Here is a 227,029-nt window from a genome sequence, read left to right as displayed (position 1 = left end):
GATACAGACCCCCTAATTGTTTCCTGAACACACCGGGCCTTCTCTTCAGGGACTGAACTCACTCTTCCCTCTTCTTCCAGATATATATTTCATTTGTTCCCTCTCCACCTTTAGATCTCTACTCAGATGCCACAGATGAGACTTTCTCTGACCGTCCTATTTAAACGCTGTCACCTCCCAGCCCCCAGCTCCTGGTGTTTCCTATTCTTCCTTGCTTTATTCTTCCCTGTTGCACTTATCACCTCATCCAACTCATTTCTCTGGTTCATTGTCTGATTCTCCCTGTAGACTCCGTGCTCCATGACAGCAGGGACTTAGGGATACTGCTCACCACTATAACCTCAGTGTCTTGACAATGGGCACAGAGTAGTTGTTTAATAACTATATTTGTTAAATTAATGAATATATTCATAAAAGTAATAATGGCAAAAACTAGGTCATGGTTTTTGAAAGGGGGACAATACAAAGATACAAACTTGACATGCACAGTGGCTGTGGCAGTGTGGCATAAGGCAGTCTAGGAGCTGCAGAACTGGAGAGACCTGGATTTGAATCCTGACTCCACCACTTTAGAGTTGTGTGATCTTGGACAAGAGAACCTGATCACTCAGTTTTGTCCTTTGTGAAACAAAATATAGTAATTCCTGTCTCATAGTGTTGTTGTGAGAATTCAATGAGAAAATGTAAGTGAACACCTGATACGTATGTCTATGCTCTCCGAACATGACATCCCTCTCTTCTCCTGAGGGAGAATATATATCCAGTGAGTAAGAACTGGGTGAAAATATGCAAAAATGTAAATAGTTGGGTGTATTAAATACAGAGATTAAGAATATTTATAAACATTTTATTGTTTTAAGTAGTCAGGTCCTCCTATGAAAGGGTATATGTGGAGTGCTAGGCTGGGAGGAGGCCACCTCTGACACTTATAAGATGTGTGAGATTGACCAAGTACTAATCTCTCTGGGCCTGTTTCCTTATCTATAAAATGAAGAGATTGAATTTAAGTCCCCTCAGTGCTTAAAATTCCATAATTCAAACAAGCAGGCTAACTCCACCTGGCTTTGCCCCACTTCAGCCCAGCCTTACTCAAATATGATAGCCAGATGTTTCTAATCTTAGGCATAAAAGTCTCTATTTGGTTTTCAGAGGCCAAAAGAAACTGGAAAGTTTAGGAAAAGTACTAAGCAGATGAACTTTCTGCCTCTCTGACTCAAAGAGCCACATTAATGTTGTTCAAACTTACGAAAACACAAAAAGCAAAGCGAATGGGCACCTTTGGGTTTTGATCAACTATGTGAAGTTTTAAGCCATGAAAGGAAGTGTATGTGTGGGTTTTTTTTTTAACCAATAACCAAAAAGTAGATGTCAGCAGTTCCCAATTGTAACTCTAACCTTGTCCCCATGGCTGTGAGCCAGGGAGAAGGGAACGGCTGGAGCCTCCCTGCTCTGGAAAGCTCGCGGCTTTGTCTCCTTTGCATTCTACCCTGAGGCAAGGCGGAGGAGAGGAGGTGTTTGGGTTTGCTGCGGCCACTGTCAGCAAGTTTTCAGCCCTGGCTTCACTTCCCTGAAGTTGGTGGGGGGAAGGGGGGTCAGCTGCCCTGGCCTGCCTCCAGCAAGGGAGCCACAGAGGATGCGAATACCCCATCACTTGCAAGGCTCTGACTTTACCCAGCAGAAAACTGACCATCTCATCTGGGAAGGGTCAGTTAAAAAATGACAGAACTGCCCAAAGTAAACAGGGGGAACAGCCACAACAGAAACTTTCTCTGAAATGTTTCTTCATAATTACCGGCCTGGCCCACCAGAATTCTGGCTAGAGTCCCCATCCACACTCCCTGCTGCCCTCACGGGGCCCTGTCTAAGCCCTAGCTGACCTGAGCAGCACCTCCCTGTCCTAAGGTCTCTCCAGTGCCCTCCCCAGAGAACGGGGAGAGCCTGGATTGCAGTGTTTTGAGGCTGGAGTTTGGGGATAGTCAAACAAGAAGGCCTTGTGGAGCACATTTATTAGGATGCATAATGCATGAGTAAACTCAGCCTAAATGACGTGCCCAAAGTTGGAAAGTAAGCGTGGCGCAGAACTGGTCTTATTTCTAACCTAGTGCTCTTTCAAGAGTATCATGCACCGTTGTAAGGGACTAAAAATCAGGAAGTTAACTTTCAAGTTTTCTTTCTCCACCATTTCTTTTTAACGAAATCCTCTTTTGTTGACTTTCAGGGCTGTGTAGAAAAGCATATTTTGAAGTTGGACTTGAGGACAAGACTAAATCTTATCCCATGTGTAATAGTACCTTGTGTGTGCTTCGGAGTTCATGTTTGCTGTCTGCCTCTCCGGGCAGCCCTATAAGTTCAGCAGCCTGGCAGAGTGGGTCAGCCCTGGGCTTCAGCGTCCAGCAGGCTGCAGAGCTCTGGCTCTGCACATTCTAGCTGGGTGAGCTTGTACTAATTATCTTTCTCTACAACTTGGTTTCCATGCCTGCAAAATGGGAGCACTCAGCGTCTGCTTCATCATGTCTCCCCGATGATACATATAATGTCCAATGCAAAACCCAACAGATGTTAAAGATTGTTAATGTCCTAGAAGGCATTTATTGTTCCCTTTTTCCCAGATGAGAAAATTAAGGCTCAGGGAAGTTAGGGACTGTGATCATAAAATTGTTTAGTAAGAGAACCAAGATTCAGCTGAGCCTCCTGAATCCACATCCAGGGTACTTGGCACTCCACTGTCGAGTGTAGACAGTCAAAGGTGGGTCTGGGCCATGTGTCAGACATGCTGTCCCTACATCATGGGATGACATGTTATTTATTAAGCTCTCACATGCTCTAGGTGCTGGGAAATGGATGCTTCAGGGATGAACTAGGTTCTCACATGCAGTCTTTTTAATCAAGCAGTCTTTACACAGACACCAGCCATGGAAATGAAGCCTGGACAAATCCTTGCCCAAGCTGGACTCAGGAGCTACATGAATATTCTCAGGTTTCCTTTCCTTTTGCAATGCTTCCCTGATGCTCTAAGTCACAGTTTGCTTACCCTGATATTAGAGCCCTCTTTGCACTTTTCTGTTTTGTAGTGTTTTGGGGTATCTGCCTGATTCCTCTGTTGGAGCAGTGAGCCCCAAACACAGGTTCCCAAGGTGATATACTGAGGTATAGGAAGAAACTATGAAAACACTTGTTTCTCTTATTCTTTAGTGTAGAATACTAAGAAAATTAAGTTTTACAATATTCAAAAATTAGAACAGTAGAGCATACATAATTTATAATATGCAGTTATTGGGCCTGCATACTCATTTTTTTTGATGGAGTGGCATGATGAAAAGAGTTTGGAGCTGACTGTTCTAGAACTTCTAGAAGTAAGCTTCTCAAGGGCAAGAGATGTGCCTAGTTCTGATTTGCATCCCACCCCCATCCTTATTATCTTGAATGAAATGACCATTCCCCAAATAAATAAATTTCACATGTGCCTTTCTTTGTTTTTCTTCTCCTTTTGACATCCACCTGACATAGTACTATGACTTGTATATTCTGCCAAGACCTGAGCAAAAAATAAAGCTGTATTTGAGAAGTAAAGAGTGCAAATTGCCATGAGAAGATTGAAAAAGTACAGGACTGGTGGTCCCAAAGAAGAGTTAGTGGTAGTTTTTAGGCATAGAGCTGGCAAAAGTAAGTCTTCACAGAAGAACATAGTTAATGGCAGTTAATAAGGAAAGAACTCACAGGCACCAGGTAAGCACAGAGCATGGCACTGCTGTTTGAGAAAACAAGTGTGATCTGAACATCTGAGTGCTTCACACTGACCTCCTCCTCCTCCTTAAAGATGCAGAAAGTAGCAAAGAGCAAGGATCTCGAAGAGAGAAGTCTCAACTCACTCCCCATGCCACCCCCGGAAAATAATACTTACAAATTAAGTTGAATTAGGTAATTTTGGAGGTCCCTTCATGCTTTGAAGTAGTCCTGAATATAGATGAAGTTGGTAGTTTTCTACATGAGGTAGCCTGCACTTCTAGGGGTACCATGAGGCCCATTTGACCAAAAATAGCACCTACAACCAAGCCTACCATGTGCGCGACATCCCCTCAGATACTGTGCTCCATGCTGGGCTTAGTAACCTGCTAGGGATACAGCTGCTTCAAGTCTCAGTTATGTCCATTATACAGTAGAGTGAGATAGCAATTATAAGGGATTATATAAATGATACATATATCTATAAATAAATATAAATGTGTATATACACAGAAAAAGAACTGAGAGATACTTTTAACATTGTAACATTGATTAGTCCTAGGGAGTGGGAAAATGGAGATGAGGGTAGGAATTTTACTATTTACTTTAAATCCTTCTATACTGTTTGCTTGTTTTTAATAAAATAAGCTCTTATAGTAATGAAAAATAAAATTGTTTTAAAAACAAATCTTAGAAGTCCTATACAAGTGTTTCAGTAACATTTGTAATAAATGGCACCAGTCTGTTCCAGAAGAGGCTTCTCCTAGAAGCAAATCTGTACCTCAATATAATCCACTGGAACCTTTGCTGAAGTAGTCATTATACACAAAGATTCTGTGGAGGACAGGGACCCAGACTGGGAGGCCCTAATTACATAATTCTCAACTTGAGTCTGCCCAGAAAACTTGAGTCCAGATTTCTCCACAAAATACAGCTTTTAAACTACATGAACTATAGAAACCTATGAAGATCTATGATTCTAAATGGCCATGCATGCAAAGACCCAGCTAGGAAAGTGAGTATGTCAGATGGAATCCAGGGGAGAATTTCCTTTCCTCCAAAGTGAAAGTTGGTGGGAACTTCCTCTTCCTTCCTTACCCCTCTTTCCCTTGCTACACCCCAGTTCTCTAAGTTATATTTTGGACATTCCCCACTCTAGGGGCCCTGATGGCATAGAGAGACAACCTCCCACTAAAGATGAGAATATCAGATACTTACTTTCCAGCCTCCCTTTCAGCTATGTACAGGCATTTGGATTTGCACTTGACTTTGACTTAGGAACTAGTGACTTCAAATAGCAAAGACTGCTGGATCTGTTCTGCAGAGTAGCATTAGCTGCACTAACCACATTCAATTTCCAGATGCATCAGTGATGATCGTTCTAGTATCAGGGATCAGCATCCAGACTTGGGGTGCCCACTGCCTCAGCAGCTTACTGTCACAGTCCATGCAGTGGAGGAATTGATGTCTTCATGGAACTGTTCTGAAGCATAATTCTAGAAGTCGTTTCTGGTTATGTAGCCTCTAAACCTGAGTCTCCAGTCCTCCTGGAGGGCTGTGAACCACCCAGTATCCTTTAATGGATTCATTTTCTGTTTACATTAATCAGAGTTTGCTTCTGTTGCCTGCAACCAAAAATCCTGACAAATACATCTATTATATATATATATATTTTTTTTGAGGTATCACTGATACACACTTTTATGAAGGATTCACATGAAAAACATTGTGATTACTACATCACCTGTATTATCAATTCCCCCCCACACCACATTGAAGTCACTGTCCATCAGTGTAGTAAGATGCCACAGAGTCACTGCTTGTCTTCTCTGTGCTACACTGTCTTCCCTGACCCCCCTCACACCATGTATACCAATCATATAACCCCTCAATCCCCTTCTCCCTTCCCACCCAACCTCCCCTACTCCTCCCCTTTAGTAACTGCTAGTCCCTTCTTGGAGTCTGAGAGTCTGCTACTGTTTTGTTCCTTCAGTTTTGCTTCCTTGTTATATTCCACAAAGGAGTGAAATCATTTGGTACTTGTCTTTCTCCGCCTGGCTTCTTTCACTGAGCATAATACCCTCTAGATCAATCTATATTGTTGCAAATGGTAGGATTTGTTTTCTTATGGCTGAATAATATTCCACAGTGTATATGTATCACATCTCCTTTATCCAATTATCTACAATGGACACTTAGGTTGCTTCCATATCTTGGGTATTATAAATAGTACATCCATTATATTTTTAAAACATGCACTTGGTTAAAAAAGAAAAAGTAAAAAATATATATATTTAAGACAGGAAAAAAAGAGACTCCGTCCCTTTCTTGAGCTCTTATTTTCCCAATTCCCTTCTCTAGAGGGAGGGATTGTTAGTTTATTATGTATTGCACATCCAGAGATGTCCTGTATGTATGTAAGCATATCTGTGTATTGAAAGAAAAAACATTTTTAAAACCATCATGCACATTCCATATGGTTCCATATGTTGTTTTTAATTTAACAATACATGTTGGAGATAAATTTAAAGATGCCTCATTCTTTTTAATGGCTGCTTTGTATTCCACTGAGTGAATATACTGTAATCTGTGTAGCCACTCTTCTGCTGTGAACAGATGGGTTGCTTATAATTTTTACAACTACAAATAAAGCTATGATGAATATACTTGTAAATGTGTCTTAAATATGTCTTAATGCCCAGTACAAGCATATCCATAGGATAAATTTCTGGCAGTTAAGTTGCTGAGTCAAAGGGTATGACTTTTAAGTTTTGACAAATTGTACTAAACTGTACTACAAAGAGGCTGCACCAATTCTTAATCCTACTAAAAATGTCTTGGACTCTCTGTTATATAATAATATAATCTGATAATATATATTATAATATTGCCATTCTGATAGGTGAAAAATGGTTTCTTTTTGTTTTAATGTTCATTCTTAAACCATGAGTGAGGTTGAGCATTTTTCATATGTTTAAAAGCCATTTGTATTTATTTACTTATGTATTCTATTCCCATCTTTTGTCTACTGTTTTCTACTGGATTTTGATCTGTTTTTAATTATTTTGTACAAACTCCAAATTTTAAGGAAACTAGACATTTTTCAAATTTGTTGCAAATATTTTTTCCCAGTTTGTTTTTTTGCTTTCTGACTTGGTTTATTTTATTTTATTTTTGTTTTTTTGCCTTGCAGAAATCTTTAATTTTCATGGAGCCAAATGTGTCCATATTTTTTATTATGGTTTCTGAATTTGTTTAGAATGGCTTTTGGTTGGGAAGCTTTTCATGGTCTCAACACTAAAGCTGCTAATTTAGAAAAAAACCATTTGAGACTTCTGGCCAAAGACAGCAGGTTAAACGCATGCATTGTGATCCACTCCCTCCTAGAACTCAACCAGGAGTTAATGTTTGATGAAGTAATATATTCACATGGTTCTAAAACAAAAAAAAAAAAAAAAAAAGAAAAGTGAAAAGGCACAGAGCAAAAAGTTTTCCTCATCCATGTCTCCCATTGGCTCAGGTCCCACCTTCCTCCTGTCCATAAGTAAGCACTGTTACTAGCTTCTTAGTTGTTTCCAGAGTCTCTTTATGCCCAAGTAAGCAAATAAGAACTTAAATAACTGGATTTTTTTAAAGGATGAACCTACAGGGACAAAGAGAATATGAAAAGGACAACAGGATAATTTAAAACCTGGAACATAGATGAATGAGTGGTCACTGGATCAAGACTCCCGAGAAAGCTGAATCCAAGCCAGCAGATGAGAAAGTTAATGCAACCTGCTTTACATTTCAGAATCTCCATGAGCTCAGCAATTTGTGGCAACATGTACTTTTGTGAGTACTTTGGGAGTAAAGCTGTGCCTAAAAACAAAAGGTGAGTTGAAAGTCAGTTCAAGAAGCCCAGTGAGCCAAAGAATGAAAGTTTTTCTTCTGGTGAGAGAGTAAGAGAGAGGGAGGACTGGGCACAGTTGTGTAAAAGGACAACATATGGAAATGAAGGAGATTATCTAGAGACATCCTTCCTGCCTTCGTCCCATCCATAGATTCAATGTTAATAGACCCCTAACATCCAACCAGGAGATTAGGTTCTAACCCAGGTTCTCTGGGAACCTGACACACTGGAAAGAGATGCCCTCAAGATCATTTGGAAACAGCAGCATCTCTGAGAAAAAAAGAAAGAAAATTATTAATATCTTCAGAGAGATAAGAGAGGATAGTGCACACAGAAAATGAAAACAATGCTATTTTTAAAGGAACATTTAGAGAATAAAAAAGATTTTAGAAATTTAAATATGATCGCAGAAATTTTAAAAAGCTCAGCAGAAGATTTGGAAAGTAGAAAGTAGAGCAAAAACATAAGCAATGGAAAATAGAAGATGTAAGAGCAAAATTAGTTTATTTGGGAGATGATCCAGAAAACACCTGTGCCAAGTCAGTGGGAGAAGTGAAACAAGGAAACCAGTATATCCAGCAATTACTGTGAACAACTGGAACTTGATTCCTTTGGGAACTCTGGGAGACCAGTGCAGGAGTCATACCTCAAAGTTATCCCTTTTCGGGTCTGAGGAAGCTGAGGTATTTATCTACCAAGTCTTGTCAGTCTTGGTTAAGGGCTACACCCAAGAAGAGGGAGTTAATTCACCAACATTTCATTAGCAAACCTTCAGTGTCCAGAAAAAGCCCTCAGGCAAAGAGACTTTCGTGCAGGTAATGAGAATGCATGCATGTGGAAGGTCTCAAGAGAATATGGGCAGGACCCTGATGGTATCTGTTGCATCTTCCTTGCTTGCTTTCTTAGGAAACTACTGGAGGATGTGCTCCACCAGAACAATGGAGTGAATGTAGCAAGGGGAAGAAGTGGAATCCAGGAAGTAGGATATTCAGCACAGGAGGTGAAGGGAATCCCCAGATTGGACTGAAGGGAGATGGGAAGTTTACAAGTGTACAGCAGGCTGAGAGATCAGTCAGCCCAGAAAGGAGCGAGTCAGAAAGCTCTGGAAAACCTTTCAAGATGAAATTTAATGAGTACCATATTTGTCTGAGCATGTTGAGAGGATTCTTAACTGGAAAAGAACAGGATTAAATTCATGACATATGCATAGGAAATTTAAGCAATGAAAAATGAGATAGTTATTAACTCCAGAGAAAGCAAAATGTTTTTCAGGGAAGTGATCATAATTTCTTATACAACACAGGTGTGAATAGTATTTATTTGGTCAAAAATAATGTAAACACTAGAATATCAATCTAATAATGTTATAGGTGTATATATCCAGGAAATATACATGTCTGTGGAATAGCAAGGGGTAAAGCTAAATTCCCATTTTCCACAGTGGGAAGTCAATAGATAAAATCAGGAAGTAGCTGTTTAGAGAGATGATGATTCCAAAATAGATAAATAAATACTGGATTCATAAAGCACTGAAGGGTGAGAAATGGGAGTGAGGCATGCAGTGGGGGCTATTTAGTAATGGACAATGATTTCTTTTTTTTTTTAACTATGCATATTTAATTTTGATATAAATAACTAAATAAATATCAGTAATTTATCTTTTTTCTTCTACTGTATGAAAAAGGGAAAAGGTGAGATGGGGAATGTGCATCACTCCTAGCCAGTAAGGAAGCTGGGAAGGTAAAGTGAAACTTTCTGGCCAGCAGGGCTATTGTCTTTCCACCTCCTGTTGAGGCAGGAAAAAAAATTATGAGCAGCTGGGAAGTTAAGGACTATGAATCTTTAGAAGAGCTGTTGATGCCAGACTGACTTGAAATGTGTGGCTGTCCTAGGAGGGTTCTGATCCAAGGAAATGATCCAAGGTAAGTGCAAAGAAAAGACTCTACCAAACACAGAAATAAAACTGGGACTATGTTAAGAGTGCTATTAATAATAAATTGTATCTGGATATGAATTTCTTAAAATTTTACTTCAAATGCCCATTGCCTTAAAATCCAGAATTTAAAAATATGGCTTTTTGATTTATAATTTTAATTAAAAAAAAAAAAAAAGGAACTACTTTGCCCAGGGTTTTGACTAGCCATACCCGTGACTGAAATCACATTGCTTAGGTCTGCGGCCCTACCGAGACAGCAGAGTCTGCCACTCTAACCAAGGCAAAAAGCCCGTGGGAATGAGGCCCCCTGTGAGCACACTAGTCCTCCTTTCTCCTCCTGTCTTCAGTCTCTACCACTGGCTCCTTCTCAGACAAGAAAATGCTCAGAAATTTTCCCACTTAAAATAAACAGAAAAATTCTCCCGTTAGCTATGATCTCAACCTTCTCTTTTCCTCCATCACAGCACTCCTAACGCATGTGTGCCGACGGCCTCCTCCTCTTTTCCTTCCTCGCCACAGGCTACTTCTTCAGCCCAGGCAGCCTCGCTCCCCCTCTGACCCCGCACGGAGCCTGCTCCCCCAGGGCTCTCCACGGGCTTCTTCCTCGCTAAACCCCTCTGTCCTCTTCAGTCCTCATCCTTCTCTCCGAATCCTTCCCCATCCCTTTGTTCTGTGTCTGTCTTCTTTTCTGGTTTTCCTACTTCTCTTACTCTCTGACTGCCCGCTGCCCTCTAGAGCTGCCTCTAAAGAATAGGTATCCACAGAGATCGCCTGCCTCCCTGCAAGATCTGGGATCTGCCTGTCTGCAGCCTCCTGTGTGCCCTGTCCTCCTTGCTCATAACCCTCCATTGGCGCTGGTGTTTCTCTCAGTTCCTCTAATGCACCCAGCTCTTCTTGCCTGGGGGCCTGTTCCCTCTACCTGGAACCCTCTTCCCCACCCCACACACCACCCCTCCATCTGGCTGTCTCCAACCCAACCTTCAGGGCTCCAGTTTGCTATCACTTCCTCACAGTGCCCCTCCCTATGTGCCTCCTCTCCCACCCCCACCAAACTAAATCAGTTTCCCCACTGTTCTATCTTAGAAATCCCCTTTTTTCAGATTATTCATACAGTTTAAAATTATAGACTTTTGTTGTATGTTTCTATGCTTAAATATCTACCTTTCTCTCCAGAGTGTAAGTTCCATGAGGACAGGAGCCACATCAGTTTTGTTTACCATTGTAAACATAGCCTCAACACAGTCCCTGGAATGGGAGATACTAAATAACTGTTGGATGAATGAATGAAGTACTTCCTTCATGCCAGGCACTGCAGTGAGCGCTTTACATATAACACCCCTATGTGTTATTCTCACAACAACCCTATGAATAGGTACAATTATAAGGTCCATTTTCATATGAGGAAACTGAAACTTAGAGAGACTGAGTAATAATGCCCAAGATCTTACAGAAAAGTGAGTGTCAGGACTAGAATTGTAAAGTACATTTCTTTGACGCTATGTAAGAGTTTTGAATGATCGTATCCTAGTGCTTCCTAGTTGGCAAATGTGGGTGCACCTTCCCAAACCTCCCTCGCCCTGTTCCCTCCTGTCTGTTCTATGGTCTCTCTTGCATCCTCCGGATCTCCTCCAAGCTGGGTAATGGTCCAGGGCCAAGGAATTGCTCATGGAGGAGACTGGGCGGTCCTGGCGGCTTTCCTTTTTTCTAACTCATGTTTCTGAGAAGCCCTTAGAAAAGCTGATGGTGGGCAGACCATGATGATGGTCAGCATTGCGATAGCAATCCTGCCCTTTCTATGCGCTCTTCTCATTGCCTGCTGTGCCCCCATAGCTTTGGGTTGCTCCCCGTTTTAGTGCCCCACTCAGGCCTCTCTCCCTGCCATGCTCACCTCAGGGAGTTCCGAATTTTTTTCCCTGACCTAAATGTGCCTGTCCTGGAAAATGTTCGTAATAGAATGGTAAGTGAAAAAAAGATTAAAAAGCAAGGCAAACTATTGTATAAATAGTTGCTGTGGGTTGAATTGTGTCTGCACACTCCCAGTCCATATGTCGAAGTTCCTAAATCCACAGTACCTCAGAATGTTTCCTTATTTGGAAATAGGGTCATTGTGAATGTAATTATTCAAGTCAAAATGAGGTCATACTGGAGTAGGGTGGGTCCTTATGCCAGGATGACTATTGTCCTTATAAAATGCCACGTGGAGAGCCAGACGTGCACACAGAGAGAGCACCCTGTGAAGGTGAAGGCACAGTCGGGAGTGATTCAGCAAAAACCAAGGAACACCGGCAGCCAGAAAACCACCAGAAACCAGGGGAAAGGCCTGGAGCAGATTCTCCCCCAAGGCCCTCAGAGGGGATGGACCCACCAGCACCTTCGTCTCAGACTTCTAGCCTCCAGAGCCATGAGACAATACATTTCTGTGTTTAAGCCACTCACATTGGGGTACATTGTTGTGTTAGCCCCAGCAAACTAACAGAAATAGTATAATCACAATTTTGTAAATTAAAACAAACCCATATGTGTTATCAATTACCTTTTCTCTCTCACAAACATATTTGTACACACATACACACGAAACTAAGAAGGAATACGTAAAAAAAAGTTAACAGTGGTCTCCGGGAACTGGATGATGGTTAATATTCCAGCATTGCTGTAAGGATTAAAGTGACAGACACATAGTAGGTCAGCTGGTGTGCCCAGAGTAGAAAGAAGAGCTACAATGGTGGGAAGCAGGGCATAATAGCCTGTGTTCTACTATTCCTCATTAGGGGATTGCCCAGCTCTTTAAAGAAAGCTTTGCAAATTGTAGCACTCCAAAATCTTACAACTACAGACTATTTACTGTTAAAAGAACATAAGGGATGTGAACATTCCCCAGGAACGGGTTGTTTTAATTTGTCTGATTTCTTTCAGACTGTTCAAGTTCAGTTGGACAATATCCACCATATCATAGATAAGTTTTCACAAATGCCTAAGGTGCCTAACTGGTTTTCTTGGTTTCACTGGAGATGGCTGGTAATTACAGATATGCTTTGGTTATGTAACTATACTCCTATTATGTTAATGTGTGTGCGCAATTTAAGTAGTAGCTTAAAACCTATACATGCTGAAGTTACTCTACAAGAAGACATGTCAAAGAAATAATCAATCTCCCCATGTTTTCTTCCGCCTGCTACTTCTATAGCTTTTCTTCTTCCTTCCTAATTACAACCCTTAAATAGAATTCGTGCCTCATATCAAATTTACCGAGTATCATAATTCTTCCAAGTGGTAAAGATACCTCAAGACAAATGCTAGGCATAGAAGCTACAGGGCATAAATATGCAAAGAAATAAAAAGCTAACCATTTCAAACAATAAGGCTTCTCTCTCACTTACCAACTTCACATTTCCCTGTATGGCCCCGGAAGATGACTGGTTAGCCAGAGACGGGTAAGATTCCTCAAGGGAGGAACAACCTAAGACAGGCACAGTCGCAGGGGGGTCATCAGGTGAGAAATGGGGGATCAACAGAGGTGAGGCTTAGAACCTCACCCCCCCTGTTCTGAGAGAAATCTTCTGCATACGTGGATGTTTTATTGCCCTGGTCTAGCTTGGATTAACACATAGTCTACAGGCACACACCTGATCATCTACATTTGCTCTCTTACAACACTAAACTATGTTTTCTACCTTTATCTTGTATCTACCTACCACTTCAGCATTTTATTAAAAATAATAATAATAAAGAGAGAAATGTGGTATCCACATATAAATCAAGTATAAAAACCAAATGAGTATTCATATTTGAACTGACTGTTTAGAGTTCATAATGCATGAGCAAAACCGAAAGTTTCTGTGATGACTGCCCTTGTACTGTTCATTATGTAACTTATTCACTATGTAAGAATTTGTTCTCCATGTAAGAACTTGTTTGTTATGCCTCAGAAGATTGGAGACTGACGAAAATTAGGCTTGGGGTGGATTAATGATTGTGCATTGAGCACTGACTCCCCTATACAGAATTTTATTGTTGTTAACAACCATTTGATCAATAAATATGAGAGATGCCCTCACAAAAAAAAAAAAAAATAAGTACACACTTCCAATGGTAAAATAAATAAGTAACCGGGATGTAATGTATAGCATAAGGAATATAGTCAAGATATTGTAACAGCTTGGTATGGTGATAGCTGGAACCTAGAATTGTCATGTATATAAATGTTGAATCACTATGTTGTACACCTGAAACTAATGTAATGTAATACTGTGTGTCAACTACCCTTCAATAAAAAATAATTGTCTACAAAAAAAAAAAAAATGAAGATACCAGAGCAATGAAAAAAAAAAAAAGAAAGAAAGCTTTGCAATGACTGTTAAGCAGGGCATGTGGCTGCTACTCGGCAGCAGCCTCTGTGTGTGAGGGTGAATGGGGAAAGAGCACAGGATGCTGACAGGACACCATGGGCTTGAGAGGGTCAGCCGAAAAGCAAGGGATGTTGGAAGGCTGTGTGGAGGAAGGAGGACCAAGGTAAAGTAGAAAACATAGCAAGAAGCCAAACAATTCCTTCCAATGGGAAGAACGCTCTGCCTTCTCACTTCTTCCTTGAAAACACTTGGGGAGTGGAGTAGGCAACATAATTTGTTTATTATAACTCTCCCCAGCCCATGGGAAGAAGTTCTTTCTCAAGGAGAGGTTGCCCCCAAACATCCTTCTTTCAGGCTGTATTTGTGATAAGATGTTCTTTTCTGGAGACTGTTAGGTAGAAGCTACCAAAACATTTAGCCTTGCTTGCTTCTGACTTATCTCAATGGTGCCAGTGAATTGTCTTGAATCTTGAATTTAGCCATTTGTGGCTTCAAATTAATCTTCAGTCTCCAAAAAATTTGGGCTGTTTTGCATTTTCATAGTCAGCTATGTCTTCTCTGCCTTGATCCTATATCCCAGCAAGTTAGGGAAAAACTGAGTCCCCATAAACAGTATTCACAATCCATTCCTTTATGGGAGGTCACTGATGGTATTTGCTGACACCTAAATGTTCCCTTTCACTTTATGTCTGCAAGTTGTGTAGCAACATAGGAGAACATTTATAATGGAATATCAAATAGTGAAAGAACAAAAAAGTTGCATGTAAATTTTGATTCTGGCTAGTAAAAACTAACAATACAAGGAAAATAAACCTGGAAGAAAATCCAAATAATTATTAACAGTTTTGATAGAGTACTAGGATTGTGAGTATTTTTTTCTTATTCGCTATTTCCCTAAAATTTTTAATGTAGTGGGAAAATACTTTTATAATTAAGAAAGAGACTTACTAAGATAAGGTAAGAGGCAGAATGAGTAACAAAGTTTGATAAAATAAATAAACAGGGAAGCTAGTCGTAGATAAGGTTTTCTGGAAGTAAATATACATGGCTCTCAGCTCAGTGTGTGTGAAATGATGGAGAACTATGACCACAGCACTCTTACGGAAGACGCCTAAAGACATGCCACCCTTGTCTTCTCTGAGAATGACCAAAATGAAGAACAACACAAGACTTCAAACCTGTTGGACATTTGAGCGGAGCTGGGGGTGCGTGGAGTCCAGGCACATTAGAGGTTTGGGGGCGGTAAGGACTATATAGACATTAATAAATTTGGGAGCTTCTGGAAAGTGCTTCAAGCTTGACATGGTGTGGCTCTCATACTGTTTATTTTTAGAAGTGCTGTTGAGAGGAGTATGTTTCACCTCTCGGTAAATTAACTCTGCTCCTTGGAATCATGGATGTCTTTCTTCTATAGTAGCAATAGGATCGAAGCACGTGTTCAGAAAGAGAAGTGAAAAACACCAGATGTGAGCAAGACCACAAGGGGAATTTCAGCCAGGCAGCATGCACTAGATTGCCCGATTTGGAATACGGCCCAGGCCCTAGGACAGGCAGATCCTCTAAGGAGCAGGCTGGAGCGACAGAGGTTGTTGATTCTGATTTAAGCCAAATGCTGCTAACTTGACCTGTGGCCTTGCTTGAGCCATTGACTTCCTCCAAACTACTTTTACCATCTGTGAAATCAAGAAGTGACTCTTTTTCTCTCAGGAATAGCTAATGGAAGCCATGCTAAAAACTAAAGGTGAGAGTAAAGCATGATCTTGAAGACTGATGGTAAATTGTATTTTAGTATATAAATACCACAAGATATACACACTTACAGTGTGTGGATACAAATATTTCATGGGAAGGATGTGTGGAAGAACATGGAGTTAAAGATTGTGTCACATCAATTCACAAAGTAAATAATCTACATATCAACAATTGAAAGGAGTGTGACAGGATATATATATATTTATATATGTATTTCTCTTACCCATAGCTCTTTAGGTCTCCTGAGGTCACCCCAGATGTAGACTAAAGCATACTACTTAGCAGATAATTAGTGCTGAGTTGATGTTAATATAGAATAAGGCTTATGCTTCAAATTCCAGCTTTCCATATTATTTAGGTTTATGTAGCCTAAGGAAATTTACTCCATAGTTTTATACCTTGGTTTTCTTGTCTGTGAAGTGGAGATGATACTAATATTTACCTCAGAGGCTTGTTGTAAAGATTAAATAGAATAATACATCTGAAGAGCTTAGAAGAGTGCTAGGTGGAAAATGTTGTTTTTTATTATCTTCTAAAACCTTCCATGTGGACTTAACAGCTCTCTGCATTTCTTTGTTTTGTCTCAATTTTCTCATACAAATGTTTCCCACAGTCTTGCTCCAGTTGAGAATATTTCCTGTCTTATTCATTTACGTAGTTCACTGCTCCCTCCAGACTTTAAACCAGCCTTACTCACCCCCAGCAAAGCCATTACATTATTTCTATTTGTGCCATCTTTGAGTCAGTCTCTAAGTTGACCACACAACCAGAAATCTATGATGCACCACTATGTCCTCTGTTCTCCCACTCCTCTTATACAAGAAAATTCCTGCCTATCCAGAGGAGGGGTCCCACTAAAGATTAAAAAGGATATTTTTCTCCTCTTTAGTAGAAGTGGTCAGTCATGGCAGTAGAACAGGAATCACCTTGGAATCACTAGCATGGTCATCTTTAGGAGGTAAATGCAAGGAGCAGAATCATGGGTATAATGAACCCCACCCTGCAGCCCTTCTCACCCCAGTGAGAAGTTGTCATTGGACAGGAAGAGGGATGGAGTGCTGGGTCCAAGAGGGCAGATGGTGGAATTCATCCTACAGCTCATGTACCCAGGAAGGAGCTGTATATGCGTACAGGAAAAGAGAAAAAATTGCCTGTTCAGTGAGAAGTAGGATATTTTGGACTATCAGGAGATGATGGGGGCAAAACTGAGAGAATGTTGGGGAGCACTACAGTGCTGGTTGCAGTGAGGGTCTAGCACTCCATGCATGCTAAAGTACCAATATGAATGGGCTTCACTTTGGCACATTGTGGAGCAGGAGAACATGGACTCAGACACCCCACCCTTCCCTGGACAACTTCTACTGCAGTTTTTCCAGCACTAGCATCATGCCTTCCCTGAGCATCCGTCTTCCACCACTACCAAGCTTGCTTATGTGATCAGTGTTATCAGCCTTATCATTATCACCTTCAAATAACTTAGCCTTTTTTTTCATTCCTCCACCATATTGTCTTCTAGGGTGTTTTTACTACATGATCATAGGATTCCCTAAAGATGATTCAATTCCATAGAAATGTTTGAGCCCCTATTATACAAGCTAGATCCTAGGGGACACAAAAGTGAGTAAATCATGGTCACTGCTCTCAAGGAGATGTTATCACATGATTTAGGTAGATTTAGATTCTTAACTGACATTTGATCCAGTAATGGCCAAGGTTTCCTAATTATATTCCTTATTGGCCTGCCTTGTCCTGTTCATTTATTTAACACATTTATTGAGCACCTGCTATGTGCTAGACATTGGGCTGGCCTCAGGATGCAACAACAAATAAACATCATCCTTATCTTTAGAGACCGAAACTACAATATGAAGGAGCTAGTCTCCATGATACACCTGGTTGACTACCAAGTAAATAGGTAACACTTCGTATTCCTGTCTCTCCTCCCACAGAGTGCGGTGCACTCCACTCCACTTCCCTCTTCCAGCCATTACACAGTGAAGTTACAGTTGAAACAAGTTAAGTTCTTACTTGAGACCAACTTCAGAGGTGCCTGAGAGTCAGAGGACAGGCCCAGTCTCCATTACAGTGGCGAACAGCGGGTGACCCCAGACCCTGCACCCATCGCCAGTATTCTCATCAGGCCCCTTCTAAGTAAACAAGCACCCTTCATACTTGAAGGCAAATTCTGGCATGCTAAGACCCCCACCCCTTAAGATCCAATCACCACTGACCAGATGGTCTCCCACCCCTTAAGATCCAAGCACCAACACAGAACACACCCTACCCCTACTCCTTAAAAACCCACTTCCTCTCCCACAGGCTGCTGCTCCCTCTCCTGGGGGGAGCTATTTTCTCTTTCAGATAATAAAATCTCTTGCATGGGCCCATGTCTCCTGAGAAATCCTGGGTAAGGAAGGCACGGCGAGATACCCTTTCATTGGTGCCGTGACTTGGATGAGGCTCTCCTGTTGACTCTGCTCTTCCTCTGGGAATCTGAGCTCCTCTGGGAACCCTCACTGCCCAATCCTCCTCCACGGGCTCACCATCCATTTCCCCGGTCGCTCGTCTTCTCGCCCAACACCGGCCCTCAATTTGGTAAGTCTCGCCTTCATGGTTGACTTAAATGTGCCTTTAGAACCTGGGAAGTGACCGTTGAGTGTCTTGCACCCCCAAGGGCTCCTCTGGGATAGGGGCACCCCCAACCACAACTTTCAGAGTCACGGTTGATCCCCATAGTTGACCCTTCTCTGCCTCCCCATGGTGAGAATCCTCATTCACTGAAGCCCGGTCTCCCTTTATCTACTCATAAACTCCTGGTACCAGGTACTGAGCCTCCTTGGCATCTTCACCTTGACCACTCGGTTAGAGGTGGTGATGACCCCCTAACTGTGTCTGGTCTTCTCCGTGACTTCTCAATCGCTCTGGGACACCTCAGTGACTTCCGAACAGTCTCATTCTCACCATGGGATCTGGCCCCTCCATTCCCACAGATTCACCACTAGGGTGCTTACTCAATAATATAAAACCCCTCTGCGTCACTCCAGACCTCAAACCTTTTAAGTTTATTCACTACTGTAATGAGATCTGGCCACAATATTCCTTGGACAATCAGTCTAAATGGCCTCCCAATGGCTGCTTAGATCCTAAAATTCTCCATGACTTATACAACTTCTGTGAGCGCATGGGCAAATGGAAAGAGATCCCATATATCCAGGCTTTCTCCTACCTCCAAACCAAGCCCACTCTTTGTCACCCTTGCAATCCTAAACATCTTCTCCTCACTCTAAAATACTTCATCACACCACCCACCAATTCCCACCACATCCTCTGACTTTGACCCTCCCTACCAATCTCAAACCCCTACAGCTCCCCATCAACCATGAGTTCTTATCCTGCCCCAACCTCCTTCTCTGCAAGATCAAAACCCCAACCCTCCCAGCTCCCCTAGAGCCATTGAAGGAGCCTCAGCACCTCCTCCTCCTCCACAACCAGTTCCCCTTCCCTCACCCAGTCCTGTGCCAAGCCCTCCAGTCACTAGCTCTTGAACCCAGATCCTAGCCCCACTGCAGGAAGGGCATCGTCCAGGTCCATGTCCCTTTCTCTCTCTCCGACCTATCTCAAATTGAGAAAAGATTAGGCTCTTTCACCTCCAACCCAGCTACTTACATAAAAGAGTTCTAGTACCTAACTCAGTCATATGATCTTACCTTTCATGATATTCATGTGATCCTATCCAACACACTTTTGCCAGAGGAGCATAGGTGAGTCTGGGAACAGGATAGAACTCATGCCAATGAGGTTCACCAAACTACTCCAGCTCCTCCAATTGGTGCTAAGGCGTTTCCTGACTGAGATCCTAACTGGGACTATAATACAGCAGGAGGAGTCACCAGTCAAGATCAATTCATCACCTGCCTCATGGTGGGTCTCAGGAAGTCAGCCAATAAAGCCATTAACTATGAAAAACTCCAAGACATTATTCAGGATAAAAATGAGAATCCCTCTATCTTCCTAGACCACCTCACCAAAGCTCTTTTACAATATACAAACCTAGACCCTGACACCCCAGATGGGAGACAATTATTAATGACCTACTTCTTCACCCAGTTTCCCCGACATTAAGGCTAAACTTAAATGTCTGGAGAAGGGACTCTTAACTCCTCAGGCAGAAGTCCTGGCAGTGGCCTTCAAAGTATATAATGGAAGAGAAGAAAAGGCCCGTAAACAAAAATATCAAATGCTGGCTAAGGCCTCTCAACCTACCCCAACCACTGGTGCTTGGGTATCCTCACTTCCTAAGAAGTGGCCAGGAGGACAGCCTGGTCCATGCTTCAAATGTGGTCAAATGGGTCATTGGGCTAGAACCTGCCCAAATCCCTGGAAGCCCCCCAGTCCATGCCCTAAGTGCCATCAGGAGGGACACTGGGCTGTTGACTGTCCTCGCACACTGAGAGGTGCCAGGCCATCCAGCTCTAACACTCCACACATAGACCTTCTGGGTCTGGCAACTGATGATTGAGGGGGCCTGGGACTCCTCCACCTGACCACTACCATCTCTGTACAGGAGCCCAGGGTAACCATTATGGTAGCCGGTAGGCCCATCTCCTTCCTTTTGGACACCAGGGCCACCTACTCAGTCCTGAAGGAGTTTTGGGGACTTACCTCCCTCTCACATTCCTCTATAGTCGGGGTAGAGGGCACAGCTTATCAACCTTTACAAACTCCCATGCTTCATTGCTTCTTTAAGGGCATTACTCTCTGTCGTTCCTTTTTAGTGATTTCCCATTGTCCAGTTCCCCTTATGGGAAGAGACCTTTTATCCAAGCAAGGGCTCTTATCTCCTTTACCTTTGGCCCAAGCCTCAACCCCGACTCGTCTTCGATCCCTTTTCCACTTGCTCTCCAAACCATCCCAGACCCACCTCCCTCCCCTTTTCCCTTACCTCCTTGCCAAGTAAACCCCACAGTCTGGGACACCTCTACCTCCTCTATCACCACCTGCCCACCTGTAACCATCAAACTCAAAGACCCTACCTCCTTCCCCTCACAATCCCAATACCCCTTCTACAAAAAAGCCTTTTGAGACCAGCCAATTCCCCTTACAACACCCTGATACTGGCTATCAAAAAACCTAATGGCTCTTATAGGCTACTTCAAGATTTAACAATTATCAGTGCAGTTGTTATTCCAATCTAATTCTTTACAATTCTCCTCTATCCCAATGGGACCACTTACACCTTCAACTCCACAGACTACAAATCCTCCAGTAATCTACTCTACAACCCAAATAGGACCTCCTTACAGCTGCATAAGGGGGCATATGTGCCCTACTCCAAGAACAATGCTGCTTCTACACCAACGAATCTGGTCTCATCCGGGATGGTGCAAAACACCTCTGTGAACAAGCCTCAAAACTCCTAGAAAACTCCCCTAACAATCCATTCCCTTACCCCTTCAATTGGCTCCTGCCCCTCCTAGCCCCTATTACCTTTATTATTATTATTCTCCTTTTCCTTCCCTGCTTCATTAACCTATTCCAAAAAATCATTCAAAATCAAATTTTGAAAATTTCTAACCATATTGTCAACCAGTTACTCCTCCAGGGCTATCAAGGCCTTCTCACGAAGAATAATGAAACCAGCTTGATGACATCACGAATCATCTCAGGATGCCTGCCCTTCCCCAACTCTACAGCAATGGCCTCACTAACCCCAGAATCTGCACCCCCTTCCAGCAGGAAGTAGCTAGAGAATGAGATTCTATGCTCAGTTCCCCAGAGGCCCAATTAAGAAAAGAAAAAGATGGGAATTAAGGCAAATTCTGGCCACTAAGACCCCCACCCCCAAAAGATCCAATCACCACTGACCAGATGGTTGCCCACCCCTTAAGATCCAATCACCTACGCAGAACACACCCTACCCCTACTCCTTAAAAATGCATTTCCTCACCCACGAGCTGCTGCTCCCTCTCTCTAGGGGAAGCCATTTTCTCTTTCAGATAATAAAATCTCTTGTGTGGGCCCGTGTCTCCTGAGTCATTCTGGGGTAAGGAGGGTCATGGCGAGATACCCTTTCAATACTGCTCCCTGCTTCTGTAGGAGACTCTTTTAAATACATAAATGTGAGATATCTTTGGTTTGTTAATGAATAGTCTTCCTTCATTGAAGATAAAGTCAATTACATAAATACTGAGCTTCCAAGGAAGGACGAGGGAAGAATTTACAAAGAAATGTTTTTCTTACTGGAAGACACATCTGAGATTAGGGCAAGTATCAAGTTGATGGCCATAAAACTACTTCTTACAATACTTGGGTGTACAGCTGACATAATAGCTGACCAAATACAGAATGTAGTAAATCTCCTCAGGACCTCTGCCTACTCAGAATAAGACCCCTAGGCAGAGAGGAATGATTCACTGTAACAAACTCAGCCAACTATTGATTAACTGTCCCCCCAGAACAGCATATTAGAACTATAGATCGGGTTGGATTACTAGTATAAGAATAAAGTTTGTAATCAGATGGTCCTAGGTTCAAATTTCAGCTCAAAATCCTTTTTGCCACCTGGGCCTGGGGCAATTAGCTTCTCTGCCCTTTTTAATCTTTTTATTTGCATAATACTGATAAAAATTCCTATCTAGTAGGGTTTAGGGTTTTTTTTTTAAGCACTAAATGAAGTGACATAATTGAAAGCATTTGGCATATAGTAAGCATTCCCTAAATGCTCCTTTCTTCATTTTGTTTTACAGATAAGGAATCAAAGACTGAAAAAATCATCTAACTTGCTGGAGGGCCTACGAGTAACCAATGTCATACTTGGACTAACGCCCCTGGCTTTCTCGTCCAGCTGTCTTTCTAATGTTTCCATGAAGGGAGTTGAGCAAAGCTTTCAAGGATGACATACAAAGACAGGTGGAGGCTGATGTGGGGTGAGAGGTGTAACAAGCAGATTGACTTTCCTGAGTTTGTATTGCATGAGCAACACCCACTAAGGGTGGAGGGAAGCGGCAGAGCGTAGCCAATGTGGGATTAAAGATTGTGTCACATCAATCCACAAAGTAAATAATCTACAGTTCCACACTGAGGGGGGGTGACAGCGTGTCTTTTTCTCCTTTCACACATAGCTCTTTGGGTCTTGTCAGGCCACCCCAAATCTAGATTAATTTTCCAGAAGATTCTATATAAACCTTTTCTTCAGAGTTCTGAGCTTGCTAATGTGTGGATTTGGCAGAGAAGTGCAAAGTAAAGAGATTATGCATGAAAAATCACTTGTAACCTGAAAATTCTTTCAGTGTGGGATTGGTGCTCCACGTGGCTGAGTAGAAAGCACCCTGGGCCAGAGACAGGATGCCTGACTGCTTCCCCTGGTACTGCCACTAATTAGCTGGGGGAGCCCAGAAGAGGAAGTTAACTTCCCTGGGCATCTGTGTTGTCACCTGTAAAATACCATCAAGTAGTCATTTGCTAAATATTGAATGCAACATACTCACCACATTTTATATTCCTCTATGCTTACAAGAATTCCAGGAGTTAGATACTACTCTTTCCAATATTAGAGGTTAAGGAACAGAGGTATAGAGATATTGTGATTTGCCCAATATCATTCACCTAGTAAGTGGCAGACTCTGATAGAACCTGAATGTGAACCCAAAATGTGCTCTAAACCTCCAAGACAGAATACCTATATTGTGAGGGGAGAAATGGATATTGAAGCTCAAAGCACTTTAAAGGAATTTAAACAAATAGTTATTACAATCATTTACAGGGAGTATAATCCCTAGGAGGCACCTGTAGTCATTTTCAGCTCATTGACTTTCTTATTCATTGCTTCTCATCTGATCTGTGAGCATCAAACCACAGTCATCCTCTTTCCCCTCGTTTGTCTTGGGTGTCAGTTCTCCTCCCACTCTGGCTGCTTTCAGGGGCAGCCAGCACCACTTCTTGCCCAGCACGAGAGCAAAAGTTTAGGAAGCCACTTCCACGCACTCATAAACATGCACACAAATACCCACATGCATCAATACACATGCACAGGAACACACATACATATTCATATTAGTTTGTTACATACATCCAGGGGTACAGCTTAAGAATGTCATTATTATGACAGTGTATGTATTATATAGAAGTAATTTCACAGTTTGGGATTTGGAGTGAAAAATATGCTGTGGTAAAGTCATAGCAAGTGGAGACTCATGTACTAAGGAAAATACCAAGAGACTTAGACTTTCTGGCTTCAGCCCCAACCTTGAACTGTGCTAAAAGCTTATGAGTTCTCCCAGCTCATTGAACCTCCTGGTAGACCTTTACCCTTGTTGTACAGTAAAGTCTGCCACAACCTCAGTCTCTTCATGAACTGACTCTGAGCTTTCACTCTGTTACCTGCACATGTATTCCAGGCAGTGGTGATCAGACTGTAAACCTGGGAACTTGAGGGTCACATCTGTGGAATTCTCCCTTCGGTGGTTTGGTGCTATGTGCTGTTAGCTCTTTCATGATGACAATATTTTTCATTCTTGCTACTGCTTTTTGTTTGGTTTGCCCGGGAGACAGACACAAAAGATCTTGAGCCTCATTTAATTATGAATAACCTAGCACTGTGGCATTTAACAAATTTATTCATCACCTATGCATCTGTTGAACACCACAGTAATATTATTTCATTTTTTCATTAACCTTTAATGGTTACAAAGCACATCTATGATCAGTGTCACACTCAGATGTCCCAAAAAATCCTTTGAGAAGGGCAGAAAGGGATAAAAATAATACCTACTGCATGATGTTTGTGAGGATTAAGTGCAATAAACTACAGAAAGCACTTTGCATCAGGGGCTGGAACACAGTAAACATTATTAGCACATCACTAGCTTACATTTCTGATGAGGAGCCATAGCTCCTAGAAGCTAAGTTACTTGATTTCGTTGGACAGTTAAGCGATAGAATTCAGTTAAGAATGTTAAGTCTCCAGAGTCCACGCCCATGTTAGACATTATCAGTTGAGACTGCAGTCGTGGAAGGAAAAAAAGCAAAGCCTCAAGGGAAGAGCATACATGACAGGTTTTATGGTGGGTGAGTAGGCAGAAGTGTTAGGGACGGAGCTCTGCTCAAGGCGGAGGGCGAGGCCCAGGTTGTGCACCACAAAGGGGCTGTGCTGTGCGTTTTTGGTTCCGCAAATGCTCTGTCTTCCCTCAGTGCCTTCATAGGTACTGCTCTCCTCCCCACTTGTCTTTCTGCCTCTCCCCAACCCTTCACCTGAATAACGCACATGCTTCCAGGCTCAACCCAAATATTTCTTCAAGGAGGCTTTCCACAGTCTGCTCTGGGTTTGCACTTCGGATATAAGCACCCACAGCACACAGAACATCTTCTTCTGAGACTCCTTGTCCACTATCTGCCTTCCCAGCTAGAACGTAAGCAACAGTGAGTCATCAGCTTTATCTTGCTTGTTGGCTGATGTAACCTCAGCACCTTCACGGTGTCTGGCATATTGTCCAGTACAGAGCAGGTGCGGGCCAATATAAAGATGGAGACAAGAAGACTAAGAAAAAAAGTGGGACGATATGGACATGAACTTAAAATGCTTTTTACCATTTGCCACAGCAGCACTCAGAGTGGTGCTTTGGGAGAAGCAAGGAAATGCAGAGCAGGCAAAGGAAGGGAACTGAGAAGAAAGATTCCAACATAAGGGAAAGGCATCACAGGAGGAGAGGCAAATCAGTGCTAAGAGCAGCAAACACGGGTGTTCACCCTGAAGAGCCTGTAGCTGGGCCAGCCTTCCGCAGGCAAGTGAAACGGGGCTGAGAAGGAGCTATTTCTCCCAAACGGCCCTTGTTTGCTGCCTTTTGCTAGAAAGATGCCTGCAGATGCCTGACCGGGGAGCAGTAAACCTGCCGAGGGGAAGATGGAGGGAAGGAGAGTTCCACCAGGTTGATGGGTTTCTGACTCTGCTGCGTTGACAGCGAAGGGTGGAGGTGGTGGGACTTTTGGCAGGAAGTGTCCACCTTCTGGGGAGTCAGAATCGTGCTGGGAGGTAGAGCAGCGCCGGCACCCCGAAGCCCTGGCTTCTTCTGCGCTGCACCCTCGGCAGCGGTGCACAGATGAGCTCTGGAGACCCTGGCCTGGGCAGCTGAGGGAGGATGCAAGGCTGAGCCTCTGCACAGGCCATTTTGTTTACGTTCCCAACCGTCCCTGGGAAGCCCCGAGTTCCCACACTCGTTGAGGCAGGAAGGTCGCCACGGACACCTCATCTGTCTGGGTCGCTGACTCACTACAGATAAGCAGCAGCTGCTTTACCCATGTAGGGGTCACCTCCCAGATGGCCCCCGTGGGCCCAGGCGGGAAGGGTCGAGGTCTGCCGCCGCGCGCACGGGGCCTCCGGGCCGTCTGCGGCCCAGTGGCTCGCGAGCAAACCTCGCTTTGGCGGGGCTGCTGGACATGCAGGAAAGGCAAGGTCTCAGACGCGCCTGTCCAACAGCACAAATGTGCCGAGGGCATTACCTTTCCAGCCCTGCATGTGTCTGGCTCTGTATAGTTTCACCGCGCTCGGCTGCATGCTTTTTCTCACATCACCCTGACCACCATCCGTGAAGAACTCACAGCAGGTGTTTTTTGTGTCCATTTTGCAGATGAGTAAACAGCCTCAGGATGTTCAAGAGACTCGCACAAGTTCTCACAGTTAGTCAGTGGTAAAAACCATTTCTCCACAGCTTTTTCAGGTCTTTCCACTACTCCATGTAAGCATGATAAGCCAAGTAGACAAGTTCCAGTTTTTATCCCTGGAAGAGAACTCTGCCTCCCAGGTTAAACCTGTTTTCCACCCAGCCCTGGGGTAGTGAGAAACATTTCAGTCTTGGAGTTCGAACTGTGATTCTTTTTCTCATCAGCCAAGCAATTTAGCAGCTGTGTGATTTTTGACTTGATTTCCCAGAATATTCACTTCCACATTCGTAAAAGGGAGATAATGTCCCCGAAAGTTGAAGGGTTTATTGTAATGTTTAAGAATAACAGTAAACATCTGCTGACTATTTTCCATACCAAGCTCAGTTGTAAGCACCTTGTGTGTATTGACTCACTGAATTCTTAACAACCCTGTGTTACTTGATTTTGCAGGTGAGGAAACAATGGCAGGGAGGTAGAGAAACTTACACCAGGCCACAGAGCAAACAAATAGCAGAGCCAGCACTCTAACCCAGGCTTTCTTTTTCTTTTTAGCTTATATTAGCTGTTTTTTTTTAATTGAAGTAGTTGATGGACAATATTATGTTGGTTTCAAGTACACAACATAATGATTCAACAGTGTTCTACATTTATTAAATGCTCACCCCAACTAGTGTAGTTACTGTCAATAGAAAGATGTTACAGAACTGTTGACTATATTCTCTATGCTGCACTTTCATCCCCGTGATTAATTCACATTGCAATTGAGATTTTTGTGCCTCTCTATCCCTTTCACCTATTTCATCCACCCATCCCAACCCCTTCCCCATGGTAACCACCAGTCAGTCTCTCCTCTGTGTCTATGAGTCTATTTCTGTCTTATTCATTTGTTTTGTTTTGTCTTAGATTCCACATGTAAGTGAAATCATATGGTGTTTGTCTTTCCCTGCAGCAACCCAGGCTTTCTGACAATAGAACCAAACACTTAATCTCCATGCTATATTGACTATGCAAATTATGTTTGCTGTCTACAATAGGTACTCAATCAATAGCTGTTACTAGGAATCGGGGCAAAGTTGGCTTGATTTATAAGCAAAGGTAACTAATTAGATAAACCAAAAGGCCTGTGCACTCAAAAAGATCTTGAGAAATGCCATAGTTTTTAACTTCCTACCACTAGAGTCATTCCTTTAGAGCAGGAAGACACCTCAGGGGACATTTGACAATGTCTGGAGACGCTTTTGTTTGTCATAATAGAGGGAGAGTTACTGGTACCTAATGGGTAAGGCCAGGGATGCTGCTAGACACCCACGGTGCACAGGACAGCCCCGCAACAGAGAATCGTATGGCTCAAAACATCAGTGTGCTGAGGTTTAGAGACTACTTTACTCTCGAGTACCGAGGTATTTCATATTAAGGCAAGACCACTTCAGTCTTGAGAAGCCCTATTAATGCATGCATTTGTCACACAGAATAGCAAAGGGAAGCTCTTTGTAACATCTGTTGATGACGTAAGCACAATTCGGTATGTGTGATCATTTGTTATTACCTGTTGTTATTGCTCCTATTACTGTTGCCAAGCAAAGGAGATGTGCCCTAGAAATGGTCAAGCTGACTTGGGTCTTGAGTTAGAAAACTGAAGCTGTTTTTCTGTCACGTTTTGTTAAAGAAACCCAAACTGCTTGGCAACACATCTAACTTTCTGACTTAGTCAGTGAACGCTGTGCCTCACGTTATGACTCACTGATTTCCATAAGCTACAAAAGCTCTGTGAACAATCCTGAAAGGAGCTGTATCAATCGGTTTAGACTAGGTTATGGTGTAGTAACAAATGATCCCAATATCCTAATGAGAAAAATTTATTTCTTATTCATATTACATGTGTGTCATGAATTGGTTGCTGCCCTGTTTCATCCTTTTCAGTTGTGATTTAGGCCGAAGGAGCAGGACTCGTTTGGATGTGGTGTCCTAGCAGGAGAAAAGACCTGTGGTAGAACCACATGATGACTCTCAGAGCTTCTGCTCAGAATTGCTTCAAACTGCTCCAAATTGGCACATGTCACACACCTCACATTCTGTTAGCCAGTGCAAGTCAACAACCAAGCCAGATGTCAGTGGGGCAGAGATGTATATTCTCATATAGGACCCATGACAGGGGCAGTAAGTGTTCTGAACAATAATATAATCTACCACAGGAGCCTGTCTTTGCCACCAAAGGCATGAACTTCCTCAGACCCAGGGCCTTGTCTTGAATTACTTTATTAAGAGGTTTTTATCAAGCAATGGGGAAAGAATATAAAGTGAAAAAGTTGAAGAAGCAAAATGGTCAGATTCTAATGACTGATTTGATAAGGAATAGAAGTGGATGTAAATGTCAATGACAAGACAGGGGTCAAGGCTCACTTTCAGGATTCCAGCTGGGTAACTTATGAATTACAGTGCCAACAACTGAAATAGAGAAGAGAGAGGGAGAGGGGGTTTAGAGGAGAAAGGACCGGTTTTATTTTTGACCCAGTGAACATGAGGTTCCTTTGGAGTATCCATACAGAAATCTATGGTAGACAAGTGGATGTATGAGTGTGGCTTCTGAAAGAGTGCTGCTCTAGAAACAAAGATCAAAGATTCAACAGCATACAAGTAGAAATAAGTAATTGCTATTATGATTACATTCATTGAGCACTTACTAAGTCAGGCACTGTGTAAAGCAATTTACATACGCTTTCTTATTTAATTCTCATAACAGCCCTATAGGCTATTTATCCTTACTGTGTAGATATGGACCTGAATACTAAAGATGCTTAAAAGAACAAAACAAAACTTCACCCAAGTCCCACAGCTAGCAAGTTTTAGAGTGTACCTGAGTGCTTTGTCTCCACACCCCACATTTCAACCAATAAAGTTGGAACAATGATAGCAAATGAGAACATCCAGTCACCATGGAAAGAAAGAAGAGCAATGGGTCAAGGGTAGGACCCTGAAGATATGCATATTTAAGGATCAGGAGACAAGCCCTTGAAGAAGGCATAGAAGGATTAGGGAGGGGGAGACCAGAAGGGCACAAAGGCTCAGAAGCCCAGTGCACAGAGTGACAAGAGGAGCGTGCTGAGAGAGAGAGCGGAGCACTTGGAGGGAAGGGCTGGGAGAAGCCCCTTGCTGTTGGCAGTCAGGCTTAGGCTCTGACAGTATGGCTAACCTCATGGAAGCATCTGTAACCAGCCATATTCCCCTCCTGGAACCCCAGGAGTGGTAAACCACAGTTGGCCAGTCACATGCTGACTTTGGACACACCCACCTGTTGCTTGCTCACCCTCTTTGAACTCTGCCTCTGGAGCCTGCCTTAACTTTTTGACTGGTTTGGGCAGTTCTTTGTTTCTGGGTCTTGGTGACCTGGATTTTGGACTCTGTATCTCTGTTTACTTGTCTGAGGTTCTGGACTGTTCTCTCAGCTTAAGAAACACAATCCTGCACCACATCCCTACTCTTGGATACTACCTACTCATGTCTTGAGGGAGTAAGGTCAACCCTCCATCCACAAGGCTGTGTCTCCTGCTAATTTTCTGTAACTTAGCTTCCAGAAGGGAAATGAGGAGTTGTGGTCTCAGATGGTGGCTGCTCTGTCTGCTCTGTAAATGTGGCAAATTACCAACAAGGGGTCTGCTGGCTTTGAGATAACCGGTTGCTGGTCAGATCTTGCCAACCCTTGCAACACCTGTTGTCACAGCCAGCTGTGGTCTTTGTCTGTCTTCAGGTGAGACCTCCAGTTGCCATGATTTTTACTCCAGCTCCAGCTACTTTTGGAGATACAAGATTTATATCTGGCAACAAGAAGACACTTATATAAATGGGACTTCTCATTTCAGCTGGGAAAGCAGGATGTTGGACCATACTTCAACTTAGCCTATAACTTAGAAGCCCACTCTGTGGGCACCTCTGGGACTTCCTGGTTCTCATGGCTGACCAGCAAGAGCCCCTGGTGTCCATGGAGGAGCCAACTACCACATGAGAGTGGGTGAATGACCAGACCTGCCACACACCCGGCAACTTGACTGAACGAACCGGTATTATGGAGCCCATCTGAGGTGATGGCCCCAGAATCTTCTAGCGTTTCTGTTTTTTGTGTTCAGTTGGAGGTTGCACACATCCACCACCCTTCTATGATCATATCCCCCCAGCAAGGCTTACCAGATTTATTAGAGAAAAATATAGAACACCTAGTTAAATTTTAATTTCAGATAAACAATAACTACTTTTTTAGCATATGTTATATGCCACACAACATTTGGGATATACTAAAAAATTACTCATTGTTCTTCTGAAATTCAAATTTAACTAGGTGGCCTGTATTTTACCTAGTACCCCTATGAGCACCATAACCCCCATAACCTGAGAGCATTCATAGGCCTTGGGATCCACTGGACTTTCACTTCTCCAAAGAGGATACTGGGGCATTTTGTGAAGAAGAAAAGCATAGAACTGGGCCTCTTCTGGGACTACTGGTATCCTAATCCTGTCTAGTCCCCTCCTGCTCCTGGGCCAGCTCTTGGGGGCTATGAAATCAGACCTCTGAGTGCCTATAATCTTGTTTGCCCTCCATCAGCTGCACTGGGAAGATAGAGAGCGAAAGATGGCTTTCTAAAAGTGTCTAAACAGCACCAAATAATTGGTATCTTGTATAATTTTCTAGGAGATGGTTTTTGCACTTTCTGTAGAATGTCCTAACATACCCTACACATACCCTGCCAACCATACCTACGATCCTCTAGTCCGGCAATCCCGGGTCACCTGACACATCAGCGCCTCCAAAACAGTCTCCAGACTACTGCAGTTGAGTGTGCCAGGTGTCTGTGATTCTGCAATGAGAGGCCCTCTGGTCATTTGAGTGCACCTAGACATTTCAAAATATGCTTGATGGCATTTTGTTCTTTTCTGTGCAACTGACCTAGTAGTGACCCCCTAAAAAAGAGAAGGAAGTTGACCTGATGTGCTGAACTTGACACTGTTTTTCAAGCAACTTAAGTCTCCCTTCACCTTTGCTCCATTATAGCACTAGCAGGCACTTACTGTGTACTAGACACTCTTCTAAAGACTTTACCTAGATTAATAAATTTAATACTCATCATAACCCTATGAGGAATGTTTTACAGATAAGGACACTGAGACAGGGACATAAAGTAATCTTCTAAGGTCACATAAATAAAAAGTTTCTAAGAAGTAAAAGTTGAGATTTGAATGTGGGTATCTCCAGAGTGTGTCCTCTCAACCTGCGTGGCAACTCTAAGCAGCCTGTACCCAACTTGGTTTAGCCATACATTGTTGGGACCAGTGCTGCCGAAACTGTGGAGGGGCCATGCTGACCAAGGCGGACCCTTATCCTGTTCTCCATCATCCCTGCCTGGGAAGGAAATGGCCTGTCAAGAGGTCTTCAAGGCCTAGAGGGTCTGACACATGTAGTGAGCTTACTCCCCACTAGCCTGGAGTAGCCAGTTCAAGCCTGGAAGCTCAGCTCATGAAATGTAAGGTAACTTACCTTGTCTTCAGTGCATCAGGTGCTCCATCAGCTGCACACCAGCAGCCGAACCACAGAGCAGATGATCTGTGTTGTAAGACTGAGTACCAGGGGCAGCAGAGAGATTCAACCTTGCAAGACTCTGCCTTGACTATTTCATAGTCATTCAGCTCAATTTATCTTTTAGACATCTACATATGGTCCTAATCCAAATTCAGGTCCTCTTGGGAACAACTCAGAGAGGGATAAAATAGTAAGAAGGCCTTTAGATGTAGGATGGCACACATCCCACCAGGCAGGCCTAAGTGTAGCATCGGCTCAGGTTCCTATCTTTTCTGCTACCAAAGCACAATCTGTGGCCATCTCCCACATATGTGTTCTGGTACATTACCATGACAACACCTGGACCTCAAGCAAAGACTCCACCTATGGGCTTTCCATCTCTGGTCTGTCCCTCTTGCTCAGGCATGACTCTGTCTAGGCAGGGAGAGTTTCATAAAGATAACACACTTTCTTCCCTGTATTGTTCCTCCATTCACTCTAGCACTTGTACTCTGGTGGGTAAAAGAGAGTTTCTACTTCCATGAACTGTCAAAGCACTGCTTTCCAGACAGGGCCTACCAAGGCTACATCCATCTGCCTGCCCCCTCTAGACAGGTGACAAGAATAGTGCTTAAGGAGACCTGCCTTCTGCCACAGCCCACACACCACTGGCTGCTCTGTCTCAGGTCACCACCACGGGCTTTGCTTTCAGCATTTATTATTTCCCTACTTCCAGAACCACTTTTGTGTGCAACAATAGCTTCCATCCTTACCATTGCATCCCTTCTTCCTCCCATTACTGCTACTCCTGCAGCTAGAGAGTACCTGGGAAGGCACGTACCAGTCAAAGGACCTTTTATGAGTATACCAAGTCTGGCTGGCAGCAGCCTTCAGAAAGGAGGTTTGAGGATAGGATGCCATCTAATTCTTCTATCTACCTAATGTGAAAACTAGAGGATTGCTAATAATAATACCACCAGCAGCAATAGCAGTCAAGTATTGAGCACTTACTATGCATCAGGTACTGTGTTAAAAGCTTTGCATATATTTTTTCATTTAATCCTCACAAAAATATAATGAGGAAGACACTATTTTACCTACATTTTAGAGCTGAGAAAACTGACTTGCCAACAATCACATAATAAATAAGTGGTAGAGCCAAATTTCAAAGCCCGGTTAATTTAAAGTCTGGGCATTCAGCCACCTGCTTCAAGTGTCATATATCAGCTGACTTCCTCCCTGCTCCATCTCCCAGCTTCTTCTCTTCTCTTCTCTTTTCCTGCATATCCAGCCGCTATTCCAATGATTAGGGGAGGATAAACATAAACTGCATCCCCGAGAGTGAATGGAGCCATTATGACATCATGGCTCGCACTACCACCTGGACCGTGGGAAGAGTGATGGCATGAGGAATGTTTTAATTTGGTCATTTCAAACAGAGACCCTACCCAAAATAGTGAGGAGGTTGCTAGAACTACTTTCCTGTTTTGTTCATTGATAGATCCCAAATGCCTGGAACCATGCCTAGGCAATACTTGGTGCCCAGAAATATTGCCAAGGGAATCCAGGAAGTTGGGGTTGGCCCTGTGAATAACACAGGAGCCTTAGGAAATCTGTGTGGCAGGAAGGCAGCCTTTAGTAGAGCCAGATGACAGGACCCTTGTAACAGTGCCATACCATTTCTCAGCTATTCTTTTCAGGCTTGCTTGCTTCCCTCTATCCTATTGCAACTAACAAATTCTGTTTACTATTCATGTATTTTTTTTCTACCACATTAATTGTTGCTTATTCATAAATTCTGCTTTCTTATCATATTCTTCTGCTCTCTCAGACATTTGGTTTGTATGACCCTCCACGGCCCCTACTCCATTGTTATGGCGCTCTTTCACCTTCAGCCACAGCTAACTGTCTCATGATCTCCATGTTTCCCAATTCAGTCCCAGAAGGAGAGAATATGATTGACCAAGCTTATCTTTTCCTTTCATGCCCTAGGTTTAGGATGGGCAGCACTACTGTCAGGGGCCAATCCCTGGTCCAATCAGGAGCCATCCCTGGGTAAAGAACAACCTAGCTCTGCGACTCAGAGCAGGGGGCTGTGGGTGGGGCAGTTTCATCTCGAAGAGGAAGTTGGGTGTGGCAGGCACTTTGTTGACATATCCAGTACAGGAGTGCTCCCGGGGGCCCATTTCTCATCTCTGAAAAGTGATTTGGGGAGTTAGGACTTTTTGTCAGGCATTCCCAGGAAAGCCCAGCCAAACGCGGCTGGTGACTCGCTGAGCCTGGAGCTCCCGCTGGCCTGCCTGCAGACCTTGCACCCTTCCTTCTGGGACTACTGTGGTTTGTCAGCTTATTACCTGTTTGGAGTTGGCTTGTTTCTGGACTCTCTCTTCCACTTGGGTGAGTTGGCTTCTAACTAGACTGCTTGACTCTTGGGCACGGTGAGTGCTTGGATTCAGGTTTGGTTCTGTATTGTGCTTTTAGTTTGGATGAAACGGCCTCACTTCTTGCTCTCTTGCCCCCTCTTGTCTACTCAGACTCACTCTGCTCCAAGTGATCATTTACCTGGGGGTGCCTTCCCTTCCTAGCCCACCAACATATTCCTGAGGGAATGACATTAAGAAATAGTAGGTGGCTTCATTGAGAGCAATTTTAGAGGAATGGTTGGGGTAGAAACAGACAGAAACAAGTTAAGGAAGTGAAAATAGTGAGTATAAGGCTACTCTTCTGAGAAGATTAGATGAAAAAGAGGGGAAGAAAACAGCTACATATCAAGAGCTCTTTTTTTTTTAAGAATTTTCCTCTGATGATGTAACACATAATTTTATAAAGCCTTCTGAAAAAATTAAAATTATAAAGAATAAATGTATAATTCCTTGTAATTCAACTACTAACATAATTATGGTAATGACTAATTTTTGAGCACCTACTAAACAGAAGAATCATGCTAGGCACTTTTTAAACAGTGTTTCTATTTCTTGTGTAATACAAAGCCCCAGCTGGGCCAGAATGAAGACAGATATTCCTGTGATACACAGTAAGACAATATCCCCTCCCCTCAAGCAATGATTGACATCCATTGATTTACAAGGGTTTACTGGGGGAAAAAACTCAAATCCTGGCCTCAGTAAGGTTTTAGTCATGCATAGGCATGACCTGAGGGAGTTTCAGAGGTGCACAGATTTTGGGCCATTATAGTGGTACCCCCAGGGAGAGACCGCCTTTTGAGGACAGAGTCTGCAATAGGAAGGCTGGGCTTTAGCCCTGGAAGGCCATGGCCAGTCTGGCTGTCATGGGGCAGGGCCTAACTCAGCTCCCTGTATGTGTCTTCCCAGAAGAAAACAAAGAAGGGTCTCTACGTAGTAGAAAGAGCCATTTTATGAAACTCTGTAATGCCCTAGGGCCTAGCACCCAGTGGATAACTGAGTGTAGTAGCATCCAGGAAGAGAGCTTTTCCTTTCTCACTTTCAAAGAGGATGCTGACAGGCATTACAGGGGCTATTCAGCCCTAAATTTCCCACAGAAGTAGCACCATAGGGCCAGCTATAGTGGTAGAAAAAGTTTTTGTCCAGTTTAATGCCAGGTAACAGTACCTGAGTTCAGTCAGTTCAGTAACATTTTACCTCGACAATTAGTGCTGGAAAAATGAATTCTCCTACTTCCTGTTTTTCAAAAGCATCACTGACTAGGAGAACCAGGCAGGGCTCTGAATGAAGCGCTGGTATGGGCTTCAAGCACATGTGCTGTTAGAGCCAGCATCATGGTGTCCAGCTAAGCTACCTGTGATAATAAAGATGCCACCACTAAGTCAAGAACACAAGTTAAGGTCTGCCCACTAATGACCCACTGGATGTCTTTGCACAAACAGTATCTTCACAATGAGACCACCTTTAAAACTGAACACCCCCCCTGCTGCCCCTCTTCCTAGTACCACTCACCCCAACTTTCTCTCTATAGCACTGATCACCATTTGATACAGCATAATTTTCTTATTTCTTCTTTTTTTTAAAGAAAGGAATGTCTCTATTCCTACTTTAAAATATAAACTCCATGAAAGTAGTCTTTCTTTCTTTCCTTCCTTCCTTCCTTATATAGTATATAAGGTGCATACTATAATATGCCTGTTTTACAGATGAAGGAATTTGGAGTAGGGGGACAGGTCTGACCTCTCATGCTGTAGCTCTCCCTTCAAGAGTGTACTTTCTCCTTGCTGAAAGAAGAAAGAAAGAGAGGAAGGAGGGAAGAAAGAAAAGGAAGAAAGAAAGGAAGAAAGGAAGAAAGAGGAAGGAGGGAAGAAAGAAAGGAAGGAAGGAAGAAAGGAAGAAAGAAAAAGAAAGAAAGAAAGAAAAAGAAAGGAAGGAAGAAAGAAAAAGGAAGGAAGGAAGGAAGGAAGAAAGAAAGAAAGAGAAAGAAAGAAAGGAAGAAAGAAAAAGGAAGGAAGAAAGGAAGAAAGAAAGAAAGAAAGAAGGAAGAAAGAAGAAAGAAAGAAAGAAAGAAAGAAGAAAAGAAAGAAAGAAAGAAAGAAAGAAAGAAAGAAGGAAGAAAGAAGAAAGAAGAAAAGAAAGAAAGAAAGGGATTAGAGCAAAAGCAATTTGCCCCAGGCCCCATAGATAATAAGGGCCAGGGCTAGTATAAATTGGTATAACAAGTAAGAATACCATGCAGAAGGTATTGCTAGAGCTGAGGCAAGAGCCAGTGAAAGCCTTAATCGATATAGTAGAAATCGAACAGAAAAAAGGGATAGAAAAGAAAGAGACTGTGAAGATTGATTAGCAACATGGGATACAGGGTTTAATATACCACTAGAAGTAGCTCATAAAAATCAAATGAGAAAGGAGGATTTCTTCTAAGAGGGAGGTAACTAATTTCTTTCAGAAAGAGAAGATTGGTTAGTTGAAAACAAGAAAGAAACAGACCAAGTAAATTTAAGTTCTTGCAGCTTTGAGCAGATATAGAGTTATATTATATTAATGTGGATTTCATACTTGGATTCTAACTGTGAAACAGAAGAGAATAAAATATCTTATGGCAAAACAGTTAAAGTTGAGTCATAACATGGGGAAGATTCTGGCAATAGTGTCCAAGAAATGAGTCAGGAAACAGTGTAAAGCCTTGGGGAGAGGGGATTCTCAACATTAAGACTGAGGGCTGTTATTCATGAGGTTCCCAGGCAATATAAGAGACTTTTGAAACAAATTTTGGCTTGGTGAAAAGGAACCATAGGATCCAGGTAAGGAGGTCAGGCCCCCTCCACCTTCCCCCTCACTTCTGGCCCTGGTATTATAGGCTGTGATGTCATCCTCCAGGGGTTTTGGAAGGGGGACCAGGGTCAGAGACTGGATCAGAAGGGTCCCCTAGGATGGTCAGCCATTCATGGTGAGAGGCAGGATGGAAACATATAAGAAGGCTCAGGAGGCTAAATCCATCCTAAGTCACACTGGACACAGGCTAGGGGGGGGTGGCAGCCCATTTGTTCATTCAGTCAATATTTACTGAGTGTTTCTATGTGCCAGGCACTGAGCTAAGTGGTGGGAATTGAGCTACAAATAAACCATTTCCTGATTTCTCCCCTCTCTTCTGGAGAAAGAGCTGGAATGGCATCTAGCTCTCAGTGGCACAGCAATTGGGCAGGGCTGCATCTGCAAGAGGCAGAAATTGGCTTGGGCAGAGGGGTCAGTTTGGGGACAGCATGGCCTGGCTGAGAAACTATTTATATTGTACTTGGGATTTGTGTTTCTTTTTTCTATGTCTAACTTGGTATTGTTTATTTATATTTGATAGGCAAAATAACTAAATTATGTTTTCTTATAAGTATTTTTTGATATACACTTAATGACATTTTTTGAGGATGCTTCTGATTTTCAGTTCTTAAAGCAACAGTGTGCCTAAATTGCTAGGCTGGAGAATCACCTAAAATGTGTATGTCAAATCTCTCAGTAGAAGCAGCAGCAAATATGGGAAAGGGCTGGATCCGTCCGTCACTTCTTTATCACATGGCCAAACCATAAACCACAGTGGGGAAGCCACAGAAGAATATAAGGATTTTAAATCACTGCAAGAGTAGAGGTCAAGTGTGCAGATAATCTGGAGGGCTGATCCCACCCATAACCCTTTAAAACACAATCCCACAATTAAAACCCTTTAAACCACTTAACTCGTAAGGGCAACTTGGCAATGAACGTTCCAAGTTAGGGTGTATGCCTCACTTCACTCAGCCTGTAATCCCCTGTTTTCCCAGGTTGAGAGTGTTCCTCATAATTACTGGAAAGGAACTCAAGAAATAGAGTTGGTGTAATCAACAACCCTAGGCCCGTGACATATTAAATAGAATGGAGATGAACACTCAATTATTTGCCGTTGTGGAATGTGTTTTTCCTAGTACCAGTGTTGTACATGATTATAAGATTTCTGTAACCATATATTTAACTCCATGAGCATGTGTGTATATATATGGTTGACTCTTACATAGCATCTAACCCAATGTCTTTACTATAACTGGAGCACAAATTACATTAACTGAGGAAAATGTTATACCAGTAGAAAAAAGCGGGAAAGAATAGAAGAGTAAACTAGAGGAGAAGCCAAAATTAAACAGTATATAATTTTGGATATGTGATTACAGGAATGGATTCTAGCTGAAAAGACTTCTTTCTCTGCTTTAATGTAATACATGAAGATTTCAGGAGACAGAAGATTTTAGAAGTCACTTTTAAAAGTGTCTAGATCTGTGGTCTGTATTATTTCAGTCTCAATCCTATGCCCCATGCAGTTTAGCCATTTATTGCTACAAAGAATTTTAAAACAGAATCAGCTGGTGTAATTCAATTTTAACTTTTATCAAGTGCTTACTCTATGCCAGGTACTTTTCTGGTCATTTTACATGTATTATCTCATTCAAACCTCATACGATTCTATGAGGTATATGTCATTATCATTTCCATTTTACAGATGAGAAAATTGAGGCACAAAGAGTAAGTAACTTGTCCAAGATCTCCTGGCTGAGTAACAGAGCCAGGATCCACACCCAGGTGGTGGACCCTGGGGTCCACACTTGCACCCACTCTGCAGCATTGACTCTGTAGACTTAGTTACCCCAGTGCCATCTCCATGTGAATGGTTTATTAAAACAACTCTCAGATGTTTACATGTTTGGCATTCATTTTTTGGATTGTTACCTACCTATTACCCATTGCAATTTGTTAACTTTATTTCTAAAAGTGACAAACTCAGTTTTTAAAAATGATTTTTTCTTCTCTCTGTTGACAAGAGGCAGTTGTTTGGATAGTAAACTTTTAAGCCACAAAATGAGTGTAGAGTTACTTGTGTGAGGATAAAAGGTGGAGGGCCATATTTACATAAGCTGGGCCAACATTCCAGAACCTTGTTTTTAACAGGTATCAGTTACCAGGATGCAAAGGCAACCTACATACCAGTGAAATTTAAGCATTAAAACCTTTATTTATATGCACTAAAATCTTTCTGTGTAACAAGTGGTATCTTTCATTTTTCTTATGTGCCATTTTTTCTCATCAGTACACAATTCCCTCATTTCTCCCAGGTTTGATATAAGACTAGCCTTTTCACATTTGATACCCTTAGGAAAAAAACAGGAAAAAGAAGTGGATGGGGAAGCATTCTGACTTATTATTTATTAATTTATGATATTTTAGCATCTCAGTAACTCTTGCTGTGCTATTTCTTGCTAGGTTTTTGATGGGATGGAGAAACTCAACTGTAGGGACAACATTTCTCCTTCCCATTATAATCATCTCACTCTGGAGAAAAGAAAAGGAACAGCCTGAATACTGGGATTTTCCTAGAGAATATTATTTTGACTTTCTTTTTTTTTTTTTTTAAATAATTATTTTTTATTGAAGGGTAGTTGACGCACAGTATTACATTACATTAGTTTCAAGTGTACAACACAGTGGTAGAACATTTATATACATAATTCTAGGTTCCAGCTATCACCCTACCAAGCTGTTACAATATCTTGACTATATTCCTTATGCTACACATTACATCCCGGTTACTTATTTATTTTACCATTGGAAGTCTGTCCTTTTTTTTTTTTTTTTTTTTTTTTTTTGTGAGGGCATCTCTCATATTTATTGAACAAATGGTTGTTAACGACAATAAGATTCTGTATAGGGGAGTCAATGCTCAATGCACAATCATTAATCCACCCCAAGCCTAATTTTCGTCAGTCTCCAATCTTCTGAGGCATAACAAACAAGTTCTTACATAATGAATAAGTTACATAGTGAACAGTACAAGGGCAGTCATCACAGAAACTTTCGGTTTTGCTCATGCATTATGAACTCTAAACAGTCAGTTCAAATATGAATACTCATTTGGTTTTTATACTTGATTTATATGTGGATACCACATTTCTCTCTTTATTATTATTATTTTTAATAAAATGCTGAAGTGGTAGGTAGATACAAGATAAAGGTAGAAAACATAGTTTAGTGTTGTAAGAGAGCAAATGTAGATGATCAGGTGTGTGCCTGTAGACTATGTGTTAATCCAAGCTAGACAACGGCAATAAAACATCCACGTATGCAGAAGATTTCTCTCAGAACAGGGGGGGTGAGGTTCTAAGCCTCACCTCTGTTGATCCCCAATTTCTCACCTGATGGCCCCCCTGTGACTGTGCCTGTCTTAGGTTGTTCCTCCCTTGAGGAATCTTACCCGTCTCTGGCTAACCAGTCATCTTCCGGGGCCATACAGGGAAATGTGAAGTTGGTAAGTGAGAGAGAGGCCTTATTGTTTGAAAAGGTTAGCTTTTTACTTCTTTGCCTATTTATGCCCTGTGGCTTCTATGCCCAGCATTTGTCTTGAGGTATCTTTACCACTTGGAGGAGTTATGATACTCGGTAAATTTGATATGAGGCACGAATTCTATTTAAGGGTTGTAATTAGGAAGGAAGAAGAAAAGCTATAGAAGTAGCAGACGGAAGAAAACATGGGAAGATTGATTATTTCTTTGACATATCTTCTTGTAGAGTAACTTCAGCATATATAGGTTTTAAGCTACTACTTAAATTGCGCACACATATTAACATAATAGGAGTATAGTTACATAACCAAAGCATATCTGTAATTACCAGCCATCTCCAGTGAGACCAAGAAAACCATTAAGGCTCCTTAGGCATTTGTGAAAACTTATCTATGATATGGTGGATATTGTCCAACTGAACTTGAACAGTCTGAGAGAAATCAGACAAATTAAAACAACCCATTCCTGGGGACTGTTCACATGCCATATGTTCTTTTAACAGTAAATAGTCTGTAGTTGTAAGAGTTTGGAGCGCTACAATTTGCACTTCTCCAAATTCTTGGTTGAGTTCCAACAGTATTATTTTGACTTTCTTTATGAGACAAATTGTACTCTGTTTATGTTTCAGACAGTGCATGTAGGCTCAAAGTTTGCTGTGAACTTTCTACTGTACTATGGTGACCTGGCCAGGAGAGTTTTTAATTCCTAAAGATTATTATTTATTAATCTTATACAACCAAATATATCTCATATGCAGTTCAACAAATGAAAATTAGGTGCTTGAACGGGTTTAGGGGTAAATGAGCCAATGAGATTAAGTCCCTTCTTAAATAACAGCCCGGGGAGATGGGCCAGTGAGGGACAGTCCTGCCTCTTCCCAGATGCTGAGGGTGGAGAAAGGAGCATTCTAAAAAGGCTGAGCCTCTCTCTGGAGGTGGAACTGCCAAGTTACACTTCTTGTTTATTTAGATGATATTCTCAGACCAAAATCCACCCTGTTAGTTTATTCTCTAAGAACAAGCCAAGCAGCCAAAAACAGAGTCTATGCTCAGCTAAGTCAAAGCCCAAGGGGTTACTGGCATCACACTCCCCCACCCACCGGAGCCTGAAAATGTCTGTGAGTGAATGAGGGGAGGGTGGTGTCACCACTATCTTCCTCTCTGTGTCCACCAAACTGATAAACAGGCCTCTTTTCCTCATTTGAAGACTTCTTAACCAAGGAAGCACAATTTGGTTGAAGTATCTCCAAATTATTGTAGCTGGTTTACAAGCCACTCTATAAATTTATTCCCTGGCACAAATTTATCATCTATGTTTTACAGTAAAAAGAAATCCAGGGACATTGTTTATAGTGAAAATATGGTCACAGTGAGAATTTTCTTTTGTGTTATGAGTAGACAGCACATTAAGAAATTAGATAATTTATATATTTGCTCTCAATGCTAGAGAGTAAATTGTTTAGATGTGAAATGCTACATAGTGAATAGTAAAAGATTAATAAGGTATTAAATCTTAAAATTAAAAAACAAAATCTCTAATAAATTAAACTTAAATAATTATATCCTAATATCAATAGTAGAGAATTCCAAAGATCACGGTAGAGAAGTATGTTGAGGAAGCTTGCTTTTTAATTAAAAAAAAAAGACTTCTCGGTAAAAGATAGTAAAATCATATCATCAGCAAAAAAAGATGTTTTATAAGAGAGTTGAAGGGTTACATAGTCCATTAAGATAAAGGTAAAATAGTATGAAGGCAAAGAGAAGCCTTTGCTTGCTTTCTTCTTTTTTTTTTTCTGGTCATTGGGAATGGGCTCTGTTGCTGGAGATCCTGAATTTTAAGTTCTGGTAATCAGGCCAGTATTACACTGATGAAGCAGAAATGTCAGAACATATTCTACTAAGTCAAAGTTACATAAACCCTGTGAAAGGGACCCAGAGAACCTGATAAAGCTCTGTGTAAGGTACACCGTTAAGCTCTGCTGGTTTCATAAATAAAGAACAAACAATTTAAGATGGATAAAACTGCTGGGTTTCTCTCAAGCTTCTAACATTTTCAAAATGTGTCTTATCACTTAAAGGCTTATAGTGATAATAACCTAAGTTCTGTGTGTTGTCCTTAAAAAAGGAATAAACATATAGGGGACAGTTCTGTACCCTTTTGACAGGAAGAACCTATCCTTTTACCATGTAAACAGTTCAGCCAGAATCATTGCTCAGTCTTCAGAGAATGGTTTAGATAACCTTCGGGGCAGCCTGTGCTTCATGGTGCACTAAACTCTTGACACCTCAATAAACCAGACACAGCTTTGTTATTTGTATTGCCAAACATTGACTGCAAACTTTAAAAAAAGGAACCTCCCTTATAGAATTACAGAATGTTAGAGCAAAAGAGAACTGAAAGATGAGTGTGGATAAACCACCATTTTATAAATGAAGGAACTGAAGCCCAGAGTGAGTGCTGATGTCTCCCGGAGCTGCGGTGGAGCCTGGCTCAGAGCTCGGTCATCCTGGCTTGCAGGCCCGCACTCCTGCACCAGTATTATGCAGCCTCTCTGTTATTGCTCGGTGAATGAGTGTGTTAGGTACTGGGAGGATAAAATGAAAAAGACATAATATTTTATATAAAGGATCTCAAACTCTAATAGGGAAAATAGATATATAAATATTGCCCCAGCAAAGAAAGCATTATGTTGTACTCTGTACATTGTTGTTAGAATGATCTTTCTAAAAATACAAACTGGAACACTTTTTCTGTCCCTGCTTAAAATCCGACAGTGCCTCCGCATGGCTTATAAGGTAAACCCTTCTTGTTCTCTGACCTCTTGTCTAACTGCATCTATGTGGATGTTCAAGATCAGCCATAGAGAATTAATTGCTTTTCCCTAAATATACATACTGTTGGTCCCTGCCTGGCTTTGGCTTGTGCTGCTCTCTGCTTGGAATGCCCTCTGCTCATCATCTCCAGGAGGATGATCTCCTTCTAATATGTTTCCTTAGGTTCTCCGCTCCAACCTCCAACCTCACAGGTAGAACTGGCTACTCACTCCTTTGTGTTTTGTCCACGTGTTCTGCTTATACTTCTTCTGCAGCACCTGTACTACTTTGTAACATTGATTCTTCAAAAATAATATATTCGTTATTTTCGCTTACATCTTTTTCTACTAGTTGAAAGTAAGCTTCTTGCACGGCAGACCATCTTCTTTGTATCTTTAAGAAGCTAGCCTAGCACTTGGCTTATAAAAACCCCATCGAATGAACTGCCCATACAGGCCCTTACAGGGTGCTATGGCAATGCAGCCAGAGGAGCAGCAACCTGCACTTGGATGAGTCGCCCCAGAAGATCAAGCATATGCACCATGTCTTAGATGGTCAGAGCCCTTCAAGGCAGAGGTTGGGGGTGGGTTCATATCTGGTGGGAAGAACAGAATGCACAAAGGTGCAGAGATTTGAGAAACGGTGGCACACTGGATAAATGGTGATTTTTTGTTGTAGAAGACTAGTCTACAAAAACCAGTCAGGGCCTGTGTATGAAAGTCTTGGTAATCCATTCAAAGAAAATAACTTTGATTTTATTACCAAGAGCTAGAGAAAGAAGGGTTGTGGAGGCTAAGGTTGGATTTGTCTGACATGAACAAGGGCGATGCAGCAACGGAGGAAAGGCTACTCTAGAGAGGCGTGTGACCGGCGTCTCTGAGTCCACTATACATCGCTGGGGAGAGTAACAGCCAGAGACACACAGCGGTGATGGCCTGGCACGTGGTGATGGGCTGAAGATGAGGAATGAGAGAGACAGAGGGGTCAAGAATGACTCCAAGCATTTATCTCAAATGTTTAAATAGATGGCGATGTCATGATCTGGAATGCAGGAAAAAGAGGTTTTTGAAAAGTTTGTGACACTTGTGCAATACTTACCTGAAGATGTGACAAAGTAGTTGGAATTATTTGTCTCATACTCATAAAGAGTTTAGCTCATGAGTCTATCTAGATGACAATGGGTCCATAGGAGGAGATGAGAGCATCTGAGATCTTGTGACAGTGAGGGAAGAAGGTCAGGATGAGGCCTTTAGGAAAGGAGAATGAAGCAACAAAGCCTGAAGTGGAATAGACAAAGAAATAGGACCAAATCCAGTGTGGAGTCATGGAAGCCATAGAAAAAGAGAATTTATTCACAGGGAGGAAAGGGTTAATGGTGTCAAAACCAAAGAAAGGGTGAGGATGGCAGGACTGGAAGACTTCCTGGAGGTACCGTGGGCACTCACTGGTGGCGGGAGGGAGTCCGGTATTTACCAGCCCCAGCACTGAGCCAGTGAGTCAGAGACAATAGGCTCCTTCTCTTTTCAAGTCCCATCGAGTTCATAAGCCTGAGGTTGACTAAACTATGATTTATGCTAAACAGTTTCATCTATTTAGGGCTAGTGAAATTGAGGTGGTTGGACTCCACCAAAAACTTGATAAAGAATTGAGGGATTTCCACAATAATTTTCTTTTTCATGTTGTATGAGTTGGGATTGGGTTAAGGAAGTAGCTGACTAAAGAAGTAAAAGAAAAACATGAAAAGGAGGGGGAAATAAGGAGTCCTTACTCTTTGAAACAGTGATGTGCCAAACAGCAGTCCTAGAGCTCTTTATTTTCCTGTCTCCACATCGTCTAAAGTCTGTTTATAGGGAAACTGAAGGCTAGCATGGACAATATAGGCTTAGTTGGCCAGTGAAAAAAAATGCAATCATCATATAATTTGTTCCAAATTCCTCAAATCTGTTTTACCAAGGGACTTAGTAAGTGTGGGACTCAAAGTGTGTTCTATGGACAGTGTTGAAATTAAGAGTATGGAAATTGAAAGGAAGTACTTAGAAATTTTCAGAGCAAATCAAGAATGCTGTGAAATTCAAGCACTTCATTGATGCACTCACATCACCAAGTAGGGCAGAGATAAATGTGGGGGTTGTGGAATTCTCACAGGAGTCATACAGGGCATGACCTGTGCACTAGTCATGTGCAGGAGGACAAGGTATCAGAGCACAATAGTTTGGAATTTTTTTAAAAACTAAAAATACCAACAATCACCCACAGATAGTATGAGAAGTGCTGCTTTAGATCACAACCCATTTGTAAGACTTCTTATAGTTCATTTGGGACAAGCTGTTTGACAGAGAGTTTGAGCACACACCAAAAAAATTTAGATATAAATTAAGAGGATTTTGGAAGTCACTGTAGAAGATGTGAATTGGTGCTGGAAATGTCTAAAATTACTTTCTAAAAGACCCTGTACATTAAATGTAGGCTAGTTTATTTTTTAAATTGTTTTGTTCATTATAATATCCCCAAGGATCTGTAATAGTACCTGGCCCATGGTAGGCATGAAAGAAGTATTTGCTGAATATTGAATTAGTTGTTCTAAGTACAACACAGAGAATAGGTTGAGGAGGAGAAAGGCTAGCATTAGAAAAAGTAGCAAGGCGAAATTAGGGAGTGTCCAAATATAGGTTGATGAGCCTAATCAGCCTAGTAGATATAGGAAAAATAAAGAAAATGTGAATCTAAGAAATACTGGAGGAACCTCTAGTTTTTCCCATTCCAGTAGGCAATGTGGTTATCCACTAAGGTCCAATTCAGAAATCTGGAGTCATCCTTGACTCTTCCCTTCGTCTTTGACTTCAATATTCTGTCACTCTCTTGAGTCATAAATATCTCTTTATTCTGACTTCAGCTCATACTGTTTTAGCTGAAGTTGTGGCACCTCTAACCCAGGGCCTTTTGCAATAGCTTCCTAAATAGTCTCCCTGACCCAGGTTCTTCCCATTCAACCTTTCTTTCAAAACTGAAAATCTGGTATTTTTGCTTTTCTTTGTTTGTTTTGTTTAAAACCATTAAATGGCTCCTGATTTACCTTCCAGGTTTAAGTAGTACCTAAACTCTGTGGTATCATCTGGCACTTAACTTCACTTAACTTCACTCTCCAGCCTTTTCTTCTGTTGACCCTTGAACCTACGCACCGCTGAACCATCTGCAGCCCCGGCCCCATGGGCCACGCAGGCCTGTGCCTCTGCCTTTCTCAGGCTCTTCCTTTTGCCCGGACCTCTCTCTATGTCACCGCCCTGCCTGCTGCTCTATTTGTATCAGTTTCCTTTTGTGGTTGTAATAAATTACCACAAACTTTGTGGCTTAAAAATGACATATATTTACTGTCTTGCTTCTTTGAAAATTAGAAGTCTGAAATGAATCTTATGGGCTAAAACTAAGGTGTCAGCAGAACTGCATACCTCCTGAAGGCTCTCGGAGAGAATCTGTTCTTTTCTTTTTCCATCTTCTAGAGGCTACCCACATTTTTTGGCTAATGGCCATGTCATTCCAACCTTGGCTTCCATTGTTACATCTTCTTTGGTCCTGACACTCTTACTTCCCTTTTATATAAGGATCCTTGTGATTACATCGGGCTCACCTGGATAATGTATTAATTTTCCATCTTTCCTGAATTTAATCACATCTGCAAAGTCTGCATTGCTATATAAGGTAACATGTCACGGGTTTAGGACATAAACATTTTGCAGAGCCATCATTCTGCCCACCACACCATCTGACTCCTGCTGTTCTCTTAAAACACAGTTCAGATACCCCTTCCCCCTGAAGATTCCTCTGCTAATTCTTCCACTCAGTGCAGATCACTCTCTATGTTGTGTCATGATACATGCTACCATCACTGCATAGATTAACTTGCAATACATTTTAAAACATATCTATCTCTGTACTATACTTTGAGCTCTTGAGGGGCAGCTTATTTATCTTTGTATTGCCAGCACCTAGTACATTACAGGACATAAAGTAAATATGAGCTAAATTTATTTTAAAAAATGAATGTGCCAAACATTGTGATGACCTATTTTCATGTTACCTAGAAATGTAGATTTAAATTGTGACTGAAGCTACAGCGTGTCCTTAGTCTCTCCAGGGTCATCTCCTACTGCTCTCCACCCACTTTCACACCTACTTCCCTTGAGTGACATGGACTTTCTAACTCTTCTTGATTGACGCCATGCCTTTCACATCCTCATCTCTCCACCCATAATGCTGTTCTTCCAATTTTTCTGTTTTAAGAATCCTTATTCATTCTTGCAGGTACAAATCAAAAATTTTCCCTCTGCAATGCCTTGTATGATCGCTTCAAGACAGAATTAATCATTTCCTCATTTGGGTTGCTCGGATCTTTTGTACATATCTGTATTACACATTTCACATTGTGTTTTGCTTGATTATATAAATATGTGTTCCCCTATAAGAGTGTGCAGGGATCGTGTCTTGTTTCTGCCAATGCGAGGCATATAGCAAGGGCTCAGCAATGCTTATTAAATTAAATTGAACATATAGACAGATAAGCATGGAGAGCAACAGGAATTACCCCAAGATAAAGGATGCCCTTGAGAAAGGTAAGGAGACAGGAGACAGAGAAGACACTTGCAAAGAATGTCCAGAAGATTCAAGGAAGCAGAGTGTGATTAAGATCAGAATTAGAGTGACTGTCCTCTAATTTAAAGGAGTGTGAGCAGCAACACCAAATGCCACTGAGATGCTGACCTGTAAAATCAATGAGAAAGGCTGTTGGATTTGACTGTTAAGAGATCCTAATGGCTTTAGGACGCACAGCTTTAGGAGGGCTCCGTCAGGGCCCTAGGTTGGCTCCTGTATTTAGGTCAGGAGGAGCAGGATCTCCAGAGGAGAAGTGACTTGAGGAAGAGGAAAACCACACTTCTTATCTAGTCAACTTGTTTGCACGCCTGAATGCCAAGCACAGCTCCAAGCCAAACTGGAAGGCTTGGTTCTTGCCTTTAATAGGAAAGGTTCAGAGTAATGGGAGGGGTGGGTGGTTCTCAGGGAATGAAGGCATCAACTTGATATATTCCCTGTAATAACAAGAGTCTCATCAATGGGGCACAGTCAGCCTGGTAGTCCAGGGGCTCTGTGGGATCACAAGCAAAATGTCTAATCTGGCTTTAGACCTGAGAGCAATTTCTTTTCCATGGTGCTTTTTTGGATATTGGGATATTTCTGTATGAGGCATTCTCTAACCTTGTGGACCAATATTCTCCATACCTCTGCCTGCCTTGAGCTTAGCTCTCCTGTCTTCCACTAAAACTACCTTCAGTCACATTTTCCAAACTATGTGCTGCCTGGCTAACCTTTATGGTAAGGAAGCTGTCTGCCTTGACCCATACTAAACCTAATCTAGACAAATTCGTAAACCTGCCACCTGCCTGGATTTTTTTCCAAAATAGATTTCATCTAGCATTTAGTTTTGTGACCCACTTTTATTGTGTCTGAGAGCAATCTACTCTGGTCTGATAGTTCATGCATTCTCAACAGGAGAGTGGTTCATGGGAATGGAAAGCAACTTAATTTTTTAAATGTATGAAGCACAGATATAAATACAGAACATAAACTGATAAAACAATATGTCTGTGGTATTAAAATGTCATGGAGGAAACACTTTAAAAATGTCTAAAATGCTCCTTAGGAGGGCAATAATGGGGAGAAGAGGTTGAGAAACATTGTGATAGGTGATAGGGCTAAAATTCTAGCTGCAAGAGAAGCCCAAGTGGGAGGTAACAAAATGGAGGTAGCCATGCTTGGTTACTTGACTAGGAGGTGAATTATGGTGGTTGCAATCTAGCAGACAAATTTTGAGCCGTTATTTTGTTTCATGAGCTGTGTGGAACCTTCTACATTTGTTAGGAAAAGCTTTTCCTTGGTCTCAATGCACATGTTGCACAGGAACAGCAGCAATGCTTGCCGTTGAGACAGTAGCCCACCTACCTCCTCTGCTTCAGCAGCTTTGATGCTCATTACACTCTTGTAGGTGACTCCTCATTCACATTTTGCAACATGAGAAAATGAAAAACAAAGCCCAACTTGTGTGTGTAGAAGCTACTTTCATGGCAGACTTTCAACGGTTGGGCAATTTAAAAGATGCAATTGTAATCATGATTACCTTATTAAGGTGCTTGAGGGAAACCTGAATATCCTTAAACTACTTTTGAAAAGTGAGGCACTGAAAATACAGGAGTGGAAATAATCCAAGGAAAACAATTTCAAGTCTTTGAACAATGGATAGACTCTAGAACCTCCTTACCTGGGCTTGAGGTAGGCTAGGAAAGGAAAACGAAATATTGCTTAAAGGAAACCCAGCAATCATTTGCGTCTAACTTGCTCTTCGAGAGTATGACCTTCATTCGGTTGGTTGTTTGACTTTAAAAATGCTCTTCTTTGTTCTCTCATAGCATTCATTAAGAATTCACCACTGAATCTTTGCATTTTATCCTAATCAGATTATCTGTGTTATGTATTCATCTCCTGTACTTAACTCTTGAGCTTTCCCTTCTCTCCTGCTTTCCTTCTCTTGTCATGAGTGCGGAAGCAGGGATGATGTTGTTCAGGCGGAAAGCTGAAGGGGGAAAATGGATGAGCCACTGTGTCCACTTGGAATCTATAGCCAACTCCTGGCAGGTTATCTGTGGTAAATCTTGTTTTCGGCTTTTTGTTGACTTTATCAACCACTCTGTGTGCTTAACCCTCTGATGGATGTTATCATCAGCTCTGTTTATTCCCAATGCCAAGAGCACCAGTTGAGAAGGGAAAATAGGCAGGAAAACCTACTCTTTATGTGTCAAGTTGGCCAGAAGAAAAGAAACATCATTATTTTATTGAATTTGGCATTGTTTTGGAAATGCGCAATCATTTATGTTATGTCAGATGAGTTCTGCATGTTGTCACAGTCTTATCCACTGCAGGGGGAAAAGAAGAGGAGAAGAGAAGATTTTTAAACACAACTCCAAGTAGGAGTTTGAACCACAGGTAAATGTATGACTTTGGGGGATAGGGAAGCATCTCTGCTTAGGTCCCTGCAACTGAGAGAACAGAGACAGGGACACTTGTGGGTAATTAAATAGTTTTTCCAGTTCAAAGCCATTTCACATTGTAGCCTCATATAAGTCTAAGTTTTGTAAATTCTTGAAACATCAAAATACCCATTCAAACAATTCTTTCAATACAGCAGATATTTGTAGGTTGCTGTGGAAATCAGGACACCATGAATTCAACCCCTACTGTGACACTGGCTGACTGCAATTTTCAGCCTTTTCAGTTCTCCAACACGGTATGCATAATGGAAATCACACAGGCTTTGAAATTATTGTACATGGGTTCAAATCCTGCCCCTACCACTTGACCTTGGAAAAGTTATTTAACTTCTTTGAGCCTCAGTATTTTTATTTGTTAAATGGAGATAAAGATATCAAGCTTGTAGGAATGCTGTGAGGATTTAATGGAACATGTATATAAAACACCTAGCACATAGGAGTCATTGAATAAATGGACTGTCTGCACAGAGATGGGAAAAGGCTAAGTGACAAAAGGCATGGGTGTTCTGAGCTCATTCGCTGCTGGATGCTTCCTTAACATTATGGTATCACTAGAGAATGAGGAGAATGCAGCCTGGCCACAGAGAAATCCAGGCCTGTTTTATTTCTGCAGAATCTGGTCACCACAGCAATCAGAATGCCCAGGCGTGTTGTGGGAGAAAGGGAGAGGGCGGAAGGGAGCATAGGGAAAGGAGAAAGGGAGAGGAAAGAGAAAATGGAAAGGATCCCTTCTCCACAAAGGCAGAGTGTCTCTAGCATTCCTTCAGCAGGGGGACGGGAATGAGAGGTAAATGGCTGCTGGCTAGTGGTGTGCTCGCCAAGCCAAGCAACCAAACTGTTTCTTGCTCCATTTCCACAGATGTTGCTCCATAGCTCTGGACAAGTCCCCAGAGAGTATTTTGCTGAGAGCAGGAGAGGCAGCAGCATAACAGCATAGTCCACGGAGCTGACAAACGAGTGCGTCATCAGAGAAAGAGAGAGTCATATGAAATAAAAGCCTGTGTGGTTTAACCTCTCAGTCAAGGAGTCGGGTGGCTGTGAGGCGGCATGTTTGACCCTTGATCATTAACAGAATTTCTCTTTACATCTTCATCTTCTTTGCTTGCCTGCCTGCTGCTGGTTGACACTGGGTAGGCAGCAAGGGCCTGCTAAATCATTATTGAGTGTGTCCTATGTACCCAAAATTCATTTAACATACTTATATTGAATGCCTTGTGTGAGAATAGCAAAAATGATAAGACACAGACTTAATACTCAGTAGGTACCAATATTATAGTCATATGTTCAACTAATTGTTAAATGGTATATACAATATGCAGAAACCAATTGTGGAGGGTTTCAGGGAAAGGAACAACAAAGCCAAGGAAGGCTACACAGAGGGGATGACATTTGAGCTAGGCCTTGAGCTAGGATTCCACAGATCAAGGGGAAGATGGGGTGGAGGTGAGGAGGGAGTAAGGGCATGCCAGGCAAAGGACAGTGCATGAGCAGAGGTGATGGGCACATGAGTCCATGGCTGGGGACTGGCCAGTAGTTTGATGTGTCTGGAACATAGGCTATAAAATAAAGGAGCAGGGAGAGGAGGTAAATGTGGCCGGAATGCCAGGGGATTTCTGTGTCAGCTTATGGAGTTTGGGTTCTAACTGCAGAAAATGGGGAGCCACTGGTGGGCTTTAACTACAGAGTGATAGGATTATGCTTATATTTTGGGACAGTCCTGTGGGCTTCAGGAGTGAATGTACCTGAACAAGGAAGCTGGGAGACCAGTTAAGAGATTGTCAATTGTCCCAATTGTTGCAAAATGCTTAAGGAGGGTGAGGATTGAGAAGAACTCACTGGGTTTGGCACTTGAAGATCTTTGGTGACATCTAAAAGCAATTTCACTAGAATACTTCCAGCAGAAGCCAAGTTACTCAGTTAGTGGTTCTCAAAAGCGTGGTCTCCAGACGAACAGCATCAGTATTACTAGGAACTTGCTAGAAATACAAATTACCAAGCCTCACCTCAGATACCACCCTAAAATTCTGAGAGTAGAGCCCAGAAATTTGTGTTTTTACATGCCCTTTGGGTGATTCTCATGCATGCTGAAGTTTGAGAGTCACTGGCCTAAACAAATCTCTCCACCTCTTCTCTAAGCATTCCTTGCTGTAACTTCCAATAACAGAACAGTCTGGTATTCACTAAGTAATCATTAATATTATGATTTCTCAGCCATCTGCATAACTTGTTCCCTCTGTCAGTTGTATGCTCTCCCTGACTCGATAAATCTATATGTGGTCTCTACCTGGCTATATTGAACTCATTGTTCAAAGCCTAACTCAATTGCCACCTCCCTAAGAAGGCTTTCCAATTTTCCCCCAGGCAGCCTTTCTGTGGCTACATTTGCATAGATTTCTATTATGAAATTTGTTGTGCTGTGTTGTTTGAGTTACTGTTTGTCTTCCCCACCGGCCAGAAGCTCCTCAGGGTAGGCACTGCCTTGTCATCTAGATTTCTCCATTGTTTTCACATAGTAGATGCTCAGTGGGTTGAGGAAGAATGAACAGCAAGGGATAAATCATTCTTTTAAGATATTCAGGAGTGGAAAGAAAGAGAAATTAGTCTGAACCTACAATAGAGAGTATGTGTGTGCACACATGTGTGCATTAAGGCTGAGAGAAAATTGTTGGCTGGCGGGATTAAGCCAGTAGAGAGGGAGAGATGAATGATAATGACAGTGAGGGCAGATGGATTATGAGTGGCACAGAGTCTTGGAACAGATAGAAGGGGATGAAATCAATGACCAATGCGGAAGGATTAGCTCCCGAAGGAAGGAAAGACTTCTGCAATATAGGGCAGGAAGTAAAAGTGGGCATGTACGAGATAAGTTGTGGGGTTGAGGGAGAGAGGATGGGGGAGTTCTTAGATGGTTGGCCAGTACAGATGTGGGGAGGGCCAGCGTAGGTTTTACAGGATGGTGGTATTTGAATTAAGAGATGTCTTTATTGAAGTAGGAAGTGAGGCCTTTTGCTGGGAAGGAAACAGAGAACAGAAAGAGGGAAAGAGGCCCTGAGGAGAGTGGTAAAGGCTTGTCAATGCCATGGAGGGGTGGGGGGTGAGGTCAGAGACCAGCAGCAGGGGACTCTTGGGGCTGATCCATTTCAGCTGTGAAGGGCCCACCCATTGTCCCCACAGGCTTTGGCAATGGAGTTAGTACAGAAGGGTTGTCTACAGCAGCTGTCTCTGCAATAAGATGGATAACTCCTGATACAGATCCTAATACTAATACAGAAAGCACTCTAGCTCTCTGCATCATCAATGCAGAAATACCATGCAGACAATAACGGTGCTACATATGACAGCTAGGCAGCAACACAGGAAAAGGTTTATGGCATATGAATTAGCTGAGGAAGCAGGATAAAAACTGTATGTGCATCTTGGTCATAACTCTTTGAAATGTGCATATGAAGGAACAATTGAATAAAATTACCAAAATACTACCAGTGGTGTTGATACAGGTGATTTTACTTTAATTCTTAAATATATATATATATATATTTTTTGTTTGTTTGTTTGTTTGTTTATAATTTAAGCAAATATACGGCAATAAATAGAACTGGTTCTTTCCTTACCAGCCTTGTCTTTATTAGGTGCATTTAGAAGAGAGTGTTTCAAAATAAAAAGGTGTAGTGTGGAACCAACCTGAAGAATTGCTTGACCTTCTTGCATCTGGGGGCAGAAGCAGGGAAATGAAGTCTTTGACTTGTCCCGGTGTTGCAGGATGACAAACAAAAGATTGGGCATCTTGCTGAAGGGGAGCACAAAGGAAGTATGTGATGAAGCTCCTGTCTCAGTAAACTTGGGAGATGAGGCTCAGCATAAATGAAAACGAGGCAATTTATTCTATGCTCAAGTGAGTATCCTAAGCCATGGATGGGATTGGCTGAGGCAGAGACCCATGGATAGGCATACATACTGTGTGGAGGTCAACTCTGTGCCCCTGGAGGTGGTCAGAGGGACCTGGGCTGTGCCATTGCTGAGCAGCTGTGTGCTCCTGGGCAACTTCTCAGGCTTCACTTTCTCTGTGCAATGGGAATAATAATACCTACTCAGAAGCTGATTGGAGTAATACAGACAACAAAGTAGGTAAGTCTTTAATACAGTGCCTGATACACAGTAAGCACTCCACACATGTTTACTGCCATTGTCTTATTAATGTGATTATTGCTAGTATTATCCGTAAATATTGAGGATGGAGACAACTGATTTGTATTGGGGGCACTGAAGGCTTTGAAGTGTTCTCTCTCATTTCTAGAACAATGTTGTGGGTTCACCCCAGGCCTTCAGGAGGGAAGAGGGAGATGTGCAAGGAGGAACTCCACATCGGTTCTTCTTTTGCTAGTGTTCGTGCTACTTCCCCACTTCTAAGCAGGTGCATATTACTCCAGAGCACCCTTTCACCTTCCTCTCCCACTCTTCTGTTCTGTTTTTCTTCTCTTCAACTCTTCTTACTTCCTTTTTCTCCTCAAAACCCTGAGTGATGGGTAAGGAACTATATTACCTTTTGCATGTTCCAAGTTTGCCTTTTTGAAACTTGAAGGTTGTCTCCTAGTTCCAGCACTTGGAATTTACATAAGTCAGACTGTGTTCATCCTATCCATTCCTTCACTTAAAAAATAGATAGATCATCAACCATTGTCTTTAGTAAATCCTCTTAAATGATAGCCATCAGTAGACAGGCCAATATTCTGGATCATAAGAGTTCAATTAAGGAAGGCTCTTTGAAGTAATGATACCTTGCAAAAGAAACCAACAGAGTTGTGAACTGTCCACAGGGCTCTTCTAGGCAATGAGGTGTACTTTATTGGGCTCAGATGTAGATCTTAATGTGGGAAACATTCTCTGTCTTGCTAGCATCTGCTTGTTTCTCACTTAGACTTTTAGTAGCTGTGATAAGAGAGAAAGAGCCAATGGTTTGAAAGAAAAGTGATTAGACCAGTAGTCTGAGCAAGAGTACAGAGGAGTCCTATTACATTATTCTTAACAGAATGATTAAAAATAAAAACAAATTGGTATTCAGATCAGGTTCAAACCCCCCTCACCTGCTGAATTCCAATCTTATATGTCATTCCACACTATCAAGTAATTATGAGATATTTTCAGCTTATTTGGGAGCCCTATTTGTATATTTTACAAGATTGTTATCTTCAGCAACAAATACCTGCTTTGAGCCCAGCAATTACCACCTGTCTCTGTGCATACATTAGCATACAGACACACCACTGATTTGCACTCTCCTACAAAATTACTCTTTCCCTTTTAATTAGAATATTTTCAGAAGGAAACCCTATCGTTAAAGACATGTATGCTTCCATTATAAATACCTGTTGCAGGCCATTAATTATCATCTGATGAATTACTTTAAAAGGAACTTTTCTTATGCTTACCTTTAAAGATGGGATTTCTTTTCCTTACTTTTGATGCCCCCATTTTCATGTTTTGAATTCCACATAGTAAGAAAATGTTCCCTTTTCTTCTGCTTCAGGGGACTTGGATGTGATCTGCCCTCAGATAGTATGAAGGTTTTTTCATACTTTAAGGTGGAAACTTTCTGTATGTCCAGACCTCACTGCTCAGTAATTTCTTGGCTAATTGTGAGGGAAGAATGTAAGAATGTTGGGTAGAAACAATTCAATAGTCTCTGAGAACAAACACCTTAACATTTCACAAATATCCAGAGTTGCATAACCATTTCAGTGACTGAAGCACTGCAACGGATACAATAATATTGTGTTTTGATAATTGCACAGTTGTGGATTTGTGCTGCTCTTGAATTGGGGAGATGCTCTGGTGCTTACAGGTCAGTTCTTTTTTACATAATTATATAAGATGTAATATACCCACCTAGGAATTGAAGTGTATACCTCTCAGCATAAAACACCTTAAAAGAATACTTTAAGTCAGGTAGTGCTAAAGTAAGCATTCCTATCCTAACTTTTCTACTTATGTCATGGATAGCAGAGAATTTTGGATTCCTAGTTAAGTTTTATAGGCACCATTAGTCACATGAGGAAGAGATCACTATATACAAGGACAATCTTGAATTTTCCTCTCCTTGACGTCAATTAAATTGAGATAATCGTATTACTAAAAGGGCAAACATAGGTCAAGAAGCCAAAATTACAATTTCTTATATTACTTATACCCTTAACCAAAGCAGAGACAGTTAGTTGAAAGGTCTGACTGGCTTCTAATTCTTAGAGCTAGTTTGAATTTTGAGATTAACTCCTGCCTTCTGAATTTACCTCTGTTTGGCTGAACTTGGCAGACATCTCAGAATGTGGGCCTTTATTGTGCACGTACTGTGGCAAAAAACCAACCACTTTGGGGTTTATAAACATGGATAAGAGGTGGTTCCTGGGTTCCCACTGTTTACAGCCAGTTGTATGGGCCATCTCAGTTCATTTATATCTTGCAGGCTGGGGACAAGATGAATTAACCACTTTCTACTCTCTACTTTCCCATAGCCCTGTGCTTTATCTCCATTGTAGTTATGTTGTTTGTATGTTGGCCTTCCACTGTGATCTCCAGAGAACAGGGGCTGGGTCTGATACATCTTTGTACTGCCACAGAGTCAAGAACAGGCTTTGCAGAGGGTAGGAGCTCAAAAACTGCTTTTAAATCAAAGAATGCATTCACTTGCTTGGGTTTTCTAACTATAGTGGGTCAGCTTGTGCTGTACCAAGGGAAGTGATAAGAAGCTGATGGACCTCTGCCCAGAGGTTCCTACACTAAATATCATCTTGCATGTGCTTAACACTGTTGCAAGAAGGGACAGTAGAATGACACTAAATAAGAAGTCAGAAAAGTGGAGAGTTTGTCTTGGCTCTCTCATTAATTACTTATTTAATCTAGGGCAAGATACTTAAACTCTATCTCAGTTTCTTCATCTGTGAAATGGGGTATAATAATGACTGGCTTGGCTATTTCCCATGATTGCTTTGAGAATCCCATGACATAGTATACTTAAAAGTGTTCTGGAAAGGAGAAAACACTGCACAAATGCAAGATATTTTTTGCAAAGAAATCATACTTTTAATTCCTGCTTCCACAAACACATACCCTGTGTTCCTGGGTTATGTGGTGAGATGTAACTCAACCTAAGCTTGAAAGGTATCCCAGAATCTCTTCTTCAAAATCTATAGTGTTTAACTGATCTAGTCTAGGATTGTCCAAAACAACACTTACAATTTCTGTTAATTTTACATCCCCAATTCACGTAGATATCTATGCCCCTCATTCAACATTTATTTAAAACAAATTACTGAACATTTATGTGCCCTACTGTGCTAGGAAATGGGACAAAATAGACAAATATCATGGGATCTCTACCCTTGTGGGTTTTATAGCTTATTGGATCTGATAGAACAGATATGAGAAAAAATAAATGCCTAATCCTGTATTTGTTTTGGAAGGCAATTTTACACATGAGTTTTAATTAGGAAAGACACATATGTATATTTTTAGTTTTGACTAAAATGAAAGCTGGCAGTGGCCCTTATTCATGTTTTTCTACTGCAAATTAAAATCTATGGTTGATAGATTTTAATTTGGCCCTGGAGACTGAGCTTTTTCCTGATGATAGTTTGTGGGATCCAGGTTTTCTTTGTATCAGTGAAGCTACAGAACTGTAAGGAAGAGCAATAGCTATGATTAGTTACAGGATCACCAGAATGTTTCCTTGCCAATTTCTCTGATAAAGTGGCATCTGCTTTGACTAGGAGCACTGTCCTTGAGGTAGACCACTCCCAAATCCAGTTGAATAATTACACTGCTCATTGCATTAGGGGCTAACATCTCCAAGCAGATTCTGGCATTTCATGTCCTCAGCTGTTATGCAAGTTTTGAGACCCCACCACATGACTCCATGACTCCTGACAGGGATTAGGAAAATAGTCACCGAAATGCACACAGTAGAATTTAGGCTTATCTTTGGGGAGAGGCCAGTAGTAGAAAGCATACTTCAGTGCAGTTCCATCTGGTTAATCAGTCAAGCTCCTACAGGAGTCAACAGCCCTGCTGCTTGCTGCACCTGAACAGTTTTTCCCCTTCCAGCTACACTGATCTCTTGCCTACTTATATACTCTACCAAATTTCCTTTTCCTTCTCCTATATTTCCTACATCTGGGAATAGCCCATTATACCTCAAGATACTGAGGTCATTGCTGATCCCTTGGTCTATTTTTCCTCTTTCATCAAAGCAGTTACTGGTCTTAGCAGCCAATGCCCATCTTTTCGGCATCCCTACAGCCCCTGCCTAAGTTCTTATCTTCCCACTTTAGGGAACAGGCTCAGGTTTCTGTTGTTTACCTACTCCTCCTATACTTGTTCCCTATGTCTGGAACAGCCTTAGGCCTCTCAACATGAGAAATATCCTCTTCTTCTTTACCTGATTAAGTTAATCTTTTGGTCCTCCAATTCTGAGTCAAGCTGTTGAGGTCTTCCTGGAAGCCTTCCCTGACCTCTTTTAGGCTGGGACAGGACTCACAGTCCCTCAGCTATGAATCCATAACATTCCCCTTGTCAGACTATTGGTCATTTGTATGTCTTTATCCCTCAGCTACTCACAGGATCTGGCCCATTATAAATATTCATCAAAATGCTACTTGATGGGTTGGACTGACTTGTTCAGGTCTCCCACTCTTTTCCAGGTTCAATTCTCCCCTTGATTTTCAACACCCTCCGATCATTTTTTTTTTTACTAATTTATATAAATAGCTTCCTTCAAAACATGTCTTTTAAAACACCTCTTTGGCCATAGCCTTCTCCTACTTTTCATTCATAACATATATTCTTTAGTCCTCTTGTCCTTATGGAATAAGTTTAATATTATAACAAATCCAACAATACGTATGTGAAATAATTGCTTTCTTTAAAGGAGTCACTTTGAGAAACTGCACACATATTTTAATAATGTCATAGCGACAGTCATTTCTGGATCTGCTCTTTAGGGATGATTACCTTTGCATTCTTCTGAATGTATTTAGTAGTTACAAATTAATTTTTGCAGTCGGTTTTTAAAATTTGTATATAGTCAAGTCACTATGAACTATATTTAATGAGTAAAGAGAATGATCTAGCTGTTAACTGTATGGGTCAACAACTAAAAGTACTGTTATTATCTTTCGTTGAACATATTTGCACAAGGGAAATTCCAAAACTATTTTGACTAATTATGTTATTTTTGAAAAGAGTTTCTAACACTGTAGGTGACTACTTTCAATAGTAATACTTGCTGATGTATTATCAAGTGCTTATTAAACCCAGTTTGGATTTCATAGGCCTATGATTGTACTGACTTGCACTTTTTTAGCATTGTTTTACATTCTAGAACAATCAACATCTATTATGTGATACACACTGGCAATAAATAAGGCATAGTCCTTGCCCATAAGGACCTCTAATATAGTTAAGAAGATAGAAATACCAATAGTCCTGTGTGAAAAATAGATATTGGCATAAGATAAAGAAGGAGTACAGTGGAGGGGCAGTCTGAGAGGGGTAGAAATTCATTACAGAATTGGCAAAGCCTTATTAGGACTGAAGGATGAATGATGGTTAGAAGCTCACCAAGAGGAGGAGGGAAGGACATGACAAGAGTTATTCCATGCCAAGGGAACAGAAGGTACAGAGACTGAAAGAAGATATGTTTGGGGGACTCTCAAGTCGTTCAAGGCTGTTGTTGTGTAAAGTTCACAAGGCGGGCAGAGAGGACGAGAGATGGGGCCCAAAGAAGTAGAGGCCTTGTATTTGCATTTCTAGAAGTTTGTACTTGATCCTGTTGGAGCCAGGGACAGGCTCTGTGGGCAGGATTTCCCTGCTCCACAGGATAATAAACTCCCACTACCAATTAGTGACACAGACTTGAGCCTCTTCATTCCCTCCTCCTCTCTTTCCCCCTCAAGATTGGCTCTGATTCACCTCTTCCTTTCCATTCCGATGCTTCCCTCATTAGTTTAGGCCTTCATCACCCCATGCCTGGACTGTTTCACAAACTCCTGACTGGCCCTTGGACTCCAGTTCACCTTTTGCTCCCAACAATCAATTTTGCACAGGATTATCAGAGCAACTCTCCTTTCCATCAAGTCTCACTCCTGTTCACAAACCTTCAGTGGTTTTCTATGACCTGAGATATAAATGCCTCTTTCCTTTTTCAGCTTGTCATTCAATCAATGTCCTGCATAGTCTGGTCCCAACCCCTTTAAGCCTCCTTGCTTTCTGTCACTGCTAATAGTGCCAGAACTCATCTAGTTATTCCCTTATCTGGACCTTCATTTATTTTTATTAAGGTATCATGGATATACACTCTTATGAAGGTTTCACAAGAAAAACAATGTGGTTATTATATTCACCCTTACTATCGAGTCCCCCCTATACCCCATTGCAGTCACTGTCCATCAGTATAGTAAGATGCCACAGTGTACTTATTTGTCTTCTCTGAGCTACACTGTCTTCCCCGTGACCCCACACACACCATGTGCACCAATCATGAAACCCCTCAATCCCCTTCTCCCTTCCTCCCCTTTGGTAACCACTAGTCCCTTCTTGGAGTCTCTGAGTCTGCTACTATTTTGTTCCTTCAGTTTTGCTTCATTATTATACTCCACAAATGTGGGAAATCATTTGGTATTTGTCTTTCTCTGCTTGACTTCACTGAGCATAATACCCTCTAGCTCCATCCATGTTATTGCAAATGGTAGGATTTGTTTCTTTCTTATGGCTGAATAGTATTCCATTGTGCATATGTACCACCTCTTCTTTATCCATTCATCTACTGATGGACACTTAGGTTGCTTCCACATCTTGGCTATTGTAAATAGTGCTGTGATAACATAGGGGTGCCTAGGTCTTTGGACCTTCATTTTTATGGTGGCTCTCTTTCAGAATGCTACACGCACAAAACTTTTTGTTTGTTGGTTTATTTTAGCTTTTTTTTCTTTTTTTATACCTAGCAAGCCCCCTTGTACCCATGCCTGGTCACATCCCCTGCTCTAATGCCCTGGAAGTAACCACCATTCTGGTTATATTCTATTACTATATGCTGTGTGGTATGCATCCATAAGTAATATATAGTATTGTTTTGAAAAAATTTAATTGTATATAAATGATATACTCCTTTTGCAATTAGTTTTTTACTGTCATTTTATTTTTAAGATTTATCCCTATTGACATATATCAATATGGTCTTTTCAATTTCTGTATTGTATTTCATTCTATAAACATACCATACATTATTTATCCATTCCTCTATGGGTGGCCATTTAAGTTGTTTCCAAATTTTGCCTACTACAGTGTTACAGTGAATATTCTTAGCTGGTCTCCTGCTTCTACACAAATATGACTAAGCGTTTGAGATCCGGCTGTCATCCCAGCTCCCAGTGAAAGCCTTGCCTGAATCCCACAGCCTATAAGCAGTCTCAGTCCACTTAAGCAGCTTGTGCACCACGTATCTTTGGTATCATTCCATCGTGCCCGGCACGCTGTTAGCAAAGTGAGGCACTGAGGAAATATTTGCTAAACTAATGAATGAATGAATGATGCAGCACAGCTCAACTGATGGTTCTGTTCATTTAAATGGGCTTTAGCACCTTAGTCCATATGTCCTTTGACGGCACTGGTTTTTCTCTACCGTATTCGTCTAGCAAGCCCGGGAGTGTGTGGATGAGTGGGTATGTGGTGGCGATACCTGTCTCACTGGATGGGGTCTGTCTCTCCAGAAGTTCACGGACTCAGCAACGCTAGGGTTGAAGTTCAGAGTCTCACCACCCACCTCCTCCCGCAGAGGCCGGGCCCAGATTGGCGCTCCAGCACCGAGTGAGTTAAGGCGCGTCGGGAACCGACGCGGGTTCGGGAAGGGGCTGGAGGGGGTGTCGCAGGACTGTAGTAGATCCCTCCGCGGCAGCGAGGGCCGGCCCTTCTTCCTGCGGGAAACCCCTGGGTGCCGAAGGCGGCGGGACCTGGCCGCGGCGACAGGAGGGCGGGGTTAGCGGCGGGAGGAGGCGGACGAGGCGGAAGGACACACGAGGCTGCTTCGCCGCACTCTCAAGAAAGTTTCAGCAAACTTCGGGCGGCGGCTGAGGCGGCGGCTCAGGAGCGGCGGACTTAGGGTGTGGGGAGTGGAGGCATTTGAGCCTGAACTTTGGGGCGCTGCGTGAGGCCGTGAGCCTCAAAGCGGGAGGTGCGGTGGTGAAAGTGGGGGCTCCTGGTCGGGACCCCCTCCCCATGTGGATCTTCCTGGGCTGCGGCGGAGGAGGCGACCGAGAAGATGCCCGCCCTGCGCCCCGCTCCTCTGTGGGTGCTGCTGGCGGTCTGGTTGTGCCGCGCGGTCCCCGCTCGTGGTGAGTATCGGGCCGAGGGGTGCTGTCCCGTGCGCCCGAGCCCGCGCACCGTCGTCCCCGCCCCGGCCTGGCCCGGCCCGGCCGGCCACCTGGGACTACCATTCCCCTGCATCTGCCCTTCTCCCTGCGAGAAGGCCGGGTTCTGCCCGAGTGAGGCCACTTGGTTCCCCAAAGTTTGGACATCGCCAGAGCCCTCTCCCTGGCCGCGCCCCGCGCCGTCTCTTGTTCCCCTCGGCCCGTAGCCTCACACATGCCTTCTCGGCCGGAGGGAGGCCGGGCAGCTAGTCTCAGAAACTTGCTTTCGTGAGCACTTGAGTTCGGGGAGGTGGTCTCTTTTGCGGTTTTGGTCCCGCGATTCCTTGGGTCGAGGGAGAGCAGAGGGCGCGCTGCCCGAGACTTCCCATCGCCGGCCGCGGACCGCAGATGGGCTGAGCAAAGGAATGCCAGATCCTGGCGTGGAGTGGGCGGGGACAGGGCCTCCGAGCCCAACGGCTTGCACCTTCACAGCCAGACTTCGCTTTGCCAAGGGGAGGCGCACAGGCCGGCGTATGGGTTTGGTTTGGAGGGGAACAGGGATTTGTGGTGCGCCTGAGTTCTGACACTCCGAATCCATCCATGGTCGCGGTGAATATGGTGTGTTTTGCTCGAGTCTCTTTGAAAGGTGGAGGTAGGAGCAGTAGGGAAACTGGTGTGGCTGCATGCTGAGCCACATGACTTAAAACTTTCAACTGCTGTTATTTTTTGTGAGGCGCGGAGCTACGGAGCTTTTTCAGAGTCTGTCCAGCCCCAGGAATGTGGTGTGACGATCACCAACTCCTCCAACCTGGCAGCAGCCTTTGCTGCTCCTTTGGCACGTCTGGGGGTGGGGCAGGTGCGGTTGAAGAAAAGTTGGTACGTTAATTCAAAGTGCTTTCTTAGAAAGCCTCGTTATGGTTGAGTATTTGCAAAAATCTTTCTGAACACGGCTGGACCAAAGAAAGGAAAACAAATCATAACTTACCCATCCTATCCACACTCCTAGATTCCAGATTTGTTAAGTCTGTTTAGTGGAAAGAGCTTGGGCTTTGGAGGCCTGCTCTGTAATCCTGGGTTCAAATCCAGCTCTGCTATACGAACGCACCAATAAAATGGGAGTGAAATTACCCTGCTAATAGGATTAATTAAGGGAGGTATATTAAACCCATGGCAGTCAAAAGGCATTCAGAAAGTCCTTTCAGGGCAGGGCTGTGTTTTATTTTTTCTGAACTCTGCTTCAGTGCGAGGGTGGATTGTGCATGCTTGTTGAACTGAAAGGGATAATAGCCTAATCTCAAGGAAGATTTTTACCTTTCACAAAAACCAAAAAACAAGTACACGAGCTATGTCTCTACAAAGAAAAGGTTAAGAAGATGATGACCTTCGGAAATGTTTCCTCTTTGTTCTTCACAGGCAGTTGACATGCCGATCTCAGATGTTTAAAAGAGAACAGTACTGGGTTGTTCTGCACCAGACTGATCCTTCTTGGAGGGCTCAAACTCCATACACCTTTGGGTCCCTGAGAATTTCAAAAGTGAACCAGGAGGCTGTGTGGTGATGAACCCAAACTGTTGTTTCAGAAGCCTTTAACAAAACGCATGTGATAGTATTTTTGCCTTGCCTTTCTCTTTGAGTGAAAGCTTTAGGTATAATTGTAGACTTCTGATAGAGAATATAAACAATGGGCTGGTCTGAGGGTTCCAATACTTGATCTACCATTAACTTGGTTTAGTAAATAATTTAATCTTCATTATCTGTAGTCTCTTCACCTATGAAATAGAATTAAAGAACTAACCTACTTTAGAGAGTTGGAAGAAATAATAAATATGATTGCAAAATTAAGTGTTAAATAAGACCGATGTCAGAAATAGGATTACTCTGACACTCAAGGCTGCTCTTACTCTAGGACCCTAGTACGCAGAATGATATCTTTTACACTTCTGCACTAATGAGGTATTGCTATTATTAGCTAGTTTATTTAGGTGGAGAAGTTGAGTGTTAGGTCAAAGGACAAAATATTTAGATATTTTGATTTTTAGACAGGTGTTCTTCAGATGCTAATTTACTGTAATAGAAGAGATTTAAAAACCTGTTTCCTGGTACAAATCTTAAATATTTTTAGAGTCGAGCAATGAAGGCTTCTTGGATCTTCTCAATCCACTGTCATTGTGTTTTGCCAAAGTACCAATTATAAGACACACTTCCAAACTTAGTGTTCTTGTATTTGATTTGGCTTGTGGCCAACTGTTAATTTAAACATCATTGAGTTCCTAAGACAAGGAGCTGTCAATCCATCTGTCTAATTGTCTAAATGGCTATCCAAGACCACCCCTTGCTCCTTGTTTTCTTTTGCTTTGCAATGGGAAGTGATTCCCTGGTTTTGCTGCCCACTAGATAATTTCTCAGCCAAGTTCTTTTCTTGCTTAAAAAAAAAAATCACAGTGATTGCTTTTTCTTTCATATGGAGATGAAATTTATCCTAAAACTATTTGCCTTTTCTCTTTCTTCTTGTTCTTTTTTTAGGGGGAGGGGGGTGGAGGAGGAAGGAGAGTGATTATTCTAGTCTTCCTTTTCTTTTTCCTGATGTTTTGAGTTTTAAAAATATTAACCCACATCTCCTTGACATCCCTCTGTACCATCCCCATTCCACTGTCTCTTCTGTAGGCTTCTTATGACATAGAGGAGTCACTTTGCCTTCATCTGAATTGTAGTTGCTGACATCAGGACTTTTAGAAAATGTTTAAATTCAGTGGGATATGCTTGGATGCTTCAGAGAAGCCTTACAATACATTTTAAAAATATCATACCCGCAGAAATTCTGTTTTGCCCACAAAATTTGCATTGATCTAGTTCCCACTCTCTGATGCCAGTCCTAGTTTTCTCCTCCTTCCCTGTCCACTGTGATATAACAAAACTCCAGGTCCTGGCTGTGCCAGGATCAGCTGGGGTGATTCTTGGGCTCAACATTCAGAGATTCTGACTTATTAGTTCGGAGAATCTGTCTTTTTCAAGGCTTACAGGTGATTCTGATATAGCAGCTTGGTTAGAACCCACTGATAGTTCATTATTCTGGTGTGTATATGGGGTCTTTCCTTCCTCATTTTAACAGCTTGCAGTCTTATTCAGCCATTCCAGTGTTTAATCCATTGACTGTCAAAGATTTTTAAAACTGCCAGCATAAAAGCTGTAGAGTATAATACCATTTCTTTTTGTTTATCTGGGCACAGTGGGTCCCCATTGTCTCTTCAGAAGGGCTTCATATATTTGAATGCACCCCTTTTCTTCTATGATACTTCTTTTTCCTCAAACTTCATTCATATATATCATCTCTTTTATCTAAACTTGTCCTTAATGGTTTTAGAGTAAAAAGTCCCAAGCCATGATTTGGATGGAGATAGGATAAAGGATTTTACATTATCCTTTTATTGTGTTTACACTCCTTATTTAGGTGCCTTTCCTTGACATCTCTATCTGGGTGCCACAACGAACCTTTCATTTTCCTCCCACCCTTTCCTCCTTCTCCTTCTCCTCTCTTCTTTCCTTTTCTGCAAATAACCTGAAACCAAAAGGTTTTCTTTTCTTCTACTCTTCTTTCTTTATGGGTCTACCAAATTTATAATATTTTGTTTGGAAACATCACTGGACTAGGAGTCAGAAGACCTGAATCTTCTCCAGGACTATTTTTAATTAGTCTTGTGACCTTGCGGGAGGGACACTGTTTGGTCCTCTGTTTGCTCAGGTACTTTGTCCCTAGTCATGGAGCCAATCAGAGTTGAGACTAGAAAGAATCTCTTTTCTGTTCCTCAGTCCAATGCCTCGTCCACTGTCCACCCCAATTCCATCTCTTTTACGAACAAGCTCAGGTACACAAAAACACTGTGAACAACCTCAAGTGCTAGTGTAAATGTGTGCATCTCATGTCTTTTCATTTATGTGTTTATTCTAATGCTCCCACCCCAACCGTTGCACCTGGCCGTGGTGTCTCATAGGCACTAAATGCATGCTTGCTCAAGTCAACAGTACTTTTAGTCATTTTCTTACTCTGGACTGTGGTACTCCAAGAAAGTTTAAAAAATAGTATTTGGGGAAATACTAAGGTGATTACAGGTGATTCTGATATAGAAAATATCAGAAAACCAAATTTGGGGAAAAACCAAATTTTCCCCTTCGCCAGATGTTTATTTAAACTTGCCATTTTGAATTTCTGTGTGTGTGTGTGTGTGTGTGTGTGTGTGTGTGTGTGTGTGGTTTCTTTGTCTCTTTTTTTCTGATCACTTCTGCAATTCATAAAGGTCACTCTGACTTTGGAACTTAACCTCAAAGGCAATGGCATCCACCCCCTGCCTTTTACTTGAGTTGCTTCTACTGCTTCCTGTATTACTATATTACTAGGCCAGCAATTTCTATTATTTTGTTTAGAGTTGCCACACTATTCTAATTTGGTCATTTTGGGGATTGTTGGAATAGTACTTTTAAAATTAGAGTAATTTCAAAACTTAGTTAACTAAGTTATGTTTGTTTAGATGATTTTTGTTTTGTTTTGTTTTTCACTGTGTGCTGGATATTGAAAACTTGTGCTAGACTAAGAGGATACACACATTTAGTAAAGTTTATTGTTTTTTGCTCCACCAAGAAAATTCTCTGAAAACCTCTACCACTGACAAAACCTCTAAAGGTGACACATGGTAAGTAAGGTTTTGAGAACTGTACAGTGTGTGAGCTGTCTCCACAACAAGATTTGCTCCTTGAGGGCAGGGACTATGTTACACACATCCCTTCTCTGTCCTACAAAACTTATCATGCATATACCCAACATGGAGAGTCAGCTAAGCAACAGGTCTTGGTCACAGCAGCTGTGACTCCCACTCTGTCATCCCCATTTTTGGGACATTCTGGAGGAGAGGCTGGGGTGAGTCAGGGTGTGTCATTATGGTCCTTTCCTCTTTGAAGAGAAAATATCAGTTGAAAGCTGACCGTACATACAAACTTTTATGCTATTGCTTTTTATTAATTAATGGATAGGTAAAATTTTCCTCTTTGTTGACTTATGTGTTGATAAGAGCTGTAAAATTCATCTAGTCCTTCTATCCATCCTATGTTGGATCTGTTCCTTTTAACAACATTCTGTCAGGAGGTAGCCTACCTTCTTTTTGCTTGAATACCTCTTGTGATAGGTAGCTCCCTGCCTCTGGAGGCAGGTTAGTCCATTTTTGGACAGCTCTAATTCTTAGAAAGATCTTCCTAAATTCAGCTGTAATTTGTCTCCTTATGATATAATAAATACATATTACACTTATATTCAGATGTAATTTGTCTCCTTAAGATGCACCCACTGGCATCTTCTCAAGAATTTACCTCAGGGTTCTGAGCCCTGTATGGGTGACAGGGATCTAAAAGGGGTGCCCTTTACTAAACTGACACCTACCCCTCCATAAAAAGATTTAAACCCAGTGAGGAACATAAAGATGTTCCTGACTTAGGCGTCCTCCTGGAGATTCTGATTCAGTGGGTCTGAAATAGTATCTGGGGATTTGTACATTTAAGAAACATCCAGGTTGGGGAAGTTGGGTGGGAAGGGAGGGATAAGGGCGAAAAAGGGGTATTATGATTAGCATACATAATGTAGTAGGGGGTGGGATACGGGGAAGGCAGCATAACACAGAGAAGACAAGTAGTGATTCTATAACATCTTACTATGCTGATGGACAGTGACTGTAGTGGGGTATGTGGTGGGGACTTGATAATGGGTGGGAGTCTAGTAACCATAATATTGCTCATGTAATTATACATTAATAATAGCAAAATAAATAAATAAACACACAACAAAGAAACAACCAGGTAATTTTTATAGATGGAAGTTTTGAAATCACTGCTGAGTGAGTCTAGGAAAGCCAAGGGTTTTTTAGTTAGTTTTTGTTTATTTGTTCTTTGATAGTGCTAGAGATAGGTTGCTTTGACTGGGTCCTGGTCATTTTTTCCCCATGAAAGTGCCTGCTTCTTTCTGAGTGCCTAGATCACTAGGGAGAAGGAAGTTGGTCTGGCATCCCCATAAGGCTGGTAAAATTGTTTGTCTTGTCTTAAAAAAAAAATCTGCAAACTATCCAAAGTCCTAGGACTACGGTGTGTGTGTCATATATGACTTTGGTGGAAACCCCCTTATCCTCCATCAGAATGTTACCTGAGATGCCAGAATACATCAGCATTCCACAGTGTTTGTGGTGTCCGTTAAGGAGTTCTGTCTTGAATTCTTGTGACTGATGCTCTTTTGAGGATGTCTGCTTTGTTAACCCACAAACACCTACCTGGTGTCAGGGATTTCTTTCAAATGTGTTAGTGCAACAAAATATAAGGGTCACTCCTTTCAGACAGTCCTGCCTTTGGGTTATCTCGTCTGCTGCAGCAAATGGAGTAAGGAAGGGAGAATCAGGGAGGAATGAATAAAGCAGAACAAGAGCAGTCTGCAGGGAGGGGCCCAGGTATGCTACTCTGACAGACACTTGATATTGCTGTTCCTGATGGGAAGAAGGAAGTGGCTTCAGATCTCAAAGGATCTGCTCAAGGCCTCTGGGTGGGACTGCAGTGTTCACTGGTGGTAGGAAGAGGGTTGCTATAAATCTCTTCTTTCTCTCCTTTTCTTCTTGAGGGAAATGCCAGCTGTATGGCAGAGAACAATTGTGGCCTTAAAAAGTAGAGTAAAGCCAAGAAATGGGGATGACAAAAGCCATAGTTCAGAGTAAGAAAGGTGAATTACTATATTAATTAATTTATATATGTAAATGTGTAAGCTTCTATATGATGCTCTGGTAGGAGCCCTAGCTATTGGCTCTAGAATTTACCTTTGTAGCTCTGCCGTCTTAGTGGTGTGTTAGGAAGGATTGTGGTGTGTTGACATCCTCAACTTGTATTTCCTTTCGCATCACATGGTAGGGAGTAAAGGGTTTTCTTCTGTATTTATGGAAATCATTGACCATGTAGAAGATGGGGTCCTGCCCCTACAGAGCTGACGTCATCACGGAGGCAAGACTGGCGAGCACCCAATTAGAAGTATGAAGTACAGTCATCTAGTCACTTGTTTACACTCTCTGAGAGCAGTTTCCTGCAGTCAGGGTGACTAAGAGCTGTAGGGTCTGGGGAAGTCACCTCCAGGTCTGCTAGGGAATAGCGACCCCAGCTCACCTCTGCTGGGCTTGTCTGTTGTTCTTCTTTTTCTGCTGTAATTTAGAACTATCAAAACTTGACTTGGAGAAAAGACAAAGATCCCTTGTCTGGTGGGGGTGTAAATATGAATTTGGCACATGTTGTGTTGTGGTGTCTATTGCCAGGCCTGATCTAGGACAAGTTCGGTGGAAGTGTCTTCTTTGGAAGATCTAGTTCTCAGTGGCAGTAGCTGAAGGAACTTCTTGTCACAGCCAAGCGGTGACTGAGATGCAGTGTGGACACACCCAGAGCTGCTGCCTCGGGTGGCATTGATTAATCGTACTAACATCTCCCTCACCCTCTTGTGCTTGTCTTGGCAAAACCCTGTTCTACCAGCTCTTCAAAGTTTGGACTTTAATAGATATGATTGAACAAACCGTTGAGGGGTCATTTTATTGTTCCTTGCCACCTGTGGATTGCAGGCCTGTTACCTTGGTACAGCTTTGGTGCCCTTGGTCCTTGGGCCAGGCAGCAAGGGATCTGGGTCTCCCTTCCCCTGGGACCAAAGCGCTTACCACAGAGGCCTGCCCAGGGCAGTTTCTGGTCGTCAAGTCAGTTTCTGCTGCAGGGTATTGGCAGCTGGGCAGTGACTCTGGTTCTTTGAATACCTCAACCACATAGCATGCCAAGATGGACTCATTGTCTCACCAAGACAGGTTGGATCTATGGGTGTTGCAGAACCTGTTTCTGGGTTAAGAGTAGCTTTCTCATCCTCAAATAATTTATTCCTGTGAAGAAAGCATATGTGTATTTTGTGAGACAAGGAAAACATGATAATATTTTGTTTGGAGTCAGATATTGTTTCCTCAATAATATGTTGTCTTTTAACAAATAGCATCCCTTTAAAATACAATTTTGCTTGTTAAATAAAGAGTTGTACAAGAAGGTGCCATTGCATTCTGAAGTATACTACCTTGTTCAGAGGCAGGTGCATTTTCAAATTGTTGTTTGCTTCCTTTTCATTCTCTTTTACTTTCATCTCTCTTTTATAAGGAGATTCTAGAAGCCTCATAAGCCTCAAATATTAAATAGCCTATTTTAACTAGTACCAAACAGAGATCAGTGACATAGGCATATTTATCCAACATTCAAATAAGAATAATTGACTACTGTTTGCTCACTAATATTTTCTGTTGAGTTTCTGAGTATGAATAGTCAGAAAACTAGTGCTAATGTGTTAACTTCTCTAAACGGTAAATACGGTAAGCTGCAAAGAAATTTATATTTCATTCTTTGCTTTCACATGCTTTTGTTTGTCCATAAAGTGTTGAGACTGACTGAAGTTTGAGAACATGTCTATTTTATTACTTTTTATTATGTTTTTCTTTGCTGTGAACATGCCTTTATTTGCTTGGTCTTTTTAAGTTGGAAACATTAAAGATATTTACCTTATTAACATTTAAAGCACTTTCTAATCTTTATGAGGGTTATTAGAGAAAAAAACATACCTGTGAATCATGAGAGTCTTTGGCATTAAGTTGCTGTTTAAAGTAAGTAACAATATATCATGGCTCTTGTGACATATACTTACTAAGAGATTCAAGGAAAATGGTTGTAACTAAGAACAAACATTAACATTTTAAGCTAGGCCTATATAGCAACTTCTGTTATTCCTTGTATTTACATATCATTAACTCATATCTATAGTTTGTTGATTTTCTCTGGCACCTTTATGAGATTTTTTTGCAGAGAGGGTATTTACTTAAAAAGTAATTACATTTGGAAGTAATTAAGAACATTTGAGAAATCTAGAGAAGTATAAGAAAAATAATGCACAATCTTATCAATGTTAATATTTTGGTGTACATCTTTTGGTGTTTTTAAAATTTAAATAAATACCCTTAGTTTTAAAGAAGTTGTTGATTCATTTTATTTATGTATATTTATTATTATTTATATAGATTTATATGTATCTATACATACACATGTATAGGCACACATTAAGAACGCATAATAAAAAGTAATAAAATGTATGTATATGTGTGTGTATATATACAATTTTCTGTTCTGCCTTTCATTGGTGGTTATAAGTATTTTGATATTTTCAAACAGTTTTTTGTAAATTTAATTTAAATGGTTAAATAACACTCTCAATAGGTTTACTATGCTTTAACCATTCTCTTTTAATTTGGTTGTTTCCCATTTTTTTTTTCTTATATAAATGATACTGACCATCTTCATACAGAAAGGAATTTCCCTCTTTAGGATTTTTTCATTTAGCTAGATTTCCAAAAGAAAAATTAGTATGTCAAAGAGAGTGATTTTTAAAAATTGGGAAACAGGATTTAAGAAAAAAAAACAGGGAAACATAAGAGAAAGTTAAAATCTCCAATTATCCTATGACTTCCAACCAAAACCCATGGTTACTATTTTGATACATTCCAACAGCTTTCCCCCCCCAAGTCAATTATTATAATTGGAATTTTAAAGTACACACAATTTTATCCTCTGCTTCTGTACCACTTAAAATCTTGTGAACATTTTCTCACATATATAAACATTCTTTAAGAACATGCTTTTAAATGCTACATACTGTTCTATTTTAAGGATCTGTTATATTTTACTTAAACTGAAATATATTTTTAGTTTCCAATTTTCCTAATTATATATAAATTTTGGTAGGAATATTTATTGTATTATATAAATATAAATATTTTATAAATAAAAATTTAAATATTTTATAAATAAAAATATAAATATTTTTCCACGGCTTTTGATACATACTGCCAAATCCCCTTCCATATTGTTTGACCAGGCTGTATGTACTTCTATCAGCAGAATATGAGACTTCCAGTGTCCCAACCATTGTCAACGGTAGTTTTTATTTTTAAAAACTCTTCACAAGTGTGATAAGTAGTAAATGCTACCTCATCTTAATTTGCCTTCCTGATTACAGTGATATTGAATGCTCCATATGGTCAGTGGCCATCTGCATTAACTTTTCTTTTTATTTATTTATTTTGGTAAATTATGTCTTTTCCCATCAAGGTGTTCATTTTTTGGTTACTGATTTGAAAAGCTGTTTAAATATTAAAGGTATTAGTCCTTGTGCTCTCTTAAATATGTTGCAACACATATGGGTAGGTTAAAGTATGTAATACCAAATTGTTACCAATATTGATATCAAAATAGTTAATTTGATAGGTTAATTTTTTTATCCTTTGATTTCTGATGGGCTAGGTCAATTTTTTATGTGATTGCGTACTGGTATTTTCCGTAGCTACTTTAAAATTCCAGTCTATCAAAAATCAACAAGTTGTTAGTTGTCTGTGTCCAGGAAATGCACAATTTACATTAAGAAGATACTGGAGGAAAACTGTATATTCTGGAACTGATTATGTGATTTGGGGTGGGTAGTGGGAAAGCTGCTTCTGCTTGTCTTCTTAGATATTCAAGATTTTTGATGTATGTAACATCCCTGAAAGGCAGGGCTAATGCACTACTAAATCTGATATTTTGACCTAGTTGATAATTGTACAGTTGATAATTGTCTAGCCAGTCAATTTGGTCAGACAACAGGATGACTAAGATTCCCTCCCCTTTCTCCTGACCAAATTGATTAGTTGTGGAACAGAATTGACTGAATCAACCTGTTGTTTTGGCACCCCACGGACACCACCTGTTTCATCCTCTTCTAGCTGCAGCCTCCCACTGTCCTAGTACAGTGCTGTGTGCACAGTGGGTAGGAGATCAGTGTTGTTGCTGAAGAATGTTGCAATTAAGAAGAGTAGATTGCTTTTTTTTCAAGCTTGTGTGTTGTTAAGGCGCCCTGCTGCTTTTGACATTAAGAGCTCCAGCTGAACTGCCCTATGTGGAAGCCCTGTAGGTCTTAAGTGTTTGATTCACCGTAATTTCAGGCAATATGAATGCTTTCTTAAGAATCATTGGAATTTACTGTGCTGGTTGTTTGCCAGCTATTACCATATTTAGTTTGAGGAGACCTGGGGAACAAGGAGATTTCTGACCAACCAAAAATTGTAGCCTTTCTGAAGGATTATGACTTTGTTTTAAAGGTATGGTTAAGAGAATGCCAGTTAGAGATTCTAGTTTGTGTCCACTGGTTTTTGTTTCTGTGCTCCATCCACAAAGTTAATTTATGGATGGGTAAAGCGATTTGATGGTGAAGCTCTTTCTCAACATGAAGTTGAATACTGTTTCTAGGAGGAAATTAGAGAATTCTTATGTCTAGATTGTGCCCTGAGAGGCTTGTCAGCATGTGAAGCTGCTGATTGAAAACAGGTTGATGGGTGTTTATTCTCATTTTTTTTCTTGAAGGCTTATTCATTCTGCTTTGTCATGATCTGAATTTATTATGGCCCAGTCCTTTACTCCAGCCTACTTTTGGAACCATCAGCCTTCCCTCTGTGGCTTAAAGTTTCTCTGCCTCAGCTTTTTCCATCGTAAAAATGATGTTAGTATTTGGAAAGACCAATCAATACAATTAACATAAAATTTATTTTCATAAAATAAAACAACCCCACCATTTACATTGTAGTGCAGAGTTTACAGAATACTCTTAACGCAAATTGCCTCCTTTAATATTCAAAAACCTTGGTGGAAACTGAGCCTTAGAGGGGTTAGCTGGTTTATATGCCATTGTTTAGCCCTAGATAATTAGTGACAGAGCTGGAACTTAAGCTTGTGCTTTGACTTTTTAAACCTCAGCTTTTTTTGTTTGTTTGTTTTAACATTTGCTGAATTTTTTTAAAGGTATTATTGATATACATTCCTATGAAGGTTTCACAAGAAAAACAATGTGGTTATTACATTCACCCTTATTATCAAGTCCTCCCCCCACATACCCCATTGCAGTCACTGTCCATCAACGTTTGCTGAATTTTTTTTTTTTTTTAATAATTATTTTTTATTGAGGGGTAGTTGACACACAGTATTACATTACATGAGTTTCAAGTGTACAACACAGTGGTAGAACATTTATATACATAATTCTAGGTTCCAGCTATCACCCTACCAAGCTGTTACAATATGTTGACTATATTCCTTATGCTATACATTACATCCCGGTTACTTATTTATTTTAACATTGGAAGTCTGTCCTTTTTTTTTTTTTTTTTTGTGAGGGCATCTCTCATATTTATTGATCAAATGGTTGTTAACGACAATAAAATTCTGTATAGGGGAGTCAATGCTCAATGCACAATCATTAATCCACCCCAAGCCTAATTTTTGTCAGTCTCCAATCTTCTGAGGCATAACAAACAAGTTTTTACATGTAGAACAAATTCTTACATAATGAATAAGTTACATAGTGAACAGTACAAGGGCAGTCATCACAGAAACTTTCGGTTTTGTTCATGCATTATGAACTATAAACAGTCAGTTCAAATATGAATACTCATTTGGTTTTTATACTTGATTTATATGTGGATACCACATTTCTCTCTTTATTATTATTATTTTTAATAAAATGCTGAAGTGGTAGGTAGATACAAGATAAAGGTAGAAAACATAGTTTAGTGTTGTAAGAGAGCACATGTAGATGATCAGGTGTGTGCCAGTAGACTATGTGTTAATCCAAGCTAGACCAGGGCAATAAACATCCATGTATGCAGAAGATTTCTCTCAGAACGGGGGGGTGAGGTTCTAAGCCTCACCTCTGTTGATCCCCAATTTCTCACCTGATGGCTCCCCTGCGACTGTGCCTGTCTTAGGTTGTTCCTCCCTTGAGGAATCTTACCCGTCTCTGGCTAACCAGTCATCTTCCGGGGCCATACAGGGAAATGTGAAGTTGGTAAGTGAGAGAGAAGCCTTATTGTTTGAAAAAGTTAGCTTTTTACTTCTTTGCATATTTATGCCCTGTGGCTTCTATGCCCAGCATTTGTCTTGAGGTATCTTTACCACTTGGAAGAATTATGATACTCGGTAAATTTGATATGAGGCACGAATTCTATTTAAGGGTTGTAATTAGGAAGGAAGAAGAAAAGCTATAGAAGTAGCAGGCGGAAGAAAACATGGGAAGATTGATTATTTCTTTGATATATCTTCTTGTAGAGTAACTTCAGCATGTATAGGTTTTAAGCTACTACTTAAATTGCACACACACATTAACATAATAGGAGTATAGTTACATAACCAAAGCATATCTGTAATTACCAGCCATCTGCAGTGAAACCAAGAAAACCAGTTAGGCACCTTAGGCATTTGTGAAAACTTATCTATGATATGGTGGATATTGTCCAAATGAACTTGAACAGTCTGAGAGAAATCAGACAAATTAAAACAACCCATTCCTGGGGACTGTTCACATGCCATATGTTCTTTTAACAATAAATAGTTTGTAGTTGTAAGACTTTGGAGCGCTACAATTTGCACTTCTCCAAATTCTTGGTTGAGTTCCAACAGTATAGATCCAGTCCAATTTTGTTGTTTTACTGTATGCACAGGCCAGCTTAGATATCTCCTTCCTCATTCCCATGGCAGGTCCAGGAACTGGTGGGATGAGTGCATCTACAGCTGTAGCAGTGCGTGGATCTTTGTTGGGGTTTTTTGATGATCATCTTCTGGCATGAGTCTTCCAGAGGGTGCAGATGTTGGAAGTTCTTTTTCATATCGTATCTTAGTTCATTTTGGGGGTAGCCCAATTAGGCTTTGATCCTCTGTATAAACACAAACAGACCCTTTGCCTACACTTTTATATGCCCTTTATACCCTTGTGTAGAACTCGTTGGAGGTTACCACACAGGAACTGCCCTTTTTTTTTTTTTTTTTTTTTTTTTGCTATCACTAATCTACACTTACATGACGAATATTATGTTTACTAGGCTCTCCCCTATACCAGGTCTCCCCTATAAACCCCTTTACAGTCACTGTCTATCAGCATAGCAAAATGTTGTAGAATCACTACTTGCCTTCTCTGTGTTGTACAGCCCTCCCTTTTCTCCTACCCCCCCATGCATGTTAATCTTAATACCCCCCTACTTCTCCCCCCCTTATCCCTCCCTACCCACCCATCCTCCCCAGTCCCTTTCCCTTTGGTACCTGTTAGTCCATTCTTGAGTTCTGTGATTCTGCTGCTGTTTTGTTCCTTCAGTTTTTCCTTTGTTCTTATATTCCACAGATAAGTGAAATCATTTGGTATTTCTCTTTCTCCGCTTGGCTTGTTTCACTGAGCATAATACCCTCCAGCTCCATCCATGTTGCTGCAAATGATTGGATTTGCCCTTTTCTTATAGCTGAGTAGTATTCCATTGTGTATATGTACCACATCTTCTTTATCCATTCATCTATTGATGGACATTTAGGTTGCTTCCAATTCTTGGCTATTGTAAATAGTGCTGCAATAAACATAGGGGTGCATCTATCTTTCTCAAACTTGATTGCTGCCATCTGCTCTACTGTGTTGTTCAGTGCTTCCGTGTCCTTACTTATTTTCTGCCCAGTGGATCTATCCTTTGGGGTGAGTGGTGTGTTGAAGTCTCCTAGAATGAATGCATTGCAGTCTATATCCCCCTTTAGTTCTGTTAGTATTTGTTTCACATATGCTGGTGCTCCTGTGTTGGGTGCATATATATTTAGAATGGTTATATCCTCTTGTTTGACTGAGCCCTTTATCATTATGTAGTGTCCTTCTTTATCTCTTGTTACTTTCTTTGTTTTGAAGTCTATTTTGTCTGATATTAGTACTGCAACCCCTGCTTTCTTCTCACTGTTGTTTGCTTGAAATATGTTTTTCCATCCCTTGACTTTTAGTCTGTACATGTCTTTGGGTTTGAGATGAGTTTCTTGTAAGCAGCATATAGATGGGTCTTGCTTTTTTATCCATTCTGTTACTCTGTGTCTTTTGATTGGTGCATTCAACCCATTAACATTTAGGGTGACTATTGAAAGATATGTACTTATTGCCATTGCAGGCTTTAAATTCGTGGTTACCAAAGGTTCAAGGTTAGCCTCTTTAGTATCTTACTGCCTAACTTAGCTCGCTTATTGAGCTGTTATATACACTGTCTGGAGATTCTTTTCTTCTCTCCCTTCTTGTTCCTCCTCCTCGATTCTTCATATGTTGGGTGTTTTGTGCTGTGCTCTTTCTAGGAGTGCTCCCATCTAGAGCAGTCCCTGTAAGATGTTCTGTAGAGGTGGTTTGTGGAAAGCAAATTCCCTCAGCTTTTGTTTGTCTGGGAATTGTTTAATCCCACCATCATATTTGAATGATAGTCGTGCTGGATACAGTATCCTTGGTTCAAGGCCCTTCTGTTTCATTGTATTAAATATATCATGCCATTCTCTTCTGGCCTGTAGGGTTTCTGTTGAGAAATCTGACGTTAGCCTGATGGGTTTCCCTTTATAGGTGACCTTTTTCTCTCTAGCTGCCTTTAACACTCTTTCCTTGTCCTTGATCTTTGCCATTTTAATTATTATGTGTCTTGGTGTTGCCCTTCTTGGATCCTTTCTGTTGGGGGTTCTGTGTATTTCCGTGGTCTGTTTGATTACTTCCTCCCCCAGTGTGGGGAAGTTTTCAGCAATTATTTCTTCTAAGATACTTTCCATCTCTTTGCCTCTCTCTTCTTCTTCTGGGACCCCTATAATACGGATATTGCTCCTTTTAGATTGGTCACACAGTTCTCTTAATATTGTTTCATTCCTGGAGATCCTTTTGTCTCTCTCTATGTCAGCTTCTATGCGTTCCTGTTCTCTGATTTCAATTCCATCAATGGCCTCTTGCATTCTATCCATTCTGCTTATAAACCCTTCCAGAGTTTGTTTCATTTCTGCGATCTCCTTTCTGGCATCTGTGATCTCTTTCCGGACTTCATCCCATTTTTCTTGCGTATTTCTCTGCATCTCTGTCAGCATGTTTATGATTCTTATTTTGAATTCTTTGTCAGGAAGACTGGTTAGGTCTGTCTCCTTCTCTGGTGTTGTCTCTGTGATCTTTGTCTGCCTGTAGCTTTGCCTTTTCATGGTGATAGGAATAGTCTGCAGAACTGGGACGAGTGACGGCTGGAAGGACTTCCTTTCTTGTTGGTTTGTGGCCCTCCTCTCCTGGGAGAACAGCGGCCTCTAGTGGCTTGTGCTGCGCAGCTGCGCGCAGACAGGGTTTCTGCTTCCTGCCCGGCTGCTATGGAGTTAATCTCCGCTGTTGCTGTGGGCGTGGCCTGGCTCGGGCAGCTACTCCAAAATGGTGGAGTCGCGTTGGAGCAGGAGCTGTTGGGAGGCTATTTATCTCCGTAAGGGGCCTCCCTGCTCCCTGCAGCCCAGGGGTTAGGGTGCCCAGAGATCCCGGATTCCCTACCTCTGGATTAAGTGGCCCGCCCTGCCCCTTTAAGACTTCCAAAAAGCACCCGCCAAAACAAAACAACGACCACAAAAAAAAACAAGAAAAAAAATTTTTTTAATTAAAAAAAAAAAAAATTTTTAATTAAAAAAAAAAAGGTGGTCGTTCGTTTTTCTTTATTCTCCGGTGCCAGCCTCAGGCCTCTGCTCACCGGTCTTTCTGCCCTGTTTCCCTAATATTGCGGTCCCTGTCCCTTTAAGACTTCCAAAAAGCGCTCGCCAAAACAAAGCAGCAAAAAAGAAAAAAAAAAAAAAAAAAAATGTTCGCGCGCTTTTCTTATGTCCTCTGTCGCCCAGCCTCCAGTGCCTGCTCACTGTTCTTGCTGCCCTGTTTTCCCAGTATCGAGGGCCCTGCACTCTGGCCCGGATGGCTGGGGCTGGGTGTTCGGCAGCCCTGGGCTCCGTCTCCCTCCCGCTCTGCCTGCTCCTCTCCCGCCGGGAGCTGGGGGGAGGGGCGCTCGGCTCCCGCGGGGCCGGGGCTTGTATCTTACCCCCTTCGCGAGGCGCTGGGTTCTCTCAGGTGTGGATGTGGTCTGGATATTGTCCTGTGTCCTCTGGTCTTTATTCTAGGAAGGGTTGTCTTTGTTATATTTTCATAGATATATGTTGTTTTGGGAGGAGATTTCCGCTGCTCTACTCACGCCGCCATCTTCCGCCCCCCAGTCCGTTTGCTGAATTTTTATGTGTCCGTCATTCTGGTAAGGGCTTTAAATATATTCCCTCATTTAATTCACATGGCTATCCTTTGGGGTAGAAAATATGTACCTATATTACAGATAAGGAATTGGAGCTTAGATTCATAGCTTTGGGTGTTGGGGTGAATAATGTGGTTAGTGAGGGATGGAGCCAGGATTCGAACCTCTCTGTAGCTCCAGGGCCTCTCAGTCAAACATGGTGCTTTATGCATCTTCATACAATTACACTTCCCAACAACCCCACCAGAAGGGGAGTAGGCGAATGGGGAAATTGAGACTTATAACACCTGAGGACTATGCAGTTAGCAAGTGTGGCAGAGTTTGGGATTTAGAGCTAGGGTCTGTTGGTCTCTGTAATACTTACTCATTCCAGTACACTGAAGATGAATGTTTGTATGATATATATGACCAAAAATTAATTTGTAAAACTGTCAGTTCTTAGAATGTAGAGACCAGCTATTAGAAATCATTTATATCTTCTAAATAAGTTAGGAAATGGATGGAATTAGTTGACTGATGGCCCTTGCCTTCCCTCACACTCAGGACAAGCAAATTGAATTTGGGTTGGGAAGAGGGGAGTTCCCACTAAAGATGAGTCTTGAAGCCCAAATGGGCCACAGCTGTGACCCCTTCAGAGTGCTGCTCCGAGAATCAATGCCAGCTCATGAGGACTCTGTCTGGGGACATTCCTGTCTGTGTTTGTAGCACCTTATCTTTGAGAGGAAGTTATCAGCTTATGGGGAGAGATGGTGGGGAGACTTGTAAGTCTGGCTCTAAACATACTAGCCCTGTGTCCTTGGGGAGTTTTCTTAAGTACTCTCTTTATGCCTCAATTTCACTATTTATAAAATGAACATATAGTAGTATGTCATTGTTGGGGTTGCTATGATGTTTAAATAAGTTAATAAATGTTAAATTCATAGCACAGTGCCTTGCACATAGTAAGAGTGCAGTAAATCATAGTTATTGTTGGTAGTTTTATGTTGCAGTATGGACTGGCTTTTTGTTGCTTTCGCTTTTCTTTAATCAAAAGTGGATGACTAATTTGGAGCCTTGGTGAGAAATAGGAACCTCATCGTTACAGCATATAGGTTGTCCACTGGTTTCTGGTGACCCTATAAATATTTAGGGGTATTGTATTTGAGTCTGTTCCCATAATGGGGTGTATTTTCAATTTGGAGAAATTTTGGCTATTATACAAGTTGCATTGATACGTATTTAATCATTTAAGGATAATAGCAGGTCCAACATTCTTGTTCTCCAATTTCCTATGATATGACAAACATCACATGCCATCCGGTGTCACCATGTGGAATACTGGCATAAAGCCAAAATATTTGATATTTTAATTAACCTTATAGTGCATAATGGATCATATCTGTTAGACATTTTGTAGTAACAAAAATACCCCAATGTCTATTATTACAACTTCAAGGACTCCTGGAGATTTTGGGGTATCAGGTTGGGAACCATCTGTCTAGCCATCCTTGTTTTACAGATGAGGAAATCAAAGCTCAAAGAGCAAAATGACTGGCCAAAGGGCCCACAGATAGGTCAAGATTAGGGCCAGAGTCCAAGGTCTTGTTTTCTAGTCAAGTGACCCTCCCTCTACACTCACTACTCAAATGATGTACCATTTGTTGATGTACCTCTGCTTTTTGAGGTCTGAAAAGGGAACAGTGAAGGAGTGGAAGGGTGGGGAAGGGGAGAGGTGTGGCCATATTGAAAATATCAGTGATAGAAAATATTTGCCTGTGAGCCCCTGCCTGTCCCTTTGGATTTCTTTGTAGTGGTTAAGACAGCCCAGCAGGGCTGGTGACATTAGTGATTCAGAACTGGATTAGCCAGGACTGGTGGAGTTACTTTCTCAGAAAAGGGTTTCATATTTTAACATTTGTTTTCCATGACAGTTTGCTTATTCTCAAGTTTTGGCAGCCTTGAACAAATAATTGTCAGGTTTTTGTTTTAAGACACAGCTCCAAATTATATTTTGCTGATTTAGTAAACTGTCTTCTATCTACCACTCCCTTCTGCTCCCTCTATAATTATTTCTAAGATTTTGTTTTTCAGTTGTGGGAGTACTATGAGAGGTTTTCTTTTATAGTCTGAGGTATTTATAATTATGTGTAAGCACACTGTTTACAAAAAATTTAAGTGACGCATATGTTAACTCAGATACCCTTAAAACACTTAAAATATTTTTCAAAAATTTAAGTCTTTCCAAAAAAAGCAGCTGAAGCCACTTACAGTAAAAGGATGTATACACTAAGGCTAGCAGCATTTGAATGCAATTAATATAGTGAAATGTGAATGTCACTTTGGAGGACCTGGGAATATTTGCATAAAAGCTGACCAAGATCGTTAATAGAGTGAACAACAGACAAAAATCTCTGTCCTCAGGGAGCTTATAAGAAGTAATAATATCTTCCATATTCTGAGGTTTACTTTGTGACAGATGCCTGGGGACAAAGTACTTTCTGTTTCTTCAGACCTCACAGTAGGTGTTAGGATAACTATTTACTGAAAGGTTCAGAGATGGTCATTCAGGTCACCCAGATAGCCAGTGGTATAGAATAGCAACTGGAACCCCTCTTACTTGATGCCAAAGCACACACACTTACCCACTGTAAAAATGCCATTGTGGGTAGGTAGAATCCTGTGGTCTCACCAATAATGTAATGTTGGATTTAGTAATATTTGGTGTACTAAACTGACTTAAGTTTTACTCTTCTTGACGTCTTGTCTCTGAATGAACATTGCATAATGTGGAAATTATTTTAACTTCAAAATTCCATTTTGAGCAGTTGCAGTTCCTTCTAAATCCTTTTGTAAGTGGGAATAATGGATTTATGTTTGTTGTAATCCAAAGTAGGTTGCTTAGCTTTTCTTTCCCTGTTACTTCTTGATCTTAAAAGAAATTCTTTAGTAGATTAAGACCAGGAATGAATGTGTAGTTTTGTTTTTTTTTTTAATAAAAAACAGTTTGAAACATTGCAAATGGCAATCCAGAGTAATATTTGAACCAGTCTTTTTAGTGACAGGTTTTTCTTGACTCTGCACTTGTGTTCTTACTGTATCATTCTGAAATGGATGCAAAAGAACATGCAAAATGATTGGAATGTGTCAGCATATGAACAATGGACATAGCCAATTACTAAAACTACCCAGTACTAACCTGTCTTGGCCTGGGAACTGTGAATTAACTGTGTGCAGCATTTCTACACATATCATTAGAGAAAAAGCAAGAGGATAACCTTGGTTTTTCTTCTTTTCTGTGAACTTTTTACTTATTATTATCTCCTACTTTACAGAGAATTGAGGTCATCTGTACTAATAGATGAAATATGTTTGACATCAATGATAATCCCAGATAATCTCTTCTGTTTTAAAATACAGCCCTACATATGCATGATCAGACATTGGGTCCCTTCAGACATACTGGACTTTCTCCTTAAGGTTTAGTTGTCTTAGTCACCAGTTGAATGGTGGAGACAATACCCAGAGATATTCAGGATAATGAAAGATATAAATGATAGTAAAGGTTGATTGTTCATTTTAAATTATTTCTTGGAATCTCTTTTATAGACCCTTACCCACTACATTCTGATGTTTACTTTAGCATAGCTGGTGAGTATTGGAACTAGCTAGACCTGTCTCTGATGCTTAGCTGAGAATACTGAGTCTAAGTCTCTGTTTCCTTATTTACATAATAGGAGTAACAGTAATACCTAACTTGTAAGATTATTTGTAAATATTGCAAAAACATTTAATTGCATGGTTCTGGGCACAAAATAGACACTCAAATGTAGGGGGACCCAAAATTTAAACTTCATCAGCCCTATGTTAATTCCCCCTTTGGAAGCTAGGGTCTGTGGATACTTGTCTCTGGACCTCCTGTTTCAGTTTCTTTGCATGATTCGCTTTACTCTCTGCTGCATTGCCAAGGCAAGGTTGTGGGTCACCTAAAGAACAGACCAACAGCACTATTGTCTAGTAATTTCAAGTTTGTAGATTAACTGGGTATGAATTAAAAGCCTTTCTAATCCTTTTGTCTGCTCATAGTTTGCAGCATCTTGCACCTCTCGTCTCAGAAACAATTGATTCATGGGGAAAAAAAAAGGTGTTTCAAATCAAAGCTCTTTCAGTAAGGAGGATCTACTTGGTTAGCTTATTTGTTTCCATCTTTCACCCCTGAGTCTTCATAGAAATCAGGTTTGAAATGTTAGAAGCATTTGGTTTTCAGCATTGGGAAAGCTTATCTAATCAGGCATGTAAAGTGGCCTATGTTGATTTCTGTGCCAGAGGAGGCCAGGGGAGGTTGAGGAGATTATCACTCTTGCTTGTAGTTCATGAGCATTGTTGAGACACCAGGAGAGTGGTGGGGTGATTAGAAAAAAAATGTTGAAGCTGGTTACACTAGCCCAGCACATATATACCTCCCATCCCAATTGGGGCTATTCTTATAATGTAGGTGTATGTGACCTAGTTTGAATCATGTAATAGTTATCTGAGCTAGATGGTGAGAATTTCCTGTTTCACAGAATTTTGGATTGGGAATTTTATGTAAAATAATATTTTACATTAAATAGTGCTTTCCTGTTTGCAGTCACTTTTATAAATGTGATCTTGAGTTACAAATGAGCTCTTTAGAGGGAGGCCTGGTGATATTATTTTAGTCTTACAGATGAAAATAATAAGTCTCAAATAGCTTAAAGGAATTCCTCTAGGTCACATGGTGAGTGTATGGCAAAGCCAGGATTAGAAACTATGTTCTGATTTCTAGGGCAGTTCTGGTTTCATTATGCCACATGGCTTCCTCCATAAGGTACTTAAATCTGAATTCTGTTCCCCACGATAGAAAAGGATTCTCTTCGCTTCTGTTTGATTAATTGTGTGAGAGCATGACAGCAATGAAGCAGAAGTTGATGATTCTTTACCAGATTGGTTAGTATTTTTTAAAGCTATTCTGTGCCCAAAGTAACCAGTTGTCCCTATTACCTAGGCAGGATGCTGATATAGAGTGAAACAGGCAGGAGAGTGTGGCTGACTCAGCTGAAGCCATCACAGCTTCTGTGTGTTCTGCCAGTGGGCCCATAATGTGCATTTTGTGTGCTCCGATGTCTCTTTCTTAGTATTTTTCTTCAGCTGTTTTTAATGTCTCAAGCCTTACTTCTTCCTGAGAAGCCTGAAGTGACTTTCATGTTCCTTTAAGTTTCCCTAAGATCTCTCAAGAGCATACAGCATATGCTATTCCTTAATGTAATTTTATTTCATAGCTTTTGGCATCTTTCTCCTTACTCATTATAACTTTAAATCTAAACAGAATATAAATTGTGTATTCAGAGAGGCATGTCAGTATCGCGCTGTCACTTGTGTAAGTGCACTTTAGCATCTCTTCTTTCCTTTCAATCAAAATGAGGAAATAGAATATGTTTTGTTATGGTAGTTTTACACATCCACCCACAAGGAAGTGCGTAGTTAGCCTCTGTGGGAACTGTAACCAGTACATTTCAGGGAAGAAAACGTATGATGGCTAAAATTTTAACTCTGCCAAATGTTTGTGGGGAAAGAAAGAAAAAAATCAAACTCACATATTGCATTTCAGTTTAGCTTACTAATTCTAAGGCTATAACTTACACGAGTGTCTGTCTTATTTCTCTCTATTTGTCTATGAAAGTCTGCTTGCCTTCCACATAAGTGCTAATACTCGTTTTGCTTTTCCTACAAGGGAGTCAACTCAACAAACGTTCTTTCAGGTGTACAGTGTAGGATAGCTGACTATAAAGAGTGGCCAGCTAGTTGAAGGCTTGACACCTCAATATGAGCAAAATGCCAACTGGGACTTTTTGACTCTCCATTAATCCAGCTGGGCATTTGGCCATTCCTGTGGTCAGCTGAGAGCTTCTGTGATGAAGGCTGCTGTCATCTAGCCACATAGGGGCCATGCCTCTCTTTGAAAACTAGGAAGAATTTGGCAGTTGAATATCATGATAGTGGGGATCCCATTCTCCATTATCCTAAGGAGAGCTTTGTTAACAGGGTTGCTCCTAAGGCACATAGATTATCCAAAATGCTATAGTTTGTTCATAGAAAGTTGGAAATTGATCATACTTTTTATTCATGACAGGTTAAAATGAATAGACTTGTAGCTTTTAATGCAGTAAAGGAGTATTTATGGTTTTGGTAAAGTTTTGGATTTAGAATTTGACAATTTGGATGTTTGAATTAAATATCTTTGCTTTAAGTGTGTGTGTGTGTATGTGCACATGTGCATTTGTTGGGAGGAGGAATAGACCTTGGAACTGTTTAAATTTTTTTATAATAGTGCCTATTCTCAGTTGGCATTGCAGAGCTGTCCAGAATGCTGCTCAGGTCTAGTAAAAAGATTTAGGGAAGTTGTAACTAGTTTAATAACCATCTGTGGAGTGACATAGATGGACACACCCAGTTACACAACATCTGAGTCTGAGAACTGTTGATGTGCAATCATCCCATCAGCGTCTTCTCATCATTATCAGCAAGAGTAATGGCTCAGCTCCTTCTGTGGCTGCTTGAAAAGGCAGTGCACCCAGGGCAGAGGGTGCATTAGGCCTGGCAAAGACATAGCCCTCCCTACCCTTGTCTCCCAAAGTCCTCTTCAGACATATCCTTTTGGAGTTTTCACAACAGTTCACCTTATTTCTTGTTTGTCATTAATTTTCTTTCTTAGTACCATATCTCTCCAGCTCACATTTTTGCCAAAACCAGGAAGGGCTGCTGTACTATGGGTAATTTTTCTCATCCATTTCTTCGTCATTTGAGAGCCTTCACATTTGTGGCATCATGCTGTTTTATGTGTACAAACGTATTCAGTATCTTTTCTAGTTTATGCTTTTGTTTTAGCTGTTGTCAAACCACTTATGAGCACTTTATAGTATAAATTATTTTGGTCACATTTGGTCATTATTCAATTCACAGGAATAAATTTGCATGTTGAGATGGTACTCAATAGTTGGCAGAGCGCTTTCATGTATGTTATATCTTTCATAAGGCCACGTGTTCATTCGTGGAGACTGAGGCAGAGGTCCTGTGAGACCTAACCCAAACTCACATGGTAGGTACTGGGGCAGATGGAGAACCAGAAGCCAGGCCTTCTGTCTTTTGGTATATAACTGGATCATTACTTTATTGACAGAAATGTGGACTCTTTCTATTCTTAAAAGGTACCCTTTTGCCTTTGGAAGGGATGTTAACAATCCTTTCCAGAATAGAAAAAGATAGACATATTTTCCTTCCTTTTGATAAAAATCATTGTGTTTTTTCTAAGTCTTATTTCTAACTATGGTCTGATGGCACTGCAGGGCTTCTGACTAAGGTGACTTCTGGAAAATTAAGGTTTTTAGAAATTAGTGAGGTTTTCCATAGCTTTCTGAAGGTGTAGATTCAATCTGGTGATACAAATGTGTTTTTTGATTTAGCAGCATATTATAAACTTTAATTCTGGACTTTTAATATTTGATTACCTTTTTACTGGAGCATATGCATGTGCACAAAATAGATACTTAGTAAGTTGTTGATTTGACAAGTGGTCAAATGCAAGGCTAGTAGTGGTGGAACAGTGTGGTGTAACTTCAGTGCCAACTTTTCTGTGTGTAGACTGGCTGTGAGACCTAGCTCATTTTTGAGAACTGTTGTAGAGTTTCAGGAAGCATCCTGAAGCTGTGGTCCAGAAGTCCTGTTATGGGACTGTGTGAGCCTAGGGAACATGCTTAGGTAAGAGACCTTTTAAGAAACAGGTTTTGCATGGCTTCTGAGAATCAGGCTTCATGCTAAATGTTAGAGTAGTTGTTTCAAAGGGGCTCTTTGTTTAGTTTAGGCTTCTGTTGGTAGCTAAAGAAAAACAGAAGAGGAGAAGCAATTTTTGGGAACTTGCTTGAAGATTATAGTTGGCTCTAAAGAGTCTTGGTTGAACTAGTTCCAGTAATTAGTTCCTAGGATTAATGAACTTCACTGGAGTCCTTTGGGGTGTGTATTTGACTCCCTGGAATTGCTGTAGGGTTCCAGGTCATCACGGTTTGGCTCTCAGCTTGACTGTACATCAAATTTTGGAGAGTTTATTAGAACACAAATTGCTGGGTACACAGCCCAACACTAGAGTTTTTCTGATGATCCTATAGGCCTGGAGTGGGACCTGGTAATTGGCATTTCTGAGAAGTTCCCAGGATATGCTACTGCTATTTTGGGAACTACACTTTGAGAACCACTGACTTAGAGCAACCCCAGGTGTCTGAGTTTTAGGGCAGATGGATCTATGCACACTTGTCTGGGATCTTGTCATAGCTCTTCCAGTGCACAGAGATGAGCTTCCAGGTATATTAACTCATTCAACAAATATGTGAGTGTCCACTGTGTGTGCCAGGCACTGTTACAATTGTTAGGGGATACTGTGAAGAAAGACACAAAGTACCTTTGCTTATGGAACTTCAGTGAGCATAGGCCAGGATTGACCTGATGTCAGCTCTGCTGGTTATTGATGTCTGCAGGTGAGCCTGTTGCTTTCCCTAGCACCCTTCCACTTACTTTACTTTCTTCTGGAATCTTTGAATGAGTAAGAATGACACTGATATTATTGATCATTACCATAAGGTTTTATTGAGTGCTTGTTCTGTGTCAGGTACAGTGCAGCTAAGTGCCTCATGTCCATTACTTCATTTAATCTGTAGAAAAACCCTGGCATTTAATCTTAATCTAAAAAATGAACTTTGAAAAGAGTTGGTAATTTACCCAAGATTGTGTAGCTAGTTAATGGTGGAGTTAGGTCTCTCTGACTGCAAGGCCACATTCTTTACAACCATGCTTCAGTATAGTGTTTTTAAACTGTAGGTTGTGACCACTCATGAGTCATGAAACCAGTTTGGTAGGTCTTGAACAGCACTTTCGGGGAAAAAAAGGAATAGAATAGAAAACATCACATAGTAAGGATAAATACTGTTTCTTGAAATTTTTGTTTTTGCTATGTATATGTAAGTATGAATGTTGATTTTCTGACTTAAAATACATTTCTTACTGTAGATCACAGTAAAAAAATGTTTGCAAGCTGATGCCTCATTGGCTATGGGACCATAGGTCATATAATCATCATGTTTTTCAAAACAGACTGAAATATTTAGGCCTTAGAAAAGTAATTTTTCAAGAGCACAAAAATAGTTAGTGATGGTACAAAGACAAGATGCCTGACTTTTTAGCCCCTGGTCCACTGTTTTATTCCTCATACCAGGCTGCTTCCTTAAAAGTACATTATGTTGCCTGGGTCTTTTCTTCCCACATGATGGTAAATATGCCGTGGAATCTTTAAAGATGTTGACAAAACCTGAAAAGGGAAGTTGAATCTCAGACTGCTGTAGGCAGGTGAAAATTCTGCCACAGAGCCCCCAAATTTTGCAGATTAAGAGAACATTTTTCCTATTACCTCTGGTGTACTTGATGCAATGAGGATAATTATTTTAACTAACGGTGCCAGGGAGTAAGCACGTTCCATATATTAACTTGTTTGATGACTCATTATTTTGAAAAGGTGGTCATTTCTGGGACATGAACTTGGCTGTTTCGACTTAGAGGGGCCATCTTACCAACAAGAGTTAACACTTCTCTATGCTTTTCCTAGTTCCTTATTTTGTTCCTGCCAAGTTCAGAGCTATTTACCTCATAGTATGGCTTACCTAGGCATGGTTGGCCTTGGCTTCATTTTCTTTTGCCAGACCATGTACGCTGTAATTTGGGTTCCCGTTTCTTTCCCCTTTAAGCGAGTACATTGCTGATTTGCATCAGGGGCAGGGCTGGGAATGGTCAGCATGATTGAGTGGTGATACAAATTGGTCCCATACAGAATGCTGCCCCACCATTTTATACGAAGGAGCTTTTGGTGTCCAGGAGTAATGGGCGACACTTGGAAGTAACTTGAGAATGCTTACAAGCCCTTCCGGCAAGTGTCATTCAGCATCACACAAACAGGCCATGGAAGGTGGGGGGAATGCAAAGTCAAGGCCTCATCAGGGACAGAGGCAGGGACTGAGATTGGTGGGAGAGGCTAATATGGACTAGTTAGAAGAAATGACAAGTAGAAGCTGGTAAGATGGGATGAAAACCTAACTTGTGAATCATAAAATTTGGGTAAGAAGGAAACTAAAAGACCTGGGAGAGTGAAGTGATTGCCCCTTGGTCAAATGGCTGGATGATAGAGAGCCAGGCACAGAACCTAGGTCATCATTCTCTGGCCCCTTTCATTCTAACACATATTCACTAGAGTTGTCTTCGAAAGCACCCGATGGCAGGAAAGAGTGACTGTCACTTAACCTAGAGTGAATCAAATAAAGAAACTAGGAACATTATCAGTTTTATCTAGTTTCTTTGCATTTTCTCCCAAATGTCGTGTATTCCTAAAGCTATGTGTGTCCTAGTTTGGGACTTATAGGGGTCGAGGAAGAACCTCCAAACTTTAAAAAAATATACATGCCCCAAGAAAAGCATTTTTTTTTCTGAGCATGATTTGCATCAGGGGCAGGGCTGGGAATTAGGTAAATAAATGTCTTAAAAATTTTTTTTTTGGTATCATAATATACAATCACATGAGCAACATTGTGGTTACTAGATTCCCCCCATTATCAAGTCCCCACCACATACCCCATTAAAGTCACAGTCCATCAGCATAGTAAGATGCTATAGAATCACTACTTGTCCTCTTTGTCCTATACTTCCTTCCCTGTGCCCTCCCCATGTTTTGTGTGCTAATCGTAATGCCCCTTATTCCCTTCTCCCTCCCTTCCCACCCAACCTACCCAGTCCCTTTCCCTTTGGCAACTGTTAGTCCATTCTTGGGTTCTGTGAGTCTGCTGCTGTTTTGTTCCTTCAGTTTTTGCTTTGTTCTTATGCCACACAGATGAGTGAAATCATTTGGTAGTTGTCTTTCTCCGCCTGGCTTATTTCACTGAGTATAATACCCTCTAGTTCCATCCATGTTGTTGCAAATGGTAGGATTTGTTTTCTTCTTATGGCTGAATAATATTCCATTGTGTATATGTACCACCTCTTCTTTATCCATTCATCTACTGATGGACACTTAGGTTGCTTCCATGTCTTGGCTATTGTAAATAGTGCTGCAGTAAACACAGGGGTGCTTTTTGGAACTGCGCTCCTGCATTCTTAGGGTAAATTCCTAGGAGTGGAATTCCTGGGTCAAATGGTATTTCTATTTTTAGTTTTTGAGGAACCTCCATACTGCTTTTCACAGTGGTAGAACTATTTTACATTCCCACCAGCAGTGTAGGAGGGTTCCCCAATCTCTGCATCCTCGCCAGCATTTGTTGTTCCTAGTCTTTTCTTTTTTGGCCATCCTAACTGGTGTGAGGTGATACCTCATTGTGGTTTTAATTTGCATTTCCCTGATAATTAGTGATGTGGAGCATCTTTTCATGTGCCTATTGGCCATCTGAATTTCTTCTTTGGAGAAGTGTCTGTTCAGATCCTCTGCCCATTTTTTAATTGGGTTATTTGCTTTTTGGGTGTTGAGGTGTGTGAGCTCTTTATGTATTTTGTATCTCAACCCCTTATCAGATCTGTCATTTATGAATATATTCTCCCATACTGTAGGATGCCTTTTTATTCTGCTAATGGTGTCCTTTGCTGTACAGAAGCTTTTTAGCATGATGTAGTCCCATTTGTTCATTTTTGGTTTTGTTTCCCTTGCCCGAGGAGATGCATTCAGGAAAAAGTTGCTCATGTTTGTATTTAAGAGATTTTTGCCTATGTTTTCTTCTAAGAGTTTTATGGTTTCATGACTTACATTCAGGTCTTTGATCCATTTTGAGTTTACTTTTGTGTATAGTTTAGACAGTAATCCAGTTTCATTCTCTTGCATGTAGCTGTCCAGTTTTGCCAACACCAGTTGTTGAAGAGGCTGTCATTTCCTCGTTGTATATCCATGGCTCCTTTATTGTATATTAATTGGCCATATGTGCTTGGGTTTATGTCAAGGCTCTCTAGTCTATTACATTGGTCTATGGTTCTGTCCTTGTGCCAGTACCAAATTCTGTTGATTACTGTGGCTTTGTAGTAGAGCTTGAATTTGGGGAGCATAATCTCCTCCATTTTATTCTTCCTTCTCAGGATTGCTTTGGCTATTTGGGGTCTTTTGTGGTTCCATATGAATTTTAAAACTATTTGCTCTAGTTCATTTAAGAATGCTGTTGGTATTTTGATAAGAGATTGTGCTGAATCTGTAGATTGTTTTAGGCAGGATGGCCATTTTGACAATATTAATTCTCCCTATCCAATATTAAATCTCCCTATGAACACAGGATGTGTTTCCATTTATTGATTTCTCTCATGAGTGTCTTGTACTTTTCAGAGTATAGGTCTTTCACTTCCTTGGTTAGGTTTATTCCAAGGTATTTTTTTTTTTGATGCAGTTGTGAATGGAATTGTTTTCCTGATTTCTCTTTCTGCTAGTTCATTGTTAGTGTATAGGAATGCCACAGATTTCTGTGTGTTAATTTTGTATCCTGCAACTTTGCTGAATTCGGATATTAGGTCTAGTAGATTTGGAGTGGATTCTTTAGGGTTTTTTATGTACAATATCATGTCATCTGCAAAGGACAGTTTGACTTCTTCCTTTCCAATCTGGATACCTTTTATTTCTTTGTGTTGTCTGATTGCTGTGGCTAGGACCTCCAGAACTATGTTGAATAAAAGTGGGAGAGTGGGCATCCTTGTCTTGTTCCTGATCTTAAAGAAAAAGCTTTCAGCTTCTTGCTGTTAAGTATGGTGTTGGCTGTGGGTTTGTCATATATGGCCTTTATTATGTTGAGGTACTTGCCCTCTATACCCATTTTTTTGAGAGTTTTTAATCATGAATGGATGTTGAATTTTGTCAAATGCTTTTTCAGCATCTATGGAGATTGTCGTGTGGTTTTTGTCCTTCTTTTTGTTGATGTAGTGGATGATGTTGATGGATTTTTGAATGTTGTGCCATCCTTGCATCCCTAGGATGAATCCCACTTGATCATAATGGATGATCTTTTTGATGTATTTTTGAATTTGGTTTGCTAATGTCTTTAAATTTTGTACATACACAGTTATTAAACCATACATGCATATGTTAGCTTTTAGTAATGCTTAATTATATGTTTTTTAGACTAAATATATAGATGTTCTAGAAGTTCTGGTACTCCAGTGGATGGTCTTGCAACACTCCCACTATGGGATACCCACATCTCATTTTGCAGACTGCTGGTCTAGAATGAGAATTGAAGAGTTTAATGTCAAAGGTATTTGTTCTTTTATTAGATTATTTTTTACTCTCAATATTTCTAATGTTCCTCTGCAAAGTAGCTTTTTTTAAGAGTTGAATAGAACTCTATTCTATTTTTTAGAATAGAAGTTATAAATTAAAAAGCTATCTTTTCAGAGTGAAATAGATAAAGATTAGAGGATGTGTGTGAATTGGGTTGAATCTCTCCTTGAGAAGTAACATTTTTGAGCTAAGGAGAGCAGACAACTTTCTTTTTTGGGTTTCTGTTGGTGCAAAAATCCTCATTTGATCAGGGCCTGGTAAACATTTCTTGATTAAAAAAAAAAAAAATTCTTTCAGCCTGAACTAGAAAGCAAACTGTAAATGACTGAGCAATAGAATGGAGAATGTATCCCACTTTGTTGTGGAATGCCGTTGAATAATATTAGTAGCATGCAAGGGTGGTTGATTTGTAGGCCTTCTGCAGTACCACCCAAAGTTGAGCAAGAATTAAAATAAAGAAAATGAATTAGTTCATCTCATTTCTGAAGTTGGCAGCCCAGGACTGTGAGGATGAGCTAAGACAAAGATTCACTGAGTAAATATGGTGAATGTTTAATGTGGTAATTAGAAGAAATTCCATTTTTGTAATGAAATAAAAAGGAATGATACCAGTCATCATTTGCAGAGAGACTGGCTAGCAAATTAGAGAGAGGGATAAAACGCACTTTGGCTACAGTGCAGAACCAGACAGACTCAGGGACATGTATTTTATATATGTAGGTATTTACACAAATATTTTTTTAGTTGTGAGGATGCATATCATTATTATTAGTGCAGCTCAGTTCATTACTGTTACTGGAAAAACAAGTTAAACCAACCACATGTCTTACTGAGGGTGAGTCAACAGTGTCATTTTAACATAAGGAGGGACAGTACATTGAGTTATTCCAAGTCCTGTGGTTTTCCTTCAGCTGAGCAAAGTTAGCTGTTGTTTCAGGAGTGGGGCTTAGATGTAAAAAAAGAAGTTGCCCATTTTCTTTCTTTCTCCTTTATAGCCATTTATTTTTGTTTTGCCCAAGACTTTTCTAAAATCCATTTTCTCTTTAGATTTCTGTCATCAGATTTCCTGAATTTTGATGGAGTATGTATTTATAGAAAATATATTATGTATATAGACCAGTTGTAGTTTAAAACTTTGTTTTGAATTCATCTACCAATTCATGGACCACGGTAGGTATATGGCGTAAGATACCCTTTAAAAAAAAGTCATAAGGGAAACAAACGTAATCTATTTTAACTTGTCATTATTTTCTACAGTTCTTTTGTGGTATGGAGAGGGAGAAAGGTGGTATTTTAGGGAATAATATACCAAACTGTAGTAGTGAAATTTATCCTTTTGGCTTTGGAAGACAAGAGTCTGGTGTTCTCAGCCTTGTGGAAAAATAGTGCTGTGAGCTGCCTGAGGTTTCCTCAGCTGGGATCCAGTATCAGTAACGGTATGTGTCTAGGTAGTTTATTTCCTGGTTTGGGAAGATGAGTTTTTGTCTTTGTTCCTTCTTGGTTGATTCTTTTAATTGGAGAGAAGCAGACCAGATAAAGAAAATAGGCTGTCTCTTCTGGCATTCTGGTCTTTCCACATTAACTACCTGCATTCTCAAAGCAGCAGGGCACACTTTTCCTGTTTAGTGGTCTAGTTTTCATTAACTCAACTGCAGATGTGCTCTTTGGAGGTATTTATTTCTGATCAGTTGATGATGGGTAGCTTGATCAAATGGTGATGTGCTACCTGCTTTTAATAGGGTCATCATTTTTAATAGTAAAATCTTATCAAGATAAAGTGTGCATATTCTTATAATCTGGTTCCAAAATTTCCTTTTGCTTCTATGAAGCCACTCTATTATTGAGAAGAAATGGTACCTAGGTAGAGTTTTACAAAGGAAGAACTATACAATTTTATCCATTCTTTTACCTCATGGGGTAGGCTATGGTTTTCCTGAGAAATAGTACTTAGAGTATATTGAATCCTAGAGTTGGCAAGTTTTCAAAGGTGGGGTTCTTTTGTTGAGGTAGGAGTGATACTAATAAATGTATGTTGGTCCTTGTTAGGGCAGCATTGGTGACCCCTCTTGTCCTAGGAACTTAGTTGTGGTTTTGCTTTTGACTAGCATGTGGTCATTAGCTGATCTTTGGTGTAAATGCTTTTTATGTACATAGCTGGTATGTGGGTACTTACCTACATAAGAATGTTGTAGTCATAAATGTATATTATGGAGGTTTGCATGTTTTGGTGGGTATCAGGTTTTTCTGATTGCATCTCAGCAGATGTCATGACTGAAAAGATGATGCTGGATTAGGAGGTAAAATATGTGTTACAGTCCCAGTTTGGCTATCTGAACTTGAATGACTTTGGGCAAGTCCCTTAGTTCTTTAAAGTGCAGTTTTCTCTGCTGTAAAATGATGCTGATACTGATTTGCATGCCTTTAAGGGTTGTTGTGGGGTTCAAATGAGATAATTTGTATGAGTTTGTTTTTGTAAACTATGAAGGTACTTTTATTATAGCATGGATTTTGACCAGTTGATCTGGGTATGGTTAGCCTTCTTAGGGCAGAGAATTCAAGGGTTGTGAGCTGACTTTGATTTGTTTCGCCACAGTATTGACATTATTCTTAGAATGTTTATAGGTCTGGATGGGGGCACATAGATGGAAATCAGCTGAAAATCCCTGCTCATCAGAAGGTGGGACGTTAATTTTACTTACACATTACAAAGTCAACACCATTTCCATCTTTAGGTAGGGGGATACTGGACGGACCCTGGCCAGCCAACTAATTTAGGGTATGACAGCTAATTTCTGAAATTCACATTGTTAGAGTTACTTCTTGAAGGTAAGGTATTGTGCTTTAGAAGGCTGCTGATTTGGGGTTATTTTCTGTGGCCGTGGAAGGGCACTCACAGAACCTCACTGTGTGTAAATTTTTATAACCTTGTTCTACTTAATTCAAAAACTAGATTACATTGAGGGGGAGGGTACTTGATTCACTTGATGTTTTTAATGTAAAAGTTAGAGTATTTGAGACTTTCTGTGGTAACTGATATTTAGGCTTATAGCCAAAGTGATTACAAAGCGTTGGTTTTAATATTTTTGATGAGGTAATGTGTGCTTTGGTGGAGAGGAGAAATGTTATTTAATCACCAGCACTACACTAATAACCCGATTCACTAAATCCTTTGTCCCTTTGCTGGAACTGAGGGTTACTTGCTTTCATACTGGTTTTCTAAAGGACTTAATCCTGTTAATGTGATGAGGTGATGGTTCGAAGGACATTCCCACTGAGCCTGGAGTTGTGTAACTGTTAAACCTACCTTTGTGAATCTCTCTTGTTCAACATGAGTAACACTCTTTGGTCTTCAGAGTGGAATGAATTTTTACTGAGGAAAGTATTTTAAGAGTGATAAACAAAAGAGATTAAAATATCTCCTTTGCTAGGTCTTTGTGACCTTAGAAAACTAGAATAAACTATCATTTTGCAGATTTTATTTTAGTCCTTTGTGGGAAATTAAGGACTTGTTTATGTTCTCTTGGAGGGAGATAGAAAACTACTTGGCCTGCTCCTTCAACAGTTTGGCTTGACAAATGTTTTCCAAGCTTTTACCATGTGCCTGGCATCATAGCTGGGTTGAAGCAAGGTGGATCAGATAATGTGTTGCTCAGTCCAGAACCTTTCTTTTGCTGGAACTTCCTTGGGTTGCCGGGCAGGAGGAATAGCTGCAAAGCAGATGAAATGGATAGTGGGCCAGGGCATCTGCTTCTTAAAAAAAAATTCCTCTCGGAATTTATGACTCATTTGTGAGAGTGGGAGAAACACTGGGATCAAGAAAGTTAACTCTCCTTAGAAGACTTACCCTAACATTTAAAATTTAATATATTGGGCTTTAGGTCATTTCTTTTGCTCTTGCTGAGAACACTGGACTGAAGGTGGAATAAGAGAAGTCTTTAGCCTCTCTTAGAACCAAGGAAACCTTTGTCAAAGGCATTGTGAATTTTGGGTTTGCCAAATCAGGTGTTGCTGCAAATACCAAACCTGGAAAGTTTTAAGTTCTGATATTGTCATTTATTGATGTATATACAATGTTTTCTGTCTTTGTTGTTTTTTTTGCTCATCCGGCAACAGTTGGATGAGCAAGAATGTACATCAGCATTTGCAAACCAGATCATGACCTTCAGTGTGCTGAGCTGTTTTTCACATGCTGCTAAACTCCACAGAATGACTGCTACAACTCCACAGAAATCTAAGTAGTCTTGGAGACGAATTCTTGCTTACTCTCCAAGTAAAGAAAGCATGTGAGTAGTTGGAAGGCTTATGTAGTTGGAGGACTTTAAAAAATTTTTATTATTTTTTATTAAGGTATCATTGATATACAATCTTATGAAGGTTACACATGAGCAACATTGTGGTTACAACATTCACCCGTATTATTAAGTTCTCCCCACACCCCATTACAGTCACTGTCTGTCAGCATAGTGAGATGCTATAGAGTGAAGGACTTTTTTTTTAAGAGGAATTGATTGAACATTGAAATGATCAGCTCTTCATCAAATATCTTTTTGTGTATTAAATATTGTTTTTTTTTTGTTGGTAGGGTTGGTATTGATTTGTGGTTGAAGAAACAAATTAAAAAGAGAACAGTTGAAAACAAAACTAAGTAAAAATTGAAGTTTGGAGCTACATGTTTTCTTCTCCCCTAGATATTTAGTAAACATTTGATATTTTCCTCCTGTCTACATTCCTCTGTTCCAAGGTTGTTGCCTCAGGCATGTTCTCTGGAAATGGAAATGATATGCATTTATTATCTCCAGATTTAGGTATTTTCTTCAGAGTGCTGGTTTCTATGTTTATCTGAAATATACTGGGTTTGAACCCAGGGTTTAGGACTTTTTTAGTTCTTGGGCTTAAACAATTCTCAGTGATGTGTGCAAACGTTTTGAGTTGAATATTGTACATAGGTGAACAGGGTTTGTTTTTGGCTGAAGGTATGGACCCTCTGTGACCCAGCTGGTAAGCCCTGACTGCAGAACAGTTAGCTATACGTGCCATGCGACTTTATCTAGGACTCAGACCTGTCATCCATTAACACCATCCATTGACTGTGGTATGTCAGACTCAATCCTTGTGGGAGACTTCATTGCTACCAAAGGCTTTTTAAAAAGGTTTGTGGAGAAGGATCTTAGACTGTTCCCTGGGTTTTCCCCATTTGGTTTCAGATGTCTCCATGATTTTATATAATAACGTTTAACAACCCTAAGTTTTTCAATTTTCATTTTTAGCATAATTTTGCCCATTATTGTTTCTTTTTGGGGTCTACCTCTAAATTAACAAACAATAGAAATTGTTTACTCATTTATAAAATATTCTGAACAATTTAAGCTAAAAGAACATTTTGTTTCTTTTGGATGGGTGGCAAAAAGATTATATATATTTATAAAATTCTTTTCCTGAAAGGGTTCTTAAAAGCATATATTTAAAATTAAGGGCTTTTATTCAAAATGAAACTGTACTTAACAAAATAGTCTTTAAAAAACTTTAAAAGGGAACACTTACTAAAAGACAGGAAATCGATGAAAGTCGGAATTTATCTCTGATAACAGAACAGATATAGATCAGAGAACAAAACAGATAATAGAAAATTTAAGAAAATGGATTTACACTTCAGATGGGCCTTTTTTGACAGTATAGAAGTATATAGCCCTATGTGTAGAGAATAATTTAACTTCTCGATAAGATATAACTTCTTCCCCTCTATTGGTTTTTCTTTATACCAAGATCCTGAACCTTTTGGACTTACAAACCCTGTAATTATTTTGGGCAATGTCATTTTATAAAACGTTAGATTATTACAGAGAAATATATTGGGGCTACTTTAGATAAGATTGGTGCCTATGGTTTTATGGATGTGTATCAGTGAATCTACTCATAGGGAAAATGGTACTGTACAATGAAAACACACTATCTTAGCTTACCATTTACTTGGAATTTTTATTACAGTTTTCTGTACTTGCTGTTTAGATGTAAATTATTTTGGCTTTTGTTCAGCCAATTTTAATAAATTCTTAGCATAATACACATGGCTTAAAATTCATGGGGATGAGTAGGGGAAGGTGTATCTTCATTCATGCAAATTTTAAGGCAGGAACTTCCCAAGATGTTTTAGTTTTGCAAAGATTAGAAAAGTACAGTTTTACTTTCTTAGCTTTTCATCCCTGTTAAAGTCCAGGAAATTTGCACCATTTTTTCCTTCTTATTTTACTTTTCTACTCCTTATACAAAATGAAATCAGAATTATTAGGCATAGTCACATTTGGGTATCCCTACGCTTACTAAAATTGGAGCCTTAAGAATATTTTAAACATATAAACTGGTTATTGAGTTTGTTAATAGGTTTTGTCTTAGTACAGCTACTTCACTAAGTATCTTGTAAGTATTGAATATACCTGCAATGTCCAGGCAGTGTGCTAGGTCCTGGGTATACAAAGATGAACCAATCATGGTCACTGCCTTAAAGGAATTTGCAAGATGTTGGAGAGAAAGATGGGTGAGCCAGCACTTACAATACATCTGCACAGGATGTAATGGCAGCACAGAGGAGGAACATATAAATCAGTCTGGAGGGTCTCTGAGGGCTTCTTCAGGAAGGTAATGCTTTACCTATGATTTGAAATATAAGTAGAAGTTAGAAAGATGGAGAAGGAGAAAAGGGAGGGGAAGTATTTTCCAGGTGGAAGAATGTATGTGTGTGCAGAGGTAATAATTAAATTGGCCACCTCTGATTTATAAGTATATGTGAATTTTTCAAATCTTGAATTTCATATGTCAGAGCTAAATCCATTTTCATCTCTAAAACTAGGGAAATAAATTTAGATAGATAAATTAAAAATTTTATGCACTCTTTAAAAAGACAGAAAAATAAAAAAGGAAAAAACAGTGCATAGTATATGTCAATATAACAGCAAATCTTGACAAATTTTACTTTTTGCAAAAATCCAATATTATAAAATAGGAAATAATAGGAATTTAAAAAATCAAGGCTTGTTCTACAAAACAGCAGCAGACCCACAGAACCCAAGAATGGACTAACAATTACCAAGGGGAAAGGGACTGGGGAGGGTGGGTGGGCAGGGAGGGATAAGGGAGAAAATGGGGCATTATGATTAGCACACATAATGTAGGTGGGGGGACACAGGAAAGGCAGCATATACAGAGAAGACAAGTAATGATTCTATAGCATCTTACTATGCTGATGGACCATGACTGTAATGGGGTATGTGAGGGGGACTTGATAATGGGGGGAGTCTAGTAACCATAATGTTGTTCAAGTAATTGTACATTAATGATATCAAAATTAAAAAATTAAAAAAAAAAATCAAGGATTGTTCTAGAGACATCAGCTCCCTGGGAACAATATCTTTATAAAACAAAAAATCTAGTAATGTCAAAATGCCCTTGTTATTTGAGCTTCAGTTTTTGTTGGTTGTATTTTCTTAAATAAAGGCATACCTATTTTTGAAAGTAGTACTATTTTGCTATGAATCCAATAGCCTAAGCCTTGATCTCTGTGGGCCTGGGATCGGCATCTCTTAAGTAGGAAACGATATCTTCTACTAGATGATTATCTGTAAAGGGCATAAAATCTCAAAACACTATCAGTACAATGAAATTGTTTTTTCCCTTGTTGCATTTATTTGCCTTTTAATCAAGACGAATTTCAAGGAAAAAGACAGATGTTTCTCCACTTTGTTTTTGTTAAAATGTACCACTTGGGATTTGAAGCTCTTGCACTTCTGTTTGTTTGGATTTTTTTTTTCATGGCTTGATCCCAAAAAGTGGAATCAAAAATTCAGTGAAAGCTTTGTTGTTTGAAATTGCAGAGTGCTATGAGAATTATTTCAAATCCCTGATGTCTCCCAGTCTGCCCTCAGTTCTCCTATTTTTGGTAATAATGCAAGCAGTCATTTTAGAAAACTTTGCTTTGTTCATTTTACTGAGCCTCTTCCAGACACCATGTGTCTGAAGCGACAACAGCCATGTCAGCCAAGGTCCTAGGGCACTCGGACTTCATCGCTTTCAAAAGCTGCTACTTGAAATTTGCATAAATGGTGGAGAGAATGTTAAGAGGGCGCTGTGTACCTCCTCTTCACATATTTTAGGAACCCCAGCCATTCAAGGCGTTAAATTAATGTCTGTTGAGTGAGCCCTGGATATAAGCACAGATACCACACTGCAAACAAAGGAAGGAGGGTATGGAAAAAAAATCATGTGAGAGAGACTACAGACAGAGGTTTATTTGAAGAGGCTACTAAGTAACAAGTAATGCCAGTTTAAAACAATTACATGTTCATGTAACAAGTGAATTGAAGGCTGCTCAGCATACAGCCAACTGGGATGCACACTTAATTACTCATGTTAGAGATTCCTAAAACAAAGGGAGGCTTTTAAACCAGTGATACGTAGCCAGCATGATCTTGAAGAGCCCTGGAAAACCTAGGTAAATGCCTAGAGTAAATTTTAAAGATGATTCCATCAAGTCTGGATACCTTGAGCCTGTCCTTAAGTGGGCAAATTCCTGAGGTTCTGGAACTGGTTAAAATCAATGACAGCTTATTCTGTTGTTTATAATATTTATATACAAATGAGGTTGATAAACTTGAATAATACTAGAACCTTGTCTGGATTGAATTACACTCAGTGCTAAACAACGGGTTTGTGTTGTATTTCTTGAAGGTTCTTTTTGGAGTGATTCTGATATTGACATTATGAGGATCTGCTTAAAGGTATAATAACACAAGCAGATTTTGTTTTGTTCATATTTATCTTGGAGTCATCTCCAAGATAGTCACATTCTCTCTGCCCCAACCCCTAACTTCCCTCCATTAGATTATATAAACCATGAGGATAGGAATTGTTTTATTCCTGTTTGATTTCCATGTAATGCCTAGTAGAGGGCCATGCTCACAGTAGTTGCTCAATTAATAGAACTGTATTAAAATTGAATGATATTTTTGTTCATATGGAGTGTTTATTTTACCTTCAGTGGATCATTTCTCTTTATCTCTGCAGTGCTCCCTCACCCCCAGTTTTTTTTAAGGGCAGCAATCTCCCCCTTTTTTTGTGGTAGTAGTCTAGTATGTCTTTTATTAGACTATTAGTGATGGCAATTGAGAATAATTTATTCCATTTATTGATATTACATCCTAAATTGCCTAGGGCTCTTCTATTTTTTTTAGATTTCTCAGTTTGTTTAAAGTGGGGTTTGATTAATATAACAAATTTCCCTAGAGGCATCATTTATTATACAATCAGTTATTAAGAATTTAATAGTGCTTACTATGTGAGCTAGCCTTTTTTGAGCTCTTACTGTGTATCAGACATTGTTCTAGGCTCTTTAAATGTATTAATTCAGTTCATTTCTACCAGGGCTCTGAGGGAAAATATTTTACAGATGAAGAAACTGAAGCACAGAAGGATACAGACATAGATAGTAGGCCAGAATTCAAACCCAGATCTTCATTAGCATCTGTGCTTTCCATCGCTAAACTCTATTGCCTCAAATATACAGAAAAGAAATGTTTTCTATCCTCTAGAAACTTAAAAGTGAAAAAGCATAAACAGTTAGAAGATAGTATAGAATTAAAGGCTAAATTGTGAATTTAGAGTATTATAAGGTAAAGACCCGTGAAGACCAGAACCACCAAGGGGAGGCTTTGTGGGGGAGGCAGGAGGTGAGCTAGGCCTTGAAGGAATGAGTAGAATTTAGATAGTAACATGGAAGTAAAAGTCAGAGGAAGCTGAGGTACAGGTGCAGGCATTGAGTTCAAGAGACTGCATTCAGTATGGTAGGAGGATACTGGGTAGGTAAGGTAGGCTACAATCTTGAAGGTCAGTATGAGGGTTTAGACTGGAAGAAGTAAGAAATGGCTTGTCCCTGGAGGAAAAAGTGCCAAGCTTGGGCTCTCTGTGAAGGTACTAGACAGGACTCAGCTGGTCCTTCTGAAGCCAAATTGGGAGTGAATTCTGAGAATTAGGAAGTGACAGCCCTCGTAGATTAGAATGGTGGAGTGACATGTTGCAAGTGGTGCTTCTGGGAGGTTAGATGTGACTAGAATTAAATCCTTACCATTTTGGGAGAGCTGAGAAAATGGATGTTTTCAGTCTAGTGTAAAAAGGGATGACTTGAATAAGTTTATATAAGAAAGGAAAAAAAGCCCTTCACTCAGTGAAACATTGTACAGTCTTGACTTTTTTCATACATAAATCTGATTGTGTGTTTTCCTTGCTTAAAGCAGCCTAGTAGTTTACCTCCTGCTTAGAGCAGGAGCCATGATCTAACCTGCCCACTTCCCTGGACTGTTCGTATACTCTCCTCCTCGCTTAATACACTCATAGCCATAAGAGCCTCGAATACCAGTCTCACTCCTGTCTCAAGGCCTTTACACTTGTTTCCTCTGCCTGAGGGGCTCCACATTTCTTCAAGATTCTCCTTTGTTTAAATCTTAGCACAAGGGATACCTCCTGAGAGAGGCGTTTCCTGGCCTCTAAAGTAGACTCTACACCTCTAGCCTTCACAATTACTTTGTATCCCATACCTGGGTTCTGTTTCCACAAGAGTCTATCACTTACTACTGTCTGAAAATGAATTTATTTATTCATTTATTATGTGCCTTTTGCTAATAGAAATAAGATTCATGAGGACAGAGACTTCATTCTATTAATGGTATGCCTGCACCTCGCATAGCAGATACTCTCTAAATATGGTCAGATTATTAGAAAACCAGACCCTCCAGAATCCTGCACAGAAAATGTGTGAAAACAAGAACTTGGCCTCTAGATTTTGTGTTATATGACCAAGGGATCGAGCCATAAAATTGAAATCCACTGCTTCTTTTGTTTTTACCATTTTTTGAGGGGAGGTGGCATGCACAGTATACGAGACTGATTTCAGTCAGTAGTATTTATTGAGTGACTGCTGTTTGGGCCTTAAGATGAAAATTTGGGAAAAAGTCACTCTTTTTTGTGAGTGACTAGTTTCTCTGATCTATTGAAAAATTGGTTTAAGCATCAGTTCTAACTGGGGTATGAATGAGTATTTCATTTTTTTATCCTACAAATATAAAGCTGCCTTCAACCTTATTGTTAAATTTAAATGTTTACATTGGGGAGAAAGCAAATTGAATTTCTGAAGTGAAGTCTTCCCAGTCTTAACTCATGGTTTTGAGTTATCAAAGTTTTAACATCTCTTCATTTGGCAAATGATTACAGTATTTATTTAGAAATAACCCCTGAGTAAAGTCATGAGTCTCAAACCTTATTTTTCTCTTGCACATTCAGGTAATATATTATTGTCTAGATCATCACAGACGTCTCACCTCATGGTCTTAGTGGATTTCTTGAAGTGGGCTCTCATACCTTAGTGCAGTTGTCAAACTGTCCTTCCTCTGGACAGTAGCCTCAGCATCACCTGGGAACTTATTGCAAATGCAAATTCCCAGGCCCACTCTAGACCTACTCAGTCAGAAACTGTGGGGGTGGGGTCCAGCAAGCCCTCCAGATGATTCTGATGCATACTAATGTTTGAGAACCATGGCTTGGTAAATGTTAAAAGTTCAAGGTAGCGTGACCCTACAGATCAGCCAAATGGCGTTAATTATTAGTCCTGTAAGCCCACCTCCTTTTTCATCACTGAATGTGATTGGTTTGCTAAGACTAGGTTGTAAAGTTATTTGCTAGATTGATTGCTACATATTGACTTTGGGTTGTTTGTGTTTCTGTGAACCTGTCGCTGTAATGATTTGCCAGGACACTTGATAGGAACAGACTGATTTTTTTTGCATCCATGGTTTTCTGAGTCATGGGTGGCTGGGTCCTTATGCCCTTCTGGATAGATTTCTCCAGGTACCAGGCATGCCATTCATATATTTTTCATGAGGGAGGTGTCACTGTTGCATCACAGGGGACCTTTAGGAGCATTGAGTTCACCCCGGATTGGTTTACAGGTAGGGAAATTGAGCCCCCAGGAGGTTGTGCTTTGCTTGCAGTAGCACTGCTGGTTTGTGGCAGAGGCAGGATTTCAGGTCTTCTGACTCCCTCTGCTGCACCAGGATTCCTGCAGGGGGAGGACAGAGCTGCAGTTTAGCTTGCTCTGTGCCTGCAGACATTCCTTTCCTACCAAGAGGTTTTCTTTTTTATTTAAAGAAAAAAAAGCAAATAGAAAAACTCAGGAAGTTCTCATTGAAACTAATAAAAGTGTCTAAAGAGAATGAAAAAATCAGTTTGAGAACTCTGGTATGGAGGAAATAACCTGGCATTAACTGTTTTAATTATAGTTGCTGCATTGGGCTTATCAGTGTGGGAAGAGGGAGCATTTGAGCCCTACAGGGAAGTGGAATATAGACAACAAGATGACCCTCTTCCTGAATCTGCCTGTTGGGGTTGCTGCTTAGTGACTGCTTTGCTTGTGTGATCCCAAAAGCTGTCACAGAGGCAGGGCTGGACATAGTGGGAGACGTGGGGCCCAGGCCCAGCATTGCCACAGTGAGTGGTGCAATGAACATGTTGACTTCCATGAGGAGCCCACATAGCTTGCTTGGCCCTCAGTTTCTAGTAAATGTGTATAATAATGCCTATATTGTCCATCCTGAGAAGAAAAATGTCAGATAGTGGAAAGCAGTGTGTCACTGTGACTCCAGACTTCCTAAGTTCAAATTCTGGCTTTTAACTCACTGGTGTGACAATAGGCAGGTCACCTACCCTTTCTGTGGAAGGTGTATAGTGAAATTAACTACTTCTTAGAGCTGTTGGGAAGATTGAATTCGTTTATGTAAAGTGCTTAGAACAGTCTGGTATTTAGTAAGTGCTATATGTTAGCTGCTATTGTTATTACTATTTTAAAAATATTATTTTAAGAGATGAGATTTCTGTAAACATGTTCTCAAATGGTTCCATTACTTGGCAACAGTACTGAGCAAACAGAAGCTTCTTACGCAGTAATTGTTGAGGGAAGAATTGTAACATCCAACTTGTGTCTGGGCCCTGCTGTGAAAAGCAGCTGGTTTTGATGCCCAGGAGGGGCAGGCCTAGGGCCTCTGATATTGCACTGTTTATTCATAGAGTGGTATGACTGGAGGAAACTCAAGTGGAGACTTCTCAATGTTGCTTGCAGTGATTTATACATGAACCATCCTAGGCGATGGACATGTTGACTTCCAGAGAAAGTTTATGAACTGCAAATTTGATTTTTATTGTTTGAGTAAGTTTCTTTCCGTCTTGCCTTTTTAATTGTTATTAGTTTTCTTGATAATCATTTGGTGATGGAAATTCCAACTCTAAAAGCTAAGCAATTAAGATACTGTAACTATCCGGCAAGTGAATGGGGGACTTTGGGGTAACCTTCCTTCCCTTCTGGCCGAAATCAATAGAGGTTTTACTGTTGCTGTTTATTTCTGAGTCATCTGTTTTGGGAAGGGAGTTGTGGTAAAGTGTTGTTTCATTGCCTCATAAATGACTGGGGTTCAAGAATTTGAGAGCCAAATGTTTTAACTTTTAATTTTCTTTACTTTGATCCTCCTCCTCTTCAATCTCTACTCACAGTCTGTTGCCTGTCTTTCTGTGAGCCCTTTAAAGTTAGAGATTGTTTTATTCATTTCTCTATGTATTCCATTTCCCCTTCTTCTCTGAATCCTAATACGGTGCCTGGTACATACTAGGCTCTCAGCTACAGTTAGCTGAATGAATATTGTTGATGTTTCTAATTACTTCTTGAAATGGCCTGTTCTGAAACATCACCTGAAGGCTTAAGAAATTCACTAATACCACAGAGACATAGTACCTACCCAGTCTTCCTAAATATTCATTGATGAGTCCTTACATTGCTCATCTGGAATATCCAAATCCCAAGATACTTGTGGCATGAAGTGGATGTCAGAGCTTTAATTTTCTTAGTAGTGTTGGGAGATAGAGGCATGGAGAATTAAGAGCATCATCCAAGACCACAAAACAGTTACTGTAGGAAGAGACTCTTGGGATGAACTTTCATGCTTCTTTGATCCCAGAAGCCAAAAGACAAAAAACGGATTAAATCTCCAAAGGGAAACCCAGACCTTGTTGAATGTGAGAATAACTGTGGACCTGGTTTGGCTAACTTTTCTTTGATGTTTGAGGGTTATGATTAATGACTTATTTCTAATGTGTGTTTGTTTTTACTTTTAGCTTTGCAGTGTCGGGATGGCTATGAGCCCTGTGTAAATGAAGGAATATGTGTTACCTACCACAATGGTACAGGATACTGCAAGTAAGTTTTGCTCTAGCTGTTTTTCTTCTTCATATATTTATTTTCCTCAGTAGGACACTGGACAAGATTTTGTTCTACTCTTCTGTTTCTTCATACTTCTGTGAAATATTACTGTTTCTCTAACTTTTCTGATGTAGTTTTGTGGAGGATAAGGATGGAAGGCTATGATTGTCACATAAATGGTTAATGAGAAGTTACTATTATCATATTTTTCATTATGAAAAAGACTTCAGTGAGTGTCTAGTTGGTATATATTGAGTACATTCTCTTGCATTTTGAAGGCAAAGCCTTAGGACCACTCTTCATCATGTTACTATGATCTTGCTTTTAAGTCAAGTGAAATAGATAATTAACTTAAATTTTGCCTAATGAAAGTGAATATTACAGCCACATGAAACTTTTTTTTCTAGTGTCAGATATACAATTCTGAAAGAGAGATTGAGACAGAGAGATGCACACGTATCTTCAGGGATGGGATAGTGCGTAATATCATTATACGGACTTAAAAGAATAGGATGAGGAAAAAGACTAGGGAGTGTAGGCTGGGTTTTCAAGAGCACTTGTTTCATTTTCTCCAACCATCTAGCCATACTGTTTGTTTGAGAAAGCCTGTGAGATAATATCATAAATAGCTTCTCTGGGTGTTCAATGGACCATTTGTTTTCCTTCTATCTCAATTGAATTTTTTTCACAGGAACATGTATCAATTCTACTTATATCATGGAAAATAAGATTTGGTACCATGAAATTTATCTTCTTTAACATTTTTATGGGGTATATTTGTTCTTTGCTTTGGTAGAGGTACTTGCTTGGTAAGCATTTTAAGTGAGTTTATCCAACATGGTTTTGTTTATTCTCTTGAATACTGTAAATATGGTAATGGCATTTGTTTAATAAGTCCATTCTGACACAAGGATCTAAGTTACTTACTGTGACAAAAAAGAATTTTTCAAAGTCAGGAAAAATTTTCTTCACTCATGTGAAAGTATTTTAAGCTGTGATGACAGTGAAGCTTAACAATATGTTGTTTGGATTGGAATAAAGATAACATTGGAAATGAAAATTTTTGTGTAACTGATTATGGGCTGCTGACTTAGTTTTACTAGCTGGAAAAAAAATCCAAAATCATGTGGTACATTCTCCTTCAGGAATGGAGATACAACTGGAGATAATAAGAGAAGAACTTAATACCTTAGAATTTGCCACTGAAATCTTGCCTAGTCCCTTTTTGCCCTCTGGTCTCTTAGTTACTTGTTTTATTGTATTATTCAGTTCTCCTGTGGTAATCAGTCCATTATGTAGTGATCATATATTGATGTGTCTGCTTCTCCTGCTAGATGGTGATGAGGTCCTTTGTGCAGTTGGTGCCTTGTACAGTGCCTGATATGTAGCTAGCGCTCAACCTTGTGTTTCTTGAACCCACAGGTACTCAATAGATATCATTGACATGTTCTTTAATCTATTTTTCTTAAATAAAAGAAACAGATCCTCTTGTGAGAATTTTATTTGCTTCATATAGCATCCAGGATGGTAGTACCATAGATAGGTAATTTAGTTCTATTTGGAGATAATTCAGCTTGATGACTTATGTAGGGAGAATTTCAAATAGATTCTAAGTGTTGGCCTACATGTCTGTCTGTGGTCTGACATGGGGAGAAAGGGTTTCTAGTGGAGGCCAACCTCAGCCCTTAACTAGGAGAGGGCACTAAGGGTTCCTTTTGGGAAAACAGATTTGTGGACTGCTTGTCTCAAACTTTTCAATCAAGGTGAGAGAGACAAAGTTGCCCCCTAGTTTCTGGAAAAACAAAGTTGCCAGGGAACAGGGAACTCACTTCATGATTGACAAAACTGGGGCTGCCTGAAGACTGTCCCTGGATACTTTATTGTTGATCGGAGGGGTTGCTTTTGGATCTAGTTTTGGGTGGGTTCCTCTGATGTCCTCCAACTATGTTGTGAGGAAAACAAGCTCCCTGAGAAAGGGAGAGTAAGGAAAAAATGGATGAGATCATCTTTTGGGGAGACTTGTATGAAAAACAAAACTTGTAAAAGGAGAGTATTTTTCTACCTTAATAAGAGTAATATTAGCATCTTTATGAGTGGCAGTGTTGACATAAGTGGACACAGGAAAAGTAAGAACAGTATCAGGGAGGCCAAATCAATCACCCCTCCTATGCCATGCCAACCTCCACGGAAGGGTAAGCAAAATTTTAAGCAAAAATAACATCTACTTAGCAGACCTTTTAGTATATCTTCACCATTTTGCTTTTTCCCTGGGGAAAGAAGCTAATGCAGCTTGTTCAGTAATTATTTTCACAAAATGGTAAATGAGTATTAGAATGTTTAGAAGGGTTATAAAATTTACATCAGACATGCAGGGCATATGATTATCTTTTTATTCATGCTATTGCTTAGTGGATTAAGTAAAGAAAGTTGAAGCCAAATTCCTTTTATGGAGGGGGTGGTGGTGGTGGAATTAATGGAAAATGTTTTTTTTAAGAAGAAGGTATTTGCCTGTTTAAAGAGCATAATGCTACTGACTCAGCTAAAATAAATGGTTGTTTATAGAATTATAGAAATCCTTGATAATATCACATTGACAGATGAGGATAAGTACTTTTAAAGGTTAGTTTTGTACACAGCTTAACTGTTTTTTCTCACTGTTAGGGACCTACATACTCTCTCAGTCTAATATTGATTGGGCTGCCAGATAAGGAGAACCAGTGGGATCTTATATAAAACCCAATTATTGCTCCTAAATAGTTGTCAAATCTTAATGAGGCCCTCTCTCTCACTATAAGACATTTTTTATTCTCTCCCTTGTCCTACTGGGAGGTGTAAATGTATAATTAAATCTGGTTGTCATTAATCACTTTCAAGTTTGTCTCAGGCTTTCAAGTATAAACCATTCCAAATCCCAATTTGATTAAAAATCATGGGTAACTCAAGCTCACTAGAATGTTGGGGTGGGTGAAGTTATGATTTGTAAAATTCACAAAAATGTGCCCTTTAAGGACATATTTATTATAGTTACTTGAAGTCCTTGTCTGCCAGTTTTTTAACATCTTAGTTGTCTTGGGTGTGAATGTGCCAACAGCTCTTTTTCTTATCTATGGGAGCAATTTTCCTTTACTTCACGTTTATGGTAATTATTTACTGGACATTGTGGGTGATATATTTTAAAGTTTATCTTCCACTAAAGAATGTTGGGTTTTGTTCTAGCAGGATGTCGCATTACTGGAAGATCACCTTACTTCTGTGGAGGCTTGGTTTTAAGCTTTGCTGTGGTGGGTCTGTTTTGCCTTTACTCTGGTGGTATACATGTTAGTCCTGGGATATGATTTTTACTCGTAAGATATGACCCCCTTGGGAGTTCAGTGGAAAGTGTGAGGTGTTTACCAAGCTCTGGGGTGTTTCCTAAGCCTCTCTAATTTGAGAAGAATTGAATTCAAACCTCCTACTACCAGAACCATGTTCAGCCTGTCAGCCTGTCAGCTCTTGCTTTCCCTTGGGTTCCTAAGTGTCATCTTGTTCATGTACGGACAGGAATCTTTTAAGGATTTGAGTGGAGCTGTATGCCTATTTTACGGCTACCTGCTCTGTGGTTCTTTGTTTTCGAGGATTTCCTCCTTAAACTCTAGCTGTTTTGACAGTTCTAGATACCTTTGACTCCTCAGCCCAGTAAGACCCATTTTCTGCTTGCATTCTATTCCTTTCATTCTTCATGGCCTGGGGAATGCCTTCAGGGGGAAAGCTGTATAAATAAATGTAGGTTTCATATAATTTGCTCTTCTCTTTTTGGGGCTAATATCCCTTGCAGTCTCTGCCTGCTTTTGGTTGCTTTCTGGTACCATTAATATTTTGTCCAGAGTTTATAATTATTATAAGCAAGAGAGTTGGTCCAAGTTATCCTACCATTATTTTTAATGATAAAAATTATAAAGGAATCTTTCAAGAATTTCTGCATACTACTTAGGAGGTAACTAGTAGTGTCTGTTAGAGAGTGGACAGTCACCACGAGATACATAGGCACCTGTGGGTGGGTGATTGCATTTGAAAATGTTTACTTTTTGCCAAAGTGTCTAACTAGAAGCTACACTTTAAGTCATTATAAATATAAAATGTTAGAAAATACAACTTTGCATCACATTTTACCTAAAATTTGTCTACTAGCTGGAAGAAATATTAAACATTAACAACTAACAGTTTTCCTTGCCAGGATCTTGGTGGTCCAGGCCTCCCTAAGTCTTCCAAGAAAACCGGAGCCATTGCCTTCTTTGTCCTCTTGATAAATTTCTGTATAGTCAGGAGAGAATAGAGACCCTTGGAGTCTTCCAGAGCTTATAGGAGAGGATGCATTATCAATATTTGTATTGAGATGACGCTTTCCTAGAAAAGCATTTTCAAAAGTCATGGCTGACTCAACATGTCAGTGGCTCCCTCACCCTGTCAGTGCGTCCAGTGCTGCTCAGGGGCAGTGCCAGGTCAAAGAAATACACTGAGGAAAATACCAACTGGTAAATCACTTTCTCTTTCTTTTCTGCTGAAACTGGTTCTTCCAGTAAGGCTCCTTCAAGTGGGGTGCCCTATTTAGCAGAACATAATATGTACAGTTTATCTGGCAGATGCTAGCAAAGCCTAGTGTCTTTTCCATATATTTTTTTTACCTTACCATAAAATGAATAATTCTATCTTTTGGTTAATAAATCCTTACACAGAGTAATCCTTTTTTTAAATGTGATGCTTAAGGAGTTATTAATGCAGAAATTATTTATTATATGCTGTTCATGTATACCACATTTAGCAGATAACATGAGTCCATGGTAATGGTTGTAGTTAATAGATAATTGTTATTATACTATTTCACACTTCTTTGGGAAATCATAAAATAATTATCAGTTCATTAACTTGGGCTATGTAAAGAGATTCAGAATAAGTCTTATTGGAGTATTGTAAAGCCAATTGTGAAATGATGATTATAATAAGGTCTTTTTGTGCAGGAACCACCAATGAATGGTAGGGCTGGGACCACAGTGAGATGAGTGAGGCATTTGTATCAGGTGTAAAATTTAAACTCAGTAATCAAGAAAAAAAAGGTATTTTACTACAATAGTTCAAAAGATCAAAATGAATGCAAAAAACCATGATAAAGAAATAGAAATACCATTTGACCCAGGAATTTCACTCCTAGGAATTTACCCTAAGAATGCAGGAGCCCAGTTTGAAAAAGACATATGCACCCCTATGTTTATCGCAGCACTATTTACAATAGCCAAGAAATGGAAGCAACCTAAGTGTCCATCAGTAGATGAATGGATAAAGAAGAGGTGGTACATACGCACAATGGAATATTATTCAGCCATAAGAAGAAAACAAATCCTACCATTTGTAACAGCATGGGTGGAGCTAGAGGGTATTATGCTCAGTGAAATAAGCCAGGTGGAGAAGGACAAGTATCAAATGATTACACTCATCTGTGGAGCATAAGAACAAAGAAAAAACTGAAGGAACAAAACAGCAGCAGACTCACAGAACCCAAGAATGGACTAACAGTTACCAAAGGGAAAGGGACTGGGGAGGATGGGTGGGAAGGGAGGTGGATAAGGGGAAAAAGGGGCATTATGATATTATGATTAGCACGGGGAAGGCAGTATAGCACAGAGAAGACAAGTAGTGATTCTATAGCATCTTACTATGCTTGATGGACAGTGACTGTAATGGGGTATGTGGTGGGGACTTGATAATGAGGGGAATCTAGTAACCACAATGTTGTTCATGTAAGTATATATTAATGATACAAAAAAAAAGCCATGATAAAAAAATACAACTTTTAAATAAAAAGATCAGTATTACTGATTTGTTTTCTTTTGCCTCAGGCTCCAGTATGGTTCAGTCTGGCACTGGTGAATGGATTAAGGAATTTGGAAGAGCCCTGCTTGGTGATATGGAGAGGAAATACATTTTTATGCCAGATAGACTTGTGTTTGAGTCCTAATACCTGTTAGCAATTGGATCTTTGGCAGTGAAAGAATAATAATCTAACTACCATTTATTGAGCACTTATTATGTGCCAGGCTCTGTGCTCAATTAAGCTCTTTACATGTATTATTTTAATTTTCACATAAGGTAGATAGTCTTAATATCCCTGTTTTTACCAATGAGTATATGGAAACTCAGAAGGTTGAATAATTTGCCCAAGAATCACGTAACTCTTAAGTAGCTGACCTGAGATGTATCCTTGGAAAATGTCCTATCACTCTCAGTCTTGGTTTGTCAGTCAGTAAAATGGGACAAAATTATCTATTTAAAAGGGTAGTTCAGACTGGATCTTCTGAAAAGGAAGTGTGGAACATTTGAAAGTATTTGAAAGGTGGCTTTTCAGATCAGGAATATGGTTATAACTCTGCTTTATATATATAGTTCCTGATTTTAAAGTAGAGACAGTAGTATTAGGTAGGCCTGGGCAGCTCACATCATACTAGAGTACTGAACCTGCCTGTAGCTACAGGAGTGTACAGGGGCCAGGCTGGGCTAATGCTGCACCTCTGAGAAGTGGCTTTTGACTAGAAAGCTCAATGCAATTACTCAGATGAAATATAAGAAGAGAGCAGAGAAAGTGGGGATAGAGGATATTGTCTATTAAAATGCTCTTTAGTGGAGAAAGCTAAATTGAAAAACCTGAAACCTCTCCCTTCTTTTTCTTAATGGAAGATGAGCAAGTCCAGACAGATTTTATGCAACTGTGAAACTGAGACAGGTCACATTCAGTAACTTCTGATAAATGTTGCTGATGGCACAAAAGTCACAAGTTGTTAAACATAGTATCTTACATTTGCATCATGAGATAGATGTATGAATATATGTCCTGTGAGGCTTTCCCTGTTTAGGACTTGAGATCCTTTAATAATACATTCCTAAGTGATTCTTCTCATTAACCTTAGGTTCTTGAAAAATCCTTTAACAAATATGTTAAGTATCCCTGAGGAATTTTTCATAAAGGAAATCTCGAATCATCAGCTTCTTATCAGTATATAATAACAAAATTCCCATTCTCTCTTCAACTAAGTTTTATTCTTTAGGTTGAAAATTTTGTACACTTCAGTGTTAGGTAGATAAATAGGAGAAAGTGATTCTTAGACTCTACCTGTATCCTTTTGCCTGTCTTGGGCAACTGCCAGTAAGTTAAATCAACTAATTTTGGCCTGGAAACCTGGCATGAATAGATGTGAATTTAGCTAAGCTTCTTTCAACACAGTCCCCACGTTAACATAATCCTATGTAAAGTTTCTTATTGTGCCATTGTGATATGTCAGCACCATTAATTTCATGTAGGAATTCCCTTTTCCTCTTTTTTCTTATGACTAAGTGATGAGAAATATTTTTCTTTTAGGATCTGGAGTAGCTTAATTAAATCTTTAATTTAAAATTTTGGCTGGCTGTCTTCCATCAAAGGTAACAAGAATACAATAAATACAGAGGGATGGGAGTATCAGAATATGATAAAAATGTAATTATCTAAAAATTTTCAAGTACTTTTTTCTTTGGTAAGCTAGCATAAATGTGTGGGCATGATGGAGGTGTTCCTGTAGCTAGGAATGAAGTTTCGTGTCTCCTCCACCTCTACTGTGTGTGTGTGGGGGGTGGGGTGGGGTGGGGTGTGTATGTGTGATGTGTGATGTGTGATGTGAGTATTTTGTTTTCATATTTGTCTTAGTTGTGTTTTACTTTACATTTTGATGTAAGTGAAATTACAATTTCTCTGGGGCTTCCCAGAATTTTCCATGTCCCACTTCAGTAATCTCCACTAGCACTTCATTCTGTGTCCAAAAATGTATTACTGATTCTTGTACTGATGCCTTCCCCCTTCCCTTATTAATGCATTTGCCTTCTGTTTAAAATGTTCCTCTCCTAAGCAATCTCCTACTTGGATCTTTATGAAAGGCCTTTATGGAAGAAAAGTGAAGGCAAAGACAAATGCAGGCATTATTTAAGTGACAGCATGTGTTACTAAGTGAACATATCCAGCTGGAACATTATATCCAGTTTTCTTTCTTCAAATAAGTGTGAGGAGAAGGTAGGTGTTAATGAGAAAATAACCTGATTAGGACTTGTGTAGAATAGTAGCCTTTAGGGTACTGACTCTGCATAGATTCAGGCCACTTTCCTGTAGTTACTGTATCTATAATCTTGTATCCTCAACACTGAAAAGTCAGGTAGACTCTGAAGCACTGTAGGATCCCCACTCTTTGTGTCAGTGAGCTCAGACTGCTCTAACAAACTACCACAGACTGGGTGGCTTGAACAACAGACATTTATTTCTCATAGTTCTGAAGGCTGGGGAGTATGGGGTTAAGGTGCTGGCTGACTTGGTTCCCTGTGAGCGCCTTCTTCCTGGTTTGCAGTTAGCTGCCTTCCCATGGTAGCCTCACACGGTGGGGAGAGAGCTCTGATCTTTTCATCTCCTTTTAAAGCACTAATGCCATCACAAGGACCCCAACCTCAATGACATTACCTCTTTACCTCCTAAAGTCCCTACCTCTAAATACCATCATATTGGGGACTAGAATTTCAGCATAAGAATTTGGACATTAAGTTGATAGAACTCTTCAAAGAAAACTTTAGTTTTCATCAAACTGGTATTTATTGAGCTGGCTACTATGGTTAAGTATAAAGGCCTTCAGAGGCTTGTGTTATCTGATTTCCTTCTTTACAAGACACTTCCTCAGGAGCGTCTGCTAAAGAGTGCTGTGTTTCTCCTGCATAGGCACGATGGTCTCATCCATGTGCTGCCAGCTTGTTGGGGAGATGAGGCATATCTATATGTATAAAATAAAGCAACCTGTAATTGTCAGGAGGTCAGATGATAAGAACTATGGAGATTCAGAAAAGAGAGCAACTCCTATGGGACAGAGGACTGAAGTCAGAGGATTTTTAGTGGATCACGTAGATTATGAATCTGAGAGTATTGCTGGTGCCCGAGGAGACGGAGGGAGAAGGACGGCAATAGAGACCCTGAGGGGACTAGCAGGGCTGCCGTCCCCTGGGTAATCATTTCAGAGCTCTTCATTTCATTTTGGTTGCTCATCCATCTGCACTTCAGTTTGTGTGAGGTAAACATTCACTAAACCAGTTTGTGGATTAATCTCATTTCAGAGTGACAGACAACTGATTTAAAAAACCATTCCTTTGGTGCATGTTGACTTGGACGTCTGACATGAAGGGTGAGGGGAGGACCAGGGGACAGGCAGAGAGGGCAGCTGGGAGCAGTCACCCTTCCACCTTCTCAGCCCTTTTTCACCTTGACTATTGATTCTTCGCTGCTTCCAGAACAGAGCAGCCAGGTAGGCTTGCGGATACCATGTACAAGGAAACTCAAAATCCCAGAATCTCTGAGGTAAGAAAAAGAATGGGTTGGGATAGGAGGAGTGGTGCAAAAGCAGACACCAAGAACAGGACCAACTCCATGTATGGCATCGTGCATTCTCCTAGCTGAGGATGCAGGTGTTCCAGCCTCAGATCTCTAGTCCAGTGCATCACTGGCCTGACGCTGTTCCTTTCAGGGATCCAGAGTAAGCAGGCATCTGTTAGCCACATCTCTGGTTACTCCAAATTAGCTCATGTCCTTTACTGTTTGTTTCCTCTGATCATATAGTACATATCCAAACCCTCAATTATCTGGAGTAAACCAGGGCTGCCCTGTTCTGGGTGGAAAACATTTGACAGTGGTTAGGATTCTCTTGCTTAGACCTTGGCAGGGCCTTAGCCATTTAGCTTCCTGTCCCTTCAAGATTTTGAAATGCCAGTTCTTGTGTAAGCCACACACATCTCCTTGAGGAATTACTTTACTAGGCCCCTTCTGAAACCTCAGTCATCCTAAAAAGTACCTCAGGAGCCTTTTTGACTTCAGTTCTCTGTCTTAATTATCTCTGTATATAATGTTTGTGGTATCTGATTCTCTGCCTCATACTGTTAAAACTCTTGGGCTTGAATTTCTGCGTCACTCTTAAAAAATAGACAGAACTTGATTACTAATGAAAAGTTGACTCATTTCCTTCCAGGCAAAGAGCGACACTGGCTGTCAGAGTTCATAATTAGTCTCCACAGAAGCATACTCTCTAATTATGGGACATACCTATTCTTTCCTAAATTTTATAAGGATTAAGAAGAGCATCATAAGCTGGGGAAGTGAGTAAGATGGGCATTTATACTGTGTTGAGAAGATATATAAGATTGGTATCTGGAAAAAGGCCCTGCATTAACTGAATAAAGTGATTAATCCCCTCCAAGTTTTAGTTTGGTGCATCAGTTTCCAGACCATTGTTTAAGGTGTCCACTGGTCATTTTTAGCTTTATATAATTTATCACAGGTTAGATTCCATGAAGAGACTGCAGCGTCTACCACCATTCTATGTTGAAGAAAACAGACTCTTATGTTAGCCAGTTTTCTGGGGGTAGATGGTAAGGCTGCTCTCTCCCTTTTAGGTTCGGGATTCCTTTTTATTCTCTGTGTCTTAAGTATATCGTTCTTTCTCCTTTGCTTATACTTTGTTTTCTTATGCTTCCTGTGAGGGGCAAGCTGAAAGTGTGACGTGTGCAACAATTCATTCATACAAACATGTACTGAACTGTCTGTGCACTCAGAAGAATGATAGGCAAGCAGAGTGAAGGATATGAGAGACACAGGTAGATGGTCAAGACATACACAGTTACTGACATTAACATCAGCAAGCATCACTGTACCCTTGGGCATTATTGCTGAGGGAATACAAAAGCCAAAATTGTAGACTTATCATACTTAAGAGATTGAAGGCACTTTGGTGAGCACCTTTCCCACTCATCTTGTTTTATATGTGAGGAATGCAAGGCTTCATATGGCCAAGTGACTTCACTGTGTAACATAACTGATTAGAATATAAACTAATCAGGATTAAAAGTTGTTTCTCAGATCCCATTAGGCAACCTAAAGACTTACTTAGCATTCTTTTCATTGTTGTACCAACCCTCAAGAACTGATGTGGTTGAACATATGTGTGTGTGTGGGGGGGAGAGAAGCAGAGAGAGAGAGAGAGAGAGAGAGTTAGAGAGAGAGAGAGAGAGAGAGAGAGAGAGAGAGAGAGAGAGAGAGAGAGAGAGAGAGAGAGAGAGAGAGAGAGAGAGAGAGGAATAAAAAAAAACCCAACAATTTTGGGCTTTTTTGAGGCAGTTTGAAGATCAAGAATTTTAGCTCTAGCCATACATCTTTATTTTTTAATGCTCTGTGAAACAAAATAGTATGGAAATTCTTTTGAGTTCCTCATAAAGAAGGTCTATATTAATATCCAAGGGGCTGTGGAACATACTCAAATGGAATCATACAATTTTACAACTAAAGGGAATATGGGGGATTATTTGGCTTAACATCTTGTTTTAATACATGAGGCGACTCAGGCTCAGAGAGAAGTGGCTTTGTTGAAGGTTAACATCTAGCAGCATAGCCAGCACTGGTTTAGAGGAAAGGTCTGTGGGGAGCCGCTCCTCAAAGAGATCTGGAAACGTGCTGAAGTCTTGGGTGAGATATTTTTGTAAAACAAAGCACTATTTATATTTTTATTCTTGTTCAGATAAAAAATAAACTCATTACCACATATATGTGGATATATATAAATATATAAATTTGTTCCAGTATGCCCTAAATACTGGAAATAATAAAAATAACTAGACATGGGCTTTTTAAGCAAAATGGTGCAGGAGAATGTAGCCATGTCAGGCATGGCTCTGTCCTGTCTCAGTTAGTAAGGGAAGCGCCTCCCCAGAGTTAGTGTGAAACATGGGTTATGATTTATATTCTGGTTTCTGCCATAACACGGTGTATTGTTTAGATTTGGGAGATCTTATTTGAAGCTTCAGCTTGGTTGCTAAGTATAGGTCCACGGTGGCCACCTCAGGCTTCACAGTGTCTCTTGTGCTTCTTACTTCCATCTTTTGGAGGTAAATATAATGTATTCTCAGAACGCATTTATCTTCACATTGATTGACCGGAGTGTATACTTGCAGGGTGCTTATTTGGTACCCGTTTTCTCTGGTTTGAAAGGCCACAAATCATTATAATGGCTAAGATTTTTTTTTACTTCTTGTGTCACTGTCCTATCTTTTAAGGGAAATAATGTTTTTTTGTCTTGAGTCAATACATTATGGTTATACACCATAATTTTTTTCCATGATGTCCATTATTTTTAGTATTTTTAGTGATAATTATGCAGGGGTGTGGCAACAGACAATGATCCTTTGACCATTTGATCGCCTTTCTGAAATTGACCGTAGTTCACTACAGGTGCTTCTAAAATAACCTGACTTCTAGTAAACAAAAAGTTACCTAAATTGTAAGCGAGGGTTTCGAAAGCATTTTTGCCTACATACACTTTAATGCTGTCAGGGCCTTAGAGCAAGGATCACCAAACTTTTTTCTTAAAGGGCGAGATGGTAGACGTTTTAGGCTTTTCTGGATAAGAGACAAACTAAGGATATTATGTAGGTACTTATATATTTCTTTAAAACATAACCATTAAAAAAATGTAAAAGCCAGTTTTAGTTTCTGGCCTGGAAGTACCAAAAACAGGTGATCTGTGGATTTCACCCATGACAATATTTGCTGACCTTTAACTTAGAGCACAATAGCTACTTGAAATGCTTCATGTCCTTCCAGGTATAAACTGGAAGAATCATTCTTTATGGTCAGTTTTTTCTTAACATACAAAAGAAAATAAATTATTGAAGCAGATGTTGCTGAAGTTAGAACCAAGAATTATGTCTGAATCTTCCTCTATCAGTTTTTGGTTGATGCTGCTTTTCTAGTTGAGATGATCTATCCTAGAGGTCTGCACCAAAGTTGAGATTCCTGTTAAGTTTATGAGTGGTATCAATAAAATAAATGAAAGCAATACACTTTTTTTCTTTGACAATAACTGTTCTCTTATTGCTGTAATAGGAGTAAATGTTGAGGTGTCATTAACTTCATGAAAGTTATCCTCTGTGTGGAAAAGCTTTCTAGGTGATTATTATGATGGTGATGATTTTAATAAGTATATTTGTTCTCAAAAGCTTGTACTCTAAAGGAAAACAGATAAACAGTCTCAGCAGTTTAGTTCGTGATAGAACATGCTTCCATGTATAGGCCCCAGTAGGTGAAGACTTTCACATGTGCTAGTTAGTAGCATCGTCCATATGGTGAGGGTTTGTGGGTTTTGCTGTTGTTTTTTTCATTATAAGAATGCAAGGTACATAAATAATAAATAATAACATTGTAATATAAAATAATAATAGCATTGTATTTTTAAAAGAAATTATCTTTTTGGTATCTAGGTATATGTCTGATAAACTTTCTCATTTAATCACTGTTGAGGTTTGCCAGATTTTCACTTTGTCCCTGTGGAGGCATAGACTTTGATTTCATTCAGCAGATTAAGCACAGGGGAGAAACTTCCAAAGCTGAGGAACGTGTAAGTTCAAGACATGTGAGTTTGAATATATATGAATACAGGCAACATTTGTAAGAAGCTTTTTTATTTAATTCAGCCAACATTCATGAGAATTATGAGTGCCAAATAACAGGCTAAGAATTACTTTATTTGTATACCTTTATTTGCTACCTCAGTGTTTCTGAACCTTTTTATCACTGTTATCCCCTGCCCAAAAGGAGCCTTTTTAGACTTTTTTCCTAATTGCCCTCCACCCCCAGTGCAGTTTTAATAAGTAGTTATACTGTATATCTGTTTATCTATGGCCCTTTTGGAAGGCCACAACACCATTGTAATATCTAAGATTTTTTTTGACCCTTCCCCAAAACCAGTTTTTTACCCCTTGGGTCATGGTTGTATCTGTTTAAGGGAAGTAGTGGTTTTTTGAAATGGCGTTAGAAACTGTTACTTCTCTTTCCCTGGTATCCAGTATTTTTAGTATCTGTGCTTTTAATTAAGGCTTTGTAAATGGGATCTTAACAGTGTTTCTGGGCATTCTTAAATTTATTTGCTAAAACTCACTGAACAGTTTGCATGCCAAAACAAGTGTGATTACTTTTTTTTTGGAGAATGATTTATTTAGAATCTACAAATAAATTTTTAAAATTTTCTTTATGTTTGAAGAAATGTAGAGTTTTCTCCAGCTTACTTTCTTTTTTTAAAAAATTTTTATTAAGGTATGATTGATATACACTCTTATGAAGGTTTCACATGAAAAAACAATGTGGTTACTACATTTACCCATATTATCAAGTCCCCACCCATACCCCAATGCAGTCACTGTCCATCAGTGTAGCAAGATGCCACAGATCCACTATGTGCCTTCTCTGTGCTACACTGTTCTCCCCATGATCCCCCACACCATGTGTACCAAACATAATACCCCTCAGTCCCCTTCTCCCTCCCTCCCCACCAGCCCTCCCACACCCCTCCCCTTTGGTAACCACTAGTCCCTTCTTGGAGTCTCTGAGTCTGCTGCTATTTTGTTCCTTCAGTTTTGCTTTGTTGTTATACTCCACAAATGAGGGAAATCATTTGGCATTTGCCTTTCTCTGCCTGGCTTATTTCACTGAGCATAATGTCCTCCAGCTCCATCCATGTTGTTTTAAGTGGTAGGATTTGTTTCTTTCTTATGGCTGAAAAAAAACAAGACAAATTTTTGCCTATGTTGTCTTCTAAGATTTTTATGGTTTCATGACTTACATTCAAGTCTTTGATCCATTTCTAGTTTACTTTTGTGTATGGGGTTAAACAATAATCCAAAAAGAAGATTGTGTATATGTACCACATCTTTTTTATCCATTCACCTACTGACGGACACTTAGCTTGATTCCGTATCTTGGCTATTGCCCTCCACCCCCAGTGCAGTTTTAATAAGTAGTTATACTGTATATCTGTTTATCTATGGCCCTTTTGGAAGGCCACACCATTGTAATATCTGCGATATTTTGGGTAAATATGTAAGTGCTGCGATAAACCTAGGGGTGCATATGTCTTTTTGAATCTGAGAAGTTGTATTGTTTGGATAAATTCCAAGGAGTGGGATTCCCAGATCAAATGGTATTTCTATTTTTAGTTTTTTGAGGGACCTCCATATTGGTTTCCACAATGGTTGAACTAGCTTACATTCCCACCAGCAGTGTAGGAGGGTTCTCCTTTCTCCGCATTCTCGCCAACATTTGTTGTTCTTAGTCTTTTCGATGCTGGCCATCCTTACTGGTGTGAGGTGATGTCTCATTGTGGTTTTAATTTGCATTTCCCTGATGATTAGTGATGTGGAGCATCTTTTCATGTGTCTGTTGGCCATCTGAATTTCTTCTTTGGAGAACTGTCTCTTCATATCCTCTGCCCATTTGTTTATCAGGTTATTTGCTTTTTGGGTGTTGAGGTGTGTAAGTTCTTTATATATTTTGGATGTTAACCCCTTGTCAGATATGTAATTTACAAATATATTTTCCCACACTGTAGGATGCCTTTTTGTTTTGTTGATGATGTCCTTTGCTGTACAAAAAATTTTTAGTTTGATATAGTCCCATGAGTTCAATTTTGCTTTTGTTTCCCTTTCTCGAGGAGATGGGTTCAGGAAGAAGTTGCTCATGCTTATATTCAGGAGATTTTTGCCTATGTTGTCTTCTAAGAGTTTTATGGTTTCATGACTTACATTCAGGTCTTTGATCCATTTCGAATTTACTTTTGTGTATGGGGTTAGACAATGATCCAGTTTCATTCTCTTGCATGTAGCTGTCCAGTTTTGCCAACACCAGCTATTGAAGAGGCTGTCATTTCCCCATTGTATGTCCATGGCTCCTTTATCATATATTAATTGACCATATGTGGTTGGGTTTATATCAGGGCTCTCTAGTCAGTTCCATTGGTCTATGGATCTGTTCTTGTGCCAGTACCAAATTGTCTTGATTTTCTCCAGCTTACTTTCATATTCAGGTTTGCTTTGATATGATTTGGATACAATTTTTTTGAAGGAGGAATCCTTTCAGACCAAACCTAAACCTTTTGGAATTGTTGTCCTTTCAGACATTTTTTTGGACTTACAAACTTTGAAGGTGGTCATCCACTTCTATTGGAGAATAGAAAGCAGACACCCATACTCACTCTTCTTCACTGAAATCTTGTTTCATTTTCACTGTTCAGTCCTGATGAAATCTAGCAGTCATGCTTCTGAGGCCACTTTGCAGAGTGTCCTGTCACTCAGAACTCCAGGCTCCTGTTGGTTCATGTAGTCATTATTTTATCAAAGATTAGTAAAAGATTAATCAAAATGAGAGAGAACATAAAGACGTGTGTGTGTGTGTGTGTGTATTTGTGTTTGTGTTTGTGAACTTCATATTTTTGGGACATACGTGATTAAAAAAAGAAAATCTCCACGTAAGTTTGGCTTAGAATGATTTAAGGGTGAATGAGGGTTAAGAAATCCTCTATATATCAGGAATCTCAATTTGTTTTGATAATCTTTTGGGTAAATAGCAACCTACTGGTTCCCAAAGATTCTATGGACCCTTGCATTTTGCCTTAGCTTCTGTTAAAAATATGAGCACTGAATAGGTGACTGCCTCCTACATGCCAGATACTGTGTTAGGCAGTGGAAGTATAGTGATGAACAATTCTTAGTCTTTTGGGGGAAGACGAATAATCATAATAAAGGATAGTGAGTAATATCGTATGTTAGATTTATGGGAATATACAGCAGGCATGTTAAGCTTATTTCTCTTAGGAAATTACATTTAAGCTGAAGCTTGAAGGAATTTTGGGGCTTAGTTATGAGACAAGGGTGGAGAAAAGTGTTTTAGGCTGAGTGAACAGCATGTACAAAGGTCTGGAGGTAAAAAGCTGTGCACTGAATCACATTCTGGAAGCTGAAAGTAGTCAGCCTAGCAAGAGTGCAATGCATGAAAGATGATCTTGAGATGAAACCATTTCTCAGTCTCTTTGAAATACAGTGCATAATATCAAAACCAACAATTCAACAACCATTCTATATTACCTTTATGTTTAATAATCATAACAGCATCCATTTAAATATGGACAGGACATAATTTAGTATGATAGCATTTTGTAAGTGTTTGCAGACTCCTTGCAATAACTGTACAGTGTATAGCTTGGCTTAACTGCTATATATGACTGGCTTAACTCATTCATTTTTGCCCACTACTTTGAAGGGTGCTTTTTGTAAACTCATATGTATAGAGTGTATTTGCCATATTTTAATCACAAGTAGACATTTTCATAGGGTCTGGCGTAGTGAAATATGGCAAGTTCTGATTCTAGCTAGAGGATTGAGGAAAGACCACCTTCTTTTATAAAGGCAACACAAGTCCTTCAACACGGCTGTGTGCCTGCCCTTGCCCAGTCTTCCAAGTGGTGACTGAAGAGACTAGGTGCTCAGTTCAGCTTTTTGAGTTTTGATATATGATCCCAGACTGTAAACTGGAAGATAAGGGTGTTTGCAAATTCCTGTGTAAATAAAGCATGGTTTCTCATTGCCGTGGTTACTGATTTGCTAGTCTCTGATGAAGGTGAACGATGCTGTGAATTTGCAGCTTTAAAGCTTGTATTGCTGCAGGTTCTTTTTGGTTTGGATTTTTAAAAATCAGTGTGTATTTATTGCTTTATTCAGATGAGGGGGGATGAAAAACCTGAACACATGGAAACCAAGTGAGGTAGAGTTTCAGAAGATGATTCCCAGCCTCACAATTCCCCGTGAAATTCTTTTCCTGTGGGAAACTTTTAATTTGGAAGCATTCAGCCTTAATGTGGGAACCAAGATTAACATTTTCTGAAATACTTCTCAAGAAAAGCAGAAATGTTCTGTTCAGGAAGCTAAATTTACATAGTAGAAAAATGGGCTGTCCTGCAGTATTTGGTAGTCTTCATTAGTTGTGCTACAAGTTTTGTGTGTGTTTGTGTGTGTGTGAGAGACAGAGAGACAGAGATTGATTGTATATTTGTCTTTGTTTCCTTTACATCAAACCAGCAAAGCCCTAGAAAGTGTGTTTTACCACAAACCAACCCAGTACTGATCCCTAAGTCTATACACAGATACTTTTTTTTTAGTTCTTTTTGTTTTTCCTTCTTGCTGAGTAAGCTATAGTGTTTCCGTTTTTTTCCTCTCTTTTTTGAAGGGGGAGGTGAGAGTGGGAGTGGGGATGGCAGGAAGAAGTCAGCAGGACAGAGCTGCTTCCCTTTTCTTCCCCTCTTACCAGGAAGTTGACTAGAAGTCTCCGTGCACGTTTTTTTCCCCTTAATTAGCATAACTCAGCTACCCCGTTAGTAACCTTTATACAGAGTTACAGAATTAATTAGTTGATGTCTGATGAGAAATCAAACTGGAGGTACTGGGAGGAGGGGGATGGTGAGGTTAGACTAGCAAATCAGGCCTTCTGAATGCCAACCTAAGAATTTCGAGTTGATTCTGTGGTCTCTGGGGGTATTGAGAAGTTTGTAGCCAGAGCCTTGGTAATTAAATGTTATATAGGAACTTTCACTGGTTACAGTTAGCCTTGACTGTTAGCAATTATTTTTATCTATGTTAACTGGGGGGTGGGCGGGAGGACAGGAAACTAAACTGGCATCTTGGTCACAGGAGAGAACAAACTGATTTGGGGCCTTTTCAAACTGCAGACCTTTGTTGCTGACCAATGCTTAATTTGGTTTCTGGGTTTTGTTATTTTTTTCCCCTGCCCTTACCTCATTTACCTTAACGACAGCTACCCCCTCTAGAGCTCAGCTAGGGCAGGCTGCCACTGCGGATTGGGGGGCCGAGAGGCCCAGGGCAAGAAGAAAGTGGTCTGAAAGCAGAGTTCTGTTTAAAGAATTTTCTGCTGGAAACTAGCCCAGAGGGAGTAAAGAGGAGCTTTAATGAGGAGCAGCTGCAGGGCCGACACAACCCACATGAGACATTTTTTTCCCCTCCATTCCACATTCTGTATAGTTTTTTAAAAATCATGATTTTGAAATAGCTGTTTTGTAAAGCACGCCTCTCTTTTTCTTTTTGTATGCAATCGGGTTTTGCTTTGTTGTTGTATTTTTTTAATGACCAAATCCTCACTAAAAAAAAAAAAAAAGCTAAAGGCAGAGCTGCAGCAAAGCCCTCCATGCAATTTGAGCTCACCCTGCTGATACAGAACGTTTGGTGGAGAAAACAAGAAAAAACACTGGCTTTTATTTGGAAAAGGGGCCTATTTCCTGTTCAGACTTCAGTCATCTTGGAGCTGACACAAGCTGCTACAGTGTTTTAAGCTTTTCTCTAGATGAGTGGCTATTCACTTAGGAGACTTGAAAGAACAAAATTTTCTGTCTTGTATTACTAGGGAGACTGATCCTGAACTGCACCCATTGCCAGATAGATTGGAATTGCTATTCAAATCCCAGCTTCGTTGAAATCTGTAAAGTGGCTACATGTAAACGAATCCAGACTGCTGGTGACATGTGAGAGTTGGGGTCTGGTTTTCATCTGTTTAATTGAGGGGGGACTGTGTGGGCATCCTTTCAATTGGAATGTTTTCTAGTTCCATTAAGAGGAATACCTTGTTTTCTTCCCTCATTTTTCCCCTTCACCCTATTCCCCGTGTGTGTGTGAACAGTAACAATGAGAGAGTGGACTCCTTCATGTTAGAAATGGCAGAATTAAAAAAAAAAGAAATGGCAGAATTTTTCAGAAAAAGGCATAAATATATCTGTATGGACCTATCTGTATTCAGTTACTTTATGGGATTATTTTATAAGGAAAAATTCTCCCTGGCAGACTTTCCCTGTACTCACAGCCTTCTCTGTGAACTATATAGTTCCAAAGCTAGAGAAGGGGGATAGAACTGGAGGAAGTTAACTGAGAGAACTGCTAAAACAAGTGATAAATTCCCTCCAGGAGGGAGGCATTCATATAGTTTAGAGAACAAAAGGCAGCTGTTAGGTTTATTCGGTTATTTTTAGGAAGAAATTTTATATGCACACCTTTTGGAAAAGATGTGGGCTGTTTTCCAAAAATCGTACTGGGGTAACTTAACAGAACTACAGATCTATGAGAGAACATGGGTGATGAGTCATGTTTGCAGACTCTAGCCACACTCAGCTTGAGCCGTCTCAAGAAGAGATCTATTTAAACTCTTGTTTTCAGGAGGAGAGTCTTAATTCCCACTTAGACAAACAGAGTATATGGTGTACTTGCATTACAACTGAACAGGGATTTGCAAAGTTGAAAGGTCTCCTGCCTTAGGAAACAAGGGTCCATTATTTCTCTCTGTCTCACTTAACCATTTGTCCCTTTTCTTCCCATGTCTGTAGTTCTGTTTAGTCTCCTGGGTTATAAGGGATAATCTTGTAACTTGGGATGATACTGAGGGTCATTTTGGCCTGTGTCCTACCAGGCAGAGCACAGTGCGGGGTTGGAAGGTGATTTTGTAGCAGATTTGGATTGAGAGACTGACTTTATCCTAAAATTTAACTTGCTTTGGAACCAGTTGCTTAATGGTACATAGGTGCCCATGGTATTCAAGGCATCTACACCAGGGTCTCTAGATATGTCCTTCCCCAGAAAAAAATATCAAGTAGGAGTCTGAGAGAGGCACAGGAAAGAGATATTGCAATGGCTTAAATGAAGAAGAGCCATACTGGTAGAAATAATGTCGTGCATAACATGGCACTACATCTTACTGTTGGAGGGATCAGAGATGGGTGAGATGGTTTGGAGGAGGCTTAATGGAGGACATAGGTTTTGAACAAATCTTTGAGGCAAGGATGGAAGAAAGGAACACATATTAGAGACATAGCAGATAAGAAGGCATGATTTTTCTTGGGAATTAGAAAAATTTTTATAGGGAACAGTACATAAGAGTATTGAGATAATCTGGAGTGTTTAGCTATGGATTACTAAGGAGTAAGACAGATGGTAGGAGTAGGGCAGACAAGAAGGACAAAAGTTCGAAGGAACTTGGACTTGAAGGGCTGGGCACTAATGCTAGTTTCTGAGCAGAGAAGTGACCTGGTCACAATTATGCTTGAGTAAGATTATTCTTTAAGTAGTGTGCTGAGTTTCATCAAGGAATTTCCTGGCTATCCTTATGGTGAGGTGTGGATAAGATGCTGGTGCCATTCAGACAGTAGAGCTAACTGACTACGTGCCAATCGTGGGGCAAGACCTAGAAGAATTCTTTCAGCTAAGTACTATTTTATATGTTGATGAAAGAGCTAGGTAAAGATAGAGATGCAGTTATAGATGATGCAAACTGGGGGAAATGGATAGATTGACAGACAACAAACGGGGCAGGGCAGTTAGCTTTGTTGTCCTCATTAGCACAGTAGGGGTTCAGACCACTTGATTTACAGGGTATGGTGTGGTGCTGAAATTCTGTGATTATATGAGTGAAGTGTAGACTCAAATTAAAGAAACTTGGGGTAAAGAGTCAGCATGGTAAATTTAAAAGGGACAAATGACAGGTCCAGTTATTGGGTTAAAAAAACATGTTGCACAAGTATAGGATGAGAGATATGGCATAAAAGTAGTACATGTGAGAAAAAAGATTTGAGCTTTTTAACTGTGTGTTCAGTAGCACATAATAATAGATATGGTAGCATCTAAAACATTGAACATAGTTTTAGGCTGCAATAGTAGAAACAGTGTCCAGATCAAAGGAGGTGATGGTTTAGCTCTATGCTGCACTGGTAAGAACACGTGTTATGTTTTTTTTTTTTTGTTTTTTTTTTTTTTGCCATTTGGGCCCCATATTTTAAAGAGGTTTTTGATGAACTAGAATTATCTAGTTGGGGGAGGCAGGATAGCCCAGTGCTGAAACTGAGCTCTGAAGTCATGTCTTTGTTTGAATCCTGCTGTGCCATCTACTAGCTGGAAATCTTTATCTTCCCAAGCATCAAGATCCTGCTCTACAGAACAGAGATCATAATGTAATATACTGTTATACAGGAATAATAAAAGAGATAATAGCTGTAAAGTGCTTAGCAAATACATAATGTGTAGTTTTTAAAAAATGTTGGTCACTGTTATTTTATTGCTATTTTATTACTTAAACATAGAAGAGCCACTAAAATGGTGAGGAGGTCTGGAAATAACTTTATACTGAGGAATATAGCCCGAAGTACTGAATCCTGGAAAATATAAAAGAAAGGGTCAACATACCTATCTTCATATTCTTGAAGAACTACATGTAAGAGAAGCAGAAAGCTGAGCCTTTATGTTCTAGAGGACAGGGATAGCCAGTAGGTGAAATTATAGGGAGACAGAATTAAAATGAAAAAGAAGATCCAGTAATTCACATACTATTAAATTTACCCTTTTAAAGTGTACAGTTCAGTGGTTTTTAATATATTCACAGATATGTATAACCATTATCTAATTTCAAAACATTTACATTACCCCCCAAAGAAACTTTCTACTCCTTTGTAGTCACTCTCCATTTCCTCCTCTTTTCTGCCCCTGGCAACACTAATCTATTTCTTACCTCTATAGATTTGTCTATTTTGGACATTTCATAAAAATGAACTCATGTGCACTTGAGAAGAATGTGTGGCCTTTTGAGTCTAGCTTCTTTCACTTAGCTTGCTGCTTTCAGGGCTCACCCATATCATGCATATATCAGATCTACATTCCTTTTCATTGTATGGATATACCACATTTTATTTATCCAGTCATCAGCTTATGGATATTTGGGTCATTTCCACTTTTTGCTACTATGAATATATTGCTAAAAACATTTTTTATTCATTAAAAAAATTTTTTTATTAAGGTATCATTGATATACACTCTCACGAAGGTTTTGCATGAAAAAACAATGTGGTTACTGCATTTACCCATATTATTAAGTCCCCACCCATACCCTAATGCAGTCACTGTCCATCAGTGCAGCAAGATGCCAGAGGTCCACTATGTGCCTTCTCTGTGCTACACTGTTCTCCCTGTGATCCCCCACACCATGTGTACTAAACATAATACCCCTCAATTTCCTTCTCCCTCCCTCCCCACCAGCCCTCCCACACCCCTCCCCTTTGGTAACCACTAGTCCCTTCTTGGAGTCTCTGAGTCTGCTGCTATTTTGTTCCTTTAGTTTTGCTTCATTGTTATACTCCACAAATGAGGGAAATCATTTGACATTTGCCTTTCTCTGCCTGGCTTATTTCACTGAGCATAATGTCCTCCAGCTCCATCCATGTTGTTGCAAATGGTAGGATTTGTTTCTTTCTTATGGCCGAATAGTATTCCATTGTGTACATGTACCACATCTTCTTATCCATTCATTTACTGATGGACACTTAGTTTGCTTCTATATCTTGGCTATTGCAAATAGTGCTGCAATAAACATAGGGTTGCATATGTCTTTTTGAATCTGAGAAGTTGTATTCTTTGGGTATATTCCAAGGAGTGGGATTTCGGGGTCAAATGGTATTTCTATTTTTAGTTTTTTGAGGAACTTTCATATTGCTTTCCACAATGGTTGAACTAGCTTACATTCCCACCAGCAGTGTAGGAGGGTTCCCCTTTCTCCACATCCTCGCCAGCATTTGTTGTTCTTAGTCTTTTCGATGCTGGCCATCCTTACTGGTGTGAGGTGATATCTCATTGTGGTTTTAATTTACATTTCCCTGATGATTAGTGATGTGGAGCATCTTTTCATGTGTCTGTTGGCCATCTGAATTTCTTCTTTGGAGAACTGTCTCTTCATATCCTCTGCCCATAGTTTGATCGGGTTATTTGCTTTTTGGGTGTTGAGGCATGTGGGTTCTTTATATATTTTGGATGTTAACTCCTTGTCAGATATGTCATTTACAAATATATTCGCCCATACTGTAGGATGCCATTGTGTTCTGTTGATGGTGTCCTTTGCCGTACAGAAACTTATTAGTTTGATGTAGTCCCATGAGTTCATTTTTGCTTTTGTTTCCCTTTCTTGAGGAAATGCGTTCAGGAAGAAGTTGCTCATGCATATATTCAGGAGATTTTTGCCTATGTTCACTTCTAAGAGGTTTATGTTTTCATGACTTAAATTCAAGTCTTTGATCCATTTTGAGCTTACTTTTGTGTATGGGGTTAAACAATAATCCAGTTTCATTCTCTTGCATGTGGCTGTCCAGTTTTGCCAACACCAGCTGTTGAAGAGGCTGTCATTTCCCCATTGTATGTCCATGGCTTCTTTATCATATATTAATTGACCATATGTGATTGGGTTTATATCAGGGCTCTCTAGTCTGTTCCATTGGTCTATGGTTCTGTTCTTGTGCCAGTACCAAATTGTCTTGATTACTGTGGCTTTGTAGTAGATCTTGAATGCGGGGAGCATAACCCCCCAGCTTTATTCTTCCTTCTCAGGATTGCTTTGGCTTTTTGGGGTCTTTTGTGGTTCCATATGAATTTTAGAACGATTTTTTCTAGTTCGTTGAAGAATGCTGTTGTTATTTTGATAGGAATTGCGTTGAATCTGTAGGGTGCTTTAGGCAGGATGGCCATTTTGACTATATTAATTCTTTTTATACATGAGCATGGGATGTGTTTCCATTTATTGGTATCTTCTTTAATTTCTCTCATGAGTGTCTTGTACTTTTCAGAGTATAAGTCTTTCACTTCCTTGCTTAGGTTTATTCTTAGGTATTTTATTCTTTTTGATGCAATTGTGAATGGAATTGTTTTCCTGATTTCTCTTTCTGCTAGTTCATTGTTAGTGTATAGGAATGTAACAGATTTCTGTGTATTAATTTTGTATCCTGCAACTTTGCTGAATTCAGATATTAGATCTAGTAGTTTTGGAGTGGGTTCTTTAGGGTTTTTTATGTACAATATCATGTCATCTGCAAACAGGGACAGTTTGACTTCTTCCTTACCAATCTGGATGCCTTTTATTTCTTTATGTGTTTGATTGCCATGGCTAGGACCTCCAGTACTATGTTGAATAACAGTGGGGAGAGTGGACATCCTTGTCTTGTTCCCGATCTTAAAGGAAAAACTTGCAGCTTCTTGCTGTTAAGTATAATGTTGGCTGTGGATTTGTGACATATGGCCTTTATTATGTTGAGGTACTTGCCCTGTATACCCATTTTTTTGAGAGTTTTTGTCATGAATGGATGTTGAATTTTGTCAAATACTTTTTCAGCATCTCTGGCGATGATCATGTGGTTTTTGTTGTTTTTGTTGATGTAGTGGATGGTGTTGATGGATTTTTGAATGCTGTACCATCTTTGCATCCTTGGAGTAAATCCTACTTGATCACAATGGATGATCTTTTTGATGTATTCTGAATTCAGTTTGCTAATATTTTGTTGAGTATTTTTGCATCTATGTTCATCAGGGACACTGGTCTGTAATTTTCTTTTTTTGTGGTGTCTTTGCCTGGTTTTGGTATTAGAGTGATGCTGGTCTCATAGAATGAGTTTGGAAGTATTCCCTCTTCTTCTACTCTTCGGAAAACTTTAAGGAGGATGGATATTATGTCTCCACTAAATGTTTGATAAAATTAAGTGGTAAAGCCATCTGGTCCAGGGATTTTGTTCTTAGGTAGTTTTTTGATTACCAGTTCAATTTTGTTGATGGTAATTGGTCTGTTCAGATTTTCAGTGTCTGGGTCAGCCTTGGAAGGTTGTATTTTTCTAGAAATTTGTCCATTTCTTCTATGTTATCCAGTTTGTTAGCATATAATTTTTCATAGTATTCTCTTATAATTCTTTGTATTTCTGTGGTGTCTGCAGAGATCCTTCCTTTCTCATTTCTGATTCTGTTTATGTGTGAAAACTCTCTTTATTTCTTGATAATTCTGGCTAGGGGTTTATCTATTTTGTTTATTTTCTTAAAGAACCAGCTCTTGGTTTCATTGATTTTTTTTTTCTATTATTTTATTCTTCTCAATTTTATTATTTCTGCTCTAATCTTTATTATGTCCCTCCTTCTATTGACTTTGGGCCTCATTTGTTCTTCATTGTCTAGTTTCGTTAATTGTGAGTTTAGACTGCTCATATGGGATTGTTCTTCTTTCCTGAGGTAGGCCTGTGTTGCAATATACTTTCCTCTTTCCACAGCCTTCACTGTGTCCCACATATTTTGCGGTGTTGAATTATTGTTGTCATTTGTCTCCTTATATTGCTTGCTCTCTGTGTTTATTTGATCATTGATCCATTGGTTATTTAGGAGCATGTTGTGAAGCCTCCATGTGTTTTGGGGATTTTTCATTTTCTTTGTGTAATTTATTTCTAGTTTCATACCTTTGTGGTCTGAGAAACTGGTTGGTACAATTTCAGTCTTTTTAAATTTACCAAGGCTCTTTTTGTGGCCTAGAATATGATCTGTTCATGAAAATATTCCATGTGCACTTGAGTAGAATGTATATTCTGCTGCTTTTGGGTGGAGAGTTCTGTAGATGCCTGTTATGTCCATCTCTTCTAACGTGTTGTTCAGTGCCTCTGTCTCCTTACTTATTTTCTGTCTGGTTGATCTGTCCTTTGTAGTGAGTGGAGTGTTGAAGTCTCCCAGAATGAATGCATTGCATTCTATTTCCCCTTTTAATTCTGTTAGTATTTGTTTCACATATGTAGGTGCTCCTGTGTTGGCTGCATAGATATTTATAATAGTTATATCTTCTTGTTGGATTGACCCCTTTATCATTATGTAATGTCCTTTGTCTCTTGTCGATTTCTCAGTTTTGAAGTCTATTTTGTCTGATACAAGTACTGCAACTCCTGCTTTTTTCTCGCTTTTGGTTACATGAAATATCTTTTTTCCATGCCTTCACTTTTAGTCTGTGTATGTCTTTGGGCTTAAAGTGAGTCTCTTGTAGGCAGCATATAGTTGGGTCTTTTTTTTTTTAATCCATTCAGTAATAAGTCTATGTCTTTTGATTGGCACATTCAGTCCATTTACATTTAGGGTGATTATCATAGGCATGTACTTATTGCCATTGCAGGCTTTAGATTCATGGTTACCAAAGGTTCAAGGTTAACTTCCTTACTATCTAAGAGTCTAACTTAACTCACTTAATATGCTATTACAAACACAATCTAAAGGTTCTTTTTTTCTCCTCCTTTTTCTTATTCCTCCATTCTTTATGTATTAGGTATCATATTCTGTACTCTTTACCTATCCCTTGATTGACTTTGGGGATAGTTTATTTAATTTTGCATTTGCTTAGTAATTAGCTGTTCTACTTTCTTTACTGTGGTTTTATTACCTCTGGTGACAGCTATTAAACCTTAGGAACACTTCCATCTGTAGCAGTCCCTCCAAAATACAATGTAGAGATGGTTTGTGGGAGGTATATTCTCTCAGCTTTTGCTTATCTGGAAATTGTTTAATCCCTCCTTCAAATTTAAATGATAATCTTGCTGGATAAAGTATTCTTGGTTTGAGGCCCTTCTGCTTCATTGCATTAAATACATCATGCCACTCCCTTCTGGCCTGTAAGGTTTCTGCTGAGACGTCTGATGATAGCCTGATGGGTTTTGCTTTGTATGTGATGTTATTTCTGTCTCTGGCTGCTTTTACTAGTCTGTCCTTATCCTTGATCTTTGCCATTTTAATTACTATATGTCTTGGTATTGTCTTCCTTGGTTCCCTTGTGTTGGGAGATCTGTGGATCTCCATGGCCTGAGAGACTATCTCCTTCCCCAGACCGGGGAAATTTTCAGCAATTACCTCCTCAAAGACACTTTCTATCCCTTTCTCTCTCTCTTCTTCTTCTCAAACCCCTATGATGCGAATATTGTTCCATTTGGATTAGTCACACAGTTTTCTCAATATTCTTTAATTCTTAGAGATCCATTTTCTCTCTGTGCCTCAGCTTCTTTGTATTCATCTTCTCTACTTTCTATTTCATTTCTAGTCTCGTCCACTCTATCTAATCTGCTTTTAATACCCTCCATTGTGCTCTTCAACGATTGGATCTCTGATCAGAATTCATTCCTGAGTTCTTGAATATTTTTCTGTACCTCCATCAGCATGTTAAATATTTTTATTTTGTAATCCCTTTCAGGAAGATTCATGAGGTTGATGTCATTTACATCTTTCTCAGGAGTTGTATTCATAATTTTACTTTGAACCAGGTTCTTTTGGTATTTCATATTTGTATATGGCACCCTCTAGTGCCCAGAAGCTCTACTATCTGGAGCTGCTCAGCCCCTGAAGCAATGTTGGGCGTCCCCGAGGAGTGGTATTGGTGCCTAGAGGGAGGAAAGAGCTGTTTCCTGCTTCCCAGCTGCTATGCCTATCTCCACTGCCTGAACCAGTGGGCCAAGCACACAGGTATAAGGCTCTGTGCTTTGTGTTTGTAGTTGCTCTAGACAGGTCTTTCCTCTGGCTGGCCTAATGTCAGGGTAGGGTTTGCCAGCTTGCAAGCTAGGTGGGGCTGGTTGGGAGAAAGGCGCAGTAGGTTGCCTATCATGGATGGGGTCCTTGGAGCTGTGTAGCCGGCCAGGGAGCTGGAGCACTGAAGATCGTGAGAGCTCCCAACCTGCTGGGCAGAGTGCACCCAGACAATTTTGTCTACCTGTCCTTTCTCCTGAGCAGTAAGCTCTGTGCAATCCTTGCCCCTTTAGCAGCCCTCTTGCTGTTAGGAAGGCTCTCAGACTGCCTGCCTTTCTTTTGTCCCAGAGCAGCTGGATATTGATCCCTGCTTTCCACAAGTGGCTGGAGTCTCGGTCTCTCCAGAAATTCTTCCTGTCTTAGTTTTCCAATCCTCTAATCATGAGAGTACCATGCAAGCACCATGAAATGTAGTTTTGTGCTCCCAGAGCATATCTCCAGAGTTAGGTATTCAGCAATCCCAGGCCTCCACTCCCTCCCCACTCCGTTTCTCTTCCTCCCACAAGTGAGGTGTTGTGGTGGGAGGGCTTGGGTCTAAGGTCATGGCTTTGGTACGTTACCCTGTTCTGTGAGGTTTATTTTTTTTTCCAGGTGTATGCAGTTTGGCACAGTCCTCTTTCCTGTTGCTCTCGCAGGATTAGTTATATTAATTTTATTTTCACATTATATGCGGTTTTAGGAGGAAGCTTCCATCTCACCTCTCACACAGCCATCTTTAATCCTCTTTCACTTCCTTAGGTTATTATTAGCATGTTCATGACCATGGAGGAGCACCAAATGAGTCTTCTGGCTTCATGCTTGCTTGGTCAGTATTCAGTAAACCTATGAATTTTTACATAAGACTTATGTTTTCAGCTTTTGGCATCCACCTAAGAGGGAAGGCAGAATTTTAAGATATCAGAAAGAGCTTTAAATGGGATCTACCCATGCTGAAGACTGTTCTATTGTTGAAGTCATGAGCCAGTATTGTATTTCATTTTACTTAACAAATACATGATATTTACTATGTGGTAGATACTGTTCTAAGTGCACTGTAATTATTTAAAAACTGTGAAGTAGTCACTATTTTAAAATCTGTTTTGCAACAAGGAGGTCTAATAACTTGCTTAAGATCACTCATTCAGTGAATGGGGAGCTGGAATTGAAATCCAGGTGGTCTGGTTCTAGAGTCTGTATTCTTAATAGCAGAAACAGTAATAACTTCATACATTTATTAAATTCTTGCTATTTCTTAGGCACCTTGCTTAACTGCTTGTATTCAAGTAGAGGCTGGTGATCCTCTTTTAAGGATTTTTAGAAAGAGTCATTTCATAGGTAGAAATTACCTTAGGGTGTCTTGAATCCCAAGGTTCTGTTATTCCAAGGATGGATGAAAGTGGGGGAAAAGCCAGCAACAGAGTGTCTGGCCTGAGGCTTTTAAGATGGTCAGAATTTTTATCAGAAAGGAAACTGAATATGAATGATAAGTATTGTAGGAATTGTGTTAACAAGACTTGTAAGAACATGGTAAAAAATTATATATAATTTAAAAGAATTAACCAAAAGTGACTTTTGAGATTGTGAATGAAAGCCTTAGAAAACTGTAGGAATTAAAGTTTCATGAGAAAATGATCATACTTATCAAATGTTTAGTTTCAAGTATTGGCAAGTTATATTATGGTACACAGAAGATATTTAGTAAACTGAACATAAGGAACTGGAGCTGTATATTTGGGAGTTACATGCATCAAGGCATTTGTTTAAAACCAAATGAACAGCAACAACAATAAAATGCATATGAGAGGGAAGAGCAGTGCAGCTCAGACTTAAACTCTCAGGTGGCTGTGATTGATGGGGCAGAAGAAGAAAAGGAGTCAGCTATCTAGGCTAAGAATTTACCAAGCTTTGAGATAGAGGGAGTCATAGAAGTCAGATGTAAAAAGATGAAAATGATGAAAAAAAGCTAACCTTTTCAAAGAATATTGTTTCTCTCTCACTTACCAACTTTACATTTCCCTGTATGGCCCTGGAAGATGACTGGTTAGCCAGAGACGGGTAAGATTCCTCAAGGGAGGAACAACCTAAGACAGGCACAGTCGCAGGGGGGCCATCAGGTGAGAAATTGGGGATCAACAGAGGTGAGGCTTAGAACCTCACCCTCCCTGTTCTGAGAGAAATCTTCTGCATCCGTGGATGTTTTGTTGCCCTTGTCTAGCTTGGATTAATACTTAGTCTATAGGCACAGACCTGATCATGTACATTTGCCCCCTTACAGCATTAAATTATGTTTTCTACCTTTATCTTGCATCTACCTACCACTTCAGCATTTTATTAAAATAATAATAATAATAATAATAAGGGAGAAATGTGGGATTCACATATAAATCAAGTATAAAAACCAAACCAATAATCATATCTGACTTGATTGTTTATAGTTCATGATGCGTGATCAAAACTGAAAGTTTCTGTGATATGACTGCCCTTGCACTGTTGACCATGTAAGAACTTATTCACTATGTAAGAATTTGTTCACCATGTAAGAACTTGTTCGTTATGCTTCAGAAGATTGGAGACTGTTGAGAATTAGGCTTGGGGTTGATTAATGATTGTGCATTGAGTCCCCTATACAGAATTTTATTGTTGTTAACAACCATTTGATCAATAAATATGAGAGATGCCCTCTCAAAAAAAAAAAAGATTAAAATGATGGAAGGCATGGTCAGAAATACCTCCTGTAGGAGAGAGAATTTCCTCATGATGAAATCTCAGATGAGACCACTGAACTTGACAGGGGAGAGTTGTTCCTCTTAGAACCTATTATTTTTATTGATATTATTATCTTAAGAATAGAAGAGCCACTAAAATGGTGAGGCAATAATTAAAATTTAAGTTTTGTTGCAAAGGGACAAGTAAGAAGTAGATGGAAAAGAAAGTGAAGACATCTGTGAAATTAGGCTACAGCTATAGAAGTATTTAGCTGTGAAGAATTTGGAAAGGGAAATGAGGTTTAGTGAAAAATGTAGGTTAAAAGAGACTTGTACATGTTTTGTAGTGAAATAGGATGTTATCTATTTATAGCCTATTAATATCCTAGAACATCTTAAATAAGAAATTAAGTCTTTTTTATTATACCAACAATAGGTCTAGTTTCACATAAAAATAAGATGTGGGACTTTAGAAGGGTAAGTTAGTGTTACCTCACGTAGTATAAAACTCTAAAACCTTCTTTACAGTGGCCGAAAGGCCCTTCATCTTTCTCCCTGCTACAGCTCTTACCTGTTTTCTACTACACTTTTTCTTAATCCTTATGGTACAGCCTGAGAGGTTTTCTTGCTATTCTTCAAACATGCCAGAACCATTCCTATTTTAGCATATGCTGTTTCCTCTGCCTTGAACCACTTCCCCTAGATACCCGGGTGGCTAGTTCCTCACCTCATCCAGGTCTTGACTCAACTGTGCCTTCTCAGTGAGGCCTTCTCTGAGTTAGTTTTTAAAACCAAAACACCTAACTTTATTTACCCTACTATTCCCAATCCTTCCTATCCACCTTTCCTGTTTTTTTTTTCATAACACTTAACTCCACCTGACAAATTATATATTTTACTTACTAATTTTGGTTTTTGTCTTCTCCTACTGGAATTTAGACTCACATTCAAAGATTTTCCTAGTACTAGACAATGCCTGGCACATAATACAGACTTCCTGAATGTTTGTTGCATGAGTGAATGAATGTAGTATTTGTGGAAACTGATATGAGAACATTCTTCATCAACATCACTATTAATAAGCATGTTGGACACCACTTAAAAAATTAGGCTTCATTCTTAGGAGCTGGCAAACGTTTTCGGTAGAACACCTGATAGAATACATTTTTGTAGGCCATATGGTCTTATTGCAACTACGCAACCCATTTATTGTAATGAAAAAGTAGCCATAGACAGTCCATAAATGAATGAGTGTGGCTATGTTCTAATAAGACTTTGCTTATGGACACTGATACTGAATTTCATGTAATTTTTAAATGTCACAAAATATTATCCTCCATGTTTGATTTTTTTTCCAAACCATTTAAAAATACAAAAAACCACTCTCAGCTTATAGGCCGTACAAAAGCAGGCAGTGGGCCAGAGTAGAACTGTAGTTTGCGATTTCTACTTTTACTGCTTTCTTAAATATATGTTAGTTGAAACTTACGTTTCCATACTTGGTAGGCAGCAACAATGTAGATTAAATCCTAGTAACATATAATTCAGGAACACTTTTTTGGGGGCTCCAGAATCTTTCATATTATTTCATTTTTGTTTTCTTGAGAACCTTATGTTTTCATTACATGTTTATAATGATAACACTTAAAAGAGTTTGCATTCTCTGAGCACTTGCCACTTGGTAGTGTTGGGGAGGAGGTGGTGGTGTAAAAGCCCAGTAGCAAAGCTGGGCAAAGCCCACCCAAGTTTAAAAGTTTGCCATTACTTCAAGGTGAGTAATTTCTGAATGGGAGAACCAAGAGTTGTCAGTCAGGCTTAATGCCTGGAGGACTGTCACTATGAGTGAGAATTGTATTACAGTTTTTAACATCATCTATAACAGATTTCTAGAATAAGTTGGAAGTACTTTTAATAATATAGCTCAGGATTAATTTTAGCTGTGATACGTGGCATTTTTTGCTCCTCTACTTAAAAAAAATCAGAAAATAGCCAATTTTATTATCAAATCAAGCTATAATCTAAATAAAGCATATTTTCCTCAAGTATAAAGATAGAAAAATGTTTTCACTTGCAAAACTTTTTAATGTTCTATATAAGGGTTTTCACTTTCTTGATTTTGTTAATTCTAACAATTATCCTATGATATAGGTAGCCCTGTAAACTATTTAAAAGGGGAGAGAACTAATGGTCAGTGAAATTAAGTAACTGGTTCACGGTCACAGCACCAGGACTCCATCCAGACAGGCCTTTTATCCGTATAAGGTGCGACTCCTCAAGGAATCTTCCACCAGTCTTTGGTTTCAGTGCTGTTCCCTCCTCTCACTGTCTCTTGATCTCTCACTTCACTTGCTCGTGAAGAGGTCCGAAGCTCGAGCTGCTTCTGGCTCTGCCACGCTTGCTGTACACAGCTCTGGGGAGGTGTGAGGAGACTGTGGCCAGTTACAGCACTGCCACTGTAGCTACTTACCAGCTCTGATTCCTCCTCCAACCATTTTATACTGTGTCATTCATCTGGGCATATTCTGTCTTGGGTCCCTAACATCTGATCCTCTTTCTGTTCTCATAACTGTGACCTCTAAAGACCTCGCCTTGCCAGCCAATGGCTAATGAAGTGTCTTGGATATGATTGGCACAGACAGGAAGGAGTAAATCATGACCCTGGTGCTTTAGGTCTCAGGTGACTGGGAGAACCAGGTTGCAGCGATTGGGTGTAGGAGGCTGTGATGGGAGCTGGTTTGAGGGGGAAGATTTACAGTTTGGTTTACATGCGTTATCTTCAAGGTAGTGGTGGAACACCTTTGTAGATTTGATTTAATTTTCTGTCCTCCAAGAAGTAAATGGAGAAATAGATTGAATCAGATATCTAGGGTGACAGCCAAATGGTAAAATTTACAGAGTTCTTAAAAGTTTGTGCTTCTTTTAAATGCTTCTCAGAGGTCCCATTAAAACAACCTCTTTATTATGAAAATGACTTTCCATGTCTTTTTTTATGCTGTTTGGAGAAAATTGTCTTAAATAATATACACAATTTGGGATGGTTGTGTGTTTTAGGAATCAGTGGTTGGCATATGAAAAGATTCTTCAACACACCATGTGGAAAGTGTTATAGAATGTTATTCTTGAATTGTTTTCCCTTCTTCACTACAGTGTTTATATGGTACCTTAGATATTTTTTATGTTATTTTAATTATATTTAGTACTTTTTTGGGGGTTAAAACAGCTCCTTGCTACTTATATCTTAATAGATTTAAGTAAAAAAAAAACCCACTTTGACTCCTTCTCCATTCCTGTACCTTCTTTTTCATTCTTTATCACAGTCTCAATTATTGGAGAGCATAAAAAGTTCAGTTCTGGAATTATCATATGAATGTCTTAATATCAAATGAGTTAGTCAAAATGAGAAAGTTAATGAATCTAAACAGACAAGTATCAATAATGCTTCACAAAATGGAGTGTTACACCCTGCAGCCTGTGCCTACATGAGAAAAGCTGAGTTGCCTTTGAATAAGGATTATGCTGACTGGCCGTGACACACCATACTGGATCATCTGCTTGGTCTTCTGCCAAGACTCAAAAGAACATGGAGTGTTTGGCTGCATTCTCTAAGCACTTCTGGTAAAGTGAGACAATTTTACAGGTTGTACTTTCAAGTCTCTCAATTCACCATCTAGTATTTTCTTGAGTGGACTGCATTGTCTCTCTCATAAGTGTGTGGACTTAAAGAAGTCAAGTGTTTTCATGGGCTCCTCTCTCTTCCACACAGATGTCCAGAGGGCTTCTTGGGAGAATATTGTCAGCATCGAGACCCCTGTGAAAAGGATCGCTGCCAGAATGGTGGGACGTGTGTGGCCCAGGCCCTGTTGGGGAAAGCCACATGCCGGTGTGCCCTGGGGTTCACAGGCGAGGACTGCCAGTACTCTACTGCTCACTCCTGCTTTGTGTCTCACCCCTGCCTGAATGGAGGCACCTGCCACGTGCTTAGCCGGAATGCCTATGAGTGCACCTGCCAAGTTGGTTTTACAGGTAACAAATGGAATTCAGGCCCATACTTTCCTATTCTCAGCAGGTACCTTTATTCAGCATCTCTTAGATCTTAGCATCTAGCTTGTAAGAGTTCCCAACTCTGGTGCACATTTAATAATATGGTAAGGGACTGGAATGTTCCAGACTACTATCTTTAACTTAGTTCTGAGAGTTATAGGAAGGGCATAAAGAAAGAAAAAAACTACTCAGAAGTATTTGATTGCCTAAATTATATATGTCAAGATTGGAGATCAAAATACTTCACTCTCACCAGAAGAAAAGCTGTTTGTGCTATTGACTACTTGCTTTGTGAAAACATCTCTCTCTCTGGACATTCAGGGTGCTGACTTTTCTGGTTTTCTGAGCTCTGATGGTTCCTTTTGCCTCTGTATTGCCTTGTCCTCGTCCATTAAATTTTTATGTTCCTTGGAACTCTGTTTTAAGCCGTCTTTTAAGCAGTATCTGAGCACCCCCCAGAGAATTTCATTACGTCCAGTTGCTTCAGCTGTGATTATCTTTATCAGTTGCTGGTGATTCTCAGTCATCCTCTTCACTCCACCTCCACTCTGACATTCAGGCTCATATTTCTAACTTTGTGTTGCATAGTATCCTTGGAAATTCAAAAGGTATATCAGACTTAACATGTTGATATAAATAGATGGCACCAGTGTACACTCCAAATACTCCAAACTAGAAACACCCTCTTCCTCGTCCTTACCCCACTTAGACTCAGCCCAGCCTCTGAATTACGTGTCACCCGTTTACTCTTCTCTATTTCCTCTCCTACTCTGTAGTTGAGGTCCATATTGTAAGACTACAGTTTCCTAACTGGGTTCCTTGCCTTTACTTTCTCCCCATCTTGTGTGCCTTTCACATTGCTACATCTTTAATTGTAAATGCAAATTTTTCCACAAACCAGCCTTCTTACAATGTCTATTGACTTTTTATCATCCATAGAAGAAACTGCTAACTCTTTTACATGGCTTGCCTAAGACCTTTACAGTCCAGGTCCCACAACTTTTCATAGCCTCATCTCCCCACAGGCATCTAGTTCTAGTCATGCCAACATTCTCATCATTTCCTGAAAACATCATGCTTCCTGCTGCCTCCATGCTGTTGCACACCCCTTTGTCTGGAATGCCCTTTTTACTTAAAACTCTGTGTTAGTGACCCTTTCATGATTCCTTTGGGCAGGTGTCTCTGTGCTCTATTATTGTATGTGTCATGTTTTATTGAAATTATTTTTTTACATGTCTCTCATCTTACTAAATTATGGGTTCTTTGGAGGTGGGTCTGAGTTTTATTCAAAATGGACCATAAGTATTTATTAAGTTAGATGAGAAAAGGAGAGCCATTCACCATTTTATCCCTCATACACCAGCAGTTCTGTACATCTAATAAACAGAAATAAAAAACATACTCAAAACACCAGACTGTGTCAGTGAGTTTGGAATACTTGTTCTACTGATTTTTCATTAAAAGGTGTTGATAGGAGTAGAGGATAGATAGGATGATCCATTATCTTCATCATGACTCTGACAGCATTGCCGCTGTGTCATTGAAGAGATTTGGTGGTTAAGAGAAAATTTTTTTCTGATAGTTTTGAGTTTTGCTCTGCAAGGCAAGGGAGGGCATACCCATTTAAAACATTTTAATTTTGACTAGTCGAAATTGCAGTGATGCTTTCTTCACAATTAAAATGTTACTCTGAAGTGATACCCACATTAAAATGTCCTTTGCCCTTGAAAGGATCTTCTTGGTGTTCTGTAGGGTTCTGATCATCTTTATACATCTGCTGCTTTTGTCTGTCACTTTAGGAATCACCACAGGTCAAGCTCATCCTTTTGGTTTTGTGATAGCTTTATCCCCTTCCTAGTCAGACCTTATTAGCTTGTCTCCACTCAGAGATGAGAGACAGAGGCAGGAAATTAGGGCTTATAGGTTGCTTCTAATGGACCAAGTTCAGGGACCTTTCTGTTTCAGTTGTAGGCAAAACTCTGATACACACAGTTGCCAGAAGTTACCATTTTTATCTCTTCTCCACTATATGTAAATACCTCTCAGTGGAATGAAGAAAAAATAGGAAGAAAAATTTCATTTCTTCCACTTTTTTCTGTGCTTAGCACCCTGAAATTATGTGTGTTGTGCCCAGATTTCTATTGCAACTTTCCTCTTTGGTTTGAAATTCCTTGATAGGGAGAGAACATTCTCTGTACTCATTTGTCACTTCCTTCCTTTTAGAAAAACTGTTATGGCTCTTACTTGCTTTTCTATGGCAGTCAAATATATGAATGTTTATATAGGTAACCAGTTGGAGTGTTAAAAATTCAGAGAGTTCTCATATCTTTAGTTTAAAAAAAAGCTTAAGCTAATGAAGCAAAAAGCTACATGAATATCAAATTGACTAGTAGCATGGGAGTAATTTTTCTTTCTTTTTACCTCAAAGAATCTGCTTTGCTTTCTTGGAGTCATGCCTTATGATTCAGCATGTGAGAGTCTTCCTGCTACTTCTGGTGCTTTTCTACCTGAGAGAGGCCATAAGAGTTAGTTTTTAGACCTTTATTTCATGGCCGTTTCTAGTGCATTACATATATAAAGATCCAGAGATTCTTTATCCTCTTCAAACACATCAAGCAATATTTATAGCAAGACCACAATTAGTAAAATGTGCCACAGAATATGTGAGCATGTGTGTTGCTTTTAAAAAAAATGGAAATAGTATTGACTTGTTTCTATCATCTAAGGGGTATATTTAGTAACTATATATTGTGGAAACTACCAATACATTTCATCCATTCAAAAGACATGGTTTGAGAGTCTACTACAGGGAACTGACTCCTGCCAGTGTAGCAGGTGATTCAGTGAAAGAAAACAGCAAACTTGGGGTGTTTGTACACATGTGTAGGGGTGTTGTGTGTGTGTGTGTGTGAGAGAGAGAGACAGAAAGAGACAGAGAGAGAAAGAGGGAGAGAGAGAGAGATTTGGGGAGCTGATGGGGGCATTGTGGATCACTTTATAGCAATGGTGACTTATGAGCAGAGTTGTCAAGGTAAGTAGGGAACAGTAACAGAGATCACTGGATAAACAAAAAGGAAGATGGCATCCCAAACGGAGGAGCTGACAGTAGATGGATCTAGACCCTTATTTGACGTGGGCACTGATGGAATCCTGCAGAACTGGGCTTCATATGACTAGCCTGAAGTCCCCTCCCTGTGCTTCACTGAGTCTCTGTCTTGGCTGAGGACCCTGGGGAGTGCTTATGTCAGATGATCCTGAGGAGGCTCTGATTTGGGCTTCCTGAAAATTTCAGAGAACTTTGGTATTCTCCATGCAATAACTTCCTGATGTCACCTACTGGGTAGGGGCTGTGGGTGCTGAAGAGGGAGTGACTTCCACTTCTATAGGCAGTACTGAGCTGTGTTATCCTTTCTTTAGGTGAGCTGTGCCAATGGACTGATGCCTGTCTGTCTCATCCCTGTGCAAATGGAAGCACCTGTACTACTGTGGCCAACCAGTTCTCCTGCAGATGCCTCTCAGGCTTCACAGGGCAGAAGTGTGAGACTGATGTCAATGAATGTGACATTCCAGGACAATGCCAGCATGGTGGCACTTGCCTCAACCTACCAGGTTCCTATCAGTGCCAGTGCCCCCAGGGCTTCACAGGCCAGCACTGTGACAGCCCCTATGTGCCCTGTGCACCCTCACCCTGTGTCAATGGGGGCACCTGCCGGCAGACTGGTGACTTCACTTTTGAATGCAACTGCCTTCCAGGTGAGGAGTCCCCTAGTGTGTTGGGATTGGGGGCTGTGCCTCCAGCACAGAAGGAAGGTGGTGGGTATAGGTTAATTGCTCCTTTAGAAAGTATCCCTCCCAGCAGGGAAAAGGGGAAGTGAGAATTTTTTGTGGGGTGAGTTGCTGGTGAGGGTGGAGTTTTATGGGCCCAATGTAGTCCATAAACTGAGTAGGGGGTAATTTAACATATTGGGATTTATGATGAGTGGCTAGGAAATTATTTATTGTCCTTTTTGGAGTAACATAAGAAGGGCAAGAGAGCTCTGGGAAAGAGATAGATAAGTCTATGGATTAGAAAAGAAAACAATGAGAATTAGACATTGAAAAATATATATGGTGATTAATAAAGTACTTTAAACTGAAATGAAAATAATAATGTGATCAATCACCTTTACTATATGCTTTTTCCTCAGATGAAATAATAGATTATTTTCCTATTACCTAAATGCACCCACCCTTTTGTGATTTTCCCTGGGCTTCTGACCCTCAGAACCCTCTCCATGTATAATCTCTGACTTAGGGGTAAACCTCCCCTGACTTGAAGCTAGAAAAATTTTGGAACTGGCATGAGGGTCATGTTCTGTTAGAAAGTGAGCACTTTTCAGTGAGTGCCAATAGATATGTGGCATAATCTGTGAAAGTATCTTCTAACTTCAAGATAGAAGCAGAAAGAGGAGTCATATCTGGGAGTTTGGTGTCCAGTGTTCTGCAGAGATAAAGAAAGGAGCAAGCCTGGCCAATTCAACTAAACTCCTTACAAAAATGAGGAGGAGGCGAAAACTGAGATTTTTGATCGGGAGCAGAACACAAGCAGCTGGAGCAGATGACTTACTAAGCAACAAAGATTGTGTTTTTATACGATATCCTTAGTGCAAAAACAAAAGAAGGAAAACTGTAGGGGGGATAATGTGTTAAGTAAGTAGAAGTGCCTCAAAAAGTTGTTCTAACTGCTCTTTTGGAATTGGAATCTTATATTCCAGTGTTGTGGGTATGGTTAACATAATGGGATTGTTTGTTTTATCTTTTGGGGATTGAAAGTTATATGTTGGTCCTCCATATAGAACCAAGTGGTAATTTATGCATTTTGTTTAGTAAAAATGTGTTGCCTGCTGGCTATGTTCTAGGCGGTGTGCTGTGCTTGGGATACAGTGGTAGAATAGAAAACTTTTTACCGTTTGTTTGACTGTAAGCCAGAAGAACCAGCTGTCAGTTGTATTGCTTTTAGTTTCACTTTCGATGAAGAATAATGTTACCATTGTAGATACTAAATAAATTTTTATTAACATAATATTACTACTATCCACATTTCTTGTAGAAGGAATAGCAGATATCTTTTTTCACTCCCATATTTGTTTGTATTTTAAGGGTTAAAGAAGGAAATAGAAATGTAAATAATTTTACAAATATCCTAATAGTCTAAGTGGATAGTAATTAAGGTTACTGTGATTTATTGTTGAAGGCTAAATGTGTTTTTCAGTTTCAAGAAAATTACTTTTAATAGTTGCCTGGAACAAGAGGTTGATTTGGCAGCAAAATACTGACAGGAAGTAAGAGAAGTCAATAAAGGAAGTTTTTAGATAGGAGAGAGTGATTATTCACTTCTGTAGTCTCTGCATTGTTATCCATTAGCCACGATAAGAACCTCAGGGAATTCTGAGAGTGTGTCCAGGAAAGGATCTGTCAAACCAGAATAGATCTCCTCCTTGAGAAAGGAAATAACCAGGGATTCCACAGCTGAGAAGCTGCCAGGGCTAGTGGGATACAGGAAGGAGATCTTGGCTGTCTCTTGTGTTCTGCTTATAGTTTAAAGTAAGACATTTATTTACTCACTGATGAAGTGTGTGTGTGCACGTGTTTGTTGGGGATTGAGATGGAGGGTTCCGTGCGGGACGGGGAGATTTGGAAAGAGAAAACTAACGTTTATTTAATTCCTTTTATGAGTCGGGCATTATGCCAGGCACTTCTGCATCCATTAGCTCAATTACACAAAAACTTTGGGGATAGGTATTATTTTTTGAGTTTTCCCAGGTGAAGTAATTCAAGTTTGGAGATGTTAAATCATGTACCTAAAACTTCACAGCTGACATGTGATTGAACTGTGCCCTGAAGCCCAGCAGGTTATTTCCAAAGCCTGTGCTCTGTGCATCTTGTTGCATCACTCTGCATTGCTTGTCTGTCTGTGAAAGTGCTTTGACAATGTGTGAGACATTTTGTTAAATGCTTTGAGGTGTTTAGGTTAAAAAAAAAAGTAGGTTCATGTCATAAGATAAAGGACACACTTCTAATTATGATTAAATAGTTTGTTACGTATCAGCCAATGTATGGCATCATACAAACATTTAAAAATAGTTTAGCAGACTAGTTCTTGCCTTTTGGAGATCCCATGGTCTAAAACAGATGACATCAGCTTGGACAATGCATAAAAGGAAATTAAAAGAAGAATTTGAAACAACAGATGATGCAGTAGCATTGTAAATATATATTTACACAATTTGTGAGATTTTATGCTCAATATCGTTATATTCCAGGTGAAGTTGGAAAGTATTAACTTTATTTCCATATAGGGAAATAGTGCCTGGAATTGATTTTCTTTCACCGAGTCCTTTTCGTAATGCATTACCATTGTCCTTGCTCCTCCCTCCAGAGCTCCCCCCACTTCAAGAGACTAAAATGTTGCTTAAAATACTAATCTTAAGTACATAACACCCTTATTTGAAGAGAATTATGATTTCAGTTCTAAAAATGGGGAAACCAAGGCAGAAGTCCGAGTAGCTTGTTGAGGTATTCTGCAACTCCTAAAGGGCTGTACCATCCACATTTCAAATCTCTGCTTTTTTAGTAGAGGCCCACTCCGATCACTCTGTGATCAGATTGTAACTATTCTCTCTTTCCTCTTCCCTCTTTAATTACTGGCCCTGGACTGCTTTTTCTTTTATTTCTCTGTAGCACTTATCCATCTTATTATTAAGTAATTTGCACTATATAATTTACTTCATATTATGTCTATTGTTTATTGTCTGTCCTTTCCAGATTCTGCCGCCTTTTCCCTTCTCCAGAGCAAAAGCTAGGATCTTTATCTTTGTTAGTGATGTATCCCAAGTGCCTAAAAAAGTGCCAGGTATACAAGAGGCACACAAATATTTATTGACTGACTTGAGTTTTATATGTCATCATATTGAGACTGTAATTGGTCTCCTTGTTTGCTTCCTGGTATCATGCATTCTGGATTAGTTTTGCTTCTCCTTTTGTGCCTGTATACTCTAGTACTTGCGAAGAAGAAGTTTAGAGTGCTTTTCAATGCTGAAATTTAGTGAGCCCCACATAAGGTAGTGATTATATTTGAATGGTTAAGTTATAGCTCTTTTCCTGCAAAGGGCACTATACTTACTGTGAGTTGATTTTAGTATTATTGTAAGACGCATGTGAAGGGAATTCAAACTGCAAAAATGACTCATTTTGTGTGACAAAGACAAAAGTGGTTCTCCTAGGAAGGAGAAAGAAACAATATATTTGAGAAGGAACTAAGAATCAAATCAAGGAAATGTATTTCTTCTTCTCCTTGGATCAGCAACTGTTTTTAACCCAGATTCTTTGTGAGGTACCATTAAGTAAAGTCTTGAGCAGAAACCCTGAAGAGGAACACTCAGCCAAATAATTTTAACATAAGAGCAAAATAGAAAATAAATCATGAGATCATTGATTCCTAATATTTTGGGGTTAATGCTAACTAGTGCAGAGAGAATGAGTGAAGCTGGTTTGGGATTTGTGGGTATTTTGTAAAGTGGCACACATTGATCAGAAAACAGTGAGCTGTTTGAATACACTGGCTGTGCCTTGTGACTTCATAGTTGGATTGGACAATCCTCAATGTATTCTCCCTTTTTCTTTCTCTCTTACACCTCCTTATTCCCCTATGATTTTTTTTAATATCATAAAGAGCTGTCTGATCTGTCCTCTCCAAACAGTGAAGGTTTATCCTTTGTAAACCACCTCTATACTTCATAGGCTGATTATATGTAACATCTCTGTATCATCAAAATAATGTTTAAGCACATGTGGCCTCTGCGTCCCCTGTTGTTGCTGAGCTTAAAAACTGTTAGAAATAATTCCCTCTTGCATTCTCATACACAGGAGCATGTAATGTTCTCTTAAGTATTATACTAATCACACTTGGCAGGTTTCTCTGGAACAGATGCAGAAATGATCGTACTACTTTTCAGGCTGCATTATTTTAGTTCCTTTGACTTGTCCAGTTTCACTTGATGTTGTTGGAAGTCTTTTCTGTCCTCCCACATTTGGCAGCTTTGCCCATGCTGTCCCCTCTGCTCTCTTTCACCTTCTCCTCCCCAACCTACCTTTTTAAATAGAAAGTTTTTGATGTGTCAAAGGCACCTATTTCACTGAAGTGCCTTCTCTATTCCCACCCCCATGTGTATTGGAGACTCTCTGAGGTCTTTTGACAGCCTGTGTACCTTATCAGACTGATTGTTTATTTGTTCATCTTTCCCAGTAGACCCTCTCATTTTAAATTTTCCCCCAGTACCCAACTTAGTGCCTGGCACAAAATTACACTTCAATGAATATTTGACAAATAAATGAATTGGATGTGATAGAGAAGTGAATTCCTATATTCCATAATATTTTTTATCTACTGAGTTTGTGTCTTTTGAATAGCCTTATTCATTTCTCTGACTTCTTTGGTGGTAAAGTTAGAAAAGTGGAGATGACTAGTAAAATACCAAGAGGGGCAGGTGGAAGCAGAAGCCTGGGTGGGTGGTGGGGCTCGGGGAGTCATGGGCCAGTCACCGGCGTCAGTGAGCTCATCTGGGCCCATTCAGAGGGTGGGGGTTGTGTGCCAAGAAAACCAGCTGGACACAGATGAGACCAGTTTGTTTCTGTGACAGATTTCTGCCCAGAAAATAGCCTTGTAGGCGTTTACCTTTTTTTCCTTGTCCAGTTCCAAAAAATCTCTGTTTTGTCCTCACTCTTTCATCCCTGTGCACTGAAATTTTTCCTGAGGACTTTCAGGCTGGCCTACGAGCAGGCCTGGCTGTGCCCCCTCTTCTCTCCCTTTCTGCTCTCTTCCTGTGCCTCTCCACCAAGCCCTTCCACCCGCACACCTCCCAGGGTCTGAAAATGGAAAGACAGGGACTCTCCCTCGAGAGATGCTGTTCTCTGTGTGGGATGACAAGTTCAAAAGACTCTTTTCTGCCCTCCACCCTTAGTGTCATCATTTGTCAGTTACACAATCCATGGTTTTATAACAGCACAGTCTTGAAATGTTCCTTCTAAGTTTAATTTCTCTCCTTTTGGCCTTTTAAGGGCATGAATTGGCTTTAAGCAGTAGACTTCTTTTAGAATGGCCATGTGAGCCTCCCTGCAAATCAGCTACACCCACCCCATCCACAGGTCTGGAAACTTGTCTGTTTCCCTTTCCCTTAAAACCTTAAAATACATTTTTAAGAAGTGATCGCACTGTAAGTTATTCATATAAGACTTACCCTCTCCCCCCTTGGGTAGAATTTCTTACAAGAATTTGCTAGCTATTTCCAGAAAGAGTTCTGTATCTCTATTTTTAAAGCATAAATCCTGTCTTAACTTTGGAAGAGAACTGATTTGGCTTGAGTTTTCTCAGACATGAGAACTTTGACCTAAGGTCAGTTTTTCAGAGTATTGAAAGGGATCTCTGGAGTCCCAGAGAGCATGATGATTGAAATCTGCTAAAGCTTCTGGTTCAGTATACTGACACCTACCTACTAGCCGTAATCATGTAAACTTGGATAAGTCAGCATGTGGCCCTAAACTTCTTCATCTGTAACATGAAAGGTTTTGACCAGATAATCTCTAAGGGATGCTTTGATCCCATTGATATATAATAGTATTAGCTAATATGTGTAGAATACTTATTATGCATTAGCCAGTGTTTTAAGTGCTTTTGCCCCTTATATAACAGCTTTATGAGATATAATTTGCATACCATATAATTTGCTCTTTTAAAATATACAATTCATAATAAAAATCAGACAAGAAATAAATAAAATTGAGAATAATAAATCAATAGAAGAAAATCAATGAAACCAAGAACTGGTTCTCTGAAAAAATAAACAAAACAGATAAGCCCCTAGCCAGACTTATTAAGAGAAAAAGAGAATCTACACACATCAACAGAATCAGAAACGAGAAAGGAAACAATCACGATGGACCCCACAGAAATACAAAAAATTATTAGACAATACTATGAAAATCTATATGTTAACAAGCTGGAAGACCTAGAAGAAATGGACAACTTCCTAGAAAAATACAACCTTCCAAGACTAACCAAGGAAGAAACAGAAAATCTAGAAAGACCAGTTACCAGCAAAGAAATTGAATTGGTAATCAAAAAACTACCCAAGAACAAAACCCCTGGGCCAGAAGGATATACTGCTGAATTTTATCAGACAAATAGAGAAGACATAATACCCATTCTCCTTAAAGTTTTCCGAAAAATAGAAGAGAAGGGAATACTTCCAAACTCATTCTATGAAGCCAGCATCACTCTAATACCAAAACCAGGAAAAGGTCCCACCAAAAAAGAAAATTACAGACCAACATCCCTGATGAACTAGATGCAGAAATACTCAACAAAATATTAGCAAACCAAATTCAAAAATACATCAAGAGGATCATACACCATGACCAAGTGGGATTCATCTCAGGGATGCAAGGATGGTACAACATTAAAAAATCCATCAACATCATCCACCACATCAACAAAAAGAAGGACAAAAACCACGTGATCATTACCATAGATGCTGAAAAAGCATTTGACAAAATTCAACATCCATTCATGATAAAAACTCAACAAAATGAGTATACAGGGCAAGTACCTCAACATAATAAAGGCCATATATGACAAAACCACAGCCAACATCATACTTAACAGGGACAAGCTGAAAGCTTTTCCTCTAAGATCGGAAACAAGACAGGGATGCCCATCTCCCCACTGTTATTCAACATAGTACTGGAGATCCTAGCCACAGCAATCAGGCAAAACAAAGAAATACAAGGCATCCAGATTGGTAAAGAAGAAGTCAAACTGTCACTATTTGCAGATGACATGATATTGTACATAAAAAACCCTAAAGACTCCATTCCAAAACTACTAGAACTAATATCTGAATTCAGCAAATTGCAGGATACAAAATTAATACACAGAAATCTGTTGCTTTCCTATACACTAACGATGAACAAACAGAGAAATCAGGAAAATAATTCCATTCACAATTGCATCAAAAAGAATAAAATACCTAGGAATAAACCTAATCAAGAAAGTGAAAGACCTATACCCTGAAAACTACAAGATACTCTTAAGAGAAATTAAAGAGGACACTAACAAATGGAAACTCATTCCATGTTCTTGGCTAGGAAGAATTAATATTGTCAAAATGGCCATCCTGCCTAAAGCAATCTACAGATTCAATGCAATCCCTGTCAAAATACCAACAGCATTCTTCAACAAACTGGAACAAATAGTTTTAAAATTCATATGGAACCACAAAAGACCCCGAATAGCCAAAGCAATCCTGAGAAGGAAGAATAAAGTGGGGGGGCACCTTGCTTCCCAACTTCAAGCTCTACTACAAAGCCACAGTAATCAAGACAATTTGATACTGGCACAAGAACAGAGCCACAGACCAGTAGAACAGAATAGACAGTACAGGTGTTAACCCAAACATATACGGTCAATTAATATATGATAAAGGAGCCATGTACATACAGTGGGGGAAATGACAGCCTCTTCAACAGCTAGTGTTGGCAAAACTGGACAGCTACATGTAAGAGAATGAAACTGGATCATTGTCTAACCCCATACACAAAAGTAAATGCGAAATGGATAAAGACTTGAATGTAAGTCATGAAACCATAAAACTCTTAGAAAAAAACACAGGCAAAAATCTCTTGGATAGAAACATGAGTGACTTCTTCATGAACATATCTTCCTGGGCAAGGGTAACAAAAGCAAAAATGAGAAACTGGGACTACATCAAACTGTAAAGCTTCTGTACAGCAAAGGACACCACCAATGGAACAAAAAGGCATCCTACAATATGGGAGAATATATTCATAAATGACAGATCCGATAAAGGGTTGACATCCAAAATATATAAAGAGCTCATGTACCTCAACAAACAAAAAGCAAATAATCCAATAAAAAAATGAACTGAACAGACAGTTCTCCAAAGAAGAAATTCAGATGGCCAACAGATACATGAAAAGATGCTCCACATCACTAGTCATCAGAGAAATGCAAATTAAAACCACAATGAGATATCACCTCACACCAGTAAGGATCGCCACCATCCAAAAGACAAACAACAACAAATGTTGGTGAGGATGTGGCGAAAGGGGAACCCTCCTACACTGCTGGTGGGAATGTAAATTAGTTCAACCATTGTGGAAAGCAGTATGGAGATTCCTCAAAAAGCTCAAAATAGAAATACCATTTGACCCAGGAATTTCACTCCTAGGAATTTACCCTAATAATTCAGGACCCTAGTTTGAAAAAGACAGATGCACCCCTATGTTTATCGCAGCACTATTTACAATAACCAAGAATTGGAAGCAACCTATGTGTCCATCAGTAGATGAATGGATAAAGAAGATGTGGTACATATACACAATGGAATACTATTCAGCCATAAGAAGAAAACAATTCCTACCATTTGCCACAACATGGATTGAGCTAGAGGGTATTATGTTCAGTGAAATAAGCCAGGTGGAGAAAGACAAGTATCAAATGATTTCACTCATCTGTGGAGTATAAGAACAAAGAAAAAACTGAAGGAACAAAACAGCAGCAGACTCACAGAACCCAAGAATGGACTAACAGTTACCAAAGGGAAAGGGACCAAGGAGGATGGGTGGGAAGGGAGGGATAAGGGGGGCGGAAAGAAAAGGGGCATTACGATTAGCATGCATAATGTGTGTGCGGGCACGGGGAAGGCTGTACAGCATGGAGAGGACAAGTAGTGATTCTACAGCATCTTACTATGCTGATGGACAGTGACTGCAATGGGGTATGTGGGGAGAACTTGGTGATGGGGTAGTCTAGTAAACATAATGTTCCTCATGTAATTGTAGATTAATGATACCAAAATAAGAAGAAATTAATTAATTAATTTAAAAAATAGATACAATTCAGTGGTTTTTAGTATATTCACAGATACGTGTAACTATCAGCATGATCAATTTTAGAACATTTTTATCACTCCAGAAGAAACCCTGTATCCATTAGTAGTCATCCCACTTCTCCCCCAGACTCCTTCCAAGCACTAGGAAACTACTAATCTACTTTCTATCTCTTTAGATTTGCCTGTGCTGTACATTTCATATCAGTGGACAGATAATATGTGGCCATTTGTGATTGGCTGCTTTCACTTAATGTTTTCAAAGTTTATCCATGTTGTAGGAGCTATCAGAACTTCATTCTTTTCACGGCTGAGTAATATTCTATTGTATGGATTTACCACATTTTATTTATCTGTTCATCAGTTAATGAACATTTGGGCTGCTTCCACTTTTTTTGGCTTTTATGAATAATGCTGCTATGTTTGGACATCCATTTTCATTTCTCTTAGGGTTATACTTAGGAGAGGAGTTGCTGGGTGATTAACCTTTTCAGGAGCTGCCAGACTATATTCCAAAGTGGGTGCACTATTTTACATTCCAACCTGCTGTTAATGAGGATTTCTCCACATCCTCACCAACACTTGTTATTATCTATCTTTTTGATTATTGCTATCCTATTGAGTGTGAAGTGCTATCTCATATAATTGGGTTATTTGTCTTTTTATTATTGTTTATATATTGTATTTTCACCATTGTCAGAGAGTTCTTTATATATCCTAGATACAAGTTCTTATTAGATATATTATTTGCAAATATTTTCTCCCTATCTGTGGACTGTCTTTTCACTTTCTTGATGGTATTCTTTGAAGTCCAAATGTTTTTAATTTTGATGAAGTTCGAATTATCTATTTCTTTTCTTGTTGTTTTTGCTTTCAGTCATATTTAAGAAGGCTTTGCCTAGCCCAAGTCACAGAGATATACTCCTGTGTTTTCTTTTAAGAGTCTTATAATTTTAACCTACGTTTTGAGTTGATATTTGTGTGTGGTGTGAGGAAAGGGTCCAGTTTTATCCTTTTGCATGTAGATATTCAATTGTTCCAAAAACATTTATTGACTTAAGTGTTTTTTAATATAGATATGCAATCATTTAATCTTTATGACAACCCTTTGAGGTAGATCCTGTTAATTCCCCCAGAAAGGAATGAAAGTTTAAGTATCTTGCCCTTGGTCACTCAGCTATTCCATGGCAAACCTGCCTTCTTATCTACCTACCTATTGACAGGGAAGTACAACCTCAAAATAGTCAGTCAGTCATAAAGATAAAACATTTTATTTCATATATGTTGTGGTCATGCTGAAATGTTTCTGCTTTCTTAATTTGTTTATGGTTGGTGAGTTTAGTTAGTTGTAGCATTGGCTGGTATAAATTCAGGGTTATACTTTCAATTCCTTGTAGTTTGCCTACAAGGGCCTCACTATCTCCCTGAGGCCCCTAGTCAACCGTATTTAGTCTTAGTCACCAGACAGATCAAGTCAGGAGGAGGATGACCATCACCAGGTCTCGAGCACCACCAAACTGTTGCTCCAGAGGATGGGCCAGGAGCCCTATTTCCTTCCCACACTCTAAAACTGTATCTTTAACTTTTCTAAAGAGTGCTTCCATTAAAAGCACTCAACTATGAGCACAGGCCATAGTTCTTGTTTAGGGACTGCTACTTGGTGAATCTGTAGATTTGCCCTCAGTTTCTCATAATTAGGGTTAGGCTTAAATAAGTAACATTTTCTGACTCATTAGCCATTTGTAAGACTTTTATATCATTAAGAAGATATATGAGTAATATGATAAATTTTTAAAAATCTGAGTCTAACAAAAATTTTCATAGTCTTTCTTAAGCTTAGTGATTCATCTGCTTGAGTAGACTGAATACCAAATATTTGGAGAACTACAAATCTCTTTAGTCACAAGCTTCAGTTATCCCCATTTTCTGTGAAATGATTACCTGTGAAGGATGATTTTTTTGGCTACTTGTTTTATACTCAATTACATGACTTGCCACTGTATTCAGAGAAACCAGCCATGTTGCAGTATAACAAAGCAGACGTAGAATACCACAGTAGCTTGCGGTAGAAGTGAATAAAAGCAAGGTGTGACTGATGTCTGTCAGCCCACTGGGCTGGAAATGCCCTGGCTCTTTCACTCACTGTTTTATCCCTAGTGCCTAGTATAAGACCCAATAAATATCTTGCATCGGAGAGAAGAATCTTAAGGGATGTTTTGAAGAGGCCAAACACTTAGTCATACTAGGAAAAAAAAATATATATATATATATATTTCAAGTAGGAGAATGCTCAGTGAACACTCTCTTGTTTTAAAGCTGGTAGTCTTCTATTTTAATAGCTCAGGGATTTGGTAGTGAGGAGGAAGAAGCCTAATACATGTATTACAGAGGGCACATGATGAGCGGTAGGGTGAAGTTCCTTGGGCTCCTTCCATTTTTCACAAAAGGGAAAAATCAAGAGGAAGGAAGCAATGCTATAAATGTGGAGGGGAGGATGAAGAATTGGAAGGGTTGGTAAGTTTAACCAGTAATAATGCCACCCCATTTTCAGGTAGCTTTTAATATTTATATTGTACATTTCTCATGCTGTGGTACTTATAACAGCCTAGACAGGCAGGCTAGGCAGGTGCAATCAGCCTCATCTTACAGATGAAGAAGCTGATTCAGAGTTTGTTACTTACCATGTGTTAAATAACTTGTAGGTAGTGAGTTTGGAACTTGACCCATATCTTCAGACTTCAAATTCAGTATTTTTTCTTAGGCCCCCCACCCTTCCCTAGTTTTCCCAAGCAATCATCCCAAGAAAAATATAAAGGGATTTAAATTTAATTAGGTAATCTTTTATCTGTTCTTCCCATTAATCCAGCATGAGCTGGGGCAAATCTAATATCCTTTTTTTTAGAACCAGTGAATAGCCATCTGAGTAGACATTTATCTTCACTGGAATTTTATTTCATGAAAACACTTTGAAATACTTGTGAGGTAACTGTGAGGACATGTCATTGGAATAATGAACACTTTAACTGTCCAGCTGTGCTTGAGGCAAGAGAAGACAGAAGATTGGGGGATTTTTTTATATGGTGAGTCCTGGTTTGAACTGCTGGCTCCTGAGCTGAAATAATGAAATAGATCTGGTTCTGATGACCATGTCCTGTGGAGAAGAGAATTCATCATTTTCTGTTGTTCTTTTCTTAAGGTTTTGAAGGGAGCACCTGTGAGCAGAATATTGATGACTGCCCTAACCACAAGTGTCAGAATGGAGGAGTCTGTGTGGATGGGGTCAATACTTACAACTGCCGCTGCCCCCCTCAGTGGACAGGTATGTACAGTGTGATCAGTCAGTCAGAAGGAGCACAAGGCTGTTACTGAAGTGGGCAGCTTTTACAGGGGTCTCTGCTATATCATTGGGCACAGTGCTAATTTTGTTGGCTCTCCTCTGTGTTCACATAACAAGAAATCATACCACAGGCATTTCTTGGGCAGCTGCTCTGCATTCAGCGCTGTGCTTGTGGTGATAGGAGAGAGAAGCATTATTGACAGACTGAAGTTATTATCTGGGAAAAGCAGCACAGGACCTGGAACATAGTAGATGCTTAATAAATATTTGAGAGGAAAAGAACATACTTAAATGTGAAAATATAGGTATTCTCACCACACACACAAAAAATGGTTACTGTTTGAGGTAATGGATATGTTAATCAATCTTAGCCATTTCACAGTTTTATATATATCAGATCATCACACTGTATGCCTTAACCATACACAGTGTTATATGTCAAGTATATCTTGGTAAAGTTGGAGAGAAAAAAAGAAAAATTACAACTTGCCAAGTTTTGGTGTAGTATCTAATGATATTCAAAATTTTGTGAAAAGGCTATTAAAATACTCATTCTTCTTCCAACTCAAAAAAAAAAAAGAAAAGAAAAGTTATATAGACTGTAGGAGTTCAGAGCTTGTTCACAGACAGAAGCTTACCTCATTGTCAGGTCCTGTGATCATACAAAAGGATGGCAAGTGTTCTTGATGACATTATTTTTATGTCTTCCATCTACATTTCTGCTTTCCTTTTCTGTATCCCTTTTTGCATGTAGGACAATGGTAGATTTTTTTGGCCCCTGACATTAGAAGAGTAGTCTTGCTTAATTTTACAACCTCTGAGAAGTTTCTGATGTTATCCAAGGCAGAGTTTCTACTTCTTTTTGAAAGTTAAGTGATTTTTATGCAGATATTTGGTTCCAGTTTCTGTTTATATCTATTTATCTAACTGAAAGTGAAGACAATTAAGAACTGATTAAATGATAAAGAATTGAACCTTTCTGAGAGAAATTGATAGATTTAATGTGGAAACCTACACATAAGTTAATGTTTTAAGGCAGGACCTATGGTATCAGTGAGGGATTGTGCCCAGCGAAGAAGTCTTGATGTTGGACTGTTCTTTAGAGCCCTCGAATTGTTTTCCCTTATCTGTAACAGCTGATTATTTAGACTACTCTTTAGAGCTGTAGACTATGAATAGAAAAAGATGGAAAGGTTTGAAAACTTCAATAACATGGTGCCTTAGAAGGGCATGCATTTCTGCTTTTAATCCCCAAACTGTCCTTTTAAATACTTTCCCGCCAGCTTTCCCTAGAATTGGACTTCCTCTAGAATTTCTTCTTGCTGTCTTGATCCTAAGACTTCATTCCCAGTCCTCTGCTCTTTCTGTCATATTCTCTCTTCTCTTTCGCTTTTGCCATTTTTCTAGTAGATTTTTCTGAGACGGTTTTTTTTTTCCGGAAAACTTAAAAAAATTACTGTGAAGTTATTTTTGTGACAAACAATAACTGGAAAGATTTGAATTTTTATGATCCTCGCAGTGGTATTGAGTAGGATGAAAAACTTGTTAGGAGCTTGACCCCTTCTAATCTCTCCCTTGCCCTGTGGGACAGTGACTCCAAGGTACTAAGGATCCTGGTATCATGCAGATTAAACCGTATTGTCATTTCATTGCTGATTTTTCTTTGACGCCACACTTGGTTTCTTGGATGTTAATTAGGAAGGCAAGGCCCAATCTTAGGGGAAACTTTCCTGGTGAAATGATATTTTACCAAAATCATTTGTTTAATGTTTAATAAATACCTCTTTTCTGTGAAAGTCCTTGTAAGATGTTTCTTTTTCCGTGTGTTTCTGTATTTTCTAAAAACAATGGCAGAAATAATGGATTAAGTGCAACATTGCAATGTTTTTTTCTTTCTATCTGCTTTCATGTTAAGTGACTCAGTCCTTAGCTTCCTACCAAAGAGCTCCTTCTTGTTTTTCACTCATGCCAATTCTTTGATTTCCAATGACAGTCTCATTTTTTGCTATCCCCATCACCAACAGGATAAAGGCCACGGTCCTTCCTCCACTGTATGAAGTCCTTCCTGGCCTCAGCCCTATCTGCTTCTCCAGGCTTCGCATGTATTTAACAGCACTTCATAATCCGAGTTAGAACTGCTTCCACAGAATCTACCACACCCGATGTCTTCATACACACCATTCCTTTTCTCTGTATTTCCCTTCTCCACCCCTGTCCCTACTGACCATAACAGTTTTTCCTGCCTGGCTTGGATCAAGTGGCTGCCTCCTTCAGGAAACTTTCCATGACCTCTTCAGACTGAACTAAGTGTTCTCCCCTGGGCTCCCTTACGACCCCACACATGCCTCCGTGATGACGGCACCACATTAATCTTGGCAGTACTATGTGCTTGGGGCGAGGGAAGTACTGAGTTATGAGGTGGTTGAACTGTTGAGGACACCAGTTACTAGAGTTCTTTATAGACTTTTGTTCTCAGTAGTATATAGCTGAGCTATTCACCATCCCAGCCCCCTCCTCATTCTGAGAAGATTAGAAAGGAAAATTTGGGGACATAGGGTTTTGATTTCTCTTGATATTAGAGCTATAAATTCAGATGAGTATTTTCTGCTTTACACAAAGTAATAATGGGGTGGGTGGGTGGGCATTAACTAATGTTTATTAACACCCATATACTATGATAACTATACAGTGTTTTATTTTGTGTAATCTTTGTAACTATATTCGAGATAGAGTTTATTAAATATACTTTTTACAGATGATGGATATTCAGAAGGATTAAGCAATTTACTCTAGACACATAGTGGTTGGTTTAGGGTTTGAACGTAGGCTTGTTGAACTCTAGTATGTTCAAATCTATAGTCTTCTTTCTATATAAATTATGTGTGGTCTTTATTTTTTAAGGACTGAAATAGATTGAAAGTTCAATCTATAGTTTTTATTATTCTAGGATATGGTGATTTATTCTCTGTGTTTTTCCTTTTAAAAATTTTACCTGGTTATTTTGAGATTAGAAGTTAATGTTAAGTGAGTATTTTATATATAGTTTGGTGGTTTTTTCACTATACTTAGGAACCTTATTGCAGAATTCCCTTTAGAATTCCCAGGCATAGAGTAGAGTTGGTCTGGCTATTGACAATACAGGAAAGGAAGGCTTGGAGTAGGATACTAGGAGAGGAAATGAAGTTATCAACTATCTGAAAAAGGATGGATGGGATTTTATAGCTGAAAAAACTAGGTATCAATTTGAAATAAATGGAGATTTGGGAATTTGCCACATTTTTAATGAGAGGAGACTGATAGGTACTCTGTTTGTTGGGTGCACATACATAGAAGGCTTGGTCTTTTGCAGCATGTTCTGGATTTCAGGATGACCAGAAATTTTTTCCAAGCCTACTCCTGGTGGTGATTTGGGATACAAGAGTCAGCTTCCTTTTCTTCAGAAGGCTCTATTTGCTATTCCCTGTAACTAATAACTCTTAGTTACTTTACTGGGGTACTGGGAGAAAAATGATGCAATGAAAAGTTTTTTGAGCTTTTCATTTATTAAGGAAACAATTCTCATGTAAAACATTCTAGATCCATGCTGTTTGATATGGTAGCCACTAGCCACATCTTGCTATTGAGCATTTAAAATGTGACAAGTCCAATAGAGATGTGTCACAACTGTAATATACCTGTTGTTGAAGACTTAGTATGAAAAAAAGTAAAAGTCTCACCAATAATGTTTAAATATTAGATGCTGAAATGATAGTGTTTTGGATACACTGATTTAAATAAAGTATAATATTAAAATTGATTTCACTAGTTTCTTTTTCTTAAGTGCTACCAGAAAAACTTAAAATAAATCTGTGTGTCTCATGATATTTCTATTGGATAACAGTACTTTAGATACGAAGATGTTCTGTAGGTCTTACCATGGCTGCTACTATGTAGGGACATCACCTCTGATCCTAGGTGGTAGAGGGATGGACTTATGTTGGCCTCACTATAAGAAAGCATGTTGGGCTTCTTCTGGTGTGGTTTCCACATCAGTTGTGGACACAACTGTGTTCTAGCCCAACACAGAGCTTCTTTACCTGACATGGCTGTCTAGAATAGTGTTAGTTTGCACTTTCAAAACCTACCAACCACTCTTCTGTATAAACTAAACCCGGATGGAAGAAAGAAATTTTGTTATAGAGATATATCTGAGAAGTTGGATGTTCCTTTAGAAAACGGAGGTACACCTAAGATTTTGATGGCACCTGAGCACAAAATATTTACTATTGCAGTATTTGGCTTCAAGACATCTTCTGGGAAAAGTTTCGCTCTGGCAGTACCCATTTGAGAAAGAAAATGCTTTTAAAGGCCCCAAATTAAAGCAGTATAGGCTAATGTTTTGTCTGTATACTACATACACTGTTATTTGATTTTTTTTTTAAAGGTTCATTTCCTTCAGAATTAAAGTTGACTTTAAAATCAACTCACAAATTCCTCTCTGGCAGCTTTTGCTTTGGGTTCAGTCCTAGGGCAGGCGTGATTTATTTTCCTGTGCTTTTTGTTAACCCAGAAACGGAATTTCAGCTTGGGCTTGGAACAGTGCACTGGGACACTAAGCAGCAGTGAATAATGGAACTTAGGTGAACACGGGTCACATAAAACTAACCACATTCTCCATCAGCTCTCCTTTATGACATGATGAGCCTAAAGAGTTGGTTGATTCCCTTTGCTGTCAGTTGTCCCACTTTCAGTGCGAATGTTGGCATGAATCAGGATGTGCACCCGGCCAGAGGTGGGGCATGAGCGCCTGTGTCTGGGAGCGGAGCTCTTCATGGTGGTAGTCGGATTCTGAGCTAAGTGCTCCTATTTCAGTCTAGCCTCTAGTTGGTGGCAAGTGGTTCTCTAGCATGAGGCTTTTCTCACAACCACTTTTCTGGTTTTTTTTTTTTTTATATACTATAAGAATGGAGCTTTTTGGCTAAAAGTAGGAACTAATTGTTTCTGGGACTGCAAATGTTTTCTCATTTGTATTCTGTACAAGGAATGGGAAAATGCATCTCCCATTTCAGTTTCTCTGATGTCAACTTGATTGTGAGGACTTGATAATAAGCCTGTTTTCTAGAGTTTGGCTTCCTCACCTCAGCTGCAGTCTGCTATCAGTAGGGCAGACTGCCAGAGTGCTAACCTGGAGTGCCTCATCCCAGAGGCCTCAGAGCTGATGAGTGGTCATGTTGGTTGGAACAGGGATTTGAGGTTAGTATAGCCCCACACAAAATGCAGGAGGTGAGACTGAGGGGTCTTCTCTGCCCTTGTGGTCCATGACTCGGTGTCTGGCTTTGGCTACATACCAGGCAAGAACCGGTTTTGCCACATGACTCTCAGGCCCCCTGTAGAATGTCTGTATGGCAGCACTGAAGCTGCAGATACCTACTGACTGACTAACTGTTCTATCCAGCATACTGCACTGGGCACCATAAGAGGCACATTAACTCCTCTCTTTAAAGAATGGCCAAATTCACTACGAGGAAATAAGGACATCTACACAAAACCACAATAGGAGGTAGAAAGTGTGAAAGAATGTGAGTTAGAAAGAAGCATGAATAGGAACTGGGGACCATCTCAGTACTCGGATGGGTGAGGGGGTTACTGAGGAGAGCTCACTTGTTTTGAATCTGCATAGTGGGACAATGTGGGGACTGGTTACAGAGGCAGGGAGATGAGCTAGAGGTGATGCTGAGTTTGAGGTGGGTTTCACGTGGAAAACATTTAGCAGTAAGAGCCAGGAGATCGGAATAGAGGAAGAGGGCAGAGATGCAGATTTCTGCATCTTGTATTTGGTTGCCTCGGGTGTGTATCAGGTCTGTAAGGAAAAGTGGGTGGAGTGAGACCCGCAGAGGGTTTGGACCTATGGAATTGTGAATTGTGAGAAGTGTCCACACTTAAGAAAATGAATGAGGAAAGGGGCCTAAAGAAGGAAGGACAGAAGGGGGTGTGTGAGAGTTGGGAGGAAGCTCTGCCATCACAGCATCCCTGAGCCAGGGGGTGCGTTTTAAGACTGACTCAACTCTACATGCCTCTGTTGTAGCACCTGTAACAGTTTTCTGGTCTTATCCTAACAAACTTTCAGTCTCTGGAGGATTGGGAACTGGTCTTACTTATTTTGGCAACCCTGAGTCCAGTTTTAGTAAATGATGGTTATTAAATGAGTGAAAACCAGGAACACTCAAATAAGAATGATAATTGCAAAAGGGTCACAGAATTTTGAGGTCATTAGAAATCTTCTGAAATGTAATTTCAATATAAAGGAGAGAAAGAGCCAATTGCAAGGGGCTAAAGAGAAAAGTGGATGTTGAGGAAGGAAGAAGGAAGGAAAGTGTATAGCTCACTTATTCAAGATTCTGTACAGAAAAAGAAGGGGGGGGCGGGAGAGAGAGAGAGAAAGAAAGAGATGAAGGGCAGTAGCTCTAGGGGACAGAAAGTTCATGCAGTCGACAATGGAACCATAGCTAGACTAAGAGTTAAGGCAGTTAGAAGGCGGTTGCTTAATAAACTGGCTTAGTGAGGAGGGGCCCAGTCTCAGAGTTTTAGTGGAAGGTAAGTTAGGTGAAATTGTTGTAGAAAATGAGTGAGGAAGGACATGGGAAGTTGTAGTTAGAGTAGAAGTACCAAGACAAATATGTTCATTACTATTAATATTTGGATGGCAAATCCTTGTTGTAAATGCAGCTTACTTGGTCTAAAGGGGTAGTTTGTAAGAAAATGAATTGTCAAAAAAAAATACACGGCCTTGAAATGGGCTGTCATTAGGTCATAATTGTGGCCTGCCAATGAAGCATACCATTCCTAACTGGACCTGCAGAACACAGTTCCCTGTTCTCCTATGTGCTCATGAGGCAACATGTATCTATTAGAGCACTTAACACTCTCAGTTATAATTGTTTGTATGGTTGTAGAAACCCCTTTTTGTGTGTAAGTTCTGCAGGGTAGAAGCCATAACTGTTTTGTTTACCATTATAATCTTAGTGTATATAGGTCAGGGTGTGACACATAGTGTATACATATTTGTTGAATAAATTAAGGAATGAATGAATCAAAGCACTAAATTTTCCATTGTTCCTGGCCCACCCTCATCCCTCCAACCTCAGAGCTGTCACTGGGTTCTGCCAGGGTCTCTTCTCCTTCCTCCCTGAGGTACTTTAGTATCTTTCCTTCTTGTGGACCATGTCTGTATTACATTTGTAACACTGGGCTAATTGTATCAAGGATTACATTTGATAATCAATATAAGCACTTACTGCAGTGTGTGGTACCCAGAAATAGCTTAATAAATATATTTTTACTGTTTGGAGTCAGTAGCAGCATTAGGGAAAAAAGAAAAAAATTGATTCTTTACCCATCATCCAGATGGAGGCGATTAGAAGAGGGCTGACTGGAATGACATCTTTAGGAAAATCTTAGGTTTTAATCGAAGAAGAAGGCTATTATCCACTATAATGTAAAGTTACCCTTGAGACATAGTTGAAGAATTAGGGTCAAAAGGCAAGCTAAATTTGCTGTGGTGTACATGATATGGAGTTCAGCAGCTCAGGAGGGGGTAGAATGAGAAGTCTGTGTCTTGACTGGTGGATGTAGATAAGGGGATGATAGAAACTTTGAGTATGGAACAATAGAGAAACCCTGAAGGTGTGAGGTAGATGACTTTGAAAGATGACTATTATTTTGGGATTAGAATGACTTCAGTGAGAGAAGACAGGAGCAGATGAACATTTGTTTAACAAATATTTTTTAATACCAAAGAAATATTATCAACTGGACAATGCAAAATGCTAGGGCGTCACCAATGAAGTGAACGGTTACCACACATTTCTCCATGGAACTTACCATCTAGTGAGGAGGACAGACATAAACCACATGCCCACCTGTAAAATACTGAGCTGTAATGAATGCCTAGCAAGAAAACTGGGGAGGATGGATGGCATATGAACAAGCGAAACTACTGGAGTTTGGAGTGGGCAGGTATTGTCTCCCTGAGAAAGTGACATTTCAGCTGTGGATCGTGAGGACAAATTATTTAGGGCAAAGGAGAGCATAAGAGTGGTCCAGACACAGGGAACATCATGTGCAAAAACCCCACAGAGGGAAAGATTATGATCATGTTGAGAAACAATAAAAAGCCAGGGCGGCTAGAGCTAGTGGTGTTTCAAGGGGGGAGAGGTTGGAGAGGTAGGCAGATGGCGTGGATAGGATTTAGAATTTTATTCTAGGTGTGCTGGAAACTATCAGAGGGTTGTGAACAGGCAAACGGCACAATCCACCTTCCATGCTGAGATCGCTCTGACAGCTGCTTTAGAAACACGTTGATCAGATGCAGGGAAACCAGGCTTCTCAGGAGTCCTGGAAAGATGGCTTCTTGGGTCAGTGGGACTGGGCCCTGAGTTTCTCGCCTTTGTGTGCATGTGTATCCCCTCCCCCTGCGCTATCCCCTTAGCCCCTTGCATGCCCCCAGGCTTGGCCTGCACCCAGCGAGCTTGCATGTTAGTGTGCACACACAGTCCCTCTGTAGGGAGACCCTGTAGACTCCAGTGTTTACAGTGTTCAAACCAGCGTTAGTCCCAGCAGGGGACAACAGTCTGCTTGTCCTCTGCTCTTTCTCTTCAGCAGCAGAATGGGAAATCTGTGTGTCGGGGAGAAGGTTTTGTAGGATGGAGGTTGTAAGAATGCCCTGCTATGATACAGAAAGATGGAACTCGGCAGCTCAGGAGCTGGGGTGACTGCCTGCAGGAAGGACACATTGGAGACTGGATGCCCCGGATTTACCGTGGAAGAGGAGGTAGCAGGGTCAGGACAAGGGCCAGCAAGCTCGTGAGTGCTGCTGCAATGAGAGTTGACGCGTAGCAGGGCCATTAATGTGATAAAAGTTCTTCCACACACTTCACAGAGAGGTGAGCGCGCTGGCGGAGGGTTTCTCCCCAAAGGGCTAAGGCTCCGTGAGCATTGCTTTGCTTTTTCCCTCCCTCCTCCCACTTCCCAGTGACTCATAACGCCAAGTCAGGGGGACGGTTTGCCTCTGGCCCCTGACGGAGCCATGACAGGCTGCTTGAATCCAGTGTGCGGCCGCTCACGAGGTGATGCCTGCTTAGTGGTCCAGAGCGGGGAGTTAGAGCTGTGCCAGTGGTTCCGTTTCAGGGCGGCCCCCGGGGGTTCACCTGGTGTATCTCCGTCACAGGCTGTGCCCATACACTTACTCCTCCGCCCTTTGGTATTAAGACCAGAGGATGGGGCAGTAAGAAGAGACCAACATGAAAGTGACCATGGCTACAAACCCACACAGATGCTTGTCTTCCTGATGGCGGGGAGGGTGCCTTCTGTCGGAGTGCCAGTGAGGCGTCTTGCTCTGCCCCTGTGTTTCTCAACCCTTCCCTGTCCCTTCCCCGGTTTGAAGACTAACTTGATCTCCTGTGATCTCACACCCTCAATGTCATTTGTAGTGCCTATCAACTTCCATTTTTAAATTTGCCAATTTTAGTCACCCAGTTAGCTGTGTAAATGTGGACAGGTCACTGTACCTCTCTGGTCCTAGTTTTCTCATCTGTAAAATGAGCATATTGGTGAGATCTAAGGTGTAAGGCCAATTTCACCACTGATAACCAAGTGTCTAGTACAGTGCCTGACATGTAAACTGAGGTGATTGCAGACACAGTCCCTGCCCTCATAGAGCTTATAGTGTAACAGGGGCAGAGATTATAGAGTGAATAAATATGAAATCACTGCTTTGATACATGGCAGCATTGATTGAATGGAGTAGATGCAATGGTGGAGGAAACTGGGGAGATGTAGGGATCTACTTAAGTTGTGTGACTACTCAAAGGATGAGAAGTAGCTAGCCACGGAAACAGGAGGGGGAAGACTATTTGAGGTGCAGAGAACAGGATATTTTGAGACTCTGCAGTGGGAAACAACTTAATGTTAAGAAGCAACAGGAAGCCAGTGTGGCTGAAGTAAAATACATGAAGGGAAGATACGGATTTGAGACCTACTTAAGAGGCAAACGTGATCAGCCAGAAAATGATCAGTAGCTTGGTGGCTCTAAGTGTTATGATATCAGCCAAGAATTTGGTTGTGTGACATTTCATAACCGCCTTAGTTCAGGCTCATGATGGCAGTAGAGAAGGTAGTTCTACATACAAGTTATTTCACTTCTCTTCTGCTGGTAGGTGGTGGGAAGGGCCTAATAGCCCACTGCCTTCTTCCTGGTGTTAAGTAGGAGTTGCCTGCAATATCTGGCAGGTGGAAATTTTAAGAGGGATAATGGATGCCCTTAAAAATGTGCCTAACTGAGCTTTGTGCAATGTGTTTTGGGAGTTCACTAGCAAAGGTCATGTGTTGACACAGGTGATGATACATGCAGAGACCCATCGGGATGGGAGATTAACAGCTGGATAGGGCAGGCAAACAACACAGCTCTCCCTTTCCCCGGAGGCTTTTATACACTGGATAGCTCATAACTTAGTGCTCCCTCCTTCTCTCCCTGCTAACAGAAGGTACTTTGTGTTTAGTCTCTCCTGTATTCTGCCAGCACACTAATCTTCAAATGCAATTTTGATCATTTTTTCCTCCACCAGTGAGCCTGTAACATCTCCCCTTTGCTTGTTATATCACGGCCAGAATTCCCATTGAATGAGTCCTTCAAACAAATTTGAAACCTCAGATGGTCACCAGCCTTCTCTCCTTTGAGGCCCCAGCCATAGAATGCCCTCCAGTCGTGTTCATGTCTTCCAGACCTGAGCCCCCTGTCCTCAGTGAGCCTCTCCATCCTGTGCAGGCGACGCCTTCCTGTGTGGAACAGTGAGAAAAGCCAAAGGCCCTCAGCAATGCTCCCAGCCCCTCTGGATGATCACCAAGATTCTTTCCCGTTTCAGTACTGAACGTCCTTCTACCTGTATTCATTCCCAGCAAGGGTGTTCTTTAATTGTCTTGTGCTTCTGTGCCTGTCAGTGTGTTTGACGCCCTGACGCTAGGGTCTTAGTCCTGGACTTAGTCTGCAGATTTTGTTGACCAAGCCCAGGCTGGAGACTTACTGTGCTGCAGTGGATTTAGAGCCAAACTGATCAGGTTTGAATGTCAGTGCTCTCACGTCCTAGGTCGTGAGCTTGGGAAGGTTACTTAGCCTTTCTGAGCCTGCCTTTTTCCTTTTTTTTTGGCTTCTCCATTGTTTTCCTCCTTTGCCAAGAGGGTGGTGACATGAAGAAAATGCAGTGTCTTAGCAGACATTCTGCTGGGAATTTTGGAACAAGCAATTGTAGGGACCACCCAGGTTACTATTTTCCTCATTATGAATTTATAATACAATTTATAGAGTTGGAATGAGGATATAGTAATTCTGGCAGAAATGAGCCTGAGAAGGATTGTTGTTCTGGAGAAATGTGCTTGATCCTTAGAGATAAATGACCCATTCCATAGAAAATTACTTATTGGGCTCTCTCTTGTCTCTGTAGGTTTTATTTTTCTAAAAGTGTCTAACAGGTATGCAGTCCTAAGGTGTTCAGTGAACGGCTCAAACCTTCAAAAATCAATCTTATTAAAAAAGACATGATTTTGAACTGTCCCCCAAAATATATCTGTTTTTGGATAGCAATTTGGAGTTGTAAGTTTTCCCAGTAATCCCATCATGTGAGTCATGATTATAATCTTCACCCTCTTCATCCTCTCCATATCCCCATGCCCTGTGCACATGGGAAGCTGAGATCCACAGAGATGGTCTTCATATGGCCAGAGACACACCTCAAGTCTGTTAAGAATTTTAGAGTCAGGCAGCTGTAGTTCAAATTCCAGCTCCTCTGCACTCCCTGCCCCACTCTGGGCAAGTGGTTTGACTTCTCTGAGCCTGTGTTCTCAGCTGAAGTGACATCAGTTTTGTGATAGGTCAAGTCTAATGCTGGTTCATAGTAGGCAATGACTCTTGGTTTCCTTTCCCAGGAGTGCCACATTTCCATTCCAAGCCTTGCTTTATTTACCCAGTCTGTCTTGCTATAATATTTAAGTGTCTGGGTGTTATAATTAATAAGAAATACATATGAGATATTGTTAAACACACAGTGTCTTATACTCAGAATTATCACAGAGCCAATCAAAATGAAAAACAGTATCTAAATTTCTCACATGAAGCAAGTCAGGTTGGTTTGAGGGTAGCAAAGATATTTGAGCTGGCATAAGAGACAAGACTCAGTAATTTCCAGGCTAGAGCAATTCTTCACCTACTTCTTCATTTTTTCACTTCTAAATCTCACTGTATCCTAATTATATATCTGTCTTTATCTCTGCCAGCACTGTAAGGGAGCAAAGCTTTCTGTGATAAAGGGCATCTTCTGCCCTGGGGGAAATAATTGCCCATGTAATCCCTCCCTCCCTCCCTTCCTCACTCACTCACTCACTCACTCACTCTATCTTAGTTAATATTATAGGTTGCAACTGTCAAATCCCATATGAAATTATGGAAACCTATTGGAAAGGACAGCTCTCAGAATGGCTGTCCACCTGACTGGGCTTAGGAGTAGGCAGGCTTTGGGAACAGCTGGAACCAATAACTTGAATGACACCATAATTCCTTTTTTCTCTTTTGTGCACTCCTGATTCACCCTTATCACATTATCTGGAGATGGGCCATTTCCTCCTTTCGGTCCATTTGTCAAAGGTTTTTAGTCCAAAATTTGAAAAAGAGACACAGTGGTATAGCTTGTATCACCTGCCCATCCTGAATCAGTCAGCTATGACTAGAAGGGCATAATCATGTAAAGACAAGATGGCCTCTTCAAGAATTACATGGATGAAGTGGGGTGAGGAGAGGTGACAGAGGATGGGCGCTGACACAGAGTTACAGAGATGACCATACACACATTCCGCCATCTTGGCAGTGGAATTTTAGCTGGGAATACAAAAACATTCCTGAACTGAGGTTGCTTACGCCCAAGAGATGGAGATGGATTTGCAATTAAGTAAGTGAAGTGATATAGTTTCTGTGATAATGGATATATAGGTTGGACAGAAGTAAGGAACAGGCAGGCAGGCAAGATCCCATACAACTAGCTTCTGCTGGCTATGATGGGTACACAGCTGGGCACATTGCAGGCTTTCTAAAATTACTTGAACCAGTTGAATTATTGTTAGGTTTTCTAGGGACTAGGGAGAGCCTTGGCATTTTCTGAGTATAACTGTCATGTGCTTTTTCATTACAGGGCCTCTTCATCAGAATGCCTTTTTCAGTTATTCATTGAGTTCTTTACAAAGAAAGGATTAAGGAGGTTTGTTGAGTTTCAGCCACTTGTGTTTTAGAGAATTCAGATGATCTGAGTATTATTAGTTCCCTTTGCTAGCTCTCTAAACGTGCATTAAAAGACCTTCAGTAAGACTGATTCATCAACTTGTTTTACAGCTCAGGTGGCCTGGCACTAAAGTGCTTGTTAGTCACAAATCCTTCCTTGTAAGTCGAAGACATACTCTTGTTCCCTGTCATGGGCCCTGAGAGCCTTTGCTGTAGCCCCCCATCCTTTGCTATTGTAGTGACCTGATCCATATTTACATGTGGTCTCATATTTATTGTCCTGAGTTGCTCTCTTTCAGGCAGAGCAAACTGATTGTTTTTCCATCCTCTGTTACCCTGGGTCATCTTTCTGCATCTTATCCCTCAAATCCACATCCCTGAGGCGGGGCTGCCACAGACTGAGCACAGTTTGCTTCAATCTCCTCGTCTTGGCTTTGTGTTACATCTGTAGTTTACCAAGACTTCTCATTGTCCATCATCTCTTCTCTCTACTCTTGCTTGCCCTTACTTTTATTTTTTAACTTAAAAACTTTTTATTTTGAGATAATTGTAGTTTCATGCACAATTATATGAATCAATATAGAGAGATACTCTATGCCCTTTACTAAGGCTCCCTCAGTCATTAACAACATCTTTCAGAGCTCTTGTACAGTATCATAACCAGGATACTGATGTTGATATAGTCCAGGCATAGAACAATTGCCCTAACACTTTATTTCATGGTCCTTATTATTCTTTTCCTTACTTACCTCTTACACTCTTCTCCCTTTGCTTTTTTCACTTACATGTTTGTTGTCCCAGAGATTTAACTGAGTCAAGGATCCCACAAAACTTATCTTCTCCTTATTGGTTGGCTTAAATTCGCACGTTGTCAGAACTCCTAGGGATAGCAACTTCCATTCTTCTTTAAATTATTTGCCTAAGATGGCCCAAGGTGGCCTTGAAATTCATGTTAGGCTCTGGTCTGCTATGAGTTCTGCTTGCCTCAATTTTAGGCAGGTCACATGAGGATGAAGAATGTGTGGGGGCTGGTATGAGATACATGTTCTGAGACTTAAGAACACTAATCAAAGCCCCAAACTTTTCCTCCCAAAGGGCAGTTCTGCACAGAGGATGTGGACGAGTGCCTTCTGCAGCCCAATGCCTGTCAGAATGGGGGCACCTGCACCAACCGCAATGGGGGCTATGGCTGCGTCTGTGTTAACGGCTGGAGTGGAGACGACTGCAGTGAGAACATAGATGACTGCGCCTTCGCCTCCTGCACTCCGGGCTCCACCTGCATTGACCGTGTGGCCTCCTTCTCTTGCATGTGCCCAGAAGGAAAGGCAGGTAAGACCAGCAGGAGGACAGACTGGAGATCAGGGAAGGGGTTGGTGAGCATTCAGGATTTCTGCCTTCTTCTCTTTCATGCCAATAATTGTGTCCTTTCAGTTACCATCTATAGGAACATGTCACTTAAGATTACTATTCTGGAGATGTAATTGCTGGCCAAAGTGCTACTAAGTTAATCTTCTTAGGACCATTGGCTCTCCTCTCAACTCTTTGTACTACAGTTTTTCATCCCCCAAAATAAAAGTTGGTAACTATTGCCTTTAAGATCATAGGCTGAAAAGCACCTCAGAAATTAAGATTAGTTTCCCAGAAGTTATGAAAAAATTACTCGTAAATGGATTTAGGGCCTTCGTTTTAAGAAGAAATAATCCTTTTACTCAGGAGTCATTGGCAGGGATGAAGCATTTCAATACATTCTAACTCTCAATGCCTGTGGTAATATTCCTCTCAGGGAGGACTTTAACAGATGGCCAAGTTAACATTGCTCTATCTAGCCTCTCACTTTAACAGCTCCTAGTTTTAGGAGTAGAAAAATGAAGGGAGGAATGTGATAGAAGAAGACAGCTTAACTGAGAGAACTTTGTGCCCAACAGTTTTGAAATGTTCTCATAGTCATACCTTTCCAAAACCCCATTTCCAGCTTTGTAGAAGCCTTAGTCACCTGTTCTTAAGCTAATTGCAGACTGGAAAATCCAGTTCCCATGTGAACTCTGCAGAACATGGGCCTAGTAATATCTTCAGAGTCCTGGGGGCATTTGAGTAAGGAGTGCTGACATTATTAAAAGGCTGCCCTAGTAAAGGCTGATAATATTCTTCTGAGACTAGTGAAATGCTAGTGGCCCCATGAATATCAGGTAGTATGATTTTGGGAAAGTAGGTTGCTAAATAAAATACAGTATGCATGCAAATTTGGGGCATATATTAAAACATTATTTGTTGTTTGTCTGAAATTCAAACTGAATTGGGCATCCTCTATTTTTTGTTTGTTTTTTGCTTTTTTTTATACAGGTTTTTTTTTATTAAGGTATTATTGATAAACACTCTTATGAAGGTTTCACATGAAAAACAATGTGGTTACTACATTCACCCATATTATCGAGTCCTCCCCCCCCCCCATACCCTATTGCAGTCACTGTCCATCAGTGTAGTAAGTGGGCATCCTCTATTTTTATTAGCGAAATTTGTCAGCATTATCAGAAGGATATATCCACATTTCTCCTGTCCCCATTATCTAACCATCTCAGTTTAGGACATGTAGGTAAGTCTACCTTAAATGTCCAGTTTGAGGGCTCAGGGTTGGAGCGCCAGGGTGTCCTGCAGCTTGTCCTTAAGGTAGGCTCAGGAGAAGGGGAAGTTTCCTCTAAATCTCCATATTGGATTTTGGTGAGCCGATCATAAGATTTTCTCTCCTCTGTGAAAGAGAGAACTCCCCCAGGTAAGCGACAATTTCTCTTTGTTTCTGCCCCTCCCTGTGACAGGTCTCTTATGTCACCTGGATGACGCATGCATCAGCAATCCATGCCACAAGGGGGCCCTGTGCGACACCAACCCTCTGAACGGGCAATACATTTGCACCTGCCCGCAAGGCTACAAAGGGGCTGACTGCACAGAAGATGTGGATGAGTGCGCCATGGGTGAGTACGTGGAGCCTTTCCTGTTCTTCACGGGGTCTGCCTAGCTCAGCCAGCATTAAACTGAAGCACATTTTGCTCCAGGAGTGTGTTGCTCTAAACCTCAGATCTCTCCTTCTTCATGCCCACTGTTTACAACTGACCTTCCAGAGTTACCCTGTATTCTGTTTTCAGAACTGAGATGTGTGGAGGGTCTGTACTTGATTCTCAATATGAATCCCTATCTCAGTGACAGTTTGAACAAAAGCACAGCAGATATGCACAGGGGTGAGATTGCCCTAGTTGTTCGTTTTAAGGAATAAACTAGGAAGTTGAGAACCAAGTTATGGAAGGCCAGACCCTAAGGCTGTAGCAGGCAACCCACTTCTGTAGCCCACATTTGTGGAAAGTCCATCAAGTGCTTTGATCTGAGGAACAGATGCTTGTTTCTTCCAGCCAATAGCAACCCTTGTGAGCATGCAGGAAAATGTGTGAACACAGACGGCGCCTTCCACTGCGAGTGTCTGAGGGGCTATGCGGGGCCTCGCTGTGAGATGGACATCAATGAGTGCCATTCAGACCCCTGCCAGAACGATGCCACCTGTCTGGATAAGATCGGAGGCTTCACGTGTCTGTGCATGCCAGGTACATGGCCCATAAGCGTGTGGGGTCAGGACAGGAGGCACTGCCCTGCATTTCCCTTAGGTGGAGCACTCCATGTAGTGTGGCAATTCCGTGGGCTCTGTCAGCACTTATTCCACGATATCGACAGGATTCCCAGACAAGGGGATCCTTAGGATCGGCAGTGCTAGGATTCCTAGAGCTAGGGGGACCAGATCAAACAGCCTGAATGTCAACATCAGTTGCACATGAGAGAAAAATTCAGAAGTGATTGTTTTTCTGCAAGTATTCCTTAATTTCATGAAGGATTTTCCATAAGAATCTTTGCCATTAAATAGCTAGCTTTCCTGATGCCCTGATCTGTTACAAATACCATGCCATTCCATTTGTAAGAATTAATTTTACTCATAATTGTACAGGAATTTGCCATTTATCCATAGGGATGTACACATGCTTTGTTGTATTCTGGAGCACTTCTGAAAGACCATTTCTTGACTCCTCAGAGAGCACAGCTAAGTGCAGTTTACAGTGACCACTGACACTGGCTGTTTTGCCTGACTGAGGATGTAAGCCACTCTTGCCTGGGGAGGCCCTCCTGACCTTGACTTGCACGATGAGAGTGTCCCGACTCAGTTGTCAGGAACCCTAGGGGGCTGGCACTGTCCTGAAAGTGAAGGTTGGACTAATCAGAGAATGTGGGATAGTCTTTGCTGGTGCACTAGGTCTTACCAGTGTCTTCAGAGGTAGCTTCTTTCCCCTTTTCACAGGGACATGGGTATCTCACAGTGTCCCTCTGCCCGCTGATACTTACAGTGACTCTCTCCCACCATGGCAAGAGTCCCCTTGGCCCTCTGCAGAAATGGTCATGCTCATAGAGGATGGTAGTCATCTTTGCAAATTGTGCTTTCTTGGCTAGAATGCCTTTCTGTCTTTCTGAACCACTTGTGTGGTCTGTCTTGTTCAGGTTTCAAAGGTGTGCATTGTGAATTGGAGATAAATGAATGTCAGAGCAACCCATGTGTGAACAATGGGCAGTGTGTGGATAAAGTCAATCGCTTCCAGTGTCTGTGTCCGCCTGGTAAGTGCCCACCACCTGCCTGTTTTATTTAAAAGCACAAAGCTGACTGACCACAGGGAAGGGAGGAGGGAGAGAATGTGTGTGGGCTGTACATGAGGAAGTCATTAAACTGAGCACTTCAGGATAGGAGTGTGTGTGTACAGAAATGGGGAATTTGTCTCAACTAGTATATGTGATCCTTTGTGGCCAGAAGTCCAAGTCTACTCTGAATGGCCCATGACCTTTTGTCTATGTGTGTATTTCAGAAAGTTCATACCTCGTAGAAGCCTTAGTTGTAGGCTATTCAGAGTTTTATTTTTTCCCATGGGTCATATTCTTGAAGCTCCTCTGTGAGATTATTATTTTTAGGCATTTTACCCATGGGTCTAGAAACAGACAACACAAATTCATTTTTCCAAAGAACACCCTGTCTCTCCTTTTGCTTCCCAAATGCTACTGTTGAAGATGATGCCAGAATTTCTGCCATAGCCTGTAGTCTCTTACTGTTTCTTCAGAGAGGAGGTACCAATTACTCTGAAGCTACCCTTGCTTGTTTGAGGGCTCCACCTATAATCATTCAGTCCTTTAACTGGAAGTGAAATCTGTGCTGGGAAGAAACAGGGGTGCAGACATACCACAGTTAGTTGCCTCTGATGCTCTGAGCTTCACCCAGTTGTCCCTGTTGCCTGGTAGGGGGAATCATTTTACATTTGCTGACCCATTGGTATAAGCTGTGCCAGTAACAACCCAACACTTGTTGGATATCATTCTCATAGTAAAGCCATAGGATAATCCTTTGACTTGTGTCATCACTGTGCCCTTTGAAGGTTTCACTGGGCCAGTTTGCCAGATTGATATTGATGACTGTTCCAGTACTCCATGTCTCAATGGGGCGAAGTGTATTGATCACCCAAATGGCTATGAATGCCAGTGTGCCACAGGTAAGATTTCTCCCACTTTTATTCCCCTATTAGGTCCATTTGGAACAAAATAGGAGACTGTCCTCTTCCAGATGCCCCATCAGGCCAGTCCTAACAGGGGCTTCTCTGTGTTTAGAGAGAGAGCTTCTTCTGGCACATTTTTCTGCTGCTCCCTCTCTTTCCTTCTGTAACACCTGCCTCCTTCACCACTATTGTGGCCTGGACATTTCCATTTGGTGTCCATGTCTTTTGGGGACAGATTTTGGCAGTGGTGAGTTTCCAGCTGGCCTGACTGACTCCTTTGGGAAAGGGAGGAATTCCAGTTGAAAGCTATTTTTCACTGGGGCTTCTCAGCAGGAGGCCTGTCTCTGTGTTTCTTGAGGCAAGTGATTAAACAAGGCCCAGAAGTCTGTCGTTGATTATGTATGTGTATGTGTACAGAAATGGGGAATTTGTCTCAACTAGTATATGTAATCCTTGGTGGCCAGAAGTCCAAGTCTACTCTGAATGGCCCTACTCTGAATGCATAAAAGGCTTCTCATGTGATGAAGGTCATGTATATATCTGAACAGATGGAGAGAGAGCTCTGTCTAGGAGACTTAGGATCCTCCTTCCTGACTTGTACTATAATCAAAAAGAATCTGGTTACAAATATTCTGCATTTCTAATCTGTGGCCACATTTCTCATTTGGGAGTGGATTTGAATAAACCAAATGTCCCTTATTACACATTTAGTTTTGTACAGTTCAATATTATAGAGAAGAACTAGAAATTATTAGAGAAGGTGATTTCCCAATTTCTTTTTTATCTTACTGCTTAAGAGAGAAAGAAGTTATGAATATGATTAAATACATTTTTCTTATTTTAAAAAATGGATTCTTAGAGGATTTTAAACATCATAAGCATGATTTCTTTCTGATTCCAAAAAGCAAGCTAAATCATAAAATAAACACATAGAATTGCTACTTCTGTAGTATTGGAATGTTACCACTTATTGGGCTTATTTAGGTTAGGCCCTGTCCAGTGAACTACCTAACTTCCTTCTCTTTTCATGAACTGCTGTCTCTGTCTGGAGAAGTTCCAGATTTTTTCCTCCTCTGGCCATATTATGTTCATGGAGAATAACCTTCACTGGAGGAAGTTTAAAAACCTTGAACTCATGTCGAAAAGGGAGGAAAACCCTACTGGAGCCTTTTAAAAGAGATTTAATGTTGAGTGAAGAAGCTTTTATTTGTCCCTTTTTCTTATAATTGCTCATAACTTGTTCATTCATGTTATTCAACAAGTATTTATTTAAAACTTACTATATAAGCATAGTACTCTGGGAGGGGCTAAGAAGAATAAAGAAAAGTCCTCTGCCCTTTTAAGTTCAGAATTGGGAAGATAAGGTACGTGAAGCCATGGTACCTGTATGTTGGGTTTGGGTGAAAATGAATATAGATGTAAACACAGAAAGGCAAGAGACTGAGAGCTGTTCCCCACTGAAGCCCAATGTGAGATGAAGGTGCAGTTAAAGCATCTCTGCAGTGAAACCATTGGTCATTTAGAAAGAGGTATTTGAATTTTACAAATGAAAAACTATTTTAAACACAACTTCCTAGGGCTTGCCCTGTAAAGCAATGCAAACAGTAAGTTTTTACTGCTCATTGCCTGCAGTATGAATTGTTTTAAGACATAACATGTGTAGGGTAAGTGGATAGGTCTGCATTTGGTTTCTGATGTGTAGTAGACACCTTGGTTTTGAAGCCTCCTTGGTAAAATTCCTTCCAAGGATTCACTGGTGTGTTATGTGAGGAGAACATCGACAACTGTGACCCGGATCCTTGCCACCATGGCCAGTGTCAGGATGGGATTGATTCCTACACCTGCATCTGCAATCCTGGGTACATGGGTGCCATCTGCAGTGACCAGATAGATGAATGTTACAGCAGCCCTTGCTTGAATGACGGTCGCTGCATTGACCTGGTAAATGGCTACCAGTGCAACTGCCAGCCAGGCACGTCAGGTAAGCCTGCTGTGTTTATGTTTCCTATGGGGTTTTCACTGTTTCTCGAAAACTGTTTACACAGATGTCTCAGGCTTTCTTGACATATGTGTAGACACCTGAGAAATTGTCCTGATTCTGAGAAGCACAGCCAGAAACATCTCAGAGACAATAGTTTATAAAGCTGATGATTCCGTGTATATGTTTTTGTTAGAAGCCACTTTAGAATATTGCAATTATTATCTAAGATTGAAAACCCTCCTGCCTTTGTGGCTTGCTTCAATTGTCATCTTTTCTTTAACCTCCACCCAGCTCAGATTAATGAAGTTGGTCCTTCCCTTCTCCCTTCCTCCATCCCTCTTGTCCTTCCAATTGTTTTTTCTCCATTTCAGAGTCCGGTATCTTTAATGTGACACTTTTCTCCTGCCATCTGTCTCTGTTGGGCTTTGGGTTTTTTGGGAGATCCTAAGGGAAAGGAAAGACTTTGCAGCCTGCCGCAGCCATTGTAAATTAGAATGAAGAGCTGCCATTTACCATGCTGAGTTTGCTGCTGCTTCCTGCCCAGTTGAATGACCGCTTATTAGTTGTGAGGGCATGCTCCTCCTTGCCGAGAGAATGTTGAATTATTTTCTCAGGCAGCAGCATTTCACAGGTTTCACTTGAGTCTGTTTTACTTATTTGAGGTATAATTATAGTTACAACTGTGGTTAATGGACAGAGAAGTACTATGTCTCAGATCAAAGGAAAATGTATTAGTGAAGATTAACTAGTATGTGCCTTTGTTAGAAGGGAGCCTGCCAGTGCAAGAGAGTGATTTATTGAGGTCTCATTCTCGATTTAAGGAAAATGGCCTATGTAGGGGGCAGAGGTGGGGGAGGTAGTCAGATGGCCTCATTTTATTTTGTTATTTCCAAATCCATTTCTTCAAACTTGTCAAAGGCCCTGGTCTTCCTCCAGGACCTCGTACATGCCAAGTTTGAAAACAAAGTCCTTTTTGAGTTGCTCAAGCATACAAAAAACATCCCATGCCTAAAGAGTTGAAAATGCCTCCCACCTCCCCACGTTTAGATAACTCACTAAAAGAGCTGAATAGATCTTTGTGAGACCTTCCAAAAGCAATTTGCTTCCGGGCTGGTCCCCAGACATGAGAAATTGCAGTGCAAAAAGAAATTTGAGAGATTTACAAGCAATTGAATGGATGTCTTTAGAATGGCGGGCTGTTTTAGGCTTTGCTATCATTCCCATTATAACAAGTGTACTAGAAATCTGGGTGAGTGGTGGGTTAGCAAGCACATTGTTTTCCCTGGGATTATATCGTTATGCTAGGATGTGTCAGGTGTGTTCCCCGGGGAGGATGGGGAAGGCGGGGTGTAAGTAGCTGTCACCGAGTAGGCAAGAAGTGGAGCCGGGCAGCATGCAAGCAGCACAGAGAAGGCAGCCACAGAATCTCTCAGCAAACCACCAGATGCATTCCTGTGCCTTTTTGGAGAATGGAAGCAAAGAGATGCAGGCGACATAAAGAAATCTTGGTCTGTGATGGTGGAGAAAGACCTGGCATGTACCAGAGGCCTGGGGGAAAGGATTCATTCAGTTAATCGTTATGATAGACTCTCACATTCTAGAGTAAGAATCCACGACCCATTCATAATACGGTCCTGAATTGGTAGGTTGGGATTTGGAGAATGTGTAGGCAGAGGGATGCTTTATACCCGCTGTTTATAATTGTGGTTTCTCACTCACTGTGTACTTAAGGGGAGATATACGACCCAGAATCACTCTCGATGTTGTCTTTCTCCCATGGTCCTGTGGTGGGAGACCATCTTCAGTAAGCCTTCTTGGATTCCAAGTCACAGATCCCGACCTGACTAGCTTAAGGAATCATAAACAAACAAGCAAACAACAACTGCAAAACAAAGAGAATTTAGTGAAGCACACAGACACATCTTAGGGATTCCAAGACAGAACTGATCCATAAGGCTTAGGGGAAATAACCAGGAAGCAGGGCAGTTTGCACACAGTTCATGTCCCAACGTTCCGATGAAAGAATCTCATTGGCCCGGCAAGGGTGAGTATCTGGCTGTTTCTGCTCCTATGAAACATGGCCTTGGGAGTGGAGTCACTCTGGACCCCCATGGCTTGTTGTGGCCTGCCTTGGTTGATTGTGGATAAATGGGGGTTGTCAACCAAGGGTTACACACATCTCCTAAAGGCATCCATTTGTATACAAGGAATATGGAATCCTTGCCTCATTTGTGGCTAGTGAGCTAGTAGAACCTTATTAGCCACAGAATGACCAGTGTGATGTGAATAGCACAGAATCCAGACAGCCTGGTTCACATCCTAGCTGTGGTGCTGTAATTGTGCAAGTCCATGATAAAATGGGTATAGCAACTTGATTTGGTGGTTGAGTGAGAAGATTAGAGAAGTGTGAGTGAATCTTTATGGCATTTTGTCATGGAATTTTCATTTAATTTACATCCTTATTACTAGGCTTCATTTTTAGACTTTGGAAAGTACCAAGGTGTTTTTCTAAGATACCCCCAGAAGCATCATTAAATTCATGTTAAATAAATAATGAAGCATCATGAGGTTTCTACAAAGTAATATTAATAATAATGGTAGGTACAGCCCTACTGTTTAGTTACCCATATCTACAATTAAGTTTTTCTTAACAACCAAACTCTGCCAATCATCTGGAGAATAGACTGGGAGGAAGGCAGCATACTGCAGGAAGTTATCAGACCCTTTAAGATCTATCCTGTACTTAGCCTGCAATGGTAAGTCAGTTTAAAGCTTACAAGTTCCTAAACTCTAATGTTCATGCAAGCTTAAATTTTATCTTTGGAACACAGTACTGCCATTTGTTTTCCTTGAAATGACAGGTTCATTTCTTTCATATAATGTTTGCTAAATACTTAAATCTGAATAGCCCTGGTCTGTCTTTCAGTTTTTCTTTCCATTAAAGTGGGATTCTGTGAAAAAGGCAACTGTTTCAGTTCAAAACTCAGACAACAGCACAACTGCTTTTCCTGGAGACGGTTGTGTGCTTTGGCATGCCATGGAATCACTTTATGTGGCCTGCCCATGTCTTCACGTGAACAGTGGTTGTATACTCACAGGTCAAGCTGCAGTTAAAGTATAAAGTTAATCTTGACTGCTTCATCAAAGTGATTCTTAAGTGAAATTATCTTTTTGTTTAGTTTTCTTTTAACTTTGAGTGCATGGAGGGGAAAGATACAGTGACCAGCAGTACATTTTAGTGCCACTGCCTTGAATCCTGCTTAAGTGTCAGCATTCCTACCCCATTCCTCTTGCAAATGAATGCAAATACCAACATGATGAAAAAAGCAAATAGTGGCTTCGTATGATTAATGCACTGATTTTGCCCGCATGGTCCCCCTGGCAGTGTCTGGAGGACTGCACTCTGAGAACTGCTGCTACTTACCACTATCCTGGGGTGGCTGGATACTCTTTAGGTTTCTGAAAACCTAGCATCACAAGCAGAGATCATGGGCCTCCCTGGGGCAATATTGCATGTTTTTTTCTTCCTTTCATCTTTGCAGGTGTTAATTGCGAAATCAATTTTGATGACTGTGCAAGTAACCCTTGTACCCATGGAGCCTGCATGGATGGCGTTAATCGTTACAGTTGTGTCTGCTCACCAGGATTCACAGGTGATGCTCTTTTTGTTGGGAGGTCCCTCCTACAGCCCCATCACTTTGGGAAAAGGGCATCTAAAGGAAAATTATGTTCCAAATGTTTCTTATTTCATTTTCTCTTGGAAGGTTAGAAGTTTTTTTTGTGCTTCTCTGGCCCAGTTTTATGCATACATGCCTTTCCTAAACTGTAACATGAAATTTTTCATTAATTAGTGCTTTTAGGCCATGTGTTTATAGCTACCTGAAAAGAATTTCTAGTCAGATGATACCATGAGTTTCTGTCCCTGTGCTTGAGTTATACAACTTCCAAAGCCACCTTTAGTTTTCTAGACTTACTAGTGAGTGCCTCCTGTAAAGGTGTAAGCAAGGTAAAATTCTATGCAAACACTAAATGCTTTTTTCTGAGTACTTCCTCTTGTGGAAGCTTGTTGGATGAGGCCAGAACTTGGGAAGACCAACCTAATTTGGCTAGCACAGTGATATGTTTTCTCCCCAAGGGGAAGAAAATAGTAAAATTGGTATAATTCTTAAATTGTAAATAGCTAAAACATTTACACACATGTGTGTGTAAACACACACAAACTCACACACCTTTCTTCTCTCTCTTGATGTTAGTAAGATTACCTTTATCTTTTATTCTTCTGATCAAAAAGTGCTAGAGGCTACTGAGGAACTCTGAGGCCCCTTACTGACACACCTGGTTGGTAATAGAGCCATCAGAGAGCATATGCTGTGCCTGTCCTTTTCTTTGTAAACAGTGCCACACACAAGCAGGCACTTACATAATGATGTTACTGTTTAATAAATGCCATTTGGTCATTTGCAACCAATGTGAGAAACTTCTCTGAGAGCTTTTTAAACTATGCTGTCAAAAGGCAGTTGGAACCAAGTGAAGTGAATGTCTGCCTCTTGCCTGCTGGAAACTTATTTTCCTCTGTATTTCACAATCCTTTTTCCTGCTTTGTATGATTGTGGACATTAGGGAGGAATGTCTGTGGCCCACATGGGTCACCATGACCACTTAGTAGAAAATCACCCAGAAGACAGGTGTAATGGAAGCTCTCCTATCTCATGCCCAGCACTGCTGGTGGTAGCCAGATATACTTTGGTGTCCTGAAACTTGTTATTCCAAGATTTTTAAATGACAGCCAACCAAATACACAAAAATTCCTGCTAGATAGGATAATAGGTGCATTTTTGTTAAAGAGGTAATAAATCTCATGCTTAATCAATAAATGCTTAATCTCATTTGTCAGTGCTATTCATTCCTGTGGTATCAATGAGACACCCAGAGCTTAGGCAAGGTAAGTACCGGTGCACTACGTTCAGCAATCTAGCCCAGGCAGCCCTACCTCTAGAGCCCTGCCCATGCCCACTTCACTGGACAGCTGAAGGAGGCGCCTGCTATGGTTTCTTTTTAGATATGTAAGCCTTAGACTGGACTTATGTTTTTTTGGAAATGCCAATGAATCATATTCGCTTTCTTTTTAACATTCAGCAAACCAGGAAGGTTACGGAGGGAGGATGTAGGCTAAAAATATTCTAAAATAAACTTAAGGTGTAGCATGAAACTACATAACCAAGAAATGTAATATTTTGGTTACTGGGTGGTACCCTGTTTCTGGAACTGCTTTCTTTCTTTGTCTGTTTTTTTTTGTAAATCAGTTGCTGAAAGTACAAGACAACTGTGGTATATATTCATGAGCTGTAAATCTAAGGCGTTTTATTTTTTCCTTTGTTTTATTTTAATACTACTACATTTTTTCTTTTTACAATTTTAATAACAGCTTTGACAGATTTAAGGGAGTTTTTACTTTTTTTCTGTTCTCCTCAGACCTCTTTATACTTACTGATTGAATGGGAAAAATAAATCATATTGTTCATCTATAAGGTATTTTTCAGGTTTACAGACTACTTTTTCAGTTTCACCTTCATATTTATTTTTTATGACTTCACATAACATGCCATAAAGGTAGATAGGTTGGATAAGAAACCAAAGCCCAGGCAGCAAAAACTGAAATAAATAAGTGGGACTACATTAAATCAAAGTGCTTCTGCACAGCAAAGGAAACAAAGTTGAAAAGGTAACCTACATACAGATGGAGAAAATATTTGCAAGCAATATTTCTGCTAAGCGATTAATATCTAAATAGGTCAAGAACCTCAATAGCAAAGAAGCAAATCATCTGATTAAAAAAGGGGCAAAGGACCAGAGAAAAAAATTTCAGCTATGTATGGTGATGGATACTAACTAGACTTTTTATGGTGATCATTTTGCAATATATACAAATGTCAAATAGTTATGTTGTACACAGGAAACTAATATGTTATATGTCAATTATACTCGACTTATAAAAGACAGATTAGGCAGCAGTAGCTAAACACAATATTAGAAAATATTATTAGAAAATTCCCAATATTTCAAGTAGAGGATACTGCAAGTATTCACTGTAATGCTCAGAGGTACATGATTTAATGAGACTTGATTGTATTTTTAAGGTATAAATCATCATTTACAGAAGTTTTGAAAGCTTCGCAATCTACCAAACCCTAGTGATTTTCAAATAACATTGAAAGGCCAACCATGAGTAACAAATCTACCAGTACAGTTAATCCTCATGAAACTTACACAATGTCATATGTCAACTACATTTCAACAAAAAAATTAACAAAACAAAAACAAAAAAAGTAGATAGGGAAGTTTTATTATCCTCATTTAACAAATAAGGCAACTGAGAGAGAGAGCTTGAGGTGTCCAAGGCCTGAACCTGTGAATGGTGCAGTGAGGGCTTTGGGTCCCCGAAAGCAGGCTTCCCCCAGTCACCTCGCTAGCCAGTGTCTGAAACAGCATCTAGCACAGAGGAAACACTCAGTAAATGTTGCTGAATGAATGTCTAGAACTCAAATGTGGTACTTCCGACATCTAACTCTAGGCTCTGGAGTCTGGACTAGCCTTTAACTATTTGTTAAATAGTTACAAGGTAAGGAACACTGGCTAACTTCCCGTGCAGTAGTTCCTGAGCTAAACAAGGTACATAGCCTTGTGCTGGGCGTTTCTGATGCTGGGCAGTAACTCCCTAAAAGTAGGACCTTGATTGTGAGGCAGCTGTCAGCCCACATGGTAGGCTGAACAAGGAGGCACTTAACCCTCTGGGCTAAAGTGGCTTGAAAATTGGTTCTGTAAAGAGTTTTGAAAACGAATAAAGAAAACGAGAGGAGTGGCTTCTGAGAAGATGCTTCCAAAAAAAAGGACAGAAAATGAAGGCTTTTTCCTCTCATCCTTCCCTGAATAGCAAGCTGAGAATAGCTGTGTAGTTCAAGAGTTCTGGCTCGTATTGTAGTGCCAGTGGCAACATCTAAAAAAATTAGAGGTTGAGGCTAAAGAAATAGTATTTTTAAATAAGCTATTAATAAAACACTGAAGAGGAAAACAGCAACCACTATCACATTATGGGTCTTTACCAGGAGAGCCACTAATGATGGTTTAGAGAGCAACAGAGGGTGAAAAAATGTTAATTCCCATATTTTAAAGGGGTGTGTATCTATTTTATTTGGAATTTCCTCTTCTAAATGAAGGGTTACTCTTTCTTAAATAAAAGTGCAGGTTTTTATCTGAATCAGAAAATTGTACTCTTTGAAATTTGTGAATTCCTTCATAGCAGTTGCTTATTGCCATTCATGTGCAACCTTATGGTTATTTCAAAATTTTATATCATTTTGGAATACATAATTCTCAATTATTCAAAATTTAACAAAGCAAAACCCATGTAACTGGCACATTTTACTTTATTCAGTTTAAAGTAATAAATGTCAAGGTTATGGCAGACATCTTTCCAAAGGGCTGTCTTGGGTGTGTTTTAGAAAAAGAACATAATTCACTTCAGTTCGTATATCCTGAGCATTTACATCCTTGTATAATGATAAACTTGATAAACACTTATTAATGATAATAATTGTCTACATCAGAGTTTCTCAAAATGTGGTATTTGAATCATCTGTATTATTTTAAATGTTTGCTGGACCCCACCCATTACAATCCATGGAAATGGGGCCCAAGAATCTCCTTTATAATACATACTTTAAGCAACTCTTTTGCATATTAAAGCTTAAGAACCACTGGACTAGATTGAGAAATGCTGAATTGTTTTATCAATTATCAGAGGACAGTAATATTATACTTTGAATACTCTTCTTCCTGAGACAAAAAATGGATTAATACAAGTCTAAGAATGGAAACAAAGTGGTTTTTCTTTTTAAACAGTTTAATAATTAAACTAAAATCCATTCATTAAGCATTCCAGGTAAGTGTATCATATGTAGAAATGTAAGAGGTTGACTAACTAAATAACTCAAAAATGACTGCAGTAAACTAGCTGAACACAGTGAAAAGCAAAGCTTCTTTGAAGAGTACTCAGAACAGCATCGAGAGGAGCAGCCAGCTTTGGTAATATTGTGTTTTCTTTTTGAATCCTTGTGAAATTTCCCCATTACTAAGATGGAGTAAAATATATATATATATATATATATATATATATATATATATATATATATATATATATATATCTCAAAACACTGTAACACCATTCCAGCATTTTGTTAACTTTTCTTCATTATTGAAAGTCAATGCTGTTTGCTCCTTCCTCTCATGGCCCTAAATGCTATTGGGTGTCTTATTTCTTAAATCTTGACATTTTGTGATGAAGGTATCTCATAGCCTGTGGAGAGAAGGTGTCAACACAGTATGTCTCATAGTTCTGTGTCTGTCCCCAAAGTATACTGAACTTGACCAAAATGGTCCCCCTTCTCCACAGGGCAGAGATGTAACATTGACATTGATGAGTGTGCCTCCAATCCCTGTCGCAAGGGTGCAACGTGCATCAATGATGTGAATGGTTTCCGATGTATATGCCCTGAGGGGCCCCATCACCCCAGCTGCTACTCACAGGTGAATGAGTGCCTGAGCAATCCCTGCATCCATGGAAACTGTTCCGGGGGCCTTAATGGGTGAGTAGCTGCCACATACCAATAGTTTCTTATTGACTTGTGTCCAGTCAGTTGGGTTTTAGTACTGGCCGTACCCTGTAGAAGTCAGGGACTTGAGCTAAGACTTGGTTAAGATTTTGGTAGTTTGCATCATAGTTTTCCAAAACACCATTTCTTCCCTTCCTTCTGTAACTAAGCAGCTGAAAAATAGGGAGGAATGTCTCCCTTGTGTGGATAGTCAGCACATGGAGGGACCCAGGGTTATTTTATGAGTCCTTGGCCATTGTGCTCTTATTATTCATTGCATGATTGAGTTCTGAGGGGTACCTTATTTGATTCCACCTCCCACCCCCACTTAAAAAAGCTCAACTCTGTTCTATCACAGTACCAGGGTGTACTGCTGAAGAGTTGGTCTCAGCTAACTTTAGATGTGGCCCCGATGAAATAGTCACAGTTTGTAAGCCCCTCAGAGTTTTGTGATGTGTTGGCAAGTAATTTTCTAGAATCACAGAGTGTGACATTAGGTCCCATGAGATAGTCCAATACTCTTCTTATGCTTCCCAGAAGACAGGGTTCTGGGCATTGCTATTTGCTATACTTACAACAGGTAAAAGAATGGAGAGTGCATTTAGAGACAAATGGGAAATCAAGTTCCTTCCAAGATGAATCACCTCAGTGTTCCTCCATTAGAGTATACGGCAGGCTGCAGAGCATTTCAACTCATCTCCCTTTTTGCTAAGGATCTCCAGCAAAGAGGCTATCATCTCCCAATAACACACACTAAGTGCTAATGATGTTCAAATTGTGAATAATGTACACATTTTTCAAATACATTTTTTTGTTGTTGTTCCATTTCTTGCTTAGTACCCTAAGTGCTTTCTGGGGCAGGGTTTCAGATCATAACAAAGCATGTCTCAGAAGTCAGACATTCCAGGAGCTCTTCAGAGTGGCTTAGGGTCTCTGATACTAACCTGCTTCCTGGGTGTCTATTTTGCACCAGAAACAAGGGATCCAATGGTTTGCTTTACTTTAGCTTTATATATAAGAAAAGAACTGTGCAGATTTATCCATGTTAATGTGTCTTTCAGATTGGCGCAATATGTTGTACCAACCACTGTTTACATATGAAGGCTCATTGCAATTAATTAATTTCTCTAGCATCTCTGTGAGGCAGGGACACACCATTAAGGTTTGTTTACTGCTACTCCAGATGGGCCCATGTGATTTACACCATGTCCGTGGTCATCCAAGTATAGGTCCGTGGAAGAGTAGAAATGAGATTAGTTTACCCATGAGCTCTCTGTCCCTCATTTTGTCACCAAGTCCTGTATTTCAGCTATGACTCAATTGTACATTCATCCCCTACAGTAAAGAATCCTATTTCTTTCAGATACAAGTGCCTCTGTGATGCAGGCTGGGTTGGCATCAACTGTGAAGTGGACAAAAATGAATGTCTTTCTAACCCATGCCAGAATGGAGGGACCTGTGACAATCTGGTGGATGGGTACAGGTGTTCTTGCAAGAAGGGCTTTAAAGGTAAAAACAAAAGTGCATATTTCTGTCTCCCCTCTCTTGTCTTTTCGTGGTTGTGTACTGCATGCCTCTCTTCTTTTCCCTTCCTTTTTCTGGTTCATTCATAGCAAACATGATTTGAACACTTAATATTTATAAGGCACTTGGGGGGTAAAAGTGTAAATTGATATAGATTGTACCTTCAGCCTAGCAGAAAGGTGAGCTAGTAAAACAGTACTATTTAAGGTGAGCAGCTAGCATTCCACTTATACAACTTTGGACAGGTTAAAGGTGAGCTTCTTGGTGCACGTTTGATTCTTTGGTAATTCAAGAGGTACTGGTGGTAGAATGAAAATATTGTCTTAGTGTAATTATGATAGCAATAGTATGGCAGGTTCCGTGTGTTCAAAACTTTTCCAGCAAATTCTCTTACACATTGAGATGTTCTTAGGTACATAGTCAGCTTTGGATTTCTGGAAAGATGCATAATAGTGGATATTGAGTAAAATCATTTTTGAGTTGTCAGTGTTGTTTTTCTACCATCAGTTTTCTCTTAGAAACTCATGAGAGAGAAATTTGTGGGTAAGTCATTTATATTTGCACTCCTCTATCCACTTAGTCATTGATTTCCCCACTCAAAAATTATTCCAGGCTACTGTGATACAGCAGTATGTCTTGGTCACTTTACTTGCTTATTTGAAAAGTTTCTGAGACTGTATTCTGGTCATTAATTTTCTGGTAGATTATATTACATTTGGTATATATATTACATATATATAGATATATATATACATTATATAAGAAACTTATAGATTTAAAAGCACTTTCATTTCCTTGCCTCATTGAGACTTGCTGATGAATGAAGAAAATCAAAATTAAAATATAACATCCAAAGTTGTATGGCTATTCAGTAGCAGAGTACAATTGAATCCAGACCTCTGTATCCAGACTATCGATTTCTTTTTTGCAGTGCTATAGTTCCTCTGCTTTAGGGCTCTGTGCCAGGCCCAGTGAAGATGCAGAGGTGTGTAATATGTGGGTACTGTCCTGTCCCCATTAATCCTTCCTTACTTTTCTCCTCTTCTTAGTGGGAGGAGATTGTATGACTTGGATCAGGGTAAAACAGCTTTGTGATTTCAGGAAGGACTACCACGTCAGTGCTAGGGACTATGCATATGAATGTATGGGCATAAATCAGAGACTTTGATTAATAAAAAATGTTACCATTGATAACTCATACCCACTTTAAAAGCTCTGGCTAGGTACTTTTTATATAGAGAGCTTATATTTAGATATAGCAACAGATTTTTACCCTTGATGAACTTCTTGGTTTATTAATGAGAAATAACTTGTATTTGGAGGTACATTAAACTTTCAGGCTATTCGAATATACTGCTCTTGCATTTATCTTTTTGACTTACTGAGCACTGTCTTTTACTGACTGACCATATTTCAGGGACTTGTCACTGACATGAGTGAACAGGGGTCCCAGTGGCCTGAAGAAAATGCAATTTCTGAAATGTTAAATGTTTACCCCTGAGAGTATTGCTAACAGAAGTTTTCACTGTGTTTGGTTTTTCCTCTTTGCTGTCTACAGGCTACAACTGTCAGGTGAATATTGATGAATGTGCTTCAAATCCGTGTCTGAACCAAGGAACCTGCTTTGATGATATAAGTGGCTACACCTGCCACTGTGTGCTGCCACACACAGGTGAGCCCTGCATTCGGGGCCGAGCCCTGGGGTCTCAGAGACGGGGTCTGTGGGGCAGTGACGCCGCTCAGAGGAGACACTCCCTGGGGCCCTTTCCCCTCACTGAGTGATCTTGAGCTCTTGAGAAAGCAATGTGGCCTCCCTAGATACAAGTGGTGGGGACACCCTTTTGCCTTCTTTGTAAATTAGGAGTTTGACAAAAGGTGTTTGTTTTTTAAAATCACCTATGGCTGGAAATGTTGCATAGCTAGCTGATAGCCTAATCCATTATTTGAACGGGCCCAGTGTTTCCACAGCCTGCACTCCTAGTCTAAATTTCAGTAAAGCAACAACTACCACTTATTGGTAATTTACTATGTGCCAGATACTTTAATACTTTGGATCATTTAATCTAATGCTCATAGTAACTGCAAAGTTGCATTTCCTATCACCACTTTATACATGAGGCAAAGGGAGGTCACTTGCTGAAAGTCACAAAGGCAAGTGGTAGATCTCGGAATTGCTCCAAAGTCTCTCAGAATCTAAAGGCTGTCATTCTTCTCGCATTCAGTATCACCACGTGTCATTCCGAGTATTACCCCTTGGATGGCAGTCACACGCACAGAAGACATGGGTGTAACTTCATTTCGTATCAGGTGTTCTTTGTTTCAGGTGGTATTTTAGGAGTGTGCTTGGACATTTCTTTGTTGTATTCTCCTACCTCTTTACTTCCATCTTGTGATTAGTTATATTTGTGTGGCTTATTTACCTCCTTGTCACCCATTTTCTTCCCCATGGGGCACAAAACAGAAACATGGATGATAGCTTTGCATGTTTCTCCAGTATGCAGCATGCAGGTAGGAGCATGGCGGAATTCTTACTCCCCTGGGGTCTTTGGCTGCTATAGTAGCTGTTATTAGTGACAGAGTGGCCAAAAGCATGACTCTGTTACCTTGATACTGCATTGTTACCTTTGCCCCTCTTTAGAAGAAATGTTCATGTAGGGAAACAGCCTGGTTGATAAAATCAGAATGTTTGGAGATCCCCAGACAAAGACAGTCTAAATGATGTCATTCCATAGTGACAGTGCTGATCACATTAGGTGACAGGGAGATCATCTTCCTTGCAACCATAAAGAATGAGAATTGTGATTGTGGGAGATAGATGTAAAGCAGGTGACACCTTGTTCAGTCATGTCATAGGCTTGCCTATGTGTGACTTTAAGGGTAGAGCTCATCTTGAAAATATTTATTTGTCTTCTTGTTATTGATACTATAAGAATATTTGGCTATACATTGGCTATTAGTATTTCTTCAGTTTAGGCTCCCAATACAAGAATTTACTACATGTGAACTTTGAGAAATTATGCTAGACTGAAATCATATGCAGATTAAAATTTCAATGCCGAGTATTGTTAAGTGTTCTTATTGTCAGCTTAAAGGGAACTAAGCAGCATTGCCTTCCCTTTTAAGCCACTATTCTGACCATGTACATTAAATTTTGGTTGGGGATGCTGGTGAAAATTTGTGGTAATTTTTTTCTTTTCTGAATACCAAATTTAGGATAAAATTTAAAATTGAATTAGTTGTAACATGACTTTAAAAACAACCTAATTTCCCTTTTAATAAAAGCATTCTTTCTTTCTTTCTTTCTTTTTTTTTTTTTGCTGAAAGTTTATATTCACTATACTAAGGCAGGAAATATTAGTGGGCAAATATCCACGTCATGTTGTCGATGTCAGTATAAGGGGACATGCTACCAGGCAGTCAGAATTACTTTCCTGTTTCCTACCTCTGCTGGCCTCTGATCCACCCCACTGCCTTCTGGATCAGGTTGGCAGAGGTTGTGAGGAGCACAAGTCCATGCTGTTGCTTCTTCTCTGTTCATGTGGAGGAGCATCTGTGAGGCTAAACTTCTGAGCAGCTGAACCTTAGCTTTGGGTATGCAGGAGCCATCACCCCTGCTGATGAGGGTTTCCAGATACGTGAAACCACTTGTGATAATAACACACAGATGACAGCAGCCTGACAGTTGCTGAGCACTCATTCCGTGTGCCAGGCTACATCCTAATAAGCACTTTAGAAGCATTTTTCATTTAACCCTCAAAAAAACCTCTGTGAGTTACTTACCATCCTAATTCCCATGTTACTTATGTAGAAGTCTCAGAGAGGATAAATAACTTACCTAAGGTCATACAATTAGTAATCAGGTCAGAGCTAAGACTCAAAGAACCATAGATCTCTCTGAATCCAGAGCTCTTAACTGCTACTTTAGAGACTTGAATTTGGAGACCATTCTTTGGTATAGAATTTGGGGGAATTTCAGATTCCTTGGCTAATTCTCTATCATACACTTTGCCATTTGCTTTACAGGCAAGAACTGTCAGACTGTATTGGCTCCTTGTTCCCCAAACCCTTGTGAGAATGCTGCTGTTTGCAAAGAGGCACCAAATTTTGAGAGTTACACCTGCCTGTGTGCTCCTGGCTGGCAAGGTAACAACATGAGGGTGGAGACACCAAGAGCTTTAAACAAAGTGATCAGGTCACCAGATGACCCTGGTTTTCTGAAGCCATCTCCTTGTCAAGAACACAGGCCTTGTCCAAGAGCTGCTAACTGGAATGACTTAGGTAGCCTTTCCATTTGGCATGTCTTTGGGGCCGCCTAGTGGCTGAAGACTCCAACATGAGTCTGAAAGCATAATGTTCTACAGGGAATTTTAGCACCTGGGCAGCAACTTGTCAGAGGCACAGAATCCTTAACAGACATCCCAAAGCAGGAGACCTACCAGAACATTCTTGAAGAAACCCCATCCACCCCAGCTGAAGCTCAGGCCCCACATAAATTTCTGTGGGAATCAGCTTCCAAAGACTGAGTCTTTCAGTGCCTCTATGTTTTTAGGGCAACGGTGTACAATTGACATTGACGAGTGTGTCTCCAAGCCTTGCATGAACCATGGTCTCTGCCATAACACCCAGGGCAGCTACATGTGCGAGTGCCCTCCAGGCTTCAGTGGGATGGACTGTGAGGAGGACATTGATGACTGCCTTGCCAGTGAGTATACCAGCCAATTCCTAGGCCCCCTGAGGGACAGGGAAGCACATAGGGAGCAGAGAAGGGCTCAGTGGAGGCAGCTGCCATCAGTGCTGAGACTGGCCATGGCAATGTTTTATCACATATCTTTAATACTAGTATTTAAAAGATCTTTTGAAGCTAGTGCTTTAGGAGTTGAGGCAATGGAATCTCTTTTAAGCATTCAGTTCCTGACTTTTGTACATTGACAAAGTGGGGACAATGCTATAATAGTTTTTTTTTTTTATGAAAGAGCAGATCTATTGGATATAATTAACATACAGTACTCCACCATTATTTTAAATGTACAATTCAATAATTTTTGACATGTATATCTCTGTTCCAGTAGATTTGTTTGAATTTTTTGTAAGTTTATATAAACTTATTATATGATTTCCAATCATATAATGCAAACCCCTTTTGGGAAAAGGGAATATGACTTCTCTCATTTAGCATATTATTTGAGACTCATCCATGTTGTGTGCATTAATAGTTCATTCTGTTTTATTGCTGAGTAGTATTCCATTGTTTGGATAGACTAGTTCACTAGTAGAACATCTGGCATTTTTGCAGTTTTGGGGAATTACAAATAAAGCTGCTGTGAGTAAGTCTGTGCAGACATGTGATTTAATTTCTCTTGAGTAAATATCTAGGGGTGGAATAGATGAATTGTGTGGTAGGTATATGTTTAACTTTTTACAAAGTTGCCAAAATGTTTTCCAAAGTGGTTATACCATTTTCATTCCCACAAATGTGGTATAAGACTTCAGTTGAACCACATCCTCAGGAACACTTTATATGATTACTTATTTTAATTTTAGCCATTCTAGTGTGTGTGTGTGGTATTTACACAGTGGTTTTAAACTCGCATTATTAATGTTGGTCAGCTTTTCATGTACTTATTAGCCAGCTGTATATCTTATCTGATGTCATGTCTATTCAAATCTTCTGCCCATTTGAAGAGTTGGATTGTCTTATTATTGACTTGAAAGTTCTTTATATTCTACATACAAATTCTTTGTCAGATATTTGCTTTATACCTGTATTCTACCAACTTTTAGCTTCTGTTTTGATTTTCTTTTGAAGAGGAAGAGTTTGATTTTGATGAAATTCAATATATCTTTAATTTGCTTTAGTTCATACTCCTTATATCTTCTTAAACAAATCTTTGCTATGGTCACTGAGGTTTATCTCCTTCGATGTCTTCTAAAACTTATGCTTTAGGCACTGACCTTTATTTAGGTTCGTGATCTATTTTGAGTCAACTTTTATATATAGTATGAGTTTTAAAGGTTTTAAAGGGTAATTTTGCTTAGTAGTTTTGCTAAACTCACTTATTAATTCTAGATTAGTTTAGCTTCTAGTTTAGAGTCCTAGGATTTTTTGCAGAGATAATCATATTATTCCTAAATAAATACAACTGCTGTAACTTTTATTGCTTCTCAAATCTGTATGCATTTTATTTATTTATTTATTTATTTTTGCAATTTTGTATTGAGTATGACCTTTAGTAAATGCAGAATAGAAATGGTGAGAGAAGCCAATTCCTACCTTGTTCTTGATTCTGGGGTAGAAGCATGTAGTCTTTTGCCACTAAGTGTAATGTTACCCAGAGGTTTCTTGGTAGACGCCTTCTATCAAACTGAGGAACTTACCATGTACTCCTAGTTTGCTAGGAGTTTTTTTTCCTTTTTATAATGGATGAATATTGATTTTTCTCAAGTAATTTTTCTGTATCAATGAGGTAATAACCATTTTTTTTGGTCTTTTAATAAAAATGTATTATGTTAATTTATTTTCAAATGTTAAACTAACTTTAAATTCCTGGGACAACTTCTGCTTTGCCATGATATATTATCTCTCTCGTATATTATTGGATATGATTTTCCAAAATTTTGTTCATGAGGGATATTGTTCTCTAATTTTCCTGTACTACATTTTACAATTTTGGTAAGAGCAATGCTAGCCTCATATAACAGATTGGGAGTTAATCCCTTTCTATTTTCCAAAAGAGTTTGTGTAGAATTGGTATTATTTCTACTAAATATAGAGTCCTAGAAACATTTTTCTTTTGGTGAATATTTTTAACTATAACTTTAATGCCTTTAGTATATACAATGCTATTGAGGGTATCAATTTCATTTTTATTGAGCTTTGGTAATCTGTATTTTTCAATGATTGAGTTTTACTTTAGGTTGTCAGAATTATTGGTATGGAGTCCTTCATGAAATTCCCTTATTTGTACTTTTACTGTTTATAAGATCTGTGCTGATTTCCCTTCTCTCATTTCAGATATTGGTAGTTTGTGTCTTCTTTCATTGATTTTAGTGATCTTTTTTAGTGAACCCATTTTTAGTTTCATTATTTTTTACAATTATTTTACTACATTTTATTTCATTGATTTCTGCTGTTTATTCTTTTCATTGCCTACCTTGGATTTAGTTAGTCCTTCCATTCCGGTTTCTTAAGATAGAAGCTTAGGTCATTAATTTTATTTCTCTCTATATTTCTAACATAAGCATTTCATGCTATATATTTTTCCTCAAAACACTGCTTTAGCTGTATTTCACAAATTTTGATATGTCATGGTTTTTTTCATTCAGGTTAAAATACTTCCTAATTTCCATCTTGGTTTGTTCTTTGACTCATAGATTATTTAGAAATGTGTTCTGTGGTTTCCAAATATCTTCTGTTGCTGATTCCTTCCAGAGAGCTTTTGTTACTGATTTCTAGTTTAATTCCATTGTGATCTGAGAACATACTCTTCATGATTTGAATTTAAAAAGCATGTCTTATGGTCCAGTGTATAGTCTGTTTTGGTAAATGCTCTGTGTGGACTTGAAAAGAATGTCTGTGTGTTGCTGTTTAGTGGAGTGTTCTATAAATTTATTAGTTTGAGTTGGTTAACTGTATTTTAGGTCTTCCATATCCTCCGTGATTTTCTACTAATCTATAAATTATTGACAGAGGGATATTGAAATCTCCCACTATCATTATGTATCTGTCTATTTCTCCTTCCACTTCTATCAGTTTTTGCTTAATATATTTTGAAGCTCTGATATTAAGCACACATGCATTTAGAACTGTTATGTCCTCTTGAAGAATCAAGTCCTTTGTCATGAAATAACCTTCTTTAACCCTGGTACTATCCCTTGCTCTGAGGTCTGCCTTGCCTGATATTAATATAGCTTCCTGGCTTTCTTTTGATTATTGTAAAGGTGTATATTTGTTCCATCCTTTTATTTTTTTTACATCTGTGTCTTTAAAGTGGGTTTCTTATAGAATGCACATTGGGTCTTGCTTTTTTCTGTCTGATATGACATATCTTCTAATCGGGGTGTTTACATCATTTAAATGTAACATGATTTTTTATATGACTGGGTTCAATATTTGCCATCTTGTTATTTGTTCTATTTCCATTTCCCTCTTTTTTTGCTTTCTTTTGGAATAATTGAGTATTTTTTATGATTGCATTTTCTTCACTGGCATATTAGGTATATCTTTTTTTTTTTTGGTAGCTGTTGGGTTTACATTATGCGACTTTAACTCATTAAAACTTATCTTCAATGATACCGCTTATATAGAGTATAAGAACCTTATAATATGCTTGCATTTACACTCCTCCTGCCCTCTGTCCTGTTGTCATATAATGTATGTGCCATAAACCTCCCAGAATAGTATTTTTTGCTTTAAATGGCCAACTAATTTTTTTTAATGTATCATTATTATTTATTTTATTTATTCATTCATTCATTCATTTATTTATTTGTTTGTTTGTTTATTTATTTAGGTATCATTAATCTACAATTACATGAAGAACATTATGTTTACTAGGCTCCCCCCTTCACCAAGTCCCCCCCACATACCCCTTCACAGTCACTGTCCAATGGCCAACTAATTTTTCAAGAAATTTGAAAAATAAATAAAAGGTCTTTATATTTATCTGCATATTTTTAATTCCTGGTGGTGTTCATTGTTTTGTGTAGATCTGTATTTCCATTAGATATATTTGCCTTCTGTCTAAAGAAATTCCTTTACTATTTCTTATAGTGCTTATCTCCTAAGCGATCAGTTCTTTCTGCTTTTGTACATCTTAAAAGGTTTTGGTTTTGCCTTAGTTTTCAAAGATATTTTCCGAGGGAATATACTTCTAAGTTGATTTTTCCCACCAGTACTTTAAAATCATCCTTCTGTTGTTTTCTACCTTGCATCATTTCTGAGGAGAAATCTGCTGTAATTCTAATATTTGTTTCTTTATATGTTATTTTCTCTCCTATGGCTGCTTTTAGGACATTCTCTTCCCGCTGATTCGTAGCAATTTGATCGTGATGCCCTTTATTGTAGTGTCATGTTTCTTCTGCTCTTTCTTCCCTTCATTGACCCTTTTTGGTATGTGGCTACAAATTTGGGAAATAGTTAATCACTATTTTTTCAAAACGTTTTTGCCTCCCATTTACAACTTTAATTATACACCTCTTAGGTTGTCTGAAGTTGTTCCTCTGTTCACCAATGCTCTATTTCACTTACTTTTATTATTTGAAGGTATTTTGCCATATTTTCAACTTCACCTGTCATTTCCTCTGTAGTGTTTCGTTTGCTGTTAATTCCATTCAGTATATTTTTTCCCTTCAGACATTTATTTTTATCTTAGACGTTTTATTTGAGTCTTTATAAACTTATCTCTGTCCTTGTCACGTTCATGCTTTCTTCTACTTCTTGAACATATGGAGTACATTTAGAATGGTCGTTTTATTTTCCACATACTTATTCTACCATATGGAGAATTCCTGGGTCCATTTCTATTGATGATTTTTCTCCTCATCATGAGTTGTATTTCCTGCTGCTTTGCCTGCCTGGTAATTTTTGACCAGATGCTAGGCTTAAAAAATCTTTGAGACATTTTCAAGTTTTGTTTAGGGTTTATTTGGAAACAGTTTGATATTTTTGAGTCTTTTTTTCAAAGTTTATTGGGTGGGTCCAGAACAGCCATTAGTCTTGGGCTGAAATGGCTCATTACTGGGACTTTACTCTTTTAAGTCTCTACTCAGTGCCACACAAGTTAGGAAGTCTTTTCATTCTGACTGGCCTGAACATCAACTGTTCTCAGCCTGCTGTAGACTCTGGAGATTGTTCCACTTGCTTCTTTTTGGTGGTTCTCTAGAGGTCCAGCTTCAGTAGGTCCGTCACACACACACACACACACACACACACTTATTTGCACTCAGTTACTTGTGTGATGACTGAATCATTAAGCTTCTGATGAGGTTATCACAGTACATTAAGAATAATGACACCTTAATTCACAGCATAGATACTTTCAGGTTGTCATATGGATGGCACCAAACTAGGTCCTGGCAGTGACATGATAAATAAAACCCAGCCTTCATGTTTATGAAACACATAGTTTATTAGGAAAGACATGTAGACAAATAACATCAATATTGTGTGACAGTGAAAAAAATATGTCCAAGGTACAATTGAGGGAGAAATTTAAGGGGACAGAATCAAATATTTAGATTCCTTTCCCACATTAATTAGTATATTAGCCTAAATCTTCAGTATTTAACATTTTTTCCTATTTAAAGTCATACTTTTGCAATATGTATGGTTAGTTTAAATTAATTCAGTAAGTTATGGTGAGTTTCATAAAAAATGCTATGGAAATTGTAGTAGCTGTGTGCTGTGTACTGTGAACAACAAGGGAGGGATAATACGTTTTTTACAGTTGCTTCAGTAGAGATTGCAGATGAGCTTTAGAATGGAAGGAGCCTAATAGACAAAGAAGGTATATTAAATATCTCTCTTATAAGATAGGGGCTACATTACCCACCTGGTATCTATTTTTCTTTTTATGTTTATGGCCTGTCTTTGCAATTATATTTTAAGGTCAGTAAGAGCAGGAGCTACATCTTGTTTTTCTTGTTCTGATCTGTGTATCGTCTATACTGCAGAGGACTGTACCAAGATAATAATTTATTATTATTAAATCAAAATTTGTTGATTAATTGCTGTGAGTGTAAAGTGTTTGAAAACTCTGCTCTATTTAAAATATATTTAAAGTAAAAATCTGATTCTTAATTCTACCTGAATCTAAAAGACAAAAAAACAAAAAAAGAGAGAAAAAAGGGGAAGAAGGGAGGGAAAAGAAAGAAAGATCAGCACAGGGGCTGATTAATATATATTCTGATCTGCCCCACCTACTCCACCACCACATGCACCTTTTGAAAATATTTGCTGATATTCTATGATTCTGTATGTTGGGGACACATATTTAATTTGCTAATGTGTGTGGGGTCAATGCAAGTTTTATGACTCCATTAATCTTGTAAAACTGTTAGTGGTGTATATAAAGTTCGATTATGAAACAGGTTAAGAATCTCAGGCAAGTGTTACTGTAGTCACTTTCATAAATGGAGGAATCAGAGCAACATAGGCATAAAGAAAAGTACAAGCACAGAAAAATCTGAATATTTACTTTTCTTAGTGTGACTCAGTTCAGGTCACTCATCTTTATCAGTGTAAGGTTAAATTGGCGCTGCTGTTCAGAGCTCTAATTCTTGCATGTAATGGCTTAGATCCCTGCCAGAATGGAGCTTCCTGTGTAGATGGAGTGAACACTTTCTCCTGCCTGTGCCTTCCGGGCTTCACTGGGGATAAGTGTCAGACAGACATGAATGAGTGTCTGAGTGAACCCTGCAAGAATGGAGGGACCTGCTCCGACTACGTCAACAGTTACACTTGCAAGTGCCAGGTGGGGTTTGATGGAGTCCACTGTGAGAACAACATCGATGAGTGCACTGAGAGGTGAGCAACCCCGGCTCTCAGCTACCAGTGTCTTTAGGGTAAAAGGTAGAAAGGAGTGGAAACTACAGAGTACATTCCTGGGATTGCTCCACCAGCACCTCCTATTGCCCAGTTCTTGATTCCTTGTAGACATGTAGTTCACAGGCTAAAGGTCAGAGGCTGAAAAGCTCATAGGATGGATCATCATTTATTTCTTGTGTAGGAAACAGAAAGAACTATAATTCTGTCCCATTCTCCTCTTGGTCTCTTGTTCATTTCAGGTGGCAATCTAAAATCACCTATTTCTTTGCAGATTTGTCATCGGCCTTTAAGTAATTTCAGGGAGGTTTGCTTCTTTTTATTGTTACCAACAAGTTTCTCTTTATCAACAAGTCCTATTTCTCTTTCTAAAGAAATCTTGAGTCAAGAGCTATATATTTAGCATTTTTTTACAAATTAAATTGACTTAGGGATAAAATGAAATATCATACATGGAAAACTATAGGACTGAGTAAAACCTGGAGACCTTCACTTTCTCTGGGAATCTCTAGTAAGCTCAGTCTTTTACATACTCCTCTGTATTTTTTGGTTGTGGAAAGGAAACTGGGACTCAAGCTGATTGGCGCCCAGTCTAGTTTGGAAATAAGAAAATTTTACTGGATATAAGAGTTTGGGGGGCTCAGAAGTATTTGTGCCTGTAATATCTTAGAGTCCAGAAACCTTACTTCTTGGGCAGAGGAACCAGGCTCCATGGCTGATGTTGTTTCCCCGTTTGTGTCTTAGCTCCTGTTTCAATGGTGGCACATGTGTCGATGGGGTTAACTCCTTCTCCTGCTTGTGCCCCGTGGGTTTCACTGGTCCCTTTTGCGTCCACGAGATCAATGAATGCAACTCTCATCCATGCCTGAATGAGGGAATATGTGTTGATGGCCTGGGTACCTACCATTGCACCTGCCCCTTGGGCTACACTGGAAAAAACTGTCAGGTAATTAAATTCTGTCCCACTCACTCAGCTCCCTCTAGACATAATCATGATATAGGGAATAACTTAACCTATTGGGCCTCCTCAAGTTCTTACAGTTCTGTAGTAAGAACTTTTTAAATAGCAGGTGAAGAGGAATTAGACTATATAAAATGATTAGATTACCTGGGAACACAGTCTATCTTAAGGCTTAGATGAGGGCTCTTATTTTATTTTTGGATTAATTAGTGAGCTTTTCTTTGATTTCCTAAAACACAATGTAACTTATTGTCTTTGTTTCTGGTATTTGGATGTTGCTGTATATGTACGCCTCTGTTTCAGACCCTGGTGAACCTCTGTAGTCGGTCTCCATGTAAAAACAAAGGTACTTGCATTCAGGAAAAAGCAGAGTCCCGGTGCCTCTGTCCATCTGGATGGGCAGGTGCTTACTGTGACGTGCCCGATGTCTCCTGTGAGGTGGCAGCCTCCCGCAGAGGTGAGCTCCTCCCCTAAGGCTCAAGGACCATTCCCCCAAGTATAGACTGACCAGTGGCATTTCAGGGCGTGTATTGTTACTGTGGGAGGAGAGGAAAGGGGAGACGGTAGTGGATGGGCAAGGCTCTAGAGAAACAGTCTGAGATGGGAGGTGAAAGGGCAGAGGAACAGGTGGAGAGATTCCAAAAAGAAATGCATTTGAAATGAAGCAAAGACATATTCTACTTTCAGGGCTTGCGTGTTTTCAGTGTATGTAAACCTGGTGCTGAGGATTATGAATGAGACAAGAATAAGATTTTAGGTGTCAGTGGCTTAGATTAGTTTGTTCATTCGCTGGTATGAACCGGATGTGTCATATTCTCTTCTGTGATGTATCCTCCCCCACGGGGTTTCACAGGGGTGTCCACGGACCGCCTGTGCCAGCACTCAGGCATCTGTATCAACGCGGGCAACTCGCATCACTGCCAGTGCCCCCTGGGCTACACCGGGAGCTACTGTGAGGAGCAACTTGATGAGTGCTTGTCCAACCCCTGCCGGCACGGAGCCACCTGCAGGGGTTCCACTGGTGGATACAGGTGTGAGGTGAGCGCGATGAGCAGCGGAAGTCGGAGACCTCCCAGAGCCTGGCACCACTGTTGGGAGCACTATTATTGATTTGGCTGTTGAGGTCTTATTTTACGATTTCTAGATGGTTTTACCAGTCACCATTACACTATTACTAATCACTGTTTCCTTCAGTCCCATTGTGAAATAAGTTAACATACCTCTTGCAAGATACTTTTGTAAAGGTCTGGAACCATCTCCCTTCCACAGGGTTGCCTCTAGGATTCAGAGCTAGAGTGTATTTCACAGGCCTACCCAACTCAGTGGACCCTGGTACTTCCCAGAGCAGCAGCTGAGGGAGAAGAAACCGCTTCGAGGAGTGTTCCTCTGACTCGTGCCATTTTCGTGTGCAGTCATTGATCAATCAACTAATAATTCTCTCAAAAAGAATGTTGCTCAGCCTATTCCATGTGGCACCATACTAAGTGCTACCTGTGTATGTTTGAGGAATTGTGTGTCTTTTAAGGGACGTGTCACTGTCTCCTTAATGCCTGAACTGATAATGGTTAGAACAAGATGTTAACAAAACACCAGACACATGAATTTGATACCAATTCAGGCCACCCAGCAACACTGAGAAGAGCTTTGTTTCTCTATTTCTCATAAAGAAGCCAAAGATGGCCCCTGTGTATTGGCCCCTAGGTTATTTATTTCTTCACAACAGGCTGCAACCTGTCAGCTCAAAAGCCACCAGTGCCAAACTCAAATTTTTGCACATCCAGTTGTTTTAAATAGATTTTTAACCTGTTTTGTATATTCTGCACAACTGCTCCCAATATCTACTAGCCATAGGTAAGCCCAGGGCATAAAGACCCCAAGCTCCTGCTGCTCTCAGAGCTCCTGGCTGCTGAATGACATCACCAAACATGCAAGCCCCTCTCTGCTACCCCCTTCCCTTAGAGTTCGTTTGTCCTCCTCCCCTTACCCTCCTCCCTGACTGTGGACAAGCTTATGCTGTAAGGGACTTCCCCCACTTGCACCATGTCAAAGCTTTGCCCAGATAAAGCCACCTCATGGCCAACTTCTTTTTCCTGGATTAGCCCTGAAATCCCTCAAACCCCTTCGTTTACCACACTAGCTTAGCCCACTTCCCCCTGCCCTCACCCCCATCTCAACCAGTTTCTCACACACATAAGAGTTTTCTAAACCTGGAGATCAATAAATGCAATGTCTTTGCTACCATCCACACATACCGTTTGACTGAGTCACAGGGTCCTCATCACATACAAAGGAACTCATATTTTAAAGATGGGAAAACTGCACACAGGACGAATGAAAGTTCTGCACAGGGGTCATATCTGAAATACCCCTCAAATTACTCAGTCCTTTGGACTTCCCTTTAAGTGGCTGTTTTAGCTGGAAGATGAAAATTCCGGTAAGCTGTAGACTGACTCAGCACAGGATGATTAGTAGGTGTGGTGATGCTGGAGAAGCGTACAGGGGAGCTGGGGGGACGTGGAGGGTCACATTAACGTTCCAGATCTCATTTGCTCCCATGCTGTTTCCAGCAGTGGTCCAACATTTGTTGTCCTTTTTGCCTTGTCCTGTCAGTGTGTCCCAGGATATCAGGGTGTCAACTGCGAGTATGAAGTGGATGAGTGCCAGAATCAGCCGTGCCAGAATGGAGGCACCTGTATCGACCTTGTGAACCATTTCAAGTGTTCCTGCCCACCAGGCACTCGGGGTATGAAATCAGCCTTACCCATTCTCTGGCCAGGGCTCTCTCTGTTATAAATCCATCTTCAGTGTTAGGGGGTTTTTAAAAAGTCACGCCTTTAGTTCTGAATCCTGGTAATTCAAGCCATTTCATTCTCTCATCTCTTGCTTACCTCTGATGCTCTACCTCATGTTCTCAGTTCTGCTGTTTGTTGTTGAATCTTATGTTCCACAAAACACAGAATGTGGAAATGACATAATATTGCAACAAAATTGGCTTAGTTAGCAGGATTTCTTGATGCTTTAAAGGAAAGCACCTAGTGGCCTCTTGAATGAATAAATTCACATTTACCTGCTTATGTATTCCTCCGTAAGGTAGGGGAATGAATGAGATGAAAACACTTGTCTGTGTTCATAAGCCCAGGGGAGGAGGCTGATGACCCAAGGCTGTAATTAAGAACTGCAATAAAGCCTAATGAGATGTAACCCTAGACTGTGAATGGTGGGACCATCATTCTGTTATGGACATTGCTCCTGCCTCCTAACAATCTCCTGGAAAGAGCTTGGAGTATTGCATGTTAGAAGAGAGGTAGTTATAATGGTACCTGCTCTGAGTAGCATGTGAAAAAAATGTAAGTCATCCACAATGGTGGGAAGTTTCATCTCAGTGTCAAAGAGAATAGAATGCTAGGGAGGCATTCATTATTGTCTTAGACCTTTATGTCAGTGACTTTTGATAACTTCCTTGAGTTCAGAGTTTGGCTAAATTAGCATAGAAGAGTACCCCACATACAGGCTGATTATACAATGAGACTAAAGAAGAGAAAACTAGGGCAGAACAGCCTTTAAATATTTGAAGATTTGTCCTATGACTCATTATTGGTTCATTCCTTTGAGTTGTTATACTGTTTAGGACAATGGTAGCAAATTAAACCTCAAATCTCCATAGCTTCACACAACAGTGTTTTTTTCTGTTTTTTCTGTGTGTGTATTTTTTTGTATCATTAATGTACAATCACACAAGCAACATTATGGTTGCTAGACTCTCCCCATTATCAAGTCCCCACCACATACCTCATTACAGTCACTGTCCATCAGCGTAGTAAGATGCTATAGAATCACTACTTGTGTTCTCTGTGTTATACTGCCTTCCCCATGCCACACCTCCTACATTATGCATGCTAATCGTAATACCCCCTTTTCCCCCTTTTCCCTCCCTTCCCACCTGTACTCCTCAGTCCCTTTCCTTTGGTAAGTGTTAGTCCATTCTTGGGTTCTCTGAGTCTGCTGCTGTTTTGTTCCTTCAGTTTTTTGTTTGTTCTGATACTCCACAGATGAGTGAAATCATTTGATACTTGTCTTTCTCCACCTGGCTTATTTCACTGAGCATAATATCCTCGAGCTCCATCCATGTTGTTGCAAATGGTAGGATTTGTTTTCTTCTTATGGCTGAGTAATATACCATTGTGTATATGCACCACATCTTCTTTATCCATTCATCTACTGATGGACACTTAGATTGCTTCCATTTCTTGGCTATTGTAAATAGTGCTGCAATAAACACAGGGCTGCATATGTCTTTTTCAAACTGGGCTGCTGCATTCTTTGGGTAAATTCTTAGGAGTGGAATTCCTGGGTCAAATGGTATTTTTATTTTTAGTGTTTTGAGGAACCTCCATACTACTTTCTACAATTGTTGAACTAATGTACATTTGCACCAGCAGTGTAGGAAGGTTTCTCTTTCTCCACATCCTCGCCAACATTTGTTGTTGTTTGTCTTTTGGATGGTGGCCATCCTGACTGGTATGAGGTGATACCTCATTGTGGTTTTAATTTGCATTTCTCTGATGATTAGCTATGTGGAGCATCTTTTCATATGCCTGTTGATCATCTGAATTTCTTCTTTAGAGAAGTGTCTGTTCAGCTCCTCTGCCCATTTTTTAATTGGCTTATTTGCTTTTTGTTTGTTGAGGTACATGAGCTCTTTATGTATTTTGGATGTCAACCCTTTATCAGATATGTCATTTATGAATATATTCTCCCATACTGTAGGATGCCTTTTTGTTCTATTGATGGTATCCTTTGCTGTACAGAAGCTTTTCAGCTTGATATAGTCCCACTTGATCATTTTTGCTTTTGTTTCCCTTGCCTGGGGAGATATGTTCATGAAGAAGTTGCTCATGTTTATGTCCAAGAGATTTTTGCGTATGTTTTTTTCTGAGAGTTTTATAGTTTTATGACTTACATTCAGGTCTTTGATCCTTTTCGAGTTTACTTTTGTATATGGGATTAGACAATGATCCAGTTTCATTTTCTTACATGTAGGTTTGCCAACACCAGCTGTTGAAGAAGCTGTCATTTCCCCATTGTATATCCATGGCTCCTTTATCATATATTAACTGACCTTATATGTTTGGGTTAATATCTGGGCTCTCTATTCTGTTCCACAGGTCTATGGGTCTATTCTGGTTTTTGTGTTTTGTTTTGTTCTGGTCACCCAAATAAAGTCTGGGCATGTTGGGCTACCTCTCTAGATATTTTAGGTGTATGTAGGCCTCCGAGGCCTCCATAGCAGGAGAGAAGAGACAGACTTGTAGGATCATGTAACAGCTCTATCTCATGTGGAAGTGACACCAATCACTATTGCTCATAATATATTGGCAAGAATTAGGAAGATGATCTCAACTTGACTGCAGAAGAGGCTGGGAAATGTGGGAGGGCACACAGATATTCACTGCACACTAAAATCTCTGCTATACCACAACCTTTTTATAAATTAGAGATGTCAGTCCTAGAGTGGACCCTTTCCTATGGCAACAGAATTTCTCTCTTCTAACCATTTGTTAAAGATGGCTCAGACAATAGTTTTGCTGTTGTTATTGACAGTCTTTTTTATTTGGCACTTTGAGTATATCATCGCATTGCTTTTTGACCTCATGTTTGTTTGTTTGCTTGTTTGTTTGTTTAATGAGAGATCAGTGGTTAACCTTATTGAGGACCCCTTGTATGTGATAAGTTGCTTCTCTGTTGGTATTTTCAAAATTCTCTTTGTTTCTGCCTTTGCCTGACAGTTTGGTTATGATGTATGGATGTGGGTCTCTTTGAGTTTATCATATTTACAATTCATTGAGTTGTTTCAACTCAAAATTTAGTTCCACTTCTTACTAATATTTTTACATACTTGTAATTTATATATTTATTGTTATATTCTCTTTGAACTATTTTATATTTTGAATTAAAATGAATAAATTAATGAAAACTTACTGAGTCTCTCTAGAGCCCCAGTTCCCTCATCTCCCAGGTGGGACAAATAATACTGGCTGCTCCATAGGGAACTGCTTCCCGGGGTTGTGTGGGAGAGTACATGTGCAGCCCTCAACAGATTCTTTCCTTTGCTCCTACCGGTCACCAGGAGGATGGCCACTGTCATGGATCAAGGATGTGCTTTGCCCTGCCTGACCTGAAAGGACTCACCACAGATAAAAGAGTATAACTTGATTGATTGCAAAGCTGTCTCTCCCTTACTGGAAAGCAGTGTTCCAAGGAGTGTCATAATTCCTCCTCTCTGCTCTCTTTCCTCCAGGCCTGCTTTGTGAAGAGAACATTGATGACTGTGCTGGGGGCCCCCACTGCCTTAATGGTGGTCAGTGTGTAGATAGGATCGGGAGCTACAGCTGTCGCTGCTTGCCTGGCTTTGCTGGAGAGCGGTGTGAGGGGGACATCAATGAGTGCCTCTCCAACCCCTGCGGCTCTGAGGGCAGCCTGGACTGCATACAGCTCACCAACGACTACCTTTGTGTCTGCCGCAGTGCCTTCACTGGTGAGAGCCTCCCCAGCTTTCCAGCCCCTCTGGATGGAGGGGGCGTTGAGTGAGGAAATTGGGCTCTGTGAGACACGGCCCAGACCCCAGGGAAGCTTTTCTTATATATGAAGAATTAGACCAGCTTAATTCAAGTGCCCGTTTTGTCCTTAGGACTGTGCTCCATGGATGTTATTATCAATCTCTACCTTTTATTTTTCCTGAGGAACACTTTCTCTTTTGTTACGTATTGATTATGTCATACCATAGCAGAAACATAAAAGAAGAAATAGGTGCTGGGAGTAGTTGAGCAAAATAAAATTTTTAAATTGTGGTAAAGTGCACATAATGTAAAGTTTAGCATCTTCACTGTTTTTAAGGACACACCATGCAGTGGCATTACACACACTCATATTGTTGTGCTGCTGTGACCACCATCCATCAACAGAGCTCTTTCCATCTAAGCAAAATAACATCTTGTCTTTGGGACCTTATGTCCAGCTCTGGTTTCATCACCCTGCCTTCCTTCCTTGACATGTAATGACTTGAGTTACTGGGTGTCAATGACTACCTTCTTTCCACGCTGGAACCCAGAGAAGCTTAGGATCTTTTAGGTCACTGAAGGGGAGTAGGCCCCAAACTGGGGTGTGTTGAACCGAACGTCAGTTGATGAGATGTGAATAGAAAGCTGCAGTGGTCCCAGGTGAGGCTGACGCAGCTAGCACATGGCCATGCTCCTATGGAGGCTTTTGTCCTCAAGGTCCTTGTTTTTTCTTAGATCATGAAGATGACCAGGTCCTACCTCAGAATAGGGCTTTATCATAAGCACCTACTACTTACTTCTAGAGAAGGGCAGGTGGTAACTTTTGAGGATTTAAATAGTTGTTTGTATCTACTTGTGGCGGTACTATCAGATACTCAGAAACCTGCCTGGCATTTCTGGAGTCATTCCCAGTCTTATACTGTAGTAGTATTCCTTGGGAGTTCAGATAAGAGGCTGCAGTAGTCTATTTAGATAATCTGGCAAGTTGAACTCTGCTACATTCTGAGCCCATCTCCAGACTTCCTTCCTTCCAATTTTAAAGATATGTTAACTTTCAGAACTTTGAATAAAGAATGGGAGGGATTTTGCAGAATGAAAGATGCCTGGATGCAATTTCAAAAGAGAAATAATCCATTATGCACATCACACCTACTGAAGCAATGCTAGCCAGAAAGATATGAACGGTCCATCTTTTTAGCCACATATTAGCCACAATGTGCTTAGGAAGCCAGAAAGGCAAAGCTGGCTCCTGTTCCTGTCATTGCCTCTGAGGCCTCCTTTATCTGCCACATGGACAAGCACTTCCAAAGAAAGGGGTAAAGAGATGAAGGAAGGAGTAGAGACCACCTGGAATCTGGGTCCCACAGCCAGGAAGTGGTGTTTGCACATTTTCCACACTTGTGGAAGTGAAAAAAATCCTGGAGTCCATTCATGGTAATTATTGTGGGGTGCTGTTGCTGAGATGAACAATGAGGGACCTTCAGTCCCTGAGCCCTGTGTCCATGTGATGGCTACTTTCAGTGGCTCCTGCTGGGATTTGAAGAGACAAACATCAGTAACTCTTGCCTCTTAATTCTGGCTAGCCAGCATGATTACTATTTTAATTTCCTTTTTAAAGCCATCTCTTCCTTTCGAAGTGACTGCAGGCTAAATGCGTCCTGTCTCCTGCTATTTGCCAAGAGGCCCCAGCTGTGCCTCCACATTTCCCCCATGATATTTCAGTTGCTTAGTTTACTATATCATGAAGTAGCAGTCTCAAAATGCCTCTGTTTTACAACTGTTTCTAGAGAAAACTCTGAGAAAATTGAGCTGTGTTTTAAAGCAATGTCAATCAGGTCACAGAAAGGCTAGAAAATGTTTGAAAAGAGACATTGCATAGATTAAAATTCTCTAAAACTGCAAATCACCATTTAGATGTATTAGCCTGTGAAGTAGATGATGTTAACAAAATGCAGTGAACAGTTTTGCTAAGTGTTTCTTTTGAATTAGGAAAGTTAAAGCACCTTCAAAGAAAGCTGTGAGGTGTTATTTGCCCCCACTTTTTTTTTTCTTGGTGGGATTAGAGTGCTTTTTCATATCCATCCTGTTTCTCGAGTCTGGGAATGTATGCCACCATTTATGTTTATTGTGTAGGCATGACAGACAGGCAGCTGGCCAGGACCAGTGATGGCTCAGCTGGGTTGTAACCCAGTGAGTCCTTCTTCATCTTCCTCTGTTCCCTAGGCTTAGAAGTGAACGTCATACCTCTTGCTCCGTCTGTAGTCCTTTGGTAGATCATATCCTAGCAGTGTTCTGCTCGGTAACTGGCTGTTACTGCTTCTGGCTTTTAAAACTCTTTTTCATTTTCTGTGTTGAGGTCGTCACTGTGAAACTTTCGTCGATGTGTGTCCCCAGATGCCTTGCCTGAATGGAGGGACTTGTGCTGTGGCCAGCAACATGCCTGATGGTTTCATTTGTCGTTGTCCCCCGGTAAGTGCCGTGTGCCTATTTAAGGAGTATGCACTCTTCCATGCAGTCTGTGACAAAGCTGAGATCAAACCTGGTTTTTCCAAGCTCTGTGGGGAACTTTCTTGGTGAGAAATCTTAATTTTAACTTCTTCAGAAGAAAGTGCTTGGGTTTTTCATTTAAAACCATTAAGATACTCCCAGAAGCAGTGAGCTCCCTAATCTGTGATGGCAAATCTTCAGAATCCCCAAGGGAAAACCACAAGAAGTGGTGGAATATTCCCTTGAAAACAGGACTAGTGAGAGTTTCTAGCTTCTGGTTTCTTTTTCTGTAAAGGGTAGTCTGTCTGCCCAGACTGGGGCGGAGTTGGTTGGAAATGTCACTTTGCCATTTTAGTTTTTAAGTTTTAGCCACTTAAGTTTTAGCCAGTTGCTGTGCAAACTTTTGCCATAGCCAGAGGCTAAAATCTCCCCAAATCAGAAATCACTATGTGTGGAAAACATCTAATAATCTTGGCCTGGGCTGAGCAGGAAGTATTAAGTATGAACTTCACTCATCTGTGGAATATAAGAACAAAGAAAAAAACTGAAGGAACAAAACAGCAGCAGACTCACAGAAACCAAGAATGGACTAACAGTTACCAAAGGGAAAGGGACTGGGGAGGATGGGTGGGAAGGGAGGGATAAGGGGAAAAAGGGGCATTACGATTAGCAGACATAAATTGGGGGTCATGGGGAGGGCTGTACAACACAGAGAAGACAAGTAGTGATTCTATGCATCTTACTACGCCGATGGACAGTAACTGTAATGGGGTATGGGGTGGGGACTTGATGATAGGGGGAGTCTAGTAACTGTAATGTTGCTCAGGTAATTGTAGATTAATGATACCAAAAAAAAGAGAAAGAACTGACATGGTAAACTTTTTTAGATACCCAAAATTCCTGAAATGATTCCCCCCCCCTGTAAAGTCATTATATAAGTGATCTAATGACTGTTAGAGGAGGTACTTACAGATAGTGTCACCTGACTCTTATCCCACCATGACCTGTAGACTTAATTTCTAGAGGTGAGCTCTTACAGTGAGAGAATTCTGCATTCATGCCATGGAACCTTCAGCCCTGATCTGTAGGTTGACTTGAAGTGGTCTTTTCCTAGAACTTGGCCAGGAGACTACATGGAGGGATCTTAGCCAAGAGTCTAGGCCTTATTTCCCTAGAGGTGCGGCAGAGAAGGGGTGGGAGGGAAAATGGGGCACATGCTTGAGAGTCAGCCTGCTGTCCTTATTTGTTCACTGCTTTCCACAGGGATTCTCGGGGGCAAGGTGCCAGAGCAGCTGTGGACAAGTGAAGTGTAGGAGAGGGGAGCAATGTGTGCACACAGTCTCAGGACCTCGCTGCTTCTGCCCCAACCCTCAGGACTGCGCATCAGGCTGTGCCAGCAGCCCCTGCCAGCATGGGGGTAGCTGCTACCCTCAGCGCCAGCCTCCTTATTACTCTTGCCAGTGTTCTCCACCGTTCCGGGGCAGCCACTGTGAACTTTACTCAGCCCCCACTAGCACCCCTCCTGCTACCTGTCTGAGCCAGTATTGCTCTGACAAAGCTCGAGATGGCGTCTGCGATGAGGCCTGCAACAGCCACGCCTGCCAATGGGATGGAGGTGACTGTTCCCTCACCATGGAGAACCCCTGGGCCAACTGTTCCTCCCCACTTCCCTGCTGGGATTACATCAACAACCAATGTGATGAGCTGTGCAACACAGCTGAGTGCCTGTTTGACAACTTCGAATGCCAGGGGAACAGCAAGACGTGCAAGTAAGGGTCCAGGGTCCCCAGAAGCTGAGGGAGACTGTCACTAACACACCTCGGTTTCTTGTTCTCGCTCCTAATCACTCCAGTGCTTCAGCCCAAGCTGCCTCTGCTTTTCAGACTGGTGCCCTGAGTCCCTCTTCCTCCGGTGTCAGCCTTGTCCTGTCACATGCTATCCTGTGGTCTCCTTTGCTGACAATGGTCCAGGAATGCTCATTGCACAGCCACCCTCTCTGTGCCTCTCTCTGCCTTCTCATCTGCTGCTCTCGTGACCTCCTAGGGGAAATAATTTTCGGAAGTGTGTTACCCACTCTCAGGCAGCCTCTTACACAACCTGCCTGCAGGATGGATGGAAAGGTCTGTACCTCTGTCTTCACCCCATTCCTTTCCCTAAGACTGGGCTTCCCCATCTAAATGTATCAAGAGGCATTAACTAGAGTAGGCCCCTTAAGCCTCCTGGGCTTTATTGTTGCAGTTAGAGGGTGTTTTATGGTTTACACAGGAACTTCCCTTGTAGCCACCCCATTTAATTTACTCCAATTAATTATCAGCAACCTTGTGAGGCACAGGCATTGTTAATGGTGTTTTGCAGATGAGGGAACTGAGGCCCAGGAGGTTAAAGCACTTAACAACTGTTCCTGACCCTAAATCTCTTCACTGAGCTAGCCTGGCAAGTCATACCAAATGGTGTGACCCACAGTGGGTACGAGTGGGAGAAGAGAGGGGAGATGAAATGGCTTGAGCATTATTTAGGTTTGGAACTCCAGTGACCTTTTCCCAATTTGAAAGAGGCTGTCCAAGTTAGATCTGGTGTCTTGTATGGAACACAGCCTTCCCTGCCTACTTCCACAGTTGGAATTCAGTCTTGACTGGGAAAGAAATGGGCTATGTGGACATGGTCCTCTGTAGAAGAACTCTTGGTATTCAGGGCTACATGTCTGGCTTTAGAGGGCACCTCTAGAGGCACCATTCACTCCCGCTGTTGGTACCTCCCCAGGGCAGTGGAGAGCAGAACAGAGGAAGCATGAACTAGGCTGGTTTTGTTACAGGTGTGCAGCTTTGTTTCCAAGTCTGACTTAGCGAGGTTACGGCTGCAGGGGGCCTGTAAGCCCACGCAGCACAGGGAGCACAGTGCTGGTTGTCACTCGAGGAGCCCTCCCTGGGGTGGAGTGGCATAGACTACATGTACTCTAGGATATCGGGATAGGAGAGTCAAGGAGGCGTCAAAGGACATCTGGGGCCTGACTTGGGCCACAGAAGGTGGGTGGAGAGCCCACAGTCTTTCCAATTGGAGACCCAAGCAGAACTGCGCTGGAGCCCCTTTCTTACTCTCTCCCCACTCTGCCTCCCCTGCGCAGGTATGACAAGTACTGCGCAGACCATTACAACGACAACCACTGTGACCAGGGGTGCAACAGCGAGGAGTGTGGCTGGGATGGGCTGGACTGTGCAGCTGACCAGCCAGAGAACCTGGCAGAGGGCACCCTGGTTATCGTGGTGCTCATGCCACCTGAACAGCTGCTCCAGGACGCCCGCAGCTTCTTGCGGGCACTGGGCACCCTGCTGCACACCAACCTACGCATTAAGCGGGACTCCCAGGGCCGCCTCATGGTCTACCCCTACTATGGCGAGAGGTCTGCTGCCATGAAGGAGCAGAGGATGGCACGCAGGTCCCTCCCTGGCGATCAAGAACAGGAGGTGGCTGGGTAGGTTTTTGGGTTCTGAACTTCCTAAAGCTCAGTTTTATAGAGCTGAGCACTTTGATATGCAGAAGTCATAACTGAACCTATAATAATTGCAAAGTGCAGACAAATATAAGAGCCCACCAAGTACAACAGTCCCATTATCCCAGTACTCGAGTTTAAGGGGAAAGGTTTGCCTAGATCTTGGATACTGAAGGTGGGCTGGAGCAAGCAGGTGGAAGGATGTAGGAAGGCCTTCTCACATGCTAGAAACTCTAACCTTTTGCCAGGGTTGCCTCACCCCTTTAGCAGTGGCTCCTTTTTTGTGTCAATCATTGCCTTATTTTCAAGGCCATTTATAATGTAAGTCTTTTTGACAAGGGTAATACTCTACAATTGTTTTTTCATTCATACCCTCTATTTGTTTATCCCACAACTTTCAGCTCCATATCTAGCTGAGTTACAGATGCAGAGACAAAGGAGAATAAGAATAACAAATATGGAAGGGTATAATTCTAGAGTGCTAATACATACCACTGAGTCTGTAGGAAGGGGTGGAAGGAGACCAAGACAGGGGGGCGTGAAGACCAGCTTTCCCTTGTTTTCTCACTTGGTCTTGCATTGCCTGTGTCAGAAGCCAGATCAAGGAAGGGGAGACACTCTGTAAGTAGGAGTCAGTGTTTGGGGTCTAGAGAGACAGTATTTCTGAGGTCTTCCTGGAGGCAGCATCGCAGAGGCGGGGAGGATGGTGAGGAAGGAAGGCTCCTGCTTGGCAGGTGCCTCATTTTCTAACTCAGCTTGCTTGACTGGCAGCCTTCTTGTTTTACTCACCATTTCCCTTTTCTCTCTTCTCCCATGCCACCCCACAGTACTAAGGTATTTCTGGAAATCGACAACCGCCAGTGTGTTCAAGATTCAGACCAGTGCTTCAAAAACACGGATGCAGCCGCAGCTCTTCTGGCCTCCCACGCCATCCAGGGGACGCTGTCATACCCTCTGGTGTCTGTTGTCAGTAAGTAGCGCTGGTATGGGGGGCACCACCTGGGGGCAGAGAGTAAAGGGCACACTTCTCAGTGTGCAGTTCTCTATTTTTCAGGGCTGCTGAGGTCAGCACTGCTCTATCAATGAATTTGATGCTAATATTGAGAGGTTGATGTTTTTATTCGGTGCATTCTGTCTCTGCACTTTCAGGCGAATCCCTGACCCCCAAACGCACTCAGCTTCTCTACCTTCTTGCTGTTGCTGTTGTCATTATACTGTTTATTATCCTGCTGGGAGTCATCATGGCGAAACGAAAGCGTAAGCATGGCTCTCTCTGGCTGCCGGAAGGTTTTACTCTTCGCCGAGACTCCAGCAATCACAAGCGACGTGAACCGGTGGGACAGGATGCCGTGGGGCTAAAGTAAGAGGCTTGGCCAACAAGCTGCTCTTCATGGTAGTAATAAGCAGGAGTAAATCAGAAAGCAGAGCTCTTGTCCTGCCACATTGTCCCATTAGAGCATGATGCTCACTCAGTGCCTTCGGAGAGACTGTTAAATAACTCAGAGTCTGGATGCCTCTATTCTGCACGTATTGTTGCAGTGGTGCTCAGCTTCTGTGTCAAGGCACACTTGTATTGTTAAGTTCTTGATCAACAGAGAAAGGATGTTTACTCAAGCAGTAAGATGTAAAGATTGTCCATCCTTTCTGGGCCAAGGCCCCAAAAATATGAGTATAGTCATGAGAGTGTGTCATGGTGGAAGAAGTATTGAAAACCATTATATTAGTCTTGTGACTAACCTTTGCTCTTGTTTTTCTGCTTCATAATCCTGTCATATCAGAAATCTCTCAGTGCAAGTCTCAGAGGCTAACCTAATTGGTTCTGGAACAAATGAACATTGGGTTGATGATGAAGGGCCCCAGGCAAAGAAAGCCAAGGTAAGCTGCCATGGGAGGACCCCCACTGTCAGATTTATCTGGTCACATTTCAGATTTCTGTCCTTTGGTGTCTAGAGTATCCTGAATGGAAGGAAAGGGTGCTAGTCTTCGTCTGTTGCCCAGGCAGCGGCTCTCCAAGGTCGTTATGAAAGGTTAAGTCATTGATTGACCTTAGGTTACTTACATATATTTTTCAATGAGAGCTCTTTAAAAATAATAAAATAATAAAACAAACGTATTTCCTTCCTCCAGTGTCATGCTAATGATAGTCCAGTGAGGACTGATATATATAGATAGCAATTTCCTTCATGGCTAGAGCCCCCACTTCTCTCTGGGTGCTCCTTGCCTTCTGGAAGGGAAGGTGAAATCAAGCAGGTAAGAAAGCCAGTGACCACTGAATTTGGAAGCTTTGCATCTTCAACCCAGGAAACTAAAATCACATAGAGTGACAGGTAGACTGGGCTGACGCTTCTGTGAAGGAGACCACCCATCCATAGCTGTTCATGGCTGGGATATGCACGGATCCCATGGGTATCCAAGATTAGCTCAAAGAAACAAATGCTTGAGGAATACAGGCATGAATAATATAGCATGATGGCTGAGAGCATGGCATTAGTTACAATCAGAACTAGATTCAAGTCCAAAACTCTGCCACTTAGTAGCTGGCAAATTTACTTAACTTCTTTGCACTTAATTATCCTTATCTATACAATAAGGATAATATAATTCTTCCTCTGCGAGAATTAAATTCAATAATATATATAAAATGCCTTATTATCACTAAATATTCAATCAAGGATATCTGTTTTTTAAATTACAATAATAATTTTTGTTCAACAAATATTTCCTGAATGTTGCTATGTATTAGGTACTGTGTTAAGTACAGGAAGGCATCTTGAACAAGGCTTGTTGCCTCTCCTCAAGAACCCTACCGCCTAGTGGTAGAGCATGCTGAAGTGCCATGTAAGCATTTAATGCAGAGTAGGTTAAGTAGAGGTAAGTGGAGTGTACTTTTTAAGTGCAACAAGAGAAATTAAAGTCCAATTTCTGTTTGAAGGATAGGCAGAAGGTAGTCAAAGAATTGGGAGAGGCCTTGGCATGCAGAGGAGCAAACAAAAGCCCAGAAGCAAGAAATGGTGCTTTAGGGAATCTAGAGATAGCATATTAGGTAGGTCATGTCGGCGGCATATTAAGGCTGAAGCTTAGAGGCTGGGAAGGGAAGGCTGGGAGAATTGTGCAGATGATGCAGGAGAGGTAAACAGGAGCCACATCATGATAGCAGTGGGAAACTGGTGTGGGTGATCATCTGGATGGTTCGACTAGGAGGAGAGAAAACATTGGGTGAGAGATTAGGAGACATGCTGGGAGACTCTGGACTAGCTCCTGTCCACAGTCCCTGGCAGTGGGCCAGACTGAGGTGGGGAGTTGTCTTCTCCTTTCAGGCTGAAGACAAGGCTTTACTCTCAGAAGAGGATGACCCCATCGATCGACGTCCATGGACACAGCAGCACCTGGAAGCTGCGGATATCCGTAGGACACCATCACTGGCTCTCACTCCTCCGCAGGCAGAGCAGGAGGTGGATGTGCTGGACGTGAACGTCCGTGGCCCAGGTCAGCACCTGCAAGCCTCCCCTTAGCACCAGGCCATGCCTTCCCTTGACTCTGCATTGTCATCCCTATGTTTGCGCAGCTTGGCAATAGGCCCCCTGCCAAGTTCAGACTCTAAATCGGCTTGAGGGAAGGAATGCTTATGGAGTACAGGCATGCAGAAATTATGAATTTACATGAGAAGAAAAGGAAGGATTTCACATTGCTTCATATACAGCATGCCTGAGAACAAATAGGCTGATTTTATGGGTTAGATTTTAGTAGGATAGAAAATAATATCCCAAAGCAGAGGGATAGATAATTAATTTAGTTGATACTTTACTGCATTCAGTTCTATTAATATTGGGTATTCTTAAATGTCCAACTTAAAATAACATAGCACATAGAAACTTGAACAGAAAAGCTTGCTTTAACTTAAAGAGGAACACGCACATTAAAAAAACTCTTACTTTCTCATTACTCTTTACAAAAAGGACATTATCAGAGGAAAAGTAGGTAAATGTAAATGTAAATCTAATTGCCAATTACAACAGTAAGCACAGAGATTTTTTTCCCCATAAGAGTTAACTTCACTTAAATTGAACTGTTTCAACAATAGGGCTGATGGAACATTATTAATGCCCTCCTCCTTGAATACTTCTTGGGATTTTTCTTTCCTCTAGATGGGTGCACTCCACTGATGCTGGCTTCTCTCCGAGGAGGCAGCTCAGATATGAGTGATGACGAAGAAGATACAGAGGACTCTTCTGCCAACATCATCACAGACTTGGTCTACCAGGGTGCCAGTCTCCAGGCCCAGACAGACCGGACTGGTGAGATGGCCCTGCACCTTGCAGCCCGCTACTCGAGGGCTGATGCTGCCAAGCGTCTCCTGGATGCAGGTGCTGATGCCAATGCCCAGGACAACATGGGCCGCTGCCCTCTCCATGCTGCAGTGGCAGCTGACGCCCAGGGTGTCTTTCAGGTAAAGAACATTTATCTTTGTTAAGGCACTTAATATCTCATTACATTCATTCAATAATTCTTTGAGAGAGTAGACAGATGGTGTAGAGTCATACTTGCTAGACGGGAAACAGGAAAAGGGAGGCAGACAAACTGACCTAACTATGTACAACCAGTCAGTGGCAGAGCCAATAGCAGATAACACCAGTCTCCAGATCCTGAATCACTGTTCCTTCTGATAGGCCAAAACGCCTCCCAGTGTAACAGGAGTGATACCTATTATGAAGCCTTTGACTAGTATTAGCTTCTTGCTCCAGATTTATCTGACCATGTGGGATTCTAGCTGCTCCTTGGTAGTTTTCTTGGCGTGAGTTGACAGTGTACTCCTTGACACCCTTTTATTTTACCTGTGTGAGGAAATTGGAAGCATTCTGAATCATGTTAAACTGTATACCATAAATGAGGTTGTGATGTTTTCCTACATCCCTCTTCTTTCTTTAGAAAGGAAAAGTATGTCACTTTACATGAGCTGTTGTCTTTGAGTACCCATTTGTTGTACATCCATTCAACAGATATTTATTGATTGACCATGGTTGAGTCCTGGGCACAAAGATAACAAGACATTCCCTGCCTCCTAGGAACTTCCAGTAGAGCCTCAGCTTTGATGTTCTTATTTCTTCCCTTCACTTCATTATCTTCTTTTATCTTCATTATCTTTTTCTATACTTTCTCCTCTTTTAGATTCTGATCCGCAACCGAGTAACTGATCTAGATGCCAGAATGAATGACGGCACTACGCCCCTGATCCTGGCTGCCCGCCTGGCTGTAGAAGGGATGGTGGCAGAACTGATCAACTGCCAAGCAGATGTGAATGCAGTGGATGACCATGGTAGGGACGCAAGGCAGGGTCCAGATTCTGGCCTGCAAAGCATGTCTCTAAGGGGGAGAATTGTGACATGACCCTTGGAGAATTGCCTCAGATCTGAACCCACTGAAGATTCTTTCATTCACTCATTCTTCCTTTAACATACTGAGTTGAGAGAACTGAGCCATTGGGAAACCGTGGATGAGGATGGGAAGGGATTTTTAATGAGAGTTCTTAGAACTCAAAGCAGGTCTGTGAAGGGCTTGCCTGTGTGGGTACCCAGGCATACTCCTCTGGGTCTGAGGACTTCTGAGAGCTGACTTCACTAGGAGATCATGAGATATCCTGAATAAACGTTCAGGCGTGTGATATATAAGTAGGTTATTGTCCTCTCTGTGGACAGGGTAGAGTCTGCCATATGGAGGATGTGGGTACCATAGAAAAATGACCCTTTATGTGGAGGTCTTCTGAAGGCTAGGCGGCCTGTACTGGAGTATTTCTAGAACAGAGGAAAAGGAAGATAATACTTACATTTCTCCTGTGGGCTCCCACAGAGAACTGGCTTCCTGCTGCTCTCTGGGAAGTTCAAGGTTTCCTTGTACAAGTCATGAAGCTTCCTTATAGTAGGAGAAGAACATGTCCTTCTGCTGTCTGATTATAAAAATGCTTTTCCCTGCAGGAAAATCTGCTCTTCATTGGGCAGCTGCTGTCAATAATGTGGAGGCAACCCTTTTGCTGTTGAAAAATGGGGCCAACCGAGACATGCAGGACAACAAGGTACAAGCCGGGCTCTGAGCTGAGGGGGCAGGCATAGCTGCACCGTGGGGTCTGAGGCCTTCCCTTTCCTCCCGTAGCTCCTCTTGGAATAGGTTTAGACAAATATGGAAGTGGCCTTGAGGGGAACTCGGTCCAGAAAGCTGGAGGGAAGGGTCTTGGGTCTCTTCAGGCCAGAGTGAGGATCGAGCCCTCTGCCCGCTCAGCTCTCAGTCTGAAGCAGGCTGTCCTGTGAAGGGCTGTGGTGTCTCCTTCTCTGCTCTTCACTTCCTTGACACCTCCCTTTCCCCTGTTCCCTGCTCTGTTCATGCTCACTTCCTTTTCTATTATTTTCATTGTTTTTCCTGCTGCTCTTATTTCTATTCTTGGACACCATGATGTTTTCCTGTTTGCTTTTCTTTCTCTAAATTTCATGCCATGCTTCCCTCTCTGGTTCATCCTATCTTCTCTCACATATTTCCTCTTTTCCTTTAGTTTAGTTCTTACTTGTGCCTGTTGTTTCTTCTTTCTTTTACTTGCCCTTATCTTACCAAGTTCTTACTTACCTCAGGTTCTTCTCCTCCTGCCTTTCTAATTTCTAACTCTTTTTCCTCTTAGAATCCTATTTTGATAAACTTGGTGCCCTGTTAAGTAAATCTCTGGCTCAGGAGCATGCTTTATTTCACATATTCCCAACTTAGGAGATACCTCCCCCAGTGGGGTGAAATTAGCTCTTAAGGGAATAAAACAGTCTTACTCTTTTTATGTATAAAGCACGGATATCCATTCAGTACACAGATAAACAGTTTATATGTGGTATTAAATTTTTATGTTAGGGAATGGTTCAGAAAAAAAATGTCTGAAAGGAGATGATAATAACAAAAAGATTGAGAAACACTGCTGTGTTCTCAAGAATGCTCTGTGTGGGTCTTTTCTATAGGAAGAGACACCTCTGTTTCTTGCTGCCCGGGAGGGGAGCTATGAAGCAGCCAAGATCCTGTTGGAGCATTTTGCCAATCGAGACATCACAGACCACATGGATCGTCTCCCCAGGGACGTGGCTCGGGACCGCATGCACCATGACATTGTGCGCCTCCTGGACGAGTACAACGTGGCACCGAGCCCTCCAGGCACCGTGCTGACTTCTGCCCTCTCACCTGTCATCTGCGGGCCCAACAGACCTTTCCTCAGTCTGAAGCACACCCCAATGGGCAAGAAGCCTAGACGGCCCAATGCCAAGAGTGCCATGCCCACTAGCCTCCCTAACCTGGCCAAGGAGGCCAAGGAGGCCAAGGGTAGTAGGAGGAAGAAGTCTCTGAGTGACAAGGGCCAGCTGTCTGAGAGCTCAGTGACTCTGTCCCCTGTCGACTCCCTGGAGTCTCCTCACACATACGTTTCTGACACCACATCCTCTCCACTGATCACATCACCTGGAATCTTACAGGCCTCCCCCAACCCTATGCTGGCCACTGCTGTCCCCGCTGCCCCGGTCCATGCACAGCATGCCCTCTCCTTCTCCAGCCTTCATGAGATGCAGCCTTTGGCTCCCGGGGCCAGCACCGTGCTGCCCTCTGTGAGCCAGCTGCTGTCCCACCGCCACATTGTTCCCCCAGGCAGCGGCAGCACCGGGAGCTTGGGGCGGCTCCATCCCGTTCCTGTCCCAGCGGATTGGATGAGCCGCATGGAGATGAATGAGACCCAGTACAATGAGATGTTTGGTGTGGTCCTGGCTCCAGCCGAGGGCACCCACCCTGGTGCAGCTCCCCAGAGCAGGCCACCCGAAGGGAAGCATCTAGCCGCCCCTCGGGAGCCCTTGCCCCCCATCGTGACCTTCCAGCTGATCCCCAAGGGCAGCATTGCCCAACCAGCTGGGGCTTCCCAGCCTCAGTCCAACTGCCCTCCCACTGTTGCAGGCCCTCTGCCCACCATGTACCAGATTCCAGAAATGGCTCGTGTGCCCAGTATGGCTTTCCCCACTGCCATGATGCCCCAGCAGGACGGGCAGGTCGCTCAGACCATTCTCCCAGCCTATCACCCTTTCCCAGCCTCTGTGGGCAAGTATCCCACGCCCCCTTCCCAGCACAGTTATGCCTCCTCAAATGCTGCCGAGCGAACGCCCGGTCACAGTGGCCACCTGCAGGGCGAGCATCCCTACCTAACTCCGTCCCCAGAGTCTCCTGACCAGTGGTCGAGCTCATCGCCCCACTCCGCTTCTGACTGGTCAGATGTGACCACCAGCCCTACCCCTGGGGCAGCTGGAGGAGGCCAGCGGGGACCCGGAGCACACATGTCTGAGCCACCACGCAGCAACATGCAGGTTTACGCATGAGGAAGTCTGCCTCCCGCGTGGGGTCAGAGCTGCCTGCTGTACTTGCTGCTGAGGAGCAAATGAAGGTCATCGGGAGAGAAATGAAGAAATCTCTGCAACCAGCTCTGGAGGCAGGAGGCAGGGGGTTCTCTTACCTTTTAGATAATGCAAAGGAAGCAATTTTTTCAGCTTCCCTGGGTATGTGCAAGGGTTTTTTCGAAGAGGGACATGGCTCCTTCTAATCTCTTGCCCATCAAGCCAAGTTCATCGAAATGCAAGACAAATACAAGACTCGGAACCGCATTTACTCTCCTCTGTGTGGAGGTGAGGACAGATACCTGGTGTAGCCACGGTGGTCTTGGAGCTCAGGCCGCGCTTTAAGCCCTGAGGGCTTCCGCCTCACCCATGAGAAGATTCTGCAGTAGCGTCCTTTTGGGAGTTGTGCCCTGGAATTCTGCCTGAGTTGACTCACCTGTCTCATCTTCTCATCCTTGGAAATACTTTTGACTTCATTTGGTGCTTTAATTTTTGCACCTCCCTGTGTGGTCATGGACCCACCATGTCACAGGGCAGGACTTCTGTGCCGTCAATCATTCCTGCTGTGGAAAGCAACTCCAGCTGCCTTTTTCCCTCCTGTCTCCCCAGGGTCCCTAGGAGTCTCACAGAGTTTTCTTAGGTTATGGTTCTCAGCACAAATCTTTCAAGTGCATTTCTTTAGAAAATAGACACATTGCCTACATGACAGTCATTCTCAGAAGAGGAAGGGGAGCAAAATATTTTTCTGGAGCCCACTTTGGGGAACAAGAGACTCCTTCAAGAGACTGCACCTTAATTCTCTTGCCTGCACACAGGCTTCATATAAACCTTATCAGGAAGAAGGATAAATATCAAAGCGGTGGTTATTCCATTTGTGGGCTTACTCAGTGTGAGGTTTATCTTTGGCAGCATAAGCACCATGCCCTCCCTTAAAAAGAAAGAAAACTGAACAGACGAAGGTTCAGGTTGCTGGGGGAATGGCCGAGAGATGGGCCAGTGTGAGAAGCGGCTGTGCCCTGGTTAGCCCCTCCCCTTTCTGCCGGTGTGAGACACGTGCGATCCTGGGACTCAGAGCCCTCGGCCTGCCGCTCTCACCCCCAGCAGAGGAAGCCAGTCTTAGCTGTTAAGTTCTTCCTTCCACATATCGCCACAGGAGAAAACGTCTCAAAGGATATTCCCTCTGTTTAGAACTGAACTTTCCTCAGCTCGAGGGACCTCGTGACATTTGTCTTTCTTGGGTCCGGAGGTCAGTCTCTACCTCTGATTCTCTTTCTGATCACAAGCCAGTGCACCAGTCTTCCCTCCATCCTGCATGGTCTGAGTTACTGGTGCACCCAGTAGGTCCTCACTGAACACATGGACTGTCTGTGTTCAAATGCAGGAATTAGAAAGTGGGCCTAGTTTTCTAGGGTCCACTCCAGCCCTCTTAGAAGGTTGGAAAGGGAGGAATTATGAGTCAGCCGTTGCTATTTTTTGCCACCATTTTCTCCTTTGAAGCATTCATGACATTCCCTTTTAGGCAATTAATGTAGAAACTGAGTGGGGATGTTTTTTTTTCCTGGAGTCACTTCCTAGGTGATAATGGACAATCACAGACTCACTGTCTTTGTCATCCTCATGTTCAGATTGTGCTTGTGTCTTACCTGAGTTTGCTGTCTTGATTTGTGGTCTTGTCAAGGGCACAAGCTTTCTAGTCAACACTAGAAATAGGAAAAAGATACGTTTCTTCCTCTTCTCCCAGAGTCAGCAAACAATTGGTCCTGTGGCCACGCTGTCACTTCTGCCCAATGCTGGGGTGTCAGAGGCACCTGGAACATGTTTGCTCTGCCAGGGCATTGTTCAGATGTTAATAGGCCCACCGCCTACCCTGCTCGGGTCGGATTAATAGTCCTCACTCCTGCCATGGCTGGGAGCGCGTGTCCTGGCTTCACACCTCCCTGATTTGTATCTGCAGTCCCATTAGGAAAACTTGTGTGCCTGTTAGTGAGGCGGTCTGCAAATGGCTTTTCAGTCCTGCCCAAGTTCATTGAGCCAACAAAAATAATCAGTTGTGCTCTGATATAAGCGGATTGTTCATTCTGTGTTCCCTCACATGGCAACTCTGTCAGCCCTTTTCATAGCATGTAGCGTTTTATCTTTCTAAATGGAGACTCTTAACCCCTGGCCCCACCTGTTAATTCACACATGGGGAGAACCTATCCACAGTGCCCAGTGTGGCCCCCGCAACATCTGCCCCTCACTGTCATTCTGTCCCAGCCCCACTTCCCCAAAGCTTGGGATCCAGCAGCCTGGGATTACGGCCTCCTCCCGCCCCAAGCACAGTGCAAGCCTGACCTGCTTGTCTCTCCTTGGGGTCCTTTGGGTTCAAGGAAGGGAATATGAAAGCTGCCATTACAGACAACAAGCTTCAACGAGGAGGAGGAAGACACTCCCTTGCGAGCATTTATCAATCTCTCAGATTTTAAGAACCCTTGAGTTGTATAGTATCTAAAAAAAAGAGACGGTGAGACAGAGAATCACTTTCTCATCTGGGTTCTGAACTGGAGACTGTGCTCCTATGGGACGCATCTTTCATGTCATGTATAGGCCCTCACCCCCATTTTTGGTTTACTTCACTTTTATAAATTTTTCCTTTGACTCCTCTTCTGTCCGCCTTTGGGATTCATTTTTAAAATTTGTTTCTTCTGTGTTGTGTTAAGCATTGTTTTCTGACTTATGTGACAGTGAGGCAGGGAGAGATGTGAAGGAGAGACTGAGAACTAAAGATTTTAATGTAAGCAATCAGCTGTGATGCTTAAGGCCATATATCATCTTATTATTAAATTTGTGAGTTCATAACTCTTGTGCAGAAAACCAAAGGTGTACTGTATTTTGGCAGGTGGTTTGGGGCTTTGGCCTTAAGCAGTTCACTGACTGTAGGTGCCTGTGCGGGAGGACGCATTCACCTGCCCCGAGGCCCCCTGGTGACTGTGTGCTACTTGGCTCCTTCCTTGTGTACATTTCTCTTAAAAGTGATACTATATCTGTTTGTATGAGAGACCCAATAACCAATAAAATGACCGCATATTCCTAACTATACATAGTAAGGAAAATGCACACTTTGTTTTTACTTTTTGAAGTTTCCTTCTTAAAGTAGGTAAGATGAAATTTATACGAAAGCATTTTTATCACAAAATAAAAAAAGATTACATGTCAAGCTCAATGGCATAGCAGTTTTTATTTTCCATTCCTATATCCCTGGTCTTGCAATGATTTATCTCACAATGTCATTATTTGCTGAGAGAGAAATCATTTGCTTTTCATTCTGAATACCACAAAGCCTAGGCATTTCTTCCCTTTCTCCAGGCAAATCACAAATAAGTGCTGCTGAGGAGAAAGCGTCTGTCCAATAGGAAGCATCACAAAATGGAGTCACATTTCTGTGCACTACCTGGGGATATAGGACATACTCAGGACAAAGCACCTTCAAATGGAAGTGGAAGGTGTTGGTAAGCCAGAATTGAGAATTGGGGTTTAACTAATATTGCCAGTGGTGCTATACCCTAAACTACCAGTTTGCAGTATTATAACTCAAATTAA

The 227,029-nt window shown here is 40.6% G+C and overlaps 1 protein-coding gene and 1 long non-coding RNA gene across 2 annotated transcripts; both read left to right on the top strand.

Annotated features, from left to right (window-relative positions):
- Positions 1-6,966: 6,966 nt before the first annotated feature.
- Positions 6,967-12,081, top strand: LOC130683410 (uncharacterized). Its single transcript, XR_008997108.1, has 2 exons — positions 6,967-7,597; positions 8,522-12,081. It is a non-coding gene; the product is annotated as an uncharacterized LOC130683410 (long non-coding RNA).
- Positions 12,082-61,759: 49,678 nt separating this feature from the next.
- On the top strand, positions 61,760-226,646 carry NOTCH2 (notch receptor 2). The gene is made up of 34 exons (XM_036924423.2): positions 61,760-62,913; positions 107,638-107,719; positions 142,457-142,716; positions 146,152-146,487; positions 158,875-158,997; positions 173,408-173,641; positions 175,123-175,278; positions 175,711-175,899; positions 176,840-176,953; positions 177,760-177,873; positions 179,624-179,857; positions 183,400-183,510; positions 188,307-188,499; positions 189,869-190,014; positions 191,588-191,701; positions 194,053-194,172; positions 194,579-194,731; positions 201,325-201,553; positions 202,316-202,517; positions 202,836-202,989; positions 203,386-203,570; positions 205,143-205,275; positions 208,831-209,067; positions 211,446-211,558; positions 212,840-213,345; positions 214,698-215,045; positions 215,891-216,033; positions 216,213-216,423; positions 216,842-216,938; positions 218,381-218,549; positions 219,209-219,510; positions 220,230-220,377; positions 221,033-221,130; positions 222,047-226,646. The coding sequence occupies exons 1-34, from the start codon at positions 62,841-62,843 to the stop codon at positions 223,433-223,435; spliced, it is 7,416 nt and encodes a 2,471-aa protein (XP_036780318.2). The 5' UTR covers positions 61,760-62,840; the 3' UTR covers positions 223,436-226,646.
- Positions 226,647-227,029: the final 383 nt, after the last annotated feature.

This window comes from Manis pentadactyla, chromosome 4 (assembly GCF_030020395.1).
Source record: "Manis pentadactyla isolate mManPen7 chromosome 4, mManPen7.hap1, whole genome shotgun sequence".
NCBI lineage: Eukaryota > Metazoa > Chordata > Mammalia > Pholidota > Manidae > Manis > Manis pentadactyla.
This window is presented reverse-complemented; position numbering and strand designations above follow the sequence as displayed.

Excerpts from the sequence above, each read along its gene's own strand:
- NOTCH2 (XM_036924423.2), top strand. The coding sequence starts at position 62,841 with ATGCCCGCCCTGCGCCCCGCTCCTCTGTGGGTGCTGCTGGCGGTCTGG. Across the intron at positions 146,488-158,874 it reads TGAATGCAACTGCCTTCCAG|GTTTTGAAGGGAGCACCTGT; the intron begins GTGAGGAGTCCC and ends TCTTTTCTTAAG. Across the intron at positions 158,998-173,407 it reads CTGCCCCCCTCAGTGGACAG|GGCAGTTCTGCACAGAGGAT; the intron begins GTATGTACAGTG and ends TTCCTCCCAAAG.